The sequence below is a fragment of the Trichosurus vulpecula genome, chromosome 7, assembly GCF_011100635.1.
Source record: "Trichosurus vulpecula isolate mTriVul1 chromosome 7, mTriVul1.pri, whole genome shotgun sequence".
NCBI lineage: Eukaryota > Metazoa > Chordata > Mammalia > Diprotodontia > Phalangeridae > Trichosurus > Trichosurus vulpecula.
This window is the reverse complement of record NC_050579.1, coordinates 55,075,628-55,363,985: the sequence shown is the minus strand read 5'-3', so window position 1 is coordinate 55,363,985 and position 288,358 is coordinate 55,075,628. Positions and strand designations below refer to the sequence as shown.

General features: G+C 38.2%; 1 protein-coding gene and 1 pseudogene across 2 annotated transcripts; one reads left to right on the top strand and one right to left on the bottom strand.

Moving 5' to 3' along the window:
* The first annotated feature begins 4,991 nt into the window (after nucleotides 1-4,991).
* Nucleotides 4,992-13,398, top strand: LOC118857525 (annotated as a pseudogene).
* A 35,407-nt stretch (nucleotides 13,399-48,805) lies between these two features.
* On the bottom strand, nucleotides 48,806-227,198 carry TRIM33 (tripartite motif containing 33). 2 transcript variants are annotated; one of them, XM_036766207.1, is made up of 20 exons: nucleotides 226,634-227,198; nucleotides 142,813-142,931; nucleotides 119,086-119,230; nucleotides 118,572-118,704; nucleotides 90,487-90,603; nucleotides 87,769-87,883; nucleotides 84,312-84,458; nucleotides 84,009-84,126; nucleotides 81,849-82,123; nucleotides 77,480-77,644; nucleotides 76,660-76,860; nucleotides 70,239-70,371; nucleotides 65,658-65,721; nucleotides 64,460-64,619; nucleotides 60,243-60,589; nucleotides 56,287-56,410; nucleotides 55,023-55,097; nucleotides 53,156-53,308; nucleotides 51,516-51,566; nucleotides 48,806-51,436 (listed from the first exon to the last, which is right to left on the bottom strand). In XM_036766207.1, exons 1-20 carry the CDS (start codon nucleotides 227,196-227,198, stop codon nucleotides 51,224-51,226), a joined length of 3,420 nt encoding a protein of 1,139 aa, XP_036622102.1. In that variant the 3' UTR covers nucleotides 48,806-51,223. The 2 variants fall into 2 exon arrangements, with proteins under 2 accessions (XP_036622102.1, XP_036622103.1); XM_036766208.1 differs by lacking the exon at nucleotides 51,516-51,566.
* Nucleotides 227,199-288,358: the final 61,160 nt, after the last annotated feature.

Genomic DNA, 288,358 nt, shown 5'->3' with positions numbered 1-288,358 from the left:
CAAACCAACAACTGCTGAATGTCTTTCATTTCTTTCTCTCCCAATTTTTCATTTATATGTCCTTCTATCCAGTCACACTAGATCAGGCCCTCGTCTATCTCTCATTTGGATGGTTGCAATAATCTTTCAGTTAGGCCCCACGTGACTCAAGTCTTGCCCCACCTTAGTCCATGCTCTTTACTATTGCCAAAGTGATTTTCCTAAAGCATAGGTCCAACCATATCATGCCCTTATTTAATAAACTCATATGTCTTCCTGTTACCTCTAGGAAAGAAAAGAAAGAGAGAAAGAAAGAAAGAGAGAGAGAGAGAGAGAGAGAGAGAGAGAGAGAGAGAGAGAGAGAGAGAGAAAGAAAGAAAGAAAGAAAGAAAGAGGTAGCGAGAGGAAGGAAGGAAAGAAGGAAGGAAGGAAAGAAGGAAGGAAGGAAAGAAGGAAGGAAGGAAGGAAGGAAGGAAGGAAGGAAGGAAGGAAGGAAGGCAGGCTCCTCTGGCATTTAAAGCTCTTCATAACCTGACCCCTTCCTATCTTTGCAATTTTTTAACACCTCATTCTCCTCTACAACTCTAGGGTCTGGCCATATTGGTCTACTTGCTATTCCTCACACACAACATTCCACTTCCTAGCCCAATGCCTTTCACAGAGGCCCAGAATGCTCTCCCTTCCAAATTCCATCTCTTAGATTCTCTGGCTTTCTTTAAGACTTGGCTGCAGCACAGATTTTTCCCAAGGTGCCTTTCCTGGTCCCCACAGCTGCTACCATTAAGGAACTAGTTCTCAAAATGTGGTCTGGGGATCTCTAGAGATCTTTAAGACCCTTCTGTGGGGATCCACACATTCAAAACTATTCTCATAATAATATTGACATTTTAATTTCTAACATAGTAAATATAGATATAATTTACATAATGGGGGAGGGGAGTCATCAATAATTTTTGAGAGGGTAAGGGGATCCTGAGACCAACAAATTTGAGAACTAGTGCTCTAAGGCTATCTTCCACCTACTTTCTATTTATCCTCTATGTACTAATTTTTATATGTTTTCTCCCCCATTAGAAAGTAAGGTTCCTTGAGGGAAGGAACTATTTTGTAAGGACAGTGCCTGGAAAATATATAGTTAGTGCTTAATAAATGTTGATTGAATAATGGTAGCTTCCTTACTGGTCTTTTCTCCCCTTCAATGAATCCTTCATGCCATTAGATTAATTTTCCTTAAACATAAATCTGATTAAGATCATAAAATCATAGAACCAGAGCTATCATCCCTCAACTCAAGCCTCTTCAATCGATGTCTCTGCTAAGATTACTTTGAAGGAACCTTGTTATATTGTTCAACCTCCACAATTTGCAGATGAGGAAACTGAAGCCCACAGAGTGGAACTGACTAATTGATGGCCACATTCCTAGTAAGTAGCAGACACAGGGAGAGAATCCAGGTCTCTTGATTCAGTACTCTTCCTGTTATATCAGGTTTTTCTTGTATGCTGTTGCTTCATTGGTTCCTGTAGATAAAACTACTGGGGTCTGGGAGATATTGTTTGCCTCCAATGAAACAGAACTAGACACACAGGAATAATGCCGTTTTCACTCCTAGACAGAGCCACTTTCCCAGCTCCAGGATGAAGTCTCTGCAAATTGTGTCACCACCTCTCAGCATGCACCAGAGGGAGCTAGTGTCTACCATAAGACCGCTGGATCCTTCCATGAGCTGCTATTTCAATGTGGGTTGAGTTGGCAACTTTCCCATCACCTCCTACTCTGGCCCTGAGTTATTTGTCTCAATAAAGATTTAGTGTGAGTTGTAACCCACTGATTTATTTTTTATTTTTTTGGACTGAAAACAATCTACACATCTCCTGTTCCTGTATATTTTGGGTTTCTACATAGTAGGCAGCAGTATATCCCAGGCTACCACATATACCCAAGGGGAACTCAAAAAAGACCTCCAAAAAAATTCTCAGCTACAATTTAGAGATTTTATAGATGAGAAAACAGATTGAGAGGTCCCAGGTCACAGAGATAGTAAGTGACAGAGCTAGAATTTGAAGCCAGCTGCTTCATTTGAAGCCAGGTCCTTTGATTTCCCATTGAATCGCATTTCTTTCTTTGGAGAGGCAGTGTGTTACAATGGAAAGAACACTCACTGAGTAGGATACCTGGGTCCTGCATCTCATCTGTCTGACCCTGGCCAAGTTGTTTAATGGTCTGGGCCCTGCTTCCTTACTTACACAGGATATCCCCAAAATCTTAGTGTGGTTATAAGCTATTCCAGCTTATTTGTTTATATATAAACATATATGTTCTATATTTGAAATATATGCATATGTTCAAATATTTATATATTTAAATCCATATTAATTTAAGCCTATAGATACAAATATATTTATTTGTATATTTGTGTTTACGTGCATTTAAATACACCTATATTTATAAATATACTTATTTATGTATTTAAATGTATATTCACATACATGTTTACATATTTAAATATCCTCATTTTCAAATATATTTAAATCTATATCATAGTTTTATATTTATCATCTATTAGTATATTTGTATATTTAAACTTTTACATGCATTTCAATATGTTCATATATTTAAATGTATTTGTGTTTATAAATATTTATATTTAAATACATTTGTAAACTTATTTGTATATTTTAAATTTATTTATATATTTAAATATATGCTTACATATTTCAAATATCTTTATAGATTCTAAATATGCTTATTTATATATTTAAATATATTTGTTTATATAAATAGCTGGGTGTCATGGTAGATAGAGCACAGGGCCTGGAGTCAGACAATTTATCTTCTTGAGTTCAAATCTGTCCTCAGACCTACTAGCTGTGTGACCCATGTCAAGTTACTTAACCTTGTTTGCCTCAGTTTCCTCATCTGTAAAATGAACTGAAAAAAGGAAATGGCAAATCACTCCAGCATGTCTGCCAAGAAAACCCCAAATGGGGTAACAGTCAGACATGACAGAAACAACTGAACAAGAATAATAAACAATTGTAGCTTGAAACTGCTCTTAGACTTTAGCAACACTGTATATAAGGTCTAACAGCTTAGATACCTGGAGGGTGATAATAAATATTGACTGACTGACCTGCTGCTACTGCTTCCCTTGGGGTTCTTGAGGTAAATATGGGGTTTGGGGAATCACTCATAAGCTTCCATCCAGCATGTTCCTCTAAATATCAATATCAATTAGATTTTATGAAGGGACATTTACTGAGAAGGTAAGCAAGCATGAAACTATCATAACATGCCCTTGAACCTGGAATCTACTCTCCCCTCTACACACCCACTCATCTCCCCAAATAAAATAAACCTAAAATGGTTGGTACAAAACATTTCACTCATCCCCCAATCTGGGCATGGGGTACTTCCTGGCCTTTGAAGAACTTTTCCTGCTTCTCAGCTTCCCCTCAAATTCACTTATGGGTATGGCGCAGCTAACAAACCAGTGGCTCCTTGTTTCCAGGATCCTGTGGGGTCAATTCCCTGCTGGTCTGGGCCAAACAGGTTGTTGCTCAGGACTGGCTCCTGACCACTCTCGACTGCTGCTTCTCTTCGAACTCCAGTTGCTAAGGGAATCTTTGCTGGTCCTTCCACCCTCCTGAAGCCCACAGTCATAACCTAGTCCTCTTCTCTGTCTCTGATATTCATTCCCTTAAAATCATTTAAGGAACACAAAAAGACAAAAAATGGGAGTGATAATATTTGTGCTTCCTAGCTCACAGGGTGGTTGGGAGAGAATCACAAAGCCTTATGTAAATGTGAGCTACTACTGCCCAGCTGCCCTTTAAGGGGCTCTACTCAATGCTATCCTAGGCTCTGGATTACTTTCCCATCTGGTTCTCAGTTGTTAGCTAATTCCAGATAAGGTCATAAGATTACAAGCATTTAGAACTAGATGGGACCTTTTGAGATTATCCAGTCCAATTCCCTCATTTTACAGATGAAAAAAAATGGAGGCCCAAAATTAAGTGACTTCCCAAGGCCACACAGCATCCTTAGCTCATGACCAATGCCTTCTATTAGACCATATCAGAGACTCAAGAACTCCAAAATGATCCTGAAAGCAGAGCTCACCAATGCCTCCAGCCATTGACTACCAACAAGATGTGACAAAGCAGGGTCTACCCTCTAGCTAAGAGCAATCCCCCAAACAAAGATGTAGGGGTCAACAGCCCTGGATTTGGAGTGAGAGAATCAAGGTTCCAATATTAGCCCCATAGCTGCTTAGAAATATGACATAGGACAAAGTTCTTCTCACCTCTAGGCTTCATCTTCCTTATATATTAAAGAAAGAGGTTACATTAGATGATCTCAAGGGTGCTAAATTCTAGGATTTACGACCCTGTAAGATTGTTCTAGCCCCATTTTCCTGTCCCATTACTGCATGTTTTCAGGTTAATTTCCCACTGACATCACTCATGGGTAGGACCTAGGTCAGAGGCCTAATTTGGAAACTTCCAAGCTGCAGTACTAGGGACAATTCCCTTGGCCTATCTACATCTCATTTTCCTCATCTGTAAAACAAGGAAAATAGGGATGCAGCCAAGATGGTTCTGTAAAAGGAAGGAACTATTGGAGCTCTTTCACAAATTCTGTGAGATAAGTCTAAAAAAGTGAATCTGAGCAGATTTGAGAGAATTAGGAGCCACTAGTAGACTGAGAGGGGTAGGAGTGCCAAGCACACAGAATTTCACCAGATCATACCAGCTGGGAACAGCAGAGGAACTGCCAGTCTGGGAGAGCTCTGGGTGAGCGAAATGGGAACAAGAGCAGGCCCAGGGCAGAAGTACCAGCTACGGCAGCAATCGAGCCCCAAACCTCTCAACCCAGGACTGGAGTCTGTTGGAACTACTGGAGACACCAGCTCGGAGCCTGCGGCTGCAGGAGCAGCTACCCCAGAGGCTTCCAGCCCACACACAGTCTAAAGGTTTGAAACTCAACTTCTTGAGCTTCTAGGAGCCATAATGGCCAGGTAAATCAGCTCTTACTCCCTCCCTCACCCAGATAATACTACCTCCAGAGAAACAGAGGAACCAGAAGTGGGGCTTCAGTAGCCATATAGCGAGAGAAGTTGGGAAGAAGACCCTTCTTGTGGTGGCTGAAGGAGACTAGTGCAGGAAGAGAGGTGTCCCAGAAGGCTTCACCTCAGCAGAACAACGAGAGTAACTGAGCCCAAGGGGGGTGGAGCTAACAAACGTCAACACCAGGACCCTAGACATGCCTTTGCACAGCCAGAGGAAGTGGCAGACACCAGCACAGAAAACAGCTGAGACCACCCATGCTGTAGAGCAGTCCTGGGGAAGAGGAGACTCCCAGCAGCCAGACCACCCCTCCCCCACACCTCACAAAACCAGAGGCCATAGCACACAAAGCCAGTGAGCAGGACCATATATCCCAACACAAGACACTTGGGATAGAGCCACCTGACCCACAGAAGCAGAGGTCCACTTTAGAAGCCTGGAGGAAAAAGAAAACACCATGAAAAAGCACGCTAAAAAGCCAAAAGACCATTGAATCATATTATGGAGACAGGGAAGATCAAAATGCCAATTCAGAAGAGGACAGCATAGACACTATACCCACATCTGAAACCTCAAAAGGGAAAGTGAACTGATCTCCAGACCAAAAGGCATTCCTGGAAGAACTCAAGGAGGGTTTTAAAAACCAAATGAGAGCGGTAGAAGAAAAAATGGAAAAGATGGAAAAAAATTCACTGATGAAAACAAATCTTTAAAAAGTAAAATCAGTGAAATGGTTAAGGAGAATCAGAATATAAATGGAGAAAATGTCCCATTGAAAAGTAAAATCAACCAATTGAAAAAGGAGATAGAGGAGCTAAAGGAAAAAAACAATACATTAAAAATTAGAATTGAGCAAGTAGAAGCTAATGACTATGAGACATCAAGTCAAACAAAATCTAAAGAATGAAAAAATAGAAGAAAACATGAAATATCTGATTGGAAAAACAACTGACCTGGAAAACAGATCCAGGAGAGACAATCTAAGAATTATTGGTCTACCTGAAAATCATGATGAAAAAAAGAGCCTGGACAATATCTTCCAAGAAATCCTTAAAGAAAATTGCTCTAAAGTCTTAGAACCGGAGGGTAAAATCATCATCGAGAGAATCCACTGGTCACCCCTTGAAAGAGATCCCAAATTGAAAACTCCAAGAAATATTATAGCCAAATTCCAGAATTACCAGGTCAAGGACAAATACTGCAAGCAGCTAGAAAGAAATAATTCAAATATCACAGAACTACAGTCAGGACCATGCAGGATCTTTCAGCTTCTATACTAAATGACAGGAGAAATTGGAATATGATATTCCAAAAGGCAAAGGAGCTTGGACTACAACCAAGGATCAAATACCCAGCAAAATTGAGCATAATTTTCCAGGCAAGGAGATGGACATTCAATGAAATAAAGGAATTCCCAACCTTCCTGATGAAAAGGCCAGAACTCAATGGAAAATTTGATCTTCAAATACAAAACTCAAGAGAGACATAAAAAGGTAAATGGAGGGCAGGGGACTTTTGTTAACTGATAAGGCAAATTATTTACATCCTTATGTAGGATTATATTGTTTTATATATATGTCAGTCTTGAGAATAGTACAGTTATTGTGACAATTGAAGGGGATATACATAGACTGTGGGTGTCAGCATAAAATAACTGATATAATGATAAAAATATAATTAAGAGATATAAAGGGATGGTTCTGGGAGAAAAGGTAAGGAGGTAATAGAAAATGAAGATGGCACGCATGAAGAGGCACAAAAACATATTATAGTAGAGGGAAAGAAGAGAGGGAGAAGAGCAGTATTTGAGCTCTACTCTCATGGGATTTAGTTCAAAAAGGGAATAACATACTCTGATAAGTATAGAAGTCAAACTTGTCCTACAGGCAGTAGGAGGGGAAAGCGGAAAGGGGAAAGAAAAGGGAGGGGTTGGTCAGAAGGCAGGGAAGATGTAACAAGGGGAAAAAGATAAGATAAGGGAGGGGAATCAAGAGGGAGGGTAAACTGAGGAAGGCGGTGGTCGAAAGCAAAACATCGTTGAGGAGTGGAAGGGAGAAGGGAGAAATGAAACCATAAATGGTGGAAAAAGAATGGAGAAAAAGGCACAGATAGTAATCATAACTGTGAATGTGAATAGGATGAACTCTCCCATAAAATGGAAGTGGATAGAAGAATGGATTAAAAACCATAGTCTTACAATATCTTGTTTACAAGAAACACATTTGAAATGGGGATACAGGGCAAAGGTAAAAGGCTGGAGTAGAATATATTGTGCCTTAGCTAAAGTAAAAAAAAAGCAGGGGTAGCAATCCTAATCTCAGACAAAGCAAAAGCAAAGATAGATATAATTAAAAGAGATAAGGAAGGACACTATATTCTGCTAAAAGGCACCATAAACATTGAGGCAATATCATTATATAACATATATGCACCAAGTAGTACAGCATGCAAATTCTTAGAGGAGAAGTTAAGGAAGTTACAGGAAGAAACAGACAGCAAAACTGTAATAGTGGGGGACCTCATCCCCCTCTCTGAACTTGATAAATCTAACCTCAAAATAAACAAGAAAGAAGTTTAGGAGGTGAATAGAATTTTACAAAAGGCAGATATGATAGACCTATGGAGAAAACTGAATGGGGATAGAAAGGAATATACTTTTTTCTCAGCAGTACATGGCACGTACTCAAAAATTGACCATGTACTAGGGCATAAAACCTCACAATCCAGTGCAGAAAGACAGAAGTAGTCAAAGCATCCTTTTCAGATAATAATGCAATAAAAATTATTCATAATAAAGAACCACGGAAAAATAAACTAAAAATTAATTGGAAACTAAATAATCTAATTCTAAAGAATTATTGTCCTGAATAATCTAATTCTAAAGTGGGCCAAGGAACAAATCATAGAAACAATTAATAACTTCTTTCAAGACAATGACAATAATTAGACAACATACCAAAACTTATGCGATGCATCAAAAGCAGTTCTTAGGGGAAATTTTATATCTCTAAATGCTTACATGAATAAAATAGAGGAAAAGGAGATCAATAAATTGGGCATACAACTGAAAAAGCTAGAAAAAGAACAAATTGAAAAACCCCAATTAAATACCAAATTAGAAATACTGAAAATCAAAGAAGAGATTTATAAAACTGAAATCAAGAAACCTATTAAATTAATAAATAAAACTAAGAGCTGGTTTTGTGAAAAAAAAAACAATAAAATTGATAAACCTTTGGTCAATTTGATTAAAAAAAAAGAATGAAGAAAACCAAATTACTGTATCAAAAATGAAAAGGGTGAATTCACCTCCAACGAAGAGGAAATTAAAACAATAATTAGGAATTATTTTGCCCAATTGTATACCCACAAATTTGAAAACTTTAGGGAAATGGATTAATATTTACAAAAATATAAATTGCCTAGGTTAACAGAAGAGGAAATAAAATACCTAAATAACCCCATCTCAGAAAAATAAATTGAGCAAGCCATCAATGAATTCCCTAGGAAAAAATCTCCAGGGCCAAATGGTTTTACATGTGAATTCTATCAAACATTTAAAGAATAATTAATTCCTATACTTTACAGACTATTTGGGAAAATAGGTGAAGAAGGAGTCCTACCAAATTCTTTTTATGACATAAATATGGTACTAATACCCAAACCAGGAAGAGTCAAAACAGAGAAAGAAAATTATAGACCAATTTCCCTAATGAATTTTGATGCAAAAATTTTAAATAAAATATTAGCAGAAAGATTGCAGCAACTTATCACGAGAATAATACACTACAACCAGGTAGGATTTATTCCAGGAATGCAAGGCTGGTTCAATATTAGGAAAACTATCAGCGTAATTGATCATATCAACAGCAAAACTAGCAGAAACCATACGATCATCTCAATAGATGCAGAAAAAGCCTTCGACGAAATACAATACCCATTCCTATTAAAAACACTAGAAAGCATAGGAATAAATGGAGCCTTCCTTAAAATTATAAATAGCATCTACCTAAAACCATCAACAAGCATTATTTGTAATGGGGGATAAACTAGATGCATTCCCAATAAGATCAGGGGTGAAGCAAGGATGTCCATTATCACCCATATTATTCAATTTGGTACTAGAAATGTTAGCTGTAGCAATAAGAGAAGAAAAAAATTGAAGGAATTAGAATAAGCAAAGAAACTAAATTATCACTTTTTGCAGACAATATAATGATTTACTTAGAGAATCAAGTAAAAAACTACTTGAAAAAATAAAAAACTTTAGCAAAGTTACTGGATATAAAATAAACCCACATAAATCCTTAGCATTCCTATGCATTACTAACAAAGCCCAACAGCAAGAGATAGAAAGAGAAATTCCATTCAAAGTTACTGTAGACACTAAAATGTTTGGGAGTCTACCTGCCAAGACAAACCCAGGGCCTATATGAACATAATTATGAAACACTTTTCATACAAATAAAGTCAGGTCTAAATAAATGGAAAAACATCAGTTCCTTGTGGTTAGGCCGAGCTAATATAATAAAAACAACAATTTCACCTAAATTAATTTACTTATTCAGTGCCATACCAATCGAAGTACCAAAAAATTATTTTACAGAGCTGGATAAAATAATAACAAAATTCATCTGGAAGAACAAGAGGTCCAGAATATCTAGGGAATTAATGAAAAGAAATGCTAAGGAAGGTAGCCTAGCCATACCAGATATTAAACTATACCAGAAAGCAGCAGTCATCAAAACTACTTGGTACTGGCTAAGAAACAGAGTGGTGGATCAGTGGAATAGGTTAGATACACAAGATACAGTAGTCAACGACTATAGCAATCTACTCTTTGATAAACCCAAAAAAATCTAGCTTCTGGGCTAAGAATTCACTATTTCACTAAAACTGCTGGGAAAATTAGAAAATGGTAGGGCAGAAACTGAGCAGATCAATATCTTACACCGTATACCAAAATAAAGTCAAAATGGGATCATGATTTAGGAATGAAGACTGATACTATAAGCAATTTGAGAGAGCAAGGAATAGTTTACCTATCAGATTTATGGGAAAGGAAAGAATTCATGACACAGCAAGAGATAGAGAGCATTACAAAATGCAAAATGGATAATTTTCATTATGTTAAATTGAAAAGTTTTTGTATAAAAAAGCCAATGCAACAAAGATTAGGAGGGAAGCAGAAAATTGGGAGAAAATCTTTGCAACTAGTGTCTCTGATAAAGGCCTCATCTCTAAAATATACAGGGAACTGAGCCAAATTTATAGGAATACAAGTCATTCCCCAATTGAGAAATGGTCAGAGGATACGAATAGGCCATTTTCAGAGAAAGAAATTGAAGATATCTACAGGCATATGAAAAAATGCTCTAAATCACTACTTATTAGAGAAATGCAAATCAAAACAACTCTTAGGTACCACATTTCTCCTGTGAGATTGGCTAACATGACAAAACAGGAAAATGATAAATGCTGGAGAGGTTGCAGAAAAATTGGAACACTGTTAAATTGATGGTGGAGTTGTGAACTAATCCAGCCATTTTGGAGAGCAATTTGGAACTATGCCCAAAGGGTTATAAAAATGTGCATACCTTTTGACCCAGCAATACCACTTCTAGGGCTGTATCCCAAAGAGATTACAAAAGTGGGAAAGGCACCCATATATACAAAAATATTTATAGCAGCTCTTTTTGTGGTAGCAAAGAATTGGAAATCAAAGGGATGCCCATCAATTGGGGAATGGCTGAACAAGTTGTAGTATATGAATGTAATGGAATGCTACTGTGCTATAAGAGATGGGGAAGATAGAGACTTCATAATAACCTGGAAAAACCTACATGATATAACACTGACTGAGCGGAGCAGAACCAGAAGAACATTGTACACAACCCCAGATATATTGATTCTGTAATGACTAACCTCAATAGACTTGGCTGTTCTCAGCAATACAAGGTTCAAAGACAACCCCAAATGACTCATGAGAGAGCTATGTACAGCCAGGGAAGGAACTATGGAGTCTGAATGCAGACTGAGGCAAACTATTTGCTCCTTTTTTTCTTTTTTTTCTCTCTCTCTCTCTTTTTTTTTTTTGGTGGGGAGGGGTTGTTTCTTCTTTCCCATGATTCATTCCATTGGTCATAATTCTTCTTTACAACTTGACTATTGTGTAAATAAGTTTAATGTGAAGTTATATGTAGAAGATATATCAGATTCCATGCCATCTGGGGGAGGAGAAGGGAGGGGGCAAGAAAGTCTGGAACTCAAAATCATGTAGAACTGAGTATTGTAAACTAAAAATAAAAATCTTAATTAAAAAAAGAATTCGGCTATACATTGTTAGGCATTCTTCATATGTTTGCTTTGCTAAACTGCTTCTTTATGTTACAAGGGAGTATTTTGTTGGAGGGGGTAGAATTTGGGGAGGTGGCAGTTATATAAAAAGATGTGAAAACATCAATAAAACATTTTAAAAAGCAAAAAAAATAAGGAAAATAAAAATAGGCAGCCACTTCTGGAGCAGGCAAGATGGTGGTGCTGGAATAGCTGTTCATGAGCCTGTACTCAGTACCTTGGTTGTCTCCATGAGTGGCCTGTCCCTGCAGCACAGTAACCTGAGTAATTTAGACCAAGGACAGGTAGAGATCTTGATCTCATCAATAGACTCTCCAAGTCCTCCCCTCTTCCTAAGTTTCCTATTACTATTGACACCAACAGAACTCCCAGCCACCCAGGCTCCACAATCTGTCATCTCCTCCCTCTCTCTTTCATCTCTCGTATCCAATCTATTGTCAAGACTTGTTGATTTTACCTTCCAAATATCTCCAGGATACACTCCCTTCTCTCCTCTGCCATAGCCACTGCTCTGGTGTAGGCCATCATTACTTCACACCTGAGCTATTGCTAGAGCCTTCAGGTTGGTCTCTCTGCCTTAAGTTTCTCCCCACCCTGGGTCGTCCTGCCCTCAGCTGTCCAAATGATCATCCTAAAGTCTAGGTCTGGCCACATCACCTCCACCCCCCATTCAATACACTCCAGCGGTTCCCTATCATCTCCAGAATAAAACATAAAATCCTCTGACATTCAAAACTCTCCATAACCTGGCCACCACTTACCTTTCCAGTCTTCCTACACCATACTCCCTGACATGGACTCTTCAGTCCTGAGACACTGGCCTCCTGGCTGTTCCTCACACAAGATGCTGCATCTCCCAACTTTGGGCACTTTTGCTGTCTGTCCCCCATGCCTGAAATTCTCTCCCTCCTCCCCAACTCCTGGTCTCCCTGGCTTCCTTCAAGTTTCCTCCATTAGACTGGGAATTCCTATAGATCAGGGACTGTTTTTTACCTTTCTTTGTATCCCCAATGCTTAGCTCAATGCCTGCCTTACATAGTAGGTATTTAATAAATGCTGGTTAACTAATTGAATGACATTCCTCAGTGCCATTATAATGATAAAGAACTTCAGATTTACTTCTATAGAACAACATGTAGGTAACATCTTTATGGGCAGTAAATGACCCATGGTGTCCTCTTCTTTCTGCCTGAGTATCTGCATGGAACTGCCCTACCTAATACTCCACATTGTGAGTTCCCAATAATCTAGAAACCCTTCTCCTCCCCATCTCATTCTATCCCATCCCATCCCCCTAGACACAAGTATATCACATACTTCAATGACAAGACAATTAAGATCTGGACCGAGATTCTCTTTAATCATTGTTCTGATGAGTGCCAGTCATTTGCACCTATCTATACTAACTCCTCCCTCATGTAAAACTTTCCAGAGCTGAACTTTGGGAGGGTGGGCATCGATGTTACTGTGATGTCAGTACAAAGTGGAAAATGATCCTCTCACCCCTCACCAGACAGCTTCCCATCTGGATCCTGTTCCAGAATGGTAAAGAAGTGACTGTGGTGAGCTCACTAGGACCCTGGTGGCCCCTAACCCCTAGCCTTATCCCCCAGCTAAGGACATGGCCAGCTCCCACTGGCCCACCAGGTGAAGGCCAAGCAGTGGCCAGACCTGGAAGAGATTCACTGGGACCTGAAGCCCAACAGCATCACTCCCCGCCCCAGCCCGACGCTGAGCCCAACCCTAACCTGCCCAGAGGCAGCCACCACTGCTGCCTGGCCTGCACAAAATACTTCATTGATGCTGCCAGCCTGAAGCATCATTTGAAATACAAAGATCTCCAAAAAAGGCTGAAGCAGCTGACAGTAGAACCCTACAGACAGGAAGAAACAGAGTGGGCAGCAGGCATGGGCTCTTATGTGCCCCCCAAATGGTTGGCAATGCCCACAGAGATTTATCCCCCGAGATATCTGATATGGAGGTGGCCAACTGATGCTTCCCAAGGCAGAAGAAACCACTGTTGGATAGCCATGCTAGGCTTGGCTGGCTGAGCCAACACTAGGAGCGGAATCTTCTTACTTTTCCCCAATAAAGGAGCTGAGCTGCTTTTAAAAAAAAAGGCCATGGTAACCCCAGATTGACAAGAAAAATGGGAGAGGAGAAAGGGAGAGAATAAGGATTTATATAGTGCCTCCTGTGTGCCAGGTGCTGTGCTAAATGCTTTACAAATATCTCATTTGAAAGGGCAGGCTATCTCTTGGACACAGTTTGAGGGGAATGTTATCCTTGAGTTCAGGATGAATGAATTGTAAATGTTCCCAAAAAGCGGACCAAGGCCAGAGATGAGATCTCTGAGGAGGAGACTGAGCTTCCAGGCCCTTTCACATAGCTGATGAAGAAAGCAAGAAGGATAAATGGGAGCCCTGACCTATCAGTCAGTCAACAAACACTTCTTAGTTATTTACTATGTGCCAAGCACTGTAATAAGCACGCAAAGTAGGGTGATTCAAAGAAGATACAAAGAAAGGCAAAAAACCAGGTTCCTACCTGCAGGGAGCTCATTACTGTGTAAGAGACAAGTCAATTAGCATTCCTTCTTGTTTAGCATTTTGTTTTTATTTTTCCCCCGTTAGTATCTTTTAAGCACTTTCCATGTTCCAGACACTGTGTCACTGGGGAGCCAAAAAAGGCAAAAATACTACCCCTGCTCTCAAGGGACTTACACTTTAATGGGGAGACAATACACAAATAATTATCTATGTAAAAAATATCTACATGATGCAAGTGAAGATAATTTTAAAGGGAAAGCACCAGAAAGGGGGAAGTCCAAAAATCAGAGGTCTCAATTCCTCCAGCTTCTTGGGGTCACACTCTTTCTATGACTGAAGGGAAGGGAATTCTCATTCACATCGTCACTACAACATGCCAGATGTGGTGTTGAGTGAGCTACAAATATTATCTCCACTGATAGCCACAATAACCCTGGGAGGTAAGTGTTTTTATTATCCCCCTTCCACAGACAAAAGTTGAGTGGCTTGCCCAGGGTCACACAGCTAGTAAGTTTCTAAGGCTACATTTGAAATCAGGTCTTCCCGACTCCAGATCCAAGTCTCTACCTATTGTGGTACCTGGAGGCTCTTAGAAAGTTGCTGCCTTTTGGGATTTCGTTGTTTTCCCCTTTTGGCATAGGGCTAGAATGGAACCTAAGTTAACAGTTAGGAGAGAGATTAATGAAGGTATGCAAAGATATTCTTCACAGCTAAACATCTCTCCCCAAACTTTTGACAGGAGGGAAATAAATTCCTTATCTTAGTCAGAGGAAGTGTTCAGAATGCAATTTTTTTTTACACTGATCTTGGGCTAGGGAGAACGCAGAACTGGCTAATTCTGGAGTCACACTGTTTACCATCCTATGGCCATCCAATGGGCAGATATGTAGCCCCTTAGACCCAAACAAGTTTTAGGTCAGAGGAGACAAAGGAAACCAGATGCTTCAGTGTCCTTCTTAAAATGTGGCACCCAGAATTGAACACAATACTCTGGATGTGGTCTGATCAAAGTACAAGTATACCATTTTTGAGGTGCCAGTTGAGAGAGCTGGTTCAGATGTGAAAGAATTCACTTAACCCTTCTCTTTTAGTCAATGGCAGCTTTTTATTTTACGTGAAAAAGCATCACAGGCCTCCTTAGCAAGAAAGCTAAATGAGACCCCGATTTTTGGTAGAGTTATGCTTATATAGAGATGTTCAGGATGATGATGTAATTTTTAGGGTTCCTTATGGAGATTCAGGGACAGGATAAGTACGAACAAGGTGAGGAAGGTGGTTGATTGCAAGATAAGGAAAAATTGTCATGACATAGGATGAGGAAGATGAATAACAGGATAGGGAACACAGGATAAGAGGGACAAAAGCAATTCTTTTGGTATACATTGTATGGTATTTCAAGATAAGGGGGAAAGAGCATTAAGACACCCTCAAGTTACAGGATAGGCTACAGAATGAGCCTCAAACCCCCTCAGGGGGCCTGGGAAAGTAACCCTTATTATTAACTCTTAGGGTACCATTTATATCCACATCACCATCACTTCCCCAGTACTAGACATAACCTGGTTAACAGCATCATCTATGACTTCATCCAAGTCACTGATAAAACTGCTAAATAGCATAACCCCAGGCATAGACTCCTTGGGATGATTCACTAGAGACTTCCTTCCAAACAGACATGGAACCATTTTTGACTGCTCTTTGGGTCAGCCATTCAACTTGCTACTGAATTCATTTAACTCTACTACTGTCTAGCCCCAATCCTACCTACAAAAAGAACATAACAGACTTTGTCAATTGCTTTGCTAAAACCTAGGTCAATTATGCCATAGCGCATTTCTGATCTATCAGTCTAATAAACTTGGCAAAAAAAAAAGTAAATGAAGTTAGACTGGCGTGGCCCATTCTCAGTGAAAGCATCCTGGCTTTTTGTGATCACTAGTTCCTTTTCTAAATGTTCATTAACCATCTTTTAATATTAGGTTTTAGAATTTTGTCAAGAACCAAACTCAAGGTCGCTGATCCTTTGTAGACTCCAGTTTTTCTTCCCGTTTCCTGAAAATCAGGTCAACATTTGCCCTCCTCCAATCCTGCAATACCTTTTCCGCCCTCCATGATCTTTTACATATCATTTTCAGTAGCTTGGCAATTATATTCACCAGTTGTTTTTTTTTTTTTCCAGTACCCGAGGATAGAGCTCATCTGGACCAAGTGAACTCATCAAAGCCTGAAACCTGCCCTCTCATCATCTTCTTACTTGAGTATCGACTCCCTAGGAAACGTTTTTGTTTTGTCCTTTCCAGTTCAAAGCTCATTCTCCTTGCCAAAGAATCATAGGATCTTAAGTTGTTTATTACAGGTTACTTAGCACTGCTCTTAGTACTCTGCCCTATTTTTTATTTGGCCTCCTTGGCTGAGTCCTCTTGCAGTATATCTTGGTGCCAAAATCTAAGTTCTGTTCCCTAGAAGATCAAGGAAAAGGACCAGCTACCCTTATGTACCTTGGGGCCACAGAAAAATTGGAGGACTGAGCCTAGAAAAATGGATGGCTCCCCCCAGACAAGTACATAGCTCTGTTTATTCTGAGTCATAGAAAGAACCCTGGCCTGCCTGTGCAAAGGACTTGGGCTTTAGTGGACAGATTTTTAAACTTGGAATCAGGAAGACTTGTGTTCAAAATCCTGCTTCTGAGATTTACTGGCTTTGTGACCATGGGCAAGCCATTTAACCTTTCTGAGACTCATTTATTCATCTGTGAAATGAAAATATTAATACCTGTAATACCTGTCTCATGAGGCCGATTGGGGCTCAAATGAGATGATGAAAATAAAGTGTTTCACAGACTTTAAAGTGCTATATAATTGCCAATTGTGATCATGATCGTAATACATAAAGGGAGATTAATTTTTTTGATGACCAAATATATCAAAACAAAGGGGAGCAGAGTTTTGGTGCTGAAAGATGTGTTTAACAAAGGCAAAAACAGGGTATAAGGAATGGAGGATAATAAACTTGCCTCCGCTTTGCTTTTCTTCTGGCTCAAATTAATTTGCATGCCAAGACATGTAGGATCTTGGGGATTTCTAACTCTAAGTCAGATAAATGTTTGCTATAGGAGACTGTGATTTAGTCACGGACAACTAGGAGTTAAAAGAAAAAGGTATAACTTTAGTTATGAGTTCACAATGTTTGAATTTTTTTTGTCATGCCTTTATGTGTGTTAGCTCATGTTAGCTTAAAATCCCCATGGATTTTAAGAGCTATCAGATTACCTTTATCAGAGAGAGGCTTTCTATTCACTAGGCTCTAGTCTTAGCAGAGAGGAAATAACATAGTCAGTAGGGGGGTCCCAAAAAGCTAATGCTTAACCTTTGGAGTTGTCAGAGCCCACCTCTCCTCTCCTGGGAAAGAGGTAAGTACTATAGTTGAAGCTGAGTATGTGGCAGCAATAAGAGATAAAGACAGGGAGTAGCAGAAATACCATACAGTACTCAGCTGGAAGCAGCAGGAAAGAGACAACAAGCAACAAGTAGCAGTGACATGATGTGATGTGTCCAGGCCCAACAGGCAACAACACCCAGCCATGAGCTGGCTCAAAAAGAGCAATGCAATGATATCACCAAAAGACATCAGTGGCTAAGCAGGGTTAGAGGCCAGTGTTGTCCCTTCCTGAGTGTTCCCTGGCCCCATGAATTCTCTATGTGTGACCTTCTTTGTGTCCACTCTTCCACTGGTGATGTAGGCATTTGAAGGAATATGTGTTCCAGGTTTATGATGACAATGTTCTCTTGCTACTTTTCTTACTAGGCTGTAATTAAGTGTTTTTGCTTTGAACCAGTTATGTCTTCTTGCTGACTAGTAAAAGTAAATTCATCTGTGGGGACTTATGAACTACTTACTATCTCGAGTGATATCAGACCCACAGGGTATTTTGAACCTAAGGTAGCTGTTCCTAGAGGATCCACATGTGAAGGTACCTACCACACAGTGCTATAATTAGGTCTGTTACCCTGGACTAATTTAACCTCTTAGTGTCCCATCTATATAAATGCTGTTAATTCCTGCCTCACCCATTCATTTCACAGGGTTTTTATGAGAATAAAGAGAAATGTCATATGTGGAAGCTCTTTGAGATTTTAAAGTATCATGTAAGTTCAAGAACTTATCATATTGATAATTATTAGCTACACAACCCCAAGTTTAGGATGAGAGAGCCTGTGGCAATGTATTATAGTAAAATAGGATTAGCCTTGGAGTCCAAAGACATGAGTTTGAAACCCAGCTGGCTCTTCATTTACTGGATGTGTATGTAATTTTGGGTAAACCCCTTAGCCTCTCAGACTGTTTCATTGTCTTTAAAATGAGGCTAATAGAACTTGTAATAATACTTACCTCATAGAGTTCTTATGAGGAACTTGCCTTGTAAAGGTCTACATATATTTAAAGCATTGTTAATAACATTATGTATACAGTTCCCAGTCAACTGTTACCTCATATGTAGGAAGAACCTATACTAAGCTCCAGAGGAAGGAGAAATCTTCCAGTGAGGTATAGCTCAAAAGGACAATTGGACATGCACAAGGCTCCAAGTACACTTTCTTGGTGCAACACATATTTCAGAACTGAATCTTAGGGTTCACATGGATTGGATTCAATCCTGAGGGCTTCTCAATAATCATATTCTTTGATTTGTGTCTCTCAAGCCACCCCTAAGGCAACACTCTAATATAGTAAGTGGCAGAAGTGGCATCATCCTGAATTGGTAAAGGGAGTTTCTATATTTGTAGCTCCCTATGCCAATGAAATCAAAGGTCCAATTCACCCAAAATGGTCTAAAAGGAAAGACCATTGTGCCTCAACTAGAGACACCCAAGAAGTGAGACATAGGGCCAATAAGGTAGGAGTCATGGTTGTGGTTGTCCTTCGTTCTCAAAGAGGACCATGACAGCAGGGAAATGATGACATGATTTGCAGTTGACTTTGATTTGAGTGAGGGGGCGTTATGCAAGGTCACCAACCTCATTTCTCCTCCAGAACTACCTGGGTCCAGTGGCCTGATATTCACCAGGACTGGAGACGGCCCAGGATGCATTGGGAGACCCTGGCCCTTTTAGGCTAAGGCCTTTTCATGTACTCACTTAGAGTGAGGTAAGCCCATTCAGCGAATAGGACTCTTTAAGAAGTGAGAAAAAAAGAAAAAAAAATCAAACCCAACCTGTGAGTAGGCCAAGCTGCCTGAAATGGGATCCAGCTAGTTGGATAACTCAGCTCATCTTCTCCCTCTCCTTCTCCCTCTCCTTCTCTTCCTCCTCTCCAAAGGAAGGTAAATTTTGATGGCCAGAAGCTGCCCACTTAACTTGGGGTTTACTGGCTAGATTTCTTTCTTTCTTTCTCTTTCCTTCCTTTCCTCCCTTTCCTTCCTTCCCTCTTTCTTTTTTTCTTCCTTCCTTCCTTCTTTTCTTTTTTCTTTCTTTCTTAATACCTTAAACCCAGTTCACTCTGAAGCTCATAGATTGGACCACAATAGGTCTCTGCCCAAGCTCCACTTAATGGCTGTATTTTGGACCCTCCTGGCTTAGAATGAATGTCAGTGGTAACTGTTTCTCTTTGGAACAGCAACCCTGAAGGTCTTCCCCTCCCAGCTTGAATCTTGGGGAAGCCCAATCAACACACTGAGGAGACAAAGACTAATCCTTCCAAAGTGGGACTGGGAAGAGACAAAGAAAGGGACATAGCCAAGGATGTCACCAGGGAAGCTCAGAGGCAATTGTCTTCAGGTGAAGGTAAGAAGAAGGAGTTAGGAGTGTCATGTCCAATCAGCTTGGTTGTCATGCCTGATGTTCAGAAAATTCCTCCTCAAGGGGATTTCATTGGTTCCCCAGGGAGCTGCCTATCAGGAAGGAAACTTGAACTTTTCAGTCTGGAATGTTCCAAGCATAAAAGTTTCCAGATATAGACACTTCTGGTAAGCCTTCTGTTCAGAGCAGAAGGAAAGGGATAACAGATAGGAGAAAGAAATATGCCTAGGGAAGAGCTGCTTACTTGGACAGAAGAAAATTAAGCCTCAAAACCCAGAGGTTTTTTTCCTAGACTACAACAGAGGAATTTCTTCTAGCTGGGGGAGTTAGAGAAGGCTTCTTGAAAGAAGTGATACCTGAGCTAGTTCATGAAGAATGGGAAGAAATGAGGCAGGAAGACATTCTAAGCATAGGGGAAAATATGAGCAAAGACAAGGGATACTGAGATTAGTTCTGGGAATGGTAAGTAGTCCAGTTTGGTTAGGGCAGAGAGTTCCTGGAAGGGCTTTCTGAGAGCTGAGGCTAAAAAGGTAGGCGGTCTGAAGAGAACATTCCTTTGCTCCCTAGTGGAGAGGTTTCAAACCAATTCATATTTGGCATCATTCCTTCCTTGTGGTTTTTCTCATTGAGTTCTATTTCTATCCATTGAGCAAGACACACAGTTTTCCAAAGGCCAAGAAGAACATTTGGTACCCAACCCAGAAGCAGAAACTCCCCCAGAGGGTAGTCACACATTTGCCTGGTGGTAGGAGGGGTGACCTAAACTCTTTTTGTAATAAGAATAACTCACAGTTCTTTAGCACCTTAAGGTTTGCAAGACACATGCCTATGAGCTGCACAGTACAAGTGTTGTTACCCCATTTTAGAGATGGAAAATGTCAGGTTCTGAGAGATCACGTAATTTGCCAATCATCACAATAGCTAGTAAGTGTCTAAGGCAGGTTTTGATCCCTGGTCCCCTAATTTCAAGTCCAGATCTCTATCTACTACACTCTACACTCTCCCAGAAGGGATGGAGCAGGATCATGTTTGTATTCTAACTCAGAAGTTATCTATAAACCAGCTTCCTCACTCTGTAGATAAGGAAACCTAGATCCAGAGATTTTAAATGATTGCCCAAGGTCACATAAGCAGTATAAGCATCAGAATTTAAGCCCAGAATTTCGGGCTCCAGAAAATTCCGCCTATCCGGTGAGTGACCAGGCATCCTACAGATTAGCACAGGCTACTTGGAGAAAGCCTTTTCTCATCCTATTAACCCACTTTTTAGGCTTGGGGTCTTCTTGTCAGAAATTTCATTAGCATCAGTTTGTGAGAGGGTGTCTAGTATAGGAGTTTACATGGACAAAATCACCTCTAAGAATCAGTATATGATGGAAAGAGAATTGACCAGGGAAGGAGAGACCAGGACTTTGGAAGAAAATTGTGTTTATTTTGAGAGACAGACAGATCTGGGGCTTAAGCGATGCGGAGTGGAAGATCAGGTGGGAAAACAAAACAAAACAATAGAAGGCTGTAATTGAGAGAAAGAGAAAGAAAGAATCCATTGAGCAGCACAATGCTAGAGGTGGTAAGAGAGGTAAAAATCCAGTGTGACCCATTCATTTTATAAGTGAGGGTCAGAAATACAAGGGGATAAAGATAAGACAGAAGAGTCCCAGTCTGCCATTCACTGGCTGGGTGACATTGGCATCCCTGGCATCATAAGATCCTCTCCTAGGATCAGGATCATCAGGAAAAGACCTTAGAGGTCAGTAAGCTCAACCCTTTTATTTCTACAGATAAGGAAACCGAGACCCAGAAAGATTTAAGTGATTTGCCAAATGTCAAACAAGTGTCTGATGCAACTTTTTCATAATGACTAGAATGGATGGCCAAGGGCCCTTCCCACTCTAACATACTTCATGTCTATAATTTCCATGCTTCTGACAAACAGCCCTTTTAAAGAAAAACTATAAAGTTACCAAGGATGGAAACGATCTGTCACTGAGAAGTATGCAAGGTCTCTATGGAAATTCGAGACATTGTGACTATTATACTTGTCAGAAAGATGCAATGAGCAACATTTTAGAGAAGCCACTTGATTTTAAACTCTTTAAACACACCCACCTGCACCAAGAATTATGCAAATAGCATTTGCTTTTGGAGTATGGGCTGGTTTTATTTTTTTAATTGTGTGAGTGTTCTTAGAGCATCAGTAGAGCCCTGGATTTTCCTTTTGATGAAAAGGTTGCACAATAGATTATCTGATTATTACTAAGAAGACATTTGTTGGGCTCTTTTTATTTCCACAGTTCTGGAAAGAGGATCTCACAATAGCTTTAATGGGATGTTTGAGATAAAATCATCTGACTACCTCCTCATTTTTCAGGTGAGGAAACTGAGGCTCAGAGAGGAGTAGTAACTAGCCAAAGGTCACACAGGTAGTAAAGGGGCAGGAGTATGATTGGAAACCAAAGCCTCTAATTCCAAAACCCAGGGACCTTTCTATTGTGCCACAGTTATATGATAAAATGTACAAATGGGGTCTTGAGAATTTTAATCTTTAAGGCTGGGCAACAAGTTATCAGAGGGGGATTTCTTAAATCTAATAATGTGGATTGCAAATCCCTGGAAGAAGGTAGAGAGGGAAGAGGGATAGAGTCTCTGGGTTGATGTTGGGAGAGCAGATATGGAGATCTACAGGGTTTTTTTTAAAAATAGTCTAAAGAAAGAAAATTGTGCTTGTTTTGAGATATAGATACAGAAGTTAGCTGCGTCTAAGTGGAAGAGCTAGAGAAAAAGATCGATAGAATGTTGTAACTAAGAAGAAGAGTGAGAGAATCTACAGACCCACACAATGTTTGAGGTGGAAGGGGCCTTGGAAGCCACCCAATCTGAACTCATTTCACAGATGAGGATGCTGACACCCCAAGATAGTGATGAAAAAAGGCAGGAAGAGTGGAGCTGGGGATAAAGGAGAAGCAATACATACTATTAGGGGAAAGACTCCTCATTCAATAAAAACTGCTGGGAAACTATCTTACTCTATATGTCACAATAAGTGCCACACAATTATTTGGGTTTTTTTGGGGGGGGCAGGGCAATTGGAGTTAAGTGACTTGCCCAAGGTCACCCAGCTAGTACACGTGTCAAGTGTCAGAGGCTGGATTTGAACTCAGGTTCTCCTGACTCCAGGGCCAGTGCTCTACTCACTGCGCCACCTAGCTGCCCCAGGTGCCATACAATTAACAAAAAAAAAGAGGAGAATTGATGGAAATTCTTTATAAAGCTGTGACTATGTGAGGGAACTCTTAATTAGAATAATATTATCATATATATATATGTATAGTGTTTAAGCTTTGAAAAGTACTTTTTAACTAAATGAAAGATAAAGGTGAGCATAAAAGATAAAATAGACTATTTTGATTATATAAAATTCAAAAGATTTAGCATGAACAAAATAGCCTAGAATTTATTAAAGGTTGTTAATCAGAAAAAGTCCTTGCAGCAAGTATTTCTCATGTGATATTCAAAATACATGGAACAGATACTAATATATAAGAATAACAATAATAATTCTCTGATAAGTAAGTGGTCAAAGGAAATGATGAGGCAGTTTTCAAAAAAGGAAATACAAATTGTCAATAATCATATGAAAGAATGTTCCAAATCATTACTATAATAGAAAAAAATAAATGGAAACAATCCTGAAATTTCATCTCATACCAAGCAGACTGGGAAAAATGAAAAGAGATGACAATGGTAAATGTTGACCGGCTGCGTTGGTAAACAAAATTGGCTCTTAGCACTCAGTTCAACCAAGTGCCCTTGAAGAGTTTGGCCTTTGTTTCCTTGATTAGATTGGGAGTCCTTGGTGACCCCCTTGCCACAGGGGAGGGCCTAGTTTACACATGAGTTTGAGTGACATGTTTGGGACATCAGAGGCTTTTAGACCACGTGGGTTTAAGTCACCTCTTTGTGATGATTTTAGGCCATGTCGGTGAGTCCCATGTGTGACTTACCCTTGACCCTGAAAAAGATATAAAACCGGGGGTTGGCTTTCGTTTTTTCGGAGCTCTTACCCACAGCCATGGTGGCGCGAGTGACTCTGAGCCAGCCCTTGTTATGAGCTCCTAGGCTGAACCTAGATGTTGGTAACTATGAATTGTATTTGGCCTGTCTGTCGATGTTTGTAATTTGTTTGTATTTGCTCCAAAGTTCAGGGTGATGGCTTTTTCCCCCGAACTAAGTGAGTGGTATTTGTATGCTGAATTAAAGTAAGCTTGTTAACCCCTTAACGTTGCTTTCCTTACTAAAACAGATCAAAAGAACCTGGGCTTTTGCAGCATGCTGGTAGCATGCTTGTTATTGGATTTGTGTTGGTCTTTCACCCCCACAACAGCTGCTAGCTGGAGTGTTGAAACATTGGCTTACAGGAAGACAGAAACACTAATACAAGTGGCACTGTGAATTAGTCCATCTGTTCAGGAAAATAATTGTTTTATGTTATACTAGCAGTGCCTTGTCATGGTAGAAGGGCCTGTTACCTCAATGAAACTATGAGCTATGTTGTACAGGGTTACCCAAGGCAGATAGATCATAGTGGAGAATTCTGACAAAAGGTGATCCACTAGACAAAGAAATGGCAAAGTACTCCACTATCTTTGCCAAGAAAACCTCACAGACAGTTAAAATGATAAAAGATGTAACATTGGAAGACAAGCTCCTCAAGTTGGAAGGTGTCCAACATGTTACTGGAAAAGAAGGGAAGACAACTACAAATAACTCCAGAAAGAATGAAGCAACTGGGCCAAAGCTGAAAGGAAGCTCAGCTGTGGATGTGTCTAGTGATGAAAGGAAAGTCTGATGTTGTAAAGATCAGTATTGCATAGGAACCTGGAATGTAAGATCTATGAACCAAGGTAAGCTAGATGTGGTCAAAAAGGAGATGGAAAGGGTAAATATTGACATCCTGGATGTCAGTGAGCTTAAATGGACACAGGATGGGTGAATTTAATTCAGGTGATCACTATATATGCTGCTGTAGGCAAGAATACCTTAGAAGAAATGGAATAGCCCTCATTGTCAATAAAAGGGTGAGAAAAGCAGTACTGGGGGGGTATAATCTCAAAAATGACAGAATATTGTCCAAATCCAAGGCGAATTGTTCAACATCACAGTTATACAAGTCTGTGCTCCAACCATTGATGCCAAAGAGGTCAAAGTTGCTCACTTCTATGGAGACCTACAACATTTTCTAGAAATAACACCTAAAAATATGTCACAGTCATCACAGGGGATTGCAATGCTAAAGTAAGAAATCAGAAGATAATTGGAATAACAGGCCAGTTTGGCCTTGGAGTACAAAATGAAGCAGGACAGAGACTAATAGAGTTTTGTCAAGATAACTCACTGGTCATAGCAAACACTCTTTTTCAACAACCCAAAAAGCAACTCTACACATGGACATCACCAGATGGTCAATACAGAAATCAGATTGATTGTATCCTTTGCAACAAAAGATGGAGAAGCTCTATACAGTCAGTTAAAACAAGAGTTGGAGCTCACTGTGGTTCAGATCATAAGCTTCTTATTGTAAAATTTGAATTAAATTGAAGAAAGTAGGGAAAAACTATCAGACCATGTAGGCTAAAGAACATCCCTTATGACTACGAAGTGGAGGGGATGAATAGATTTAAGGGATTATTTCTAGCAAGATAGAGTGCCCAAAGAACAAGGCTCAGAGGTTTGCAATATTGTACAGGAGGCAGCAACAAAAAACATTTCAAAGAAAAAGAAGAGCAAGAAAGCAAAATGGCTTTCTGATGAGACTTTACAAATAGCTGAGGAAAGAAGGAAAGGGAAAGGGAAAGGAGAAAGGGAAAGTTATACCCAACTGAATGCAGAATTCCAGAGAATACAAGGAGAGATAAGAAAGTTTTCTTAAATGAACAATGCAAAGAAATAGGAGAAAACAATAGAATGGGAAAGACAAGAGATAAATTCAAGAAAAATAGATATGTAAAGAGAACATTTCATTCAAAGACGAGCAAGATAAAAGACAAAAATAGTAGGAACTTAACAGAAGTAGAAGTGATTAAGAAGAAGTGGCAAGAATACACAGAGGAATTATACAAGAAAGATCTTAACATCACTGATAACTATCATGATGTGATTACTGACCTAGAGCCATATATCCTGGAGAATGAAATCAAGTGGACCTTTAGAAGCATCGCTAACAATAAAGCTAGTGGAGATTACAGAATTCCAGCTGAACTATTTAAAATCCTAAAAGATGTTGCTGTTAAAGTACTGCCCTCAATATACCAACACATTTGGAAAACTCAACAGTGGCCACTGGATTGGAAAAGGTCAGTTTATGTCCCGTTCCTAAAGAAGGGCAATGCTGATGAATGTTCAAATTATTGAACAACAGCACTCATTTCACATACCAACAAGGTTATGCTTAAGATTCTGCAAGCTAGGTTTTAGCAATATGTGAATCAAGAATGACCAGAAATGCAGGATGATTTTCAAAGAGACAAGTGAACTAGCGACCAAATTGTCAACATTCACTGGATTACAGAGAAAGCAAAGGAGTTCCAAAAAACATCTACTTCTGCTTCATTGACTACACTAAAGTCTTTGTGTGGATTACAACAAAATGTGGCAAGTCTTCCAGGACATGAGAACTAGTTCATTGGACTTGTCTCCTGAAGAAGTTATATGTGGGTCAAGAAGCAACAATTAGAATTGAACATGGAACAACTTTTTGGCTTAAGATTGGGAAAGGAGTATGACAAAGCTATAGATTGTCACCTTGCTTATTTAACTTATATGAAGAGTACATCATGTGAAGTGCCAGGCTGGATAAATCAAAAGGTAGAATTAAGGTTCCCAGGAGAAGTATCAACAGTTTCAGATATGTAGACAATACCACTCTGATGGCAGAAGTGAAGAAGAATTAAGCCTCTTGATGGGGGTGAAAGAGGAGAGTATAAAAGCTGGCTTGAAGTTAGCATTAAGAAAACCCTAAGATCAGGACAACTGGTCTCATTACTTCCTGGCAAATAGAGGGAGAAGAAACGGAAGCAGCATCAGATTTTATACATTCTTGGGCTCAAATATCACTGAAGACAGCAACTGCAGCCATAAAATTAAAAGATGCTTGCTCCTTGGAAGAAAAACTATAGCAAATCTGGACAACACACTAAAAAGCACAGACATTTCCTTGCTGACAAAGGTCCATATAGGCAAAGTTGTGGTTTTCGGTAGTCATGTACGACTATGAGAGTTGGACTATAAGGAAAGCTGAGGGCTGCAGGAACGACACTTTTGAATTGTGGTGCTGGAAACTTTTGAGAGTTCCTTGGACAGCAAGGAGATCAAATCAGTCAATGCTTAAAGAAATTAATTCAGACTATTCATTGGAATGACAAACACTGAGGGTGAAGCTTAAATACTTTGGCCACATAATGAGAAGGCAGGCTTCATTGGAAAAAATCCCAATGTCGGGAAAGATTGAAGGCAAAAGGAGAAGAGGATAGTAGAGGATGGGATGGATAGATAACGTCAGGGAAGTAAGGAACATAAGCTTGGACAGACTTTGGGAGATAGTGGTGTTATGCCGAAAAAAGCAAGAGAGACCCAGATATAAATTTTGATGTGGATTTATTCAAGTGCCCGATTGTTTGGAGTAAGGAGAATAGCCCCGAGCAGGGGTAGGGTCAAGGTATTTAAAGGGAAAAACCACAAACTGCCATGGTCAGATCTTGCAAAAGCAGGAACTTACAGAAGCAAAGAAAAGCAATTGGTTAATACCTAGCTTTAGAGCCTTACAAGGGAAGTGGTTGGGTGGCAACTTCTGGAACAGGGAAGGTGACTGGGCCCTGGGCAATTTCCCAAAATTATGCCTTGTGTGGTTACTTTTACCACGGGCGGGGTTCCCTGGTGGGACTTTATTTCCGTGGAGATGGGAGCATAAACTGTGGGGCAAGCTGGGGCAAGATTATCTCCGTGGAGATGGGAGCACAAACTGTGGGGCAAGCTGGGGCAAGATGGAGAGTAAACCGGGGGACAGGGCACAACAGTGGAAGATGGAGAGCCTGGTGTGCTACGGTACATGGGGTCAGGAAGACTGAACAACAACAGAAAGTTATTAAACTGTGCAGCATAACATCTGCCATTTGATCTAGATAGACCATTACCAGGCATAGACCCCAAGGAAGTCAAAGACAGAAGTACAAAACATTTAGAGCCATACTTTCGTGATAGAAAAGAATAAGAAACAAAGTAGATGTCTATTAAAAGGGAATGGCTTAAGAAATTGTGGCATATGAATGTAATCACAAATATGAAGAATTTAGGGAAACATGGAAGAATTTGTATGAACTGACGCAAGACAAAGTGAGCAGAGTCAAGAGAACAATCTATAAAATTTCCACAATAATGCAAAAGAAGGAAACATTGAAAGATATCAGAATGGGAAACAAGTTGTGGTACATGAATATAATGACATATTACTGGTCTGTAAGAAACAGTAAACATCAACACATAGCAGCATGGCAAGACTTACCCTAACTGGTGCAAAGTAAGAAAAGAAATAGGTAAGTGATAAATGTGATGATTTCAACAATATAAACAGAAAGAACAACAACCCTCCTTATAAGTCTACCCCCAAGTCAGTCACTTCAGGCCTCTGGAACTCAGAGAGAATGGGCCTGGTTAGAGACCATAGGGACCTATGGGACGTGAATGGTTGATTGATTGTTTATTTGTTTGGTTCGTTGGTTGTTGTCCTTCTTGCCTGAAGAAGACCAAAATCACTATGTTAGAGTCAAGTTCCAGTGTGTCTAACTGTGGCTGATCAGACCAATACGAGCTCAGAAGGCGCTTTCACAGGTAGGGCACAAATAATCCATGTGAACATTTCAGGTGCATTCTCTAAATTTGTGCATCTCATATTTCTTTTGAGCTATGGTAATTCCACTTTGCTGATAGAACACAGAGCCTTCTTTGATGTGGGCACACCATGCTGGTCAGTCCTTTGCCAGCATGTCCCACATCATGCAATCAAATCCAAAGTTCTTCAGAGGGACTTTGAGAGTGTCCTTGTATCACTTCTTCTGACCACCATGTGAGTGCTTACCTTGTGTGAGTTCTCTGTAAAATAGTCTTTTAGGCAAACATACATTTGTCATTGGAACAATATGGCTAGCCCATCAGAGCTGCACTCTCTGCAGTAGACTTTGAAGGCTTGGCAATTCAATTAGAAAGAGGATCTTAGTGTCTGGTGCCTTATCTTTCCAGGCGATCTTCAGAATCTTCCTAAGACAATTCAAATGGAAGCCATTCAGTTTCCTGGCATGGCGCTGGTATGTTGTCTAGGTTTTACAGGCAACAGTGAGGTCAGCACGAGGGCTCTATAGACCTTCAGTTTGCTAAGTAGCTTAATACCTCTTTTCTCCCACTTTCCTTCAGAGCCTCCCAAACACTAAGCTGGTTCCGGCGATGCGTGCATCAATCTCATTATCAACATGTACCTTCTTGAAAAGTTTGGAAGATGGCTGAATTAATGGGCTCTCTCCTGGAAGTATCAGATCCCATTCTGTATGTAAAGCAGGCTTTCACAGCCAGGGGTGGATCAGATCTATTGGCCCTTAGTTTAAGGATAATTCATGTCCATGTTAGATCACCTGCCATACTCACTAAACGTGTTCCACAAAAGACAGGAAGGTGTAGAACATGAGTAGAATAGTCTTGCAAGGGGTATAGAGTAGCATAGTTGAGGGTCAAGAGGCTGGGAGAAACCCCCACATGGATGATATCCCCAAAGGTTAAAACATGCAATTTATAGAGTCCTAATTTCTGGCTCCCTATTCATGGCCTGGCAATAGACTGGTTCATACGCATTGGCACGCATTGCCATCCTTTGTTGTTATCTAAATTGTTATTGACAATAATCCTAGGACAGTGGCCCCAAGCTCAGTATGGCAAATCTAGCCATAAGATAGAAAAGTGTTTGGGGGACTAAAGAGTAGAAAGAAGGTGAACTTGTAATAAAGTATGAATTGACCCAGCTAATAATGTTCTGAGTCTTGGGTTGTTCTGTACCATACGGGAGAAAGGTAAGAAGAATAGTCTTTCCCAACAGATAGATTGGCAAAGAAGAGACTGCTAATCTAGAGACCACAGGAACAAAGAACATTGACCTCTGAAAGAGGAAATGGGTCCAGAAAGAGCTACCCAAGTGCTGAGTCAGCAATAAGAAGAACTTGGTAATAAATGATAGCTATAACAGCTATATAGTATTTTAAGGTTTGCAAAGAACTTTACATGTATTATCTTGTTTGGTTCTCACAACAACCTTATGATGTATGTGCTATTATCATCTCCATTTTAAAGGTGAATAAACTGAGGCCCAGAGAGGTTAGTGACTTGCCCAGGATCATTTGGCTAATTAAGTGTCTGAGGCAGGATTCCAGCTCAGATGTTTCTAACTCCAAGTCCAATGCTATCCACTGGGCTACCTAGCCGCCTCAAGACAGGTAGTGATACATAGACATACTCAAGCCATCATCCTGGGAACAGAGTCTGATCTTGAATTGGGCTTGCACAGAGAGAGCCATGCAAATTCTGATAATAAATCACTAAAGTCAGACCTTTAGGATAATGGTTATGAGTGACACTCGGGGAGGGAGGAGGGAGGAGCAATGCTTAAAAGCTTGGGAAGATCAGGGAAGGGGAAAAATTTAAAACAAATGCAAGGAATTGCCCCTTTTTTATGTGGACATTTTGGTTACCAAAAGGGGTAGAAAAAGAGAATTTTGTGTGGAATATAAATAAAATAATCTTGGGAAGAAATAGCCTATTAAATAAAAATGTTTGAGGAGGTCCTAATAGGACCTAACAGAAAGCTGCCCCTCAGATAAACGTAAAGAAAAGATCTGTTTCAAAGCAGAGTACCGACTGCGGCAGGGTGGCTTCAAGATATTGTTATCTATCATCTCCTTTGCATATGATTGTTTTGATAGGAGAAACTAACAGAACTACATGGGGACTCTGGGGGAAGTGCACATTGTTTTGTATTATTTTGTATTATGTTATGGTATAACACACACACATAATATGTGTGTGTTTACATGTTAGAGTAGAGGTTCCCAAACTTATTTGGCCTACCACCGGCTTTTCAAAAAAAAAATTACTCAGCAACCCCTGGAAATCTACTTTCTTTAACCCTTTAATGGTTTTTTTTAAAATTGTATCATTTAAAAAAATAACATTTTTAAATGATACATCTTAAATTTAATAATTTATTATAAATCTGTGGTTTTTTTCCTGTATTGAAATTTTGATGATGCAATATTAAATTATGTAACCATATAGTAGCATATTGTAAAGAAGTCACTACAGGCACATATTCCTGCCAATGCATGCTGGACTTCCCAACAATGCACCAACACGCCTGCCTGCCAAGAGTTGCTTGTTAAGACCTGTCTGTGGACTTGATCATTGATGGGTTACAACTTGCATTTCGTGGGTTTTTTTGGAAAAATAATGTAATCACTGTGACTTCAATTCTGTTACACAACAGATGAAACACGTATGAATGTTTTTTTAAAGTGTTCTTCTCTTCTTTCCTTATACTTCCACTGCCCTCTTATTTTTATTCGATGCACCCTCCAATTGTACTCAAGGCTACTACTGCCCCCCCCATCATCCCATCACCCCCAGAGGGCAGTATCACCCACTTTGGAAATCTCTGTTAGAGCTTTGGGTTTTTCAACCTGAGTTAAAGATGGGTCACTACTCATGAATGAATGAAGCATACCAGTGAGGTCTAAGGAGCTATGGTGTTGAGTAGTAGAAGTGTATCCCCTCCATACAAGGGTTATCTCTAGGACTCTGAAAGAGGGTAAAAGCAATGTGGTCATTGCCACGGCTGCCCACCCCTCCTCCCTACACACACACACACACACACACACACACACACACACACACACAGAGTGGAAATTCCCCAGACTTACCTATCAGTATCAGTGCATGTTGGGGGTGATGAGTAAGTTAGCCCAGAGTGAGAGAGAAGAAAGGTTCAGGTAACAGGTTGCATGCAACACTCATGGGCTACATTGTTAGTATGAGTTTGTTACATGAGGTACTATGTTCAGACTACACATATATGAAGAATTTACAGTCTGGGGAGAATAGGTCTCAGGCTCTCCTGAGCCGCAATCATGTGTTGGAAATGTATTCATACTTAATAAAATTCCCAGATAAAATTCTGGGTGAAAAGTTTTTTTGGAATTGTGTTCTTAAAGTTCCTGAGTTTGTCTTGGCAGGTCAACTCCCAAGTATGTTATATCGTCTACAGTTATTGTAAATGGAATTTCTCTTTCTAGCTCTTGTTGCTAGACCCTGTTGGTAATACATAGAAATGCTGATGATTTCTGAGTTTATTTTATATCCTGCAACTTTGTTGAAGGTGTTAATTTTTTCAAGTTTAACATCAAGTTTAACATCACATCATCTGCAAAGACCAATGCTTTTGTTTCTGCACTGCCTATTCTAATTCCTTTCATTTCTGTTTCTCCTCTTATTGCTATAGCCAGCATTTCTCATACAATATTGAATAATAGTGGTGATAATGGGCATTCTTGTTTTACCCCGATCTTATTGGGAAGCCTTCTAGCCCAGACAGAATTCTGGAGCCTCTACGTTACTTTGTTACACTGGAGGCTACATTGAGGAGAAAGGAGTCATAGGACTAACATCAGTCTTTGAATTCATAATAGAGGAGAAGACAGGCAGGCACAGGATTCAGAGGAAGGATAAATAGGTATTCGGGGGCTAAAATTCTACAGGAGGTCAAACTAAGTGTGATGGAAAGTTCAAGAATAAATTTTTGCAGACACAGAGGAATACTTCTGAGAAGGAAAAGAGTTTCCTAAAGAGATCTGTGTAGCTATACAAGGAGCTCATTAACCAGCTTAGATTTTCAAACAGTGTATTTCTACATCTTTTGATGGATTCCCTCCCCTAGACCATCATTTTAGGAAGGCCTCTAGCCATATTTCACTCCACTCATGCCTGGATGCTCTCTCTCAACCCTCCTCCTTCTCTTAGCAGGTCACATTGCCCTCTTAACGAACCCTTCTCCCTGCTCCCTTCTGCCCTATCCAACTCCCCTACACATGCTATTTCCCTCTTTTAGAATGTAATCTTCTTGAAGGCAAGGACTGTCTTATTTGCTTGTATTTGTATCGCCAGTGTTTAGCAGTCTCTCTCTCTCTCTCTCTCTCTCTCTCTCTCTCTCTCTCTCTCTCTCTCTCTTTCTCTCGCTCTCTCAACCCCCATTCCTCCCTTTCCTCTCCATCTCTCTGCTCTGTCTCTCTCCCTGTCTCTCTCTCTCTCTGTTTCTCACCTTCTCTTCCTCCTTTCCTCCCTTTCTCTTCTCTCTCCCTCCCTCTCTCTTTCTCCACTCTCTTCTTCTCTCTCCCTTTCTTGCTCTCTGTCTCTTTCCCTCTCTCTGTCTGTGTCTCTCTGTCTCTCTCTCTGTCTCACCTGTCTCTCTCTTTCTCTTTGTCTCTCTCCTCCCTCTTTCTTCTCTTCCTCTCTCTCTCTGTCTCTCTTTTCTCCCTCTCTCTTCTCTTCCTCCCTCCCTCTGTCTCTTTCTCTCTCTGTCTGTTTCTGTCTCTCTCCCCCTTGTCTCTGTCTCTCTCCTCTCTCTCCCTCTCCCTTCCTTTCTCTCTCTCCCTCTCCCTCTGCCTGTCTGTCTCTCTCCTCTCTCTCTGTCTCTCTTTCTCTCTGTCTCTCTCTCTCCCAACCCTCCCCCACCCCACACCTCTTGGTCCCAGATACTAATTCACTTATTCAGATTCTGTGTGTTGAGTCCCTCATCCTGATCAGCCCTTCCTAAGTGCCACCCAAACTTCCCATACTCTCATCCCTAGTTTTTTCCCCTTTCTTATAGTGAACTGATAGGACAGAGGCAGAATCCCGGCTCTGCTGCTACTGCATGTATGACCTTAGGCAAATAATTTTCTCTGCTTTGACCTCAGTTGCTTTAACTATAAAATTAGGGGGTTGGACTAGACTGGGATCTGCTTGTCATGGAGCTCTTCTGGTAGTCTAGTGAAGCCTATGAATCCCTTCTCAGAAAAACCTTTTTAAATTAACAAAACAAGATTTTATATATATATATATATATATACACACACGCACACACACACACATATAAAATACATATACACATATACATTATATATACACACATTATATGTATATACACATATATTATATATATGTGTGTTTTATATATATATATACATATATATATATATAACATATATATATATATTTACAAAGGAAAGCTATTACATTGAAGTAGTTACCAATTTTTTTTTCTTAAAAACAAGTTCACAGACCCCAGGTCCTTTTCTCCTCAAAATTCTATCGTCCTACCATGCTTCTTTCTCTCCTTTGTTCTACCCACATGGCCTGGTTGTGGGAAATGGCAGGGGCCAGAGAGCCAACATGGCTATCTGAAAGCTTGTTAAATGTATTGTTCTTGTTGTTTTAAGCCAGGAGTGTAGTAACAACACCAGGCATTGAAATCCACTCCTCAACACCCCTTGGGTTGTGTTATTCATTGGTGTTCAGATTAGACGGGCAAGTACCTCCAGATAACATCCTCTGAGGCCCAAACTCCTGCAACTCACCCCGACTATAGCCCTCTGACCTACATTACAGAGAGCGAAAAGTGAAGTGTCCATAACAAAACAAACCATGGGTGGAGGATAAAATGTGCGGTGGAAAAACCCTGATCTGTATATCAAAAAAAATCGTGGGTCTTAATCTTGGCTTTGTCACTTTAATTTGAAATCTACGTACATACCTAACCTCTCTCCTACTCTCCAGTTCCATTTTATCAACTGCCTTCTGGACAATTCCTGAGACTGTGTCCTTGTAGTTATCTCAAATTCAAAATGCACCCTCTCTCCAAACCCACCCTCCCATAAATTTCCCCATTTCTGTTGAGAGTACCTCAAAACACTGTAATATAAATATTTTGAGAGTCCTAGTCATGCAGGTCTGAAACCTTAGAGACATCCTTGACTTTTCTCTCCCTCGATCCTCACATTTAATTAGTGTCTACTGCTTATCAATTCTACCTCTACAATATTTCCCACATCAGTCCACTTCTCTCGAACTTCTCATCTTCCACCTTGGTTTATGCTCTTATCATCTCTCTCCCAGACTATTGCAACAGCCTCCTAATTGGTCTCTTGGATTCCAATCTAAGCCTTCTTTCCCATACTCCACATAGCTGCCAAATCAATATTCCTGAGATCTAATCCTGTCACTTCCTGACTTAAAAAAAATCTTCAGTAGCTCCCTGTTGCATTTAAGATGAAATGCAAAATCCTCAGCCTGGTATTTAATGCTTTATACAATCTGGTACCTTTGCAGACTTACTCTCTATTACTCCCCTTCTTTAATTTTCATTCTGGTTTAGCTAGATTCCTAGTTGGTCCCGATGCATCAAATTGCATCTTCCAACTCTACACACTTGTATAAATCACTTCCCCCATGCCTCACAGAATTTTTGGCTTTCTTTAAAGCATAGCTCAGCTCCCACCTTCTATATGAGGTCTGTCCTGATCCCCTGGTAACGATCATTCTCTAACTCTCAAAATCACTTTCTGTATGACATTATATTTGCTTATTTCTGCAAATGTTACATTGCTCCAGTGGAATGTAAGCTTCTTGAGGGAACAATTATTTTTACTTTTGTCTTTGTATTCTTAGTGCCCAGCACAGTCTTTTGTATGCAGTAGATGATTAATAAATCTTGGTTGAAATGAATTGAAAATAGGGAAAACAACATTTCCACCAATAATAATAATAGCTAGGATTTATATAGTGCTTTTAAGGTTTGCCAAGCAGTTTACATATTGTCTCATTCAATCCTCACATCAACCCTGTGAGGTAGGCAATATTATTTATTCACATTTTACAAATGAGGAAACTGAGGCTGACCACTAGGCCCAAAGTCAGTTAGACTTGAATTCAAATCTAGCTTTAAATACTTATTTGCTGTGTGACCATGGGTAAGTCACTTAAACACTGTCTGCCTCAGTTTTCTCAACTATAAGACCTATCTCCCAGGGTTTTCATGAGGATCAGATGAGATAAAATCTATAAAGCACCTAGTATGGTGTGTGGGTATAAGCATTTAACCAATGTTTGTTCCTTTTCTCCTTCCCTTAAGTGACTTGCCTTGGGTCACAAAGCTAATAAACATCTGAGGCAAGATATGAACTGGGATTTTCCTGACTCGACATCCAGCACTCCATTTAGCTGGACACTTAATAGCAATGTGACCTTAGACATAATATAATCTCTCTGATCTTCAGCTTTCTCATCTGTAAAATGGAGATATTAGTCCAAATAGATTCCATACTTTTCCCTGAAATTAGGCTCCAAGACAACCATATGGCCTATAATTTTAATGTGCCATATTCTCCATGTATACCTATGCATTTTTCTCTTTATAATGAGGTCTCAATTTAAGGATTGGTCTATATTTGATAATACTTGTCCTACCCACATCATAGCTATGGATCAAATGAGATAATCCTCTTATGGTATATGGGTTTCCTAAACTTTAAACCTGTAATCCTCTATGAATACAGCTAAGTATTCTTGGTGGTGTAGCTGGGACTATATTCTTCAGGCCCCACCCGATTAATAGCATTGAGACAGTTTGCTTCCCTTCTTTAGCCTTAAGGCTAAACCTCCACTCTCTATCCTTCCCCCATCCCTACTTCATTGTCCCCAAAGGTCTAAGTAGAATTCAGGAGCCTCTGGGTCCCTCCTCCCCTGAGAGACCTACAGACAATAGAGAACTCCCTTCTGTAATAGGACGATACCATGGAAGCTTTTCCCAGCTTCAGCTTAACAGATGTCTGTTGTCCTTGTCTCTATCTGGCTTAAATACTTTCAGCTCTTATGGAGAAAGGGCCAGCTATCCAACTGCCATACACAGAAAGGGCAAACTTACATAGCTAAAGTATCAGGCCACACTTAGGGAGAGACACAGGAGGCAGCATGTGCCAGGTAAGTCAAACCACCATCACCAACTGGACCATCCTCTCCTCTTAGACCCTAATGGGGACAGCCCAGGACCTTGAACCCAAAAGCCATGGGAATAGTGTCATTAAATAATGACATTAAATAGGTGGCTTTATCCTCGGCTTTGCTGTTGCTCCCTATTGACTGTAGGACCTTTCAATCTGACTTGCAGCTGAAACCTTCTATGTGTGTGGTCTCTTCAATAGATTGGGAGCTCCCTGAGAGCAGGGGCTGTCTTGCTCTTCTTTTTGTATCCTCAGTGCTTTAGCGCAGATCTCTGTATATAGTAAGCACTTGGTGAATGCTTCATTCATTCATTCATAGGGAGTGGCAACAGCATGAGGGGGCTGAAGCTAATCTGCCCCCCTGGACCAGGTGAGTTGCTGTCTTCCTCCAGAAAGATGGATTCTTGGCTATGGTTGTCCCATCCATCTGCTCAGCTAGCTACTCTAGCCAGACTGGACAGGACAGTTTCCATCACACAAAGGAGCTGATAGGAACACTTTGTCCAGGGCATTCCCTCCGTTCTCTTGCCTGTCCCCTTCAACCTCACCTCCATTCCCAAATGCATGCTTGTATTAACAGAGCTGCATGCTCATATGTTAATCTACACCTTAGACAGGCCCTCTGAGGCCATTTGCTACAAGAATCTACCTCAACAATACACCTGAAAATTGGTCACTCAGCTTTTCCTGAAGACCTTCAGGGAGGAGATATTCATCCCCTCCCAAGGCCACCTATTTCACTTTGGGATAGCTCGAATTGTTAGGAAGTTTTTCATTTATTAAACTTTGATGTGTTGCTCTGCAGCTTGACCCATTAATCCTAGCTGCATTCTGTGGGGCCAAGAAAAAAAATGTAATGCCTCAAATATATAAAGTTGGCTGTCATATTCATCCCATGCAGTAGCTAGGTGGTGCAGTAGATAGAGTGCCCGCCCTAGAGTTAGGAGAACCTGAGTTCAAATCCAGCCTCAGACCCTTACTAGTTATGTGACCCTGCGCAAGTCACTTCACCAGGTTTGCCTCAGTTTCCTCATCTGTAAAATGAGCTGGTGAAGGAAATGGAAGTATCTTTGCCAAGAAACCCCCAAATGGGGTCATGGAGAGTCAGACACAAATGAAACAACTCAACAACACACGTTCTGGTGCCTTCCCATCTCATTTTACATAGCATGATCTTGAGTTTCTTATCCATCCCGGTAACCCTTCTCTGCATGTTCCCCAGCTCATCAATGTCCTTCCTAAAATTTGCTATTCAGAACAACATTCCAGATGTAAGCTGGTGAGAGCAGGGTACAGTACAGAGCACCTACTGCTTCACCACCCACCCCTCCCACTCCCACTTTTCCTGATGAACTGCTGGTCCATCTTTCCAATACTAATGCTTTACTAATACGACAGGAGGATGGAGAACGGCAAGTGCTTCTGAAGAACTAAACATAGGAGTCATCCAAATGGCAAGGGAGAGGCACATGGAGGGTGGGAGTAGGCTAAAACATGTAGCCAACGAGGAAATCTGAAGACTGGTATGGAAGGACTCTATCAGAGAACTGCATGATAGGAAGGGAGGATGGGGTGAGAAGGCAGATGGACAAGTACTCTCAGGTTGTCAGGAGAAAATAAGGAAGGTGGACCCTCCCTGAGATGAATTTTTGGGAGGATATGGATGAGAGTTGCTCAGGGTAGGCAATCATGGATGAATTGTAGTTTGAACTGTGGGAGAGAACTCGCAAACCAACGAGATCATTTTTTGGAGCAAATTTCTCCTTCTCAGCAACATTCCACCTTTTCAAGCATTTTTGGATCCTGATTCTGTCAACCAACATGCGATAGAACTAGTATGAGATCATAGGATCTAGAAGGGACCTCAGAAGACATCAGAGATTCAATCCTTTCATTTTACAGATGAGGAAACTCAGCCCCAGAGGTTAAGTGACTTAATCAAGGAAGTGTCTTTGGAATGATTTGAGCCTCTGACTTCAGAATCAGTGCTCTCTCCCCTATGCAATGGTGTGTGTTCCTTTATGTCACTTGCAAATGTGAAAAGCATGTAACTTATGTAGTTATTGATAGAAGATTGAGAGATGTGAGCTACACCAGGCAGTACAATTAGATGGATTTATTGCTGATTGAACATCCAGATCAGAAACATAATTGATGATTCAATGTCAACTTGGGAGGAGGACTCCTGTGGTATGTAGTTGGGATTTCTGTGTGGTCTCATGCTGTTTAACATATTTATCAATATTAATGCTTTAGCTACATGCCCCTTTGCATGCTTATCAAATTTGCAGATGGAGCACATAACCAGAAGAGAGGAGCAAATAGTTTTCACTGAGCAACTAGAGAGCTCTCAGCACTGTTCAACTTGCCTGCAGAGGAATTTCTTTTCTAAGGAAAAAAAGTGATTTAAATGTCCATGTCTTTTGATCCAGAGCTCTCACTGCCAGGCATAAAACCCAAGAAGATCAAAGACAGACAGGTCCTATACACACCAAAATATTTATAGATGGAGAAGCAAAGAACTGGAAACAAGGTAGATGCCTATTGACCATGGAATGACTAAACAAATTGGGGTACTGTATTCCATAGGAAATAATATATGTGAGGAATATAAAGAAATAAGGGAAGGCACATAAACGAATACAAAATAAAAAATAAGCATAACCGGGAAGACAACAGACATAATCACAAGATGTGCAAGTAAAGAAAAAAAGCAGAATAATAAAATTGAATGCTGTGAAATTATAAGGGCCAAGTTTGGCTTTGAAGAAATATGAGAATGTGTCTCCATTCCTTATTTGAATAAGGGGAACCACGAGTGGGAAACACTGAATATAATATAGGAACTGGTTGATGTGTTTAGTTTTGCTGAATTAAGGCAGGGAAGGATTACCTCTTTCCTCTTTTTTTTTTTTTTTTTTTTTTTGGTGACACGTAGCCCTTTCCTTTGGCAAAGCCAACAGACCCCTTCTTAGAATGTATCATTTCCTACATTTATAATTGAAGGAAATACTAAATTTCAGTTAGAAGTTAATAAAAATAAAGGTATAATTTTCTTCTCCCAATCAAATCGGTGAACTGCCTGCATTCTATGCATTTCACTTGTATACTTCTTTTCTAAGGGATGGATCTCCAAGAGGGGAGAGGGAGACATAGGGGAAAATGTAGATGATGTAGAAACAAAAGACACCGCTAAATCTTTTAAAAGTTTTTTCAGGATTAAAGCTGTAAGTATACATATATGATGATGTGCGTGAAATTTTGTCTTTGTATAGCACTAATATTCATTAGTGCTACTTTGGTGTGAGGTGTATTGCCTCTTCCTTTGTCAATAAAATGAAAAGTATAAGATAATTTATCAGCCTGGTGTGTGTGTGTGTGTGTGTGTGTGTGTGCATGCAAGTGTTTGTTGAGGGAGGTGGAAAGCAAAATTTCACCATAATATAACTTTGAAAGAATTATATTGCTTCCTGTACATTTATAGATCAGGATAAAATCATTGACATGAAGAATTTTTCTCCATATGAGGAACCAATGGAAGTCTAAATAATGCTTTTTAATCTTTTTATATGTATTTGCATTTATGGTTTGAGTAATTTCAATTATTTCCCAGGTTCTATTTAATCTGATTTACTACAAATTATGAGATAACAGCAAGAAGAAATTCATGTTCTATAAAAAGCCAGACCTGACCAAGGTCAGTCTGGTAACTCAGGTTCAAGATGAGAACTATGCCCTTTTTCCTTGTCTGTAAAATAGGAGGGTTGGACTTGATGACCAGTTATGGTCCCTCTGAATCTACATCTATAATCCTATGATTTAACCATAGCAGGGGAAGAATATTCAAAGCTGGGAAAGTCCATTCAACAAGAATTCAGCTAGCTTTCCTGGAGTTGGCCAAGCTGGTTTGCTGGCCAGGAGAAGCCTGACTAGACTACCTCTAGTACTTAAGATGCCAGAAAATCACTTCAACAGCTTAGACCTCTAGTACTCTGAGCCAATTCAATCTCCAGGTTGGTTTTCAAAGAAAAATTAGCTTAATTTGTGTGGAGTAGAGCCCTAGGATAGATATTACTCCTACCATAGCTCCTTACAAAAGTGAAATTTTATTTCAATGTATTGAAAGAATGTAAAGGGGAGGGAGTGGTGGGATGGGTGTGTGGGTGGAATACGTTCACCCTTGAAGGAGGAAAAGAACAGTCAATAAAATAGTAAAAAGTACCCAATGGGATTAATAACCTTAGTCTCGTAAATTTGTAGGACCGTTGATCTTCAGTGATGAGTCCTGATTGGCTCCACCTTTGGAAAGGAAAGTGATCTTACCAGACTCTAAATCAGAGGCTCATGATGCAGACAAAGTGAAACCAATGCCGATCTATAATCTCTTGCTCTTTCTGACTTTCACAAGTGACTATTACATGATCATTTGCATGAGCATGAATGAAAAGTCCTTGGGAAATTTCATGATACGAGGAAGGCAAGTATAACAAGTTCTGTTTGTCCCTCCTACACAAAACAAACAAAAGGCTTGGAACAAACACTTCGCGCCGCATTTGGTGTTAGGAAGAACTCATTTCATATCCTGCTCTGGACACTAGCTGTGACCAAAGTCAAAGTCACTCAACTTTTCTCAGCCTCACCTGCAAACTGGGGATAACACAAGTACCCAACTCATAGGGTTGTTTCGAGGCTCAGACGAGATAATGTGCAAAGTACTTTGCATTCCTTGAAGTGCGACATGCTATTATTGTTAATAGTTTTGCTGATCTGTCTTCCCTCTTTTCTTTTTCATTCTATTACAAGGGATGGCTTACTGGGTGGGGGACATGAGAGAAGGTTACCTTTGGAGATGACAGTGACATAAAAAACCAAAAAATACCAACAAAAATATTTAAATATATTCAATGAGTTTCTTCTGACAATCCTACTCAACATTAATTTCATCTTAGCCCAAGTGGCCTGAACATCCTCTTCCTGATTCATGGCTCCAGTGATTCTGGCAATGGGACAATTCAGAAGTCTCCAATATGGGGTGGCTGAGCCGGTCTTTCCATCTGCGGGATGGGCACATCATCCCAGTAGTCAGGAAATGCAATGTGTGATCCCTCCCTTACCCTGAGTAGTTGAAATGAATTAGAATTGGGAGCTACATGTGGTCATAAGAATTATTCTATCTCTTTACCCCTAAAGCCCCTTCTAGTTTCTAAGACCAAGTATTGGACAATGGTGCAACAGATCCGGTAAAGGAGATAATGGACTGAATTGCAGGCAAGTGGGTCTGGAGGACTCCTGTGAAAGGGATTGGGCCACGATGGATAGGAGGTAATTAATAGGAGGTGAGAGTGAAGTCCTGGGCCCCAGTTTCTGGTGGGTGAAGGGGAGCAGAGGGCAAGGATCAGGCTGGGTAGGAAAGTGGGTGGGAAACCATGAAAGGACTTCAGTAGAAGGAAGGCTGAAGTGAGACGTGACAGACCAATATAGATGAAAGCAACAGCACTAAGATGGAACACAAGGACCAGGGTTTAGAAAATCAGCTCAGCATTTGAAGCAGTGAGGCCATGCAATATGGTTAATCAGGAAGGCCAAGGAATGAAGTAACTTTGGTTCTGAGAACCCCAGTGGGCCTGAGGAACACAACCTCCTTCTCTTTCCTTACACATCGGCATGTTTCTAGGAGTTTCAGATAAAGTGGGAGTCAGATAAAGTGGACCACATCTACCTAGAATGATCTGAGATCAAAGTCTGGAAAGAGCACTGAATTTAGAGCCAGAACTAGCAAGTCCTGGTTCTTTAATAGCTAGGTGACCTCAGGGCCTGTTTCCTCAACCATAAAATTCACTGAAGTAGATAGTCTTTCCTAATTCTAATAGTCTATGAGGCCCTAAGTGGAAGTATTGCCACGCAGCATCCAATTTAAATTCCAAGAGGCTGGGACTGTGTTAATAAATGCTCATTTCTGGAAACATGGAAGACTACAGTGCAGGGTCAAAATTGTGATAGACTTGAAGATGGGAAACCTAGCTAGGTTCTAATCAAGGTATTTGGCCTCTCTAAAGCTGCTTCCTCATCTATAAAAGAGGTGGAGGAAATCTCAGGGACCCCCATCTAATCCAACCTCCTCCTTTTACAGGTAAGTTAATGTTGTCACTTTGCCAAGAGAAGTGAGTGAATCCAGATCTTCTAGCTACAGAGGCAATGAGTGTTCTTTATGCTGTACCAGATTTCCTCCTTACCAGACTGCTGTGAGATGATTTATTTGTGAAGTGTCATGCATACTGTTCCATGGATAATCTACATAGTTTATCCACTGGTACATGTGTATATCCTGCACAGAAACTCTAAGTGGACGAGACGAGCTCCAAACTATATATAAGGGAGAAGGGTCCTTTGATTCCCAAATTCTTCCCTGAAACGAAGGCTCACCTTTAAACACGAGCATTCTACTGGTCAACCAACACCCGGAAGGCAAAGAGGAGGCTGTTGGTGGGTGTGGGTAAACACCTGTTACAAACAAGGAATTACAAAGGTGAATCAGAATAAAGCGTATCATCAAAGAGACTTGAGTCAAAAAAGAGGGGTTTAATCCTATGGCAACTCCTCTTGGTGTCGAAATTACAGGAGAATATAGATATGAGTGGGCACGAAGTCATCAGCAGGTTGGGATCAGTATCCTTGGTACCCATGCCCATAAAATCAGTATTGAGTATTTGTGTACCCTAAAGTGCCATATAGATGGTGACTGTAATTATTGAGGTTACTGGAGCAGGGAATTCTTTTTCTCAGAGCCCAGATTTTTTGGTGCTCTCTTTAAATTAGGCCTTCCACGGACAGTCTGATCCAAGTCTAAGGTTCCATAATAGAAACTAGGATATTGATTTGGGGGAGGGGAGAAGGGTGCAGTGTTTTCTTCTGATACACAGGTTTAATTGGAACCAGTCAATAAGTACATAAATAATGCAACATATACAATTTCAAAATTAGCATCAAAATTCCTTCAAGTAGACATGACTTAAAATAAGCACATGCTGACAGTAATAATCCAAGAATATTTTTAGAGATTTGGAATTACTTTAGAGTTTACTAGAGTTTGAAGACATTTTCAAAGAGTGATTGCTTTTTTAAAGGTAAAAAGAAAAATGACTTGATAGGTCACGGAATTTTAAATCCAAAAAATATTCCAACGATCTGAAATCTCAGGCTTCAGACATACTTTTTATCTATCTACCTATGCAGTGGTTTCACTTGCCAAGTAAGGGCTCATCTTGGGCATTACTTCTCACTAATAGAATAAATCCCATTTTAAATTTTGTTGCCAGAAGGTATTTCAGCCAATCTCATAAAGCAGATTTATTCTTAGGAAACCTAATCTCTTTCACTTTCCATATTTTCCCTCTTTAGCCTCATACCAGATAATAAAAATTGCTTCCTAAGTCCACCTAAATCTGCTTTTCCATCTCTAATTACAAAGTTGGTGATCTCTTTTCCCTCACCACTACCCTTCCCCATTTTTTACCTAATATGATTTCACTGGTACGTGAAGATCCAGTGCAAACCTTCCGCTGTCACTGCAGATTGGCACCGCCTCCGCAGTTTATAGTCTCAGAGTTACCTGGGGGCCCTAGGAAGTTGAATAAATTGCCTAGGGTTACATGGATAGAAGGTGCTAAAGATGAAATTTGAACTCTGGTCTTCCTAACCCAGCAGAATTAGTTCTTTATCCACTCTGCCATGCTGCCTCTTTCCTAATAGGGCACTTTATTATCTAGCACCTTGTACTGCAGTTATTTGCAGACCTCATTCTCTACTGAATGATAGCCTTCTTGAAAACAAGGATTCTATCTTGCAAATATCTGTATTTCTTCCCCACAGAATGGTACCTTTTGAACAAAGTAGACACTCAAATGTTGAATTGTAAAGGAGTACCCTTCTCCTTCATGGTTCCCTATGAACAGATGCTAGTGGGTTAAAAGAGTAGCAAGGCCGCCACATCCTTTCAATTTAGAAACAGTGTCATTTCTAGAACAAATTGGGGAGAGTAAATAGGTAACTTGGACCATCCACTCAAGTTACCATTTTTAACAGTGGGAAAATTAAATTCCTTGCTATGGCTAAAACACAAAAGCTCTTGGTTTAAATTCAAATCAGCTTGGGGTTTGAATCTCAGCTCTATCAATTTATTTTGTGGGAACTTGAGAAGTTCACTTTACCTTCTCTGGGCCTAAATTTCCTCATGTGTAAAAATAAGTGTTTAGGGCTAATGACTCTGAAAAGCATCTTCCAGTTCTAAATCCTACAAGCATACCTGCAACTCTCTACTCAGAATATAACAGGAATTTCTTATAATATTTGGGCTAGTTCAAAATTGAATTCATTTCCAGGGTTTCATTTTGGGATAACATGAAATTTGCATATATTAAAGAAATCTGGTATATTGAGAAATTTATAAATCATGGCTCTGAGAATGTTCTTATGCATATAATGGGGTAATAAGAATTGCACTATTTACTCACAGGGCTGTTGTGAGGATCAAAAATAGATCAAAGGAGATAAAAGCACTATATAGCATAAGCTATCATTAATCAGGTTTACTGATTGTATTTCTTCCACATAAGAGAGGAATAATTGGGAGCTTTTCTATAACAATAAAGTTAGTATCATGAACTACTTGAAAACATGATACAGCTGTGGACTGCTGGCAAAACACAGCAGATGCACAAGAAAAACAGACCCACCTCCCAAGCAGTTTTAAGGAATGGGGTGGCCTTTGGGACAAAGGCTCTGAACCAAGCAGGAATTGAAGAAGCTGTTGGAAACTAAAGCTTATCTAAACAGTTGTCACAAAAGACAGTCGCAATTATGGCCATATGTGGGTATAGCCAAAAGGAACAAACACCATCAGCAACATCTCTGAAAATGAAACATGGTGATACATGGATAGTGGAATAAATGGGAAAAAAAGGAACTTGTGTCAAAATGAATTTTTGTATTCTTTCCTCAAAATCCATCACATGGCCATTTGTCCTTGAAAACTGCTATAATTTAAAATAGGTACTTATATTGCTACTCCAAGGACCAGGGAATTAATATAGGACAGGCCCATCCTCTTACAAAGTTAAAGGATTTAAGAGAGCTGGTGCATCCTCCTGACTGCCACTTTGAGAAGTCAACTAAACTCTTTTCTGCTTATCCTAAAAAGGGGAGCATTATCTCTTCTTTCTCACAGGGTTCACATTTAGATATATTATTAATTAATTTTAAAGTCCTATTTGGATTCCAGGTATTATTACCCCTGGAGTTAAACTGTTTGTTAAATTCAAACACATGAAATCTCAGAATTCAAATAATCACGATGGAAGCTCAGGAAAGAAAGCATCATATATCTAATTCATAGAGGATTAAAAAAAGAAAAAGGAACTCAATTTGAAAACTTTTTCATTTTTCTAATTTAATAGAAATAACCAAAACAAAGTGGTTCTTAAACAATGCTTTTAACTGATCTAATACAACTTCTACAACACATTCCAGAGCATTTTAAACAAGAAATATTTACAAGCTGCTAATGTATTAAATAACCATGAAAAGAAAAAACTTGCCTTTATTACACACCAGCAAAAAACACAGGAACGGAACAATTAGGAACTGTAACCTCATTAAAAAATTAAATATGATTATTTAGAGAATACAATACCACAGAAACAGTACTTTTTTTTGAAGAATCATATTGAAGGATGAGTCAAGTTAACTATGTGCAAAAAAAAAGTACCAGTAAATACTGGGAGCAAAAACCATCATTAAGAATGCTGTGAATTTAACCCTTTCATGTGTAGTTATTTCATCTACCTAAAAAAAAAAATCAACAGGCTTTCAGTTGCACAAATCTTTTTATAGGCTTATATACATGTTTCATTGTGTTTTCAACATAGTAAATGCCTACATTTTTCAGACCAGTAGCAGACATGCATTTCTTTTTATGTTTGAAATTTAGGTCACACTCAAAAGGGAATGCCGCAATGGCACTTACAAAATGCTTTTCGTGCCTCGCCGTGTAGAAATTCAGCTAATTCAAAAGAACAGTCTTCAATTGTAAAGATTGCTCACTAGAAAAAGGGTAAACCTTATTTTGTGAACATTTTGTAGTTCAACAGTTACGTTAAAGATATCCAAATTAACTGTACTTTTGGAAAACTATTGATTCTCAGATACAATAAAAAGCATTATTATAAAGGAACAAGTCGGCAACCACAAGGAACTAAGGTGGAAGAATTTCTGTACATGCATTTTTAAGAGAGTAAAAGAAACTGCCATATCCAAGTGTATATGTGAAGTCTGAAATATGTCTATGTAAACTGTGGCATATAAATTTATTTCTTAAAAAAAGTACCTCCATTATTTACTCAAACACCTACTTTTAAAAAAATATGTAACTTTCCCCAATTTTTAAAATAAAATGCCACAATATATTGTCAGTAACTCCTGCACATTTATATTTTTATTTTTTAAAAGCTAGTCTTGGCGATATGCATACAAACTCTCCTATAAAATCACTGTCCAAAGGAAGGATTTATATCATGCTATTAGGCAACAGACTTAAAGCAGTTTTATTGCTTTTCAAGGAAGAGACAATTGGGAGGGAAATAAATGGAGGAGTCTGTGTCCAGAATGTTGTTATAATGTACTGCAATTTGGAAACATTGCTGCTGTTACCTAACTTCAGTAGATTAGTTAATAAAGAATGTTCCATGACAACCCCAGATGCAGATTTTCTAATTATAAGGGGATAAAAATTTTACAAAATACTTCATTGATCCAATGTTAATGATGTTGACAGTAAGTGGTGCTGAACGCCAGCTTTGACAAGAAATAAGCTATCTACACTTAGAGAGCATGTCTGCTTGTTAAAAGTGTGTATGGGATCGGGGATAAAAAAAATGAGGAAACAGGGGGCCAGGGAGAAAAGGGAATGAGGCAGGTGGTCATGCACCCCTTTTTTGGATAGGAATACAGCCTTCATAGTATGCGGTAGGCCACAGTCCCAGGGCACAGTCAGGAGACCTGAATCTATTTAGCTGGTTAACACTAATCACTAGTAACTACAAGGCAGGATACCTGCTGAGGTAATTGATCAGTCCACAATTAGCACACTATACACTTTTCACATCTGTTTCAGAACAAATTGCCTTTACTTCTTTGGATTAACTTAAAAAAAAAATCTTAGGGCCAGTTACAACCAAAAGCAAGATGTGATTTTGTTTTAAAAAGTATTCCCTTAAGCAAGTATTAGAATTAGATGCCTTACATTATTTGGCTATCCAGACATTTCACATCATAAAGCAGAACACCCATAGAAACCATCTCAAAATTAGACCCTTCACACTCTGTGATGATAACTTGAAGGTTTATTCCCAGCGCGGCATGTTTTAAAGACTAAAAGCTCAGAAACTCCCTCCGCATGTGTTCACTATGTAAAGTCATCCCTTCATAGCCATGAATACACTGGGCTAGGTGCTGTGAACTACAAACATTAAGCCAACACAGATTAGTGAAAGGGTTTTTTTGGTTTTGTTTTGGGAGGGGTCTGGGGTAGGCAGCGTGGGAAAGAACCTAAGCATTGTACAAATGAGACTGGCTCAGGAATTGCTACTACAAAGAAATATGCCAACATGAAAATACTGAAACTCTTGAGAAAGACAAAGACATCAGGCTTCCAAAATAAACCAAAATAACCCCCAACACCCGTGATTGTTATTCTATGTTGAAAGTTGGTCTTCAGTCGCAACTTAATAGGAAAACATGCAACATTTCTGGCTACCAAGAGAATTTATACTAAGAATGGTACTGCCACAGTATAGCATGGATACTCAAATGAAGTAACCTTCTTATCAGAGCTTATATTCTGGATAGTATGTAAGGAAAAAATTCAACTAAGTCCAAAGTGAATACTTTCGACCTGTTTATTTGCACAACAGTGAATGGCTACTGGAGAAGCAATATGATTTTCTGCACATCATATTCCAAATGATTTGAAGAATTTCTGACATGGTCTTTAAGAAACAAACTTGCCTTATTTCTATCCCCCCTCCCCAAGGATACAAATACTGGAAAACAAACAGAAAATAAATGGGTAATTCCTTCTTTTCTAAAATGACAGATTGTGCCGATGAAACAATAATGAAGAATTAGGAAAGGGAAAGCAAAGGCACAGCCCACATCAGGACTCAAAGCACCCCTGCCCTTTTGACCCAAAAGGCCTTCCAACAAGTGTGTTCTTCCACTCATTCCAAAGTGATAAAGAAGGGAGGAGGTGGAAGGGAAAGCAGGAATGGAGGACTCAGAGAAAAGTTCTTTCAAGTAAAAAAGGTAGCTACTCTTAGAGGAAAGCTATTCTCTGCAAACTCGAGTGAAATTCTAAACTATTTTAATGCCTCTTTTGTAATTCAATTTACAGGAAGGTCTGGAATTTAGGATCATACAGGGAGGTGAATCGAACTAGCATTTATGGACTCCACTCTGTTTTCTTTAATATTTTAGAAAGGCCTCAAGGTTATTTGTTTTTCTTCCCTTGGTAAATAAAAGAAACAACCCAAAGGAATTTTGTATAAGCATTTCTTTAGAGTGTTTTTGTTGGTTCAAAATGAGCTAAAAATAGTTATTTCTACAGTACAGTTAAGCCAAATAATTTCATTTCATGAATGGCCTATACTGTATGAACTACTCATGCTGAATGTTTATTTAAAAAAAAAAAAGGCAAAAGGTTTGCCACAAATCTGCTGTGTCTGAGAAAATATCTAATAGCACATTCTTTGATTTTGGCCACCGTATTACGGTCTAATTTGTCCAAACAAAAGTAGGACTTTAAAATGTTCTTCCTAACAAAAGAGAAGCCTGTACAAGGGCTAAATTACACATGTCTTGGATCTAAGCATTACTAATGGAGAGAGGAAAAATGAACCATTCCAGAGTAAAGTTGATTTATCTGCCTGGTAATGCTGTGATGAGGGCAGCAGAGGTGGGTACACTCCAAGGACCATTCAAGTGGGCACTGGCTGGTTTTCAGGCTCTGACTCCTCACCCTCTTCAAGGCCTTTAAGTCCCCAGTCCATGCAAATGTCCCACTTGGTGGACGGATGAGTAATCTAACCCCACCGGGTTTGTTATAATCTTTTAAACATTTCATTCACAAGCTGTTTCTGAAGAAAGCTTTGAGAAGTCTGTTCTCTATTAAAATAAGATAGAACCTCAAAATATGAATGTGATGTTAGAAATAGACAGCATATATTACAAATCCATTCTTGATAGGAACATTAGTAAGAATACACATTAGCTTAAAAAACAGGCTCAGCAAATGTTGCCGATCTGCCAGAAGTTTCAGTTCACTATTTACAAATAAGACAAAGTGAAATACAGGAAATTTTACACATTTGGTAGTTGACAGATTATTGTTTGCCAATAGTGGTCTATCAGAAAACTGATATGAAGGAAGACTGGATGACTGCCAGTAGTTACCTTCTCAGACTCAAATTTAAATGCACATGAGACTAAATTAATTTTGGAACGAACATTCTGCCTGTTTCATGGGGGCAACAATACAATCAAATGAGTTAACCTGGGAAGTGCAATTGTGTGGGAGTGTGTTTCTGGATAGGACTCTATTATAAATATACATAATCCACTACTGAAGAACTGCCATCTTTCTTTTTAGGCTCAGCCCACTGACCCCAGTCCTACTACTAATTCAGTATAGCCTGGGAAGGCTGACCAACAAATGAATGAAGGTTCAATTTCCTGCATCTAGCTATGAGAATCAGGTTAGTTTTCTGAACTAACACAGAAAGTTAGGCCCAAAAACATTCAAATGAGGAAAAACTAACTGATTGAAAGTCATGATTCAATGTTGAGTCCACATTAGAGGAAAATTTGAGCAATGCTACTTTCACTTTAACTAGACAAGAACCCAGTATTGGAAATAGTTTGATTTAGCAACTGTGCTGGTCCAGTCCTAAGAGAAAAATTATCAAGCAACATGACTCAAATTATTTACCTGTACAGCCAGTATCCTACACCAATCTAAACCACACATGATCACCAATATTCGCCCATCTCTAAGTGTGAGAACATGGAGACCCGTCCTCTTCAGGAAGAACAGGGAACTTCAAATCAATTGTTTTTCTTTTATGTCTGCAATAAAGCTGTCCCCTCTTTTTGACAAGAATGTGTTATCCGTCCAAACATTTTTCAATCTAATACTGTCTAAAAGCAAGCTACCAGCTTCTTCAAGGAGGTGGCCACCGTAGGCGGGATGTTCCAGCAACACTTAAATAAGTTTTTACAATGTTATTTAGGTCCATGGTGTCATTCTACTTTATATGTACGGGTCTCTCATCCGATTTTAGGCGTTTTCGGCGTGGCTGGATAAAATCTTCATCAGAGTCCTCAGTTATCTCACCATCATCCTCTTCTTGCTCAAATTCTGGCAAAGGCGGGAAGGTCCTGTCTGAGTAGATCTCTGTGAGTTTATCTTCAAAGTACAAAGCAACTGATTTCCCTGCCTGTGCTACTTCTGAATCAGCCTGCAAACAAAAGATAGGTACATTTACCTATTGGTAATGCACGTCCCTTCACCAAGCGTGCGTGGTCTGAAAAGCTTACCTTCAAATTAATCTCTTGTGTTTCTGCATAAACTTGAACAACTTTCATCATCTAAAAAGGATACCAGAGTCAAAAAAAGGGAAATTATAATCCTTTCTAAAGTTATGAGACTGCATAGGGTTGGTGACTAAAGTCAACCATAAAGGGAGAACAGATTGCTGTGACTGATTAATCACTTTAAAAAATTCAACAGAACGTACTTTCTTTATAAGGTTCTGTTTCTAAATCCACAGCAAAACCTTATTAATTTAAACCCCACTAATTCAGAATTTATAATATTTAGGGCAGGGGCTGAGCAAGAAGTACCTGTGCACTAGCTAGGAAAAAAGGGACCAAAAAGCAAAGGATTTAACTAAAGTTATAGGAAAAATGGTTAACTTGCCTAAGAAACTTTTTTAAAAAATCACTTTAGCAATATTCATTTGTATATAGAACATGCTAATCGGGGACTATTTTATTTACTAAGTAAGTATAGCAGGACCTCTTTGGCATCATTTTGTCAGCCATTAGTCCATGTTACTAGGCATACTGGAAGTAAAAGAACTTCACTCTTAAAAAAACTTTAAATCATACTTTTTACTAGTTCTATTCCAAATGAGTGAGATTTTACTGCAACTATCTTAGTACTGTCCTTCGCCTTGATCCCAGTCACACTATCACATAAACAAAAAAGAACACAGAAACTTTCTGTAATCTATTTTTATGAAAGAGTTCTCACATTTCCTCATTTTTGTTTGAGGCAGTAGTACTAGTAGGGGTGGTGGGTAAATAAAAATCCACAGGCAGGAGTACATATTTTCATGGCTATTAAATGAGACTCATATGGAATCAGAGAACCCAGAACCAGCATTGATAGAAGTAGTCCTGAAATCTGAGGACAAGAATACTTCCAAAGTAGAGCCTCTCTCTCCATCTGTTACTACCTCCCCACCCCAACTCCCCCACCCTACCCCCATCCTGATAAAGCCTTTTTTGAAGAGAACAGGAATCTTGATTTCGTCCCACAGCCAACACAAAACTAGTTTCTGTGACAGAGGTCTCTAACCTATTTTTTCTCCAGGACTAGAAAGATAACCTTTGTTCTTTCATAAAAGGTCTAATAAAGTAAGCTCTCAGCAGAGCTGCAACGCTGGCCCGGAAAATTCAGTATCAATGTTCTACTCTTAGTCTACAGCCAGGGAAGGCAAGGTATTGAACATCAAGGGTACACTTACTGCTCTCTGTGAGCAAGTCCAAAAATGACTAAAACCTAATTGCATATGCATAGATAATTTCAGCTATATCAGGGATTTTTCTGAATTTATACTTAAAGTAGGCTACTTCTAAGGCTTACTTTCTCAATGTCTTCCATGGATTTGAAAAAATCTCATCAGAATTTCAGAATATACTGACTACCTTTGGACTCTGGTAACAACAACAACAACAAAAAAGAACCTTTAATCTTTAACTAATGAGGAAATCTTTTTCTTTTGTCAGGCCTAACATTGCCTCCCCTAAGGAAGATGAACTTTCTCATTTAGAAACACCCGCTTATTAGTTCTAATGAGGTAGATTTTAAAACTTCAAAAATTGATTGTTTTTCTGAGTTTGAAAGAACTTTTTGAAAAACCTAAGGCTCTACATTTTGGAAGCTAACATACTTCATTAAACCTTTCACAGTTCTTGAAGATCAATCGGACGTCTGCCACAAAGTCATCTGGGATTTGGTAGTGTTGGGAATGTTTCTTTTGAAGCTTCTTTTTCACTGTGGACAAATCCATTGGTTTCTTTATAATTTTATAGTAGTTTGGTATCTAAAAAAGAAGAAGAGAGAGATAGAATTAAGATAATTCCCTAGTTATATTATGCTATTCAAAGATTGAAAAGATGTGCTATTCAGTTAGGAAATTTATGGATTTGTTTAGAAATATTTCAGTCATGAAGACAAATGGCTAATGAGTTTGTAGAACAAATAAATGTTTTAAAACTCTTCCACTTTAATCCAGTCAATAAAGACATTTTCTTAATGAGTATATGGCAAATCCCTGACAGAATGGGCTCTTTGTGGTTTAAGAGTCACTAAACATCTAGGTATTATATACTTGATGTCAATATATGTAAACAGCAGGCAATCTGCTGATCAAGGACCACAAATGGCTCATGAAAGCAACAGATAAAGCCTGAGCAAATGGGAAGGAAGAGACTGTCATTACAAATCATACAGACAGCAACATGGTCATATGAAGGTGCTCCAACCAGCAAAAGGGGAAACCATTTTCATAGAAATAACAAAGAAATCTGTATTTGCTAAACTTGTTAATTTGCTATGGTTCTCTGTCAATAATACTTATAACTTCTGGTCTCTACCTTTAGTCAAATTTGCTACTCTAGCCTTTAATAATTTAACAGAGATAAACTGTTTAACCAGAACAGTCATCAAAAAAGAAACAAAAGCACTATCTTCTTCTACAGCATCCATACACTGCACAGGAGCACTTTCATATCATCTGGAAGCCATGGGAATATTACTGTTTACAAGGAACAAAAACTCCACTGTGTGACTTCTCCTAGGCTTAATTATTATGATTTTACTTTTTCCCCCCTCTCATGTTAAATTTTTAAGAAAAACTGTAGCATCACACAATTGTGGAATAACCAACACAAAACGTGTAGCCAATATAGAATTTTATAATTTGAAAAGACCTTAGAGGTATTTCAATCTGAATTTTACAGATAAGGAAATTGAACTGTAACGTAATTGACCTGTCCAGTATCCCACTGTTAGTTGTGGATTGGAACTTTGGTCACCCAAATCCTATTTCTTTTTGCTATTCTATAATTCCACACATTAATTGATGGGTAATGGATTTTTTAAAAATGCAAGAGCCCAGAGCAATATAACCCTAGTTGTACTACAGTGAACACCCTTGTTCTCAATCTAATAATAGGATTACAAAACATTTTTATCTCACAAGAAAAAAATCTTTAAAAAAACAAAAGTGAACCTTCAAAATCTCCCATAGTTATTTTTTTCATGATCAACGTCCTCATTATGGTATTTCTGGGAGCAATCCAAACAATCAGCAGGGTAGTGCTGGTAATTCAATTTTATTTTTATTAGAATTCTTACATGCCTATAGCCTAGTTTCTTTTTGAGTTCAACATCTGGAAAAAGAATGTGAGAGCTGAAATGGAGCTCACAGGATCACTAATCTAACCCTCTTTATTTCTGCTGAGGCACAGAAAAGCTATGTTTTGCTGTTAAAGGCAAAGCTACGGCCAGGACCCAGGTTACATGACCTTCACTCCAGCGATCTTCCCCATGAACCAGTCTTCCTAGAATTTTCGTAACTTCTAGATCTTGAATTCAATAAATAATTATTATACGAATGGAAGTCTGAATACCACACATGAAGTTTTAGTAACTGAATTTCATCGTCATTCTACAAAAATTCTAAACTCTAAATAAAGTCTTTGTCCTTCTGAGGACAGCTCAAAGTGGAGCATTAAAGATTAAAGACGACTCACCGAGACAGGGACTGGTTCCTGGAATTCAATGCTCAGTTCATGGCAATAGAGGTAAAGCAGCAGACGTTCACATTTCTGGCTCCCCACGGAAAAGGTAGAAAGAAAACTTGTGAATTCTCTTCTTCCGCTAATAAGATATTCTTTAGAATTTGAACAATCTTAATCCGTTATTTATAAAATGCTTTTTAAGAACAGTGTGCACATTCAAGGAAACCTGCCTTACTTCCCATCAGCATCGGTCTAAGGATCTAAATGATAGTCTTTAGTCTCCAGGTCATCTGACACGAACCGAGAACCTAGACTGGGATGGATTTAAGAGATCCTTTAGCTCGACCCCATCATTTTATTCATGAGGAAACCATGAAGCGATCTGTCTAAACTCATACACAGGTACCAAGAAGAGCTTAAATTTGAACCCATGTTCTCTGACTCCGAATCCAGCATTCTTTATGCCAAACCACAATGTCTTCTTCGAAAGATAGCTCTGATAGAAAATAAAAGGCTATGAAATGAAACTAACTCTCTTAAAGCCAGTTGCTAAAATTATATGCCTATGGCATCTCAAGCCATATTTCTAAGTCATCTTTTGGTTTAACTAATAAACAAATGGAAGGGAGTCAAGAACAATCTACTAATCGCTTGATAACGGACTTTGCAGAACACCTGATTTTGGGTAGGAGGAAGCGACCGATTCTTTACCTTCTATGATACGCTACAGCAAATACTAGCACCTATTAGCAGAAGGCGGCATACCCCGTGACCAAAAATCATCAATTTGGGATAAAAAAATTTACAATGAACTATCTATACACAGATTACTGAGATATTATAATAGTCATACTGTCACATGAGAATTAATATAAAAATCTTGCATATGGATTTTTGCTGGCTCGAGGGGCTTCAGAAACCTTCTTCTTAGTTCCCAGCTACAAGGTAAATTCTTTGGGAATTATCCCCATAATCTACTACTTAAGATCACTAATGTCCTCAAATTAGATCTACTTTACTATGGCTAAGTAATCAAATATTTCTTCAAAAAGTAGGTTATCATAAACTAAATATTATCTCCTATCTTCAGGTAATAGCTACTTACTAGAAACACTGACACAAGAGATCTACGTAAATTAAACCATTCTAATCAACACCTCTAGTTTCCAAATTCAAGACTAGCCTTTGGTGAAAATTGCGTGAGCTGAATGTTTATTACAAAGAAGTGCCAAGCAGGCAAATCTTACCAAAGGCATAATGACAAACAACCACTTACCCTTTGGTCCATGGGGCTCAAGCCCTGTGCAGTTTTTCCCTTCTTGCTGTGTTGCAAATTGTCACAATCATATTCAACTTCAGGTTTCCCAAGATCTCTGCAAAATGTGCAAATCCAGTCTCCACTACAGAGGGAGAGACATAATCAGTCCAAGTTCTCAAGATGACTTTATTAGCTCTTTTTCCATAGGTTTATGTGAATGTGCCTCAGTAAAATAGACACAAGTGGGAGTAATTAACAAAAGAATCAGGGGCTTTTCAAAATGGTTCGATGCAAATTCCTTTAAATAGGGTGCTCCTGACTAATGTGGAAATATGTTTAACACGACTGTACATGTATAACCTCTATCAGACTGCATGTAGTCTTGGAGGGAGGAAAATGAGGAACTCAAAATTTTACAAAAGCAAATTTCAAAACTATCTTTACATGTAATTGGAAAGAAACAAAATACTATTAAGGAAAAAAAAATAGAAGGTTCCCCTTATATATGAAAACAGAATTCAACTTACAGAATTCTTAATTCAAATATATTTTCAGGAGTGCATAGTGACATAAAGTGAAGTACACCTGTCTGTTAACTGGACGAGTAACGCCATATTTTGCTTTATCACAACAATTTGTTCTTGTCAGGATTGATTTTATATTCAACTTGAAGGTCTGAGAAGACAGAAGTTGATTCTAATGAGTCATCTCTGAAGAAAGTTTGCCTCAGCATCAATGCCTACTAGAGTGGGATGATACTGCTAACATATACGAACCTATTTAGGGGGTAGCTGCAGAATTTTACCTAATGCTACCTCTGCCTCTAGTGACAAAATCCTAGAATTCTAGCATTCTGGGGTATTTTTAGGACATAAAAGAACAGGGAATGATCCTTGTAATTGAAACCAAAGAACTAAAGTTTGGCTCTTATAAAAAGGAAGGAAAGAGAGAATCTATAAAATGTAGGTGAAAGCACTTAAACAGTTTTGGCATGGTTCAACCATATAAAGCAGAGGTTCCCTAACCCCCTGGGGTTACGTTAGAGGTTAACACTTGGAGAATGAGACATGTACACAAATAACATAATAAAATAAAGGAATGGGAGAAGTACATAGGAATGACTACATTCCTATGACATGAGAGATTTAGGGATGAAGGTATCACTTTTGACAGGAGAATAGAAATTAGGTTCACAGTAGAGGTGTTAACCTGAGGCCTTGAATAAAAAAGAAAGATTTCAAAAGGTGCAGCCGAGAAGGAAGAACCTATTCTAGGCATGAAAGACAGCCACAAATGGCAAAGAAAGGCAGAGTGTTTGGTGCATGGTGAGTAGTAAAGTTCGGACAAAAAATTTAAGGTTAAAATTGAATAGTGGTGGAAGGCCTTGAATGCAAAGCTAAGGAATGTGTTTTATTCAGTAAGGAACTGGAAGACATTGAAAGATTGTAAACAAGGGCATGGCATTATTAGATTCGTACACTGAGACACTGAGAATAATGTCGCAATGCTCTGGATTTGAGGAAGGGATACTAGTAAGGAGGTCTCAGCACACTCCGGAGATCATGGAAACCTGAGCCAGGATCACTGCTCTAAAGCTGCTTAGAGGTCATTTCGTCCAACCTGCTCAATTTACAGATGAGGAAACTGAAGGTGAAATGACTCAGCAAAGGTACTAAGTATCAGAGAGGGAGATCTGAACCCAGGTTCTGATTCCAGTACTATCTCTACCGTATTAGCAGAAGTAGAGAAGAAGGGAACAGATATGAGGAACAGTACACGGGTAGACCCGATGGGATTTCAAAAGTGATTAGATGGGGAAGGAATGAGGGGAAAAGAAAAATAATTAACTCTCCAAGGATTCAAATCTAAGTGATTAAAAAAGGTTTTCTGCAGGACAAGAAAAAAATTCTACATTGCTCATACCCTCCCCACCCTCTGTGATGTTTCATCATGAATCTTCTGGAATTGTGGTCAGTCATTTTGTTGATCAGAGTTCTTAAGTCCTTCAAAATTATTTGACTTTACAAAACCACTGTCTTTGTATACACTGTTCTTCTGAATCTCTACTTGGATCTGCATCAGTTCAGCCACATCTTCCCAGATGTTTCTGACATTGCCCTGTTAAACATTTCTTACAGCACTATCTCATTCACACACCACAATCTCAGAACAATAAAACGGTTTAGGTTGTGTTCTAAAGCACTGTGAGGGAGAAGAGGATCAGAGATGGAAGTATTGTACTGACTACAGAAAGCAGAATTATTCCACCTGCTTCTGCTTGTTTTGTTTTTTTTTATCAATAATGAAAACAACGTGGTGCAGTGGCAAGAGTGCTGGTTCTATAGTCAGAGGATCTGGGTTCAAATCCCTACTCTTGATGCATACTACCCATGTTATAATATGTGAGCACCTTAACCTTCCTAGGGCTAGATTTTCCTCATCTGAAAAATAAACGGTTTCAACTGGATGGCCTCTGAGTTCCTTTTAATTGTGGTGCTGTGATCCACTGACCTCTGAAACGGAAAAGAAAATAAATAGCAAATATGGAAATGATAGTTCGGAAAAGCGAGGTAATAAATAGTAAGCGATCTGAGATACCCTCGAAGAATTCAAGGCACCTGAGCTACAAGACCTATAGCACTGAGTGCCGAAATCACTGTCAATGACATCTTTGGGAGGATGGAGAAGAGGTTCCAAAAGATATAATATAGGGAATTACAACTGTTGCCTCGATTTACCCAAAAAAAAAAAAAAGGGGGGGGGGGTGGGGGGTGGGGGGAAGAAAATGGAATTTGTAAAACTACTCTAAGGCCAGTGACCTTAATTTGGACTCCTGGAAAAATTCTAGACTATTTTAGTCAGTCAGTATGAAGTATACTAATGACCCTCGGACAGAGGAAGGAAATAGATGAGGAATTTGGTTCACAAACTTTGCACAGACATATGATGTATTAATGATGGGGGGAGGGGTTTCAATCAGTCATTCAGTCAGTCAACAAGCCTTTATCAAACATCTACTACGTGTCAGGCACTAAGGTAAGCACTGAAGATAAAAAAGCCCAAAATTGTCCCTGCTCTCCAGGAGCTCATAGGCTAACAAGTATGTACAAACAAGCTACAGACAGGGCGCACTGGAGATCACCTCCAGGGGGAAGCCTTCCTGCCAGGTGAGCCTCTAGCTGGGACCTGAAGGAAGCCAAGAGGCAGAGCTGAGGAGGATCCCCACATGAAGCAGGAGTCCCTTTCTACAATAACCCCAAGTGGTCCAAAATATAGGTTTGAAGAAGTCCATCAACAAAGAACTCGCTACCTTCCAAAGCAATCCATTTCAAAATTATACAGCCCAAATCTGTATTCCTACAGCTTTATTTATTTATTGGTTCTAGGCATGCCCTGGAGAATATAAATTTAATTCTTCTTTTATCAGATAACTTTAAATATCTGAAGTCAATGATCACCACAAGCCTACAAATCATTTCTCCTCCAGGCTAAACATTTTTAGCTCCTTTCATCAATCCTCATACTAAATATTATGTAGCAAATCCCCCTACCCCATCCTGCCCCATCTCCACCAAAAGAAGTTACTTTTTTTTCCTCCCCCTAGTACATGCAAAAATACACATGAATACAAAATTAAATGGTGATGTTTTATTTAAAATAAACTTAACCTTAAGGAAGAAAAGCATGAGTACCAGAAGGGTCAAAATACTCACTATATAAGAGATCAGAAAATGTTGTATTCCTGTCCTAATAACTTATAATGCTGGCACCTGGTATGATTCAGCTTTTCTATATCAAAAAAGGAGAAGTCATTTAAAAGCTGTCATGGTTGACATGGCAGGTCTCTTGGAAGAAATAAGGGGGCTCTAGCTTCATACAGAAACAAAAGTGTGGGGACCAGATTCCTCAAAATGAGAGCTATATTAAAATTCCTAAGAACTAATTTCAAAAACAATAAATTTGTCTTCTTATACCTTGGAAAGCTGAGAAGTGTTGGAACGTGACAGGTGAGGTGAAAGACCTTTGGACACTTTTCACAGCATAAAAGATCCCCTCCATTTTGGCACACAGCACACCAATCTTCATTTGGGTCATCCTCTTTATTGTTGCCTTCTCCAGTCCTTGCTGAACGGTGCATTAGGTTTCGCATTGGAGATTTTCCATTGACAAGACTGCTAAGCCCAGGCTGTTTACAGCTTTCACCGATATCCATAGGTTCTGTTTTGACATGATTTTCCAAGCTTCCTAATGCGTCCAGCTCACTCTCCAGATGCAAGTTGGTTGAGAGGGGTGGTGTCAAGCTGCTCTCAGGACTGCTTAACTAAAATAAAACAACAGCATCAGAACCATCTTGTTTTTCTTATAGGGAAAAAACTCACACTGTGTTATGAAAATTAAGCCCAGAGTTTAAGGGAAAGCTATATATCATCTATCCTCAAGTCATTTAGACACTCTGGGATATGAAATCCCGGGAGTAGTATTTACCCCAGTTATGATTTTCTATAAGCATATTAATTGGATAACAAAGGAAAATTATTCTTAAAACTTATAGGTGACTAGGGGTCATGATTTTCTACTTGCTGACATGTATTTAGGAAATCTCCTGAAAAAAAGCCCTGGCCATATTGTAGCTTTCTGAAGTGGTGGACAGTTTATGAAAAGTCTAGTTTGTTCATAAACTATTCTAGAAATCATCAATCTTCTGTAGTATCACTCTAAGGCAGATATATGAAAGTAAGATTTATTACAATATCAGAGAATGTGCTACATGTTAACAATATGTTCTATACTTGCACTGAACTTAATTAATAAAAATCCCTTTTGCCTGCCAGAAAAAAATAAAAAAAAAACACCCTACATCCAGTAAGACCTTTATCCTAGATTAGAACATTCTACCACTCAAATGCAGAGAGACTTATGGCAATTGCAATCATTTGTGAATAATGCCTGAATTTAAAAGGTGATACAACTCCCAAGCAAAATCTACATTCATAAAATCTATAGAACCAAACTGAGAGTCAATTGTGAACTTATGACTAAGCTACCCTTTTATACACCAACTGGAAAGGAAGTCATAGAATTTGGCAACCAGGACTCAGGAAAGAATGAAGAATAAACTGAGTATGACAAAAGGAGTTTGGAGCCTTCTTTACCTAATAGTGAAGATTTTTTTTTTTTTGGTAAAAAAACAAAAACAGAAATCAAGTAACAGTTATTCCAATGACATTACTATCCTGTGCCCCTTTCATAATTCACATTTTCCCAGTCATTAGGATAGAAAAATGGGTGCAGAACAATAAACTAGGATCCTCCTTGGCGGGAGCCTTTGAGGTAATGACATTAACATGGACTTCAACTCATATAAATATAGAACCTGGTAGCTGTAAAGCAAAAGATACTGACACCTGAATCACCTTTCCATTCCCACTCTATGAGTTCCAGACTATAAAACTATTTTCAAAGAAAACCTGAGAGATATTCAATCTCTCCTTATCCACTGGCTCCTTCCCTGCTACCTACATACAAAACCATCCATGTCTCCCCTATCCTCAAAAAACCTTCACTTGATCCACCCATCCCTGCTAGCTGCTGTCCTATTTCTTTCATCACTTCCTCCTTTAAGTAACAAATCAGTGCCTCCCTCTTCTTCTCATAGACTTCTAAACCCTATGATTCAACTGAAACTGCTCATTCCAAACTTAGTAATCATCAATTTCCAAATCACCCAAGACCACACAGTCCTTTCTGAACCCAGATCCTTCTTGATGTCTCTGGATTATCAACCACCCTTTGGATACTCTCTCCTCTATAGCTTTTCCTGACACTTGTCTCCTAGTTGTCTTCCTGTTCCTTTTCAGTCTCCTCTGCTGGATCTTCATCTAAGCCTCTAACTGTGGATGGTCCCCAACACTCTGTCCTGCAGCTTCTTCCCTCTATATATTATTTCACTTGGTGAATCTCATCAGCTCTCATGGATTTCAATGATCATCTCTATGCAGATCATTTTCAGATCTAACTAGCCCTAACCACTCTCCTGACCTCCAGTCTTGCATCTCCAACTGGATATCCTGAGACATCTTAAACTCAACAAGTCCAAAAGTGAACTCCTCTTTCCTCACAAACTTTCCCCTCTTCCAAACTTTCCTATTATTGTCATAGGTACCACCATCTGTCTTGTCACTAGACCCACAACTTTGTTTTCTTCCTCAAATTCTCACCAGCAGTCATCCCACATAGGCGATCTGTTGCCAAGTCCCGTCAATTCTTTTTTTAAAAAAATTTATTTTAGTTTTCAACATTCGTTTTTATAAGATTCTGACTTCTAAATATTGCTCCCCCCGCCCAAGATGGCAAGCAATCTGATATAGGTTATACACGTACAATCATGATAGACATATTTTCACATTAGTCATGTTGTGAAAGAATCAGAACAAAAGGGAAAAACCATCCCTAAGGAAGAAAAAAAGAGAGAGAAAAAATAGTGTGCTTCGATCCGCATTCAGACTCCATAATTCTTTCTCTGGATGTGGATTTTCCATCATGATTCTTGTCTTAGATCTTTGTATTGTTGTGACAAGCTAAGTCTATCAAAGTTAGTCATCGCACAATGCTGCTGTTACTGTATACAATGTTCTCCTGGTTCTGCTCCCTTCACTCAGCATCAGTTCACGGAAGTCTTTCCAGGTTTTTCTGAAATCTGCCTGCTCATTATTTCTTATAGTACAATAGTATTCCGTTACATTCATATACCACAACTTTTTCGGCCATTCCCAATTGATAGGCATTGCTTCAATTTCCAATTCTTTGCCACAACATAAAAAGCTGCTATAAATATTTTTGCACATGTGGGTCCTTTTCCCATTCTTATGATCTCTTTGGGATGCAGACCTCGTAGTGGTATTGCTGGGGCAGAGGGTATGCAGTTTTATGGCCCTTTGGGCATAGCTCCAAATTGCTCTCCAGAATGGTTGGATCAGTTCCCAACTCCACCAACAATGTATTAGTGTCCCAATTTTCCCACATCTTCTCCAACATTTATCATTTTCCTGTTTTGTCACATTAGCCAATCTGAGAGGTGTGAGGTGGTACCTAAGAGTTGTTTTGATTTGCATTTCTCTAATCAATAGTGATTTACAGCATTTTTTCATATGGCTATAGATAGTTTTAATTTCTTCCTCTGAAAACTGCCTGTTCATATCCTTTGGCCATTTATTAATTGGGGAATAAAGTGTATTCTTATAAATTTGATTCAGTTCGCTATATATTTTAGAAATGAGGCCTTTATCAGAGACACTGGCTGTAAAAATTGTTTCCCACCTTTCTGCTAACCTTCTAATCTTGGGCGCACTGGCTTTGTTTATGCAAAACCTTTCTAATTTAATGTAATCATTCAGAATGTTCTCTATTTCTCATTTGGTCATAAATTCTTCCATCCTCCATAGATCTGCAAGTCCTGTCGATTCTACCTTCATAACATGTACATCCCTCTCTCTAGAACTCACACAGCCACCATAATACCTGGACTACTGAAAGGAGCCTTCTGATTGGATTCCCTAACTCAAGTCTCTTCCTACTCTAGCCCATCTTCCTCTCAAATGTCCAAGTGATCTTCCCAGAGTGCATGAGACCATGTCACCCCAACTTCCCCATCTGATCAACTCCAGTGGCTCCTTATTATTTCTAGGTCAAATATAAAATCCGCTGTTTGGCTTTAAAGGTCCTTCACAACCTGCCTTCTTCCTACTCTTCTAACATTTTATTCTCCTCCATGCACCCCACAATACAGCAACAATGACCTTCTTTTCACTGGCTAGCTATCCTTCTTGCCTGGAATGCTCTCTTCCTTTGCCTCTACGTTCTGGTCTCCCAGGGCTCCTTCAAGAATCAACTTAAATCTCACCTTCTGTAAGAGCCTTTCATGAATATCCCATCTCTTCCCACTCTAATACTTTCCTTCTGAATCTACCTTCTACTTACAGTGCCTACATAGCAAGTCCTTAATAAATGACTGCTGACTGACAAGCTGAAAGAGTAATCTGACTTGCTCCAGGCATGAAAATCCAAGAATAAATGATTCCTACAATCAAAAACACACTCAACCAAATGGATCAAAAAGACAGAGGAAAGACCAGGGACAGACAAACTTGTGACCTCCCAACGTTCTCCACTTGGGATTCCAGAGAAGCCTTACCATGCATGCACTCCTCCTGCCATCCTCGGTTTTCTCTTGTTTCACAGTTCCTGAGTAGCTGCATATTTCTTCTTCAGTCCCTGGCTCTTGCTTGACCTTTACTTGGTCAGATTTGAAGCTAAGACTTGCTTTCTCTGTAGCTCTGCCTGATGACCCACAGCTGAAAATCATGCACATGTGAAAATATAACATGTAAAAACAATTGCTAAACTATGAGTAGCAAACAACTGGGTGAAGAAACAAGTTATTAACACTGGAGAAGATAAATGCACCTCACAATGAATGAAATCTAGTTTCTTTGCTCCATTTCCATTAAAAATAAGACACTGCTGCAGTTTAGATTCAAAAAAAAATTTGTGCTTTCCAAGCTTTAAAAAATAAATCTCAAACTTCCAGAGGATACTAGGACTATACGATTTTAAAATACTAAGACAGTTATGTACAAAAGTACTTAGCCTTGAAAATTGTCATTTTCCCAGGCAGCTAGTTTAGAATATTGATAATTTCATTTCTGAGAGAAAGATGGGGCAACACTGGTATTGCTAACAAGCAGGCTCCATTTATTTCAATCAAGGATGAAAACTGGCCTGGTACCTCCTAATCAATGAAGCAGAGATAAGCTCTATCCAGCTTCTAAACAAAAAGCAATGAGTTTTTGCATGCAACTAGAAAATAAGATACAGGCAATGGGGCATAGAAATCTATCCTGCCCTACAAGAAAGTAAGGGAAAAGGGGATGGGGGTGACAGAAGGGAGGGCTGAGGGGGGAATGGGGCAATCAGAATATATTCTATCTTGGAGTGGGGGGGGGGAGGGTAGAAATGGGGAGAAAATTTGTAATTCAAACTCTTGTGGAAATCAATGCTGAAAACTAAAAATATTTAAAAAATAAATAATAATTTAAAAAACAAAAAAGCAATGGCCAATAAAACCTGGAGGTGTGACTTTAAACAACATTAGGAATAAACATTTTTTCTATCTACAATCTTCTCCAGTACCCATAATAACACCAATCATTTCTTTGACACACAATATAAAGAAAAAAAACCACTCAAACAGACCTTTTCTTCAGTATGATACAAAGTATGATTAATGATCTTTACTAAATCAGGTACTTTCAATTAGAACTAATGCATCACCACAGTTACCATCCAAACCTCTCCTATCCCAGATACTTCCAAGTGGTGGTAACACTTACCTGCCTCGACTGCCTGTGCTGGAGGTACTTGGTGGCCTCACAGGTGTGTGAGAATTGGATAAGCCTAAAAAACACCAGGGCAAAAGTATGTCAAAAGCAAATACAAAGACATTTATAAATGAAAGTACTCAAGCTATATTTATTAAATTAACCCAAATCAATAATTTTAGAAAGTGAGCCCTAATCTTCAGGTCACCTAAAGCAGTGCTTCTTAAACTGTGTGTAGAGACCCAAAAATCTGACAAGAGTAAAAGGTTTCTGAACATGCAACAATCAAAAATTAATTAAAAATCAAACTCGTAATGAATCCAATGTGATTCTAGCAGCACTTGCTGTGCTGCATTGCCCAACTTCACCACAGCCTGGGTTCTGAACATGAAGCAGGGGCACTTTGTACTACGAATGCCCTCAGGTCATGCAAATTGAAAAGGGGTCCTGGGAGGAGAAAGTTTAAGAAGCCCAGACATAGAGTAGTCCACTTATAAACTGTTCATCTGGATGCCTAGGAAATAGTCTTTGAAGCTTAATAATATGATTGTAGAAAGTATGTACTCCTCTATCACTGACTCCGGAGCCACAATTCTAATACATGCATTCTCAGTCGTAAATACTAATTGGCACGGATCTTAAGAACTCACAGAATACAAGACTTGGAAGGTCATCTAGTCCAGCTCACACTTGGTATCCCTCTATAACATCTTCAATAAGTGTGCTTAAAAACTTTCTTGTAAGGGAAGAACCACAGGCAGCTTAGTCTATTTTTGGACAACTCTTAACTGTTCAGAAGCTTTCTTCTGATGACAAACCTAATTCACTCTTTGCAACTTCCATATATTGCTCACAGAGAGCACTCTGGCCAGGCACAACAGGTCTAATCCCTGCTTCACCTGAAGACAGCTATCATGTTCCCCACTAAATCTTTCCCTTGTCTGGTAAAATGTTCCCCAGTTCCTTTCTAAGATTCTCTCCTATGACATGTTCCCTAGTTCTCTCACATCTTAGTTGTTCTACAGCCTAAAATGAGGTGCTCAGAATAGTCCAGAACAGCCCAAACATGGCTTGAGCAGGAGTGCAGAAGCTTCATTTCCTCAAACATCATGCCTCTCTTTCTGCAGACAAAAAATGAACGAACTTTTGGTGCTGCCGTGCCACACTTATTTCAACAAAGTACTTATAAACCTATGTGTAAGGCATCACACTAGAAAGACACCCTCCGCCCAAAAGCCCCAGACCTCAAAGAGTTTACATTCTGGAGAGATGGGGGGAGTACAACACGTTAACACTAAACAGTCAAAAATAAAGTTATTTTAGGAGGAAGAAAGCAGTAATAACTATCAGAGAGGATACATTCTAGGCATGGGGGTTAGAAAGCCATAAAATATTGACTTTAGGGAACAGTAAGCTGGTTTGGCTGCAATACAGTGTGCACAAAGAAGAGAATTATGAAATAAGTACAAAAAGACAAAATGGAGCCAAGCCGTGAAGGACTTTTAATACCAAACTGAAGAATTTGTACTTTAGCCTAGAAACAAAGGGGAGCCTCATAATGAGCATCTAAGCCTCCAGCTATTTTTCACAAAACCCGTTTATGTATATTTTCCCTATTCTGTACTGGAGAAGCTGATTTTTTTAAGCCTCTGTTTAGGAATTTACATTTATTCAAATTAAAATTAATCTTATTTTATTAGACTTTTTATTTTAAAATGCCTGCCCAGAGAAAGGTGATCAGGGTAATGAACTTGGGATATCCTAACTTGAGGTGACAAAATCATTGTTTTTGAAAGGATGTGATGTAGAAGAAGGACCAAACTTATTTTGCTTGGTCCCTGAGGCTAAAACTAGGAGAAATCAGTAGGAGTTACAAAGAGACAGATTTTGGCTCAACACTAGGGAGGAAAATCCCAACAATTAGAAGTCTCCAAAAGTAAAATGGATTGCTTCTGGAGGTAATGGTCCCCCCCTCCCCCCACTCATAGGCCTCAAAGCAAGGACTAAATGCTTCTTGGGCACACAACACAGACATTCTTATTTGGTAAGAGGTTGGACCAGATGATCAATGAGATTCTGTGACCATTGTGGATCCTAACATTGTTAGCCATCTCTCATAATTTCATGTCACCTGCCATTTACTTTCCATGATTTCATCTGAGTCACTGATAAAAATGCTTAAAAGGACAGGGCCAATGACATACTCCAGGACACTCCTCTAGAAGACATTTCTCCAACTCAATGATCACTGGGGGTGAGGATCATTTTAACAGTTTCAAAGCCAACAAACTCTATACTACTGTCTAACTCCACATCTCTAAAATTTGTCTACAAGAATGGCAAGAGAGACTTTGTCAAATGCCTTGGTGAAATCTAAGTATAGTTTGTTTTAGCATCCTGGTTGCCCTCGTCTGGACACCTGCCAGGTTATCAATGTCCTCCTTAAACTGCAGTGCCCAGCACTGAACACCGTCCTCTCAAGGGCTGAATACAGTGAGTCTATCACATCCCTATTCTTGGTAACTCGGGACCTCTTAACGAAGCCCAAGATCTCATTAGCTTTTTTTGCAGCTGTATCATACTGCTTACTCACACTGAGTTTGCAATCCACTAAGACCCCCAGATCTTTTCAGAACAACTGCTGGTTATCCATTTCCTTCTCCCATCTTATGCGCAGATTATTTGGAGGGAGAGGGGAACAAACCCAAGACTTTACATTTATTCCTACTAAAATTCATCTTGTTTGAGACAACTGTATACCTTTTGAGATTCTTTTGGAGCCCCAACCTGCCATTCACTGGATTTTAGCCTTGTTTCACCTGCAAATTTGATGAGCATGTCAGCCATGCCTTTATCCAAGTCACAGGCAAAAATGTTAAACAGGTGGGGCCAAGCGGATCCCTGAGGTGCTCCACCAGAGACCTCCTACCACGCTGACATGGAATAATTCCCATCTGACCTGTTCTGAATCGATCTGACTGTACTATCTAATCTGTATCTCTCCATCTTCTCCATAAAAATGTAGTTGTTCTTCAGTTGTGTCCGACTCTCTGTGACCCCATTTGGGGTGTTCTTGGCAAAGATACTAGAGCAATTTAACATTTTGTTCTCCAGCTCATTTTACAGATAAGGAATCTGAGGCAAACAGCATTAAGTGACTTGCCAGGGTCAAACAGCTAGTAAGTATCTGAGGTAGGAAGATAAGTCTTCCTGATTCCAGATCTGGCACTCTCTCTACTGTGCCACCTAACTGCCCCTCTCCACAAGAACAGCTTGCTAAAATAGAGTAAAACTATATTCACAGCATTCCCCTCATTTACTAGACTTCCTTCTAATGAAACCATCCTGGTTCAATGTAATCATCCCTTTCCTTTCCAGATATTAGATTCCAGATTTCCAGATATCCTCATTAAAGACCCGTTTAGAATTTTCCCAGAAACCGAGGTCAAGCTCACTGGCCTATATAGGGTGCAGACTTATCCCTATCATCCACCTTCTGAAAATCAGGATATTTGCCCTGACATCCTCTTATGCCTTTCATGCTTTCCATGGTCTTTCAAATAGCACTGAGAATGGGTCTGTAATCACCTTGGGCAGTACTTGCAGGACCTGAGGATGGTTCATTTGGGCAGCTAGGGGCTCTCTTTCTATCTCCTTATTGATCCCAGCTATCAACTCCCTGCTGGTCAATTTTATTCTTAGCCATTTCGGTCATCACTCTCCTTTGCAGAAAAAAACAGAAACAAAACAATTGAACAATTCTGCCTTCTGTTTTGGTTATGTTCCTACCCACCCCAAAGGTCTTATCCTTTTTAAATCCTCCTTATTCTCAATATACTTTTTAAATGCCCTTGATAACTGCTGTCCATTTCCCTCATCAGTCTCAGCTCACTTGGAGCTGAAGCATTTCTGACACCACTTATATAGGACTGTGTCACATTCTTAAATCAATTTTCTGTCACCTGGCCTTGCTTCCATCTTCTGCCCATTTTCTCTTTAAGCCAAACTGTATAATAATAGCAACCTGCACTAAATGTCAAAGAAGCTGTTGTCGAATATAGTACAAAGTCAAGTTTTATGACCCCAAGTGAAGCATCTAATATTGTGTCACTAGATAAAACATTCAGATACAAGCTTCAGCAAAAAGAAAGTCTTTTCTAAAAACGTCGACTTTTAAAATAAATTTAATTTCCTAATTTTTTTTTCTTCCTTTTAACTACTATTTATTTAAGCACTTTTCCAGAAATGATATAAAACCGCCTTGAAGAAAATTTGTTTTCTCATTTCCTCTCTATGTTATCAAAACAGAAGTCAAATACAAACTTTTAACTGCAACTGAAGACAATGAGGCCCAGAGAAAATAATGGTATTTCTTAAATTCTGAACATCAACCAGTACAATCCTTAGTATAAAAAAGTGTTAATACTGTTACCAAATGTGTGAAAAGTGTTATCACTAGAACAAAAAAAAAGGAAGGAAAGAAGAAAGGAAGGGAGGGAAAAGTAGGGACACAAAAATAATGTATAATATTCTAAGATATGTGCTTATTTCAAGATCAAAGTTAAATATTACAGCAACTCCTGTTCACTTTACCTGATGATCCTGGTGAGAGGGCAGAGGGTCCTGGAGAGGGATTCATGGTACTTGTAGGCTGAGGGGGTAAGTGACTGCCTGAGATATATCTACTTAGGAGATTATCTAAACTACTTGAACCAGCATCTTCCAACTAAAGAGAAAAAAAGGACAAAATTTTATCTAGGTAGAGAAGAAATTCCTAAATTCAACAGTTTATAATTAGAAACATTTTACTCTACAAACAAACTGAAGGACAAGCAAGATGACAGAAATTAGACCTAACTTAAAAAGTCATACGTTCATCACTTTTTCTCCCATTTTGTGAATTTTTCTACCATTAATATGCATGTATAAAATGCTGAAATGAGTAAAATTTTAAAAATTAATCATAACAAAAATCACTCCACGTTTCAGTCAATGGTCAGAGAAACAGATGTTCTTATGCCAAAGGGAGGTTAAGGGACTACTTTTGTGCCCCAAACATCATTAGGCATTGCTCCTGATGAAGTGATGCTATATATACTCAAGTTACATGTTGCTGCCTCTGTCCACTTCCTCAATTGTCTGTGACTCACCAGAATTAGTCTCAGAGTCATGGGCTGGACCTGGGTCTAGGTCCCCTAACCTCCCAGGTTAACTTAACTTCCCAGGGAAGGCATTGATCTGCATCCCCAAAGACAGTTCCTCACCTGGAGTTCCCTACAAAGATGACATCATAAGTCCACAAGAAAAATAAAATACCATTTGAAAGCCCCAATGTGACTAACACCTTATTTTCATTAGTGAGGCAATGTGAAAACAAGTTTAAAAAGACACTCTCCATTATTCACTTAACAGCCACAACTAAAACTAAATATATTAAATTCTTCCAAGACAAAAGGTAACATTAAAACACACTCCATTTAGCTTACTCCATGACTTTTTTATTTACCCCATTAGTTTTTCCAAGTGAATATATCACCATTTAAGAGCAGACTTTACCATGTTTAAAAACTGCAGGATAATGATTTTTTTTTGTCTAATTAATTGCACCCTCATTTTAAAATCATTGTTTCTCCTGCTCTCAAGCTAACTCACTCCTTCTTAGGCCTGAAATGGCTTCCTTATTTCCATTTGCTATATTCCCTTCTGCAGACTTTGGGAAAACCAGGTACATTAATGTGCTGTTGGTGGAGCTGGGAACTAGTCTGGCCATTCTGGGGAACAATTTGGAATCATGTCTCAAAAATATTCAACTGTGCACGCCCTTTTGATCCATAGATTCTGTTACATGGTCTATTCTCCAAAGATATTTGTAAAAAGAATAAAAGGACCCATATATACAAAAATATTCATAGCAGTTCTTTTTGGGGTGGCAAAAAGCTGAAAACCAAGGAAGAGACTATTAACTGAAGAATGGCTGAACAAGTTATGGTATGAGTGTTATGCAATACTCTTGTGCTATAACAAATGAAGAAGGGGATGGTCTCAGAGAAAACTGGGAAGACTTGTAGGAACTGATGCAAAGTGAATGAGCAGAAGAATAATTTATACAGTAACAACAATATTGTAAAGACAACAACTTTCAAAGACTTAGGTACTCTAATCAATAAAATGACCAACTATAATTCCAGAGGACTCATGATGAAACATGCTACCCACCTCTAGTTAGAGAGGTGATGGACTCAAGAGTGCAGACTGAGGCTTAGGTTTTATTTAGTTTTTGATATGGCCAATGCGGGAATTTGTTTTGCTTGGCTATACATGTTTGTAACAGGTTTTGTTTTTCTTGCCTTCTCAATGGGGATTGGGGAAAAGAGGGACGTGAGAGGGAGAGAATTTGCACCTGAAAATAAAATAAAATTCAATTGCAAAATGAAAAAAAAGTTAGGGACACATGCATGTCCCAAACCATTTTAGCTCCTCATAGTAACTTATGATTCAACTAAGTTATTTTTAGAAGGCTACTTACATTTTAATAACTCTAATTCACTGCAGGAATGATATGGAGCCAACCTGATCATTCCTGCCTTTTGTCTTTAATTCCACAGTCTCTTTATCTCCACTCTCTCTCTCCCATATGGGAGAATGGTTCAAAAATGAAACAGGTTATTTAAAAAAAAATCATAAAAAGGAAAAGTAGGAATCTATCTGAGCAAAAAAAAAAATCATAACTGGGCCATATGTAACAGGAAAAACAAACTGGAATATATATCTAACAATTGGGGTGTGGCTTCATAAATTATGGCCTATTAATGTAATGGAACAAAATGGCAACAAAAATGATGAATATGAAATTTACAAGGAAATATAGGAAGACCTATGTAAGGAGATGCAGAGTGAAAGTAAAACTCTAATAGTGTATACAATGTCAATGACTACTTAAAAAGTAAAGAAGGGAGAAAGGACAGAAAATGGGGCTAAAGGTGTTCCAGGCAGGGGAGGGGCGGAGGTGACTAAGAACAAAAGCATTTTTTGCTTGTTAATTTTTTTTGGGGGGGGGGGGGGGTTCTATCTTATAAAAGGCTAATTGGTTAAGTTTGTTTCTTATTAAACATTTAATAACAAATAAAAATGGCCAAAAAAAAATTCCTTTCGGCTGTAATAATCCAGAGTAAAAATCTTTCAAAACATTTTCTCTAATTAGACAAAGGAGTCTTGGACCTATTTTCTCTGTTCCGTGTATTTCAGTATATATTTTCTTAGTTTGGGAGAAACTGTATATCTCTATGGGGACAGGGAACTTACTTAGAACATACAGTCTTCCTTCCAGCACCAAGAGGCCAAAATGGCTGGGCTATGGCTCACAGAAATAGCATGGTGTGAGAGAGAACTTGAACTACATCTTCTTGACTCCAAGGTAGACCTTCATTCACTAAGTACCTCTTCCATTTATGCATTTTTCATTTAGGATTTGTGATATCATCAGTGTAGTGAATACTGAGAGTTTTTAAGTATTAAGGTGTCATATCCAAGAATTTATAAAGACTCTTCAGTCTATTTAGACATAGCGCTAAGTTCCATGTCTTTTCTATTTGAGGAACTCGACTATTTGAAATGATGAAGGGGAAACAATAATAAACATGGGTGGGTAATCCAAAAGTTATATTTGGCTTTGGAATAAAATTATGACTTTTACTTTATGGTCTATCAATTGTTTTATTTAAGTTACTATGAAAAATCACCCTTAATCCTGGAACATGAACAGAGAGGATTATGTGGAAGGTATCTGAAAGTATACTAAGTGATGGGCAAGTTGCCCTGGGATTAAAATTCAATGCAAACAACAATTAAAGCAGATAATTCACAAATACTTTATTTTTCTGTATGGCTTTTTTCCCCACTCAGTAATCCCAGACATACATACACTAAGCTGTTAAAAAATAGTTCAAATTGTTGAAGTGATTTCATCAACAACCAAGTCATGTGTTTTATATAATATAAATAAACTTCAGCTGGGATTATTGGTGCTGTTATAAACTCCCTATCTTATTCCCCATAATTGCTCCAACTTTTTTATTCTTTCCGTTTACATACCAAGGTCACAACACAAAATCCCTCAGTTCTCCTCAATCAGAAGAAAGATGTCTCTTCCTTCCTGACATTAACCCCATTCCATGCCCCTAGGTCCTCTTAGCTCCTGCTTCTTCTAGGACTAGCACTGTCAATCCCTCACTGGTCTCTAGAAGTACTCTGGTTTTCTCAAGTTTAAAAAAGTTTCACCAGCACTTCTCCGGGCTTCCTTTCAGGAGTGGGGGGACTATGGGTCTGGAAATCTTTTCTGATATGCTGGAAAGTTTTACTAAACTATTTTTCCCCCTCTTTTTATATTTAGCTATTAAGGAAGGGAGAAAGAGAATACATTTGGAAAATGAAGGCGACAGTGATAAAAATTTACTTAAAAAAAAAAAAAGCCTTACCAAATTAGGCCCTGCTATCCCATTCTGCCATAGCCCCACATTGTTCTTCCATTTGACTACTAATATATTTTTTAAAATGGTGGTCTACATTTGTTGCCTCAATTTTCTCAATACCTACTCTTTGGCTTTCTCCCCTCAACTACTGACACTGTGCCATCAAAAGTCACCAAACACATAATCAACAAATCCAATGTTTTTTTTTTCCTCCTTGAGGCCTCAGCAGTTTTTGAGTGATCATTCCCCTCTAACCCTTTTTTTTTCTTGTCTTGATTGGAGGGGCTCTGGATCTACCCATTTCTTTTTCCATCCATTTTAACTGCCTTTTCTTTGTTTCTTTGATGGCTTAGCATCCTTTACTTGATACTTTAATGTAGCTGTGCCCCAAGAGGCTTCTCCTCTTTTTCTATACTACTTCTGGCAATCTCATTTACTCCCAAGGCCCCAATTACTAACTTTACAAAGAGCTTTACCTTTAGTGCTGATATCTGTTCATGAACTACAGACCTATATCGTTCTGCCTCTCAGGCCATCTCCGCCTAAAACTCAACACATATGGAACCAAGCCATCATCTTTCCTCCTAAACCTGGTTGCTGCTATTGATTTCAGTTTATTTATACTATCTCCCATATTCATGACTCTGTTCCTATCTTATGTCTGAGGCATAACTGGGAGAAAAAACTTGACCTGGATGTCAGAAGAGGCCTGAGTTTGAAAAATAACTTTAAACATTTACCTGTTACAAGAAGACCTTGAGCACATAAGTAACTCAAGTTCTCTGAGCCTCACTTTCCCCGGTTTTTCTATCTGTGGTTGGGGATAATTCTGCCTTAATGTGTATCGTCCAGGATTCTTATGGGGATTAAATAAGACGCTGTATGTAAAGCACTTGGCAGATCTTAGAGGGCTACAAAAATGTCAACTATTATTATTATAATCATTATCATTATTGTTGTTGCTATCACTGCCTCTTTTCCTACCACACACATTCAATCATTAACTAAGTTCTGTTAATTCTATCTCATAAGCTTTTACCTGGCTGTTTCCAATTTGGGCCAATTTTCTGTCTTTTAAAGCTTCGTGGTGCCCCACCACCACCGCTCCCATCCTGCTGCTTTTAGCACAGTGCCTGGTATGTAGTAGGTGCTTATGAATTTATTGAAATGGAATTTAATTGGGCTAAACAGTGTGGACACACAGTCTGCTTTAGCCCTACTATGATTCAGAACTCCCAAAGTCAAAAAACCCATCAGCCTTAGCCTCCTCAACAGCAGGAAGTAGAGGGGTGTGTCACCAAGCCAAGAGGCTGCCATGGTCCCTACTCTCTGCGCTTTCCAGTAATGCTTTACACTAGTGCCAGAATAACCACATTTATAAAAAAATAGAAGCAAGTCTACAGACTGCTTTACACAATTCTCTCACATAAATATCACAACAACTCTACTGCAGGTAGTCATTCTCAGGCATTGATGTGGTTAAAACCATCAACAACTCTGTGCTGGCCAAATGAAAGCTCAAAGCACTTTACTGAGGGTTCAAGGTCCTCAGAGACCACCTCACCTTTCTAGTCTGCCTCATGTTACTTCTCTCCACTTCGGTCACACTAGACTATTTTCTGTCCTTTAAACGTACCATTTGCTCTTCAGTTTTCATGTCTTTGCTCATTCAGCTGCCTATGAAAGCAAAGTTTTCTTTTGTACCCTTTTTGACTACAGAATTCCTACCCATCCTTACAAGTCCACAAAGGATCTTTCTCTATGAAGCCTTTACTAATCTCCCTAACAAAGTTGGTATACAGTCCTTCTGCTCTCTTCAAGAGGCTATGCACAGCTTTTAAAACTCTTTAGTGCAAACTACAGTCATCTGTACACAGGTTTTGTATCCTTACAAGATTAACTAATTCCATGTGGGTAGAATGTCTTCTTACCTGAATCTTTTCAGTTCCTCCAGTATAAGTATAGTGCCTTGCACTCAGATGGCAATTAATATATACTTACTGAACTGAATCCATATAATAAATATTTGAGCAATTTCCCACCCTACTTACTCTCCTCCCTCCGTGGGCCTTAGTTTTAGGGCCCCCTCTTATTTCCAGTCCAGGACTAGCCCTTGTCTCATTTCTTTTTTCTTGTGGAAAGTAGGCTGTGCTTTGAACAAAATAGGTATTTAATAAATTTTTGTAGTTAAAGATAACAACTTTGGCTCTACTCTGGGTGTGTTGTGCTGCTCTTCCACTAAGGTGGGTCTCATGGGGCCTGGGTTAAGACTGGAAAAGCTAGACTGTCTTTATAGTTTACCCTTCTCTTAAGCTATGAATTAATTTCTGCAAAAGTATAATTTGTACCAGGGGCATCTGCTTGTGAGTTTAAAATAATGATCTGAGAGAACAATGAGGTGACATTGGTAATATTTCTGATTCATATACTCACACACAGACACAGGTATGTCATTTGACTGGAATAAGGGAAACCTAAAGACTTCAATTCTATAGATGATAAATGATTCGATCACCTACTGAAGCTTCATTAATTTTAGTACAAACCTGTATCGGTGGGATGTCTGGAAGGGATGGTAAATTCTCTGGATTGGTTACAGAGGGAATGAGCTCTATTGCTGTAACAGAAGGGCTGGTAGGACCACGATTAGCATTTGCCATGGTGGCTGTAGTGGGACTGGTTGGGTTGATCGTGGTATTATGTACAGATACAACAGGAAAAGGCCCGGCATGTCCTGGGTTAGAATGCTGTTAGGAAGAAAGACATTACCGTTACTACTAAACTGAACATTTAACAAGTCAGTTCAATTCAAGTCACGAACACAAAAATTCCAACACATAGCAGTGAATGTTGGGGCAATCAGACTTCTTTTCTTTTTCTCTTTTTTAGGGGGATGGCGGTCTGGACTTGGGATTTTATCAGTTTAGGAAATTCTCGAGTGGGAAACTTTCCTCCACTGTCGAGGATCAGTGACTCATGTGCAACTTAAAGTTTTACAAGGTGGCCCCTAGATGGAAGTTCTAAAATCTGGGTGTGGCTTTCCTGAGAAGGCAGCTCAGAGAAAGAAGTGTAAGGTGACAGACAAAAGAGAGATTAATTCTATATGCCATGTAAGTTAATCTCATTGCTATAGAATTAAACCTAACGCATATAGTGCCTATATGAGAAACAAGTTCTTTTCATTTTGAAATAAAAACATTTACTTGAAGAATTAGGTTCTTATTACATCCCTAAAGAAAACAAGAAAAGTTATTTAAAATACAGATCAATTGCAAAGTTAGTTTACTGGTTTAAAAATAGATTGTTCTATAAAAATAAAAGCTTTTAGCACTAAGGCCCAAGTTTTCACTATAATACTAGACATACTTGTCTTTGGAGGTGAGGCTGCATCATGGAATACTGAGGTCCACTATGCCGGGGTATCCCTGGTATTCGAGCAGCATTCTGAGCCATCCTCATCTGGTGGGCTTGGAAAGCCCCACAGTTCATGTTTCCTCTCTGCATTGTCTGCACACTGATTAATCGTGGCGGCTGTCAGAAAAGGAAAGTGTCTATAAGTCTCTGTATATTAACGTATGCTTCTGATTTGGGAGAGAAAAATGGGTTTTTAACAGAATCAGGAAGAATATCCTGGCACAGACTGAGGATAGAAATCACACCCTAGTTCTGTAGTCCTTAAAACACTGGAATAATTCATTTTGTAATAAGTGGATCTGTTTTATCAACCATCCAATAAACAAACATTTATTAATGTCTAATATGTTCTCAGGTACTGGAAATACATATACAAAGTGAAAGTCTTTGCCCTCAAGTAGCTTAAATTCTAGTGAGGTACACACATGAATATATACAAATGAGATGCAATGTAATAGGGTGCGGGGGAGGGGTGGTTGAACTGAAAGCGAGCAATGTTTCATGCAGAGCAGGCCTGCACAACTTGCAGCGGCCAAAGGATTTCCTCTACAAAAGATGTTTTCCTGTATATTTTTCACAGACTACCTGAAATCTTTTCACAGGCAGCAAGTGGTCCCGGGGCCACAAGTTGTACAGGCTTGATGTAGAGCATACCAAAGTGGGCAATACTGCAAGGGGAATGTAGTAGCCTCAGGTACAATTGGTGGGTATTGAATAAAAATAAGGGTTAGCCTAACCTGACCCCAGGGGGGTGCGGAGTAATTTTTTTTTAAAGGAGGACGGTTAAGTCAAATAATTTTGGGAACCTCTGAGTAGAATGTGGTATACGTGAGCTGAATCTTGAGGGGCTTCTGAACTTTTAGGCAGTGAGGGTTTTAGTGAATTAATTTAGTTTCTCAAGCACACTGTACTTTATTGTACTTTAAAAAGCCAATATCTCAAAGGCAGCAGATTAACAGGAAGGATTATAGCCAACCCAGCCCCTATGCCCTCCACCCACGAAGAAACAGAGACAGAGAGAGATGTCTATGAACACTAGGTCTAGGGCTGGGCTGTAGCTCTTGCACTGAGCAATGTAGCTATGTGGAGCCTGAAGAGGGACTAAAGCTGTGCACCTGAGCAAGCATAGGTCTCTGACCTATTTCTGGGCACCTCAATTTCATGCAGGATGCTGAAAGATGCCAATTGCGAGCTTTGTAACTTACTGCCCAGCTCCTGCTCACAACCATGGTAGACTGACCTGCACCTAAAAGTACTATTCTAGGGTAAAAAGCCATCAAAGGCCCAAGGCTGTTTATAGAGCAAGAAACAAGTTACAAACAAACAAACAAAAAATCCCAGGAGTTGTGTGTCTTTGACTCTAGGAGCAGAGCAGGATCTCAGTTCCACCTTCGAGCCCTAACTGAAGCTTTGCAGAAGATTAACCAGAACAGAAATCCCAGACTAAAAGGAAGCCTATAATTCTGTCACTCTGAACCAACAAATCTTTACCAAATGGTTGATAATGAAACTCTAACAACAGCAGGCCCACAGGTATGTATATTGATTAGCCCTAAATCCAAGTCAGGAACTTACAGAGCTTAGACTAGGAGAGCAGTGTGATCAGATTTTGCCCTGGAGCAGACAACTTTGGGAGCAATGAAAGGTTGCAGGTCCCCTGACTGAGAAATCTAGAGATCTTGGAATAATACAACACTCAAAATCCCTAGGAAAGAAGGAGAAGGAATCTACAAAAGATCAGCCCAAATATTTCCCCCAGAAGTGTGCAAAGCCTGGCCCTGAAGTCCAAAGTTAGGAAGTAGGTAGGAAGAATAAGCAAATAAATAAATAAATAAGTGACTGACTGACTGAATAAATAAATAAATAAATAGACGAATCTCACTGAAAACGTGAAAGAGATGCTCAAGAAACAAACCCAGAAGAAAATGGTTCCAAAGCATCTAAAAGCAAAGCATCCAAAGCATCCAAAGCAAAGCCAGGAAAAAAAAAAAACATAGCTTGGGCACAGGTATTTGAATAGAATTCCTTGAAGAGATGAAGCAAAAGTTAAAAAAAAAAAAGCTTACAATTGATTTTATAAATAAAAGAGTGCCACAAGAAAAAAATTAGAAAACAAATGAGAAATGTAGGAGAAATAGTTAGAAGAATTAATAGCTTGGTACAAGTGGTACAAAATCTTCCTCAAGCAACAAACTCTCTGAAAATTAGGGTGGATAATGACTCCACTGGACAACATGAAAGATTAAAACAAAGTCAAAAGACTGAAAAAATAGAAGAAAATATAAGATATTTCATAGTGGAAAAAAAGTGATCTGAAAAAATGATCTGGAGAGATACCTAAAGGATGTATCTATACGAAAGTCATAAACAAAAAAGAAAAGGCCTAGACATACTTCAAGAAATTGTAAGAGAAAACTACCCAGAACTCTTAAAACCTCAGTAGAACGAAAGAATCATTCAGTTACGTCCTGTAAAAAATCCCAAAATGAAAATACTCAGGAACATGATAGCTAAAATCCATAGTCAGGGAAAAAATATATTAAAAGCAACTAGAAAGGACTCAAGTATCAAGGAACCACAGTCAGAATCACATAGGATTTAGAAGCCACCAATCAAAAGAAGCAGAAAGCTTAGAATACAATAACCCAAAAGGCAAAGAATAGCTTTTAACCAAGAATAGCTTAATCCTAGGGAAGGAAAAAAAAATGATCTTTAATGAAACAAAGAACTTTCAAACATTCCTGATTTAAAAAAAAAAAAAAACACCCCAATACTGGAGCTGTTTAGACATTTGAAGTACGAAGACAAGAGTCAAGGGAAACAAAAAAATATAAAACAACTGTAAAGGACTAAAAAAGGATAAACTATTTAAATTCTAATATTGGGATACATGTTCATAACGAACCCTGTTATTTTTAGAGGTCTTCAGAGAAGTGTAATTAGACAGAAGGCCTGGGGGTGGTACAGTTATGTCAATGCTCTTAAAGGAAGAACAGAAAATTATCTAATATAATTGGAGAGTAAGAGTGGAAGTCTATACAAACAAGGGGGAAAGGGAGCAGGTAACATTTGAATCTCATTCATCTGAACTGGTCAAAGGAGGAAAGAATACACACATAAACACAGATGGGTAGAGAAATACACTTCACTCAACAGAGAAATAAGAGGGCAAGGGAAGAAGGAAGAAGGGGTAGTTAGAGGGTAAATTAGGGGAGGAATTATCCCTAAGCAAAACTCTAAAGATATATAAAATATTTATACCAGCACATTCTGCAGTGGCAAAGAACTGGAAACTGAGGGAGTTCCCACCACCTGGGGAATGGCTGAACAAGTTTATAATTGTGACGGAATACTATTATGCTGTAAGAGATGTTGAAAGGGATGGTTTCAAAGAAACCTAGAAAGATCTGAATGAACTGATGCAAAATGAAGTAAGCAGAACTAGGATAACAATTTATACAATTTACAACAATTTTACATAGTAAAATCAAACAACTCTAAAAGACTTAGGAATGCTGATCAGCATAATGACCACCCATGATTCCAGAGGACTAATGATGAAACATGATACTCACCTCCTGATGGAAAATTAAAAGACTAATAATACAAAACAAGAAAAATAATTTTTTACGATGACCAATCTAGATTTGTGTGTGTGTACACTTTGTCATATAACCTATTACACTGAGAGAGAATTTTTAATTGATAGAAAGATCTTCCTTTCATTCTTTCCTTCTCAACAGGAGGAAGGAGGCCCAGAGAAAAAAGGCAAATTTATGTTTTTCAGAAAATTTTTTTCAAAATTCTCTCTCTCTTTCCCTCCCTCCCTCTAGAAAGAGAAACAAACTTTCTTCTTTGACGCAAGACTTAGCCTAATATTCTCTACGTGACAAATTCTTCCAACTTAAACATACTATGAGATGGGCTCCTGGGCACACATTTATAATCTCTCTTCCTGAGGAGGCTGAAGATGGGAGATTACTTGAGCTTGGGAGTTTTGAGCTGAAATTGTCTAAAACCATTAAGGGACACCACTAAGCCTAACACCAACAAGATAGAGAGGAGGTGCAAGAGGAAGGACAGGTATCATAATGTTTGAAAAGTAGTAAAGTGGTCCAGGTCACTGAAGCAGAGATTCTGTGCTAAGCAACCAGTAGGGATTAGGCTCATGAGTAGCCAGTACACTTCTAGCCTGGGAGAAATAAGGAGAGATTCAGTCTCAAAAAGTAAACACATACACTCACTCACACTCTTTCAGATCTAAAGAGTTTGTAATCTACTTTATCACTTTCACAGAGGGAAAAATATTTCCAATGCTTGCCTGCTGCTGCAACATTTGAGGAGCTGCTTGTCTAGGATGCTGCTGTGGTGGTGTTGTTGTAGTTGCTGCTCCTGCTGGTGGTTGCTGCATCCTCATCTGTTGTAACTGCTGGTGTTTCTGGGCATACACCTGCTGCTGCATGTGCTGGAGGCGGAGTTGAGCCAGGTTAATCTGTCCAGGTGTTTTACTTATGTGGTTTGTGCCTGGAGGAACTTGTCCAACTACAACGTTAGGTGTATAACCAGGAGTTGGTTTGCTTTCAATAACCAGATTACCTGTGGAATTAAAAAAAAACTGTTTACATATAGTCAAATTATCTCCAATCCCTTCTTTTCCATTACCCACCCCAGTCCTGAGCTATTAACAGAGAGGGGATAGATGGGGAGAGTAAAACCAACAAGGGAAATCGTGGCTAGCTCTAAGAGGTTGCAAATGAAGAAATGTATCCTATGAGTTCAAAGGAACTTTTCTCTGAGGATAGAGATGTTATAGCAAAGTGCCAAAGATGGTTCTTGTTTCTTTCATTTTAATTTTTATTCAGTGGTTTTTGTTTCTTTCATTTTAATTTTTACTTTACTTGATGGTTGTTTTATTCAGTTACTTAGAATCTCAGAACTGGAAAGAATCACAGGGGTTAACTTGTCTAATCTTCCAAACAATTCAGGAATCTTCTTTACAACCTTAACAGAAAGTCATCCAACTTCTGCCTAAAGAGTCTAAGTAACAAGGAGTCTTCTACTTTGTCATTTAACCCATTCCATTGTCAGAGAATTCTTAATTGATATAAAGATCCTCCTTACATGAGATCAAACAAAATCTGTTTCTTTTCTCAACTTACTCTAGATCTAGAGAGTAGGGACTGTTTTTTGCCTTTCTTTGTATCCTTAGCCCTGAGCACAATGCCTGGTACATATTAGGTACTTAATAAATGACTGTGGACTTAGGTTTACAAATAGTACTACTGCTCCCACTACTACTGCTGCTGCTACCACCACTACTACAACAGTATCAAGGTTTATACCTTGCATTCAATACCGCATTTGATCCCAGGTACTAATATTTTGATGTTATAGATGAGGAGAGAGATTAGAGTGTTTTAGTGAAGTGTTCACTGCACACAGATAGATGGAATTACAGCAGCATTTAAACCCAGGTCCTTCCTCTGAGGCAACTAGATAGCACAATGGACAGAACACCGGACCTGGAGCTAGAAAGAACTAAGTTGAAATAAAGCCTCAGACAACAGCTGTGTAAACCTGGGCGAATCACTCTGTCTGCCTCATTTACCTCAATTATAAAATGGGGGTGATAATAGTAGCACTTATATCCCAGGGATGCTGTGTTGATCAAGTGAGATAATATTTGGAAAGCACTTAATACTGTGCTTGGAACACAATAAGTATTTAATAAATGCTTATTTATTATCCTGGGTAAAAGTCCACTAAGTAATTTTACTTCTAAGGAAAAGGCCACTCCTCACATACCTATACAACTTGACCACTTTCCTCTGGAAATAAGTTTGGCATACATCTACCTAAACATTTGAAGGTTCTAACAGATTGAGCATTAAAAGATATTTGTAAAATTGTCTAAAAGGCTCCTATATAGAACAGCTAACATCAATCTACAAATAGCTATAATGGGGGTGGGGGGGCAGGTGGGAGAATTAAACTCATAGGCATGAAAATAGCATACATGAACTAATTTTCATGAAAAATAAGGTAATGGTAAAATGAGGATCAGTACTGTAATTAAAATGAAGGAAAAGCATGTTACATGTTTACTATGTACCAAGCACCAGACTAAACATGTTGGAGATACAAATATAAAAGTGAGACAGAAATTTTAAAAAGAGAACTCTTTTAAAGTATTTTATGTGTTCAAAGATGCCTTTGGAATTATGCTTTTATAACTTTCACAAAAGCTTTCTCTATAGGTAAGAGGATGCTGAGGAGATCCCAGTTCTAGACTGACACACACACTCTCTCTCTCTCTCTCTCTGGTGTGGCCTTGGCCAAATTATAATCTTTGCATTTCTATCCTTTCACCTGCAAAATGAGAAGGATGGACTAAGTGGCTTCCAAGGTTGCTTTGAACTCTAAAACTATGAATTCAGTGTTCACAATAACAGCAGACACCCCAAACTGACAAAATCCTCACCCAAATTGACCACATTCTTTGCCCAGAAGGTAGGATCACAATGGAAACGTATGGCTCCATTAGCAGCTGGAACAGGATCACAGCGGGCTTTCAAAATATGGCGTAACTGAAAAGTAATCTTGGAGGAGAGAGGGCAGGGTCATTAGTCTGGACCCTGAGACACAACACAAACACAACACAGACACAGACATGACCAGATACAACCCAGACACAGGACGCCCACCGCTCACGGCCAGTACACAGGCTGCAATGCCAGGGCCTACAGAGTCTGGCAGGGAAGCACCCACGGCGCCAGAGCCTCACCAGTCGCTTGCTGTAGAGCAATGCTGTGCTGCTGCCGCTTGCAATTGCCCAGTTGGTGAAGTTCATGACATGCTTCACTTGCCGTGAAAGTCCTGTGATGTCATTCTGCTGCTGTATCAATTTCATTTGCCTTTCCTTGGTAACATTCTGCAACAGAATAGAACTCACCTAAAGAATTTTCTCTTAAAAATCAGCCCTGTCCCAGAAGCCATTTATACATACTTCACTGGCATATGTATGAGTTAAAAACATCACCCAAGATTAAGTAGCCTGCCAATAACCAGCAAAATCTATTGCTGAAATTGAAAAAAGAACCTGAGGTGGTAATCTAGAGTATTTCATGTACAGTAAATTCAAATCATGATATAGTCTATAATTAAGATAAAGTTTGTTTTTGGTTTTTTCTCATATTCTACCTGCCTTCCTTGTAGATAGAGCGCTGGACTCAAAATCCAGGAGGACTCAGGTTCCAATTCAACCTTAGACTTTTACTAGCTATGTGGCTCTGGAGAAGTCACAACTGCTCTGAGTCTCAGTCTCTACAAATGAAAAATAGGTATAATAATAGCTGAGGCCCTTAGTTCACTGGGTTCTTGTGAGGAATGAATAAGAATATGCATAAAGTACTTTGAAAATCATGAGGCATAATGTTTTATGTTTTAACATTATTATCATTATTAAATTTTGAACATAAAGAAATGATTAAGGAGGGTAGATTCCTATTGAGACTGGAAGATCAGGGTAATGTTCCAGATATAATACATTTAAGATTCCAAAAAATTATAGGACAAAAATCTGTGATGCTACATCAGTGGAAAAGCATATAAGATGGAGGAATATGCATTAAGTACTCATACATTTAGGTAGCTAGAACTAGCTACTCAAAGTGGGACTCAAGATTCATCATGGATGCGTCAGTGACAACTTAGAGCAAGAAGATGCATCCTAGCAGAGAGCTTCCAGGGATGTGTCCTTTCAACAATTACTTTAATGAAAGCATAGATGACATGTTATGTAACTGGCTAATGACAAGATGTTTGAGGGGAAAGGTTAATATGACAGACAACAGATTTCATATCCAAAAGGATCTTAATAAGCTAAAACAGCCTTACATTCAAAAAGCCAACTTTACAAGTACAAGATGATGGCTCTGTAGCTTTAAAAAAACTTTGGAGGCTTTAGAGAACTATAAGCTCAACAGGCCAATAGTGGGTAACATTGCAGGAAAAAAAGTCTATTCTATTGTAGGCTATTTTGACCGCCATGGGGTCCACAATCAGGAGCATAAAGAGGTCCACTATACTATTTCCTGGCCTGTCCACAGCTGGAGCACAGTGTTCAGCTCTGGGAGTCATCACAGCACAGTGAAAAAAGCACTGCATCTGGGCTCACAGCACAGCTCCCCTGGCACCACACACTAGCCTGTGTGACTGTGAGCAAGTCTAACTGCTCTGGACCTCAGTTTTCTTATGTGTTACCTGAGCAGCAGGTTACATAATCTCAGTTCTTTCCAATCCTAAACATATGATCCTTCGAATCTCAAAAGAATTTTCAAGCTGAAAAACAATGTATTATAGTAGTTTCAACTAGTGAATTTGGATGATTATTTCACTACATTACGTTTCACAAACAGCTAGGAAAAAGGCAAGTTTCAAGAGTTAAAAGTATAGAGTTGGAAAATTTCCAGGTTAGGTAGATAGTCCCAAAGAGTAGAAAAAATAATGCAAAGGAAAAGTGAATTGTGGTTGGAGAACAATGCCTTCAGCTAGTAGGACTAGAGCTGGGAAGGTCCCAAGATCACCTACTGAACTCTAACCTTTCATTAACATGGAAACTGAGGCCTAGTGTGCTTAAATGATTTACCTAAGGTGACACAGGGTAATAAGTAACAGAGCTAGGATTACTGTTGGGGGAAGAACCAGTGGTCTTTCCACTGTATCTAGCCCATGTTTATGGATTAATTATTATTTATGAAGCATTAAATACACTCTTGCTCTATGTATTCACCTCCCCAAAGAGGGAAAAAAAATCATCTAGCGGTTTGTTACAATTTAATCTTAACAAATTCTCATCAAAATGGCCTACTAGAGAAATTTTCCCTGGGGTAATAAAGGTCTAGTTTATTGGTGGATATTAAAAAGAAAAACAGAAGTACACTTTATACCCAGATTTGTTGGAATACATATATATAAAACACACATAACTTATAACAGCCACAAGAGAAAGCTATGTGGTAGATTTATTACCTATTATAAATAATAAAGAAGAGATAAATAAAAAGAACAATGGAATAGGACTCAAGGTATGTAGGGCTCTAGTCTTGGTCTTGCCATTGACTAGTTAAGTGATGAGAAGTTAGTCAAGTCACTTAAAGTCATTAAGCTTATAGTTTCTTATCAGGGAAAATGAGGAAAATGAGGTTTCTTCCAAAACTTAGGCCATGATTACTTTTTGACCCTGAAATCCATTACAGAAATCAACTGACCATTACATATACACAGCATGGGGTGCAGAGGGGTAGGGTATCAGAATATAGAGGCTGGCCTTAAATTTGTGTTTCAAAGAAAAATTCATAAGACCTACAGAAACTAAAAACACTAACATCATGGTAGTCCATTATGCTAAATACGGGATTTCAGCAATAACTATTTCCCCCATTCTTTCAAATTTATGACACTGTGTTAAATAGTTCCACTCTGTCCTAAAGAGACAAGGATGAGGGAAATCCTGTCATAGAGGACTATGGGGCAAGTATTAATGGAATTTGAATCTAAGTATTTGAATCTAAGTACTGGCAATTTAAGTAAAATATGCCATCTATTACCTGTGCATTTAGAGCACAGGTACATAATCTGTACATAAGTTACATTTGAAATATGCAGAATATTAATCTGCTCTTGAGATAATAGTAACAAACGATTATGCATGGGCAATCAGAAAAACATTTGAGAGGTAGGATATTACTATTTGGAAGTGCATACTTAAAGACACCAATGGCACAAACGTAACGATAAACTTATAGATTAATTTGGAAAATTACATTTTATATTGAACTATTGAGAATTTAAAAGATGTCAAAAGAAATACCACAAATGACTCAGGCAAAATTATGAAACCCATGTACTTCCATATGAAAAAGAATCCGTTGAAGCCCCTTATTGGTACAGAAGCAAGGAATATTAAAGACTTGCCTTTTTTTTTTCAGAAGAGTAATTTGTCTAACATTTTACCTATCTCTATTCAAATAAGCACTTTTTTTTAGTCCCAGAGCATGTCTGCCTCTCTATACTTTATGCTTTAAAGTCAATAAATTTAAAGTACTAGGAATTTATTTTCTACATATTACAATTACATTCTTTATCCTCACACTCCCAATACATTTAATGAGAACTTTTAATGAACATCTGAAACAGCTGAAGAATGAGCAAGAGAAACTTTTTTTAGCTTTAAACCATACCTCTAGCTGTTGTAAGAGAGACTTGCCCTTCTTATTTATTTCATTGATGAGAGTGAAAATGGCCACTTTAATTTCCTGTTCTACTCGTTTGTTAGTTTCATTTACTTCTTTTATCCTGAATAAGAGAAATACATCATTAGGTTATAAATTTCTCCTATATCCCTGAATCAATCAATGATCCAGAAATTTACTCAATCAGGTGCTTAATTAGGTCCTGTGTTATGTGGAACTAGCTTAAATGTTTTAGCACAATTGACCAGTCAATTCAGTCTAAATGGTTTTTACCAACTGTGTGTACAGACAAGCAGATGAATTGACTATGTACTCCTCTGAATCAACTTCATGAATTTACATATCAAAAGCACAGCTAACAGTGAAACTTCTTAAAAACACTTGTGTAAATGGCCACTTTTCCCTAGTCAGCAATCAGCTCAGGTCATTATGATTCACACTAATATCTACAGTTTCATAGTAGAGAGACTTGGACTTGAAGTCAGGAAGATGGGTTTTAAATCCCTCTTCAAAGACTATTTTTCATTTAACTTCTCTGACTAAGTTTCCTCATCTGTAAAGTGGGGGGGAGAGGGGGGAAGGGCAGGGGCACACCTAATATCAGGGCATACATCACAGAATTGCTGTATCAAATGAGATAACACATATAAAGAGTTCTGCAAAACTAAAAGCTATGAATACTAACACAAACAATAACCTGGTATTAGATTTTAAAATTAAACCTCCCAAATATAGGACATGATTGACCTAGCTAGAAAACAAGTAGATGACCTGACAAAAAGACTTTGGGATTTTAGTAAATCAAGTTCAGTGATACAACAGCATACTGTGGAGGAAAAAAAAGAATTAAGAAGAACTTAGTGGCACATTAAAGGAGTAGTACTCAGTGTGAGGGAGCTGTATTCCATTCTAGGTAACATATTTGAAGATTATTTATGTTCAGGCAAGTAAAGTAAGCAGTATTAAATGGCTCAAAACCATGCTATCAGAAGTTTAATTAAACAATTTTGGAATGTTTAGCTTAAAAGAAAAAACTTAAGGGGAGACATGATAGTCTTCAAATCCTTCAAATATCCATGAAGGATTATCATATGGAAGAGGGTTTAAACTTGTTCTGCTTGGCCCGGTATGCAGAACTAGACCAATGAGAGAAAATTACAAGGAGGCATTATTTACCTTAATTATCAAGAAGAACTTCCTAACAACTAAAAGCTATCCAAAAATGGAATGGCCTGCCTAAGGAATTTGTGGGTTTCCTAAGTAAAGGTTAGATGACTATTATTAGTCATAACGTCTGTTTAATTTTCAATTTAAGAACAAGACAGAGGTAAGGAACAATATGGATGGAATTTGCGAAGGCCTATATTGTTTCAACCTGTATCATCACTTATAGGCAACCAGTTCCATTCATTTACTAAATATTGCAAAAAAGTATTAGTTCCTTTCATTCCTCTTAAATTTACAAATATTAAATTTCAAGGGTTAGTCCTTTTCCTACAGTTTCAAGATGTGATGAAAAAAGCCACTGAAAAATTCAAATTCTGCTTTTTAACTGATTCTATATTGCATTGACTTCACATTGTAATTGATTCTATATCTGCTTAAGACCCCTTTCTATGTCCTTGAGTTGAGCTCAAGAATTCAGGTTCCCCTTTGAGTTAACATTATAATTAATGGTAAAAACTGTTATCTAAAATACCTTCAGCTCCTGGGAAAATTCCAAGACATTGGTTTGTTATCTTTAAAGGCCTGATGTGGTACATTTTCACAAGGTATATTGTCTATCCTTGCCTGTCCTTGTACAATTAGGGTCTTATATCCCTAACAAACCTGCCTAGGAGTCAGAAAGTCTGCTATCCCTGCTCCACTAACAATATAATCAGGTTGCAGATGGGTCCCATAAATAATCAAACATTCCTTAATGACAGAGATGAGTGGTTTCTGGCCTGGATGCTAGCTTGCTTTCCTTGATGTAATCAATCATGCTGCTCCCATCCCCATGATGTTGTCTACTCTAACCAATAGTACTCTCTTCCCTACTTACCCAACTGTGTTCTTTGTTTATTTGTATTTCCCAAAACCATATGAAAACTAGTAAGCCCCACCTTGTGGTTTTTAGTTAGAGAGGCCACTGATCCAATTTATTGGTTACTGCTAGCCTAATAAATTGATCGCGCTTGAAACTTAACACCATATTCACCTTATTCATACTCCATAATTTATAGGTTTTGATCCAATTCACTTTGGGCTTCCATTGTCTCAAATCGATGAGTCCTAATCCTTTTAACATAAATGTTAACCCTTGCCCATGGTACTTAATGTTTTAGGAGAATAACAAGAGGAAGTGACTTTTCAAATGGTATTAAATGTGGACTGATTAGACTATATCAACACTTTTCTTCTCAAGTAGGAGGCTTACAACAATAGTGCCTTTTAAGAAGTTCTTACATGGATTTCAGACTCAGGCTTTTCTTTTTAATTTTCTAATATAAAACTCTCTAAAACAGTACAAAGATTTTTTTATATTATTAAATGTTTTACTTAGAATCATTATCTCCTAAAACTCTGATGACAGCTCTCACCTCAGAATACAATGCAAGATTCAAACATATGCTTATTCATAAACATGCTAAAAGACAATAAAGCCAGAGATTGAATTTTATGATCTGATTAGGAGTAAAATGTGACCCTATGTGATAAACTTACCTATTCTGCACTTGAGTTGCAGCAAAATGAACATAATTTTTCTTTTCGAGAAGTTTTGCTAATAAATTCTCAATTGCACCCTTCTGGTTTTGAAATGCTTCTTCCAAAAACTGGTACCTTTAAAATTGAGACAAAAGCGTTTAGGAAGTGAATTTCATAATACATTAAAATGACAATTAAATCCAAAATTATACAAACTGTAACACCCCAAAAAAAAAAAAGGGCAAAGAACAGATTCTACCAAATTTATTTTATAATACAAGTATGATCTGAATACCTAAACTAGAGAGTCAAAACAGAGGGGAAAAAAAAACTACAGACTAGCATTCCTAATGAATGTTAATGTACAAAATAAAATATCATCAGCCAAAAAGCTACAGCAATATAGTATTAAGATTTTACATTATGATAAGGCTGGAATTATAAGAGGAGTTCAGGGTCGATTTAATATTAGGCAACCTATAAACATAATTGAACACAATAATAAAAACAACAAAAATATTAAGATTATATCAACAGAAGCAGAAAAGGATTTTTGACAAAATAAAACACCTATTTCTGTTAAAACAAACCAACCAAACAAAAAATACCCAGACTTCCAGAGGTGGAGCCAAGTTGGTAGATTAGAAAGTGTTTAGCTGAGCTCTCCCAGTATTATCCTCTAAACAACTTTAAAATAACACCTCAAATGGAATTCCAGAGTAGCAGAACCAACAAACAGAGACATTCTTCCAGCTCAAGACATTACAGTAGGTTGGAAAGAAAGATCTGTGACACAGGGGACAAGGCTGGGCCACAGCCCATGTGAACAAAACATCCATGGTGGGTGTAAGTGTGGGCAACAGAAGCAGCAGTAGCTTTGGGAGCTCTCAAGTCAGAGCTGGTAAGGGTGACCTGGCAACTGGAAAGAGATTTCAGGATACCCCTATGCTAGCACTGGACATGGGACCAGATACTGTTTGGCAACCCCATTACTTATACCCACTTCTGAGTTATAGTTTCGAAGTCAGAGAGTAACATTTTTGGTCACAGGAAGTAGAAACCCTGAGGGGCAGGGATCAGAGGCTCTTCCTAGAGAAGGACCAGAGTGCAGACCAGGAGAGCAATCACCACACCAACTTGGAAGCAACAAAACCTTCCAAACCCCCTGAACTAGCTCTGAAAACAGCAGTGAGGAAAAAGCCTAAAGCTTGACTAGGCTGACAGTGAAGATACAGACATAAACTCGGAAGACAATAAAGTCAAAACAGTCATAAATAAAGCCTCAAAGAAAAAAATGTGCATTGGACATAAGCCTAGCAAGAATTCCTGGGGGAGCTAAAAAATTATTTTAAAAATCAAATAAGGATGGCAGAGAAGAAATTAGGTTAAAAAAAAGGGAGAAAGTTGTGAAAACAACATCAACAGCTTGTCAAAAGAGGCATAAAATATACTGAAGAAAATAATACCTTAAAAAATAGAGAATTGGTCTAATAGAAAAAGATATCCAAAAGCTCACTGAAGAAAATACTTCCTTAACAATTAGGATTGGGCAAGTGGAAGATAATGACTTCATTTGATATTAATAAAAAAAAAATCAAAAGAATGAAAAAAAATAGAAGAAAAAGAGAAATATCTCATTAGAAAAACAAACTGACCCAAAAAATAGATGAAGGACAGATAATTTAAGATTATTGTATTACCTGAAAGCTATGTTCAAAGAGACTAGACATCATATTCAAGAAATTATCAAGGAAAACTGCCCTAACTTAGATACAGAGGGTAAGACAGAAACTGAAAGAATCCACTGGTCACCTGAAAGAAATCCCAAAACAAAAACTCCCAGGAATATTACAGCCAAATTCAAGAGTTCCTAGGTCAAACAAAAAAAACTCCAAGCAGCCAGAAATATTGTGGTGCCACAGTAAAGATTACACAAGATTTAGCAGCTACCATATTAAAGGAGTACAGGACAATATGATATTCTGGGGTGCAAAAGAGCAGGGATTACAACCAAGGATAACCTATCAACAAAATGGAGTATAATCTTTTAGGGAGGAAAATGGACATTTAATGAAATAGAGGACTTTTAAGCATTCCTGCTGAAAAGACTAGAGCTGTATAAAAAATCTGATGGAGTCAACAATGCTTGAACCTCACTCACTTCTAAATTGGTTTAAAGAGGAAAAAAACCATATACATACGCAACTGGTAATACAAATCTATTTTACACAATAGGGAAGTAGGAAGGCAAGGGGATAAGAAAAAGGAGGAGTGACAAAAGGAAGAACAGATAAAAGAAGGCAGTGCTCAGAAGCAAAACAGACTTCAGAGGAGGGACAGGATAAAGAGAGAGAGAGAGAGAGAGAGAGAGAGAGAGAGAGAGAGAGAGAGAGAAGGACAAACAGAAGAAAACAGGAAATGTATAGTTAGTAATTATAACTGTGAATATAAATGGAATGAACACCTATATAATGGAAGCAGATAGAAGAGTGGATTAGAAACCAGAATCTAAAAACATGGTGTCTACAAGAAACACACTTGAAGCAAAGAGACACACACAGCGTTAAAATAAGATTCTGGAGCAGAATCTATTATGCATCAGGTGAAGTATAAATAAAGGCAGGAGTAACAATCATGACCTCAGAAAAACCAAAAGCAAAAATAGACCTAATTAATTAAAGAGGTAAGCAGGAAAACTACATCTTGCTAAAAGGAACCAGAGACAATGACGTAAATACTAAACATATATGCACCAAATGGCATAGCATCCAACTTCTTAAAGGAAGAGTTAAATGAATTACAAGACAGCAAAACTATACTAGTGAAGTACCTCAACCTTCCTCTATCACAGATAGATAAATCTAAGCATAAAATAAATAGGAAAAAAAAAGTCAAGGAGAGAATCTTTAAAAAATCAGAAATGATAGACCCCTGGAAAAAAATGAATAAAATTGAAAAGAATATACCTTTTTTCTCAACTATTCATGGCACTTTCACAAAAACTGACCATGAATTAAGAGTATAACAAGATCGTAACAAACGCAGAAAAGCAGAAATATTTAATGCACTTTTTCCACACTAGTTTTTCTAGTGTTCTAGCACAGGAATAAACAAAGCCTTTCTTACAATGATAGGTATTACCTAACTAACATCAAGAGTAAGCACTATCTGTAATGGAGATAAATTTAAAACCTTCCCAATAAGATGAGGGGGTGAAGCAAGGCTTCCCATTATCACTACTATTATTCAGTATTGTAGTAGAAAGGTTACCTATAGCAATAAGACAAGAAAAAGAACTTACAGGAATAAAAATAGGCAGTGAGGAAACAAAACTATCACTCTTTGCAGGTGATATGATGGTATATTTAGAGAACCCTAGAGAATCAACTAAAAAACTAGTTGAAATAATTAGCAACTTCTGCAAAGTTGGAGAACATAAAATAAATCCATATAAATCATTAGCATTTCTATATACTACCAACAAAGCCCAGGAGGAAGAAATAGAAAGAGAAATTCCGTTAAAAATAACAGTGGATAATATAAAATACTTGCAAGCCTACCTACCAAGACAAAATATACAAACACAATTACAAAACATTTTTCACAGAAATAAAGACATATAAACAATAAAAGAAATATTAATTGCTCATGGGTAGGCCAAGCCAATATAATCAAAATGACATTTCTACCTAAGTTAATTTATTTATTCAGTGCCATGTCAATCCATCTACCAAAGAATTATTTTATAGAGCTAGAAAAAATAAGAACATTCATGTGGAAGAACAAAAGGTCAAGAATATCAAGGGAAGCAATGAATTAAACACTCCTGAAAGCCAATAATTGGAGAAGGGCAGAGAGATCAGATATGCCACGTCAAACAACAGGAGGGGGAACAGGAGGGGAGTACTAGGTCATACTTGTGGCTGTCATGGAGAAAAGCCCCACAACTGTATACCATGGGAAAGGTGAGATGCAGTCTATCTTCCTGTCCTTCAGCTGCATGATCATATGCCACTTGAAATCACATCACAGTCCTCACTTTGAAGACCAGTGGTCTGGCAGTATCTGGCTTCTAATAGATGCTTACTCAATTGATATTGAATTAACATAGACAGCTAGGTGGCAAGAAGGATTAGAGGTGGATAGAGCACTGGACCTGGAGTCAGAAAGAACTGAGTTCGAATACAGCCTCACACACTTACTAGCCATATGACCTTGGACAAGTCAGTTAACTTTTTTGCTTCAGTTTCTTCAACTGCAAAATGAGGATCATAATAGCACTAAAATGAGGTGATATTTGAAAAGCACTTTGAAAACCCTAATAATGCACTCTATAAATGCTAGCCATTATTATTAATTTAACTGATTGCTTTTTATAATGGCTTCAGGGAAGAAAATATCAAATGGAGTTAGTAACATAGTTAGACTATACAAACAAAGCTTCTAATCATGCATTTGTAAACTCCTCCTTAGAGCCAGCAATCACTATCATAAATTATATTTGAATAAATAACAAGGACTATAATGGGTATAATTAAATTCAACAGCTAAAAAAAAGATTTCTCTGAATCACCAAGTATACAAGGATGACAAGCCTTGGAAATGACAGACTATTCTGAACAACAATCACCAAGAACAGTATTATCGTTACTTTGCAGATAACATGCTTAGGTTGATTAACACACAGAGAGAAACAGCTTTTACACGAAAGATAGAAGCTTTAGAAGTCACTTAGACTGTTAAATCTAAAGTGATAAAAGGATAGAAAACATGTATCTCCAAAGCAAAAAAGAATGGCATCACATTACTTGTCAATGATGGTCAACCAACTGGGCTATGCAAACAAAAAGAGAAGTGGATGGGGCTTCACTTAGTCTGGTGACTATTAAGTACCTACTGTTTCTAAGTTGCTGAGAATATAAAGATTGCTCCCTTACCTATCATACCTCCCTCCCCAACTCTAACAATCCTTACTCTAGGAATTTACATTCTATGTAGGGGATGGATAAGAGATAAAGCATTCAAACAGAAAAGTAAAGAAAGGTAAATTAAGAGAAGAGAGGCAAGGGCACACAGGGTGTGTGTGTGTGTGGGGGGTGGTGGTGGTGGTGGTATCCCCAAGAGATGTCAATCAGGGAAGGCTTCATAGGGGATACCTGAAAATAAGCCTTGACAATAAGAATTCTGGGAGACAGAATTGAAGAGGGAGTGCATTACTGGCATGAGGGAAAGCTGGTGCCAACATATGGTGAGCGGAAATGTAGAAATGATTTGGGGCAACAGCTCACATGTCATCTGTTTACTTGGAATGTAGAGTGGAATGCAGAGGTGGACTGATATGAAATAAAAGATGGAAAAATAAGTTTGAACCAAATTATTAAGGAAAGTTTGTTTTTTGTCCTAGAGGAAATAGGGAGTCACTCTAAGTTGCTTTGAAGGGTAAATGACATGTTCAAAGTCATTTGTGTCCTAGAAATATTTTGGCTTCCATTTGCTCAATTCCACTTTTAAAGGAATTATTTTCTTCAGTGGGCTTTTGTACCTCCTTTTCCATTTGGCCAATTCTACTTTTTAAGGAGTTTTTTTCTTCAATGAATTTTTGTATCTCTTTTTCCATTTGGTCAGTAATGCTTTTTAAGGCATTCTTCTCCTCATTGGCTTTTTGGACCTAGTTTATCATTTGGCCTACTCTGTTTTTTAAGGTGTTATTTTCTTCAGATTTTTTTGTGTCTCCTTTACCAGGCTGCTGACTCACTTTTCATGATTTTCTTGCATCAATCTCAATTTTCTTCCCAATTTTTCTGCTACCTCTCTTACTTGATTTTCAAAATCCTTTTAGAGCTCTTCCATGGCTTATTTTTCTTGGAGGATTTGGATGTAGGAGATTTGACTGTTATCTTCTTTTGAGGGTGTGTTTTGATCTTCCTTGTCACCATAGTAATCTTCTCTAGTCAGAGGTGGATTTTTTTGCCTGTTGTTTGTTCACTCTTTGTTAAAGTAGGCCTCTGCTTCCAGGATGGAGGTTTTGTGCTGCTGTTTTCAGAGATACTTCTAGGGACCTGTAAATTTTCAGTTCTTCCAAGGTGGTATGATCTAAGGAGAGGTGTTTGCTCCTCTCCTGGCCTTTGTTCTGGTCTATGAGTGATCACAAGCACTCTTTTCTGTCCTAGAACTGTGAGGAGGGTCCCCACTCCACTGTGGCCACAAGCTCTGGATTGCTAGTGCTCCTCCTTGCCCTGAGCCTGCCACCGAGGACTGAGACTTGGATCCAAGTATGGGCAAAGCTACAGAGTCCTGCCTCAGTACTAGCCAAGAGAGTGCTGTAATCTCCTTCTGACCAGTTAGTTGTTCAACCCCCTTACTATCTGTGGGCTGAGAGCTCTGGAAGCAACAGCTGCTGCTGCTGGTTCAGTGGCTTCCAAAGCCTGCTCCTGGTTTGTTGGGGCCCAATGGACTATGCTCCACTCTCACTCAGATGTGACAGATCTTTCCTACTGACCTTCTAAGCTGTCTTTGGCATCTGTTGGCTGAGAGATCTGCATACCACCACTGCTGCCACTGATTCGGTCACCCCAAGGCCTGCTTCTGGTTTGCTGGGGCCAGTCTTGTGTTGCCTGTGCTGGATTGCACTCCTCTCTCACCCTGGTGCAACAGACCTTTCCTGCTGACCTTCCAAGTTGTCTTGGGCTAGAAAATTGTTTCACTCTGTCTTTTTATGGATTCCGCCACTCTAGAATTTGTTTAGAGTCACCTAGGAATATTTTGGAAGCCCTATGGGAGCTGGACTAGAAAGGGAGGAAAACGGAATCAGGGAGACCAAATTAGGAGAATGTTATAATAGTCAAAGTAAGAGATGATGAGGACTTGAAATAAAGTAATAACTGGTTGGTAGAGAGAGAAATTGCTTCTTAGCAACTACGTGGTGCAGTGCATAGAGCACTGAGCCTGGAGTCAAGAAAATCTGAGTTCAAATGCAGCCTCACACACTTACTAGCTGTATGACCCACTTAATCTCTGTACACCTTAATTTCTGCAACTATAAAATGGGTATAATACTATTATCTACTTCCAGGGCTGTTACAAAGATGAAATGAGAAAATATATGTAAAATACTTAGCACAGGCACTTAATAAATGCTTGTTTCCTCCCCTCTTCATAGATTCTTTTGGCAGTATCATTTGGATAAACATGAATCACCAAAATTGGGAAGTATTTATCTATTATGAAAAGCCATGAAAATTCTCTGTCTCTTCTTGGATGCATATCCAAGTATGACAGCAGACCTCTATCTTCTTATTAGACTGGCATATCTGAATGCATAGAATTTTTTTGGGGGGGAGGGGGGCAGGGCAATTGGGGTTAAGTGACTTGCCCAAGGTCACACAGCTAGTACATGTGGCAAGTGTCTGAGGCCGGGTTTGAACTCAAGTCCTCCTGACTCCAGGGCTAGTGCTCTACTCACTGCGCCATCATGCACAGAATTTTTTAAATGGAAAAAGTAATTCATTTTATCTTACCTATAATCTTAAATACATGAAACCAAAGCAAGAGTAGAAAATTGAAAAGAGAATCTGAGAGAATTCAAGGCATGAAAATAGAGGTTTCTGAAAACCTCTATTTTGGGGTAAAGAAGCAAACAGTGGAACAGACACACATGATACGAGAAAAAACAGTAGTATTATACTGGTGGCTGAGGGGAGTTAGGAGAACGCTACAAAGAAAATCGACCACCACTGAGCACTATAATGCCAAGGAAGTACGATCTGTGTTATAATTCAATGTTAGGTATGTTATGGGTTAGCAAACATATGAGTTAACTGTCCATGCAACAAATTTTCAAATCAATCTATTGGCATTTTTCTCCCAACAGAAAAGCACCTCAGAATTTGCATAATGGTTAAACAGGATGAATGTGTATGAAAAGCAGCCAATTTCGTTGAACATACACATTGAAAAGATAGATGCCTGTTCTCATAAGAATATCAAACTTCAAGGAATGGGGTAATCTTACTCTTGTAAATAAACCCCTTCTCTCCCAGTACAGATCATCACAGCTCATCCTATATGTTACTCTGCTCTGTGTCTATAAATACAAACACTGTGATCCTTAGCATATTCCACACACATATATATATGCACACACCACCATATATTTCCATCACCCTACAGTCATTACAGCGGCAGCAGAAGGGTCAAAGAGGAAGACAGACAATAACTATTTTTAGTTATTTAATTGGTTACTTTGGCCAAAGAAATTCTAAACCTATGTACTAATTTTCCTTGATGATCCTCTCTGCACTCAGCTAGGCTGGCTGGTACTCTCACAGTACTGGGTCTATACCCACAGACCTTGACAAGACCTGACAGTTTACTCTTTAGAGGACTGAAGACAATCAACTACACAAAAACAACAAACCATATCCACTAACCTATCTCCATTTCAAATAAATGAAATAAGAATGTACCTACTCTCTATTTGATGATTAAAAAAAAATGCTGGGAAAACTGAAGTCTGGCAGAAATTACACTCAACATTTTATACCATGGTCCACAATATTTTATAAATGGATACATGACCTTAATAGTAAAGATCACACTATAAAAAAATTAGGTAATAGATCATATACCTCTCATAGCAATGGCTAAGAGATGTATTTTAACTAAGAAGAGATAGAAGCAATTACAAAAGATAAAATAGATAACTCTTGATTACCTGAAAGTGAAAAAGCTTCTGCACAAACAATATTAATGCATCTACGATGAGAAAGGAAATGGTCAAATGGGGGGGGGGAACCTTTGTATCAAATGTCTCTGATAAAAACTTTGGTATCCAAATTTATACTTTATCTCTCTCTCTATACATGCATACATGTATATGTATGTATGATATTAATAGCCATTCCCCCAACAGATAACTGGTCAAAGGATACGAACAAACAGTTCTCAAAAGAACTGCAAAGTATTTACGACCCATATTAAAAAATTCTCCAAATCACTAATAAGAGAAATGCAAGTCAAAACAACCCTAAGGTTTCACCTCACACCCCACAAACTAGCAAAAGACCCCAAAACAGCAACCATCAATGTCGGAGAGGTTGTGAGAAGATAGGCAGACTAATACACTGCTTGGTAGAGCCATAAAGTGGTACAACCACTTCAAAAAACAATTTGTAATTATGTAAATAAAGTGACTAAAATTTCCGCACCCTTTGAACCAGAGACTTCATTGCTGGGCTTGTACCACAAGAAGGACACCAGTGAAAAAAAAAAGTCCATATACTCCAAAATATTTATAGCAGCATTTTTTTGTGATGGCTAAGAACTAGAATCAAAATAGATGCCCACCATTTAGGGAACAGCTAAACAAGCTGTGGTAGGTGAATGTAATAGAATACTAATGATGAATGTAATGAATACAGAGAAGTATAGAACGATCTATATGAACTGATGCACAGTGAAGTAGGTAGAGCAAAAAAAAATACAGTTATCCCTTTCACATCATGACTTTCCCCATCATGATTTCAACATATTGTGGATCAGCATAAAAAATTAAATGAGAATGGGGGAAGGGGAGAGTTTTGCAAAAGACACATGAAGGCCAGCAGATGACACAGAAAAAGTTTAGAAATACAGAAGTGCATAACATATGTGTATAGTGTAGTAAAATAGCAACATATCTTTTAATACCATAATAATTCAGACTTCTTCTCTTACATGAAAGAACACCAAAAAATTTTATGCAGATTTTCCAGATCGCTCAGGGTGAGGGTACCACACCCCTAATCCTAGCAATGTGGAAGGAATAACTGTACACAGTAATTACAGCAATGTAAATGGCCAGAAAGACCACCAAAAAAATTCAAAGTAAATAAAACAAATTATAAACATCAAATGGGGCTTGAATGAAGAGATATGAAAAGACACCACCAACCTAACCTTTTGTAGATAAAACAGTCTCCAGGTGTTACACATTACTCATGTTTTCAATCTATCAATCAATTATGCTTACTTTTTTTCTCCTCTCTTAAAAAAATACTATTTGTTATATGGAATGGCTCCCAGGGAGGGGGAAGAACACATGGGATACTACTGAAGTAAGAAACAAAATCAATAAAAATGCAAAAATAAAAAAATGTTTTAAAAAGTATTTATTAAGTGCTTCTCTGTGCCAGCACTGTGCTAAGTGGATTAAGATAAAAAGCAAAAACAGTCCCTGACCTCAAGGAACATATATTCTAATGGGGAAGAGAACATGAACATAGCTAATGATAGCTAAATAGGTTACATCTTAAATATTATTACAAGTGTGTATGCCTAGTTTGGGCCAGTTATCTCAACAGGCAGGCACAGTGTGAAAGATAAACGTGTGCTTGCTGCTATTGTCATATTCCTTCTTCCCACTACTAGCAAGGACTCCTGGAGAGCAAGGACAGTTTCTGCCTTTCTTTTTAATTCTCAGAACTTAGCACAGTGACTGGCATATAGTAAGTGCTTAATAAATGCCTGTTAACTGTTGACTATTACTATTTCCTCTACCTTGAAAACTGGTATAGGGTAAGTCCCAATTCTCCCATGTTTCATATTCTTTAAGACAGAACACATGCCAGCTCCTCCTCTGAAATGACACTGCAATACGCTACCTCTCCATATACCCAACACACCAGAAGGAATAGTACAACAGAAATCTGAGGGACAAAGGTTAAGGTTTCCAAGTAAGTCAATTTATTAGCAAGGCTAGCAATTGCTAATAAATGGGTCCAAGACCTCCTCAGTAGGTACAGGGACACCATTTGGAAGTTCACACGCATTATTATAGCCATAAAAGAGGAACAAAAGTTATAAAATCTGAAGTTAACGCGGGCATTATTGATTTCTATTGGCTTTGGTCAAAAATAGGGAACTGATACTCAGAAATTAAGGAACTGATCTGTTTATACAATCTTAAGCAATAAGCTTCTGAGAGAAACAGGGAACTCTAAATGGGGAACTACATCTCATTTCCCATAATTGTCTCAGCATAATATTTCCCAGAATTGTCTCAGCAAAGCATTTCCCCATAATTGAACATAATCATTTGATACACAGCAAAGCAAGGCTTAGCTCACAAAATGGAGGATTATCACAATATAAAGGGACTGAAATTTTAGCATGCTACTTTCTAAAGCTTGATTACATCTATACCAGAACAAGTTAAATATATAGCTAAAATGGGCTTGATCCTCATATGGACCTTCATACATGTGACATTTGATTCAAAATAAGGAAAACTTTTTCACTGAAATATTACAATCAGAGGCAGAATAAATGTGTCACAAGGAAGACTGATTGATAAAATGTAATTAAAGTCACTGCAAACCTATCACTACTGAAAAATAAACTCACAGGATATATTCCATGTTCTACAGTTAACTTAGCCAGAGTCATACCAAGAAATTCTGACCTTTGGTGTAATCAAGAACCTTGGGGAAGAGACCTGAAGGCCAATGCTGAGCAGGCTGCTATAGCAGCAGCCATCTTCCTCAATCCCAGGATACAATGAGAATATTGTAGAGAGCTGAGTAGGGCTGGCAAAAAAAAAAATACATCCATCTAAATTTTAGCACGCTGGAAAAAGTCCTGGTCTCTTCTACCTAGATGCATGTCAGAAGAATCTTTGAATAGAATACAAAAAAGTTACTTATGTAGAAAATCAAGAAGAATACTAATCTTTTTACGAATAACCCCAGGCCTTCCTTCTCATATTCTTTTTATGACTGACTAATCAAAAGAACTATCAAATATATTCATAAAACCAGAATGTAAAATAGGACTAAAAGTGATCACCAGAGAGCCTACTCTATTAACATTCTCCTCAAAACTCAATATAGTAAATACCACAAAAAAAAGATTAACAAAAAAATGCATATCAAAACAACACTAAAAAGAATGAGAAAACAAAACTAACATGGCTGAAGTCTACATCAAATATCTGTAATAAAGATCAGATATAAAAGATATAGAAGGAAGTAAAAGACCAAGAAGGATTCTTCAATGTATCAAAGGTTATGAGCAAATAGTTTTAAAAAAAAAAACAAAAAAAAAACTGCCAACTATTAAGAACTATATGACAGATTGGTCCAAATCAGTTATAAGCTAAATTAAAATTGAGATTCCCTTTACACGCAGCAAATTCACAAAGATGGGAATAATCAATGTAGATTGGCTATGGAAATAGTACATTAATACACGGCTGGATTGATCTAACCATTCCATGGAATGCAATTTGGAGTTATGGAAGAGGGGAGGGGAGGGCAAGGAGGGAAGGGCAGGGGAGGGGAGGAGAGGGATGTTCGTATACTCAATGACCCAGAGATCCCACTACTAGGTATATACCCTTAAGCAGGTCAAAGATAGAAAGGCTGGAATGGATAGCTAAACAGACAGACAGACAGACACACACACATAAACAGTATCTCAACAGTCTTAAGTGTAGTTTTAATATATACATACATGTGTGCACATGTGTGTCACACACCTATACAAAGAAAAAGAAATGGTTAAACTGTAGTATATGAATGTAAAAGAATGCTGCTACTCTGTATGAATATATGAACAATTCACTTAGACTTACAAACATAGATTTTTGAGCCGAGAGGAGCCTTAGGAACATCTAGTCCAACAACCAGATTTTATAAGGGAGGAAAGTGACGTACACTGAAGTTACTGACTTGAACAAGGTTATGGAGAAAATAAGTAATAGAATTTTACACTAACTCATACTGAGTATGCAATATTTATAGTTCTGCCATAGTCAGTGACTCTTATTTATGTTCCAAGTGTTTGCTGGTTTCTCTCCTAGAAAAGAAGTAAAGGACTCTGATAAATAACACTTTGTACTACAAACAAAAAAGTAATACAAAAAAGAAAATGGAAGCAAGGCTTTAGTGAGGGGGAAAGGATCTGAACAGGGTGAAAGAAAATTTTAATCTTTTCAAAAAGGTTGGTAAGTGGATAAATCTCACTCAGACAAGAAAAGGAAACGTAACTATACCCATTGGATCTAAAAACTACATTTGACTCTCAGTTTTATAGTCTTGTTTTTTTTTCAGTTTATCTCTTTCTCTTCTAATTTTCCCTTTTCTGTGGTTTTCTAATACTTAATTGTATAATAAATTCATTTTTTCTATTTTGTTAATGTGTTTCCAGAGATATTTTTCCTGAGGACTACTTAAGCCATACCCCCAAAACTATATACATAGGTATGTAGCCTATGATATGTTCTTTGACCTACTCATTCAAGATATCATAATTAAGACTCTATTCAGGTCTGTGTATTTTCCTTGTATTATCTATACTGTTTTTATGGCATCGTGGATAGGCTGAAAGGATAGGCTTAACATTTCTGTTTCCTTGCATTTATTTACAATTTCTCCTACTATGTCTTACTAGCACATGACCAGTTTCTGTAAAGGTGTCTTATGATGCTGCTAAATATGTATTCTTTAATGTTCCCATTAAGAAGCTGTGAGTTTTAAAACTAAATTCTGCAAGAGTTTGTTCAGTTCTAGATTTTACCTTTTATTTATCATTTGATTAGATATGCCCAGGACTAAGAGAGGAATATAAAGTATGTTATTATTTGGGCAGAGACAGGACTTGTAATTTTACTAATACAGGGAACTCCCCTAGATGAGAAAACTCTCTTGCCAATGGAGATGGGCACTGACTCTTCAGCTTGTAGTCACAGGGAGCAATCTAAGGCACTGAAAGGTTCAGTGACTTGTTCAGGGTCGCCATATCAGTATGTGTCACAGGCAGGCCTCGAACTTAGGTTTTGTTCTATGCACTATACACTACTCTGCCTCTTATATTATTGTTAAAACCTGTACCTTTCTGTAATTCATTTAATTTCCTTTATCAATGTAAATGCTATTCCATTTGGCACATATATTAACTAGTGAAACTGTTTCACTGCTAATGGTTATTTTACACATATTATCGATTCCTTTTTAACACTAGTGCTAATATGATTTTAGTTTCTGTTCAAATTGCATATTAAGAAAAAAATGAATCCATAATGAAAAATCTCCCTAAAGAAGTTAAAGAGGGATGAACAGATTTGGAACACAAAAATACTGAAGTGGAAGAAAATCTGGCAAAAGAGAAGCAAAAGACAACATTTAAAGAATGTGTGAATTCTATTCAAGCCAAGGCAATTAATCTTTAAGGCAGAATGCTCAGAGATAATCTTAAAGATCACAGGTCCTCCAAAAGAACCTCAATTCAGGAAATCATATAAAAAAAAATGCTCAGAACTTTTGAATCCCAAAAACAAATCCAGCAAAGAATCCAAAAAAATCCTGGCCTTTTAACTTCAAGACATATAAACAACAGATTCTGCAAGTAGCCAAGACACAGGCCTTCAAATATAAAGGACAAGAAATTCAAATAACAAAATATTATTTCATAGCTGCAAAAAATTACATAAAGAAATAGTAGTGTATTCCAAAAAGCAGAGTAATTCAAGCTGAAATCTAAAATGACATTCTGCAAACCTGAGTCTAATTACTAATAAAGAAAGAACATTCAACAATAAATATTTGTAGCATTCTTGCAAAAACAAAAAACACTAGACACAAGTAGAATATTTGAGTTGGAAAATACTTCCAAAATACCAGGAACACCAGAAAGTCACGTACGATTTAGACCACAGGAATACTTAGACAAACTGATAGAGAGTGAAATGAGCAAGATCAGGATAACAATTTACAAGGTGACTATATCAGAAACATGAAAGAAAACAACTTTAAAAAACCACAGAACTCTGATCAAAGAAGCAGTAATAGTGACTTTAAAAGACTGATGATGAAAACATTGCTCTTATCTCTTGAAATGAGAGGTAAGAGACTTGAGATGCAGAATGAGAAGCAGTCTCACACATGATGAATGTGTTGCTTTATTTTTGCTGGACTATATATTTGTTACAAGGGAGGGCTTCTGTTTGGAGATAGGGAGATAGAGGTGGTAAGTTTGGGGGTAATAAGTAGATGTGATAAAAACAGTTTATTAATAAAATTTGTTTTCGAAATGCCAAGATTCACAGGAGTGGGGAACACTGGCCTTGAGGCCACGTGTGGTCCTCTAGGGCCTCAAGTGTGGTCCTTTGAATCCAAACTTCACAGAACAAATCCTTTTTATTAAGTTTAACCATGATTCATATCTAGGTAGGAACTTCATAAAATCATATAATATTAGATTTGGAAGATCTCTTAGAGATCATTTCGTCCAATTCTATGTTACAGAAAAGGGGAAAAAAGGCTAGCGAAAATAAATGATTCACAAATCAGCCCAGTGGCAGAGCTGGAACTAGAAACCATATCTCCTGAATTCTAAATTAAGTGCTGATTCTACTACACCCTGACTTTTATCATTTATAAATCACTGGTAGTGGTCCTTGTGGTCTGGGACAGAAGCTCTAGCAACATCTAGCTGGGGATGGGAAAAGAATCAAGCACAAGACCTTTGGGTTGAGAACTTTCATAAGGGCAAAGGGGGATGAGGTAAGGAAAAGGAAAGTGACTGGATTCCAAGAAATGGCTGTAGAGAAGTGAAATAAAAGAATGATATGCATTTCCCCTTCTTCATCTCTGTCTTGAAACAGGGCCTCCTGCCAACAGTAACACCTGAGAATACTCCCCTTCCCTTTTAGCACTCTTAATAACTGACCCACTTTCTTTTCTCCTGTTTATCACCTGTTGCTTCTGCGCAGGGTCTCTTACTCACAGCCATCAAATAGGTTGTCTCTGAAGCACAAGGGATGATGATGGTGATGATAATAAGGATAATTCACATTATATTTTATGGTATCTATATTATAAGTAACAAATGCAGATTTACCTATACTCTAGACATGACAACTTCCTAAGAGTTATCTCCTTGATAACTCAAAATAAATAGTGCTAAGTTCTTAATTTTTTATAGGTTTCGGGTCCAAGAGTATTATTTTGGATTAGAAGGGAAGCTTACAGGTTATAACAACTCACATTAACATACTGTTTTAATGTTTACAAAGCATATTTCTTATAGTAATCACACGAGGTAGGTAGTATAAGAATTATTCTGATTTTATAGCTTAAGAAACAGAAGTTTGAAAATTGAATGGCTTGCCCAAAGTAATATATTTTGTAAAGTCTGAAATCAGTTATATAAATTGCCAGTCGTTATTTACAAAGCTCATAAGGGTGGGAACCAAGATATAGTCCAGCATACACGAATACCTTCTATAAAAGACCTATCATCTCCCCTGAAAAGACCATGTATCAGGTATTTGTCAGTTTCAGGTGTGACATATTAAGAGGGGTCAATGACAAAAATGTTGGACAATGTTCAGAAGGATGATTTAGATGGTAAAAAAAAATAATTATTTTGATATACTTGATTTGCAATCCTTATGTCATTTTATGCACTATAAACAATATTCTGAGAAAGGGCTCAATGGCTTCACCAAACTGCCAAAATTATCCATGATATAAAAACCCACTGTCCAGATATGAGTATTTTACATTTCTGGGATTGGGTGGGATATTTACAAATATGTTCAGTTAGACAGTTTATTAATTGCTTTTTCTTGTGAGGGCTGTACAGTATCAAAGGTATCTCTTAATAGAGTATTTCCCTGGAAATACTAATATAAGTGGCTACAAATTACAGGTAAACCTCATTTTATGTATTAGTTATGTCCCTGAAAAATTTTAAATCAAATATTACTTTAAATATAGACTTGACAGTAGATTAAGATTGAGGAGACCTGCATAAATTAAATGAGTAGGATTGATGGGGGGAGTGGCACAGGGGTAGAACTATGTGTGTGATGCAATCACATGGCATGCATATTTAATGGCTGTAGTCACCTTTGTGATCCTGTTCATTTCACTGTATCAGTTAAACTCTTAATTATTTGTATCACAATATTTTATTCATTACTATAATTTATTCAGTTATTTATCAGTTGTTGTATGTGATCTCTCCATTTTATTCAAAGAAATAAAGCAAATATAAGTATTTTTGTAGAACTGGATCCTTTTCTTATTTTTAAGATGCAGCCCTTGCAATGGGATTGTTGGGTAAATAAGTTAATATCAGATTCTCCCTATTTATTGCCAGACTTAATGCAAAATATATGTGCTATTTAGCATTATGCTAAAAAATGCATGGATCAAGAAAATCTGAATTAAAATCCTGTCTCAGAAACTTATTAGTTGTGTGACATTAAGCAAGTTACTTCACCCATTTCCCGCAGTTTCTCAATCTATAAGGGCCATAATAATAATAGCACCCACCTGCCAGGGTTGTTGAGAAGACCACATAATGGCAGGGTGTTTAACACAGTGATTGGCTCATGCAGAGAGTGAACAGTGCAATACTGAGACTTTATAAGAATTCAATTGGACAAAATATTTCTTTGGTAATGCTTCTCTAAATTGGCATTAATTCCATTCAGATTTTGGGAAGCTAAGAGACAGAGTGGATAGAGCACTGGGCCTGGAGTCAGACATATTCCTGAGTTCAAATCTGACCTCAGACACTTTGTAGCTGTGTGAACCTGGGCAAGTCACTTAACCCAGTTTGCCTTGGTTTCCTCATCTGTAAAGTGAGCTGGAGAAGGAAAAGGCAAACCTCCCCAGCATCTTTGCCAAGAAAACCCTAAATGAGGTCATGGAGAGTTGGGCACATCTGAAAAGACTGAACAACAACCATTCAGATTTAAAACTCATAAAAGGAAAACTTGTGTCTTACTATTTATAACCACCCTGTGAGGTAAATTAATAATTTACTGTTGAAAGAGTAAAAAAGTCCTCTTTAAGGTATCCTTAATGTGTGAGTGTCTTCTTGGACAAATATGACCTGATCAGCCCTGGTGACCACATTTTGTAAAATTCTCAAGTTTGAGGGACCTCTCCCAGGCACAGTGGGGAAATCTGCAGGTTTGCTAACAGTAAACAGAAAGAGTTTCATCTAGAATTATTTGGCTATAACTTATAAAATTATAAAACTGTACCTGTTAACAGCTAGTGTGTAGTGGAGTTACACCTTTGAACCAACTTAGTAACAATAGAAATTAATATCCAGCAAATCTCCTGGTGGTTTTTAAGCCAATTATTCACTGTATATTTGAAATTCTAGAATGAAACTGTTAGCGAAACATAAGGGAAATATTAACAACCTAAAACCTAGGCTGTGATTAGTGAAATTCTGCTGTTGGAAGCAAAATGTCATGTTCTAATACATTGTTCTAAGTTTTGATTTCTGGACTGTCATGAAGTCAATAGTACATCATTTAAGGGGAATGCCATGTGCTTCCCCAAGAGTCTGAAAACTGCTACAGATGGATGCCTGTGCCAAAGAAAAGTTGATGGGATGATCTTGGCTTAGGCAAAGGTTTAAAGCCTCTTCACTCAGTTTCCCCATTGTGCTAGTTCCTTTTTTTCTGAACAGGAAATTTCCCCACCACGTTAACAATAAGCCTGGCTTCTGACACCCTATGAATGATGTGGAACTTTATTACATCTGGCTTATAATCATGACTCTTGCCTGGAATCAAACAGAGCTACCTTGTGGCTTATGTCAGGTCAGTCTGTGCCCTTGAAAGGACAATCTTGGTATCATTATAATCATGTCCCTCTCCTTTCTTTCCCTTTATAGCAAATTTCTGTAAAGAGGGCAGGTGAACAGTAAAAAAATGAATTTACAGTAGACTCAATATCCTAAGCAACTGAGTGCCCAGCTTTGACATCCTCTTGCTATCAGTTATATTCTATCAGGATGATACAGGAATACTATCCTCAAAAGGGGAGAATTAGATAAGAACATAAAGGTTTTTTAAAAAATTAAACAGAACACTCAATTGAGAGAACAGTATCAGACTATTGTCTCTAAGAATTACGCTTCCAAATGTTTCTAATAGGATACACAGGTCTTGAGTTTGTTTTAGTAACAAGTCCCCAAAACTGGGTTAAGGATTGCACGGATAAAACTGCATTAATAATTACAATGTTCTTCTCATACCTCTGCTACTAACAAAATTAGAACCATAAGGTCTGACTTGATTTTCAACAGATAAACTAGCTACTGGAAAACAAATTTTAGAATATAGTACTAAATCGTATTGAGTATTATATTGGCAGATTTAAGCAAAATAACCTAAAAATCTTTACAAGTGACTTGATATTGAGAGAACCAGATCTTCTAGGAGGAACCCCTTCAGTGCTGCCCTGGAATTTCTGGAATGCCCAAAAAAGATATTTCTAGGGACCAGATGACTGCATGAGACAACTGGGACCTAAGATGAAATGTGACCTTTAGATGAACACTGAGAGTAGATTTCCAAGTTGCAGGGAAAATTGACATTATTTCATAGTGGTCATTATCGTACTGTTTTGGTTTCGGGAATGATGTTTGTGTTTACTGGGTTTTCCTGGTGAACACTGTACTAGAAAAAAATCCGGGAACAAAAGCCCTATGGTGGTCCACATCTATATATTGAGATCACTGCCTCAGAGCAGGCAGTTAGAAATCCCTTCCTCGAGAATGAGAAGTTGGCCCAGGCCACCAAGTGAGTCCATCACCTCCCTTCAAATTGAGATAGATACTTTAGCTCAAAGAGTCATACAAAACCGTATTATCTACCTTCTTACAGCTCCACAAGGAGGGGCCTGTGCTACAATCCTATTATTCCTATATTAATTGATCAGGTGAGACTGCAACAGTCTCTATAAAATCCAATACGTTGTGGCAGAAACCCAACTGTCTAAAGAAGATGTTTGTCATTGATTTCAAAGAGGACCATCATGAAGTGAAGTCTTAACTCACACAAGAATTGGATTTAAGTGAGGCGGAGTTACACAACCTCATCAGCCTTACTTTCTCTTCCAGAATCAACCCAATACAAAGGCAAGACAAAAGTCAGGATGACTGGTGATGCCTGGGATAAAGTGGCATTTTTGATGTCTGACCAGATTCTAAGCACTTCACAACGCCTACTTTAGCCAACTTCATGGCCATTGGAACAAACTGATTTCATCTGCCCCTTTCCAGAGGAAGCCTTCACATGCTTGCGGTAGACATCCCCTTAACTCATGAACAGGTTTGAGGCCTGTCAGTTACATTCAACTTAGTTTAGCCTGTCTACCAGAAAGGTTTTACGGGATTGTGGCTGTTGTGCATGCTACAGCTTCTTGGAGCCACAGGTGAGCTAGGTGCAGGTAGACACCAAAGGTGGATAAGCAGCCCTGAAAAGGGCTCAGCAAACCCTCCCACCAGAGCTGCTTGTCCTCCCTGAATAAAAGGATAATAAAGATACCTCATGTTTAAGACCCCTCTTCTGGTTTTCTTGGTTACCCTCCTGGAGGGAGTGTATTGACTACTATATTCAAATAGCCTCATTATCCTTCACCTCATAACTTTCTTTTGGCTTTGTGTTAGATACTGAATTATTTGCTGTACTAAAACCTTTCAAAAACTGATTCCTAATAATCTAATGATAGTTCAAAATATCAAGACCACAATGAGCCTTACATATTTGGGATCAGATAAGTCATTCATGGAGAACAAAAGCCCCAAAGATTGAAGGGATGAATTGAAGTAATCAAACTAACTCTTCTGTTTGGTTCTCTCCATTTTGTAATTTTCCTCCACTCTGTGAATTAGGCCTTGCTTTGCTGTAAATCACATCATTTGAGGGTGCTGAAATAACAATATAATTCTAGGAACTGGAGCAGTGGGTATCAAGCACAAAATATTCTGTACATTTTATATGGTTTTTCTCTTTTTTTTGGACTTCATATCATTTTTATTTAATATTTCCGTTTTCAACACTAATTTCTACAACATTTTGAGTTACAAATTTTCTCCCCATTTCTACCCTCCCCCCATTCCAAGATGGCATATATTCTGATTGCCTCATTCCCTACTCAGCCCTCGCTTCCGTCACCCCACTCCCCCCCATCCCCTTTCTCCTTACTTTCTTGTAGAGCAGGACAGGTTTCTATGCCCATTCCCTATATATCTTGAATCCCAGATGCATGCAAAAACAACTTTCTTTTTTTGAGCACCTGCTTTTAAAAATTTGAGTTCCAAATTCTCTCCCCTCTTCCCCTCCCACCCATCCTCCCTAGGAAGGCAAGCAATTCAACAAAGGTCACACATGGACACTTCCACAATGCTCATGTTGTGAAAGATTAACTATGTTTTGCTCCTTCCTAACCTATCCCCCTTTATTGAATTTTCTCCCTTGACCCTGTCCCTTTCCAAAAGTGTTTGCTTTTGATTACCTCCTCCCCCTATCTGCCCTCCCTACTGTCAACCCCCCTTTTTTATCCCCTTCCTCTTACTTTCCTGTGGGGTAAAATACCCAATTGAGTATGTATGTTATTATCTTCTCAAGTCAAATCTGATGAGAGCAAGATTCACTCATTCCCCCTCACCTGTCCCCTTCTCCCTTCCAACAGAACTGCTTTTTCTTGGCACTTTTATGTGAAACAACTGACCCCATTCTATCTCTCCGTCTCTCAATATATTACTCTCTCATCCCTTAATTTGATTTTATTTTTTATATCATCCCTTCTTATTCAACTCATCCTGTGTCCTCTGTCTCTACATATGTATATTACCTTCAACTACACTAATATTGAGAAAGGTCTCATGAATTACACACATCATCTTTCCATGTAGGAATGTAAACAAAACAGTTCAACTTCTGTAAGTCCCTTATGAATTCTCTTTCTTGTTTACCTTTTCATGCTTCTCTTGATTCTTGTATTTGAAAGTCAAATTTTCTATTCAGCCCTGGTCTTTTCACCGAGAAAGCTTGAAAGTCCTCTATTTTATTATAAGCTCATATTTTGCCTTGGAGCCTGATACTCATAGCTATGTAGGTTATTCTTGGTTTTAATCCTAGCTCCTTTGATTTCAGGAATATCATATTCCAAGTCCTTTAATCCCTTAATGTAGAAGCTGCTAGATCTTGTATTATTCTGATTGTGTTTCAACAATACTCAGATTGTTTCTTTCTGCTTGCTTGCAATATTTTCTCCTTGACCTGGAAACTCTGGAATTTAGCAACAATATTCCTAGCAGTTTTCTCTTTGGGATCATTTTCAAGAGGCGATGGGTAGATTCTTTCAATTTCTATTTTACCCTCTGGCTCTACAATCTCAGGGCAGATTTCCTTGATAATTTCTTGAAAGATGATGTCTAAGCTCTTTTTTGATCATGTCTTTCAGGTAGTCCAGTAATTATCTCTCCTGGATCTATTTTCCAGGCTAGTGGTTTTTCCAGTGAGATATTTCACATTGCCTTCCATTTTTTCATTTCTTTGGTTCTGTTTTATAATATCTTGATTTCTCATGAAGTCACTAGCTTCCACTTACTCTAATTTTTAAGGTGGTATTTTCTTCAGTGGTCTTCTGGACCACCCTTTTCATTTGGCTAATTCTGCCTTTCAAGGCATTCTTCTCCTCATTGGCTTTTTCGAGCTATTCTTTAAAGTGTTATCTTCTTCGGTATTTTTTTGGGTCTCCTTTAGCAAGTCATTGCCTTGTTTTCCATGGTTTTCTTGCATCACTCTCATTTCTCTTCCCAATTTTTCCTCTACTTCTCCAACTTGCTTTTCCAAATCCTTTTTGAGCTCTTCCATGGCCTGAGACCAGTTCCTGTTTTTCTTGGAGGCTTCTGATGTAGGCTCTTTGACCTTGTTGACTTCTTCTGGCTGTATGTTTTGGTCTTCTTCGTCACCAAAGAAAGATTCCAAAGTCTGAGTCTGAATCTGAGTCCGTTTTAGCTGCCCGGCCATGTTCCCAGCCAACTACTTGACCCTTGAGTTTTTCGTCAGGGTATGACTGCTTGTAGAGTAGAGAGTACTTTGTTCCAAGCTTGAGGGGTTGTGCTGTTGTTTTCAGAGCTATTTCTATACAGCCAGCTCTGCCACAACAGCGCTCTTCCTCCCCCAAGAACCGCCAACCTGGACTAGACTCAGATCTTAAGCAGGCTCTGCACTCCTGCTCTGATCTGCCACTTAATTTCTCCCACCAGGTGGGCCTGGGGCTGGAAGCAACTGCAGCTGTAGTTCTGTAGCTGCACCTCCCCCCTGCTCCTGGAGTGGTGACTGAATGGCAAACTCCTTCACTCTGTCCTCCACAGTTTTTCCCACTAACCTTCTCCGTTGTCTTTGGTGTTTGTGGGTTGAGAAGTCTGGTAACTGCCACAGCTCAGTGATTCAGGGCGCTAGGGCCTGTTCCGCCCAGCTCCTGGTCTGGTTGGTCCGGGCGTGACTCACGCTGGGCTCTGCTGTGCTCTATTCCCAGGTCCATGAGATAGACTTTACCCAGCAACCATTCAGGTTGTCCTGGGCTGGAGCCCTGCTTCCCTCTGATATTTTGTGGGTTCTGCAGTTCCAGAATTTGTTCAGAGCCATTTTTTACAGGTTTTTTGGAGGGACATGGCGGGGGTGGGGGAAGCTCACACAAGTCTCTGCTTTCCAGCCACCATCTAGAAAAAATTTTCAATACAAGGACACCATAGAGCAGATGAATGATGGTCCCTAAGAAAGAAAAGTCACATTTCCTGTAGGTAGTCAGTGATGCTGATATGTAGCTCTGGAAGGTCCACAGGCTAATTTTTGTTTTTGTCAGTCAATAAACATTTATTAATCACCTTCTTTGTGCCCCACACAGCACTAAGCACTAAGGATACCAAAAGTAACGAAGGACAATTTCTGCCCCCAAGGAACTCACAAGCTAGTATCTTTATGCCCTTAAGGAGCTAGAGAGGAGGTATGGCAATTGAAATTGTTGAAAAATTTCAGAATTGAGGCAATTAAATCCAAGAATATGAATGTTGTTGTGTTAGCAAGGCAGCAGATGCATAAAAAATTGGATATAAGGCCCCTCAGCAAGCAGAAGGACACCTTTTAGCATTTAACAAAATTTTTTATGGTTAATAATAAGGAACCATTGAATTTACACAAACTTGAGTAACACGGTAGTTCTTTCTGACTGGTCAGATTTTTAGAAATCTTGGGGTTATTTCAAGAATATCCTAGTACATTCTGTGGTTATTACAAAAACATATAAGGGCAGAGCCAAGATGGCAGCTGGAAAGCTGGGACTTGCTTAAGCTCTCCCCCAATTTCCTCCAAACACCTGTAAAAAATGCCTCTAAACAAATTCTAGAGCAGCAGAACCCATGAACTAGCAGAGGGAAACAGGTCTCCAGCCCAGGAGAGCCTGGATGGTCACTGGGAAAGGTCCATTACACGTGCTGGGAATGGAATGCAGACCAGGTTGGGCTGTGCCAGGAGAGACCAGACCTAGAGTGAGCTGGCCAGGGAAAGGACTTAGGGCTATGAATCATTGAGCTGTGTCAGGTACCGGACTTCTCAATCCACAAACACCAAAGAGCAGTTTGTTGGGAAACTGCGGGATCAACTTCAGAGCGTCCAGCCACTAGCCCTGGTGGTAGCTGAGGTGGTACAGTGGTGGTGGTGGCAACAGCAGGAAGCTCCTGAGGCGGCTTCCCAAGTCCCTGGCTCACAAGGTGGGAAAAATCTAGCAGCAGATCAGAGTGGGAATGCAAGGAGCTCCGTGTGGGCACAAAGCCAGTTTCTCTTGCTGTGCCTTGCTTGGATCTGGATTGCAATCCTGGCTGGCAGTTCGTGGGGGAGGAGGAGCCTGCAGTGACAGTGGAGTAGAAGTAGCTCTGAAAACAGCAGGGCTTGGACCCTAAAGCTTGGGACAAAGTACCCTCTACAAGCAGTCATACCCAGAAAAAAAGCTCAAGGGTCAAGTAGTTGGCTGGGAACATGAGCAGGCAGCGAAAATTAACTCAGACTCAAACTCAGACCCAAACTCAAACTCTAGATTCCTTTTTTGGTGACAAAGAAGACCAAAACATACAGCCAGAAGAAGTCAACAAAGTCAAGGAGCCTACATCAAAAGCCTCCAAGAAAAATACGAACTAGGTTAAGGCCATGGAAGAGCTCAAAAAGGATTTGGAAAAGCAAATAAAAGAAGTAGAGGAAAAAATGAGAAGAGAAATGAGAGTGGTGCAAGAAAACAATGAAAAACAAGGCAATGCCTTGCTTAAAGAGACCCCCCCCCCTAAAAAAAACAAAGAAAATAACACCTTAAAGAATAGACTAGCCCAAATGTCAAAAGAGCTCCAAAAAGTCAATGAGGAGAAGAATGCCTTGAAAGGCAGAATTAGCCAAATGGAAAGGGAGGTCCAAAATACCACTGAAGAAAATACCATCTTAAAAATTAGATTAGAGCAACTGGAAGCTAGTCACTTTATGAGAAACCAAGATATTATAAAACAGAACCAAAGGAATGAAAAAATGGAAAACAATGTGAAATATCTCATTGGAAAAACCACTGACCTGGAGAATAGATCCAGGAGAGAGAATTTAAAAATTATTGGACTACCTGAAAGTATTAGGGTAGCTGAAGGGAACATACATATACGTATGTGTGTGTATGTATGTATATTTTATATAAATATGTACATATATAAATAGATAGAGGGCACAGGGTGAGTTCAATATGAAGGTATGATATCCACAAAAATCAAATTAAGGGATGAGAGAGGAATATATTGAGAGAGGGAGAAAGGGAGAGATGGAATGGGGTAAATTATCTTGCATACAAGTGGCAAGAAAAAGTGGTTCTGTAGGAAGGGAAGAGGGGGCAGGTGAGGGGGAATGAGCAAATCTTGCTCTCATTGGATTTGACCTGAGGAGTGAATACCATACACATTCAATTGGGTATCTTACCCCACAGGAAAGAAGGAGGAAGAAGATAAAAAAGGGGTGATGATAGAAGGGAGGGCAGATGGGGGGAGGAGGTAATCAAAAACAAACACTTTTGAAAAGGGACAGGGTCAAGGGAGAAAATTCAATAAAGGGGGATAGGTTAGGAAGGAGCAAAACATAGTTAATCTTTCACAACATGCGCACTGTGGAAGGGTTTTACATAATGATACACATGTGGCCTATGTTGAATTGCTTGCCTTCTTTGGGAGGGTGGGTGGGGAGGGAAGAGGGGAGAGAATTTGGAACTCAAAGTTCTAAAAACAGATGTTCAAAAACAACAACAACAAAAAAAAGTTTTTGCATGCAACTAGGAAATAAGATACACAGGCAATGGGGCATAGAAATTTATCTTGCCCTACAAGAGAAGAAGGTAAAGGGGGATGGGAGGGCTGACTGGGGAATGGGGCAACCAGAATATAAGCCATCTGGGAGTTGGGGGAGGGTAGAAATGGGGAAAAATTTTGTAATTCAAACTTCTGTGAAAATCAATGCTGAAAACTAAATATATTAAATAAATTAAAAAAAAAAAGATCTATGGTTAAGGAAAGAGTTCATGACCAAAGAAGGTATAAAGAATATAACAAAAAGATAAAATGAACAATCTGATTACATACATAATTTAAGTTTTTATACAAATAGAATCAAAGCAACTAAAATTAGAAGTAAAAAATAACTAGGGAAAAAAATTTTTGCACAAAGTTCTTCTTTAAGTGTCTTATTTACAACTTAATCCAACTTCATAAAGAGTAAGAGACATTCCCCAACTAATAAAAGATCAAAGGATATGTACAAGCAGTTCTCAAAGGCAGTAATCCAAGCTATTTATAGCCTTGTCAAAAGAATGCTCAAAATCATTAAAAATTAGAGAAATGCAAATTAAAACATCTCTGAGGTTCTTATACCATTGGGATGGACAAAAATGAAAAATAACAAATGCTGGGGAGGATGGGGAAAAATGCACATTGGTGGAGTAATATATTGGTCCAACCATTGTAGAAAGCAATTTGGAATTATGAATACCCTTTGACATAGCAATTCAAATACTAGATTCTGTGAGCAATTCCAACACATGGCATAGAATAAATTGCAACCCCACACCCCCCCCCAAAGAGGAAAAAGGCCCATAATTACAAAAAGATATTTATAGCAGTTCTTTTTGTGGGGGCAAAAAACTGGAAACTAAGGGGGTGACCATCAACTGGGAAATGGCTAAACAAATCATTGTATATAAATGTTTTAAGAAATGGTGAAAGGGGTATTTCAGAGAAACCTGAGAAGACATATGTGAACAGATGCAGAGTCAATTAAACAAAACCAGGAGAACAATTTATACGGCAACACTGTAAAAACAAGCAACTCTGGACCATTTAAGAACTATGAACACTCAAATTCCAGAGGAACCATGATGAAGCATGCTATCCAAATCCGGACAGAGATATGATAAACTCAGGGAGCAGGCAGGCATTTTTTTTGGATGTAGTCAAAAAAGGAATTTGTTTTACTTTATCATTCATAGTTGTTATAAGGGTTTTGCTTCTCCCCCCATCTCCCTCAAAGAAGGGAGGGAGAAGGGAAAGAAGAGTTTTGTTACTAGAAAAACATCTTTAATTTAAAATTTTTTTTGAAGAGCAGGGCTAAGAGTCTAGGTGGATGCATCAAGCTATATTCAACCCAAGTTATGCGTTTCTCTTCAGGCACTTCTGTGAGGGATTTCTTTTGTTTTACTCATGCCAACACAACAGAGAAAGGTAGGAATGTCTTCTGTGTTCTCACTCCAAAGATCACTGGAGCTGTAGTGATAACAATGCTATCTTATTACAGCCCCCAATTTTTCAGTGCTAAGGCTGTTTTAAGGCCAGGGAAAGTAAGTGCCACCAGAGGTAAAAGTGACTACTAAGCACAATGCCTTATTCTATTTAGAAAGCTATATACAACTCACAAAGGATGTAGGGACAACTAACCAGAGCTGGAAAAATTTCAGGTTATTATTTGACCTTGCCTGTACTCAAACTTCCTGGTTGTCAGATTCAGGTTGTAAATGAACTTCTTTATGACTGTTCAAAAATCACTCATCTTATCCACTGCTTAAAAAAAGAAAAGAATTGTTGACTAACAACTTATTCTCACATATTAAGTATACTACTGAACTTCAGATAATTTCTGTATTTTAGAGTAAATGGAGGTTTAAAGTGCTGGGTCCCTCAAAATTTTCTTCACCTAAGCAAGTAAAACATAAGGTAAAGCATTTCAACACAGGTACCTATGTTCCTTGTGCTCCAATAGTTGGCAGTCTCTACATGTCAGTCTATCACACGTTTCACAGAAAAGTTTCAATTGTTCTTGTTTGTGGACAGGACAGAAAACAGGGCGCTGACCAGATGCTCCAACAGCCTCTGTAGCAAAATAAGCCATTTTCACAGTGTAAGATGAAATCTGAGACAGTATTTAAAAGGCTTTCTGATTATCCATAATATGTTGCTTTTCACAGCTCATCAGGCAAGGTCAATTTAAGAGGCTAATAATTATATTACTTACTCATTAAGTCCTTATTTGTCTTAAAATTAACCCCTCAAACTGACATTAAGGTGAATTTAAAATGTGGTGATTTGTTTACCCAGAACACCAAAAAAGTAGTTATGGAACTTACCTGTTCTCAAATCATACCTGCTACAGTTGAGTGGTCCCTTATGGCTCAATTTATTGTTCAAAAGACAACATACATAAGTAGTGAAGGCGAGAAAAGGCAACAATGGATATCAGAGCTCCTATATTACCTGAAACATCTTCCTTCTTCCTAATTAGATGATCCTTAGTGAATTTTACTCGTTGATGTGCTTCTATACAAGTCTTGCAAAGCCACTCCCCACATTCTACGCAAAATCCAACTGCACTAGCATTATCTTCACAGCTTGTGCACACCTAAAAGAACAAATAAGATCTAATATTAATTTACTTTGATGCAAATTATAAAGATCAGGAAAACAAAAAGAAATATTTTAATTCATTCACTTTTAAAAAATGTTTCATCCATGATCTTTTCCTCTTTATATTATGACAATTTCACAATGACATCCCTTCCATCCCCAAACAACTCTGCTTCTTAGGAATTATAATCAAACCGAACAACACATTGTTCATGTCTTTAAAAATTTAAGCCTGTTCCCCTCTATACTCTACCAGATGTGACCTCTGACAAAAGGGCAGTTGAAATGTTTCGCTCTTTGACACAATGACTTGAAATCGTATTTGATAAAAAAAATTGATCAAAAGGATTTCTTATCAAGTGCCTATGGTATGGGCGTGGAACACTGAGAATACCAAGACAAAGGAGGCAGTCCCAACTTTCAAATTCTGAAATTTCAATGCTGACTTTCTTTAATACTAGTGCTTTGTATGAAATGTTCTCCAAGTTCTGCTTCCTTACTACTGAATTAGTTTATACAAGGAGTCAAAATTTTTCTGAATCCTTCCAATGTGCTATCCTTTATGGTACAGTATTTCATTTTACTCATGCCATAACTAGATTGATTATTCCTCAACTGAACACTTTCTCTTTCTCAGGCCCATCTAGGTCGTGAAAGGGGTTCCCAAACAATTACTGTTTTACAATAAACTTCTCCCTACAGGTCAGGTAGTTTTTCACTTAAGTACTTAGAAATAGTGTTGCTGTAAGTTACACGACCATTATCATAGATGTTATTGTGTCCATTTATAGATGAAGAAATGGAGTTTCAGAAATACAGGAAGACAAGCTATGGTCACACAGTGATTTAATTTTTGAGTAAAGACTGAAACCTAATGCTAATGCCCTGGTGCCCATGTATAATTAGTATTGATTTTGTGTTGACAGTTGTGGTGCCTTTAAGCCTAAAATAGTTTTTCAGACTAGTTCTTTTAAACCATAAAAATAAGCAAGGAGTCAGACTGAGACAAGATGGCAGAGGAGAGGCAGTTACCCACCTGAACTCCCCCAACATTTCCCTGAAACAACTTTAAAATAACAGCTCAAATAGAATTTGAGAGTGGCAGCCAACAAAAAGAGATATTTTTCTAGCTTAAGACAACTTAGAAGGTCAGCAGGAGAGCTTTGACACCAGGGTAGACAGCAAGGCAACTCACATCATATGTGCCACAGGACTGCTTAGCAGCAAGCTTAGGAGGCAACTCTAACAGTGCATTACCTGCAGTTTCAGGAGCTCTCAACCCAGAGACCATAATAGAATTAGACAAGTGGTTAGAAAGATTACAGGGGACCCTTCTAGTGGCACTGACTGGCAACTTTATTGGCAATACCTAATTCTGGGTCACAATTCCAGGGCAGAAAGAAGCACTGGGTGTTTGGCACAAGGGAGTAAAAGCCCTAGTTGCAGTTCCAAAGTAAAGAAGAGCTATGACCAGGGGACCTGGTCACAGTTCCAGGGCCAAGAAGTGTACTATTAGTAGTGGCTGCAGAGGATCAGGGGCCCTTCCTTGGTAAAGACAAGAATACAGAACAGGGGAGCAGTGACCACATCTCTCCCCAGATAAAAGCACCAAAAACTTGAAGACCCCATAAACTAGCTTTGAAAACAGCAGCACAAAAAAGTCTGAAGCCTGAGACACTGTCTCCCTACCCTCAAGTGAGCAAAGCCCAACATTAATATAAAGTTCAAAGTTAAAATATAGGCTGAAAAAAATGGGCAAACAACAATGAAAAATATCTAACCAGGAAAAGCTACTACAAAGGCAGGGAAGACCAAGACAGAAGCTCAGAAGACTACATCAATAGGAAAACAACACAAAGCCTCAAAGAAAAATGCTAATTGGACCGAAGCCCAACAAAAATTCCTGGAAGAATTAAAGAGTAAGAATGGTAGAGGAAAAACTGGGTAAAGAGGCATAAAAAGATAATGAAGAAAACAACATCTTAAAAAACACAACTGGCCTAATGGAAAAGGGCACAAAAGCTCACTGAAAAAAATAAATCCTTAAAAATTAGAACTGGGTAACTAAAAAATAATGACTGTATAAACAAAGTCAAAAGAATGAAAAAAAATAGAAGAAATTGTGAAATATTTCATCAGAAAAACAACTGACCTAGAAAATAGATCAAGGAGGGGTAATTTAAGAATTACTGGACTACCTGAAAGCCATGATCAAATAAAGAGCCTACATATTATATTTCAAGAAGCTATCAAGGAAAAATGTCCTGATATAGATCTAGAAGGTAAAAAAAAGGAAAGAAAGAATCCATTGATCATCACCTGAAAGTGATCCCAAAATGAAAACTCCCAGAAATATTACAACCAACTAACAAGCTCCGGGATCAAGGGAAAATACTCCAAGAAGCCAAAAAAGAAACAATTCAAATACTGTGGAGCCACAGTGAGGATCACACAAGATTTAATGACTTCCACATTAAAGGAGTAGAGCGCTTGGAATATATTCTGAAAGGCAAAGGACCTAGGTTTACAACCAAGAATCGCTTACCCAGCAAAACTGAGTATGATCCTTCAGGGGGGAAAATTGACATTTGATGAAATATAGGACTTTCAAGGATTCCTGATGAAAAAACCAGAGCACAAGAGAATATGTGATGTTCAAACACAAGGCTTAAAAGAAGCATAAAAAGGTAAACATGAAAGAGAAATCATAAGAGACTCAATAAATTTAAACTATTTATATTCCTTTACGGGAAGATAATAGATATGTAATTCTTACGAACTTTATCATTTTAGGGCAGTTAGAAGCAGTCTACGTAGAAAGAGGGAAAAGGTATGATTTGATTCTGTTGATTATGTTGTGATGATCTCCAAAAATAACACGAAGGAGTGAGAAAGAGGAACGCACTGGAAGAAGGAAGAAGCGAGAGGCAGAATGGGGGAAATTATCTCACACAAAAGAGGCACGCAAGCAAGAGCTTTTATAGTGGAGGAACTGATTTAACGAGGAAGAGTATGTGCGCAGACCTATACATATACACATACACACAGTTTTATTTAGAAAGCTAACTTCCCAATAGAGAAATAGAAGGGGAACTAGCTAAGGGAAAGAAGGAAAGAATGCTAAAAGGGAGGACAGTGGTTAGAAGCAAAGTAGACTTTTGAGGAGAGACAGGATAAAGAGAGAGAAAAGAAACAGAAGAAAATGCACAGTAATCATTACTATGCGAGTGAATGGGATGAGCTTACCCATAAGATGGAAGCAGACAGCAGAACGGATTAGAAACCAGACTCCAACAGTATGTCATTTACAAGAGACACAACACACTTGAAACAGAAGGACATACACAGAGTTAAAATTTAGGGCTGGAGTAGAATTCTAATATGCTTCAGCTGAACTAAAAAAAGAAAGGCAGGGGAAGCAATCATGATTTCAGACAAAGCAAAAGCTAAAATAAATCTAATTAAAAGGGATAATGAGGAAACTACATTTTGACAAAAAAAAGACCAAAGACAAAGAATATCTTTAAAAAATCACTGCAAGTTTCTCATTTCTCAAATATAGACTGAAATAGCACTTAGTCAAATTTGTGAAAATAAGACTCTTTCTCCAATTGATAAATGGTCAAAGGATCTAAATAGGCAGTTTTCAGAAGAAGAAACAATGGCTATCTAACAGTCTTATGAAAAGATGCTCTGAATCAATATTGATTACAGAAAGGCAAATTAAAACAATTCTGAGGTACCTAACAGATATGACAAATGCAAGAGTAGATGAGGGAAAAACAGGAACATTAACGAGTTGTTGATAGAGTAGTGAACTGGTCCAACCATTCTGAAGAACAATTTGGAACTGTGGCCAAATGGCTATAAAACTACATACTCTTTGAGCCAGCAATACCACTATTAGGTCAGTATCCCAAAGACATCAAAGAAAACAGAAAAGGACCTATATATACAAAACTATTTATGGCAGCTGTTTTTGTGGTAGCAAAGAACTGGAAATTAAGGAAATGCTCATCAGCTGGGAAATGGATGAGTGAGCTGTGGCAAATGATTGTGATGAGAGTACTACTGTGTTATAAGAAAGAGGGGGGAGAAGGGGGAGGGTTGGCTTGTTTCAGAAAAACATGGCAAGACCTATATATGAACTGGCACAACATTTTGTGAAAAGTACCAGGAGATCATTGTACAATAGTAATACTGTCATGATGATCAACTGTGAAAGACTTGACTACTCTAATCAATACAATGATCCAAGATAATTCCAAAAGACTCACAAAGAAAAATTGCTTTTCACCTCCAGAGAGAGAACTGATGAACACTGAGTGCAAATTGAGGTATAAATATCTTACTTTATTTTCCTTGCTTTTGGAAAAAAAATTTTGTTAATATGGAAATATTTTGAATGATTTTATATGTATAGCTGATATATTACTTGCCTTCTCAGTGGGTGGAAAAGGGGGGAGGGAGGGAAAGAATTTGGAACACAAAATTTAAAAAATGAATGCTTAAAAAATAATAATTTTGAAGTTATTTTTGTAAAGCATAAACTATGACAAGAAAAAAACCTAGGCTACATAAAATGACAAAGTTAAAATACAAGTGAAAGAAGCATGAGAGAAAACATGTACATATATGTATATATACAAAAATATGAACAAAATTAATATGTTGATGTTACATGTCAAACTGCATAATAATATATATCATCAGTAGCAATCAGACATAATAAATCCTATAAATTACAGGCATAAAAAAAAAATGCCCGAGGCAAAATAAAAACAGAAAGAATCCAACCAGTCTCCTCCTTGAAAGAAGACTCAAAATGCAAAGTCCCAGAGCATCATAGCCTAAATCTATATCTTCCAGGTCAATGATAAAAAAAATACAGTGGTCAGAAAGAAAGAATTCAAGTACCAATGAGCCACAGTCAAGATCACATTAATTCAGCAGACACCACTATAAAGGAGCAGAGAACTTAGAATGTGATATTCCAGAAGGCATAAGACATGGGTTTATATCCAAAAATAAACTGCCCAGAAAAAATGTTACAGGGGGGGAAAATGTGCCTTTAGTGAGATAGAGGACTTCTGTTATGGCAATTAGGATGAGACTTTTTACTGTTTTCTCTTTTGGAATGCTGAGGTAATCAAGTACCTTTGATGAGTTTTGCTTTTCAAATGTAATGGCAAGCAAAGTGGACTTTTGGCTGTCTTTTTTGGAGTGCTTCTCAGCACTGAGGAATCTTTGATTGAATTGGGAGTCTGATGACCAGCTTATGTCAAGGGAAGACCTAGTTCACATAGGTTTGAGTCCTATGGTTGTAACACCCATTGACCCTGAAGAAGTGCATATAAACTGAGGTGAGCGTTTTGCCTTTGGAGGCACACTCATTGAAGGAAACCTCCCCCCACCCGCTTTGAAAAACCCAGATGTTGGTGCTTCTCTGGTAACTATGTATTGAGATGTTAGACAGTGTCTGCTGGTTTCTGTTATTTGCTCTGCTTATTAAATTTCTGCTCATAATTTCTGTTTGTATTCTCTCTGAAGTTTAGGGTGCTGGCTTTTCCTCCTGAACTAAGTGAGTGGTATATGTATGTTTAATTAAAGTAAGATTGTTAACTCCTTAAAGTTGCTTTCCTTCGAAAAGCAGATCAAAGGACCTGTGCTAGCAACCCTTCTGTGTTTTGGTCTTGTGTTGGTCTTTCACCCCCACAACACAACTGTTGTTACAACTTCCAAGCATTCTGACGAAAATACTGAGAGCTAGTGGAGAAACTGTGAAGTTCAAACACAAGAGTGAAGAGAAACATAAAAAGGTAAATATAAATGAATAATGTAAAGGACAAAGCAAGGATAAACTTTACATTTAAATATGAGGAGATGATACACGTATCCCCTGAGCCTTCATATTATCAGGTCAAAGAGGGAATCTAATTAGACAAAGTCTGGGATTCAACTATGTCCTAATGATCTTAAGAGAAGAATAAAAAGAAAGGGGAAGAATACACTAGGGGTAGAAGGGAAAGGAAGGTTAGAGAAAATTATCTATATAGCTAGGGTGTACAAGTAGGCTTCTATACAACCAAGGAAGAGGGTGTGGGGGAACAGTTGACACTTTATCTGAACTAAAGGAAGGAAGAACTTGTATGTAAATGTGCCTGCTCACATGTGTGCATGCATGCACATACATACATACATATATACATACACATGCACACACCTGGAAATCAAAAGAATAAGTCCTAAGTAAAGGAAACTAAGAATGTTCAAAAATGTTTACAGTAGTTCTGTTTGTGGTGGCAAAGAATTAGGAACTGAGGTAGTGCACATCAATTGGGGAATGGCTGATACATAAATGTAACAGAATATTATAGTGTTATAAGAAATGATAGAATGTGGTGAAAAATCTGGTTAGATAGTGAAGGGAACAGAACCAAAGGAACAATTTATACATTGAGAGTAATATGGTAAAAGCAAACTTTTATCAGAAAAACGACCAAACACAATTTCAGAGACTAATGATGAAACATGCTACTCATCTCCTGATATAGAAATAAAGCACTCATACTACCAAAGAGAGAACTTGGATATGGACAATGTGGAAATTTATTTTGATTGACTATATACATTTGTAATGGGGTTTGTTTACTGTAGTTCTCAAGTTGGGGGTGTGGAGGAAAAGGCAGATTTGTTTTTACTGATTGCATATGCACATACACATATAGATATATAATTTGAAAAAAAAATTAACATAAAGAACTTTATAACTTACATCATTCAGTCAGGCTCTCTTGGGTACTTCCCCTATGCCTAAGAGAATTTATGCTTGGTCAGCTCTCCAGTACGGACCCAATGAAGCTGCTCTGTCAGAACACCCTCCACCCAAGCACACCCACTACAAGTATCAGATACGGACCTTGCCTTTCCATATAAAGGAAGGAGGAAAATAGATGAAGTCATCTAGCTGAAAACAAGTGGCTGCATGAGGCCAAAGGGAAAAGTGATTGAAAAATCAGCTGGGATGTGTCCCAAACTTGGAAATTTCTCAGGGCAGGATCACAGTTAACTCATCGAAGGAAGAGCTAGGGAAGCTCTGCCTCAGGAGGTCTGCACCAATGGTTAAGAGGAAGGGGCACAAGCAGTGAATGATAGGGAATGCCATAGGGGGTGAGGGGGAAGAGGCGTATATACCAATGACATCAAAAGAGAAAAAAGTTTACTACACAGATAAGCCAAAGAGGACTTTAAAAAGAAAATAAGCAAAACTGCAAAGAGAAATCAAAATTTGGCAAATACTATAAAGAAAAAGAACCAATAAATAATATGTGATCAAAAACAAAATCCTATGAATCTCCAGAGAGAATGGAACAAGAAAGGCTAAAAATAGAAATAAAATTCACAAGATATTTGGAATAAATTTAGGTTGAAAATTAAGAACTCTAAAGAAGAAAGTCAAAGGCATGATGCAGAATCGAAAACCACCAGACTAAAACACATGGAATCTCTGATGGAGAATCTCTCTAAATATCAACAGATATGGAAGACAAAAACAGTAAAATGGAGAAAACTTTTCAGGAGAAAAAGAGGCAAAAATGTAAAAGAAACACATAAATAGGCAGTCAATAAATATTTAAGGGCCTATTTTGTACCAGGCACTGTGCTAAGCACTACGGATAAAAAGAAAGGCAAAAACAGTCCCTGTTCTCAAGGAGCTCACACTCTAATGTGAGAGACAATATGTTAAACGACTATTTGCAAAGAAGGCGGATGCAGGATAAATCACAAATATCTACAGAGGGAAAGCACTAGAATTAAGGGAGATCAGGAAAGCCTTCTTGTAGAAGATGGGGTGTTTTTTTTTTTTGGCTAAAACCTTAAGGAAACCAGGAAGCAGACATAAGGAGAGAGAACATTCAATGCACAGATGATAAGCCCATGAAAACGCAGTTAGGAGATAAGAGTATACCTTGTTTAAGGAACAACAAGGAGACCAGTGTCAGAAAATTATGTTCCAGGGATATGAAGTGCAAGAAGACTAGAAAGGGGCTAGGGGGAGGGAGGAACAACCCCAGTTTATGAAGGGGCTTGAAATGCCAAACAGAGGATTTTATACTTAATCCTAGAAATCATAGGCAGCCCTTGAAGTTTATTGAGTAGAGGGACGATATGGTCAGACCTACGCTTTAGGAAGATTCTGTTAGCTGAATAGATGATGGACTGGAATGGGGGACAGACTTGAATCAGGGAGATCAACCAGACAGTTATGGAAATAATCAAGGAATGAGGAGATAAGCACCTGCACAACTCAAGAGGATAAAGAGGGACAGTTTTTTTTAATAATAAAATGAATTCGTATCAACATTAAAACTATATGTATATCTTAAGCTTTAGATGTTCATGTGAAAGGTTGAGTAATCTACCTCCTCTTCCATATATACTTCAGCAAAATCTAAAAAGGGTACCAAAATCTAGTCTCAGACACTTGACATACTTGCTAGCTGTGTGACCTTGGGCAAGTCATTTAACCCCAATTGCCCTCCCTTCCCCCCTCCAAAAAAATAAAATTAAAAAGGTACCAGAATATGTGAGATAGTGAGCAGAGTCTCCTCAAGGGTTAATAGCTATTTGAACAGTTTTAGCAGTTAGATTAGGAGACCAGCACTAAGGTGGGGGGTATGGAAACACTGCTACATAACCTCCAGGCATGCGTGACCAGTTTTGACCACAGATTTCCTGTCTTTTACAAAGACCTTTGTCCTTGAAGGAATTTGCACAAATAGCTGTAAAAAGTTCTTTCTGACCCTTTATCACTAAGCAGAAAACATGGATGTGGCAGATAAGGATTGTCTGCCTCCTTGTTTCTAGGCAAAGTTTATACGCGTTTAGATTGTGCACCCTAAATCTCAGCCAATGTGAGGAAGGGAGAGAAGTGGGGAGGGAGCTTGCGTTAGGACCATCATCAGTACAGGCTTTTTCCTTTGCAAATGCCCTCCAACCTCTACTGCTTGGGTGATGCCCTTTCTCATGAGGAAGAATGTTAAACACCTTTTCTGATTTCTGGCTCGGACTCCAGACTCTTCATTGTGCTATGGCATACACAGAACGATCAAGAAATAGAGACAATGATAAGCTCTTTCAACCAGCCTAGGACTTCACAAAAAAGCCAAAAGTTGGAAGAAACATGCCATCAAGGTAAACCTGAACTAGGTAAACAGAACTAAAGCCAACAGCTGCACTTTGACCAGTGATGCCAATATCCCAAATAAACACTGTAAGACCACAGAGCCCAGACTGGGGATTTATTAGAGGGTCTAAAAAACAGCAGCGCTCTAACCAGAGTTGCACCAAGAAGTCAGAAAACTTTCAGCACCTGGACCACCAGATAGACCAGAGGAGTGGGAGGATATCCAGCAAACTATAGCATCCTGACCAAGAATGTACCAACACGGCTAGAAGGTAGCAGGCGTTGGACCAGGGACACTGAAACCTGCTAGAATTCCCAGTATAAATACAACTGGCAAGGTAGAAGGCAGTAACAAGAGGTGGGAAAATCAGCAACAGGATCAAACAGGGCTTGATGGCCCCAGGCAAGAATATAAAGAAGGCAGAGCATGGGGATAGAAATATAAACAGATGATACAAAACAAAATTTTAAAAAATATGATTCAAGAGACACCCAAGAAATAAACACAAAAGAGATTAGCTCTACAACAGTATAAATAAAGTCTCAGGGGAGAAAAAAAAAAGGATAGATGATGAAGACTCCAGGAGAGGCAGGAAGAAATAAAACAGGATAAAAAAACAAAATTATAGGTGAAATAAAAGCCTCTAAAGAATGAGAAGGAAAAAAATAGATTTAAAAAGAAGCTTATAAATTTCATGTAGTAAACTCCCTAAAAATTAGAATAGAGCAAATAAAATCCAATGATTTTATAAGACAAGAAATATTAAAACAACCCCCCCCAAAAAATCAAGGAAAATATAAGGCACTGATTATCAGTTAACTAACCTGGAAAAAAGTCAAGAAGAAAGACTTTAAGACTCAATAAGCTCCATATGAAAACCATGACCAAAAAAACCAAATGTGAATGATGTATTTTAAGAAATCATAAATGCAAACTTTCCAGATCTTGCAGCCAACAGGGGAACAAGGACCCTCCTAACTGTTCCTGGGATGAAAAGTGCTTATGGTTGCTCATAAACCAGTACACAGTACAGGAAAGCAGTAAACACACTTCTCCCTAGATCATACCAACTTGGGAGAGCCCAAAACTTACAGGTGCTCAGAATTACCTCTGAAAACAGCTGCACAAAAAAACCTGAAGCTTGAGACAATGCCCCCTCCACTTGGGAAGCAGAGCCCCCCTTCAGCATAAAATTAAAAGTCAAGAAATGGGCTGGAAAAAAATTCTGATCAAAGAAAGTTACTGTGATGACATGGAAGATCAAAATACACAGAAAAAGATAACAAAGTCAAAGGTCCAACATCCAAAGACTCCAAGAAAAATATGAATTGGTCTCAGGTCGTGGAAGAGTTCAAAAAAAGATTTTGAAAATTAAGTGAGAAGAAAAATTGGAAAGAAAAATGTGACACAAAAAAATCATGGATACAAGAGTCAACAGCTAGATAAAGATGGCAAAAAAAAAATAATCTAGAAAATAACAACTTAAAAAAACAACAGGTCAAATGGTAAAAGAGGCACAAAAATGCAATGAGAAGAATGCTTTGAAAAGCAGAATTGTCCAAAAGGAAAAGATATAAAAATTCACTGAAGAGAACTCCTTAAAAAGTAGAACTGGCCAAATGGAAAGAGATATAAAAGCTCAATGAAGAAAATAATTCCTTAAAAGTTAAAACTGGGCAAATGGAAGCTAATGACTTTATAAGTAATCAAAAAACAATCAAACAAAATCAAAAGAATGAAAAAATGGAAGAAAACATGAACTATTTCACTGGAAAAACAACTGACCTGGAAAAAGAAAAGGAGAGATAAGTTAAGAATCATGGAATTACCTGAAAGCCATGATCAAGAAAACAGTCTAGATATCATATTTTAAGGAAGTATCTAGGAGATGGAGCCAAGATGGCAGAGTAAAGAAAGAGACTCCCTTGAGCTCTCCTCCAAATACCTGTAAAAATGACTCTAAACAAATTCTAGAGCAGCAAAACCCACAAACTGTCAGAGTGAAACAAATTTCCAGCCCAAGACAACCTGGAAGGTCTACAGGAAAGGTCTGTTGCGCCTGGCTGGGAAAGGAATGCAGTCCAGGGCAAACCACTCCAGCACAGACAAGGCCCCAGAGAAACCAGAGCAGGCCTCAGGGGACTGAAGTGCAGGTAGGTGTGGCAGTTTCCAGACTTCTCAACCCACAAACACCAAAGACAACTTAAAAAGGCAGGAAGAAAGGTCTGTGGGATTTTGGTGAGAGACAGCTGCAGTCTAGCCCCCCAGTACAGCCTTGGGGCAGGTGGCAGCGGATCCTTCCAGAGCTCTCAGACCACAGACAATAAGGGGATCAAACAGAAATTACAGTGGTCTCTGCTGGCATTAGGGCAGGACCCTATTGCTTTGCCCATACTTGGAATTGGGTTGCAGTCCTGGGGCAAGGAAGAGCACTGGCAGAGCAGAGTTTGTGGCAGCAGCAGAGAGGGAACCCTCCTCACAGTTTCAGGACAAAAAACAGTACTTGTGGTCACTCATTGACCAGAGCACAGGCCAGGAGAGGAGTAAACACCCCTCCTTAGATCATACCACCTTGGAAGAACTGAAAACTTCCTGGTCCTTAGAAGTATCTCTGAAAACAGCTGCACAAAACCCCTTGCAGCTTGGGACAGTATGCCCTCCACACTGGAAGCAGAGCCCTACTTTAACAAAGAGTTAAATAAATGGCTCGGAAAATGAACAAACATCAAGGGGGGAAAATCATACTATAAAAACTTACTTTGGTAACAAGGAAGATCAAAATGCACTCAGAAGATGGAATTGGCTTAAGGAGGGATTTACATACACACACTCAATTGGGTATGGAAATCCCTCTTACCCTACAGGAAAGTAGGGGGAAAGAGGATATGAAGGGGTGTGGAGAGGTGATAGAAAGGTAATCAGAAGCAAACACTTTTGAGGAGGGACAGGGTATAAGGAGAGAACAGAATAAATGGGAGGCTGGATAGGATGAAGGGAAATAGTCTTTTACAACATGAGTGATTATAGAAGTGTTTTGCATGACGTATAACCTATATCAAATTGCTTGCCTTCTCAATGAAGGAGGGTGAGGAGGGAGAGAATTTAGAACTCAAAGTTTTAAAAACGAATGTTAAAAATTGTTTTTACATGCAACTGAGAAATAAGATACACAAGCAATGGGGAATAGAAATTGACCTTATCCTACATGAAAATGGAAGGGGATGGGGGAGGAGGATAGAAAGGAGGGCAGATACGGCGTAAGGGGTAATCAGAATGCATATAGTCTTGGGGTGGGGAGAGATGGGGAGAAAATTTGGAACTCAAAATCTTGTGGAAGTGAATGTTAAAAACTAAAAGTAAATAAGAAAATTAAAGAAAAAAAGTTTTTAAAAGAAGAAAAAAGAAATTATCAAGGAAAACTGCCCTAATGTTAGAACCAGAGGGTAAAATAGAAATTGAAAGAATCCACCAATCACCTCCTGAAAAAGATCCCAAAATGAAAAATCCCAGAAATATTATAGCCAAATTCTAGACCTTCCAGATCAAGGATAAAATACTGTAAGCAGCCAAAAAGATACAATTCAAATACCATGGGGCCACAGTCAGAATAACACAAGTGGGCTTGGAATATGATAGTCTGAAGGGCCAAAGATCTAGGATTACAATCAAGAAGGACCTATCCAGCAAAACTGAGTACAACAGTCCTTCAGGGGGGAAAAAGGACATTCAATAAAACAGAAGATTTTCAAACATTCCTTATAAAAAGGCCAGAGCTGAATAGAAAATCTGACTTTCAAAATCAAGATGCAAAAGAAGCACAGAAAGGTAAAGAACTCATAAGGGATTTGATAAGGTTTAACTGTTTATATTTCTACATAGGAAAATTGTATTAATAACTCCTAAAAACTTTCTCATTATTAGGGCAGTTAGGAGTATACATAGACAGAAAACAGAGGTGTGTGTTGAATGCAATGGTATGATTACCTAAAAAAATAAAATCAAGGGATAAGAAAGAATAGTGCACTGGGAGAAGGGAAAAGAGGGCTAGAATGTGATAATTTATATGACATGAAGAAGGCCTGAAAGAGATTTTATACAGTGGACAAAAAGTAAGGGAAAATGATACACTGTTACACCATTGGTGGGATTGTGAAGTAGTCAAAATATTTTGGAAAGCAATTTGGAAAAGTGATACAGAAAAGTCCTGCATACCCTTTGATTCAGTAATACCTCCACTAGACTTACTTATCCACATGATATAGATATAGAGATACATATATAGATACAGATGTGTACGTGTACGTGTACACACACACACACACACACACACACACACACACACACACGACTCTTGTATTTTAAAATGTATTAAAAGTACCATTTTTATTATAGCAAAGAAATGGAAAAAGAACAGGTACCCATCAGTTGAGGAATGCCTCAACCAAATAACACTAAAGATAGAAAAAAAGATCAAATTACAACCAATCTTTTATGTGAGTTCTCTTTGTAGTAAACAAAATACCAAAAAAAAAAAAAAGGTAAAGGCCCATCAACTGGGGAAGGGCTCAACAAATTGCGGTACATGAATATAATGAAATAATACCATGCTGGTGTATTGCAAACTGATGCAAAGTGAAGAATAAAAAGGAGAACAATATATATGCAATGATTACAATAATGTAAATGGAAAAAAACCAAAAAATAAAATCAAAGCTGAATGATATAATATTATAACGATCAAGCTTGGCCCTAAAGGAAAGATATAAAAAAGTCACTCCTCTGCTTCTTTGTCAACGCGGAAGGAATTTGAGTGTGGATAGAACACTGCATGTAATGCCAGACTGTTTCAATGCACTGATTAGTTGTGCAAAGTTATAGTTTTTCCTCTTTTATTCTTTATTATTATAAAAGACAACTCTCTGGGAAGATGTGGGGATAAGGATGCATTGAGAAATGCAAGTGACAAAGCAAAATGTAATAAAAATTACTTTACAAGAAAAAGAAATTATCAGTAACTTTGAGCAGGGCAGCTCCAAATAAATAACAAATTTGGAAGCCAGATGTCAAGGGGTTAAGAAGTAAGAGGAGTGAAAGTGGACGCAATGGATGTAGATAGCTGTTGACTAAAAAAAAAGGAGATATAAGATAATAACTTTCCAAGGTGGAAGGGTCAAGCATGCCTATGTTAAGGATGAGGGAGATGTGGTTGCAAGCAGAAGGCAATGAGTCAGAAGAAAAAGAGAGATTAAATATTATAGAGATATTACGAGTATAGGGGCAATCCTTCAGAGAAGTCATTGGGATCAATACAAGTAGATCACTTGGCTAAAGTTAGAAGAGGATATAAAAGGACGTTAAGAACTCCACTCACTTTCAAGATCTTCACAATCTACTTTTGAAAGATTATTTTTGAAATGCTGAATAGGGGAAAAAATATACCTAAAGGTGAATGGATTTTCTCAGTGTAGTACGACGTGAGGTCTCCTTACCAGGGAGGAGAGAAGAGCGCAAAGATCATTGTTAGATTGTCAGCACTTCATTGACACTGAGATCTTTCAAGTTGCTAACACGTTCACTGTCTATATTTCATCTGTCTCCTAACTTTCAAATATTTGACTCCACTCTGATTTTTTCAACAAGAATGCTTGCAAGTCATTGTTTGTACTAAAGCTCCCTTTCCTTTTCTCTATAAGTTCAGGGTCAACTTTGTAGAATAAGGGTTTTTTCCTCCCTTTAGGATGTATTTCTTCAGCGTTTTGACATTTCATTTTCTAAGCTTTACTTTGTCTTCACTTATGGGCAGCATTGTCTAACTGATCTCTTGATCTCTTTCATTATGGCCCCTTTCTTAGACCCATGAGCTCTTAAATCTGGCTATCTCAGATATTTTAAATTTGGGGTTTCCTTCAGTCAGTGACATATATCTGACTCTGCTATCTGGTTTTAGTATTTCAAGGTCATTTTAAAAAATTTCTTCTACTACAATATCTAGGCTTTTTTTTATTTTATCATGGTTTCCAGTGAGCCCGTGAACCTTAAATTCTCTCTTCTTGATTTGCTTTCAGGCTGGCTGTTTTTTGATAGTATGATTGTTTATATGATCTTCTAATTTTAACTGTTTTTTTAACCTAATTTTTATGTTGTTTCATTGATGAATATGGAGTTCTATATGTTCCATTTTATTTTTTAAACTGTTCACTTTTTGAGTACAGTGTTCTGAATACTATTTTAAGCTATTTAACTTACAAATATTTTCTCAAAAGTTTTAATTCAATTACACTGGTTTACTTTCTGCTCAAACTGTTCTTTCATTACTTCTATCTATTCCTGGAATCAATGTCGCTGTTCCATTCTTTATTCTAAGTTTCTTTTTTAAAAATTAAATATTTTTTTCCAATTACATGTGAAAACAATTTTTAACGTTTTTTTTAAGTTCTGACTTCCAAATTCTCTCCCTTCATCCCTTCTCCCCTCATTGAGAAGGCAAGTAATTTGATATAGGTTATACATGTACAGTCATGAAAAACACATTTCGATATTGGTCATATTGTGAAAGAAAAGACCAAACAAAACCAAGAAAAATTAAGAAAGTAAAAAAAGTATGCTTCAATTTGCATTCAGATTCCATCAGTTCTTTCTCTGGAGATGTATAGCATTTTTCATCATAAGTACTTCAGAACTGTCTTGGATCATTATATGGCTAGCTAAATCATTCATAGTTAATCATCATACAATACTGCTGCTACTGTATACAATGTTCTCCTGGTTCTGCTCACTTTATCAGTATATGTAAGTCTTTTAGGATTTTTCTGAAATAATCTTGCTTATCATTTGTTATAGCACAAAAGTATTCTATCACAAGCATACATCACAACTTGTATAGCCATTCTCTAATTCAGGCCTGTACAACACACGGCCCTTAGGCCACGTGCTGCTTGCCAGAAGATTTCAGGCGGCCCTCGAAAAATGTAAAGGATGCAAAGATGTAACAAGTGCTTTGTTTGTGCCCGACTTAACCCTCCTTCCACTAGTCACTACTGTGCCTATCATGTAACCTGGCAGGTGGGGTGCCACTGCGTACTCTCTGCTATCTGTCATGTGACCCCCAGCAACCAACCATCATTAGTGTGTCTCTAGTCTGAGAGCAGCAATTTCATGATGAATAAAAATCTCAAGCAATAAGTATAATTAGTTGATATTAATTAAAATTTCCCATTTTTAAAAATATGGTTTATCTGCAAAGCAGTTTAATCATTAATTATACCTTTACTTGGAAAGCAAGCTGCTAAAAACCTATCTGTGGCCTGAAGAAGTTTAGCCTATTTTAATTTTGGCCCCTACCTGCTGCCAAGTTGTGTAGGTCTGATCTAATTGATGGTATCTCCTCAATCTCCAATTCTTTGCCACCACAGAAAGAGGCACTATAACTATTTTTGTACATATACGTCCTTTTCCTTTCTTTTTTAAAAAATCCCTTTGGGATACAGACGTAGTGGTGGTATTGCTGAGATAAAGGGTATGCATAGTTTTATAGCTCTTTGGGCATAGTTTCAAATTGCTCTCCAGAATGTTTAGATCAGTTCACAACTCCACCAACTAGTACATCAGTGTCTCAATTTTTCCAGATCTCTAGCATGTCATTTTTCTTTTCTGTTGTTAGCCAATCTGACAGGTGTAAGGTGGTACTTCAAAGTTGTTTTAATTTTCATTTCTCTAATCAACAGTGATTCAGAGTATTTTTTCATATGACTACAGACAGCTCTTTGACTTCTTTTTAAAATTGCCTGTTCATATCCTTTAACCATTCTTCAGCTGGGGAATAACTTGCATTCTTATAAATTTGACTCAAATATCTATGTATTTGAGAACTATCTGAGAAGCCTGCTATACAAAAAATTTTTCCCCACCTTTCTGCTTTCCTGCACTGGTTTTGTCTGTGCAAAACCTTTTTAATTCCATGCAATCAAAATTGTCAATTTTACATGCCAAATGATCTCTCTTATTATTCATAAATTCTTCCTTAATCCATAGATCTGACAGGCAAACTATCCCATGCCCCCTAATTCGCTTATGGTATCACCCTTTATGTCTAAACTGTGTGCTCACTGGGTACTTATCTTGGTATGCAGTATGAAATATTTGTCTATATCTAGTTTCTGCCAAACTGCTTTCCAGCTTTCCCAGAAATTTTTGTCAAACAGTGAGTTCTTCCTTGCAAAAGCTTGGATCTTTTGAGTTTACAAAACACGAGATTACTATGGTCATTTACTAGTGCGAATTGTGTACCTAATTTATTCCACCAATCACCACTCTATTTCTTAACCAGCAGTAGACTGTTTTGATGATTACCACTTTGTAATAGAATTTGAGATATGGTACGGCTAAGGCCACCTTCCTTCACAATTTTTTTCATTGATTCCCATGATATTCTTGACCTTCTGTTCTTCCAGACGAATTTTATTATTTTTTCTAGCTCTATAGTATATTTTCTTGATAGTTTAATTGCATGGCACTGAATATTAGGTAGAATTGTCACTTTTGTCATACTGGCTCTATGATCAATTAATATTTTTCCAATTGTTTAGATCTGACTTCACGTGAAAAGTCTTTTGTAACTGTATTCATATAGTTCCTGGGTTTGTCTTGGCAGACAGACTTCCAAGTGTTTTATATTGTGTACAGTTATTTTAAATGGAACTTCTCTACTATCTCTTCCTGCTAGACTTTGTTGGTAATATATAAAAATGCCAATGAGTTATATGAGTTCATTTTATGTCCTACAATTTTGTTAACGTTGTTATTTCAACTAGTCTTTTAATTGATTCTCAAGGAATCTCCAAGTATACCATAGTATCGTCTGCAAAAAATAAGTTTTGTTTCTGCACCACCTTTTCTAATTCCTTCCATTTCTTTTTCTTCTCTTATTGCTATAGTGAGCATTCCTGATATAACACTGAATAACAGTGGTGATAATGAGCATCCTTGCTTCACCCCTGATCTTTACTCAAAGTTTGTGGCTTATCCCCATTACAGATAATGTTTGCTGATAGTAAAACCATCATTGGTAGTTAGATACTATTTATCATCTTAAGGAAAGCTCCATTTATTCCTATGCTTTACAGTGTTTTTAATAGGAATGAATGTTGTATTTTGTTAAAAAGCTTTTTCTTCATCTATTGAGATAATCTTATGATTTCTGTTGGTTTTGTTATTGATATGGTCAATTACACTGACAGTTTTCCTAATATTGAACCAGCCTTGTATTCCTTAGTCTAAATCCCAACTTGTGCATGATCTTTGTGATATATTGCTGTATTCTCCTTGCTAATGTTTTATTTAAAATTTTTGCCATCAATATTCATTAGGGAAATTGTTCTATAGGTTTTCTTTCTCTGTTTTTGCTCTTCCTGGTTCAAGTATCAGCATCACATTTGTGTCATATAAAAAATTTCCGGTAGGACTTTTTCTTTGCTTATTTTTCCAAATAGTTTATATAGTATTGGAATTAACTGTTCTTTAAATGTACTGCAGAATCCAATTGTGAATCCATCTGGGACTTTTTCTTATGGAGCTCAATGATGGCCTGTTCAATTTCTTTTTCTAATATAGGGTTATTTAATTATTCTATTTCCTCTGCAAATTAACCAATGGTTCATCTATTTTATTGGTTTGTTCATAAAACCAGATCCTAGTTTTATTTATTAGTTCAATGGTTTTCTTATTTTCAATTTTACTAATCTCTCCTTTGATTTTCAGGATTTCCATTTTTTTGTTTAATTGGACATTTTTAATTTGTTCTTACTAGTTATTTTTAGTTGCATGCCCAATGCATTAATCTGTTCTTTCTCTATTTTACCGATGAAAGCACTGAGAGATATAATTTTTCCCCTAAGTACTGCTTTGGTTGCATCCCATTATTCTAAGTTTCTATACTCCTAGCTATTGTAGAATTTAATCTTGGGGATCTCTCAATCCATAGTATTTCCTTACAGTATTAGGAATTTTCTTCTCTTCACTCACTTCTATATGGGATAGTTGATAAAAGCAGCCCTCCTTGCAGTTTCTAACTTTTTTAGCTGTATAACTGCTGAAGTTAGAGTCATCCTGGTCTGTAGGACCAGAGAAGCTAGAAGTAAGCCCACGAGTTATCCACTGGAATTCTATACCAGATATAGGTTATATTCACTCCCATACTCCTGGATGGGGCAGCCACGCCCAGGCTCTGTCTCTTGTCCCACTTCCTTCAGTCCCACACTAGAAATGAAATATGGCCCCTACAAAAACACAATCCCAAAATAAGGGATATGGGAATACGGGAATTTCAATCCTCTAGTACTCATCATGTTAAGAAACACTCAAGCAAATCAGATCAATGGAATTTTAGTCATAAGGTGATTCATCTATGGTTATGTGCATATAACCCTAAAGCTAGTAATCTCCAAGTTCATTAAAAAGAGATGGAGCAAGATTACAAATATTTATTCATCTGAATAATAATAAAATTGTTAAATAAAGCAAAAAACAATGAATGAATGAATGAATGAATGGATAAATAAGTAAATATGGCCCCTACAACCCACCAATATTTGTGGGTGAGCCAGAGAGAAGCTCTTTCCTTGTCATATTTCTAAAGAGACGGGAGATTCTGGGGATTAAGGTTTCCTAAATGGTGACCTTAAGAAAAAGATCCTGCTCTCTTCAACATGCTCCAGCACACAGTTGGGGGCTAGGGATTGGTGTGGGGAGGTGGAAAGAGGGGCAGCTTAAAGGGAATCTCTTTTAATTGATTTAGATCAAGGGTGTCCAACCTTAGGTTATCTTAGGGCCGCATTAAAATAAAATAATTTTGAGGGCTGCACCCAGAATAAAAAATACAGTACACTAATAGAAAGTGGTGGAACGTGTATCATCAATATGACAGGCAAAGGTGCAAAGCACAATAGCAAACACAAAACAACAAAGCGCAAACACAACAGTATAAAGGTAAGTGCATACTGCACATAAAGGTAAGTGCGTACTGCATCAAACAGACACAACGCATCCCAGAGATCGACTGAAAATTCCGTGTGATATGTTTCATCCATAATACTGCTTAAAAACACTAAAGAAAATTAATGTCAACGAGATTATTTATTAGTGATTGTGTTGGTAAGCAAAATGGGATCTTAGCACTTAGTTGGCCTTTGTTTCCTTTGAGTAATTCAGTGTATTTCATAGAGCCTTACTAGGTGCTAAGCCCCAGGCCCAAACCCCTACTAGGTGTAAAACCTATGTGGGTGTGGATTGGTAACTAAGGTGGGGCTCAAGGTGGGGCTAACTCAGGGGAGGACCTAGTTTTACACAAGACTTTGAGTGACAGGTTTGGGACATCAGAGGCTCTTAGACCGCGTGGATTTAAGTCACCTCTTTGTGACGATTTTAGGTCACGTGGGTGAGTCACATGTGTAACTCACCCCTGACACTGAAAAAGATATAAAACCAGGGGTTGGATTTCTATTCTTTGGAGCTTTTACCCAAAGCAGTGGTGGTATGAATGACTCTGGGTCAGCCCTCGTTATGAGCTCCCGCGCTGAATCTAGATGTTGGTAACTGTGAATCTGTATTTGGTCTGTCTGTCGATGTTTGTAATTTGTTTAGGGCTCTAACTCGTGGCGGTGCTGAGGCGGAGACTCTGGGCAGTTGTAGCTAGGAGCCCTCCAGTTTGTAACCTGGATGCTGAGACTTTGTTAAACTCTGGTAACTATGTATTGGGATTTGAATCAGACAAGGTCTGTCTGTTGATGTTTGTAATTTGTTTGTATTTTATTCTGAAGTTCAGGGTGCTGGATTTTTCCCCTGAACTAAGTGAATGATATTTGTATGCTGAATTAAAGTAAGCTTGTCAACCCCTTTAACCTTGCTTTCCTTACTAAAGCAGATCAAAAGAACCTGTGCTTTTGCAGTGTGTCGGCAGCTTTCTGGGTGCTGGTTGTGGGTAGATCTTACACGTCCACAGAAGCTGCTAGCCAGATTGTTGAAACAGTGATGGAATTAAAAAATCTAATACACATTCCATGCAAATTATTATTTTATGTTTTTGCTTGTGAAAATTAAAACCCACAGGCGGGCCACATAAAATCACACTGCAGGGTACATGCAGCCTACAGGCTGTATTTTGGTCAGCCATGATTTAGATCCTTGGATTTTAGCATGTACCTTTGTCATATATTGAGATTTCCTCCCTGGTATAATTGGCAAAGAAATTTGAGCTAATTATGTGCTCCATCTTTTTAACCAAATTTTATCTTTTTTCCAATTAGCACTGATTTACTTTCTCTCCTTCAAATCTTCAAACCCCTTCTGGGGAAAAGAAAAAAGTAAAACAAGACCCTTGTAACAAATATGCATAGTTAAGTAACACAAATTCTCACATTTGATAAGACCAAAAACTAATCTCATTCTGCATATTTATTATATCACCTCTGTCAGGAACTGGGCAGCAGCTTTTTCATCATTATTCCTCTGAAATCACTGTTCATCAATGCACTGATCAAAGTTGTTCCTTTTAACAGTGTTATTATTATAATATAAAATATAAATATTGTTATAACATAAAACTCTTTTGAGTATGTCTATGAATGTTGAATGTGACTTTTCTTACAGCTTTAATTCTAAGACACTATATGTCTCATTGAGTGAGATGGTTGAGTGGAATGGCTGAAAGTCTCTCACTTAAGGAAAAGGATACTTAATATTTTAGCCTCCATAAAGCCTGAGCTATATCATAAAGTTCAAAGTTAACCCCACTTCTCCCCACTTAAACTTGCACATATACCATATATACCCACATCCTGCATCATGTCTATAACTGCTATCTTTTAGTTTGGGGTTAAGGTGTTAGATTAAGAATCTTTCCTTGTTTCAAAAATGGGAAGGTCAATTATCCCCACCAGGGGGGACAGAGGTCCAGACTTTGGGGTTTTTCTTAGAATTGTTTTGTAAGGGGGCTTTAGGGGCATTTCTTAGCATTGTTTTGTAAGGGGGTTTTAGGGGCATTTCTTAAGGGGATCTTAGGGGATCTTAGAATTATCTTCAAGGGGTATATAAACTTCCTGTCTGCTCTCTATAACTGGCCTCCCTACCCCATTCCGCCCAGGAGTAGGCGATGCCCAGATGCCAGTTCTTGCGCCGAGACTTGAAAATAAAGCCTCTGTCTTTACCTTGAGAGACCTTTGATTGTTATTTCATTTTGGGGGAACTATTGTCCCACACATAGTGAAGCCCTCTCATGGAATCTGGATCTCAGCCCTTCTGTGAGTTGAGGGGACAGCATGGCTCAGGGCTTCTGACTGACAGCTAGGCCTAAGTCTTGGGGGAGTTACTAAGGAATCACCTGACCTATAGGAATCCAGAACTGAGAGAATCCGGACCCACTTTCTCCCCACTACCAGCTCAGCACGAACCTCGCCAAATAAGGATAATTCTTAAGAATTGTCATTGGCTCAATTAGCGCTTCCTTGTTCCTTGTACCTGGGTTAGAGTTCTTACGAGAATTGTGAGCCGGGACTCCACCAATGAGAGAAAGGCCAGTGCTGATGTGGGGGGGTTGTTTACCTTAGGGTATAAAGCTCAAGTTCTGCCCTCTGGACCCCGCCTCTCTCTACCAATTTTCCTATCTGTTTGGAGACCTCCCCCTTTCCCCCGCTGGATCGTAATAAAATTACTTTCTATTTGAGTAGCCTCTGAGTTTAATTTAATTTGGGGTGTTTAGTTTTTGTCCCACACACTCATGAAATTAGCCACATATGATACAAATACAGTCAATCTTTACCTTTTGGTTGACAGATGATCATTTCTCTCTTTTATTGATAACCAATTACTGAATAAAGACCAAGGTTTTTTCTCTTTTCTACTCCCTCATCCATAAATATACCAGTATGGGAAATCTTTCTCAAAGACAGTAAAAGAAATTCTAAGTTTAGGCTAATGAATGGATTCCTGCTCATTGTATTTACTCAGATAGGTCTCAGAAAATGTGGATTCTCTCTCCTATCAGAGAGGTGATAATGGAAATTGCTAAGTCTCTTTGAACAAGACTTAGGTGATCCAAAACATATCTCAAGACCCTCATAGCTCAGCTCCTCATTGCAATATTCATTCTCTCAATAACTGTTAACCAATCAGAGTTGATTGCCATCCTCACGAACACCCACTCTTCCAAGGTCAAATAAACTTTGAGCCCACCACTACGAAGGGTCTTTGGCACTCAAAAGTACCACTGACCTTTTTTTAATTAACAAACATGCTAACCTTCTTATCAAATGATTAAATACACAGAAATTATGTCTTGAATTTTTTAAATATCACAATTAAAATATGAGGGAGAAAGGAAATAAAGCAATTAACCTACCTGTTCAGATTTTTCATCAGAACTGCTAGGTGCCTCAGATGTATCTTTCACAAAGTAATTATCAACAAGATCTATCTGTCTGCATTCCTGGCGGCATATTGGGCATCGTATTACTCCAACTGCAAAAGATAATGAAAAGATTACATTAAATATGCTTTAATAGGAACATATTTCACTATAATCATGTAGGTAGCTGCTTATTATGTTAACGGAAACTCAAAGTAATTCCAACATAAATATTCCTATATCTAAAGAGTTAAAGAGACAAGACATTACTGAAACAGAGTGGCTGATTATATTAGAATTTGTCTCATGGTGGAAATTACAGAAAGCTCAATATGAAGAACCAAGATGAAAGTTCTTTCCCAAAAATGAACTAAAAATACTTAAGTGATTAGGAAAACTATTACTATCTTTGCTCTTGTTCTGCCACTCTAAGGAACTATTATTAGAAGTTGATAAGGGGATTACATTCTGGGAAGATGGAGGACTAGCTAGGGAATTTCCAGTCTCTCCATATTTCTTCCACAAAAAGACAGAAAAACGCCACAAAATGAACACAAAGCAGCAAAATTAAAGGAGTAAAGCAGCTGTCCTCCTAAGACCAACTTGAGAGGACACCAGGAAAGACTCTAGGGGCTGAGGTTTGGTATAAGTGAAGTATAAACACCTCCAGGGTGACCCCACTGAATCAAAAAAGAGCAGGCCCTGGGAACAGCTCCTTGGGAAGCAGACTAGGACTCAAGAAATTTCAATTTAACTTTTACCTCACTCACAGCAACAAGAAGTTTCACCTCACAAACTTTCATCTACTGTTCGGTAGGGGAAGACTGAAGGACCCCTAAATCCTCCACCCCTCCACCTCCAGTTTCTGGCAACCAAACCTAGCAGTGCTGACCACACTTGATGCGAGGCTGCTGTGGGCAAGGAGGAGCGAGCTCACACCCAGTGAGTGTGGTACTACAAGGAGCAAGAACTTCAGGACAGCATGACTGGGGGCCCCAACTGTCTCTTGTGGGGAGGAGAGGAACGCCTGAGCTTGGGGCACTCCGGATGGAATTCGGAAAATAACAGTAAGAAGGACATGAGAGGGGGCGGAGCCAAGATGGCAGCTGGAAAGCAGGGACTTGCATGAGCTCCCTGCCAGGTCCCTCCAAAAACCTGTAAAAAATGGCTCTGAACAAATTCTAGAACTGCAGAACCCACAAAATAGCAGAGGGAAGCAGGGATCCAGCCCAGGACACCCTGAATGGTCACTGGATGAGGTCTATCATGCACCAAGCGGAGAGGAGCGGAGCCCAGCGCAGGCGGCTTCAGGACCAACCAGACCAGGAGCCGGGCAGAACAAGCCCTAGGACCCTGAACCAGTGAGCTGCGGCAGTTACCAGACTTCTCAACCCTCAAACACCAAAGACAACAGAGAAGGTGAGTGGGAAAAGCTGCGGGGGACAGAGTTTGTGGTTTGGCCACTGCCCCAGGGACAGCAGGGGAGGTGCAGCTACAGAACTACAGCTGCAGTTACTTTCAGCCCCAGGCCCACCTGGTGGGAGAAATTAAGTGGCAGATCAGAGCAGGAGTGAAGAGCCTGCTGAAGATTTGCATCAGGTCCCAGTTGGTGGTTCTTGAGGAAGGAGGAGTGCTGTGGTGGCAGAGCTGGCTTAACTCTGAAATTAACAGCAAATCCCCTCAAGCTTGGAACAAAGTACTCTTTACTCTACAAGCAGTCATACCCTGCTGAAAAACTCAAGAGTCAAGTAAGTTGGCTGGGAACATGGCCAGGCAGCAAAAACGCACTCAGATTCAGTCTCAGACTTTGGAATCTTTCTTTGGTGACAAAGACCACCAAAACATACAGCAAGAAGTCAACAAAGTCAAAGGGCCTACATCAAAAGCCCCCAAGAAAAACATGCACTGGGCTCAGGCCATGGAAGAGCTCAAAAAGGATTTGGAAAAGCAAGTTAGAGAAGTAGAGGAAAAATTGGGAAGAGAAATGAGAGTGATGCAAGAAAAATATGAAAAACAAGGCAATGACTTGCTAAAAGAGACCCAAAACAATACTGAAGAAAATAACACCTTAAAGAATAGCTCAACAAAGACAATGAGGAGAAGAATGCCTTGAAAGGCAGAATTAGACAAATGGAAAAGGAGGTCCAAAAGACCACTGAAGAAAATACCACCTTAAAAATTAGACTGGAGCAAGTGGAAGCTAGTGACTTTATGAGAAATCAAGATATTATAAAACAGAACCAAAGGAGTGAAAAAGTGGAAGACAATGTGAAATATCTCACTGGAAAAACCACGGACCTGGAAAATAGATCCAGGAGAGATAATTTAAAAATTATTGGACTACCTGAAAGCCATGATCAAAAAAAGAGCCTAGATATCATCTTTCCAGAAATTATCAAGGAGAACTGCCCTGATACTCTAGAGCCAGAGGGTAACACAGAAATTGAAAGAATCCACAGATCACCTCCTCAAAAAGATCCCAAAAAGAAAACTCCTAGGAATATTGTGGCCAAATTCCAGAACTCCCAGGTCAAGGAGAAAATACTGCAAGCAGCCAGAAAGAAACAATTTCAGTATTGTGTTAAAACAATCAGGATAACACAGGATCTGGCAGCTTCCATATTGAGGGACTGAAGGGCTTGGAATATGATATTCCAGAGGTCAATGGAGCTAGGATTAATACCAAGAATCACCTACCTAGCAAAACTGAGTATCATGCCCCAAGGCAAAATATAGACTTTCAACAAAATAGAGGACTTTCAAGCTTTCTCAGTGAAAAGACCAGAGCTGAACAGAAAATTTGACTTTCAAACACAAGAATCAAGAGAAGCATGAAAAGGTAAACAAGAAAGAGAAATCATAAGGGACTTACTAAAGTTGAACTGCTTTGTTTACATTCCTATATGGAAAGATGATGCGTATGATTCATGAGACCTCAGTATCATCGTAGCTGAAAGGAATATGCATATATGTACATACATATGTGTATGTATATATGTACACATATGTATGTGTCAATGTATGTATATATGTAGGTGTGTATATATGTGTGTATGTGTGTATATATATATGTATATACACATACACACAGAGGGCACAGGGTGAGTTGAATATGAAGGGAAGATATCTAAAAAAATAAAATCAAATTAAGGGATAAGGGGTAAGAGAGGAATATATTGAGAGAGGGAGAAAGGGAGAGATAGAATGGGGTAAATTATCTCGCATAAAAGTGGCAAGAAAAATCGGTTCTGTAGGAAGGGAAGAGGGGGCAGGTGAGGGGGAATGAGTAAATCTTGCTCTTATCAGATCTGACCTGAGGAGGGAATACCATACACACTCAATTGGGTATCTTACCCCACAGGAAAGAAGGAAGAAGAAGATAAAAAAGGGGGGACGATAAAAGGGAGGGCAGATGGGGAAGGAGGTAATCAAAAACAAGTACTTTTGAAAAGAGACAGGGTCAAGGGAGAAAACTGAATAAAGGGGGATAGGTTAGGAAGAAGCAAAACATAGTTAATCTTTCACAACATGAATATTGTGGAAGGGATTTACATAATGATACGCATGTGGCCTATGTTGAATTGCTTGCCTTCTTTGGGAGGGTTTACGGGGAGGGAAGAGGGGAGAGAATTTGGAACTCAAAAGTTTTAAAAACAGACGTTCAAAAACAAAAAAAAAAAGTTTTTGCATGAGATACACAGGCAATGGGGCACAGAAATTTATCTTGCCCTACAAGAGAAGAAGGGAAAGGGGGATGGGAGGGGAGTGGGGTGACAGAAGGGAGGGCTGACTGGGGAACAGGGCAACCAGAATGTATGCCATCTTGGAGTGGGTGGGAGGGTAGAAACAGGGAGAAAATTTGTAATTCAAACTCTTGTGAAAATCAATGCTGAAAACTAAATATATTAAATAAATTAAATTAAAAAACAAACAAACAAAAAAAAGGACATGAGACCTGAGGCAACATTACCCACAACTCAGCATTAATACATGATTATAATATTAAACTTTTAAAAATAAAACAAAATAAAAATAAAAGTGAGAAAGCAACGGAAGAAGGAAAAGAACTTGACCACAGATAGCTAATATGGTGCAAAAGAAGATCTGGGTTCATGTTCAGAGGAAGACAGTGAGGTTAAAAAAAAAAAAGCCAATCCTACACCCAAGAGTAATATCAAATGGTCAGAAGGCCAAAAAAGAGTTCGTGAAAAAACTTAAAAGGAATTAAAAAATCAAACAAGAGAGACTGAAGAAAATCTAGAAAAAAAAATAAAAGTAATCCAAGAAAATTATGAAAAGAAAGTTAAACCAATTGGAAAAGGAAGTCCAAAATCTTAAAGACGAAAATAACTCCTTGAAAACTAGAATTGGGGAAGAATTGAATGATGTCCTAAGATACCAGGAGATAATAAAACTAGAAAAAATAGAAGAAAACACCTCATCAGAAAAACAACTAGAGAACAGATCATAGGAAAGACAATATAAGAACTGTTGGATTACCTGAAAGTTATGCTCAAAAAAAGAATCTGGATATAACAGTACAAGAAATCATTAAGGAAAATTGTCCTGACGTTCTAGAACAAGAGGGTAAAGTGGAAAAAGATAAAAATCTATTGTTCGCCACCTGAAAGAAATCCAGGAAAACTTACAAGAATATCATAGCCAAGTTCCAAAACTCCCAGGTAAAGAGAAAATATTACAAGCAACAAGAATAAAACAACTGAATACTGGAGAAATATAGTCGGGACTTTACAAGACCTAGCAGCTTCTACACCAAAAGACTGTGGAATATTATATTTTAAAGAGCAAAAGAGCTGAGGTTTTAACCAAGAATAATTTACCCATCAAACACTTAGTATTATTTTGAAAAGGAAGGAAGGAAGGAAGGAAAGAAGAAAGGAAAAGGAAAGAAAAAAAGAAGCAAAGAAAAAAAAGAGGACATCTGATGAACTGAAAAGACTTTTAAGCATTTTTGACAAAAAGACCAGAACTCAACGAAAAATTCGATATAAAAGATCCAGAATATAAGGAAAACACTGAAGACAATTATAAGGGACTCATTAAGGTCAAACTGTTTAATTATTATATATGAAAATGTCATCAATATTCTTAAAACTGTCATCATTACGAAGGAAGTTTGAAAGAAAGGTTGGGACTGAATTGTGTATGATGGGATGAGTGGAAAAAGTGCTACAGAGGAAGCAGTTTGGGGTAGAAGGCTGATAATGTTGAAACTTCACTCTCATCTACATTGAAGAGGAAACAATATGTACATCTGAAGGGTTATAGAAGTCTGGAGAGGTGAAAGAACTGGGGGACAGGGCAGGAGGGGGGACTTTTAGAGGGGTGGGTAGAATAAAGGAGGGTAAACGGAGATAAGGTAACAGGGATTGGATAAAAAGAGTAGCTGAGAAGAACAATAGTGAATAAAAGTAAGATGGAGGGAAATTCACAAATAGTAAGTAATTGTAACTTTGAATGGGATAAACTCCATCATAAAACAGAAATGGATAGCAGAATGGATTTAAAAAAATCAAAATCCAACAATATGTTACTTACAAGAAATACATTCAAGAATAAGAGATACACATGGAGTTAAAATGAAGGGTTGGAGTAGAATTTATTAGACTTCAGCTGATAAAAAAAGGCAGGGGTAGCAATTTTGATCTTGGGATAGAGTTAAGCTAAAATAAGACTTAATCAAAAAAGAAATAAACAGGGTAACTACACTTTGATAAAAGGTACCACAGACAATGAAGCAGTATCAATATTCAACCTATATGCACCAAATACTATAGCATCTAAATTTTTAAAAAGTAAAAAGTTATTGAGTTGCCCATACCCTTAGATCCAAGCAATACCACTACTAGGGAAAAGAACCTATATCTACATGTTCTAAAATACTTATGGCAGCTCTCTTTCGGTAGCAAAGAAGTGGGAATTGCAGGGATGCCCATCAATTGAAGAATGGCTGAACAAGTTGTGGTATATGATTCTGATGGAATACTACTATGCTATAAGCAATGATGAGTTCAATGATTTTAGAAAAATATGGATAATCTGCCCAAAATAATGAAGAGTAAAATGAGCAGAACCAAGAGAACTTTGTATACAGTAACGATATTGTTTTAAGAACAACTCAGCAAATAGGTTTTGACTATTGCAAATACTAAAATTAACTACAAAAGACATATAAAGTGCTATCTGCTTCCAGACAAAGAAATGATAAAGTATACAAAGAATTTTACATATATGTATACACACACACACACACACACACATACATACACATCTATCACCACTTGTGTTCTCCATGAAGTTACACTAGAAAACTAGAAATTGCATATGGCAAGGCAACAAGGCCAGGAAAACTGAGGGAGTGATGGCAACGGCTGCAGTACTTTTGATTCAGCAGCTGGTCAGCACATCAGTTAAAACAGGAAGCTACCAGAAGGTTTTTCATTCACAAGTATTCCCTTTTGCCCTTAGCACTGAGTTAGGCTTTGAAAGATTATTTGTGGACAACCTAAAAGTAGCAGTTATAGAATACCCAGAAACTTGGAACCACGGCCCTTACAAAAATAAATATACCAAATTAATTTAAAATACTATTTGATCACATCTCACTACTTTTATGTTTTAGTCTAATTCATTCTGAATTATTAATGTTATGTCCATTTTTCCAAAGACATATTACCTGGCTTAAATTTAGTTCCATTTTTACATGGCAAACATAACATTAGATTTCATTAGAGTAAGAGTACACTTAAGTGTTCTAAATCCTTTAAGAAATTTGATTTCAAGATTTTTTCACTACCTTCAAACATTAAAATGAAATGCTTTTATTTTCCTCTGACACTGTTAACCAATCTGGTACAGGCCCTCACCATCTCACAAATGTAGTATGGAATGCTCTTTTTTTTAATCTGTCTCCTGATTTCTCTGGGTTGCTTCAAGTTCTAGCTAAAATCTCACCTTCTACAAGAAGCTTAGCACAGTGCCTGGCACATAGTAGGTGCTTAATATATGCTTAATAGTGCCTTCCCTAAGGGACAATCTGTATTTTATCCAGTATATTTATCTTATCTACAAGCAGTTGGTATCAATTCTTCCTATTAACTGCCTTTCTCTGTCTTCAAATAATGCAATTTCAAGAATGAAGGCATGAGTTGGGGGGGGGGGGGGGGGTGTTTAAGCAACCAAGGGATGAGTGAGATTTTTTAAGAGCAAAAAAATTTAGGTTAACATCAAACACAAGATGAAACATATGGGCTGATTGTTAATTTATTTAAAATACAAACTAATTTAGTAGTAAGTGTCCTTTTACTCATTAAATATCAAAACTTTCCATTTCTAGTTTTTTAGGCTATTTCTCACTATTTTTTTCCTCTTCCCTAAAATATGATTAGAAAAATGAATATTAAAACAGTTTTGAGATTCTACCTCGTACTCATTAGATTGTCAAAGTTAACAAAAAAGGAAAATAACAAATGCTAGAACGGCTGTGGGAAACAGGTACATTAGTGCACTGTTGGTGGAATTGTGAACTGGTCTACCCAATCTGGAAAGTAACACCTAAAAGGCTATTAAACTATGTAACTTTTGTTTGACCTAGCAACAGGTCAAATAGATCCGTAATCCAAAGAGAACAAAGAAAGAAGAAAATAATCCACATGCAAAAAAAGAATATTTATAGCAGCTCTTTTTATGGTAGCAAAGAATTGGAAACTGGGGGAGGAGGGGACATCAATGGGCAGAATGGGTAAACAAATATATGACTGTGATGGAAAACTTTTGTGCTATAAGAAATAATGAAAGGGACTGTTTCAGAGAAACCTGGGAAGACTTGTGTGAACTAAAACAGACTGAAATAAGCAGATCTAGAATAACAATTTATAATACCATAATGACAATCAACTTTGAAAGCTGCAGGAACTCTGATGAACACAATGACCCAATGATAATTCCAGAAGACTCGTGGAAAAAAAAGGCTACCTACCTCTCCCTGATAAAGAGGTGATGAACTGAGAGTGCAGAATGAGACTTTCTTTTTTTAAGATGGCCAACTTGAGAATTTGTTTTGCTTGCTTTCTCAAATGGGAATGGGGAGAGGGGCATGGGGGAAAGAAGACAGATCTTCATTTGAAAAACAAATTAAAAAAGAATTCACTACCTAGCTGGACTTGGTGGCACATGCCTATAATCTCCTCTAATGTGGACCCTGAGGCTGGTAAATTGCTTGAGTTCTGAGCTTCAGTGGGCTAAAGTCAATGGTGTATCTGCCTTAAATCTAGTACCAACATTTTGAGTGGGAGGGGAGAAAGAAGGGAACCAGGCTACACCTAAGGAGGACTGAATTAACCAGCCTCAATCAGAAATGGATCGTGTTAAAGCTTCTGTGCTGATCTTCAGTGAGACTGAGCTCATAGATGAATGTCCACTGCACTTCCAGTCTGGATGAAAAAGGGAGATCCAATGCTTTGGATCAAATTTCTACTGGAAGAAGATCCCAAAGAGGTCAAAGATAAACAGAAAGGTGCTATACACATTGAAATATCTATAGAACTTCTAGTTGTAGTAGCAAAGAATTAGAAACAAAGTAGATACTCATCAAATGAATGGCTAAATAATTTATGATACATAAATGAAATGGAATTGTGCTATAAGAAAAAAATCAGTAATAAGAATATAGAGTGTCATAAGACATAGGAAATGATGGAAGATAATAATTGAAGAATCACGAAGACAATATATACGACTACGATAATACAAACTGAAAGAAAAACAACAAACAATATATACGACTACGATAATACAAACTGAAAGAAAAACATCAAAACAAAGCTAATACTGTAAAGTTATCATGAACACATTTGATCCAAAGAAGAGATATAAGGTATCTCTCCCAGTTTCTCTGCATAGATGGGGGATTGTAGGCATGGAAAATAGCATGTCAGACTTTCAATGTTGGTTAATTTTGCTGAAATTCTTTTTCTTATTTTCTTTCTTATAAGGGATGGTTTTCTATTAATTGGAGGTCGGAATATACTAGGGAAGTAATAAAGAAAATTAATTAAAAAACTCAAAAAAAGACAGTATCAATAACTCTGAAGACAGGAACTCCATGCGAATGATGTCAGAAGTTAGAACTCAAAGGGCTAAGAAGCAACAGGAGAGGAAGTGGAGACAGTAAGTTTAGGTGGGTTGTTTTTCTACTTTTCTGTAAAGGGGAGATAGGTTATCATAGAGAAGATGAAAGAAACACATAAGAATGTTGAACTGTATGCAGCAAAAATGAGGCAGTAGATAGTAAGACGCTGAAAAGGAAAGAAAAGGAGGGATGGTCATGGGGGCTGTCTGCTGGAGTAGACCAGCTGGGGTTCAGATCAGAGATACAAGTAGAAAAGCCTTGATGAGAAAAGGCACCTTCAACAGAGAATGGAGTATGATGCTGTGCTACAAAATCCTCCTTAGAGTATTCACAGGAGATGGGAAAGAGTCCCATAGGATAAGAAAATGAAATTGGGTAAGGAATACCTCCCCGTCCCCACCCACCCCGCAGTGATATTTCAGATCCACAGATCACAGTTAATGCAAAAATCTTCCTTACCAAGACCCAAAGAATGAGCTAAATTAGTTGTAACTAAATTTCCTCAAAACAAAATTTCATTTATATAAGACCAGGTATAAAACCTGTGTCCTTGGATACAAAAATGTAGCTGTAATCTCATTCTTCCAATTATGCTTATTACAACCCATGAGTAAGACTTGCCCATCCTGTAAGACTTTTGCACGTGTACTTCCATCAGTTTACCAATGGGGTTCGTTTAGCTCTCACTTTCTTCTGATACCACAAAAGCATGAGTACAGCACTCTTTGATTAATGTTTACCAGGGGTTACATGATAACTGTTTGCCCATGTGAACACCTCTGCAAGCACCATGCAACTCTCCACTGCTCTGCATGTAATATTCATTTTTAGTTTCTCAGACACTGTTTTATTCCACACCTTGGGACCAATTACCTAGAAGGATGCACATCTACTCTTCATGACACAAAACACTGGCAAGATGATTCCTAGTAGAGACAGAGACTCCATATCCACAGGTAATTTTAATTTTTAAAAACCATGAAGAATACATTAGGTATGTGTGGGATACAAGATTGTTTGTGAAAGCTTCCCATGAATAAATCAAGCAAGGTAATACTCAGATAGTACAAATTTAGTTAGGATGTAGACCTCATTAGGCCTAAATTTCGTTTTCCTGTAAATCATATGATTTCAGGGAAATCAGGTGGTCTCCCCCTCTCCCCTTCCCCTAGACTACTCGCATGCCGTCATCTTAATGTTGAAATTTCCCTATAAGGTAATTCTGTAGTTTCTCCGCTAGTACTGGATAAACTTATTCTGGGATAGATTGTGAGGCCACCTGTCCCAGAAAATAGGGACAGGGGTCCAGCCTCTAGGGGTGGAATTTCTTAGAATTGTTTGTACAAGGTTATATATCCCCTTGCTTGCCCTTCTCCCCCTTGCCTCTCTGCACTACCATCCCACCCTGGTAGTGGGAGATGCCCAATTCTCGCGAGACTTGATCAAATAAAGCTTCTGTTTTGTTTCTACCTTGAGAAAACCGAGACACCTCTGTTTTTGTTTATTTTGAGCCTGTGGTTTGTCCCACACAGGTATGTGCAAAGTGCTATGTGAGGTCCAATTCTGGGAAAAGGTAGTACTGACTTGCAGAGACATGGTAGGGTGGAGGAATTAAGGCGAAGGTTTCATAAAGTGGATAGCATTTGAATTAGGCTTTTTAAGGAACATAAGAATTCAACCAGTAGAAAGCAGGCGGAAGGACTAGCATAGGAAATCAAAACATATATTCAAAAGGGGAAAAAATAGTTCATTTTGGCTTCTTGGAAACCAATAGGCAAAAAGATCTCGAAGCAAGGACTGATTAATATTTAAATACTTCAAAAAAGTCAAAGATGATGAAGTTATTCATGAACTCAGTGGTAATTTTCAATCAAGTGATATGGTCAAAAGACAGGTTATGAGGCGATGAGAAATGAGTTGGTGGTATGAAAAGAATAAGCACTGAAGATTTTTTTCCTAAAAGTTTACAGTGAAAATGGAAAAAAGTAACAGAAGTTACACTAAGAAGTTAAGAAAATCAATGAAGTTTTTTGTTTGTTTTAGCATGGTAGAGGCCTTAACAAACATATGCAGGCCATACCTGATCTCAAATGGTATTATAAAGCAGTAATCATCAAAACAACTGGTTACTGGATAAGAAATAGAGTGGGGAATCGGTGAAACAAATTAGCTACACTACACATAGTAGTAAATGACCACAGTAATTTACTATCTAATAAACCCAAAGATCCAAGCTTTTGGGACAAGAACTGACTATTTGATAAAATTGCTGGGAATTCTGGAAAACATGGCAGAAACTGGGTATAGACCAACATCTCATACCATATACCAATCTAAGGTCAAAATGGGTACATGATTTAGACATGAAGGATGATACCATACATAAATGAGGGGGGCATGGAATAGTTTCCCTCTCAAATCTAGGAAAAAGAGAATGACCAAACAAGAGATACAGTATTACGAAATGTAAGTGGATAATTTTGATTATATTAAATTTTGCAAAAACAAAACCAATGCAATCAAAATTAACAGGAAAGCAGAAAGCTGGAGGGAAATTTTACAGCAAATTTCTCACATTAAGGCTTGATTTTTCAAATACATAAAGAACTGCAGCAATTCAAGATCATCATGATCACGTGCACAACCATTCTGATGACTATACAGCAATTACAGCAACTACTTCTTACTAAGCACGAAACGTTTTTATAGTTTTACAACCTGTCATCAATACGTTTCTAAAATGCCACAGAAACATTCACTCAAAAACCAATTCCCAATAGATGGTCAGGTACATGAGCATATTCTCTGTACAATGCACTGCAATAACTCCCTGGTTCCTAGTTCTTGTTTCCTTGTAATCAACTATGTAATCACATGGCCAAGATGTTACCAACATCAACAAGCAGCAGCAGTTTATTGGGGCTTTTTGAAAACCATGATTGCTGGGCATGCACGATACAAGCCATTTTGAAAACATAGGCCACTACAATCTTGTATAAAATAAGTTTTTCTCATTAGTTTAAGGCTTTTTTATGATTTAAAATCATTCTTAACTGGAAGATTTACAAATGAATTGGTTGTCAACAAAGGTCAGTCATTCAATAGAGTTTTTGTGGGAATTGTAGACAGTAGGAAATGAGAAGACAGTCACACCAGGAGAGTCTTTCCTTAGGAAGGTCAGATTATATATGAACACTGGTAAAAAATGAATATATGCAATTTAACATTAACCACATTAATCATTTAATACTATGCATGTCATTAATGAGTAGGAAAGCGATAATTTACATTACAATCTTTTTCAAATGGTTAGGTAGCTAAAAATAAAAAATGAATTTACATCTTTAATCAGGAGAGCTTGTAAAATTCTCATACCATTTTCTACCACATATTTGTATGAGCCAGCATTTTCACTTTATCTTGTTTTTAATCAAAATAAAGAAATAAACTCAATGTAGTACTATATTTAAGACTGTTTATTTAGTGTTAATCCAAATATTGAAAATCACTGTCCAACATTTAAAGTAAGCTTATATGTGATTACTGTATTATGTTAAACATCTTCTAGTTATAACTTGTTTTAGACAGCCAGTCTTATCAATAAAAATTTATTAAGTGTCAACCATGTAAGTGATAGTGACACAAAGAAAGGCCAAAAGAGAAAAAGGGGGAGCAAGGAAGAGATAGAGGAAGACGGAGAAGGAAAGAGAGGGAAAGAGACTGATTTTTGCCTTCAAGGAGCTCACAGTCTTATGGAGGAGGCCAGCTTGCAAATGACTATTCAGAAACAAGCTGTATACAGGAGAAACTGGAAATTGTCAAGAGGGACTACATAAAATTAAAGGGGATCAAGAAAAGTTTCATATAGAAGGTGGGATTTTTAGCTGGGACTTGAGAAGACAAGGAATCCAGCAGAAAGAGCTGAGGATGAAGAATATCCCAGGCATGAAGGACAGCCTAGAGTTAGGAGATGGTGTCTTATTAGAAGAACAGCAAGTCCAATATCATTATCACAAGGTTGGGGAAGGAGGTGGATGTAATGTGTAAGAAGACTAGAAAAATGGGGGGAAATGAGACCAGTTATGAAGTGCTTTGGATGGCAAACAAAGAATTTATATTTGATTCTGTGTGTGATAGGGAGCCACTGGTATTTATTAACTAGGGAGGTGACAGAACGGTGCTTTAGGAGGATCACTTAATGTTATTTATATCCAACAAAAATTTGTAAAATAAAGAAAATGTCTTGCAGATAATTAAGTACACATATGAAGTCTTCCTCATTCTTCTAGAATGTCTCATATATTTACTGTAAGCACTTAATGAATAAATCTAAAAGAATATCATGAGTAGTACATTAAATCAACTTGAGGGTTCAAAATGATGTTAAAAGGGGTTTGCTGAATAAAAAATATTTAGAGCCACCTGAGTAGATGAAGCCTAAAGTTGGTTCCAGCTCTAATATAATACTATGAGATCCTATAGAACGAATTTACTTATGTAATCAGTTAAAATTACTTCTATTTCAAAACTTCAAGGCCTGGATTTGGTAGGTGTGGGCACTGATTCTATTGTCATAGGTGAAAGGACTTCTACAATTTAGCAAGTGGTCTTTCAGAGTTGTTGCATGTGGAAAAAACATAAAGCTTATATTTTTAGTCCTGATAGAATTTCAGAAAACTCAAAAGGCAGTAGAAATACATATAATGAGTATAAGCATAATGTCAAAAATGGTGAAATGCAAGGAACTGCTTAAGATATCATTGGAATGATTGGAAAAGAAGGCAGCTAAGTCAAAAAGAATGAAATCAGTAGCTTGCTAGACCATTTACCACCTTTGTCCTAAGAAAATAAATGGCCTCTAGAACATCGAGTATATCCTTCAATGGTCCATTTCAAAAAAAAAAAACAGAGATAAAAATCACACAGGAGAAGATATTGCTAAGTTGTGGTCTGTGCTACTCACACACAAATGAGATCTCAATGCTAAGTCATAGTGAAAACTGAGAAAATAAAACTGATTCAGTTCTGTAATTGATTTCATTCTGTATCACTACCAACATTGTGCGTAACTACCTAAGTGTCTCTGAGTTAAGTTTGGAAGTTCAGCTTTCCTGTAAGTTAAAATTTAGTTTCCTGAAATAAAATTGAGAAGTTCAGTTTTCCTGCTAATCACTGTTCTATTCTTGTGTCAAGGAAATCTATTATCCTTGAAGGATGCAGGTGGATGCCAGAGAGTCTAGTCTGTTATCTGTGCAACACTGGATGTTATTCAAGAAACTATGGTCTGTTATCTCTGTTACACTCACTAGCCATGTCGCTTTCCATAGCAACAAGATAGAAGAAAGGTTGCTGCTATCCCTTCACTCCAAATTTCCAACCAATTGCATTGTCCCCAATATCTATGATGTTTCTGACTTTGTAAGCAATTGCATTATTTTCCTCCTCCATAATGCTGCCCTCTAGCTTTTGAACACTCTTCCTTTTGTTCATAAAAATGAACTGTCAGTCCTCATTTAAGGTCTTAGCTAGGTGAGGAGAATGAGATCCTAATTACTGGCAAATCTGTGCTTTGCTAATAAATTGATCATGCTCAGAGCTCTGTGCCTCTGTTTACTTTTATTTCAATCATAATGAATTTCATATCCAGATAAATGTTATTAATAAATTTATATTAAATTTGAGGCCATTTTTGACAATTATCAATTGAGATAAAACATGAAAAGTACTTTGTCAACAGTAAAGCATTATATAAATGAGTCATGATCAAGTGTTTTATAAATGAAAATAAGAGAAAAAATATTGGATAGTATAGTTTACTTAACAACAGGTTTCATTTTTCCTTGCATTTACCCAAGCTGGCATTTTGGGAGAATTAGGGCAGTTCATAATCATTTGTTTAAAAAAGAATCCAAGTTTTTTGTTTATAAATCCTCTATATTTTGTTAGTAAGTTTTTAGTAACTTTGCCAAAACAAAACAACTTTTTGAAATTTTCTAATATTACATATTGAGCATCAGGATCACTAGAACTAAAACCAAAAGAGAGGTAGCTAGTCATAATGGTAATTTTTTATTACTTATAATTTGGAGTTCACTTTGGGTTCCCAACTGTTACAATTTGGTATTGGGATAGATAATTGATGATTGTTTCATTCTTGGAATCATGGTTATTATTAAAATTTTCTTTTTCTTGTTTCTTTAAAGTTTCTAATCTTACTAAAAAATAACCAAAAGAAGTTTTATAATGTATGTAAAATATATATATATACACACATTACATAATAGATATCTATTACTTTATATACACTGCTCAAACAGATAGTTGGTTATTCAAGTAACTGAGTCATATTATTGGACACAGTGCTTAATTTTACCAATAAGAAATCAATCGATCAGCTGATTGACAGTCAATTTTAATGTTTTTTTTTCAACTTCACATCTGACTAGCACATACATCATATGTGATTCTAGCACATCAAAAGAAAGTAAAAAGCATAGAAACATAAATGAGATTGGCTAGACTACAAATCAATATATCACAAATATGGCACAAAACCACGGTATTATGATAGGGAAATTCAATATCCAGAGTAGATTATAAATTCATGACAAAAAGTTATAGGAAACAAGGGGAACAGCTATTTTCAACCTGATTCAAAGAAGGATAAGTTGCTAAAATAGAAAATAAATTAAAATTAGGAGCCTGACATGAACTCTGGATTTTTTTTTTGAAAGCATTGAGAAAGGTTGGGATGCACTCAAGAAAGAAGTTCTTACAATGAAGAGGAAAGGGGGCACTGTATAAAGACATGAATGTGGAACCCAAGGGGGAAAAGTCTCAAATTTTAAAAAGAAATGTACAGGAAATGTTAGCAAAGACAAATAACTAAGAATGAATAATATTTAATAATAGAATGGTATTATAAAAAGTGTGAGGAACACTAAATTTCAAAATGATAAGGCAGGTCAGAAATGCTGAGGACAACAAAAAAAGAGTGTTTTTCTTTTTTTTAAAGTCATAATGGAGGAAAAGAGAGAAAATGAAAGGATAAGATGATAATGCACTATGGTGAAAAGGCTGAAATAACAATTCTGCTTGTTTTCTCTTCTACCTTCAAAAAATCCAACGCTAACATATGAAACTGGTATGATAGTAATTATGGATCCTTAACAAGAAAACAGGTAAAACACCAGCTGTAATAAGTTCTACTAGGACAGAAGGGCTTTGGATATAGTGCTAGCAAAAACAATTAAAGAAAATTAAAAGCAAAAAAAAAATCTAACTTGTTTGCAGAGGCTCAAGTAGCTAAATAGGGAAAAGTTCATCACCAGTAGGTTGGTCTTCTGGGGATGTATCTTCACACACATGCAAATATTAAACAACATATGAGGCACAATGGCAGAAAAGAGAACAAAAGCTGTTAAGAATCATTTCGCTACAAAATCATTTATCAATTTCGCTGTTGGTACTGAAGTGAAAAATCACTCTACAGTGACCAATGTATGGGGTACAAGACCCTTACCAATATACTATAAAAATTCATAAAATAAAGAGGCATCCCCAGGAGGAACAGAAAGCATTTTTATTCAATTCTCACAAGAAAAGGGTGTCACTTCCACTAGGACAAACTAGTGGAAGGAGGCGGATCACAAAGGTAAATCACCAACATATATCCTATGGCAAAAGAACTCCCGCCCACCACTACCTCTCCTCTCCACTGGCTGGGAGGCAGGCTTACAAAACTAGACAAAGAACCAGGAGATCAGGCACATCCAATTGCAACTAGCTGCTGATGTGGCAGTAATATGGCTAAGGTAAAGGAGGAAGGAGGAATGAAGAAAGAGGGAGGAAGCTTACTGGAGCAGGGAAGGAACAACACAGCATGCGGTCCTTTTTGTCCTAATTTGGTAACAACTCTGCTAGCAGGGAGAGAGAAAGAAAGGCACTTATTGCCCCAAGCCCCAAATTCCCGAGAGTTAGGTAATCATACTCCTACAAGGTTAAATCCCAAGTCTATTCCATCCTCGCAATGCCCCTGCTTATTCCAGAAATAAAAAAAAAAGTAACTCTTGTATTTTCTCTCTCTGTGAAGTCTTCACAAGAATCATCTCCCACTCACCAATGAGTCTACATCCTACCAGAGGAACTAAGTCATATGAAACTTGACATTATCTCTAAAAACGAAACCCCAGAAGCCTTCACACTACTCAACATCATGATTCTGGACTTTATAGGTAAAAATAATATTAAACATAACAAAGACAGGAAAAGCAATTGGATTGGGCCAAATGAATGCTGAGGAAATTCATGCTGCGGACAACACAACAGTGGGAACAATAAAGAATGAATTCACAAAGTAATGGAAAGAGAGAAGATACCAAAAGCAGGGAGAAAAATCTTGAATTTTATGGAAACTTTAAAATGGGCAATAGCAAATATCAACTATCAATCTATACTGCCACCAGGTGTAAGAAGCGGCTGGTGGCACAGTGCTCAGCCTGGTGTCAGGAAGATATGAGTTCACATCTGACCTCAGACAATTATCCACATGACTTTGGGTAAGTCACTTAACCTGTTTACCTCCATTTCCTCAACTACAACACAAGGAAAATAGTAATACCTAGCTTGCAGGGTTATGGTGAGGATCAAATGAAATAATATTTGTATAAGTGCTTAGCACAGTGTCTGGAGCATAGCAGGTGCTATATAAAAGTTCTATTTCACAACATACCACACAACTAGAAAGATACAGAGAACACAAGATCTGATGACATTTACTGTTTGATTATTTTTTTAAAGGATTTAATTAGGTAGAACAAAAATCGACTATAAAGGTTTTCGACAGGCATGTATCACAATTATTCAAGATCCCATGAAAAATTTAACAGCTACAACTCTGTTCAAAGCCCTGGGATCATTAATATCGGAAAAACCCATAAAACATCACGATTTATGCTCAGGAAAGGAGGAAATTCAGCAAGGAAGTTCAAGTTGATGGATTGAGGGATTCCTTGGAGAGGATAAGGTACTCCAGAAATTCATGTTTGCAAAATCCTGGTTGCATCAAGGCCTGACACACTCCAAAGCTTGCTGGTACACATCCACAGCCACATAAACAAATCTGGCCTTGCCATACATACAAGAAAAACCAAGTAAATGAAAAATCTGAACTGTCTAGATTTTGATATACAGCTATATGATAATGAGCTTGTCCAATAGTATGTAATGGAGATACATGATAATCACTGTGTGTTGTGCTAGCTGTTAAAAATTATTTTCCTTAAGTATTCTCAGGAAAAAGAGTCCAAGCTATCTTAGCATATCTGTTATATTACGAACTGCCTTGTTAGAAAAACAACCAGAATAGTACTAGAAGATGTTAGAGTAGTTTCAAACACCAGGATGCCAATTACCTAAGACTATCAATGAGAATAGAATCAATGTAATACCGAGAATCAGGAAAATGGGATTCTATTCCAGTCTTCGTGACTAGGTAGTTACGTGTCTTTGGGAAAATACCAACTATTCCAAGCTTTAGTTTCCCCATAACCATTTCTTAGTAGAAATCAAACCTAGTACACTTTGTGATAAAACCCAGATTTTACTCGATCTGATTGTATGAGATACAGTAAATAATTAAAACAAGTTTAATTTTTACAGGGATATAGATTATTAGGTATGAGATATTTCTCCTACATTATAAAGGTGGTAGCATTTGTCCCTAACATTCCTTCATGATACATGCAGTTCCTCTTTGAAGAAAAAAGCAGCGAAAGCTAGCATATGCAAAATAAAACAGAAATAGTAGAAAAAAGAAAGAATGCAAAAGTGGGGAAAAATACTATATCCATACCTGGGAGTCACAAGTACTACCATAAATGAAGAGAAAAGATTGCTCTGTCTGCTTTCGCACAAATTCTTTTAAGCTAAAATGCTTTGGCATGAAACACAATAAAATCGCAACATCTTAAAAGTACAGATATGTGGTTTTAAAATCCAAGAGTAAAGAAACTGAGACTATAGTTTATAAAGCTATAAAGAAGTATACAAAAAAAAATATGCAAAACCCATTACCATTTCTATGAAATAAAACTTTCAGGGGAGTTAACAAAAAGGGAAATCATACTCAAAGTGACTGCCAAAAAACCCCCCAAAATATCTGGGAGACATAAATCAAATTTCAAAACACTTTAGAAATAATGAGTTAAATAACACAAAGATGATCATTTCTCATGGGTGGGCTGTACCAATATAATAAAAATGAAAATACTACCTATATTTAAAGACAGTGTGCCAGCACATCCAATGATTACAACAATGTACATGGAAAGAAAAAAAATCAAAATTAAATGCTTTGAAATTATGACCAAACCTACACCTAAATATGAGGTATGAGAAGACATTCTCTTCTGCTTCTTTGCAGAAGTGGGGCCTATGGACTTACAACACCGCATATATCAGGGTTTTTTTCATTTTTGTTTTTTGGATATGTTGGTTAGTTTACTGAATTATTTTTCTTTCCATATATTCATTCTTTGTTTTAAGGCATGGCTCAAAAAAAATGCAGGTGATATTTTTAAAAAATTTTTTTAATTTTTCAAAAGCCAATCACTAAAAGATTGCTTTTTATATCATTAATAAGAGAACTAAATGGTAGAGAAAAGCCAGCAACTGGCCCAAGCTCTCCCCAGTTTCTCTTGGAAAAAAACATTAAATCAAGTCTCAGAATGGATTCTGCAGCAACAGAACCCACAGAGTGAAATAATTTTCCAGCTTAAGATAACTCAGCAGGACTTCAGGAAAGTTCTGTTTCACTTGGGCAAAAGGGGAGCATACAATCCAGTGCAGATGGTGTCCAGGCAAGTCAGCAAGAGGCTCTTAGTCAAAGCACAGATCAGCAACTGCGGCCCCTCAATCTGGGATCAGCAGGCTAGTGGCAAGGTCGGCCAAATGTGAGGTCTCTAGCCCCATTAAAGAAGACAAATTGTGAGCCCTGAAACCTTGGCACAACAGGCATGACTAGGTCAGAGCACCCCAGGGCAGTGGGAAAGCCCGAAGCACCTGAAGGCCCAGTGTGGAAAGACAGTGACCCCAGGCTCCTAGCCCCCAGCATAAGAAGCTTGAGACAGTGCCCCCTGTGGCCATGAGGAGAGCTCAACTTTAAAAGTCACAAAATTGGCTGAAAAGTAAGAAACAGAAAAGAGCCTTGAAAGCTACTACGATGACAGAGAAGATTGAGAAAATCTTCTCACAAACATCAGAGGACAACAATGTCATGATGCCTACATGTTAAGACTAAAAGGGAAAGTGAACCAATCTCAAGTCCAAAAGTCCTCTTGGAAGAGCTCAAAAAAGATTTTAAGAATCAAGTACGAGAGGAAGAAGAAAAACTGGGAAAAGAAATGAGTTAGGCAGAAGAATTATGAAAAAAGGCAACAACTAGGAAAAGGAAACACAAAAATTGACTAAAGAAAACCCCTTATAAAGCAGAACTGGCCAAATGGGGGAAAAAATCTACTGAAGAAAACAACTCCTTTAAAAGTAGAATTGGCCAAATGGAAAAAGGTACAAAGGCTAAGTGAAGTATAAAAGCTAAGTGAAGAAAATAATTCCTTAAAAATTAGAATTGGCCATGTGGAATGACTCTATGAGACATCAAGAATCAAAGACAAAGTAAAAGCAAAAACAGACCTAATCAATGGAGATAAGAAAGGAAACTACATCTTACTAAAAGGTGCCATAGACAACGAAGCAATATCAATACTAAACATATGCACCAAACTCTAAAAGAAGTTGTTAAGTAAATTACAGGAAGAAGTAGAGAGCAAAACTACTAGTGGGGGAACTCAACTTCCCCCTCTTAGAACTAGATAAATTTAGCCACAAAATAACTAAGAAAGAAGTTAGAGAGGTGAATACAATTTTAGTAAAGTTCAATATGATAGACATTGGGAGAAAAATTGAATGGGGATATAAAGGAATATACCCTTTTCTCAGCAGCACATGACCCACACAAAAACTACTACGCCATTAAAAACCTCACAATAAAATGCAAAAAAGGCAGAAATATTAAATGCATCCTGTTCAGATCATGATGCAATAAAAATTACATGTAATAAAATTGCAAGTAAGAAAACTACTGAACTAATAAATAAAACAGCTGGTTTTATGAAAAAAAGCAGTAAAAGACAAACCTTTGATTATATTTGATTTTTAAAAAAGAAAATCAAGTTAACAGTATCAAAAACAAAAAGAGTGAATTCACCACCAATGAAGAGGAAATTAAAGCAATAATTATGAGCTAGTTTGCCCACCTGTATGCCAATAAATTTGACAATCTAAGAGAAATGGATGAATATTTACAAAAATATAAATTGCCCAGATTAACAAAAGAGGAAATAAAATATTTAAATAATTACATTTTAGAAAAAGAAATTGAACAAGCCATCAATGAACTCCCCAAGAAAAAATCTCCAGGACCTGATGAATATACAAAAGTGAATTCTACCAAACATTTAAAGAACAATTAATTCCAATACTATATAAACAATTTGGAAAAATAGGCAAAGGAGTCCTTCGAAATTCCTTCTATGACACAAATTTAGTGCTAATACTTAATCCAGGAAGAGCCAAAAGAGATAAAGAATATTGTAGACCAATTTCTCTAATGAATATTGATGCAAAAATTTTAGATAAGGGATTAACGGGGGCAGAGCCAAGATGGCAGCTGGAAAGCAAGGACTAGCATGAGCTCCCTGCTGAGTGCCCCCCAAAACCTATAAAAAATGGCTCTGAACCAATTCTAGAACTGCAGAACCCACAAAACAGCAGAGGGAAGCAGGGCTCCAGCCCAGAACAGCCTGGATGGTCCCTGGGTGAGGTCTATCCCACACGGAGCTGGGAGCAGAGCAGAGCCCAGCATGAGGGGCTTGGACCAACCAGACCAGGAGCCCGGTGGAGCGGGCCCTAGCGCCCTGAATCAGTGAGCTGTGGCAGTTACCAGACTTCTCAACCCACAAACACCAAAGACAACAGAGAAGGTTAGTGGGAAAAGTTGCGGAGTGGAAGGAGTTTGAGGTTCGACCACCGCCCCCAGGGCAGTGGAGGTGGGGCAGCTACAGCTGTTGTTGCTTCCGGCCCCAGGCCCATCTGGTAGGAGGAATTAAGTGGTGGATCACAGCAGGAGTGCACAGCCTGCTGACGGGTTGGGGGCTCTTGGGGAAGGAGGAGTGCTGGTGTGACAGAGCTGGCGCATCCCTCCCAAACGTGGATCATAGAACTCTTTAGTCTACAAGCAGTCATACCTCGCTGAAAAGCACAAGAGTCAAGTTAGTTGGTTGGGAATATGGCCAGGCAGAGAAAACACACCCAAATTCAGTCTCAAGACTTTGGATTCTTTCTTTGGTGACAAAGAAGACCAAAACATACAGCCTAAAGAAGTCAACAAAGTGCAAGAGCCTACATCAAAAGCCTCCAAGAAAAACTTGAACTGGTCCCAGGCCATGGAAGAGCTCAAAAAGGATTTGGAAAAGCAAGTTAGAGAAGTAGAGGAAAAATTGGGAAGACAAATGAGAAGGATGCAAGAAAACCATGAAAAACAAGTCAATGACTTGCTAAAGGGGAACACAAAAAATACTGAAGAAAAAGAATAGACTGGCCCAAATGGCAAAAGAGCTCCAAAAAGCCAATGAGGAGAAGAATGCCTTGAAAGGCAGAATTACCCAAATGGAAAAGGAGGTCCAAAAGACCACTGAAGAAAATACCACCTTAAAAATTAGACTGGAGCAAATGGAAGCTAGTGACTTTATGAGAAATCAAGATATTATAAAACAGAACCAAAGGAATGAAAAAAATGGAGGACAATGTGAAATATCTCATTGGAAAAACCACTGACCTGGAAAATAGATCCAGGAAAGAGAATTTAAAAATTACTGGACTACCTGAAAGCCATGATCAAAAAAAGAGCCTAGATATCATCTTTCAAGAAATTATCAAGGAGAACTGCCCTGATATTCTAGAGCCACAGGGCAAAATAGAAATTGAAAGAATCCACAGATCACCTCCTCAAATAGATCCCAAAAAGAAATCTCCTAGGAATGTTGTTGCCAAATTCCAAAGCTCCCAGATCAAGGAGAAAATACTGCAAGCAGCCAGAAAGAAACAATTTGAGTATTGTGGAAACACAATCAGAATAACCCAAGATCTGGCAGCTTCTACATTAAGAGATCAAAGGGCTTGGAATACGATATTCCGGAGGTCAATGGAGCTAGGATTGAAACCTAGAATCACCTACCCAGCAAAACTGAGTATCATGCTCCAAGGCAAAATATGGACTTTCAATAAAATAGAGGACTTTCAAGCTTTCTCAGTGAAAAGACCAGAGCTGAATAGAAAATTTGACTTTCAAACACAAGAATCAAGAGAAGCATGAAAAGGTAAACAAGAAAGAGAAATCATAAGGGACTTACTAAAGTTGAACTGTTTTGTTTACATTCCTACATAGAAACATGACGTGTATGATTCACGAGACCTCAATATCATAGTAGCTGAAAGGAATATGTATATATATATATATATATATATATATGTTTATGTATATGTATATGTGAATGTGCATGTATATATATGTATGTGTATGTGTGTGTGTGTGTGTGTATATATATATATAGAGAGAGAGAGAGGGGGGGGGGGGGAGAGAGAGAGAGAGGGAGGGAGGGAGGGAGGGAGGGAGGACACAGGGTGAGTCGAAGATGAAAGAAGATACCTAAAAGAAATAAAATAAAATTAAGGGATGAGAGAGGACTATATTGAGAGAGGGAGATAGGGAGAGATAGAATGGGGTGCATTATCTTGCATAAAGGTGGCAAGAGGAAGCAGTTCTGTGGGAGGAGGGGAGAGGGCAGGTGAGAGGGGAATAAGTGAATCTTGCTCTCATCAAATCTGGCCTGAGGAGGGAATACCATACATACTCAATTGGGTATCTTACCCCACAGGAAAGAAGAGGGAAGAAGATAAAAAAAGGGGGGGATGATGGAGAGGAGGGCAGATGGGGTGGAGGTAATCAAAAACAAACACTTTCAAAAGGGGACAGGGTCAAAGGAGACAATTCAATAAAGGGGCATGGGTTGGGAAGGAGCAAAATATAGTTAGTCTCTCACAACTTGAGTATTGTGGAAGGGTTATACATAATGATACACATGTGGCCTATGTTGAATTGCCTGACTTCTTAGGGAGGGTGGGTGGGAAGGGAAGAGGGGAGACAATTAAAAACAGATGTTCAAAAACAAAAAAAAAAAAGTTTTTGCATACAACTAGAAAATAAGATACACAGGCAATGGGGCATAGAAATTTATCTTGCCCTACAAGAAAGGAAGGGAAAAGGGGATGGGAGGGGAGTGGGGTGACAGAAGGGAGGGCTGAATGGGGAACAGGGCAACCAGAATATACATCATCTTGGAGTGGGGGGAAGGGTAGAAATGGGGAGAAAATTTGTAATTCAAACTCTTGTGAAAATCAATGCTGAGAACTAAATGTTAAATAAATAAATTTTTAAAAAAATAAAAAATAAAAAAAAATAAATTTTAGATAAAATGTTAGCAAAGAGATCATAGCAATTTAACATCAGAATAATATCCTATGACCGACCCAGTGGGATTTATACCAGGAATGTATGGCTGGTACATTATTAAGAAAACTATTAGCATAATTTACCATTATCAATAAAAAACTAACATGTCAACAGAGGCATAAAAAAGCTTTTGACAAGACACAACATCCATTCCTATTAAAAACACTAGAGAGAACAGGAATAAACACAGTTTTCCTTAAAATGATAGGAGTATCTATCTAAAACAAGCAGCGAGCATTGTATGTAATGAAGATAAACCAGAAGCATTCCCAGTAAGATCAAAGGTGAAACAAAGATTCCCAATATCACCACTATTATTCAATATTGTACGAGAAATGTTATCTATAGCAATAACAGAAGGCAAAAGAATTAAAGGAATTAGAACAGGCACTAAGGAAACAAAACTATTACTCTGCAGAATCAACTAAAAAACTACTTGGAACAATTAACAACTTTAGCAAAGTCGCAAGATATAAAATAAGCCCACATAATCATCAACATTTCTATATATTACAAACAAAATCCAGCAGCAAGAGACAGAGAAATTCCATTTTAAATGTAGACAGTATAAAATATTTGGGAGTCTACCTACCCAGATAAACCCAAGAACTATATGAACACAACTACGAAACACTTTTCACACGATAAAAGACAGATCTAAACAATTGGAAAAATATCAGATGGTCATGGGCAGGCTGAGCTAATATAATAAAAATGACCATTCCAACTAATTTAACTTACTTATTCACTGCCATACCAAACAAACTACCAAAAAATTATTTTATAGAGCTAGAAAAAATAACAAAATTCATCTGGAATAACAAAATATCAAGAATATAAAGGGAATTAATGAAAAAAAATAGCAAAGGAAGGTGGCCTAGTTGTACCAGATCTCAAGCTGTATTACAAAGTAGTAATCACCAAAACAACCTGGCACTGGCTAAGACATAAAAAGTGGTGGATCAGTGGAATAGATTAGGTATATAATACACAGTTGTAAAAGACTATAGTAATCTAGTGTTTTACAAACACAAAGACTACAGCTTCTGGGATAAGAACTCACTGTTTGACAAAAAATTGCTGGGAAAACAGTATGGCAGAAACTAGGCATACACCAACATATTATACGCTATACCAAGATAAGGTCAAAATGGGTACATAATTTAGACGTAAAGGATGATAGAATAAGCAAATTAGGAAAGCAAGGAATAGTTTACGTGTCAGATCTATGGAGGAAGGAAGACTTTATGAACAAACAACAAAAGAACATTATGAAATGCAAAATGGGTAATTTTGATTATATTAAATTAAAAAAGTTTTGTAGAAACAAAACCAGTCTCACCAAGATTAGAGGAAAGCGGAAGCTGGGAAACAACTTTTACAATTAGTGTTTCTCATAAAGTCCTCATTTCTAAAATATATTGAGAACTGAAGCAAACTTCTAAGTACACAAGTCATCCCCCAATTGATAAATGGTGTAAGAATATGAACAGGCAGTTTTCAGATAAAGAAATTAAAGCTATCTATAGTCATATGAAAAAATTCTCCATCCCAAATTGATAAAAATGGTCAAAGGATATGAACAGGGAGTTTTCAGAAGAAAAAATTAAAGATATCTAATAGGCATACGAAAAAATGCTGTAAATCACTATTGATTAGAGAAATGCAAATCAAAACAACTCTGAGGTACCACATGTCTCCTGTCAGATTAACTAACATGACAAAACAGGAAAACTATAAATGTGGAGAAGATGTGGGAAAATTGGAACACTATTGCATTGTTGGTGGAGTTGTGAACTGATTCAACCATTGTGGAGAGCAATTTGGAACTATGCCCAAAGGGCTACAAAAATATGCATACCCTTTGACCCAGTAATACCACTTCTAGGGCTGTATCCCAAAGAGATCATACAAGTAGGAAAAGGACCCAAATGTACAAAAATATTTGTTCTTTTTATTGTGGCAAAGAATTGGAAATCAAGGGGATGCCCATCAATTGAGGAATGGCTAAACAAGTTGTGCGACATGAATGTAATGGAATACTATTGTGTTATAAGAAATGAGGAGCATAATAAGCTGGAAAGACTTACATGATCTGATGCTGAGTGAGGAGAGCAGAACCAAGAGAACATTACATACGATTACAGACAGACAGTATCTGTGATGACTGACTTTGATAGACTTGGCTCTTCTCAGCAATGCAAGATTCTAAGACAGCTCCACATCAGAGAAAGAATTACGGAATCTTAATGCAGATTGAAGCAAACTATTTGCTCTCTTTTTTTTTTGGTTTTGTTTCTTCTTTCTCATGTTCATTCTATTGGTTATAATTCTTCTTTACAATTTGACTATTGCAAAAATCAGTTTAATATGAAAGTATATGTAGAACCTATATCAGATTGCATGGCATCTTGGGGGGGAGAGAGCAGGTGAGGGAGGGAGAGAAAATTTGGAACTCAAGAACTTGTGGAATGAAGTATTGTAAACTAAAAATAAATTTAAAAAAATTTTTTAAATGTTCCAAATCATTATTGATTTGAGAAATGCAAATTAAAACTCAGTACCCCAAATCTATCAGATTGGCTAATTTGACAGAAAAGGAAAATGATAAATGTTGGAGAAGATGTGGGGAAAATGAAACACTAATATGCATTGTTGGTGGAGTTGATCTAACCACTGGATTGAAACTATTTGAAACTATGCCCAAAGGGCAAGCAAACTGTGCATACCCTTTGATCCAGCAATATCATTACTAGGTCTATATCCCAAAGAGATCATAAAAAAGGGAAAAGAACCTACATGTACAAAAATACTTATATCAGCTCTTCTTGTGGTGGCAAAGAACTGGACATTGAGGGGATATCTATCAATTGGAAATGGCTGAACAAGTTGTGGTATACGAATGTGATGGAATACTATTGTTCTTTACGAAATGATAAGCAAGCCGATTTCAAAAAACCTAGAAAAACTGATATGCCACTAGTGCTGAGTGATGTGAGCAGAGCCACAACACTGTACACAGCTATAGCAACACTGTGTGATGATCAATTATGATAAACTTAGCTCTTCTCGGGAATACAATAATCTAAGACAATTCCAAAAGACTCATAATGGGAAATGCCATGCATACCCAGAGAAAGGAGTATGGAGTCTGAATGCAGATCAAAGCATATTGTTTTCACTTTTGTTTTTTGTTTTCTCTTTCTCATGGTTTTTCCCTTTTGTTGTGATTCTTCTTTTGCAACATGACTAGTGTGGAAATATGTTTAACCTGACTATATATACATAACCTATATCAGATTCCTTGCTGTCTTTGGGGAGGAGGAAGGGAAGACAGGGAGGGAGAAAAATTTGGAACTCTAAATCTTACAAAAATGAATGTTGAAAACTATCTTTACATGTAATTGGAAAAAATAAATATTAAGAAAAAATAATAAGAGAACTACAAATCAAAACAATACAGATGTTTCACCTCACACCCAGAAAACCGGAAAAGATGACAAAAGACAGGAATATTCAGAGGAGCTGTGGAAAGAAAGGAATGCCAATACATTCTTGACAGAGCTATGAATTGTCCAACCACTCTAGGAAAATAATTTGGAATTTTTCCAAAGAAAAATACTCTTAGTAAGCAAAAAACAACTTTAAAAATGTATTTTACAATAAAAGGTTTGTTTTTTATCATATAATGTTGCTTATATAAAAGCTAATAATTACTAAAAATTTGCTACATATATGGTTAAAAAAAATGGTTCATGAATCATATGCAAAGCAGCATTAGATAGTGCTGGTTACAGTACTGTAACCACAAAACTGTACCAACTACAAAATGATTACAGTTAAAGATAACATAATTAAGAAATTAAAATATTACTATTTAGTACCACAAGTAAATAAAAATTGACAAATGTAGTTAAAGATGCTAATTGAATTACACATGTAAAACATGTTGTTGAAATTGGTGATCTGAAAAGTTAAGTGATGGCAATTTGAACTCTACACTGACGAAGCTCAAGAGTTGTTATAAAATGTGGGTCTACAAGCACTAGTAAAAACTATGGGCTCTTGTGCAAAGACAATCATTTGTTTTGAGATAAATGAATGTAAGGTACATACTTTTAAAAATATTGTTCCATGAATCATTAACTTTATTAAAAAACAGTCCACTAAAAGTGAGGCTCTGAAAAATTTCATGATGCTATAAGGACAGATAAATGAGCATATCTTTCTTAGTGTGAAACGTATTGGCTTTTTTGTGTATGAACAAAAAGAAATTGTCATTTTGAGTAATGACAATAAAGATGAAATAAAATAATTTTCTAACAAAACTTTCTTTCTAAAACTTCTTTGTGTGATTGATGTTTATTGAAAAACTACATATTGTAGATAAATCAGTGAAAGGGCCTCAAACTCATACTGAATCAGAATGATCATTTCATAAATTGCTGTATTTACAAAATAGTAAACTCTATAGACAATAAAGGTTGAGGCATTTTCCAATGTTAGAAAAAATCACTCTGCAAATGAAACAGAAGAACCATTTTGTTAATCATTCTGTTGGTCTACAGAAGCAATTCTTATTGTAAAGACCTTTCACTGATTTATCTAGAAAAACTTAGTTTTTCAATAAACATCAACCACACAAACAAGTTTTAGGAGCAAATTTTTGTTAAAAAAACAAACAAACATTATTTTATTTCATCTATGTAAACTTGGATCTAATGTAACTGCTTTTACAATAGTGTTCTTCATCTCATATCCATGTCCTCTAAACGAGGAAGTTCTTAAAATCTAAGGGTCTAAGGAAAGATTTCAGGAGGTCCATGGGCTTGAATGGGGGAAAAAATCCTTTATTTTCACTAACCTCTAACTCGATTCCCTGTCATTAGAGTACCCTGATTTTGTGCCGTATTTGTGTTGTTTCTCAAGCTCATCTAATTCATGGCCTTATCCAGATGAAATGTAGTCTAGCCTTACAACAATCTCACTTAAATTTCCATATGTTATTTTCACCCACATGCTTTTCAATAGGTTTTTCCTTTGAAAGTGCTAAAATCACAGAAAGTATACGTGTTAATAATGTGTGGGAAAAAATAACTGAAAATTGATTAGTATCAATCACCTAGCCAAATACTGGATTTTTTATGGGTCTAAAAGTAGTCAATGACTATGTCCAATAATAAGACACACTACTGAATGAACAAGAAAAGGAATCATGACCTAAAGGATAGGAAAGATGGCAGAAGATAAACTGAAAAGGTACCTTTTTCAAAAATACAGTTATACATTTTTCTTTTTCAAAAATCTGCTACCCTTTTCTCTGACGATAAATAATATGCTACCTAGTTGATACTTAAAAAAATAAACATAATCTTTTCCTTCAAGGTAAAGGTTGTATTTTAATGAATAAGAAAGTACTTTTCAAAAGAAATCTGTGCCATAAAGGCAGTATTCTGAACATAGGTGAAATGTTTTCACTATAATGTAATTATCTTGCCCAAAATTATGGGTAATATGTATAAAATCTCTTATGTCAATACTTTAAATCTGGAAAGAGAATTTTCTAACCAGTTTAAAAATCTTTCAAATGAAAAATTTTAGTAGGTTTTGAATCCCTTTACTAAAAAAGTGAAAATGCAACAGCTTCTGATTAGTTTACAACAAATGACATTAGGGATGACGGAAATTTGCTAGTTAAATTTCAAGAACTGTTTTCATAACTAGTGAACAGGATTAAAAAATTACTACCAGGATTTAATAAGCACAGCCAACAAAGCTTTTTTCCCATATGCATCCATGTTATCTGCGATATATAATTTTTGGCTATGTCATCCATTAAATGACATATCAAAATAAACTGAACATAGAATCAGGCCTCCAAATTTATGGATCAAAAAGTGCTAAGCCAAGATTTTTAAAAATAATGAAGCATATTTCTTTCAAGCTGTTCCCAAACAAAAAATCTCATCTTTTTCACACCAATGTTCTTTCAGTGATGCTATATGGCTGAAAATCATACAAAACACAATATCTAAAGAATCAAAATGCCAGTTACCTCCAAAAGGTAATGGAGAAATATATGGTAGATTTTTTTTACCTATTACTATTAATGACTTGATGCTGCAACAGTAGCATAAAAAATACCCACGAAACGTACAATCAGAAAAAGAGGTAGACTCTTCATCTAGTGAAAACCAGAAATAACGGACAAACATAGGTGACCACAGAAGCTTAAAATATCTAAAATAAAGCTTCTTGAATATTAGACAGATGTCATATGGAGGATTTAGGGGAGGACACAAATAAAAAGGATGAAAAACTGTGAATGGTCTCTATACTATCTAAAGGGAAGACCTGGGGGGCAGAGCCAAGAGGGCAGCAGGAAGGCAGAGACTTGGTTAAGCTTCCCCCCAAATCCCTCCAAACACCTGTAGAAAATGGCTCTGAACTCTAGAGCTGCGGAACCCACGAAACTGCAGAGAGAAACAGATCTCCAGCCCAGAAGAACTTGGATAGTCGCCAGGAAGAGTTTATCACACGGTGCTAAGAGCAGGGGGCAGCCCAGCCTGAGCCCCTCGGGGACAGACCAGACCCAGAGTCAGTCAGCCTGAAGAGGCCTTGGGGCCATGAAGCAGTGAGCTGTGGCAGGTACCAGACTTCTCAACCCATAAACCCCAAAGAGCAGGTTAGGGGGAAACTGCAGGATCCAGTTCAGAGCAGTCAGGCTACCAGCTCTGAAGGTGGCAGAGGTGGTGCAGTGTTAGCAGTGGCAGCAGCAGGAAGCTCCTGAGGCTACCTCCAGAGCGCCAACATCAGCGGCTTCCCAAATCCCTGTCTCACATGGTGGGAGCAATCTAGCAGCAGATCAGAGCGGGAATGCAAGGCGCGCTTTATGGGCACAAAGGCAGATTTCTCTTGCTGTGCCCTGCCTGGATGTGAAATGCAATCCTGGTTGAAGGTTCTTGGGAGAGGAGAAGCGCTGCTGTGACAGAGCCTGGGGTGACAATGGAGTAGAAGTAGCTCTGAAAACAGCAGTGCTTGGACCCTAAAGCTTGGGACAAAGTACTCTCTACACTACAAGCAGTCATATCCTGACAAAAAGCTCAAGGGTCTAGTAGTTGGCTGGGGAACATGAACAGGCAGTAAAAATTAACTCAGACTCAAACTCAAACTCTAGATTCCTTTTTTGGTGACAAAGAAGATCAAAACATACAGTCAGAAGAAGTCAACAAAGTCAAAGAGCCTACATCAAAAGCCTCCAAGAAAGATATGAATTGGGCTCAGGCCACGGAAGAGCTCCAAAAGCATTTGGAAAAGCAAGTAAGAGAAGTAGAGGAAAAATTGGGAAGACAAATGAGAAGGATGCAAGAAAACCATGAAAAACAAGTCAATGACTTGCTAAAGGAGACCACAAAAAATACTGAAGAAAACAACACCTTAAAGAATAGACTAGCCCAAATGGCAAAAGAGCTCCAAAAAGCCAATGAGGAGAAGAATGCCTTAAAAGGCAGAATCAGCCAAATGGAAAAGGAGGTCCAAAAGACCACTGAAGAAAATACCACCTTAAAAATTAGATTGGAGCAAATAGAAGCTAGTGACTTTATGAGAAACCAAGATATTATAAAACAGAAGCAAAGGAATGAAAAAATGGAGGACAATGTGAAATATCTCATTGGAAAAACCACTGACCTGGAAAATAGATCCAGGAGAGATAATTTAAAAATTACTGGACTACCTGAAAGCCATGATCAAAAAAAGAGCCTAGATATCATCTTTCAAGAAATTATCAAGGAGAACTGCCCTGATATTCTAGAACCAGAGGGTAAAATAGAAATTGAAAGAATCCACCAATCGCCTCTTGAAAAAGATCCTGAAGAGAAAACTCCTAGGAATACAGTCACCGAATTCCAGAGTTTCCAGGTCAAGGAAAAAAATGCTGCAAGCAACCAGAAAGAAACAATTTGAATATTGTGGAAACACAATCAGAATAACACAAGATCTAGCAGCTTCTACATTAAGGGATCAAAGGGCTTGGAATATGATATTCTGGAGATGAAAGGAATTAGGATTAAAACCAAGAATCACCTACCCAGCTAAACTGAGTACCATGCTCCAAGGCAAAATATGGCTTTCAATAAAATAGAAGCCTTTCAAGCTTTCTCAATGAAAAGACCAGAGCTGAATAGAAAATCTGACTTTCAAATACAAGAATCAAGAGAAGCATGAAAAGGAAAACAAGAAAGAGAATTCATAAGGGACTTACTAAAGTTTAACTGTTATGCTGACATTCCTACATGGAAAGATGATGTCTGTAATTCAGGAGACCTTTCTCAGTATTAGGGGAGTTGAAGGGAATATAAACCTCTGAGGGCACAAGATGAATTGAATATGAAGGCAAGACATCTTAAAAAATAAATTTAAGGGGTGAGAGAAGAATATATTGAGAGAGGGAGAAAGGGAGAGATAGAATGGAGTAAATTATCTCACATAAAAGTGGCAAGAAAAAGGCGCTCTGTTGGAAGGGAAGAGGGGGCAGGTGATGGGGAATGAGTGAATCTTATTCTCATCTGATTCAACTTGAGGAGGGAATAACATACACACTCAATTGGGTAACTTACACCACAGGAAAGGAAGGGGATAAAAAAAGGGGGAGGGGATGATAAAAGGAAGGGCAGATAAGGGGAGGACGTAATCAAAAGCAAACACATTTGAAAAAGGACAGGTTCAAGGGAGAAAACTGAATAAACGGGGCCAAGATAGGATGGAAGGAAATATAGTTAGCCTTTCACAACATGAGCATCGTTGAAGTGTTATGCATAATGACACACATGTGGCCTATGCTGAATGCTGAAGGCTGAATGCCTTCCGAGGGAGGGTAGGTGGGAAGGGAAGAGGGGAGAGAATTTGAACTCAAAGTTTTAAGCAGATGCTTAAAAAAATTTTAAAAAAATTTTTTACACGCAGCTGGGAAACAAGATATATAGGGAATGGGGCATAGAAATCTATCCTGCCCTACAAGAAAGGGGAAAGGGGATGAGAAGGAATGGGGTGAAAGAGGGGAGGGCTGACTGGAGAATGAGGCAATCAGAATATGTACCATCTTGGAATGGGGGGAGCGTAGAAATGGGGAGAAAATTTGTAACGCGAAATCTTGTGGAAATCAATGTTGAAAACTACAACATTAAATATAATACATATAGACAAAAAAAAGGAAAAGCAGAAAGCGGGGAAACAGTTTTTACAAGTGTCTATGATAAAGGCCTCATTTCTCAAATATATAGAGAACTGAGTCAAATGTATACAAATACAAGTCATTCCCCAATTGTCAAAGGGTCAAAATGATATGAACATGCAGTTTTCAGACGAAAAAAGAAAAGCTATCCAGTCATATAAAAAATGCTCTAAATCACTATCAATTGGAGAAATGCAAATTAAACCAACTCCAAGGTTCCACCTAACAGCTATCAGACGGGCCAATATGACAGAAAAGGAAAATGATAAATGTTGGAGGGGACATGGGAAAGTTGGGACTTTTAATGGTGGAGTTGTGAACTGATCCAACCATTCTGGAGAACAGTTTGGAACTGTGTCCAAAGGCCTATAAAACTGGGCATACACTTCGGTCCAGCAATACCACTTCTAGGTCTTTATCCCAAAAAGATTTTTTTAAAAAGGGGGGAGGTAGGACCTATTTGTACAAAAATATTTATATTTGCCACCTCTTTTGTGGTGGCAAAGAATTGGAAATCGAGGGGATGCCCATTAATTGGGGAGTGAGCAAGTTGTGGTATATGATTGTAATGGAATACTATTCTGCTATAATGGTGAGGAGGCTGATTTCAGAAAAACCTAGGAAGACTCATATGAACTTGACTGACTTACATGAACATGAATGACTTAGCTCTTCTCAGCAAAACAGTGAATTGAGATAATTCCAAAAGACTCTTGATGAAAAATTCTGTCCATCTCCACAGGAAGAACTGCTGGAATCTGAATGCCGACTGAAGCATACTATTTTCACTGTGTGTGAATGTTTTTTCTTTTTTGGTCTGTGTCTTCTTTCACAACATGACTAATATGGAAATATTTTCTGCATGATTGCACATGTATAACCTATGTTAAATTGCTAACCATCTCAGGGAGGGGGTAAGGATAAGGGAGGGAGAGAATCTGAAATTCAAATTTTAAAAAGACAAATGTCAAAAATTATCTTTACATGTAAAAAAAAATAAAGAGAAGAGCTGCATTGATGAGATCATGGATCCATCCAAGTACTGTAACATAACAGATGTTTATAAATGACAATATGGTGTTATTCCATTCTACCTACAAATACATGCCGCCATACATACCAATACCAAATTTATACAAAGTTGTTTTGCAGCATGATATAGTGGAAAGGCCACTTGGAACTTGGAATCAAAGAACCTGAGTTCAAATATTTGCTCTCTCACTTTCTTTCATTACTTTGGGAAAGTTTCATTTTTGTAAAATGAAGGAGTTGGACTAGATGATCATTAAAGCTACTTCCCAGCTTGAAAGATTTTATGATCCACAACTTTTGTAAATCCAGGGTCATCTCTATGCCTGGATGAAGCACTGCAGTAGGATTTTGTGAAATACCTAATAGGTAACTCAACAAATACCAGTAGAAAGAAAGAAAAAGCTGGAAAAGTAATATTACAGAATAACAGATCTAGATTGCTCCTTATCATTGTGTTTTAATTTGAGAGAAAATTCTAAGTCTTCACTCTGTAGTGAACAAGTTTAATTTTTAACTTTATTCTTGTTTTTTTTAAACTGTTATTATCAAAGTAAATTCAGTTAAAAAAATTCAAAAGAATAAAACTGTAACAATAAATCTAAAAACTGTTACAATAAAACTATTACAACAATAGTTCTTATTTGCTACTAGCTCAATGACTATAGACTACAATGCAACATTGTATTCAATATAATAAATGGAAATCCTACCAACTTTCTAAAATGACAACATTCTAAGCCATTTAAAGTATTGCTTTCTCTTGCTTTTTCTTTTTACCAAAACAAAACACAGTATACGAAAACTCTTTCTAGCCCAGGAGTCTTAACCTTTTTGTTTTTGTTGGAGTCATAGCCTCTTCGGGCAGTCTAGTGAAGCCTAAGCACCCCACTTCTCAGAATAATATTTTTTAAACATATAAATTAAAACACACAGGATTACAAAAAAATCAATTATGCTGAAATTCACTTATCAAAATTGTTTTTAAAGTTAATGATCCCCAGGCTAGGAACCCCAGTTCCAACCCTCATTGATAGTGTACTTCTTAACATTGTGTCTTCCATAGTACCTAACACAGTGGGTACCTCAACAAACATTTTTTTAATTACTTTTCTAATCACTAAGGACACTATGATATAATGAGAAAGACACTGGTTCTGGTTCTGGTTCCAATTTAAGGAGTCATAATCTCTCTGGATCCTAGGAGATTTATAAGATGAAGGAAGACTGTGAAATTAAATGATTCTGTAATTTCTCTTAACTTTTACAAAAGATCATGTGTTTTACTAAATGTTTCTTTCTGAGTTTCAACTCATTTTTCTCAACTACATTATGAGATTGCTATTTTGTGATTTTCCAACAGTACCTACCTAACATGTTTTAGGAATGACATTGATAAAGTGGCAATAATCTAGAGGAAGATGAAAACAACAATGAGAGGCCTCAAAATTCTATCACCTGGGGCAGAGCCAAGACAGAGGAGAAAAAGCAGGGACTCCCCCAAGCTCTCCCCAAAACTCCTTCGAATATCTTTAGATAATTCCCTAAAACAAATTCTGGAGTGGCAGAACACACAAAAGGATGGGGTGAAATCAGAAGGTCGGCATGAAGGGTCTGTCACACTGGGGGGGAGAGTGGAGCACAGTCCAGTACAGACCAGGTCCCAGAAAACCAGCAGCAGTCCTCAGGAGTGACTGAATCAGCAGGAGCAGCAGCTGCTTCCAGAGCTCTCAGCCCATGTAGCTCTCGGGTGATAAGGGGGTAAAACAATTGGTCAGAAGGAGATTACAGGGTTCTCTTGCTGGTACTGGGGGCAGGACCAATGCTTTGTTCATACTCAGATCTGAGTCACAGTCCTGACTCTCAGTTCCAGGATGAGGAGGAGCACTAGCACAACAGAGCTTTGCAGCCAAAGTGGAGCAAGGACCCTCCTAACAGTTTCAGGGTAGAAAAGAGTGCTTGTGGTCATTTGCAGACAGACCAGAGCACAGTCCAGGAGAGTAGTAAATGCACCTCTTCTCAGATCATACCACCTTGGAAAAATTGAAAATTGACAGGTCCCTAGAAGTATCTCTGAAAACAGCTGCCCAAAACCCCTGAAAGATTGGGACTGTACATCCTCCACCCTGGAAGCAGAGCCCCATTTTGGCAAAAAGAAGCCAAAAAATGAGCAAACCACCAAAAAAAATTATGTCTATAAAAAGTTACTATGGTGACAAGGAAGACTAAAACACACTCAGAACACGATAACAAAGTCAAAACTCCTATATTCAAAGGCTCAAAGAAAAATATGAATTGCTCTCAGGCCATGGAAGAGCTCAAAAAGGATTTTGAAAATCAAATAAGAGAGGCAGAGGAAAAATTGGTCAGAGAAATAAGATATAAGTAAATCATGAAAAAAGAGTCAACTTGGTAAAGGAGACAATAAAATACTGAAGAAAATACACCTTAAAAAACAGACTAGGCCAAATGATAAGAGATACAAAAATCCAATAAGGAGAAGAATGCCTTGAAAAGCAGAACTGCTCAAATGGAAAGAGACATAAAAATTCACTGAAGGAAAAAAACTCCTTAAAAAACAGAATTGGCCAAATGGAAAAGGAAGTACAAAAGCTCAATGAAAAAAATAATTCTTTAAAAATTAGAATTGAGCAAGTAGAAACTAATGACTATGAGAATCAAGCACCAAAAGAATGAAAAAACAGAAGACAACGTGAAATATCTCACTGGAAAAATAAACAGGAGAGATAATTTAAAAATCACTTGACTACCTAAAAATCATGATGAAAGAAAGAGCCTAGAGATCATCTTTCAAGAAATTATCAAGGAAAAGTGCCCTGATTTCTGGAACCAGAGGGTAAAATAAAAATTGAAAGAATCCACCAATCACCTCCTTGAAAGATATCCCAAAATGAAAACTCCCAAGAATATCATATTCAAATTCCAGAGTTTCCAGATTAAAGAGAAAATATTGCAAGCAACCAGAAAGAAACAATTCAAGTATTGTGGAGCCACAATCAGGATAACACAAGATTTAGCAGCTTCTACCTTAAAGGAGTGGAGGGCTTGAAATATGATCTTTCAGAGGGCAAAGAGGCTAGGATTACAACCAACAATCACCTACCCAGCAAAACTAAGTATGATCGTTCAGGGGGAAGAATGAATATTCAATGAAATAGAAGGCTTTCAAGCATTCCTGATAAAAAAGGCCAGAAGTGAATAAAAATTTTGACTTTCAAATACAAGACTTAAGAGAAGCATCAAAAGGTAAACAGGAAGAGAAATCATAACATTAAACTCTTTACATTCCTACATGGGAAGATGATACTTGTGACTCATAAGAACTCTCCCATTCGTAGGGCAGGTAGAAGGACTGTGTGAGTGTGTGTGTGTGTGTATACATACACACACATACACACACATATATATGTATATGTGTGTATATATATATACATATATGTATGTGTATATTACATGTGTATATATATAGTATGTATATATATATGTGTGTAGAGAGAGAGAAGCATACACAGGTGTGAGTTATGTGAAGGGATGATATCTAAAAAAAATAAGGGATGAGAAAAAGGAATGCACTGAGAGACAGGAAGAGGTAGAATGGAATCAATTATCTCACATAAAAGAGGCAAGACAAAGCATTTATATAGTAGAGAAGAAGATGGGGGAGATGGCAGGCAATGTTTGAACCTTAATTCCACTGGCTTAAAGAGGGAATAATATACACACTCAACTGGGCATAGAAATTTATCTTACCCTAAGGGAAAGCAGGAGGGGAAGGGATTGGGGAGGGAGGGGGAACTGGCTAATAAAAGGAAAGAAAGGTTGGAGGAGGTAGAAGTCAGAAGCAAAACACTTGAGGAGGGACAAGATAAAAGGAGAAAACAGAATAAACAGGGGAAATAGGATGGAGTTAGCAATCATAACTGTGAAAAAATTTTTGAACCACGTTTCTCTGATAAAGGCCTTATCTCTCAAATGTATAAATGAGTTTGTGAGAAACGTGGTTTTGGGGATCACTGGACTTCCTAGGCAGGGCCAAAGTCCTGAGGAAGAACCCTGTGATAATCCCTAAGGAAGGCTGTGCAGACCACAGGATTCCCAGGGGAAAGCCGAGTGGTAGCCCCCGCCCTTAATCTGTGGGGATCACAGGGCTCCTGGGGTCAGACCCTAAGGGGGACCCAAGTGATGGCCCCTTAGAATGGCGGTAAGATCACAAGGCTCCCGAGACATGACCGGAAGACCCAAGTGATGTCCCCTTAAGAAGGCTGTGCAGACCACTGGGTTCCCCAAGGGAATCTGGAGTGGTAGCCCTCTTAACACCACAGTGGGGATCACAGGACACCCCAAGGCAAGATCTGGAAGTAAGCCCGAGATGAGCTTCCGCTACTCATTGCTTCCCTTCACTTGACCTTAGGAAGATCCATGTGATTTGCCCATTCTCACCCAAGAACTCAGGACCAGAGTGGGCAGAGGAAGGCATTTTATTACGCTCCTCGAGAGAGCAGGTGTAGTGCTCACTGGAACACTCACTCACTGATACAGCTGCAGGAACAGGGGTAACTATTCCCTCCACTTCTGCTAGAATTATGGTTAGTTTACAATCTTTATTTTTGACATGGTTTTCCTAGGTTATACAGTTTATATAGGTAGGATAATAAGGATATAGAAGCAAAAGTGAAGCTAATTAGATTTTCCTTGTCTTAGTTTAGGATTAAACTACATTCTTTTACTTCCCCTACTTTCCCTCTTTAACATATGCAAATTATGCACATCAGTAGGCCTGGATTCTTGACCAAGACCAGACCCTGGATAAGCTTGAACTGGCTCAAGCTGTTTGGCCTCTCCACTTCCCCTCACTGCCTTCTTAAAAAGCATATGCATGCATACAAGCCTCTGACCTCTCACCTGACCGACCCTGAGGCCTGGTTTCTGCTAAAGCTGGGGTGGGGGGGAAGTACAACTTTAGTTCTGTGGAAACAAAACTCCTCCTCCCTTTTCTTACAAGTTAAATTTAAAAAAATAAGCCATTCCCCAAATGATAAATGATCAAAAAACAGAAAGTCAGTTTTCAGATGAAGTAATCAGAGCTATCTATAGCCATATGAAAAAATGCTGTATATTGATTGGAGAAATGCACATTAAAACAATTCTGAATTACTAAGTCACACCTATTAGATTGGCTAATAGGACAAAAATGGGAAATCACAAATGTTGGAAAGGATGTGGGAAAATTGAGACACTAATACACTGCTGGAAGTCAAAGTTTTAAAAACAGATGTTCAAAAACAAAAAAAAAGTTTTTGCATGCAACTAGAAAATAAGATACACAGGCAATGGGGCGTAGAACTTGCCCTACAAGAAAGGTAGGGAAAAGGGGATGGGAGGGAAGTGGGGTAACAGAAGGGAGGGCTGACTGGGGAACAGGGCAACCAGAATATACGCCATCTTGGAGCGGGGGGGAGGGTAGAAATAAAAATTTGTAATTCAAACTCGTGAAAATCAATGCTGAAAACTAAATTTAAAAAAAATTTAAAAAAAATTTTAAAAAATAAAATGTCTTCATTGCAATGATCAGTAATCAAAAGATATGAAAAAGTAATTCCCAAAGAAATATTTTAAGGTAGCAACAACCACTAATGAGAAATATCAAAACAGTAAATTCGCAAAAATGTCCAAAAACAGGAACAAAATTGGAAAATTGTGAAAAGGTAAGCACAAAAATTCACACTAAAGTAATCTGCAATTATGTATTATGTAATTACGTTAAAGGAGTTACCAACATGTCTACAACCCTTGGACCCACTGCTAGTGATACACCCTAAGAAAGACACAGAAAGGCCCAATACACACTGAAATATTTATAGAAAGACTTTCTGTAGTATCAAAGAACTAGAAATAAAATTAGATGGCAATAAACTGTGTTTGGGTAAAACAGACTTTGGGTTTAATAATTTAATAGAATATTACTGTACTGTAAGAAATGAAAATGAAGAACATAGGGAAGCAAAGAACATCTTATATGAACCAATGCAGTTAAGTATGCTAAACCAAGAAAACAATGTACACAACTACTACAACATAAACTGAAAGAATACAAATTGAAACTTTTTCTTGGTGGTAAATGGCACCTACACAAAAATTAACCATGTACTAGAACATAAAAACCTCACAATGCAATGCAAAATGCAGAAATATTAAATGCATCCTTTTCAGATCATGATTATATTGTAATGAAAGGCCATGGAAAGATAGAATAAAAATCAATTGAAAACTAAACAACCTAATTCTAAAGAATCACAGAAACAATCATTAACTTCATTCAAAAGAATGACAGTAATGAGACAACATAACAAAACTTATGGGATGCAGCAGAAGCAGTTCTTTCTTAGGGGAAGTTTTATATCTCTAAATGCTTACATGAATAAAACAGTGAAAGAGGAGATCAATGAATTGGGCATGCCACTAAAAAAGCTAGAAAAAAAAAAAACAAATAAAAAATCCCCAATTAAATATCAAACAAGAAATACTGAAAACCAGAGGAGAGATTAATAAAATTGAAATCAGGAAAACTATTGAACTAATAAATCAAACTAAGGGCTGGTTTTCTGGGAAAAAAAAAACAATAAAATCGATAAACCTTCAGTTAATTTGATTTTAAAAAGTATCAAAATGAAGAGTGAATTCACCAATGAAGAGGAAATTAAAATATTAATTAGGAACTATTTTGCCCAACTATATGCCTATAAATTTGACAATCTTGGTAAAATGGATGAACATTTACAAAAATATAAATTGACCCGATTAACAGAATAGGAAGTGAAATACTTAAATAACCCCATTGCAGAAAAAGAAATCAAACAAGCCATTGATGAACTCCCTAGGAATAAATCTCCAGGGCCAGATGGATTTATAAGCGAATTCTATCACACACTTAAAGAACAATTATTCTAATACCATATAGACTATTTGGGAAAATAGGTGAGTCTTACAAATTCTTTTTATGATACAAATACGGTACTTATGAAAAAGTCAAAACAAAGAAAGAAAATTATAGACCAATTTCCTAATGAATATAAATGCAAAAATTTTGAATATTAGCACAAAGATTACAGCAACTTATCATGAGAATAATAGACTGTAACAAGGTAGGATTTATTCCAGGAATGCAACTCAGTTCAATATTAGGAAAATTATCTGCATAATTGATCATATCAACAAGAAAACTAACAGAAACCATATGATTATCTCAATAGATACAAGGCTGTCCATTATCACACCACTGTTATTCAACATGATCCCAGAAATCTTAGCTTTAGCAATAAGAGAAGAAAAAGAAATTGAAGAAATCAGAATAGGCAAAGAAGAAACAAAGCTATCACTCTTTGCAGATGGTATGATGAAATACTTTGAGAATCCTAGAGAATCGAGTAAAAACCTACTTGAAATAATAAATTAAAAAAGTTGCAAGATATAAAATAAACCCCCATAAATCCTCGGCATTTCTATATATTACTAACAAAGCCCAATAGCAAAAGATAGACAGAGAAACTCCATTTAAAATTACTATAGAAATTATAAACTGTCTATATACTGTACACATATATAAACAAACCCAGTGACCATATGAACACACTTATAAAACACTTTTCACACAAATAAAGTCAGATCTAAATAAGTGGAAACACATCAGTTGCTCATGGGTAGGCCAAGCTAATATGATAAAAATGACAATTTTACCTATATTAATTTACTTATTCAGTGCTATACCAATCAAACTACCAAAAAGATTATTTTACAGCGCTACAAAAAATTACAAAATTCACCTGGAAGAACAAAAGGTCCAGAATATCAAGTAGATGAATGAAAAGAAATGCTAGGGAAGGCGGCCTTCCCATACCAGATCTTAAATTGTATTATAAAGCAGTGTGTGGGATGAAAGACCCTCACCAATTAAATTTATAATAAGGAGCCATCTCAGGGTGGAAACAGAAATAAATTTTATTCAATTCTCGAGAATTGGGCATCCCCTGCTAGAACGAATCCAGCAAGGGAGGCACTTTACAAGGTGCTACACACCCATAATTATACCTAACAGAAGAGAATTCCCTCCCACCTGTGACCCTTCTCACCATTGGCTGGGAGGTGGGCTTACAATCTGAGCACGAAAGCTAGACAAAGAAAGGGAAATTGAGGCACAGAAACTCCAATTCCCATTCCCTTAGTTAATGATTACAACTGAGGTGATATCTATGAATCTAATGAAGGAGAACGGGAAAAGGGGAGGGAGAGACCCTCTCCATTCTTTACAGTAGAGAAAAACAGGACATTCTGACACTGTTCTTACTAAGCAAATCTTTAAACCAGAACCAGAAGAACAAAAAGTTTCAGGGTAAACCTTCCCAGAGTCTGAGCCATCAGACTCTCATGGCCTCAGAATTTTTCCACTTCCCTATTTCTTGATTTTTAAACATTTCTTAGTATAGATATAGATATATATATATTTATAAATATCTTCCCTGTGAAGTCTTCACATTTTATTTACCTCACACAGCAGCAATCATGAAAACTACCCGGTACTGGCTAAGAAATAGAATGGTGGATCAGTGGAATAGATTAGGTACACAAGACAAAGTAGTCAGTGACTATAGTAATCTACTGTTTGATAAACCCAATGACTCCAGCTTCTGAGCTAAGAACTCAAGATTTGACAAAAACAACTGGGAAAACTGGAAATTAGCATGGCAGAAACTGGATGTAGGTCAACAACTGTATACCAAAATAAAGTCAAAATTGGTACACAATTTAGACATAACGGCTGATTCTATAAGCAAACTGGGAGAGCAAGGAATAGTTTACCTGCCAGATTTATGGAGAACAGAAGAAGTTATGACCAAACAACAGAGAACATTATGAAATGCAAAATGGATAGTTTTGATTACATTATATTGAAAAGTTTTTGTACAAAGTGATTGCAACGAAAATTAGGTGGGAAGCAGAAAACTGGGAAAGAATCTTTACAACCAGTGTCTCCGACAAGGCCTCATTTCTAAAATACATAGAGAACAGAGTCGAATTTATAAGACTATAAGCCATTCCCCAATCAATACGTGGTGAAAGGATATGAACAGGCAGTTTTCAGAGGAAGAAATTAAAGATATCTATAGTCATAGAGTGGGATGAGTGAAGACCTCTCATAAAAACAAAGACAAATTAAATAAGTGAGATAGTAAAAACCTCTTATGAAATCTAAATATCAGTTTTTCTGTAAGACAGGCTAGCAACCATGGGAAGACAAATTAGTGACCGTGATATCCCCTGGAAATGAGAGTAGGGCACAGGATGCTCACATCTGCATAATTACCTAAGGGTGAGGGGCCCCAGAAAGAAAGGATAAAAACCAGAACATCAGGTGTGAACTTTGTTAAACTTGGTCGGATGGGCCCACTAGGAATGCTGGAGACATCGGCAGCACTGCCACAGATGCGAGAGGCTTCCCTTGCAGAATAGTAGGAAGACAGTTTGTCACAAATGTGAGAATTATTGGGAGATGAGGTGACAAACCAACTGGTTTCCACTTGTCAAGTCAATCAAACTCTTTGATTCTTTGTCATTGTCATTTGGGTAGATTTATTGTATCCAGATTGTACTCTCAAGGTTTGGGATTCTGAGCCTGGAGGAAGAGGGTTGGGAGGGGAATCTCGGTTAGGCCCCATAAAAACCTGCACTTTCTGTATTTGGAGAGCTCTAGCACTGAGAGAACTTGAAAGACCTTTCAGTGTGAGTGGCCCTTTCTACTTTCTACCTAAGAGAAGCCTCTGATTTCATTCATCAACTGTCCCACGCAATATGAAAATATGCTCTAAATCACTACTGATTAGGGAAATGCAAATTTCTTTCAGGTACCACATCAGACCTGTCAGACTGACTAACATGGCAAAACAGGAAAACTATAAATGCTAGAGAAGATGTGGGAAAATTGGAACGCTAATGCATTGTTGGTGGAGTTGTGAACTGATACAGCCATTTTGGAGGGCAATTTGGGACTACGCCCAAAGGGCTTTAAACCAGCAATACCACTTCTGGGGCTGTATCCCAAAAAGATCATACAAATGGAAAAAGGACCCAAATGTACAAAAATATTTATAGCTGCTCTTTTTGTGGTGGCCAAGAATTGCAAATTGGGGGGATGTTCATCAATTGGGGAATGGCTGAACAAGGCATGGTATATGAATGTAATGGAATACTATTGTGCTATAAGAAATGATGAGCTGGCAAACTTCAGAGAAACCTAGAAAGACTTATGTGAACTGATGCAGAGTGACGGGAGCAGAAACAGAACATTGTACACAGTTGCAGCCACATTGAGTGATGACTAACTTAAACAGACTTGGCTCTTCTTAGCAATGCAAGGTTCTACAACTCCAAGGAGCTCATGATGGAAAGTGCTATCCATAGCCAGAGTCTGATGGCAGATCAAAGCATACTATTTGCTCCCTCTCTTTTTTGTTTTGTTTCTTCTTTCTCATGGTTCATTCCATTGGTTATAATTCTTCTTTACAACATGACTAATGTGAAAATATGTTTAATATGAATGTATATATTAAGCCTATATTAGATTGTACACCGTCTGGGAGGAGGGGAAGAACGGGGAGAAAATTCAAAACTCAAAAGCTTGTGGAACTAAATGTTGTAAACTAAAAATAAATAAATGAATACAGGCGGATATGTTAAATTATTATTTCATTAAAACAAATTCTTTTAAAAACTAATATTGATAATGCTATTTTGTTGGGATTTTGTTTTTAATTTAATAGTTAAATTTAAAATAGAATTTTATTATTTAAAAAATTAAGAGAAAAGAATCTGGTATTGACTAATCATGGACTTAAGTAATCAACTGTTCCATGTGCCTCTTTTCATCAACCAAAGAGGAATGTTTTAACAACAACAAATGTAAACAGGAAATGTAATTTTCTTCTCACCTGAAAAATAGATTTTTTTAAAAATCCAAAGATAACAGGGACCCTCACCCCTTTTACAAAATTCTACTCTCTTTTCATCTGGCTTGCCAGTCAGGTGAAAAACTTACCCTTAGACCTCTACAGAGAGGAAACAACAAATTCTGAGAGTTGAAATAATCATCATTTTAAAGAACCATACTGGTTCATGTCACTTTGAAGACCTATTTAAGATTTTATAGTTCAACTAATTCATTGTTGGTGGAGTTGTGCCATTCTGGAGATCAATTTGGAACTATGCCCAAAGGGTTATAAAAATGTGCATACCCTTTGACCCAGCAATACCATTTCTAGGGCTGTATCCCAAAGAGATCATAAAAATGGGAAAAGGACCCACATGTACAAAAATATTTATGGCTGCTCTTTTTGTGGTGGCAAAGAATTAGAAATCAAGGGGATGCCCATCAATTGGGGAAAGACTGAACAAGTTGTGGTATGTGAATGTAATGGAATACTATTGTGCTACAAAAAACGATGAGCAGGTGGACTTCAGAAAAACTAGAAAGACTTATATGAACTGATGCTGAGTGAAGTAAGCAGAACCAGAAGAACATTGTACACAGTAATAGCCATAGTGTGCAATGACTGACTTTGATAGACTTAGCCCTTCTCAGCAATGCAAGGACCTAATACAATTCCAAAGGACTCATGATGGAAAATGCTATCCACATCCAAAGAAAGAACTATGGTGCCTGAATGCAGAGTGAAGCAGACCATTTTCTTTGTTTTATTTTTTTTCTTTCTCATGGTTCCTCCCATGGTTCCTCTAATTCTTCTATACAACATGACTAATGTGAAAATATGTTTAATAGGGGTGTGGGTGTGTGTGTGTGTGTGTGTGTGTGTGTGTGTGGAGCCCATATCGGGTTGCATGCCATCTTGGGGAGGTAGGAGAGAAGGAAGGGGGAGAAAATTTAAAACTTAAGGAAGTGAATGTTGAAAACTAAAAATAAATAAATAAACTTTAAAAAAAAAAAAAACAGATTTTACAGTTTGAATTTTGGTCACCTAGGACCACACCTCCCATTTAAAATGTTATTCCTATAGAGTATTAATCATTTATTAAGTACCTACTTCTTATGGCAAGATTAAAGTCAAACAAAACAGTCCCCTAGAAATGAGTAACTTCAAAGAGAGTTATTATGCCTATTAAAGTTTATAAATAAACTCTAAAATCTAAATGATGAGTGAGGGGTGCACTTTTCCTCCTAATTTATATTCCAGACATCAGCAACATTTACTAAGCATAGTACTAGACCACAGGGAATATAAAGAAAAAACAAAATGGTCTGTGACTTAAAGAGCATTACAGAAGAGTCCCAGAACTTTTAGCACTGTTTAAGCTTTAAGAGCTACAACTTATTTACACCTATGAGCCCACACGTACATGAGCTGATGAGGAACTAGCAGGTGGAATTGGGAAATCAGGAAAGGCTTCAAGTTGGAGGTGTCTCTTCAGCTGAACTCTAAAGGAAGCTAAGGAATAGGAAGGCTCAAAAGAGGAGCAAGAATAATACAGGAATGGGAATAGCATGCCATAGTACAGAGAAGGGAAAAAGACTGCCTTGTGTGAAGTTCAGTTGATATGGACCTTTTCGAAGGCACAAAAGGGGGTATAACGTGTAACAAGCCTGGAAAGATAAACTGAAACTAGGTTGTAGATTACTTAAAAGCCACAGTAAGTAGTATTTTATAGAACGAGACAAAATAACAACAAAATTCTCCTGATGGGATACGGGGTCAAAAATCTTAAGAGAAATAATGACAAGTGGAAAGAAAGAGGGCCTAGCAATCACAGAGCTCAAACTATACTACAAAGCAATAATTATCCAAATAATTTGAAACTGGCTAAAAAATAGCAAAATAAATCAACAGAACAGACTGGGTACTTGAGATCCAGAAACAAGAAAACAAAGCAGCTTTGTGTTCAAAAAAATCCCAGGAGATAAACTACTGAGGGAGTTAAAGACTCACTCACCATCAACAAAACTGCTAGGAAAATTGGAAAGCAACTTGGGAGAAATTAGGCTTAACCAACTTCTCACACCTTATATCATATTAAGTTCCAAACAGATAAACAAACTAGATATAAAAGGTCCTATCATAAACACTGAGAAGCAGATAACCTTTGACAACTGTGTAAAGGCGTAAACAAGCATTCCTGACCAAGAAGGGATTTGATTTCAGCAGAAAAAAAATGAACACCTTTAAATTGCATAAAACTGAAAAGCTTTTGCACAACAAGGTCAACAAGGGCAAAATTAGGAGACACAGTTAATTACGAAAAAAATGTTGGCAGGAAATTTCACTGATAAATCAATTATATATATATTATATATATAATATATATATATAGAGAGAGAGAGAGACAGACAGATATCTTGATACAAGAATTTATATTGATACAAGCATATAAAAGCAAGTTATTCTTTAATGAGTAAATGGTTAAAGGAAATGAACAAGTAATTCTCAAATGAAAGGCAAACTTAATTATAATGTTAAAAATGCTTCAAATTTCCAACAGCAAGAGAAATGCAATTAAAACAACTGAGGTTCTACCTCACACTCCTAATTTTGAGATAAATAACTACAAGACATGGTTTGTAACGTCCAAAAGCAGTTAGGGACATCAGACTCACACTCAGGAGATACTAGGTACGGATGTACAGGATGGGAAATCATTTATGGGGAGATATGTATAATTTAACCCATGAGAGCTAATGAGGTCAGTGAAAGAGTATAGAGAAGAACTGATCAACGAAGTATACTCATGGTCAGGGGGCAGGGCAAAGACTGGTCCAGCAAAGGAGACTAGGAGCAGTCACAAAGGTAGGAGAACAAAGGGAGAGAAGTGTGACAAAAACTTAGACTACTCAGAAGACAGTGGTCAACAGTGTCAAATGTTACAGCAGAAAGGTCAAGAAAAAGCCATCAGCTTTGAAGATTAAGAGATCACTGGTCATTTTAGTCAATTTTCTTACCTAACGCCAGTGTTTTTCAGAATGGTTGGATCCATTCACAGCTCCACTAATAAGGCCTTAAATGTGTTTATCTTTCCACAACACTTCTAACTTTGATTTTTCCCATCTTGTGCCAGCTTTGCCAATTTGCTAAGTATGAGGGGAAACCTCAGAACTGTTTTGCTTTTTACTTCCCTGATCAGTGATTTGAAACATTCATGTAGTTAGTAGTTGGCTGTTCTTTTGAGAAATTTGTTCATATTGAGTGGGAGATAACTCATGTGAAGACTTCACAGAGAGAGAAAACAGAAATTATTTCCTTCTTTCATTCTTTAAGTAAGTGGAGTTGGAGGGGGGGATTAAAATGGACTGGGATTTAACCTTGCAGGGAGTGGATTACCTAACTCTTAGGAATTCAGGGCTTGGGGCAGTAAGTGCCCTCCTTTTTTCTCCCTTAGTACTAGCACAAAGTTTTTACCAAATAAGGATATAATGGACTACATAGGGTTGTTTGTTTCCTGCTCCAGGAAGACTCCCCCTCCCCTGCCTCATTACTCCTCTTTATGTTAGGCCATATTACTGCCACCTCAGCAGCTAGTTGCTAAATAAGGAGATATGTTTTGGATTGGCTGTGCTTGATTTCCTGGTTCTTTCTCTAGCTTTTCCCACCTAGATTGTAAGCCCACCTCCCAGCCAATGGAAAGGAGGGATAGTGGTGGGCAGGAATCTTTTCCTTAGGATATAAATTGGTGGCCTGCCTTTTGTAATTCCCTTCCTGCTGCTAGTCCATCCTAGTGGAGGTGATGCCCCTTTCTCTTGAGAATTGAATAAATGCTTTCTGTTCTTACCTCCAGATGCCTCTTTGCTTTATAGATTTCATATTGGTAAGGGTCTTCTACCCCACACAATTATTCTTTGACTACTTCTCTATTCGGGAATGGCTTTTGACTTTAATATGTTAACTGTCTACATATCTTAGGTATAATATCATCATCAGAAAAATATGATACAAAGATCCACCCCCCCCAAGGCAATCTCTTCCCTTCTTATCCTAGTTGCTTTAATTTTGTTCCTGCAAAAGGTTTTCAAATTCATTTAATTTTATTTTTTATCTTTTGTAAATCACTTTCATTTCCCACCTAAGCTGTATTTCTTTGGTCTTCTGCATCATGGCCCCAGGAATCCTCTCATCCTGGAAAATACCTCAGTCTTGGTACTCGCATCTGTGTGGGACAAACCACAGGCTCAAAATAAAAAAACAGAGGTGTCTCGGTTTTTCAAAGGTAGAAACAAAACAGAAGCTTTATTTGATCAAGTCTCGCGAGAACTGGGCATCTCCCACTACCAGGGCGGAGATGGTAGTGCAGAGAGGCAAGGGGGAGAAGGCAAGCAAGGGGATATATAACCTTGTACAAACAATTCTAAGAAATTCCACCCCTAGAGGCTGGACCCCTGTCCCTATTTGCTGGGACAGGTGACCTCATAATCTAACCCAGAATAAGTTTACCCAATACTAGCATAGAAACTACAGAATTACCTTATAGAGAAATTTCAATGTTAAGATGACGGCATGGGAGTAGGCTAGGGAAGGGGGAGAGGGGGAGACCACCTGACTTCCCTGAAATCATATGATTTACAGGAAAACGAAACTTAGGCCTAGTGAGGTCTACATCCTAACTAAATTTGTACTATTTAAGTATTACCTTGCCTGATTTATTCATGGGAAGCTTTCACAATCTTGTATCCCACACACATCTCACCTACCCTTTGCCCTTGGGACCTCTTCTGGCTGCAAGATGTAGCATAGAGCTACTCCCAAAGCTTCCACTCAAGAAGGATTTCCAGGCCAACCATCTCTTCATTTCACACCCAGCTGCACCCCTTAAAATTTCATCACACCTCTGAATGACACCTCCTCCCCCAATATTAATCCCTTCAGTTTCCTTTTCTCTATCATATATATATATACACACACACAAACGTATGTATGTACGTATGTATATGTATTTTTGTCTTCACTCATTAGATGGAAAGCTCCTAGTGGGCAGAGATTATCTTTTCTACATTTGTATCTCCAGCACTTAGCACAGTGCCTGGTACACAAAAGGCACTTAATTTAATTAATAGGGGAGGGGGGAGAGACTGCCTCTACAAGGAGGCCATTGAGGAAGAGGTAGGAGAGAGTGAAATTTAGCACAGAAAGTCTGCAAATATACTAAATGAAGTGACAGGATTAATAACTACAATGGTTTTCCCCTTGCATGCAAGTTAGTTTAATTTTTTCCCTAAAGAAATAAGTGCTTCTTGACTGACCAAAAAAAAAAACTCTTCACCCTATGGTGGCGGGGAGGATTTAAAATAGTTTAGTGGCCACAAAAGGGCCCAAGTGAAATCCTTGCACTAGCTACGTCAGCTAAGTGCTGTATCCTTGTTAATTAAACTTTCTATGCCAGGGCTAAGTAAATTCTTTGGCTCATCTTGAATTGTATGATCCCTAGATAGCTCAGGACTCATTATCCCTTCTTTGCCAACCCTCCTCACTCTTCCAAATTTCCCTGTTAATAGTATATATTATTCCCTAATACAAGGATAGCATCATGCTCCCCAGTCACCTGGGCTTGCAAATTTGGTCCATGCTCACTCACCACACACATCCAATCTGTTGTCAAACCTTGTTATTTCAACCTTCACAACATCTCTTGCATATGGTCTCTTCTCGCCCCCAACACAGACAGCATCTCTGTGCAGGCCCCCATCACCCCTTGCCTGGACTATCACACTAGTTTTCTAATGGATCTCCATGCTTCCACTGTCTCCTCACTCCAATCTATTCTCAACTTCAAAAGTGATTTTCTTAAAAGGCAGGGTTGCCCATGTCACCTGACTCCATCCCCAACTCAGTAAAAATTCTAATCAGGATCAAAAACTGAATCCTTGGTTGGGAATTTAAAGCCCTTCACAACCTGTTCCCTCCCTACTTCCTTCAGCAGCCTCTACACTGGGCCACTTACTGTTCCTCACACATCATTCACACTCATATTCATTTCCATACCTTCCCTGTGAGATTGCCTGAAGACTAGGTGAATGCACAACATAGCATTTTCTGTAATACTGAAAAGGCGGCCAATGTGGGCAAGTTAAATCAACAAAGGTTTATGTCTTAAGTGCCTTCTATGTGTCAGGCACTATACTAAGCACTGGGGATACAAAAAAAGGCAAAAAACAGTCTCTGCTTTCAAGGAGCTCACAGACTAATGGGTGAAATAGTATGCAAACAACTATGTACAAACAAGATAAATAACAGAGAAACTGGAGAAAATCAACAAAAGGAAGGCACTAGCATTAAGAAGAGTCAAGAAGGTGGAGTTTTTGCTGGGTCTTGAATGAAGCCAGGGAAAAGAAAATAAAGATAAAGGGGGACAAAATTCCAACCATGAGAGACAGCCAGTGAAAATGCCTAGAGTCAGGAAACTGAGTGTCTTGTGCAAGAAACAGCAAAAAGGCCAATGTCCCTAGATCAGAGTCCATGGAGGGGAGTAGAGTCTGAGGAACAGTAACACATGGCACATGAATGTAATGGAATATCATCCACTATGCTCTAAGAAATAACGAGTATGATGAATATAGAGAAACACAGGAAAAATATGAAATGATGCATAGTGAAGCAGAGCCATGTAAAATAGATAATGATTATGACAATACAAATGCTAAGAATAACAATAAAAAACAACAATAATAAAAACTGAATCCTGAAAAACTGCAAGCTTGGGTCCTCAAAAAGGTTATTTCAAGGCACCTCTGCCTGCTTCTTTGTAGTAGTAGTAGACTATGAACGTGGAATATTGTATGTCATTGGACAGTTTTCAGTGCTGGTTAGTTTTCCCCTTTTTTAAATTTCTTGTTAAGAAATTGCTCTCTCTGAGAGAGATAAGCAGAGTGACATACTGGGAAATGTAGGTAATGTAAAAACAAACAAAAAAAATCAATAAAATTGGGGAGGGGCCATTTAAAAGAGATCATTGATAACTTTAAAAAGAACAGTTTCAGTTGAATGATGAGGTCAGAAGCCAGATTAGATTGCAGAAGTGAGTAGGAGGGAAAAAAGCAGAAGCAACAAAAGCACAAAGCTTTTTCGGCTTTGACTGCAAAAGAAAATATAGGACAACCACCTCAGAGGCTAGTAAGACCAAGTAAAGCTGTACTAAGTATGAGAGAGAGAGAAGATTTTTTTGAAGGTAGCTAGGAAGAACTGCAAATTGGAAGTGATTTAAGATTAGAGAGAAGGATGACTAAGTGTAAAGGAAATCTTCTGGAAGAGATGAGGAAATGGAATTAAAGCTACATATACACACATACTATATATGTGTCAATATAGCATTGGTCTTAGTGTAAGTTGGCTTTAAAGTTTACAAAACTTTACATATTAATTCATTTAAGTGACAAAAAATGTTAAGTGATTTGTCCAAGGTCAGATTGTGAGTAAGGGATCACTTGAATTCAGGTCTGATTCTGTCTAGTGTTCTTTAAACTATACCACTCTGTCCTCATAAAGTCTTCCCAACTTCCCCCCCTTCCGTAATAAGAAATGTCCTGCGCAGAGCAAGATCACAATACAAGTTAATAAACCATTAAAGAATCAATAAGTAAGGGGCAGCTAGGTGGCACAGTGAGTGGAGCACCAGCCCTGGAGTCAGGAGAACCTGAGTTCAAATCCAATCTCACACACATGACACATTTACTAGCTGTGTGACCTTGGGCAAGTCACTTAACCCCAATTGCCCTGCCTTTCCCCCTCCGAAAAAAAAAAAGAATAAGTAAAAATAAAGACACACCTAAGGGCTAACAGTTCATGAGTTATAGCTCCAAACTAAACCAGGTCAATCCTTGATTCACAAGATCTCTTATTTTGCAATAAAGAAAACCTCCATGAGCATCTGAATTATGTTCCTAGTTATAGAATTGTATGAGTGTGTACCCTTCTCGTGCATATGAATATATCTATCAGTGTATTAGGTTTGGCAATAAAGCAACGAAATTGATTTTTTGAACTCACGTGCCGGAATTTCTAGGTCCAAGTAAGTGTTGTTCTTCAAAGCAGGCACCTTGGTAATCAATAACATTTAGTACAATAACACTGCCATCACCCAAAACATTTTAGAATTCCTGTTTTGGAACAACTTACATTTTTGAATAGTGCTTTCTAGTTTGCGAAGCAGCTGAAAATGCTCACTTAGTCCTCCCAACATTATGCTAGGTGGGAAACAGGGCCACTAAAACTATATTTAGGTGTATTTTACAAATGAAGAAGTCTTCAAATTCCTTCTTATGATGTACTTCATCAACTTTAAAATGCAATAGAAAGATTAAACTTTATTACTGTGAATTAATGCAATGCTGCTTCAGGTACAACACATTCTTTACGAAATGTTTAAATTATACCACCTATTTCAAGCATGTTACTCAAGAACCATAAGTAACATGCTTGAATCAAATATCAAAATTAGTGGGATCAGCATTAATACAGCTTTTAGATTTATAGTCATAAAATATATAAGACCTCATAGTCCCTGCAGAAATTTTATACAAGAGATTAATAACATTAGCTGTTCCTAAAAGCAATAATGCCAATAAAACTAATCTTATACATCAAAGAGAGTATTTCTTCGTGAGTTTAAGTCCCAATTACTCTAAACAAACCAACAAAAAATTCCCACTTGAGCTACCATCTGGCCCCGAGGCTTTAGTCACAGGACCATTACATAGGCTTATGGGCAAGGATATCACGAAGCCCACAAAAATCCTCCCATGGGATCTTCTTCCTACCAATCACACTTCAAACATCTGGTTCCAACAGGGGTAAAAGCTGCCACCACCTAGCCTATGCTAGCCTATACCCAACATTAATTTTTTCAACTACATTTCCTTTTCACTCTAGAAAAGTTGGGCTCTACTCTCCTATAAAGAAAACTAACTATAGGCAAATTAAAATGTTAAGTTTAAATTTTTTATTACCATAATATTCTTATTTATAAAAGTTTTTTGTGATGTAGTAAGAACAGCTAAAAGAACTTAATTAAACTTTTAAAACAAGAAATACAGTTCACACCATTGTGCTATATTTGAAAACTGCTTATTTTTAGCCTAAAGTTATAAACTTACAACAAACAGGTTCAATTACTTGCATTCTAAGGAAATTCCAGAAACAAAGCTAATCCAAAATGACAAATAATCAGAAGGTCTCTTTACACTGAACATGAGATTAATATTTATACATATATAACAGATGACAGAGACAATGAAATATAAATAAGCCCAGGGGAAGATCTTCCACATATTGAGTAGACCCAACGTGAAAGCCCTGTGGAATAGGGATAGAAATTTTTCAGGATAAGAAGGGTTGACGGTACTGATGGCCAAAAGGGGAGGGAATACACACTGGATTATTAATCTAATAAAGAATTGAAGTATATTTTAATCTAAGTGTTTTTGTTTGAGATTTGTTTGAGATTTGTTTGAGATTGAGAACATTTGAGATTAAATAATGAAATCAAACAAAGTAATGTATTAAAAAACTTTGTAAACTATCAAATGCCAACCTACATCCAAAGCCTTCCACAACCTAATTAATTTTACTTTACTGTTCTAACTTTATCTCACCCTACAAGCCCCTTCCACATTTGTTCCAGTCAAACTGGATTATTCACCATCCCTCACTCCCCTAATTCTATATCTTGGCTTATAGCTTTCTGAACTCTCCTATTAAATTCAATCTATTCTTCAAAACTCAGTGCAAAATCACTTCCTTAATTATTCTTAATAGCTCAGAATAGAAACCATCTTTGCCTCCTCAGACCTCATACAACACTCTAACTTTTGTGTATCTATTTTGCATTATTAATTATGAAAGTTTATGCACTGTTTATGAAAGTTTGTGTATGTTATTATGTAAAGTTCATGAGGTTAGAAAAAGGTTTTATTAATCTTTCTGTCATCTATAATGCCTAGTACAGCGCTCCATACATGGCCAACAATAAATATTTGCTGGACTGAATTATGTATTATTCTGATGTGCTGTACAGGCTGTACAAACTTTTAAATTGTTTGAGAGCTAGAAAGTTGAATAGATTTTGAAACCGCTAATCTAGAAATTGCTTTCTTTAAAAAGTCCCGAATGTCAACATTTTTGTCATTTTTGTTCATGCTCCTCTCATGAAGATGGAACGAAGCATATGTAGCTGCATGACCTCTTGCACCGTAACAAGATCACAGTTCTACAAAATTAATGAATGGAAAGTTCAAGCAGCCTCTTCCCAAGTAGTCTTCTTGCACTCCGAAAATGAACTTCACTATTGCCAACAGTGGCTTCTGATTTGTCAATATTCAGGCCGGTAAATATTTATGAAATACCTACTACGCACTAGGCACCACAATTACACAAAAACAAAAATGAAAACCAATACAACCCTACCTAGAAGGTTTACCTTTAGAAGAATACAACATGTAAACAAGTAAAAATACAAAATTTAAGATAGAAAGCACTAAGATGGGGATGAGGAAAGAAAGACCTTTCAGTACTATTCAAAAAATTAACTATAATTTCTAACCCAAAGGACCAGACTCAATTACAATTTATAGCTATTCTACTTTCATTTGCACTCACTTCACTTTCGTTGGAGTTAAAGGAATATCTCTGACCACTTCTGGGATTTGGTGGAATTAGGGGGTTTTAATGAGAGCTCCAAAATTCTACAAAGACTTCATCGCTGAAATCTGATCAAAAGGTTGACATAAGACCAGGCCACAATGCTCAGCAAACATTCTTTAATGTTCTACTTTGAATAACATCCTAGATGTAAACAATAACTCCGTACAATCTGAAAGATACCAAAAATTAAAGTTGCGAACAACACTGTTGTCTACAGGCTGAATTCAAAATAGCAAAAAGGCAAAATATGATGCTAAACTTCATCAATTCCAAACCATTCAATTATATGTCCATGAATGTGTGTGGGACACAAGATTGTGAAAGCTTCTCTATGAATAAATCAGACAAGGTAATACTCAAATAGTACAAATTTAGTTAGGATGTAGACCTCACTAGGCCTAAGTTTCGTTTTCCTGTAAATCATATGATTTTGGGGAAATCAGGTGGTCTCCCCCTCTCCCCCTCCCCTAGCCTACTCACAAACTGTAGTTTCTGTGCTAGTATTGGGTAAACGTATTCTGGGACCACCTGTCCCAGCAAATAGGGACAGGGGTCCAGCCTCTGGGGGTGGGATTTCTTAGAATTGTTTGTACAAGATTATATATCCCCTTGCCTGCCTTTTCCCCCTTGCCTCTCTTCACTACCATCTCCGCCCTGGTAGTGGGAGATGCCCAATTTTTGCGAGACTTGATCAAATAAAGCTTCTGTTTTGTTTCTACCTTGAGAAAACCGAGACACCTCAGTTTTTTTATTTGAGCCGGTGGTCTGCTGTACCACACAGTTTGGGGGCTCATTCGGGATTCCCCTCGATGGGGGGGGGGGGGTTCTCCTCACCAGGGAGGAGGATCCAGCACGCAACACAAAGATTTATTGGGGGTTCCTGGTCCTGGTGTGGGGCTCCTCCCCGTTGGGGGAAAATCCCAAAGAGAGGGACTCAGAGGAACAGAAGCTGTGCTAGGCTCCGACATTCCAAAGTAAGGGGAAAGAGAAAAAGTCCAGCCGGCCAGTGTGGTGTGTGTTGAAGTCATAAACAAGTATGCGTGCTCTCCGGAGGTAAGCACTCGGAGGTCTGGGGGTTATCTGTTGAGTCTGAGACTCCGGGAGTTCAGTGATGGCTCTCAACCAAATTAGGGTGAGATACAACCCTAAGGTTAAGGACGCTCTCGAGATCGCTTCACGGGGGACTTCGGGGGAGCGGGCAACCCTCCCTGGGGGAGGTGGGTGACCCTCCCTGTTCAGTTCGGCTAAGTTCTTCTGAACTTGGAAGGTGCGGTGACAGCCCTCGTAAATTATGGGAAAAAAAAATCTGAGTCTGTGCAGTCGGAGCACAAGCGTGAGGTACTTGTAGATAGTCCTTTAGGCAATCAATTGCAAAATTGGAATAAACAACAAAAGTATAAAAGGAACAGGCAATTAAAACCCATTGCTTTGGAGCAAAATAGAAAGGAAAATGGCCATAGACAAGAGCTCTTAAAATATTTGACCTAGGTGGGTGGAATGGATTTTTCCTGGTGTTTTGAGGAAAGCTCTCCCAGGGAAAGCGAAAAAGCTTTTGGATTTCTGTATCTTTGTGTCTGTGTCTGTCTGTATCTGTGCTTCTGTGTGTGTGTAATGTGACACCCTGTAATGTCCACTATCTGGTTTTCTCTCCCTCCCTGACTCCAGTCTCTTCAGAGGAGTGGGAGGGCGGGGGAGAGAGAAACAGAGAGAAGAATGTTTTCTTGTTTAAGTTATGTGATGGAAAAGGCAAGGTAAAGAGGAGTGTCAGGTCAGAATTAGAAAGAAATAAGGTATGTGCAGTTTTACAGGGGCTTTCATCAAAGTCCACCAGAAAGGAAAGGCAAGAAAGTTTAACCATGTAGGGAAGAGACATGTGAAGGAAGTTTAAGAAAGGCATAATCTATTTGCACAGTGTGAATAGAAGTTTTGAGAGCACAAGGTGGAAACTTTTGGGAAGTTGTTAAAAAAAAAAAAAAAGATATATATATGCTCTTTCTGTCTCCCTCCATCCCAGATCTGGCCAATTTGGAATGTGGAGAGATAAGAAAGAAAGCGGGAACTTTTCCCTTAAATTTAAGTGAAATGTGTTACTTCTAATTTGGTGCTCGGAATTGACTATGCTATTTGGTACTAAGGCAAATTCAGAAAATGCATAGATATGAAAAAGAGACACTTCGAGCTCCCTAGTATGAGGAGAAAAGGAAAATCTAGAATGTGTGCTACAATGCATTGTAATTATGGTTTCCCAATTTTCAGAATTAAGAACTTTAAGTAATGATCCTACAAATAGAATTGGAAAATATTTAATAATATAAAGGTATTAAATAAATCTATATAGTAAGTACTTTTTTTTACATACAACTACAGAGATCCTTATGTGCAATTTAGTGACCCTTGTTCCTATTTGAATTTGAGAGAAGAAAAATAAAGTGGCTTAAAGCTTCCAAAATAGAGAAATATGACCAGAGAATGAGAACCATCCGAACATATTTTACCCAAAAGACTGTTGCTTATTACATTCCTAAGAAACAAAAATACTTCCTAGAACAGGAATTAGCTCAATAGATATAGATATTTCTAACTTGCTGTGATTTTCCTAAGTTTGTTACTTGAAGAGTTTAAAAAGTGATTTGACTGCGGATATACAATAGAGAGTTGGCTCCTTTTCAAAAATAATTACCCCACTGACAACAGCCCTGGACCCCTGGGCACCCTGAAGCCCACACTTCTAGGTAATTGCTCCCACACCACTGGAACCTGGAATTTTGCTCCTAGTCTTCCAAACCCAACAACCCCTATTACAAAGTAAAGATCTCTCAGGGACCCTCCTAAATGACTCCTTAGACCTTTAATTCAGGTGCTGGACTCTGCAGCTTCCCAGCACCTTCCCCCCCCCCCCCCCCCCCCCCCCCCCTTCAATTGCGTAAAACTGGTTAAGTTACTTTCTCAGCCTTAATTGCCGTTTAGACAACCAGGTATTTTCTACTTTACCTGTAGTTAATGGAAGGTCACAGCTAAAACAATTCAGCCAGCACTTACTTGTAAGATTGTTAACTAGCTTATTTGGGATTACTGTTTTAATGTTAAAAACCAAGAAAGTTCTGAAGAGATAAAGAAATTACGTCCATCCACCTTTCGAGCTAGATTTGTGGGTGGGTTTTATTAAATCTTATATGGATACTGATTAAAGATATTGATTATTGTGAGTTATCATTATTGCTGTTCAATTAACTATCAACCCCCTCCGCCTGGAAGGGAAACTGACTATACCTTGTTAACAATGATTCAAATTTCTTAGGCTTCCTTTTTACCTGGGGCAAAAGAAGTAGTTAGAATACTGGCCCAGGACATTTTAAACTGATCTAATTATAATAGATGATGGCAAACTATTTGTAATGTGAATGGAACTTAGAAATGCATATTTCAATAATTTTCTAGAAAAAGTGCATATTGTTATTTGGCATTGAGAGATTTATTAACTATATAGCCCCAAGAAAATTCTATTTACTGTAGTTCACTGTTCAATAAGGGGATGGTGGTGGAATCCATTCCCAGGGATATTACAAAGATCGCATGATTGTAAAGGTGCTTGGCATAGAATAAATGCTATTTGAATGCACTCTGTTTTAAGTTAAAAATAATTGCTTCATATTTATTAACCTTATGTGGATTTTCTTCAATGTGAAGTTTTGGTGATGAGATGAATGATTCTCTGTGTCAGGCAGTTTGGGGCCATATCTGACTGAGGTAAAGCCACCAAAATGGAAATTAATTGGTTTTGGTTTTCAAGTTTTAATAGATGATAATTGTTTATGATATTGTTATATGTCTAAAATTTTTATTATTCCATAACTTGGTAAGCAGCTGTATCATCTGTATTGTTAGAGAAGCAATTTCTTTTACAATCTAAATGTTATTAGGTTAAGAATTGTAATTTAAGAAATCTTAAATTACCAAATTTTGCCTTTAATTGTTTTGCTATCATTTGGGAAATTTGTGAGATCATTAATTAAGCTGTTGATGTTATTGCTTAGAGATAGTATTTACCAGAGTATGTTTAGTTTTGATTTTTTCTCAATTATGTGGAAAAGGTTTGGTGATCAAAATTTGGGAATTGTTTAGCACTTAGGAATTAATAATAATATCAGGATAAATTATGAGCTGTTTCTAAGAAGGAGAGATTTTTTTTATGAAAAAAGTTTTGTAAAATCCTTTGTATGATTTTTAGAAAGTCTCGACCTTGAATAAGTGTGCTCAGAGAAACAGCAAAAGATAGCAAACAGACCCAAGGTTTTTCTATTTAACCCCTTCTTGGGGTCCATGTTACTTCTTATTTTGTAAAACTGCCAAGGCACCTGGAAAACTATCTGCATGGGCAAGGTCATCAGCCCCAGACAAAGAACTTCTTTGAGTTATGTAGGTCCTAAACACTGAACTTAGCTTGCTGAGAAATTAAAAGTTTATGTACAATAGATAGAAAGGATTCTAATATTTGGCTTTTACAACAGGACAAGTTTAAAGTAGAGAACGAGAATGTTTAATTAAATCCCTTATGTACGTGAGTCCTGGTAAATCTGTACTGCTTATCGCAGCTCCGTATCTGACTCTAAGCTGTGATTGCTGGGACTTGCTGTTTAAGGTTAAAAGGCACTTGGGACTATAACTACTTTTGTTTTGAGTTTGAATCTGGGTATAGTTGTCTACATTACATCAGTATCTGAGAGAAATGCCACAAGCTACTCAGAAGGAATGTGATCCATACTGTTAACAGTGGAGATCTGCATTTGGGACAAAAGCCGAGGGGACAATCTTAGCCTCAGTCTAGGATGGGATCCTCCTGGCCTCAGTTTCCCCCTGTGTTCCTTTGGAAAGGAAGTTTCCCACCTATTTCAGAGTGTAGCAATGCGGTGGCAGAGACACTACATAACTGAGGAATCAAGACTATATCTGGATTATAAACAGAGCCAAGGATGTTTTATCCTCTCATATTTGGCATATCACGTGTCCCTGCCTTTTTTCCTTCTATAGCAATTTTCTGTGATCAGAGCAAGTAGTCAGTAAAAGATATAAGCTCTTTTTGTGTTATCTTACTGGGCAATCTAATATTATTTTATCTAGAACTAGGGCAGGTACAGAAATTTAAACAAACTGCTTAAGGCTCACTTTAAGATGTTCCCTTTGTCTAAAAGGAATCTAAGAGCAGTAGTATTTTCCTACGATCACTCTCTTACTGCTATCAATGTGAGATTCCATTACAACACCTTTTTGACTAAGAAACTTTGTAATATTTAGGAATTCTGCTATAACTTTGTTTGTTATGATGCTCTGGAATTAGTGTTACGGACTTTTGCACCAACTTAGTAAAGCTTTATGAAGAAGAGTAGAAATGAATACGAGTCACTTAGAACTCACTTTGTCAATGTTCCCTAAGCAATGTGAGAATGTTATTTTGTTATTTGATTAATATCATGCATGCTTAAAATTTTGGGGAAATTAATGATGAGTCATGTAAAGTATGGGAATTTGGGTTCTGATGTGAATTTCTTCAACATGGCAATTGGCCAAGGTTTCAATTTTGAACTTGTAAAGACGATCAGGGTATCATTATTAGAAATGGTAACTTGACAAGGGGGTGGCATTGGGAGTCCTTGCCCAAATAAGAGGGGGGCAGAGAAAGCCAGTAGCCTTCCTCTCGAAGATTTTGGATCCCATTGTGCAGGGGTGGCCCACCTGTATTCAATCTGTTGCAGCCACTGCCATGCTGGTGGAAGAGAATAGGAAGCTCACGTTCGGGGGAAGCCTCATTGCGAGTATCCCACATCAGGTCCGAACCATCCTTAACCAGCGGGCGGGGAGATGGCTTACTGATTCTGGAATTCTAAAATATGGAGCTATATTTCTTGAAAAAGATGACTTGATCTTATCCCAGGACAATAATATAAACCCAGCTTCCTTCCTATCCTCAAAAGGTACAGATACTGATACTTTAGAGCACTATTGTATTGACTTAATTAATCTCCAAACCAAAGTCAGGGAAGATTTACAGGAATCCCCAATTCCAAGGGGAAGGAACTGGTTTATAGATGGGTCCTCCAGGATAGTGGAGGGAAAAAGAACAAATGGATATGCCATAGTGGATGGTGATAGTTCCTCCCTGGTTGAGAGCGGTAGATTGCCAAATTCATAGTCAGCCCAAACCTGTGAACTATATGCATCGAACCGAGCCCTAAAGTTATTAGAGGGAAGAGATGGAAATATCTATACTGATTCTAAATATGCTTGGGGTGTGGTTCATGTCTTTGGGAAAATATGGGAGGAAAGGGGGATGATAAATAGTAGAGGAAAAGACCTAGCCCACGTTGCCTTCGTCTCTCAGGTATTAGAAAACTTATTATTACCAGGAAATATATCAATAATCCATGTGAATTGTCATCAATCTGGGCAGTCCTTCGAGGTTAGGGGTAACCACCTTGCAGATGAGGAAGCACAGAAAATAGGAGCTATAGTATCTGAACTACCCAACCATTTGCTGGTACTAATTCCCTCTTTTCCTCCGAGTCTTCCTTCCCCAACCTTTACTACAGAAGAACAGAAGAAGGTGTCATCTTTAGGGGCTGAGGGGCGGGAAGGCCGATGGTATCTCCGAGATGGAAGAGAGGTACTGACCAAATCAGGTATGAGGCAGGTCCTCCAACATTTACACCAGGGCAGTCACTGGGATGTCCAGAACCTGTGCGATGCTGTTCTCACACGGTATATGTCAACCGACCTTTACACCCTAGCAAGACAATTGGTACAGGGCTGCCTTGTTTGTCGCAGGACAAACAGGACTGCTTTGCGCCGAACCCCGATCGGTGGAAGGCCACCAGGTCTTCGGCCGTTTCAAAGCATACAGGTGGACTTTACTGAGCTGCCCCCCATAGGCCGTCTCAAATACCTGCTGGTCGTAGTGGACCATCTGACATCTTGGGTGGAGGCTTTTCCCTTGCCCCGGGCTACTGCCCCTATGGTATGTAAGGTTTTGTTGGAACGAATAATCCCAAGGTATGGGATGGTGGAACGAATTGACTCGGACCAGGGGACTCATTTTACGGGTAAGATCCTGCAGCTCCTTATGCAAGCCTTGGATATTACATGGGAGTTTCACACTCCTTGGCATCCTCCCTCGTCAGGCAAGGTAGAAAGGATGAATCGGGAGACCAAGAGACAGCTTATGAAGTTGATGTTAGCAACGCAGTTACCTTGGACTAAGTGTCTCCCCCTGGCCCTTCTCAGAATACTAAAGTACTAAACCTCGAGGGGACGTGGGGTTGTCTCCTTATGAACTCCTATTTGGTCACCCTTATCTAGGAAGAGGAGAAACTTGGGATCCTATATATGAACAGAAAGATAGGTTTTTAAGGGAATACGTATCAGCCTTGGCAAAACACCTCCGTATTTTACAGACTAAGGGGTTGATCGCTCAGACCCCACCTTTAGGCTTTCCGGTGCATAAGTACCAACCAGGAGACTGGATCCTGATCCGGACGTGGAAGGAGGAAAAGCTTGTCCCGACCCGGGAGGGGCCTTTCCAAGTCCTGTTGACATCAGACACCGCGGTGCGGACCACAGAGTGAGGCTGGACCCATCACTCCCGAGTGAAGACATCTACTAAGCCGCCAGGCGAATGGACTGTTGAACCCTCGTCCCAGGGGGACCCATTAAAAATACATCTGAGGCATAAGCCTCCCATCGGCTGGATGCATGAACCCTGAACGCCTACTTGATCCATAAGGTTGCTAATAGCTATAAGTGCAGCTGCGCTCCTTCCAATTTGCCTCCCGTGTATGCTGCAATTGATTACCAGAATGAAAAAAGGACTCTATCAAAGATGATTAAGTTAGAAGGTACAGCCAATGGATCTATCAGACTGATGATCCTTAAGGGGGGGGAATGGGAACCAGTTGAGCAGGAGGACCGACTAGATCCTGAAGAGAAAACCAACGAGTTAGATCGTGCAGTTGAAGCAGTGTGTAAGAATTGGCGTGGGAAGCTTTCAACTATGGAATAAGAGGGGGGCTTTGTGTGGGATACAAGATTGTGAAAGCTTCCCTATGAATAAATCAGACAAGATAATACTCAAATAGTACAAATTTAGTTAGGATGTAGACCTCACTAGGCCTAAGTTTCGTTTTCCTGCAAATCATATGATTTCGGGGAAATCAGGTGGTCTCCCCCTCTTCCCCTCCCCCAGCCTACTCACAAACCATCATCTTAACATTAAAATTTCCCTATAAGGTAATTCTGTAGTTTCTGTGCTAGTATTGGGTAAACGTATTCTGGGTTAGATTGTGAGGCCACCTGTCCCAGCAAATAGGGCAGGGGTCCAGCCTCTGGGGGTGGGATTTCTTAGAACTGTTTGTACAAGAATTGTTTGTATATATCCCCTTGCCTGCCTTCTCCCCCTTGCCTCTTTTCACTACCATCTCCGCCCTGGTAGTGGGAGATGCCCAATTCTCGTGAGACTTGATCAAATAAAGCTTCTGTTTTGTTTCTACCTTGAGAAAACTGAGACACCTCTGTTTTTTTATTTGAGCCGGTGGTCTGTTGTCCCACACAAATCGATAAGTTACTTAATCTCTATGGGTTTTGGTTTATCTGTAAAATGGGAATGATAATACCTGTATTTCCTACTTTAGAAGCTTATTTCAACGATCTAATGAAATAATGTATGTAAAAGACCTTGGTAATATCTAAAAAGTGATATGTAAATATCAAATATTATTTCCACTTAACAATGTGGCCTCTCACAATCAACCAGCCAAAACTGTACTTAGTTCAGTCAACCCATTTGGTCATAAAAATACTTAACCTTTTCATGCTTGAACCACAAATCATGAGTTTCAAAAATTTTCATGAAGAATATGACGGAGTTCTGTTAAGAACTACAGACCATGAACTTGTTATTAAATATGTGATCACAGTATTTGAATATCAATTTCCTTTGTAAATACCTACATATTTTGCGTATTTAAAAACATTATTCTGAGAAGGGTTCCATAGGCTTCAACAGACTAAAAGGAATTCATGACACAAAAAAGGTTAGGTACACATGAATTCTAGATAATTTAATTGACTTGGCTATTTTATTCCTCCACAGCTTAAGATATCAAAAAAAAAATGTGTGAACACTTTCAAAAGTTGCTCATTCTCTATCTCATTGCAAAATACCTGGGAGGTAAATAAATCCATCCAACTGCCCTATCCTTGCTTTTGTCATGTCCATTTTCTTTTTTTAAGGTTACTGCATCTTTGCTTTTCATTAGAGATAAAAAGTAAAGAGTCCATATCTGAAATAACTTGTATAAAACACTCTGCTACATTATACTGCTGATATATACAATATCGTTCAAGCTACAGTATTTGATGATAAAGTGACTCATTTTATAGAAATGTCCCCCAAGGACTAGTACTACGTATGTGATACAGGTGGCTATTTTCTCTGCCTCAATCTTCAGTACATACTTGTGTATGAGTAGACACAAGATGAGTAGGACAAGCCAATAACAAAAATGACAATTCTATCTAATTTGCTTATTCAGTACCGTACCAAAATACCAAAGTGAGAAAAAATAATAACAAAATTCATCTGGAAGATCAAGAATATCAAGGGAATCAATGAAAAATAAATGTGAAGGAAGGTAGCCTAGCAGTACCAGATCTCAAACTGTATTCCAAAGTAGTAATCATCCAATCAACCTGGCACTGGCTAAAAAATAAAAGTGGTGGATCAGCAGAATAGACTAGGTATACAATACACAGTAGTAAATGACCATGGTAATCTAATACTTTATAAATGCAAAGATCTAACCTTTGGGGATAAATCTACTAACTGGAAAAAATTGCTGATAAAAGTGGAGAGCAGTTTGACAGAAACTAGGCATAGGCAGGTATCTCACAACATATACCAAGGTGACTTGGACACAGAGTAGTATCATAAATAAATTAGAGAAGCAAGGAAAACTTCACCTGTCAGATCTATGGATAAGAGAAGAATTTATGACCAAACAAGAGACAGAGAGCATTACAGAATATAAAATGGATAATTTTGATTACATTAAATTTGCAAGTTCTTCCACAAACAAAACCAATGCAGCCAAGATTAGAAGGAAAGCAGGAAATTGGGGGAAATTTTTTTACAGCAACTTTGTCTAATAAAGGCCTCATTTCTCAAATATTTAGTCAAATTTATAAACTAAGGGCCATTCCCCAATTGATAAATGGTCAAAGGATATGAACAGGCAGTTTCCAGAAGAAATCAAAGCTATCTATAGTCACATGAAAAAAACAGTCATTATTTATTAAAGAAATGCTACTTAAAACAACTCTGATGTACCACCTCACACCTATCAGATTGGTTAATATGACAAAACCAAACTAAAATGATAAATGCTGGAGGGTTATGTGGAAAAATAGAGACACTAATGCACTGTTGGTAGAGTTGAGAACTGATCTAACCATACTGGAGAGTAACTTGGAACTAGGCCCAAAGAACTATAAAACTGTGTATATCCCCTTTGACGTGGCAATACCATTGTTAGGTCTCTATCCCAAAGAAATCAAAGACAACTACAAAGAACCTATATGTACACAAATATTTATAGTTCTTTTTGTGGTAGCAAAGAATTGGAAACTGAGGGGGATGCCCATCAATTGGGAAATAGCTGAACAAGTTTGTGGTATATGTTTGAGATGTAACATAATTGTACTATAAGAAATGACAAGAACCATGGTTTCAGAAAATTCTAGGAAGACTTATACAAACTGACATTGGATGACTTATACGAACTGACACTAAGTGAGGTAAGTTGAACCAGAAGAACAGTGTACATAGTAATAGCAACATTGTACAATGATTCACTGTGAAAAATTTAGCTACTCTGATCAATATAATGATCCAAGAGAACTCTTAAGGGCTTATGATGAAAAATGCTATCCACCTCCAGAGAAAGAATTGATGAGTCTGAATGCAGACTTAAGCACATTTCATTTACTTTGTTTTTCTTGTCTTTTTTTTTGTAACATGGATAATATGGAAAAGCTTTGCATGATTTCATATGTATAATTGATATCACATTTCTTGCCTTCTCAATGAGTGGGGGAGAGGTAAGAGCGAGGGAGAGAATTCAGAAATCAATTTTTTAAAAGATGAATGTCAAAATAAATAATAAATTTCAAGGTAAAAAAATGGACAGCCTGAAGAAATGCCTTCAATGAGGAAAATGATGGGAATGGAGAAAACTACTTATTGTCTATAGCACCTTAAAGTATGCATTTTACATATTATTTCACATGAGCCAGACAACAACCCCGGTAAGTAGGTACAACAGGCATTATTATGCCTTTTTTACAAATGGGGAAACTAAGGTTCAGAGAAAGATGAAGTTACTCACTCATGGTTATATAGCTAGTAAGGAGTGGAAGCAGGATATATACGCAGGTTATTCCTGACTCCAAATCTAGCTTTCTTTCCATTATACCAGGAGGTTCTCAAGGGTCACAATATTAATACATAGGGGTAATTCACAGAAAAATAATTCAATACTGAGGAGTGGTGAAAAAGGTGGAGGATAGCCAATTAAGCCAATAACCTGATTGCTAAGCTTAATTTTTTTTATTAGAAGAAAATCACCCATCTTATAGGTGATAACCAACTGAATAAATATCCAGATACACACATTTATACACACAAGAGCCTAGAACTAGGAGTACTATGCTGATCAAGTTAGCTATTTTGCTAACATATAGCAGAGATGACCCCTAGAGCTTTACAAGTTTTCAAGTCACCTCCATCATCAAGTTTCTGCTATTTCTAAATTTCATGCCTAATATTTGACATTTTCCTGTCTCGTCTGTTTTCCTTCTTCCCTGCCTAGCTTGTCTGTTGTTTTTTTTTCCCCCTCATCTCCTAGGTCTCTTTGCATTTGCACAGAAATACAAGCCCTTTATAGAGGTCACCAGGCAACTGAGTCTTTTCTTCATCAAAACAGCAAATCAACAAATCACACAGATTAGGTGTATCTTTTGGTATTCTCTGCAATGTTCATTATTTTTAAAAGAATTACTTAAGTTTTATTAATGTCTTTTGGTTTTACATCAGTCGTTTCCAGATTTATCTCACACCTATAATCTCAATAAAACTTCCTTTATAACAGCGAACAAAAAAATTTAAATATAAAACAAAACTAACTGACAGAGACAGAGTATGGTGCAGTGGACAGGGTACTGGATTTGGAGTCAAAAGGACTGGGTATAAGTCAAGGCTCTGCAATTTTTCTGTGAGACCTCAGGTCACACTGGAACTCAGTTTTCCACATCTAAAAAAATGAAGCTATTAAGGAGGGAATAACATACACGCATAACTGGGTATGTGTAACAACAATGTTGCTAGCAGCTGCTGTGGAGGTGAAAAAACAACAAGACCAACAACAAGAGCAGACAGAAGGGCTTCTAGCACAGGTTCTTTGATCTGCTTTTCTAAGAAAGGCAACGTTAAGGGGTTTACAATCTCACTTGAATAAAACATACATATATCATTCACTTAGTTCAGGGGGAAAAATCAGCACCCTGAACTTCAGAGCAAATACAAACAGAGAAAATATAAACAGATCAACAGACAGGCTTTTGTCTGATCAAGAGATCACATACATTTACCAGAGAGAGAAGCACCAACATCTGGCCTTTCAAAGGGGGGGCGGGGTCTTCAACGGCTACCCAGAGTCTCATCATCAACACTGTTCCAATGAGTGTACCTCCAAAAGCAAAACACTAACCTCAGAGCTCATATGCCCTACTCAGGGCCCTGAAGGCTCACCCCTACTTAGCAAAATGGGTGTGGGAAAGATCTTTAATCACTAGCACCACATCATATACATTGTTTCCAATCAATGACTCATGATTCAAACAAAGGCAAGACTCAAAGGTACCTGACTGCCTCAGCGCTGGGAAGCACTCCAAAACAAAAGACAACAAATGGTCCCACTTTACCTGCCCAATTCAAACAAGGCAAGACTCATTAATGGTACCTGATTTCCTTAGCATTCCAAAAGAGAAAACAATAAAAAAAAAAAAAAGGTCTCACCCTTCTTACCATTACAGTATAGAAATCTATCTTACCCTACAGGAAAATAGTGGGGAAGGGGATAGAAGGGAGGGCAGACTGGAGGAGGGGGTAATCAGAAGCAAACCCTTTTGAGGAAGGACAGGTGAAAGGAGAGAGAGAATAGAATAAACGGGGCTAGGGGAACAGGATGCAGGGAAATACAGTTAGAAATAGTAACTGTGAAAGAAAAATTTTGAAACAAGTTTCTCTGATAAAGGCCTCATTTCTCTAACATATAGAGAACTGTGTCAAATTTATAAAAATAAGAGCCATCTCCCAACTGATAAATGACCAAAAGATATAATCAGTTTTCAGATAAAGTAATTAAAGCTATCTATAGCCATATGAAAAAATATTCTATCTCACAGCTGACTGGAGAAATGCAAGTTAAAACAATTCTGAAGTACTACCTCATACCTATTAGATTAGACAACAGGACAGAAAAGGTAAATGACAAATGTTGAAGGGGATGTGGGAAAAATGAGACATTAATGTACTGTTGTCGGAGTTGTGAATTGAATAAACCATTCTATGGAGCAATTTGGAACTATGCCCAAAGGGCAATAAACCCATGTACACCCTTTGACATAGCAATACCACTGCTAGGTCTTACATCCCAAAAGAGATAAAATAAACAAAAAGGAAAAGGACCTATATGTACAAAAATCTCTTTTTGTGTGTGTGTGTGTGTGTGTGTGTGTGTGTGTGTTTATTTTCTTTTGGGACTACAAATATTTTGTCTATTTTTAATTTTTCATCCCTGCCTTTTACTGTTTTGTGGTTGTTTTTGAGAGGGCCTCTTAATAACTGATAAAAATTCCTTGGTAATTGAATTAGTGATTGAGTTGATAAAAAAGCTTCCTTTCACACCTACCCCCCACCCCACCCCATTTTACAGTTGAGGAAACAAGAGGCAGATAGAGGTTAATTGACTTGCCTAGGGTCACACATCTTAAGTGTTTGAGGTCAAATTTGAATTCTGGTCTTTCTGACTCCAGACCCACTGTACCACCTGTTGTTATTCAGTTGTTTTAGTCATGTCTACTCTTCATGGCCACAGATGGAGTTTTCTCAGCAAAGATATATCCCAGCTCTTTTCTGGGGATAAAGAATTAGAAATTAAGGGGATACCCATCAACTGGGAAATGACTGAATAAGTTGTGGTACGTCGTTATGATGGAATGCTATTGTACTATAAGAAGTGATGAGCAGGATGCTCTTAGAAAAGCTAGACTTACATGGGTTGATGAAAAGTGGAATGTAACGGGTACAAAGTAACAGCAATATTGTAAGATGATCAGATACAAATGACTTAGCTATCAGCAATACAACGATCCATGACAATTCTGAAGGCTTAGGATGAAAAATGCTATCCATCCCCAGAGAAAGAACTGATGGTGTCTGAATATAGATTGAAGCAACTTTTGGGTTTTCTACTTTATTTTTCTTGAAGTATTTTTGTCTATCTTTCCTCTGACAACATGACTATTATGGATATGTTTTACAAGACTACACATATATAACCTGTATGGAATTGCTTCCCTTCTCAATAAGGGTGGGTGGGGAGGGAGGAGAGAATTGGGAACTCAAAGTTTTAAAAACATGTTAAAAAATTGTTTTTACATGTAACTGGGCAAAAGCTTAAATACTAAACACCAAAAAAAAATGAAGCTATTAGACTCAAAGGTGACTTCCAGCAGTAAATGCTATGATTGTGACATAACAAATAGCAACTACTCCTGGTAATATAGACAATATTTTGTACCAAGTCTCACACTGCTCCAAGGAGTGGAGGAAGGTACTTTTCTTCATCTCTTCTCTGTGGCTATAATTGTCATTATCACACAAACTGTGCTTATTTTCATAGATACCTAAAAGTTATTTTATCCCTGCTAAAGAGATTTCCTACAGTCTGAATAAAGTCTGATTTAATGCCTGTGAAGCTTTCATTATAGTATTGAGGCAAGGGGGAGGTGTGAAATGAAACTTCTTTATCAAGTCAATCACTAATTCTCTCAATTACCAAGGAATTTTTATCAATTATTAAGAAGCCCTCTCAAAAATAACCACAAAACACCAAAAGGCAGGAATGATAAAATAAAAAGTAAACAAAATACTTGTAGTCCCAAAGGAAAACCTCCATTCTGATATTTATTTAATAACCTAACATAAAGGAATGGTGTTTAGCATTAAGCCTGGTTTAGTAATAAACACTGTAAGGTGCAAATGTCTATATTCCCGTGCCAACACAAATACTGAAAAAAACACAAAATATTAAAAATCAAACCTAAAAAATAGCAATGGTGAATATAAGTGGATTTTCTCTGAAAAGAAAAAAGGTAAGGAACTTTCAAAACTCCAACCATGTTGTCTACAGGAAATACACATAATGTAGAACAAGAGAATTCCAATTAAAATTGGTCTTTCCAATTGAAAGACCTAAGATTTACCATACTACAGCTAGATCAAGAAAAACTAGAATTTCACTGATAAATAGCAAAGCTAAATTTACACTGGTAATCATCAAGAGATAAACAAAGATATATGTACCAAAATATTTATAGTAGCACTTCTGGAGTAGCAAAGAAGTAGAATCAAAATATATGCTAACTGCCAGGAGAATGGCTATACGACTATACTGGAATATTATAAACTGATGCAAATTTTGACTATTAAAATGTGATAGGCTTTAGGATATCATTTGCAAAAGCCAATCTATTTTTCTCAAACTTTCATCAAGGTTGTATATGTAGATTTTATAAAGATGTAGAAGTTGGTAGCTAGGTGGCGCAGCAGAAAGAGTGTGAGATCTGGAGTAAAGAAGAATTGAATTCAAACTCCACCTCAGACACTTATTAGCTATGTCACTCTGGGCAAGTCACTTAACCCTGTTTGCCTTAGTTTCCTCATCAGTAAAACGAGCTGGAGAAGGAAATGGCAAACCACTCCAGTGTCTTTGCTGAGAAAACTACAACTGTGGCCATGAAGAGCAGGACATGACTAAAATAACTGAGCACCGGGCCTGGAGTCAGAAAGACCGGAATTAAAACTTGATCTCATACACTTAAGCTGTGTGGCCCTGGGCAAGTCACTTAACCTCTATCTGCCTCTGTTTCCTTAACTGTAAAACAGGAATAATGATAGCAGTTATCTCCCAGGGTTGTTTTAAGGATCAAGTGATATAAGTAAAGTGCACAAAGTGCCTAACTATAAAGTATGCACTATATAAATGCTAGCTATTATTATAGTAATAAACAAAAATATAATTTGAGAAAGTGACCATCTATCATTGAGCTGAGCCAACATGACAATATTACAAAACCAATTAAATTCCTGAGAAGGTAGAATTGGACAAAAAGCTTCACATACCAGCCTTGTCCTCCACCCTGCTTCTCCTCATCTGAACTAGAACCCTCCACACTCCATCTCCAGAATCCATGGTCCCATTTACAGAAATTCTCTACTCATTTCTGGGACTGCCACACTGCAATTACCTAGCCCACTACATCTAAATATGCCAGTTCCGGACTACCAGTCAGCCTCCAAGTCATCTTAAACTTCCTGTCACTGCCCAGGTATCTATAATTCCATTGTACCTCCTGCTCTGTAATCAAATCAGTAACCCCATTGCTTCTAGCAAGGCCTTATCATTTGACTCCCCTAAGAGATCAAGAATCCCCATCCCCACCCCCAGTGATTCCACAGACCAAAATACAATCACCACCACTCCCTTTTGTCTGTTGGCTCACCTTATTAACACAGGGCTTCATTATGCCAACTGAATGTCTTATTTCCTGTATTTCTATTTCCAATGCTTAACACAGTAGCTGGCATAAAGTAAGCATAGTAAGCATTAAACACCTTTTCATTCATGTAATCATTCAAAATACATAATATAAATATCAATTAAAAACAAAAAATCTAAACTATTTAAACAAATTCTGTGAAATAATGAAAAAAGTGGGAATTAATTATAGCATTTACAGGTCTCAAACTAAGTCATAAATTAATAACCATCACAACTTTTGCAATGTTCTTGAAAAAGAGAACTGAACAAATTAATTATATTCAATAGAAATATAAAGAGAATTTTCAAACACATGTGGAACAATCACAAAATCATATTCTTTTACACAAAATCATCTAGTAAATTTTGAAAGGCAAAAATTTTACACTTTTACAAGCCATAAAGCAATAAAGCTAGAAACAAACCTATCACAAAAGAAATCCTTAAATAAAATATTACAAAAATAATTTAAAAGATAGTAATTAAAAAACTATCAAAATCTAAGGGATGTACTCAGCAACAAATTTATAACATCTAATCAACAAAAGAAAAACTAAAATAATTAATTGTGCACTTCAAGAAAATAACAAAACACCAAAGTGACAGTCAAAGGACATCAGGGTAGACGTCAATACGATGGAAAATAAGAACTGAAATGATAAGGAAAAAAGCTTTTTAAAAAAAAGTAATAAAACTAATACCAAACATAACAAATTTAATCAAAACAAGGTGACAGCTCAAAAATGGCACTGAAATTTTAATGACCCTACATATCTCCATTGAATTAGTGATATTAAAAGGCATAATCAGAAAGATCTATGACAAAAAAAGGGAGATGGACCAATTACATATCAGGAGTGAAAGATGTTATTCTCTATACAAAATGATAACATGTAAATGGAAAGAAAAACAATCAAAAATGAATGCTATGAAATTAGACAAATGGGGACCTACAGGTGTGAAACACTGCAAAAGAGACTTTTTCCAACATATTTATTAGTTTTACTGAATCTTTTCCTCATTTTATTTTTCATTATAATGGATAATAAAGAATATCTGGAGAGGATGGGAAAGGGACACAATGGAAAATGTAGTTTATATAAAAAGATAATAAAAATTCAATTTAAAACAAGTAACAGATAACCAACGAACTGCCACGCATGCACCAATGGTACTCAATATTCAATGTCAAGAGATTTAGAAGGTATACAGTATGAAAATGGAATGATTAATGACTTTACTAACCACCTTGATTTACTTGAGCTCCCTTACTATCCAAAGGAGGCTGGACTGAACTGGGAGTCAGAATCAGACAATCAGGAGGCAGACTGGGCATCCCTTGAGCTTGATATACCAGAGATCCTTTGCAATTCTCTTTGAGTAAACCCACAATCCTCCTGCTGTGTCAGCAATCAAAAGACCAGGATTAAACTTGCACAGACATCCGGAGTCAGGAACACTACCTTGCTTATTGGTAACTGTAATCTTGGCTGACAAAAGGACAGACATCCGGAGTCAGGGGCACTTCCTTGCTTATTGGAAACTGTACTCTTGGCTAACAAAAGGACAGACATCCTGAGTCGGGGCACTTTCTTGCTTTATAAAAAAAAGCAAATTTACTTCCAATTGCAGCTCCTATAACCACAGTGTGGCTTGTCGCTGCTGTGGCTGTGTAAGACCAATAATACCAGCACGCAGGAAGATTGCCAGCACAGGTTCTCTGATCTGCTTTTCTAAGGAAAGCAACTTTAAGGGGTTAGCAATCTCACTTTAATCAAACATACATATATCATTCACTTAGTTCAGGGGGAAAAGCCAGCACCCTGAACTTCAGGGCAAATATAAACAGAAATTACAAACACAGATAATATAAACAGAGCAAATAATACAATTCAACAGACAGGCTTTGTCTAGTCAAGACATCACATACACAGTTACCAAAAAGAGAAGCACCAACACCTGGGTTTCTTCAAAGCCAGGGGGCTCCAGCAGCTACCCAGAGTCTCCACACCAACACTATTCCAGTGAGCGAGAGCCCCAAACAAAATGCTAACCTCTGAGTTTATATACCCTTCTTAGGGCCCAAAGGCTTCACACCTAACCAGCAAAAGGCTGTGGACCTGGGGCTTCACACCTAGTTAGCAAAAGGGTGTGGGCTTGAGGCTTAGCACCTAGCAAGACTTAATCAAAGGCACTTGATTACTTTACTTTAGCATTCTAAAAGAGAAAACAGTTAAAAAAGTCCCACCTTAATTAACAATACACCTTCACATGCATGCATACAATTTAATTTAGTTTGAGGCTCTCTTCTCTCCCTTTCCCCTTCACCACTGTTAACACCTCTCCCTCCTCCCCTGTCATGTGAAAAACCACATTAAAGTTTGATGGGATTCAAGTCTTTTATGTTGGAAGCATCAACATAGAGGAGATGAGGGCTCTATTGTATTTTATTTAAGGGGAGGTTTACTATTTGTATTTGTTGAGATGTTTAAGTTTACAAAAAAAATTCATTTTTAAAAGGCTGATCCTAAAAGTATAAAAGCTTCTGTACACAAATATTTAAGAAACCACAGCAAGATAAAGGGAACCCATTAAAAGTGAAAAAAACTGTAAACAGAACACAAACATGGAAAAGTAGCCTTTATATAGCTGAAGAGGATACTAACACATGAGTCATTCTCACTTAGCCCCTCTCTTTCAAGCTTGGGGATCCGTTAACCTGATTGATGGTTCTCCCAGAACCTTATTTCAAGAAAGGGCTCATCATAATTTCACCTCGTTTCCCATACTCTTCCCTTCCTGTCCACCCCACTTCCAGTTCTGTGACCATGATCAAATCAATTCTGCCATGGTACCTGAAATCTACTCTCCTGTCCTCAACCATTGTTGTTGAGTTGTATCCAATTCTTCCTAACCTCATAGACCAATTCTCCATGGGGTTTTCTTAGCAAATTTACTAGAGTGGTTTGCCATTTCCTTTTCTAGTTTTATGCTACTGTTGTTTGTCCTTCATTCTGGAAGAAGACCACGACATCAGGGAGGTGATGATGTAACTTGCAAGTGAACTGGATTTAAGCGGGGCAGTGCTATGCAAAGTCACCAGCCTTACTCTCTCCTCCTGAGCCATCTGAGTTCAGTAACAACATATAGATGAGGAGGACTGGAGATGGCTGGAGATGCAGTGGGAGACCTTGGCTTTTTTAGTCCAAGGTCTTTCCCAGGTCTCAGTTTGTCTGAGGCAACACCCTGTTTTAGGCTGGGATTCAGTAACTGGTCCAGAATCACACAGCTAGTAAGTATCTGAGATCCAATGTGAATTCGGGTCTTTCTGATCAAACTTGGAAATAACCACTATTTTGTCAGATTCAAAACCCTTGGCACCATCCCAGTTTTCCATCTCATGTCACTCACTAAGTTGCACAAAGTTTCTCTCTGCCTCCCAGCACCAGTATTGGAGGCATCACATCTAAAGATTAAACTATGTCTTTGACAATTAAGTATATATCATACACCGCATGGATTTTCTTCCAAATCAGATTAGGGACAAAAGTGAGGTCTGTATCTGTACTAACACATTATGTCAAAACTGAATTATCTTCTTCAAAAAACCCAGCTCTCCTACTAACTCTCCTGTCAGCGCACATAATCATTCTCCTAGTCATACAGAGAATTCAAAAATCTGATCATGTGACTTGTCCTGCTTTGTTCCTCATATTCAGTCTGTTTTCCAGACATTGCCAATATGTTCATGTTTTGCTTGGCTGTACTTATTTGAGAGAGGGGTTTTCATTGTAGTGGGTTTTGAGAGGGGGAAGCTAATGATAAATGATGCCCCCCAAAAGTAAAAGGATCAATAAATCATCTTTTATGCAAAGAACAGAAGCAAGTTGAGAGGGAAACACAGAGAAGTTGGATAGCTTCAATACTATTGCACTGAATTTGTCATATGTACATGTTTGTGTACATATAAACATATTTTAAAACAAACTGTATGAAATAAATTCAGTTTCATAAATGGTCTTTTCACTTTCCTCATTGAAGGTGAAAATATTCAGGTATGTTGATGTTTGTCAAGATTATAATAAAAAATTAAAATCCCAGAGGAAAAAGGGAGAGAATTCTGGCAATTGAGAGCTCAATGGTAACTTCGGAAAGAACAGCTTCAGTTGAATGATGAGGTTGGAAACCAGACTGCAAGGGTTTAAAATTGAATGAGAAGCCAGAGTGGAGGCACCTACCTAACAGATGGCCTTTTCAAGGAGTTTAGCCAAGAAAAGTAAGGAGACATATAGGACAATAGAACAAGAATGACTGGATCAAATGAAGACTTTTAAGGATGAGTGAGACATGTCTGTAGGCAGAAAGGAAGGAACCAATAGATAAGGGAATACTGAACATTAGCGAAAGTGGGCATGCTAGTAGTGGAGATTTGCTGGAAAGGATAGGAATTGATGGGATCCAGGGTACATGAAGAAGTTTTTGTCTGTAGGAGGGTTTGTATTGGCAAGAATAAGGGCTATGCCTTCAAGTTAAGGTAGAAGAGATAAGAGGAGAAAACTGTGAGTTTTAGAGAAATGGAGAAGAGGAATGTAAATGGCTTCAATTTTTTCAATAAAGTATGAAGATAGATCCTTCGCTGAATGGGCTGGAAGAAGGATACATGGAAGGACTGACGCAGAGAGGACCAGTTGAGATGATGTTATGTAAAGTAAGTCCAATCAGTATGGTTTCATAAGATTTTCTTCAACTCCATTCAGTAGTACACAAAGGATGTGGATGGTGGTAGTCATATGAGTGTGGAGAGTGGGGAGATATATGTTTTAACAACTTCAGATAGACATTCTGCTCTCCCTCCTTCACTCTAATACATGTTTTAACAACTTCAGATAGACATTCTGCTCTCCCTCCTTCACTCTACTGACTATTACACTTCACTAAAGTTCATTAGTCAGGAATCTCCTCTTTAAATAGTTCAAAGAGCAAACATTACATAGGTGGACATGGAAAAAGACATTCAGGATTCTAATAGCCATTCAGAGATTGTTTATTCCCGATAAATGTGTTTTCTCCTATTTCAGAAATATGGCCAGAAAGCTTGAAGCCAACAACCATGGGCAATTCTGTCTACTACTTCAGTAACTAAAGGGGCTTTTCTATTTCTACTTGAAATAGTTTTGAATGTGCCTTGAGTACCTCTTCCAGTGCTTCCCCTTCCCACAAAACCCTCTAAAAAAATTTACCAGGACATTAACGAAATTAGGGAGAAAGGGAAAAGAAAAGGGAAACTGTATTTTGAAAATTTTAAAAACCTAAGTCACTTGAGGAGCTCAAGAAGACAACAGTTTGCCCAGTCCCTAGCATATAGTTTGTGCTTTAAAATAGATGCCTGTTAATTTACTGAAAAATGCTGATCATTTAATGTTCACATTGTGAAGTAGGTACTACAGATATTATCCCCATTTTACAGAGAAAATCGAGGTTCACAGAGGTTAAGTGACTGGACCATGGATATATGTGATGCCAGAGCAAAGATTTAAACCAGAGGTTCCCAAACTTCTTGGTCCTACCTCTCCCTTTCCAATAAAAAAAAAAATTACTCAGTGCCCCCATGGAAATCTACTTTCTTAAGCCCTTTAAAATTTGCATCACTTCAAACATATGTAAATTTTTAAAAACATGATAGATCCTAAATTTAATAATTTATTGTAAATTTGTGCTTTCCTGCATTGAAATTTTGATGACACAATATTGCATAATGTAACCATATAGTATCATATTGGAAACAAGTTATTACACAAGCATATTCCTGTCCATGCATGCTGGACTTCCCAACAATGCACAACAGGCTCTCCTGCCAACACTTGCTTGTTAAGACCTGTCAGTGGACTTGACCACTGATGGGTTATAACTTGCATTTTGTGCATTTATTTGGAAAACAATGTTATCATTATGACTTTAACTCTGTTACACACCAGATGAAACATGTACAAATGGTTTTTCAAAATCTTCCTATCTTCTCTTCTTTCCTTATGCTTTCACTGACCCCTTATTTTTATTCAATGCCCCACCCCCATTGCACCCAAAGCAACTACCAGCCCCCTGGATTATTCCAGCAACCCACAAGGGGTGATATTGCCCACTTTGAGAACCTCTGAAACCTTGGCCATCCTAATTCCAAGTCCAATGATATCCACTATGACACATTGCTCCTTGAAAGTCACACAACCTCTTGCCAAGCTCCAAACTAACTTTGAGCAAAATATAAAAGACCTTGGAGACACTGGGGAATGAACATGAAGCTATAAGACACTGTATGTATAAGGGCAACAGAAGGAGAATGTCTGCTTGAAGTTGTTTAAACATAAATTCTTCCAATTTCCACACTTGGTTTTAACCTCAAGGTCAATATATAAAATGGATAGTCCAATTACAACTTATGACAAGTTCTATCTTATGTATCAATTGTTTGTTAGTATGCATATAGATCTGGAAAAAGTGCTTAAAAAACCCAGTGTGTTCCCCTAACCAAGATTCTATTCCTTCCAAAACCTATTACTCCCTCTTGGATTCCCTATTTCTATGAACGGCACCATCACTAACCAGATCTCTGGATTCTCCAGACTCAAAACCTCTAGAAACACCCTTGACTCCTCTTTTTCTCTTCCATATAAAAGGGACTTGATTTGGAATGAGGAAAATTGGGTTAGACTTTGTCACTAACCTTCTGTATTCCCTGAGCTGCCAGATCCTCATCTATAATGTGCTGAGAGTTCTTTTTTGTCAAAACTGTGATTTCAATGGTGCAAAGAAGTCTCTCCACAGAAAACTATCTGCAACTTACAGTCTCTAAGAGAATTACCCACAGCAGTGATTTACTTGCCCAGGGTCACAGATATCACGTATCTGAGGTGGGACGTGACTCTATCACACCACTTTTGATCTCTAAAATTAGGAAACAAACTGTTTACTCTCTAAGATCCCTCTCAAACAGTCAAATGCACTGAATGCTACACCTCCCAAATCACGCCCATAAATTGTTACTTTCATTCTTGATCTCAGTGATCACAGAATCTCCCCCATTTTTTAATAACATGTCCAGATTAATCTTCCCATTGCATGGCTCTGACCATGTAATTAAACTGCTCAAAAACTTCCAATGGTTCCCCAAAAGAAGGTCAAATTCCTTTGTTGGGTAGCCAAGGCCCTCCACAATCTGACTCTTAATCCCTGGTTTCCAACATTAGCTCACTCAACTTCTCTCCAATGTTCCCACTGAGTTCAACTCCATCCTTTCTTCCAGTATGTTATATTTTCTAACTTTTGCCTTTGTTCATTCTGTTCCCTACAGTTGGAATGCCCTTCTTTCCAGTCCTACCTATTAAACCTCCACCTTAACCTTCAAGCACTAACTCAAATGTCACCTCCATGGCCATCCTCTCATCTCTCCCAGACACCTGAAGGGATTTTCCTTAGCTCTGAACTCTCTTAGCACTTTGTTAGTAACCTCTTTATGAACTCATCACTCCATTCTATTTGAAAGTATTATATAAAACTGAGCGCTCCCTCCTATTGTAAAGATATACAGATATAGGTTTGCCTGTGTGTAAATATCTCTATGTATATCTGTCTGTATACACATACATACACAACCACACAACCACACACACACACACACACACACACACACACACACACACACACACACACGAAAGGCTTCTTGAACCAGAATCCAATCTCCATCGCTAGCATAGTTTTTCACAAAGTAGAGACACAATACATGTTTGCTGAATGAACAAAAGAACAGATCAATAACAGATACATTTTCAATTGTATTCCGGTTCATCCATGCTCTCTTACTCAAAACTCTTTGTGACCAAAGCATGCTCAAAAAGGCTGACCTAAAGTAAGGGGAATAGACTGTAGTCCTGAAAGAGAAGTTAAATGTTCTACCAGGATACTGAACCTCAGACCCTGACCTTATTTTCAACATGGTGCCCTTAATGGAAATAAGCTAACCAGTCAAATATACCTTTTTTCTTTTTCACAAGGCAATGAATCATGAGATTTTTCAAAATTCCAATCTTCAGCTGAAAGTGTATGTGCTTTAAATATATATATATATATATATACATGTATATATATATATGTATATATATATAGAAATTTTACGGTTTGTGCTTCAATTGGCTTTTAAAAAATGTATAGGCACATATATGGAACAGAGAAGCATACAAGTACAAATTCACTTCCATAAAAACACTGTATTCCTGTTACTACTGAGGTCTGACAATTCAATTCAATAAACATTTATCAAATGTCTGCTGGAAGATGCAAAGTTTATAAGCTCTTCATGGCATTTACAATCTACAAATATATGACATATACACAGATAACTGTAATGCAAAAACAAAAAAAAAAAACTCCTTCCAAAAACACAAGTACTGTAGAGATATGCAAAACCAAATTCTAAGAGATTGTGTCATAGTAGATAGAGCAGACGTGGACTTGGTAAAACCTGGGTTCAAAATCCCACCCCCGACTCACACTAATTAGGTGGCCAGACAAGTCACTTAACCCCTCTGAGGCATTCTTTGATCATCTGTAAATACGGATAATAGCACCTACCTTAAAAGGATGTTATGAGCATCAAATGAGATAAAAATAAAGAAATATGTAAACGTCAACTAGTATTATTATTATTAAGGGAAATATTACCTTGGGTCTTCCAAATACTCTGACACTAGGGAGTTGAGATGTTCTCTACGGAATAGCAAAACAAGAAAGTTAATTGTAATTTGCCTGGAGAGTAAATCAGGTATTGGCCTCGAAAGAGAGGGCAACAGGACAAAAGTGTACATGCATTAAAGTTTTTACTTTGTGACATTCAGATTCTGTCCCTTTGCTTATTTATTCAAACACTGTAAAATTATAATGTGCAAAGTGTGTACAGATTGTGAAAAAAAATTTAAGCTTAAAATATAACACGAAAGAAAACCTGAACATTAACTATAAGACATAAAATATGAATCAACTATTCTTAAAAATAGGGGTTCTGAAGCGAGGCCAATTACATAATTAAAGTAAGAGAGATTGTTTTTGACAAGTCTGTGCTATTTCTCCTATTTTGCGACCCAAATACAGAAAAATGAACGTTACAGGATTCCTCTTCTGCCAAAAAAGTTTCTAAGAGTCAGTTTCCTCATTCTTGGTACTCCAATACCATATGTCAAACAACCAAATCTTGTATGATTTTCAAAATCTCCCGAGAACTTTTTAAACATCACAAACCATGAACTCTCTCCTCCCCAACAATCAGGCTATATACATACACACAGACTTGTGTCCACCCCTCCATAACCTTCCAGTTCAGCGTTTTCTCTAACACCTAAAAGGTTCCTTTCTTCTATGTTTTATAACCAACCTTCTTGGAGCACGTGTCACATTTACTCCTCTAAACCTAGACCCTACTCCACTCCAATTTCTCTTACTGCTTTGCCCCAATATTTTCAGGGACCACTTTTCCTCTTACTGTTCAAGTCCAGTCTTCCCAAACACCCTTCACAGAGCAAATCCTCTATTTCTTCCAAATACCATTCAGCTCTGGCCTCCTCTCCTAAGGACCTCTCGTCGCAACGGAATCCTGTCCCCAAACCTCCATCTCTCCCCATAAAACACTCTAGGTCTTCGGGTCCCCTCCCCGCCAGCCCTCTCCAAGGCCCTCCTCCCTTAGACCCCGCCCCATCCTCTTCGCAGGGCCCTCCTCCTCCATAGTTCCCCCCCAAAGCTTCTTAAGGCCCTCTTTTCCTTCCACCCATCACTCGGCTCTTGCCCCCCCACCAACAACTCAACCCCTCTCCCCCCTCCACAAACCACACACGCGCGCGCGCGCACACACACACACACACACACACACATACACACCACAACACACCCCTCCTCCGACAGGGACGAAAAAAACCACCTCTCGCGGCCTCCTCCCGCCTCCAAAAGGAGACAATTTCTCGGAGGCTCGCTCCCCCCGCGCCCCCCAAGCGGCACCCTGCAGGCCCGGGTCCCTCCCCGCCTCCCGCGGCCCTCCGGGTGGAAGCGAGCCGGGGGCCCGGCTCCTGGCCGCGGGGGCCGCAGGCCTTGGCGCCCGCCGCTCACCTTGCTGGATGTCGCCGTTGCTGCCGCCCGGGATGGGCACGCTGAGCTGGCGCTCGGGCTCGGGCAGGCAGCGGAGGCAAAAGGAGTGCAGACAGGGCAGCAGCTTGGGCTCCGCCTCACGGCGGCTCTGCAGGCTCTGCTGACACACCGCGCAGGTGTCCAGCAGCGAGGCCGGGGGCCCGGGAGGCGGCCCCGCCGGCGCAGGGGTCGGAGCCGCCAGGGCTGCCGGAGTCGCCGGGGCCGGGGCCGCAATCGCCGCTCCCGGACCCGCGGGACCCGCCGAGGCCGCGGCGGCGGCGGAGGCCGCAGGGGCTGAGCCCGAGGAGGCCGCGGCCACCCCCCCGTCCTCGGGCCCGGCAGCCGCGCCGCCCTCCGGCCCGGCCCTGCCGCCCTCCTCCTCCTCCTCCTCTTCCACTAGCACCGCGGCGAGAGGCGGCTCCGCCTCCAGCCCCGCGGGTCCCGCAGCCCCGGGCCCGGCCGCCGCCGCCGCCGCTGCACTGCCGCTGACCCCGCCGCCGCCACTCTCGGCCTCGCCGCCGCCGCCGCCGCCTTTGTTTTCCGCCATGTTTTCCTCTTTGAACCCGCCGGACCGCCCCGCGCCGCCAGCCGCCCGCGCCGCCGCCACCCCCAGCCCCAGCCGCAGCAGCAACGAGAACGGCCGGCGAGAACGAGCAAGAGCGAGGGCGCGCGCGCACGGCGGCCCTTCCCCTCGCTCCCTCGTCGAGCGCGGAGGGGAGGGAGCGCGCACGCACCACGCACACACGTCTTTCCTTCCGAAGGAGGCTCGGCCCTGAGAGCACGTAGCGCGGGCACAGACGAGGCTCCTCTCGGCCGGGAAGCGACCGCGGTGCGCCTGCGCGGTAGCCTTCGCTCGTGGGCCGAATTCGACTCCGAGGTAGGATTCACTCTAGACGGCGGAGGGCTCCGTCGTTTAGGCGAGAGCCTAGGGCGTGGGTGAGGCGGGAGCTGCAGGTGGGGGCTCTGGGAAGAGAGGAGCGGGATGCTGGCGAGCTTGGAGGAGGGGCGGTGGCCTGGGCAGGCGGGGCTCCGGGTGAAAATCCCCAGGGATCCGGGTGCGTTGAGATGGACAGTTACTGGTGGTCGTCCTTTGTTGTCTCCTCCCCGAGATGGGAGTCCGGGGCGGGGCCTCGCTCCCAGGGCGCCCGGAGGCCGCGGGCCTCTGCAGCCGCTGGGGCGAAGACTCTCCGCATGTCCCAGCCCTACCGGGATCCGGCCTCACCGAGGCTGAGCAGAAATCTGCCCTTCGCCTCTAATAAGACCGGATTGAGGTCCTTTTCCCTCCCCCAGGGATTGTAAACTCCTTTACCTGCCTCTAGTGCCCAGCATCCCTGTTAAAACGCTGCAGCGCGCAGTTCTTTATTCTAGTTTTCTTTACATATTAATATGTTCGTGTTTGTACTTAAGTTCATAATAAAAGAGAAAAAATATGTTTACCTTTTAAAAGGGCATAGGAAAGTGCACTGGTTATGGAGTGAGCAGACCTGGGTTCAAGTTCTACCCAGACGGTAGTTGTACACCTTTGGTCAAGTCTCTGGGCATTAGTTTCTTCATCTATAAAAGGAGGGGGTGGACCTGGATGGCCTCTAAAGTCCTACCAGCTCTAAATGTAACCTGAGACTGCAATTAACCTTATTACGTAAATAGGCTTTTAGTAAATGAGTCTAGGAAAAAGTGGTTCAAACTAAAGAAAGTACAATGGACGTTCCTGAGCAAAAGAAAATTAGTTGGTTTGTCCCATTTTATGACATCTTGTATCCTTACCAGTGGCAACCTACGACCTAAAAGTTAGGGTATCCAATTTATCCTGTGTATATTATTTTCCCTGGTCTGTGAGCTCCTTGAAAGTAGGTATCTACTTTTGCCTTTCTTTGCACTCCCAGTTCCTGGCACATGGTAGGAGCTTAATAAATATTTATTGACTAACTAGAAAGTAAGTCCAGAAAGGTAGATTACATCCAGATCATAGACATTAGGGCAAGAGGGGTTGTTAAAGGTCTTCTAGTCCAGATTCATTTTATAGATGCAACTAAAACCAGGAAAGGAGGAAGGGCTTGCTCCAGGGCAAACCACTAAGAAAATGCAAGTATTAAATGAATGAGTGAATGAAAGAAATTCTCATTCCCATTCTCTTGACCCCATTTTCTTTCCTGACTCTACACAGCCCTTCACCGGGGGAACCTGCTTACCTCAAAGCCACATGTGGCCATCTAGGTCCTCAAGTGCAGCCTTTTGACTGAGTCCAAGTTTTACAGAAAAAATTCTTTATTAAGGGGATTTGTTCTGTGCAGTTTGGATTCTGTCAAAGGCTGAACTTGAGGACTTGGAGGGACACGTGGTTCCCCACACCTGCTCTAGTCAGTGGGAAGCTTTTCAAAGCTTTTAAACATGAGTTACATGAAAAAGCTGTGTTTTACGGAAAACAGACTGGTAGCAATGTATAAGATGACTTGGAATGAATAGAAAATGTAGGCGGGGATCAGTGGTGGATAAACCAAGTGAGAGCTATATAGGTTTGTGATTAGCGACTTCATATATCCAGACTGACAAGGGTATCTCTTTCTCTGCCAAAAAAACATGAGGATCTTAAAAGTCTTGATACATTTCTCAGCTAATTTCATCTCTAAGAAGATAGAAAAAAAGTAATGGAAAAAATGCTCTTCTGTTCCTGATTCTAGCCAGTAAGAACTTCAGTCTGGTCATTGAAGAGGACATGACAAGTACCTTAGGAAGAAGTGACCCTGCTATATTAGAGCTCATGATAAATTAGAAAGGAAAAATAAGGCATAATCTGACATATATCCTAAACTTTAGGAGAATATATTTCCAAAAGATCAGGAAAAAAAAGAAAGGATACTTTGGCCTGAGACCAAGATGGAAGGCTATCAAGAAATTCTAACTACAAACACCACTAATCCTGATGAGCAAGAAAATGGAATTATGCCTAAAAAGACCACAGTTACTCTACAAGTAGCTAACCAACAATATCAAGCATATATAAAATGACACTAAAGCCGTAGTAGGCAAATGTGGATCAGCATAGAAGAGTGGCAAGGTTTCTGTAGCTGTACATCAGTCTTACAAAGAACAAATACCAAGGCAACAAAAAAGGTTTGTTTTTAACAACATTGTGGACTAGAGGAAGAGTAAGGATGGAATAAAACCACTGCTTAGGAGGAATTTTTTAAAAGACAGCAAAAACTGCGTGGTTCTTTTGTACTCTTGTGTTTTCTTTACCAAGGAGAATGGACAAGGATGGATGGGGAAAAGGCTAAGAAGAATGTGAAAGGAAAAGCAGTGAAGCACTAATTGTAGATGGCCTTCTCAAGAAGTATACCCACAAAAGGGAAGAGAGATATCAGATGATAGCTAGTGGGAATAGAAAGATGAAATGAGAATAGGGGAGACATGGGCAAGAGTATACAGCTTACAGATTATACAGAGACTGACCCAGGGCTTTGTGGTGTTAATGTGATTAAAGATCTTCCTCTGCCCATTAATCCCATTAACAGGTCTCAGGTGGAGCTAGTTAAGGGAAGTTTGATTAGGAGAGGTGTGATTGTAGGAAGGCCCACACCCTTTTTACTAATTAAATCACTAGGGTTGTGAAGCCCTCAAGCTTTAAAAAGTGTGTGTGTGTATACACATACACATATACATATGTGTACATATCTACATATGTATGTACATATGTGTGTATGCATATACACGCATATACGTAACCATTAAGCTCTCTCTCAGAACTTCGGGAGAAGAGGACACAGGCAAACAGAAAGCTAGGATTTGTGAGTGAGTGTTTACGGGAAGTCCCCAGCAGAGAGGAAGTGTTATGGATGGCTTGGCTCCCTATTGTGATACTGCATTTTAAGTTCCTTGCTGTTAGGATAAAATGAGCTTACTGGTTTGGGGATATAATTGCTGCTATGTTGAATTGGAGTTATGGTTTTGGGATTTGATCCTCTGGTGTCTGAAGAAACGTTACTTCTTCTGCCTTCTATATGGAGAGCCTGTTATATTCTGTGATACAGAACTATACAGGCATATTCATGGTCACCAGCTATATTTTGACCCTTGCCTTACTGATACAGCCTTACTTACCTGGCAAGTGCTGTTTTACAGTGTTACCAGATGTGTTACTGGCTTATCAAATCAAGAAAGATGACAACTGCAGTTTGGGTGGGCTTGAGGTAATAGAAGTACTCCATCCAAGTGGAAGTCTTCATTACTGGCTCTTGACTATACCTGGAACATAGGAGAGAAGGCTAATTGAGAAATAGAAATTTAGAGGTCATCTATGTACAGATAATTGTCAAAGCTCAGGGAATGAATGAAACCACCAAGAGTGGTAAGAAACAGAAGAAGATTTAGAACGTAGTCTTGCAGATCAACTATATTTAGGTGGCTGAAGAAAGTAGAGCAAACAAAAGAGGCAGACAAGGAACACTCACAGATAAATGGAATCTCACAGAATTCAAGATACCGGAAGTGAAATAAGCAGTCATCTGATGCAGTTGAACCACCTGAGAAGAATCGCATCTGTAACAGTCCTGACAAGTGATCATCCAGCCTCTGCTTTTAAAAACTCCCAAGACAGTCTACCATCTCTCCTAACTGGCCATTCCATGTTCAGACTGCTCTTATTGTTAGAACGTTTTTCCTGACATCAAGCCTAAATCTGCTTCTTTATCACTACTAACCATTGTTCCTCATTCTGTCCTTTGGGAGCCAAAGAAAATTTGTCTTATCTCTCTTCCTTGTGACCATTCTTCATATACTTGAAAACAGCCAACATTTCTCCCTTGAATCTTCTTCAAGCTTGACATTCCCATTCCCATTCCCAAACTTCAACTAATCATCATGTGGCATAGGCTCATAGGACTTTTATCATCCTAGTTGCCTTTCTCTGAATACTCTCCAGCTTATTAATGCATTAAACCATGTAGCCCAGAACTTAACTTAGTTCTTCAGATGAAGTATGAGCAGGGCAGAATACAGTAGGAATAGCATCCACCTCCTTATTTCTGGAAACTATCTATCTCTTCATGCAGCCCAAAATTGGATTAGGTTTTTTTGGCTGTCACTTCACATTGTGACTGATTCAGCTGACAGTCCACTGAAACCCCCTGAATTCTTGAAAACAACATGTCTAACCATGCTTCCCCCATGTTACACTCAGGAAGCTGGGTTTTTTTGAGCCCAAGTATAAGATTTTACAGTTCTCCCTATTCAGTTTCATCTTTTTAGATTCAGCTCAAAGCTCTAATCCAACAGACCTCAAAGTGTGGACTAGGGACCCCTGAGAGTCTGAGGAATCAAACCTTTTCATGATTTTCAACATTAGGATGTTTTAATTTCTAATATGGTAAATATTGGTAGATATAACCTATATAAATAAAAGGTCTTTGGGGGCCTCAACAATTTTTAAGAGCATAAAAGATTCTGAGACCAAAAAGTTTGAGAATGGCTACTCTAATTGGTCTGGTTCTCTTTGGATTCTTACTGTATCATCCAGTGTGCTGTCACTCCCAGCTCTGTGTCATCCACACATTTAATGAACATGCCATGAAGGCCTTTATCCAAGTCACTGATAAAAATGTGAGCAGTACAAGGCTAATCACAAAGTCACAGATACATTCTACTGGGGACATCCTACCAAGGTGCCATTGACCATTAATGACTACTTTTTGAGTGTGGCAATCCATTGGATACTGAATTCATCTCATTGTGTTGTCACCTAGTTAACCTCTCTCCATCTTTTCCACAAGAATAGTATGAGATACTTTTCCAAAAATTTTACCAAAATTTTGGCAAACTATATCTGTATCATCACTGATTAACCAATTTAGTAATCCTACCAAAGCAGGAAACAAGATTATTCTGGCATGAATTGTCCAATGAATCCCTCCTTTCTGTAATCACTGCTTTCTTTTCTATATGTTCAACCATCTCTTCAATGAGCTATTCTAGAATTCTCAACTTTTGGGTCACCCAGGCTCACTGGCCTATAATTCGCAAACTCCGTTATTTCCTTTTTTTTTGCTTTTGAAAACCAGAAAAACATTTGCCCTTCTTTAATCTCTGGTTCACCTACAATTTTCCATGATCTTTCAGATATTACCCACAGTGGCTTAGCAGTCACATCTGTCATTTCCTACAGTACTCAAGGATATAATTTAACTGGGCCAAGTGACTTGATTTCTACAAGGGAAATTAGGTGCTCTTTTACATTGTCCTTATCTTGTAAACTATTTTGTTCTCATTTCTAATACAAAGGTAATAGCCTTGGCAGAAAAGATAAGTTAGATTTGACTTGAGCAACTATGCCTTCCATAAGTCAACTTATCCAAATCAAGCAATGTCCCTGTACCGTCCTTGATCCTCCTCTTTCTACCAAAACAGCCAATTAAAAATTCCTGTTTGTTGTTCCTTGACAGACTCAATACATTTCAAGCTTTAGCATTCCAGACACCATTTCGTAAGACCATGATGCTGTATTTTTTAAATTCTTACCATTAACCTGTCCTTCCATCTTCTGTATGTATTTTTTGAAAATTTGATTTGGTTGATGAGTTCCTTGTGTATCCACACATCTCATTAGATAACTCCCATTTTTTCCTCTTCAAAATTATTTCTCTATGTCTTTAGAATTTATTTTAGGGGAACAAATTGTTTTATTTTTGACAGTTTTCTATCCCTCCTGCTGAATTCCTCTCAAAAATTTTCGTTTATAGGATCCTACCTGTCCTTCCTCTGAACCCATCAAAATCCACTTTTCATTTTGGTTGGTGCAAAGTGAGTCACACAAGGATGAACAGGCATAGTTAGATTACAGTCTGCTTTTCAGCTCTTACTACCTTATCATTTCTCCTAAAACCATCTCTCTTCCAAACTTCCTTTTCCAGCCTCAGTGCATTCTAACCAAGGTTTCAGTCACCAACCTTCCAGCCACCCAATATTGCAATGTTTGTGTCACCCTTTTCAATTCCTTACTTTCATTCAACAAAACATTTGCTCATTTTGTCATTTCTAGCCCTACAATGTATCTCACATCTATCTCCTCTTCATTTCCACAACTACCACCATCCCCCTAGTTAAGGTCTTCATCCTTCTTTACTTGACTATTGCAATGGCTTCCCAATTGATCCTTCTATATCAGATCTCTTCCGTTACAATCCATCCTCCACACGCTTGCCAAAGATTTTCCTAAAGCTTCGTTCTCATGATATTATAACCCTCCGATCCCCACCCCAACTCAGTAAAGCCTAGTGCCTCCCTGTTAACTCTAGATTCAAATATAATCTTCTCTGGCATTTAAAACCTGTCACAATGTGGCCTCAATCCAGCTTTCCAGGATTATGTGTTACTCTCTTCCTGTATTCTACAGTCCAGTTGTAGGAGCCTTCTTGCAGTTCTTTAGACTCTTAAAAAAAAATCCAAGTATGAATAGGTTGTACTGTTAATAAATTTAAAATATTTTTAAATATTGTTTTAAGACAATGTACTCTTCTTTCCCTAACTGCTTATACTGTTCACTGATAAGAACTCTAAGCTCTACCCAAAAGGCATTGTTCACTGTGTCTCATTTATGTCCTTCATTTTGCCACTTCCATACATTTTTATTCCATTTCTTATACCTGAAATATAACTCCCCCCCATCTTCAGCTGTTAAAATTCTACCTATTCTTCAAACTGACTCAGATACCAACTTTTTAACGAAGATTTCCCTGATCCCCTCCAGTCAGTGATGGTATTTCCATCCTTGGACTTTGAATATGATACTTTTCATGTATTTATACACTAATTTGTATGCTATTTCTTCATGTATCATAACCCACCCTCATCCCCCCCCTACTAAATTGTTAACTCCAGGAGCTTTACTTATGCCCTTGATCCCATTGCTTTCTGTCTCCTCCTGGACACCGATACATTGATCATTCCTTTTCTGGTTTATCTTCAGTCTTTTCCTGTCTGCTGACTTTTTTCCTGCTGCCTAGAAATATGGTCAGATCTCTTCAGTGGAGTACTGGTAAATGTTTAACTGACTCTCTCAGAGGACATACTTTTAATCTGCATTATAAACATTTTCTCCATCTCTTTAAGTCTAGACACGCAACAAAAACGTAAATCAAACCCAGATTTATAGCATTTGCATACACACACTGAAAACTGAACAATCAACTCTAGGTTCAAGACTGGTTCCAGCAAACCCGAGTCTAGCTCATCTTCAGAAAACTTCACCCTGACATCTTCTTAGTTGTATCTTTTCTACGACCCCCATTTTGAGGAAGGGCCCAGACCAGCTACCTTAATTCTTTCTACCATGCTTTAGCAGCCTTCTTCATTTCCCCCTCCCTTCTCCCATTCTTGAGTTCTTTTTCCATTTTTGAAGAAGAGCCCAGACCAACTGTCCTTCTCTTTCCAGGCCTAGCTACCATGTCCTTTGCAGCACTTGCTCTCTCTCTCTTTCCCTCCCTCCCTTCCTCCCTTCCCCCCTTCCCTCTTTTTCCCTCCCTCTCTCCCTCCTTTCCTCCCTCCTTCCCCCTCTCCCTTCCTTTCCATTTTCAAATCACTTTTATGTGACGTCCTTCTCCATTAGAATATACACTTCCTGAGGGCAGAGACTGTCTTTTTTTCCTTGTATTAGTATTCCCAGTGCTTATGATTAACATACAGTAAGTGCTTAATAAATGCTTGTTGCCTTGACTTGTTGACTTTTCCCATTCCTAGAAATAATTGTCTACCATCACAGCTAATAAATCCCTCTCAATTTGGCTCTTTTCCCCACCATTCTACTGAAATTGCTGGTTCAGACATTACCAAAAATTTCTTAACTGCACGTTTACTCAGATTTGTTTTCTATCTTTCGTCTTAAAATTTCTACAACTCTTTTTGACCACTCCTTCTGAATAATCCTTCTTCCCTGGCTTCTGTGACACTATCCTGTCCCGTTTCTCTTCCATCTTACCTCTTCTCACTTCTTTGTTGGATCAACATCAATCTCCCCTCACTCTTTATGGCTAATGTCCTGCCCCTCAACTGTACCTCCATCCTGAGCCCTCTCATCTCTCTACACACTCCACTGATGACCTCATAAACTCAAGAATCAAAATATCTCTTTGTCGATATATATCCATCCCTAGTATCTCCTGAATTCACATCCATCCTCAACTGCCTATTAGACATCTTCTGGACATCTGATTAACACAGCATACCCAGAGTATCATGTATCATCTTCCTCTTTATACTGCCCCTTCTCCCAAGCTGCTGACTTTGGATCCTTGATTATTTCATGTAGTCTTTTTATTAGTCAATTGACTAATCATGTTAATTTTGTTTCTACAACATTTCTCAGACATGTCTTCTCTATGCATATATGACCACTATGCAAGTTTAGGCCCTTCTTTCTCCAAAACATTTTCCACACAGCTGCTAAAATAATCTTAAGGCACAGTTCTGAACAAGACACACCGCTACTCAAAAACCTCCAGTGGCTTTCTCTTGTTTAGGATAAAATACAAATTCATGTGACTCCTTCTTAAGGAAGAACAGCTATGTAGTAAGAGGACCTGGGTTCAAATCCTCTTTCTGGTGCTTCCTACCTCCATGACTTGGTCAAGTCACTTATCTTGCTTGGACCTCAGGTTCCTTATCTCTAAAATGAAAGATCCCTCTGAAATAAGTCTCTAGATCTAGATCTCCTATCTATCCAGCCTTATCTTCTGCTGCTCTACTTCACTTGTTCAACATTGTAGCCAAACTGGACTATTAACCATTCCCTCAAACTTAACATTCCTTCTTCCACCTCTGTGTGGCCACCACCCATGTCTACAAAGCTTTCCTCATCTCTGCTTCTCGGCCGGAGCAGTTCAGGTGCTACCCAAAGGCTTCCCTGTTCCATTCCCTCCCTCCTCTCATCCCTTCTTACCCCCTCAACGCTCACATTCTTTGAAGCCCCTTTCAATTCATATGTGGTTATTCTCTCAATTCTGTTTTCATTTATAGCAAGGATACTAAGATATGATTTGTTTCTTTAGTAGTATATCAACTTATTGGATACTGTAAAAGAATATCATAATTTACAGTATCACCAAATAAGTTAATATTTCTAGGTGATCTGAAAACTGGTTCTTAGCACCCTCTGCTTCTTCTTGAATCACCCTGCCACCCTTATTTCCAAAGCAGAAGGATGCTGCCTGGACTGAAGGCCATCTTGCTTGTTATTTAGTAGCCAAAGAATTTAACACTGAACAGCCAGCCTGCTAGTGATGTCTTTCTTTCCTCAGCTAGCCAAGTCCTTGCAAAGGAGGAGGTCTCTTGCTAAGAATAAACTCAAAGCCTTTCCATCATGGTAGGGAATTATCTATCTTGTGCCCTGATGGCATACCCTTCACCAATCCAGGGTCCCTTCCCCACCACCATGATGAGGTATCAGTAATGCAGGGCACTGTAACCCAAAAGCAATTGTTTCAGTGGAGCAAATGCTAAGTCTACTCTATTTCAATTGAATTATTCTGTTAACTAGCTATACATTCTGGAGGAATATTCATAAGCAGTGAAAGATCTATTTTACATCTGTTGTTTTTGTATTGTAAAATGCTCCAAGACTTTAAGAATCTCAGGTTACATTTGTTCATAGAATTCCAGCACAAGCAGCTATCATTTACTAATTTGAATAGTTTGGGGTTTTTTTGGATTTGGCAGGGCAATTGGGGTTAAGTGACTTGCCCAAGGTCACACAGCTAGTATATGTGGCAAGTGTCTGAGGCTGGATTTGAACTCAGGTCCTCCTGACTCCAAGGCTGGTGCCCTACTTACTGCACCACCTATCTGCCCCTAATCTGAATAGTTTGAAATATGTTTCCAGATATTATGATATATCACAATAACTCAAGGAGGAAAAAAATGGGAAAAACAAAGCAAATATGAACATTTTTGTTAATATTATCCTTTAAAAGTAGGGAAAAAGCTATTCTGGATTTGTTTGTAAGGTTCATTTTATACACTGATATCAAAACTAATTCAAACATCCAAATTAATTGTATTTTTTTAAAAACTTACACTTGTACTTGTGATAAACATTCAAGCAGGTTTTGAAGTCGCATGCTAGGGATTATAATCTGGAGGAACAACATTCTCTACTTTCCCTGCAAACCCTCCCCCAGACTCTGATATAACATGATTTTTGATGAATGGACTTGAGTCCCAGTGATAGATGCTTTGAATAGGGACTGACAGTAGGTAGTGATGAACCCAGTGCTTCCTCTGCTCATTGCCTTTTGAAGGAACCCTACTGAGAAGTGTGGTTTTTTCAGAGATCCAACAGGATTCAGTGGTAATGTCCTTCAGTTCTTCCCTACCCACTATTTCTGTCTCAGCCTCCAAATAGGAGAGGGTTTCTCCTAGCTTATTCTTTAAGCCTGTCTATAACTTCTGACTTAATTGATGCTTTTGAACATGTTTTCCATTAACACATCCATAAGTCATAAATGTTTATACTGAGTGTCCGTATAGCTGTTGGATGATAGTAAAGGAGAATGAAGCCAGTAACTAACTTTGATACACAGAATTTTAAAATGTCAGTAGGACTACACTCTGTCCTAATCATCAGAACTTAATGTCAGATTCGAGAGCATCAGAATTATATAAGTGAAGAAGATATTGTGTCAATATTTTTATTAGTAACCAGTATTTTTAAGCTCCTAAAATTGTTGGCAAGAGAGAGACCCTGTAAACTAAACCATTTTGTCTTAGGCTAGAAGGTCAGCTTTTTGTTATCTCTAGGCCAGGGCCGGTGCTTTGAATTTATGATCCTCAGGTAAATGTTGAGCCTTTGATCAAAGAGGAAGAGGAGGAGGGGTCGAGAGAAAGAGGGCAGTGACCCAAGGGGAACTGAGGCCCTTGAAAGCTAAGTGGTTTGCTTGAGGTTATACAGACTGTAAGTGGCCAAGTCGATTTGAACCCTGGTCCTCTTGACTCCAAATCCAATAGGTTTCCTCCCCTCCATCTTTTATTGTACCATGATACCTCCCCTCTCTTAACTTCATACAATATAAGCTACTTTCATCTCCACCACCTAGCCTAGTTCCTGGTACTTTGTAAGAAAGTGAATGCTTGTTGATTGAGAACGTCTGTGAAAAATGGAAAGCACAAACATGAAAAAATGAAGGGAAAAAAGCATTTATTAAGCATTTACCATGTACCAATAACTCTTCAAAGTGCTGGGAATACAAATACAAAATTAGTGCCTTCAAGTAATTTACATTCTAATAGGAGGAGACCACAGACATAGGAGAGTGATGACCAGGGTAGGGTATCCTGATTTAGAATGTTATGAGGATAATGAGTAGAGTTATAAAAACTAAAAGCGGTCAGTGACCAAAGCAAGCCTCAGTCAGGACAACGGAGCCCAGTCACTGGTGTTTAAAGGATTACTTCCTCTGTGGCATAGTTCTGGTCTGTGCAGCAAGGTGGATGGCAGAAAGGTAGAGTGAAGTGAAAGTTGCCCCGAGCCAGGCCTAGATGTAATGGGGCTACTGAAAACCACCAGTTAGGACATCAGAGCCCCAGTACAGGGGTGTGTAGTGATAAAAGGATTAAGGCCATGTCATTTGCTTTTAATTTTAGTTTGATATAATTATTATTTTCCTGTCCATTTATTGTGAATTCTTTCCCTTACTTTTTTGTTTTGTTGATTTAGACTTTTAGAAAAAAGTTATCTAATGGTTTGTCCATTCTCTAGCTCATTTCAAAACAATCTATTTGTTCGTTTAGTTGTTCGTTTGTTTTCAGTTCTTTTATCTCACTTTTAATTTTTAAAATGTTTTTGTGTGTGGTTTTTGTTTTTCTTGTTTCTTTTAATTGTATATTCAGTTTTCTCTCTGTCTCTTAGAAATATATATGTTTATAGATGCCATTTGGTTGTTATGTAGTTAAAATGGATATTGTTTCATTGCACAGAGTACCTTTAATCATAATGCTTATCTCTCTTAATGGTATTCAGCTACTGCCTTACCTGTAATCCTGATTGCAGTTACGCTTTTTTTTCCTAATTCAGTGAGTAAACTGTTTTCTAGATCTTTTCTTTAAATTTGTATAAATTCTTATGTTTAATTACTTTTTCTTCATGAAATCAACCAGTGAATTATCATTCTTAATTTTCATTTTCTGCCCATTTATACTCTGTTATTTTACTCATTTCCTTTTTTCCAGCACAGCATACCATTTTGCTCTTTCTGTTTTTAAGAGCTGTCTTACTGATAAGAACTAACATTCAGGATCTTTTGCTCCTGCCCATGACAAACACAATAAAGTGTATCTTACTTTGCAAGAATCCTACTTTTACCGATAAAATCTTTTTCAAAAAAAATTTTTTTTTATTTACCCTACTGAGAATAAAAGCTTAGTTTTTAAATGATCATCTTTCTACTATACCATCTCCCACTTCTTTGTTTCATTAACCTTTATTTGTTGCACCTGATTTTATATTTTATTTCTCCCATCATTCTAAAGTTCTCCAATTTAGCTGCTTCTGTCTGTTCACTTTTCATGAGATTCTTCCTTCAAATTCTTAGCCTTGGTTTCTTCAAGGATTTTCAAGGTTTATCCTAGGTTTGACTTTTAAAAGTACAGTGGATTCATCACATCTATACTGAATATTAATATTGAATTATCTTCCTTCTTTACTTGATTTCAGTAATATATTGCCTTATTTTATGTTTCAGCTACTTGGTCAGTTTTTAAGATGCTGCTCCATTCTGTATTTATTGAGAAACAAATATTCTCTTCTTATTGAGGAACTATACCTTTCCTCATAATAAATGATGCTCTCTTTAGTGAGATTGGTAATTTTGGGTACAGGCAGATTTTATTTTATTTTCTCCATGTAAACCACCAGTAATAACAACCACCTCTCCTCAGACTGATAGAGACAGGACAGGAACCAAAGTCCAAGAGCCCAAGGAACTTCCATTCCCCTTCCTTTCCCCATTGCTCCTACTGCAACCCATATCCCGTAGCCACTGTCAAATGCAGAAAAGGGGCCCTCCCTCCTAGGCTCCACCAATACCAACTGCAGCCCAGCTACAGTAGGTAGGCAGGTAAGCACAGGAGCAATATCAGCAAGAACAATATTTCCAGAACGGCCAGCCCTACCAGTCTGGCCATTGCAGTTTTGTCCAGGGGAGCAGCGCTGGTAAAGGTTTAGCCTCCTGTCAACTACCTCTGCAAGTGCTGCCACGCACCACCAGCATCACCAGGTTTGGGACCAGATTGTAAAGGACTTTAAAAGCTGGACAGAAGAATTTCTGTGTGGTCCTAAAAGCAATAGGGAATCTATGAAATTTCAGTAAGGGGGTGACATGATCAGAGCTATGCTTCAGGAAAATGACTCTGGCAGTTGTGTAGAGGATGGATGGTGGAGGAGAGGCATGTGCAGGGAGCTAGATTAGGGAGCTTTGGCAGTATTCTATACGGCCCTGAACCATGTAAATAGAAGGAAAGGGACAAAGGAGAAAGCTGTAGTGAGAGTAGCATCAAGGACACTGGCAAAAGCATGGATGTGTGGAATGGGGGAGAATAAGAAGTCAAGGATGAAGTTGAAGTTATGAATCTGAGTGACGACTAGTCAAGTCCATTTATTAAGTGCCTCCTCTGTGTCTACTACTGCTGAGCACTGGGAACACAAAGCAAGTTTAAAAAAAAAACCAGTCTGTTAGTGGTACCTTTGACAGAAAGAGGGAAGTTTGGAAAAGTAATGAGGTGGGGGGGTGGGGCAAAGATAATTGAGATTAGTTTTGGACTTGTTACATTTGAAACATCTACTGAGACACCTAGTGTGAAATGTCTGATGGCCAAGTTGGGGCTGCTCTACTTGGAGCTTCTGAGAGTGAGAAGGGCTCACTATAACATTCTGTGTACCGTGTACTATAGCATGGGAGTCCTTCGAATAGAGATGATAATTAAACTCGTGATCACTGATGTGGTTACCAAGTGAGAAAAGAAAAGGGCTCTGGCCAGGGCTTTAGGATACACCAGTGGTTAGGAGTCATGATAGGGATTGAGAAGGAGCAGTTGCAGAGGCCAGATAACCACAAGAGAACAATCATGAAAGCCCAGAAAGGAGAGTATCTAGTAGTAAAGGAGGAGTCACCACTACCAAATGCATCAGAGAAGTCAGGGATGAAGACTGAGAAAAGACCATTAAGCTTTGGCAACAAAAGAGATAATTGAACTGGAAGGAGCAGTCTTAGGTGGTGATGAAGTACATGGCAGGCAGGGGGGCACAGTCTGCAGAATCAGATAGGAGACTGGTGAACGACTGGGATGTAATGAATGGAAAGAGAAACCTGGGGATCTCTGAGCTGGTGACTGCAGCTAAGGCTGTGTGTGTGTGTGTGTGTGTGTGTATGAGGATTTTCACTGTAGGTGTAAGAAATTCCCACTTCAGCTATAAGAAATGGAGGAGGGTTCTCCAGTCTTCCCTAGCAGCAGGGAAATCTCACTGATTTTCCACAAAATGTAGATGTAGTTAAATCATCGATTAATCCATTATAGATCATTGCTAATCACCACAACTCAGACAGCTGATTAAGGTATACTGAGCTTGCTGATGAATTTATGACTACTTTTAGGATATTACTAGGTGGTTTTTTTTAATTTTTTCTTTTTGCTTCTAAACATCGATAAATACCAACAAACATGAGTATTTCCATATACAGAGAACAGGAAAGGAGTGCACATGAAATGGTGATATCCATTATGTATGGCTTGCTTCCAAGAAAAAGCTGTATTGCTTGTCTCCCTCTGAACTTTTTTCTGTTCTCTTCAATGCTTTTCTTTCATTTCTACTTTCCTTGGGGGGGGGGGCGTTGAGGTGAATTACTATCAGTTCACAAATATTAAGCATCTATTATGTCCTAAGCAACAGAGATAAAAATACAAACAATCCCTTCTCCCCAGGCACTTAGGTTCTAATGAGAGAGACAATAAATGTATGTATATATAAATAGACAGTATCAATATATGTTGAGCAAATAAAAATAAGGCAGTCTGGGAGAGAGGACACCAGTTGGGGGGGGGGCATGGTTAGGACAGGGCCCATGTAGCCTCTGCTCATCTACCTTGAAGCTGGTGACATTCCCTGGAAAATTACTTTGTATCTTTTGTATCTCTTTTGCAAATCTCTGTTATCCTAGTCATGGATCCACATCCTTTTGCAGTGTACCATTCAAAGCTTAAGGGTTAGGTATGCAACTTATTTCATAAAAACATTCAGTAATTCCTAGATAAAAGCAGAGGAAAAAAAGAGATAAAATTTACATTTAAGCAAGTTCTCTGGGGTCTCAGGAGCTCCATACCAAGTCCTACAGTTGTCTTTATGTATTCTTTTCCCTATAGGCCCACATCCAGGTCCCAGGTCAATACACCTAGGGAAAGAATTAACTCAAACTTTCCCAATTCTGCTTCACAACTTCTTGGCTGACAACAGTGATGATTGGTGGTATGGGCATTAATTCCAACCCTCCCAATCCTACCGGTTATCCGCTCTGCAACACCTATATTTACACATTGATAAATACCAACAATTCAGGCTCCTAAGGACAGGAACTGTTTTTTTGCCTTTGTATGACCAATACCTAGCATGAAGCCTGGCACATAGAAGGGACTAATTAATTGACTGATTGATTACAGAAGCCGAAGGAGTGAGAACAAAACTGCTGGATCAGCATTCTGGGAGAGAAAAGGAGGCTTCCTGAACAACTCTTGAGTTCCTTGTCCCAGCCTCCTAGAGTGAAGAAGGGGAGCCCCTGAACAGCCAGAGTTCTGGGACAAAGAAGTCACAGTTAAAGCCATTATGTAAAGGAGCAAATTCTACCCTGTCTTCCACTATGAACTACATGTAGCGGACACATAGCAAGTGTACTCTACAACAGGGGTTCTCAGTACCAAGAGCAGTCTGGTGAAGTCTATCTACCCTTTCTCAGAATGTTTTTAAATGCATAAAATAAAATATATGGGATTACAGAACAAAACCAATTCTGTTGAAGTGGTTATTAAAATATCTTTTTAAAAAAAACATTCACAGATCTCTGGTTAAAAATATTTTACTTATAATAAACAAGAAAAAAGAAGAAAAAAACAGGTCAGCAAAGCCAAGCACCACATCAACCAAGTCAATGAAGGATGCATCCTCACACTACTGGCCCTGAGGCTAAGCATTAGAGTTACCTAGCATTCTCCTTCAATTGTTGTTGTTTTCCATTACATTCTTTTTAGTCATTGTGTATATTGTTTTCCAATCTGTGCTTCCTTTGCATCAGTTAATAACATTCCACTGCAATAATATTCCATTACATTCTTGTACTACAAATTCTTTAGACATTCCCCAGTTAATGAACATCTACTTTGTTTCCATTTTTTTACTATTACAAAAATGCTTATGTAAACTTTCGGGTATATTTATATATTTTTATCTCTTGATGCTTGGTAGTTTGAATACAACTTTAACAGATATAATCAAGGAAATTCTGGTTTCTCTTGAACTAGCTATATTATGCTAAATTTTAGACTAGTCATTGTTCTGCATTAGGTGAATTTCAGGTGGGCAACATTGTTGGATGTTTTGCGGTTTTTTTTTTTTAAATCCTTTTCCTTGTTTTTCTTTACATAGAGGAATTCAATTAATTTAATTTGACATTGCTATTTTTAGGTTCAATATTATACTTTTGGTTTTTTTTTCTCTACTTGTGTTGACGAAAGAGAATACGAAGTCTCACATTTTGCTTTTATTACCAAGCCGTGTTTATTACTAAACACCATTCTTGTATTCCTTGGGGGGGGGACACAAGCCAAAAATGGTTTGTAGGAAACCACCTAACATTGAATCTGATTTGTATAAATCCAGATCTGGGTTCTGTCTGAGTGAAGGATGGAAAAATAAGGAACAAAATCAAAAGCACAGAATCTAAAAAGAACTTGTAAGCCCAGCTGGCTTCAAGAAAACCTAATGTTCCAAATCCATAGTGAAAGCAATTAAAAGTCAAGAGATATTTGAAAATTGAAAACCTCCAATAACCCTTTCATTTATTCTTTGGTTTATTGTATCAAAAACACTAAGATATAGATAGATAGATAGATATGAATGGCTCTCATATACGTACAGTTTTTAGTAAGTAGGGTTAATGAATCAGTGCTTTGTTGAACAGTAGTGGGTGATCAGCTGCTGCACTCGTCCCTGAAATGAAATACAGTAAAATATTAATTCATCAGAAGACACAGGAAACAGGCATTCTTGTTCAGATTTTTTTTTAATTGAAAACTTTTTATACCAGTCCTTGCTCAAAATCCATTACATATGACCACATATTTCTCTTGGTAAATAAAAATACAAAGAGAACATAATTTTATCCTTGGTGATTCAAAATTAGTACTTGAGAATCATTGTAATAAAAACCTCTTATCGGGGGCAGTGGCGCAGTGAGTAGAGCACCGGCCCTGGAGTCAGGAGGACCTGAGTTCAAATCTGGCCTCAGACACTTGACACTTGTACTAGCTGTGTGACCTTGGGCAAGTCACTTAACCCCAATTGCCCTGCCAAAAAGCAAATAAATAAATAAATAGATAGATAGGTGGATGAATGGGTAAATAAATAAATAAATGAATAAAGGAAAAAAAGAAAAAATCTCTTATCGGCACGATAATGAATTCAGTTTGGGGCATGTTGAGTTTAAGATGTCTTCTAGACATCCAGTTAAAGATATCTGCAAGGCAATAAGAAAGGTAGAAGGAGACCCAGTTGTAATAACAATTTGGCTAGCAGCTATTGTGGGGGTGAAAGACAAACACAAGACCAGCAACAAGAGCTGCTAGCAGAGGTTCTTTTGATCTGCTTTACTAGGGAAAGTAACTTTAAGTGGTTAATATCACTTTAATCAGATATACATATATAAACTCAGTTCGGGAGGAAAAGCCAACAACCTAAACTTCAGAGAAAATACAAACAAATTACAAACATACATTATAAACAGATGTTTCCACAATCCGGCCAGCAGCTTCTGTGGAGGTATAAGATCCACCCACAGCCAGCAACCAGAAAGCTGCGAACAGCACAGGTTTTTTTGATCTGCTTAACTAAGGAAAGCAAAGTGAAGGGGTTTGACAAGCTTACTTTAATTCAGCACACAAATATCATTCACTTAGTTCAGGGGGAAAAGCCAGCACCCTGAACTTCAGAGCAAATTACAAACAAAGTACAAACATCAACAGACAGACCCAATACAGATTCATAGTTACCAATATCTAGGTTCAGCCCGGGAGCTCAGAACAAGGGCTGGCCCAGAGTCACTCGTGCCACCACTGCTGCAGGAATGAGCTCCAAAGAACAGACAGCCAACCCCTGGTTTTTATATCTTTTTCAGTGTCAGGGGTGAGTCACACATGCGATTCACCCATGTGACCTAGAATCGTCATAAAGAGGTGACTTAAACCTACATGGTCTAAGAGCCTCTGCTGTCCCAGACATGTAAACTAGGCCCTCCCTGGAGTTAGCCCCACCTTGGGCCCCACCTTAGTTGCCAATCCACACCCACTAAGGTTTTACACCTAATAGGGGTTTGGGCCTGTGTCTTAGCACCTAGTAAGGATTACTCAAAAAAAAAAAACAGTCCATTTTGCTTACCAACACACTCCACCCCTTGTTATAGGAATAATTTAATCAGCCATGTATCCTAGAACATACATTGACCCATTATACCTTGTGATCCAATTACGCAGGAAGCTAAAACATATCATTTGCAATAAAGCAAAACATATCATTCAGTGACATTCCCAAATATTGGTTTGCAATTCAAATGTGACCCATCCCTAGGTCCCAGCAAGATAATCTCTTCAATCAATCATTCCCAAAATATTTGTTAACAATTCAAATGTCCGCCCCTAGGTCAAAGCTCATACAAAGTGTCCAAATAAAGTACTTCTTCAGCAGCACACTGCCATCACAGGCTTCTTCCCGGTACCCTGAGGCACAAGCATGCTTTCGTTAGTAAAGTCCTAAAGCAAACAAACAAAACAAATAGAGTTCTCTTGGGGATGTCTCCTCCCCAAACTGCCATTGCAGGCTTCCACGCGGCACCCAAAGTCCCAATTTCAAAGAAAGAGTCCAAAAAAAGTTCTTTTAGGGTCTGTTCTCCCCATTATGTTCCAGTCCCTGGTTCCAGGTCCTGAGGGGCGACTAGATGATAAAAGCCAATGGGGTGGGGTCCCTGGGGGGTCCAAGGCACTTCCCTCACCCTTACAAAAACAAATCCATGTCTCCCTCCTGGATCCCAAGCAGCCCAAGCTGAAGGGACCAAGAAGGCAGACTCAGTGCCTTGCTGCAAAGTTTCCATCTTGCCCCAGGGCTGAATTCCAAGCCCCCGGGCTCCTGGTTGTCTAGTTCTGGGTGGCCCCTCCTGGCTTCTGCCAGAATCTGAATTGCAATGTAGGTGATTCTCCACCTTTTTGCTCACCTCAAAGTTCTCTGCTCTGGCTAGGGAAGGCAGGGAAAAAGCACACTCAGCATCTTGCTGCAAAGTTTCCATCTTGCCCCAGGGCTGAATTCCAAGCTTCTGGGTTCCAACTCCAGCTGGCCTCACCTGGCTTCTTCTAGAATGTAAGCGATTCTCCACCATTTCAATCCTCTCACCGAAGTCAGTTCCAAGGCAGCTCAGTGCTTTCAGTTTTCCAAAGTTCCCATGCAAGCAGTCTTCTGGATCAATATTTCGGCAGCCGCTGTTTGCTTCTTCTTTCTCCTCACCAGCCCCTCCTGCCAAATCTGTAAAAAGGGTATTCTCCAAGTCTCCAAGGCCATTCTCCACTCCTGTTTCAAAACTCCATATACAATATAGTCTCAAGACATTGACCCTTTCAGCACAGTCCTCCAGGGCCAGGCTTATCAGCTTAAGCCCTGGGAAGAAGGGATTTTCTCCTGCTCTGGGACCCTGGGAAACCACACCCAGCACTTTTCTCCATCAGGACTTTGTTTTTCCTGAGGCTGCACAGAACCATAGCCACCCCAAATACAAAGAGCAGTCCAAAAACAGGCAAACATTCAACCAACCAAGCACCCCAAAACGCATGCTTTCCTATTAAAGGCAGATCCTGCCAACTATGCCATTTGTTTCCACAATCCGGCTAGCAGCTTCTGTGGCCAACAGCACAGGTTTTTTTGATCTGCTTAACTAAGGAGAGCAAAGTGAAGGGGTTTGACAAGCTTACTTTAATTCAGCACACAAATATCATTCACTTAGTCCAGGGGGAAAAGCCAGCACCCTGAACTTCAGAGCAAATTACAAACAAAGTACAAACATCAACAGACAGACCCAATACAGATTCATAGTTACCAATATCTAGGTTCAGCCCGGGAGCTCAGAACAAGGGCTGGCCCAGAGTCACTCGTGCCACCACTGCTGCAGGAATGAGCTCCAAAGAACAGACAGCCAACCCCTGGTTTTTATATCTTTTTCAGTGTCAGGGGTGAGTCACACATGCAACTCACCCATGTGACCTAGAATCGTCACAAAGAGGTGACTTAAATCCACGTGGACTAAGAGCCTCTGCTGTCCCAGACATGTAAACTAGGCCCTCCCTGGAGTTAGCCCCACCTTGGGCCCCACCTTAGTTGCCAATCCACACCCACTAAGGTTTTACACCTAATAGGGGTTTGGGCCTGTGTCTTAGCACCCAGTAAGGATTACTCAAAGAAAACAAAGGCCATTTTGCTTACCAACACAACAGACCACATACAAACCAACATCTGGGTTAACAAAGCCGGGGTGGGGGGCAGTTACAATGGCTTGCCCAGAGTCACATGCCACTCTTCCAGTGAGCAAGAGCCCCAAAAAGTCAAATGCCATCCTTGGAGCTTATATCAAGGCCCTGGGGCACTTGATTACCTCAGTGCCAAGAAGCACTCAAACAAAGAGGAGTGAAAAATCCCATTTAGGGTGTGGGAAAATTAATCCCTAGTACCACCATATACAAGTCAATGACTCCTGATTATCTTAGTGCTGAGAAACATTCCAAGACAAGATCCCACTTTATCTGCCCCATTCAAACAAAGCCCAGGACCATTAAAGGCACTTAAGAGAAGAACAGCAAAAAGCCCTACGTTAATTACTGCTACACAGGTTGAGAAGGGTTTTTTAAAAGCCAAACAAAGGACCTTAAATTTGATCATCCAGGAAATTGGGAGCTTTGGAGTGTATTGAGTAGAGAAAGGTGATGTGATCAGACCAATACTTTAGGGAAATCACTGGCTATTGTATAGAGAAGGTAGATTGCAGAAGGGCAGGCAAATTTAAGGAGGAGGAGCCAGTCAGGTTATTACACTCATCTGGGTGATGAGGATAAGCACATGAATTAAGGTGGTGGCTATGTGAGTAGAGAGGAGACTCTACTGACACAGTGTCACATGACCAGCCCATCTTCTCTTCCAGTCATATTATTCCTTGATGACATCTTTTTCTCCTATTCTTTGAAGCTCTTCATTGGATCCATGGGCCACACTACTAGGAAAAATGACAATATCACCTAAATTGATTTATTGCTATACCAATCAAACCACCAAAGAATTACTTTATAAAACTAGACAAAATAATAAAACCCATGTGGTGGAGGCAGAGAAGGAGTCAAGAATCTCAAGGAAAGGTGAAGTAAGGTGAGCAATTTTCCTGAGCTCTCCCAGTATTTCCCACTAAACAACTTTTAAAAGTGTATCAAATCAAATTCTAAGGGCATAACTAGCAAAAAGTCAAAGTGAGTCATTTTTCCTGCCCAGGACAACATAGGATACAGAAGAGGTTTGAGGACACTAGAGTTGGGGCTGGCTGGGAGCATGGAGTAGCAGAAGCAATACTAGCTGTGGGCCTTGGAGGCAGCATTGGTGGCAGCAGTTGTACCAGGAGCACTCAGTACCCAGAGATGTAAAGGGTATTGAACACTTGGTCAGAAAGAAAGGGGATCCCTGTGCTAGCACTAGGTACAGGACCAGGCTCCATTTGGCAACTCTGTTGCCTGAAGAGCAGTTGTGACCACAAGGGAGCAGAAGCCTTGCTTAGGTAAGAACTAGAGCACAGGCCAGGAGTGTACTGGCTATACCTCTACTTGAATCATACTACCTTGAAAGCAATGAAAACTTACAGGACCCCCCAGATCTAACTATAAAAACAGCAAGACATAAAAGCCTAAAGCTTAAGACAGTCAGCCCTTTCTCCACCAAAGGTAAGTAGAGCCCAACTCTAATATAAAGTCCAAAGTCAAGAAAAAGGCTGGAAAAAAATGAGCAAAAAACCCCAACCAAACTTGGCCATAAAAGATAAAAAATCAGTAGAAAATAATGACTTGTAAATACTACCAGGTATCATTTTACATAAGTGGACCAGTCCACAGACTTCTACATAAAGCAATTTTTACATAATGCGAATTTGCCTGCAGATGTGAGGAAGGGAAGAAAGAAGGCAGGAAGGGGGCAGTGTGCCTGTGGAAGAAGTGGGACAGCACACAGTTCAAGGACGTGGGGGTGGGAAGCAGAAAAGAGAGAGCAGAAGGAATAACACAGGGGCCAGGGAAAGAAACATGGTACCCAAACATGGATGGACTGATAGATGTGAAGCTGAACACATGGGTGGGATGGTGGAGCAGGGGAAAGGCCTCCTCTCAGCACCAGAGGTCTTAAGCCAAGACCCTAAAGAGAAGCTAAAGGAAGAAAACAATACGTTAAAAGTTAGAATTGAGCAAGTAGAAACTAATGACTATGAGACATCAAGAGTCAATCAAACAAAATCTAAAGAATGGAAAAATAGAAGAAAACATGAAATATCTGATTGGAAAAACAACTGACCTGGAAAATAGATCCAGGAGAGACAATCTAAGAATTATTGGTCTACCTGAAAGTCATGATGAAAAAAAGAGCCCGGACAGTATCTTCCAAGATATCCTTAAAGAAAATTGCACCAAAGTCTTAGAACCAAAGGGTAAAATCATCATCGAGAGAATCCACTGATCACCCGGTGAACGAGATCCCAAATTGAAAACTCCAAGAAGTATTATAGCCAAATTCCAGAATTACCAGGTCAAGCAGAAAATACTACAAGCAGCTAAAAATAAACAATTCAGATATCACGGAACTACAGGCAGGATCATGAAGGATCTTTCAGCTTCTCCATTAAATGAGAATTGGGGAAATTGGAATATGATATTCCAAAAGGCAAAGGAGCTTGGACTACAACCAAGGATCAACTACCCAGCAAAATTGAGCATAATTTTCCAGGCAAAGAGATGGACATTCAATGAAATAAGGGAATTCCAGACCTTCCTGATGAACAGGCCAGAGCTCAATGGAAAATTTGATCTTCAAATACAAAACTCAAGAAAGACATGAAAAGGTAAAAGGGGGGACTCCTAGTTAATCAATAAGGCTAATTAGTTACATCCTTATATAGGATTATTTTGTTTTATATATGTTTCATATATATATATATATATATATATATATATATATATATATATATATCTTGAGGGGAGTATAGTTATGACAATTGAAAGGTATAGTCATAGACTGTGGGCGTCAGAATAAAATAACTGATGTAATGACAAAAATATAATTAAGAGATATAAAGGGATAGTTCTAGGAGAAGCGGTAAGGAGGTATTGGAAAAGGGTAAATTATATCACATGAAGAGGCACAAAAACATTATAGTAGAGGGAAAGAAGGGAGGGAGAAGAGCAGTATTTGAGCTTTACTCTCATCAGATTTGGTTCAAGAAGGAAATAACATACCCTGATACATATAGAAATTAAACTTTCCTACAGGCATTAGGAGGGGAAAGGGGAAAGAAAAGGGAGGGAGGTGGTCAGAAGAGAGGGAAGAAGTAGCAAGAGGAAAAAGGTAAGATAAGAGAGGGGAACAAGAGGGAGGGTAAACTGAGGAAGGTGGTGGTCAAAAGCAAAACTGTTGAGTGGAAGGGGAAAGGGAGAAATAAAAGCATAAACGGGGAAATAGGATGGAGAAAAAGACACAGTAAATGTAACTGTGAATGTAAATTAAAACAATAATTAGGAATTATTTTGCCCAATTGTATGCCCATAAATTTGACAACCTTAGGGATATCAATGAATATTTACAAAAATATAAATTGCCCAGGTTAACAGAAAAGGAAGTAAAATACCTAAATAACCACATCTTAGAAAAAAAATTAAGCAAGCCATCAATGAACTGCCTAGGAAAAAATCTCCAGGGCCAGATAGTTTTACATGTGAATTCTATCAAACATTTAAAGAACAATTATTTCCTATGCTTTATAGACTATTTGCGAAAATAGGTGAAGGAGTCCTACGAAATTCTCTTTATGTCACAAATATGGTATTAATACCCAAACCAGGAAGAGTCAAAACAGAGAAAGAAAATTATACACCAATTTCCCTAATGAATATTGATGCAAAAATTTTAAATAAAATCTTTAAAGATTGCAAAAAGATTGCAGCAACTTATCGTGAGAGTACTACACTATGACCAGGTAGGATTTATTCCAGGAATGCAAGGCTGGTTCAATATTACGAAAACTATCAGCGTAATTGATCATATCAATAACAAAACTAGCAGAAACCATATAATCATCTCAATAAATGCAGAAAAAGCCTTTGATAAAATACAACACCCATTCCTATTAAAAACACTAGAAAGCACAGGAATAAATGGAGCCTTCCTTAAAATTATAAATAGCATCTACCTAAAACCATCAACAAGCATTATTTGTAATGAGGATGAGCTAGAACCATTCCCAATAAGATCAGGAGTGAAACAAGGATGTCCATTATCACCCTCATTATTCAGTTTGTACTAGAAATGTTAGTTGTAGCAATAAGAGAAGAAAAAGAAATTGAAGGAATTAGAATAGGCAAAGAAGAAACTAAATTATCACTTTTTACAGATGATATGATGATTTACTTAGAGAATCAAGTAAAAAACTACTTGAAAAAATAAAAAACTTTAGCAAAGTTACTGGATATAAAATAAACCCACATAAATCCTCGGCATTTCTATACATTACTAACAAAGCCCAACAGCAAGAGATAGAAAGAGAAATTCCATTTAAAGTTACCATAGATACTATAAAATATTTGGGAGTCTACCTGCCAAGACAAACCCAGGGCCTATATGAACATAATTATGAAACACTTTTCACACAAATAAAGTCAGGTCTAAATAAATGGAAAAACATCAGTTCCTTGTGGTTAGGCCGAGCTAATATAATAAAAACGACAATTTCACCTAAATTAATTTACTTATTCAGTGCCGTACCAATCGAAGTATCAAAAAATTATTTTACAGAGCTGGATAAAATAATAACAAAATTCATCTGGTAGAACAAGAGGTCCAGAATATCTAGGGAATTAATGAAAAGAAATGCTAAGGGAGGTGGCCTAGCCATACCAGATATTAAACTATACTACAAAGCAGCAGTCATCAAAAGTACTTGATACTGGCTAAGAAACAGAGTGGTGGATCAGTGGAATAGGTTAGGTACACAAGATGCAGTAGTCAATGACTATAGCAATCTACTCTGATAAACCCAAAGAATCCAGCTTCTGGGCTAAGAATTCACTATTTCACAAAAACTGCTGGGAAAATTGGAAAATGGTAGGGCAGAAATTGGGCATAGACCAATATCTTACACTGCATACCAAAATAAAGTCAAAATGGGTTCATGATTTAAGAAGAAAGACTGATAGTATAAGCAATTTGGGAGAGCAAGGAATGGTTTACCTATCAGATTTATGGGAAAGGAAAGAATTTATGACCCAACAAGAGAGAGAGAACACTACAAAATGCAAAATGGATAATTTTCATTATGTTAAATTGAAATGTTTTTGTATAAAAAAAGCCAATGCAACGATGATTAGGAGGGAAGCAGAAAACTGGGAGAAAATCTTTACAACTAGTATCTCTGATAAAGGCCTCATCTCTAAAATATACAGGGAACTGACCCAAATTTATAGGACTACAAGTCATTCCCCAATTGAGAAATGGTCAAAGGATATGAACAGGCAGTTTTCAGAGGAAGAAATTAAAGATATCTATAGGCATATGAAAAAAATGCTCTAAATCACTACTGATTAGAGAAATGCAAATCAAAACAACTCTTAGGTACCACATCTCTGCTGTGAGATTGGCTAAAAGGACAAAACAGGAAAATGATAAATGCTGGAGAGGATGTGGGAAAATTGGAATACTGTTACATTGCTGGTGGAGTTGTGAACTGATCCAGCCATTCTGGAGAGCAATTTGGAACTATGCCCAAAGGGCTATAAAAATTTTCATACCCTTTGACCCATTCCTAGGGTCATATCCCAAAGAGATCACACAAGTGGGAAAGGAACCTGTGTGTACAAAAAAATTTATAGCAGCTCTTTTTGTGGTGGCAAAGAATTGGAAATCAAGGGGATGCCCATCAATTGGGGAATGTCTGAACAAGTTGTGGTGTATGAAGGTAATGGAATACTATTGTGCTAAAAGAAATGGAGAAGATACGGACTTCTTAATTGTAAGGGGTTGGTGCCGACCCCATGGCTGTTGGGACCACTAGCACTGGGCCTGTTTCCTGGGTAAACCAGACAGGCTTAGTAGGAGTGGAACAACATGGCGCCCGGAGGTAGGGCCTCCGCCCTTGGGAAGCCCCTATAGTCTTCCTACACATGCTGGCAGAGCCTGTCCATGAGGGAGACACAAGCTTGGAAGGAGAGACCCAGTTGGCCATTACCTAATGCTTCTGAACCATTACCTAATGCAATGCCTTGTTACTTTACTGGGACATCTTTGATACTTTATGGGGACATCCTGCTTCATGTCCCACATAGCCCATGTAGCTCTGATACGGAGGTGCTGACTGTCTTGCAACATTCCTGATTATTCCCATGCCCATGCAGATACCCAAACTGAAACATTTCTGTTCTTTCCTATGCTGTCATCCTCATAACCATTGGCCCCCTGCTTATGATCACATGTTGCAAACCCTATAAGAAGGGATGATTTCCCCCAATAAGTCGGAGTTGCTTCCACCTTGATTCCCGCCTCATTCATTGCGTACCGAGACAGGTCCTTGCCAGTCAAGGACCCCCAGAGGAGACTGTAACACTTAATAACCTAGAAAAACCTATATGATATAATGCTGAGTGAGCAGACCAGAACTAGGAGAACATTATACACAACCACAGATATATTGATTCTGTGGACTGACTTTGATAGACTTGGCTCTTCTCAGCAATACAAGGTTCAAAGACAACTCCAAAGGACTCATGATGGAGAGAGCTATGTACAGCCAGAGAAGGAACTATGGAGTCTGAACGCAGATTGAGGCAAACTATTTGTTCTCCTCTTTTTTTTCTTTTGTTTTTTTTCTCTTTTGTTTTGTTTTTCAGGGGTTTTTTTTGGTTTTGTTTTTTCTTTCTCATGATTCATTCCATTGGTCATAATTCTTCTTTACAACTTGACTATTGTGTAAATAAATTTAATGCAAAGTTATATGTAGAAGATATGTCAGATTCCATGCCATCTGGGAGAAGAGGGGGAGGAAGAAAATCTGGAACTCAAAATCATGCAGAACTGAGTGTTGTAAACTAAAAATAAAAAATCTTAATTTAATTAAAAAAAGATTTGATATTTAAATTATGTAGGGAATTAACATAAATATACAAGAAGAGTTTTTTCCCCAAGAGATAGTCAAAGCATTTGAACAAATCATTTTCAAAAGAAGAAATGCAAGCTATCAACAAATATGGAAAAATGCTCCAAATCACTAATAATAGGGAGGAAGCAAATTAAAACAACCTTGAAGTTCCAGCTTTGTACCCATCAGCTTGGTACCAATTCCTATAACGCAAAAAGTTAAGACTTTTTGTCTTGGTACAGACAAGAGAAGAAAATGGCTACTGATGGAGGGGTTGTATGAAGTCAAGTGCACTAATGCATTGTTAATGGAGCCGTGAATTGATCCAACCATTTATGGAAAGCAATTTGAAACAATAAAAGTCACTAACCTACATTCGTTTTGATCTACAGCAATACCAGTATATAGCCTATACTTCAGAGGTCAAAGACAAAGTGAGAGGACCCATTTCTTTTTCTATCTATATACACAGAGAGAGTGAAAAGAATGTGTGTATGTGTGTGTGTAAACATTTAAATATGTATATATATACATATATATATAATATTCATAGCAAAGAACTAGAAACAAAGATGACCCATCATTTAGAAAAATGGCTGAACTAGTTATGATATATGACTATATTGGAGTTTAATGAAAGGTATGGGTTAAGAGAAACATGGAAGATTTGCATGAACGGATGTAAAGTGAGCAGAACCAGGAGTACAAACAACGTTGTGAAGAAAAAAAAAGACTTAAAAATTTTATTCAATGTAATTACCATTATTTCAAAGAACCAGTGATGAAGCATACTACCCACCTCCTGAAACAGAGGAGGTGGATTCATTTTTAGACCTGGCCAATGTGGAAATTTGTTTTACTCCACTATGCTTATTTGTTATAAGAATTTTGCTTTGTTTTTCCCCCAGTAGGGTTCGGAAAGGAAAAAGGCTTAGGGAATGACTAGCTAAGAAGAAAGAGAGAGTCATTGAACTTAGTGGGGTGGGGGAGGCAGTTGGGGTTAAGTGACTGGCCCAGGGTCACGCAGCTATTAAGTGGCTGAGGCTAGATTTGAACTCAGGTCCTCCTGAAACCAGGGCCAGTATTCTAGCCACTGCACCACTTAGCTGCCACCCATTGAATTTTTTTTTAATGCACAGAAGAAAAAAAGAAAATCAGGAAGAATCATGAACAAATATAACTGAATATTACATGTTGAATTTATTAAATATTTCAAAAGAACAAATTATGTAAAGAAGTTTCATTCACATGCTTTTTTTCTATCTATTATATATATGGAGAGGCTTATTTTATGTGGTGTTAAGTTCAAAGATTTAAAAATGAAGTTCTTTAAAAAAGAATGAGACATACATTTTTATTCATGGCCAAAGTATGGATTTGTTTTACCCAACTATACTTCTGTATTATAAGGGAGGGCTTCTAGGTGGTGGGGAAACAGGGAGTAGAAAAAGCTAGAGAAAATTCAGTAGAAAGATGCAAAAAGGGCAGCTAGGTGGCACAGTGGATAGAACACTGGAACTGGAGTCAGGAAGACCTGAGTTCAAATCCAGCCTCAGACACTTACAACTGTGTGACCCTGGGCAAATCACTTAACCCTATTTGCCTCAGTTTCTTCATCTGTAAAAATGAGCTGGAGAAGGAAATGTCAAACCACTCCAGTATCTTTGTCAAGCAAGCACCAAATGGGGCCATGGAAAGTCAGACCCAAGTGAACAACAACAATGAAGTGAGGCAAAAAAAAAAAAAAAGAAAGAAAAGAGCATCAATGAAAAAAAAAGTTGAAAGTACTTACAAGTTCAGAAGAGGACACAAGCAGTACAACTTTGTTACTATTGTGTCAAATTTAATATTCATTTTTAAAAGTTTACACAGTTTCATATACAATCCTCTTTTTATCCAAAAAAAATTGTTAACTACTAACAATATTATGAAAGAATTCACCAAATCACTAATAATAAGAGAAATGCAAATCAAAGCATCCCCGAACTTTAATCTCTTCCCCATCAAATTGACAAAGATGACAAAAGAAAGCAAGAGTCAATTTTGGAGGAGATACAGAAAGATAGGCATATTAATGTATTATTGAGGGAGATATGGTACAACAATTCTAAAAAGCAATTTAGAATTAGGCAATAAAATGATTAAAATGTCTGTGCCATTTAACTCAAATTCCATGGCTATGCATATACCCCAAGGAGGTCCATGACAGGAAGAAAGGCTCCATCTGCACCAGAATCTTTACAGCACCTCATTTGTTGTAGCAAAGAAACAAAGTAGATGTTCACTGTTTGGGGAATAGCTAAACAAATTGTGATAACATTGAAAATAACGGTAGGAAACTATAGAAATGGGAATGCTATAGAAAACAATGAGCGTAATGAGTATGGAAAAAGATGGAAAGATTTGTATAAACTGATACAAAGTGTAAATAAGCAGAGCCAGAAAAACTATATAAAATGACTAAAAAATACAAAACAATTGAAACAGTGTTCCTAAATAATAAAAAACAAATTCTATCCCAAGGAAGAGAGATATGAGAAGGTATTTGCAAAAGATGAGTAACTATAGGTGTGGAATATTGCATATAATGTCAAATGTTTTCAATACAGTCATCATGTTTTTTCTTCCTCTTTTAAAAAATTCTTTGTTACAATGCTGGAGAGGATGTGGGAAAAATTGGAACATTGCTACATTGCTGGTGGAGTTGTGAGCTGATCCAACCATTTTGGAGAGCAGTTTGGAACTATGCCCAAAGGGCTGTAGATATGTTCATACCCTTTGACCCAGCAATACCACTTCTAGGGTTGTATCCCAAAGAAATCACACAAGCGGGAAAAGGACCCATATGTACAAGGATATTTATAGCAGCTCTTTTTGTGATAGCCAAGAAATGGAAATCAAAGGGGATGCCCATCAATTGGGGAATGGCTGAACAAGCTGTGGTATATGAAAGTAATGGAATACTATTGTGCCATAAGAAATGGGGATGATACGGACTTCGTAACAATCTGGAAAAACCTACATGATATAATGCTGAGTGAGCGGAGCAGAGCCAGGAGAACATTGTACACAACTACAGATATATGGATTCTGTGAGGACCAACCCTGACATACTTCGCTCTTCTCAGCAACGTAAGGTGCAAGGACAACTCCAGGAGAATGCTATCTTCATCCAGAGAAAGAACTGTGAAGTTTGAATGCAGATTGAGGCACACTTCATGCTCGCCTTTTTTCTTCTCTTTTGTTTTTGTTTTTGGGTTTTTTTGGTTTTTTTTTGGTTCTGTCTCTTCTTTCTCATGATTCACCCCATTGGTCTTAATTCTTTTCCACAACTTGACTAGTGTATAAATTAATTCAATGCGAAGTTATACATGGTAGTTATATGAGATTCCATGCCGTCTTGGAGAGGGAGGGGGGAGGGAGGGGAGAAAATTTGGATCTCAAAATTATGTAGAACCATGTGTTGTAAACTAAAAATAAAAAAAAATTAATAAAAAAATTCTTTGTTACAAGAAGCAAGTGGCTCTCTGGGAGGGGGAAGGAGAAGGGAAGGGATATAGCAGAAAATTGAAGCAATATAAAAACAAAATATCACATAAAATCTCTTCAAAATCCTCATTTTCTATTCTTATGAAATATTTGTTATGTGTTATGTTCATAATAATAAATAAAATGAAAATAGATGATATGTTGTAGTATTAATGTGATTGAAGATCTTCCCCACCCATTCAATAGGCCTCAGGTGGGCCTAGGTGGGCAAGCTTGATTATATTTTTGTTTTTAAATAGGCCTATAGCCCCTACTTACTAGGTGCTAAGCTGATGTGGGCATGATGCCCTCAGGACTCTAAGGGGAGTTGCTAAGACCAGAGCCAATGGTATGTTCACTGAGTTCCAGTCAATTGTGAATTCAGCCAATCAGAGACCTGAATTCTAGCCAATCAGATGCTAGACTGTATAGTAAGAGGAGCAGAATTGAAGTGGAGCAGAACTGAGAGCTGCAGAACTGAGAGGAAGACATTGAGGCAGCAAACATCAAAAGGGCTCTGAAGAGCAGACATTGAGAGAACCAACATCAGAAGAGCTACAGAAGAGAGTGCTGAGCAGAGAGTTAGGATTCATGAGTGATTGTTTACAGGAAGGCCCTAGCAAGGGGGAAGGTTACAGGATGACTTGGTTCCTTGCTATAATACTGTATTATAATTTCCTTGTTACTACATTGAGGTGGACTTACTGGTTTTGGAATACGACTGGGGTAATTGGTTCTTGGATTTGATCCTCTGGAGTCTAAATAAATGTTATACTTCCTCTGCCTTCTACATAGAGAGTCTTTCATACTTTGTGATTCTGAGCCATTCAGGCATGTTTATGGACATCCTCGAGGTCATGAATCTTGCCTTACTGATATATATATATGTATTACATAATGAATAATATATGATAAAAAATAAAAATAAATAATAAATTTTTGAGTGGGATCAAGGAAAGTGAATGTAAGGACTTATGCTTATAGAACTTTTAAATGAATTTGACTATGAAATGGACAAAAAGATGTAGAATGATGACTTGAGGGTATAATAAGGTCAAATGAAGGGTTTTTTAAGGTTCAGAATATATCAACAACATGATATGGCTACTAGAAATGCTAATAGGATGCACACTACATGAATAGAAGCATTGTGAGGGAACTCTGAGCCACACTATTATGTCAAGATATGCAAAGTGCTTTTTAAGAAAGAAATCCCTGTTATATATTTTATTGAAGTTCCTGTTGTTCTTGAGAGCAAACTTCAAAATCTGAAATAGTTTTGGAAAGAAATTTATTGGGTCAATTGGTAGAGATATAAAACCAAAAAAGGAAGTGTGACTTCCTCTCCTCTAATGTCCAGAACGTTTACATTACATAGGATAGAGACAAGGGTCCCCCACATGAACCCCCCATACTTAGTTAAGCAATTTTGTCGAGAGGGCAGCTTGAAATCAAGGTAGACTGAGATGATACGCATAAATGTAAACATTCAATAAAATTTGGCTGAAGCCAAAACAAAAGAGAACCTAAACTCAAGCCTGACCCAAAACAAGACCTGGCTGTGGAGACCCAAAACAAGAAGGTTCTGAGTGGATTCAGGACATGGAGGGAATTTAAAATTCCTTGTAGTTATGTCTGGCATTCCTGGAGAGTTACTGGGGTCAGGATGACATTCTGGATTCAAACAATCTCCAGTTAGATTTAAACAGTATAATAATTTTTCCAAACAATATAGTAAAGCATTTTCCATATTCCCATAAACCAAGACCCTTCAGTTAATTACATTTTCTTATAGTAACACCTGTTAATGCAACTGGTGGTTATTAGTCAAATGAAAGGCATCATATACCATAATTTGCAATGACCACTGGATTACTGGTTCCCCAGTTAGAGAATTTCTTCTTGACTCAGCGCATCATTGTACAAATAAGCTATCTGGCTTAAACTCAGACTTTGCTGCTGCTCAGCAATTCTTTTATTAATCTCTGGATAATTGATGAGCAAACCATGCAAAATGACTATTCAGACATTCCTTTAAGAATTCCAGCCCATTCTTTTACCACTCACCACATGACCTCAACTTTTTAACTGTCCTTTAGATAATGCTTTATCGTTCAAAAAACACTTTCCTGAGATTGAGTATGTAAGGTAATGCAAGTATCCCCATCTTTTTTCAAAGGAGGAAACTGAGGCTGAACAATTAAGTGACCCAGGGTCACAAAAAATAAGTGACAAAACTGAGACTTAGATCTAGGCCTTCAGATTACAGATCAGTTATACTTCCTGCTACATCACAACTACTTAATAAATTCAATTCAATTTAACAAACATTTATTAAATACCTATTGTAAGGTTTAACCCAAATGATGACCTCTCACATATCCTCATTTCCACCTTAGCATATCAGTGTCTTTGTACCCATCCTATACTTCATCTTCAATACCCTGATCTTCTCAATCAACAAGCATTTATCAAGGCCCTACTATGTTCCAGGAAATTTACCAGGTACTGGGAATACAAAGACAAATTAAAGTCTTGCCCTGGAGGAGTTTATGCTCTAATTCAGGAGAGAGTTATATGTAAAATGTGTCTGAAATAGATAAAAGGTAACTTTGGGAGAGGAAGACCCTAGAATTGGAGGGCTCAGTGAAGGTCCCATGCAGAAGGTGGACCTTGAACTGGAACATGAAGAAAACCAGGGATTTCCCTCCAGGCTGTTTCTTACTTTCTGTACTTCAGCACTATGCCTCAGCTGCCATACTTCCCTCAGTAGAGAGGGTCTTTTCATCTTGGAACATCCATCTTCCCCTGGGAAATCTCTCCACCATGCCCCCCACCTTCTTCCCCTGCTGAATTCATCCCAGTGTCTCCATTTGGGGGAGGGGTCCACACTAACCTGCTTCTGACTTTCTGAACTTCATCACCATATCCCTACACTGTCACCTTCCCCACCTCCCACTCCTTTTCAGCTCTCTTTTCTGTTTTGTCTTCCCCCATTAGAATGTAAGTTCCCTGATTATAGATTATCCCTTTTTTCCTTATATTTGTATCCCCAGCACTTAGTGCCTGGCACTGAGTTAATAACTTAATAAATGTTTGCGGCTTGCCTGCCAGTCATGGATCCCAAAAGGCAGAAGAAAGAAGACAGAGCATTCTAGGCACAGAGAAGAGCCAAGTAGAGAGGCAGGGAGATGATAGATGGAGTGTTGTGTGTGAGAAACATCTGGGAGACCAGGATGACCAGGTTGTAGAGTTCAGGAGGGGAAGAAGTGCACAGGAATCAAGAAACTCAGAGGCCCTAGAACCCTATTCTGGGCATAGGGCTGGTAAAGGAATGGCACTAGACACTGATTCAAACAGTCAATCAAAAAGAATTTACTAGGAGTTTAGGATCTCCTGGCATCACGCTAAAAGCTGAAGAAGATAAAAAGACAAAAGAGAAAACAATACTTTCCCTCAAGTAGTTTACATTCTGCTAAGGGGGACAGAACAAGAATTTATGAAAGCATTTATAAAAAACCAAAGTGGTTACAAGGTAACTTTAAAGGGGCAAGCTGGGGTCTCCTACCAAAAGTGGCACTTGAACTGAGTCTTGGAATAAACCAGGGATGCTTAGAGGCAGAGGTGAGGAGGAGAGTACAGCCAATGCAAAGGAATTGAGTTGGCAGATAAAGTTTGCCGGAGAGTTGTGTTGAGAAGCAGCAAGTTGGTCAGTATTGCTGGGTTGTAGAGTGAGCAGAGGAGAAAGTAATGTGTAGAAAACTAGAATGATAGAAAGGAGTTAGAGTGTATGATTATACTAAGAATATGCTGGACCGACAGTAAATATTTATCAAGTGCCTACCACATGACAGGCACTGGGTTAAGTGCTGGGTTATAAAGAATGGCAAAATACAGTCTTTTCCCTCAAGGAGCTAAAAAGGTAATTGACTCTGTTTGGGATTGCTGGAAACCCCGAATTGTCGGGGCATAGGGCATCATCATCTGGAATGAATTCACACACTCAAACCTTCTTCTAGTCAAATGACAAGGTTTATTGTAATGCCAATAGAAGTGGGCAGGGCTTCTAGTGAACCTGCAACTTAATGAGGGTGAGATTGATGCTTATATACAAAAACGACAGTGCAGAGTTCCAATCTCAAAGGAAGACATGATGCCTCTTCACCTTTTATGGGTTCCATCTCTTACTGCCTCCACTAAGATGTGGCTTCCACCTTTGTAATCTTTAGCACCCTTATTGTCTCCTGAACGACAGACTCCTTAACTTCTGACTTCAAACACAAACCAACTAAAAAAACTGCTCTTGCTACTGTCAAATTTCTCAGCCATTTTTTTTGCTACTAAACTCTAAGTGGTACAGTAGATAGAGTTGGACTTGGAGTCAGAAAAAAAATAGGTTCAAATCCCTCCTCAGACACAGTCATGGTGTGAATATGGGTAAATCATTTAACCTCTTTCAGCCTCAGTTTCCTCTTCTGCAAAATAGAGATAATAACAACACCTACCTCACAAGGCTGTTGTGAGGATCAAATGAGATGACAGTGCTCCAGGTAACTCTATTTCAGGTGCTGAAAAGGTACCCCTTTGCATTGCTAGGAGGAGTTTCCTCATGACAGAGTTCCCTATCCCAATGAAATCATAGGACTGATCCTTATATTTTATCCTGTAGTATTGTGTGTGTCTCTCCCTTGACTAGATTGTAAATTCCATGAGGATGGATTCATAGCCCAGAACAGTAGTTGAACAAATGAATAATTGATGAAAGAGAATCATCAGAGAGGACAGAAAAACTTGATGGAAGACGGCCTAAAGATGATTCTTGAAGGTTGGGTGACATTTGAATAGGAGGTATCAGTGTAGTATCATGATGGTATGGGAGGAAGAATCTAGGCATAAGCCAAAATGTGTGGCATGGCTTGAGTTCAGTGATAAGACTTGCCTAAATGGAATAGGAGAGTCAGCTTATCGTGAGAGGAGCATTGGATTTTGAGTCAGTAGATCTGGTTTTTAATCATCACTTTAGCAGTTACTCACTGTACAGCCAGGGGGAAGTTATTTATCCACTGAACTTTAGTTATTGTATCTGTAAAATGGGAATAATAATTCTACTACCTACCTCACATGTTAGTAAGAAAGTACTAAATGTCAATTATTGTTATCTGTACCTGTGGTAAGCCGTAGTAGAGAAAAAAAGCTAGATTGGTCAGAAGGAACTAGCTTATAGAGAATGTTGAAAGCCAGATAAATATAGCATAGTATAGTGGAAAAGACATTATTACTACGAGTTTAAAGGCCTAAGTTGCATTCACTGTTCTTTCACTAACTGGGAGTGTGACCTTGGGCAAGCCAAGTAACAGTGTACACTTATATAGACCTTTAAGGTTTATAAGCACTTTACCTCTGATCCTATTTCCTCACCTGCAGGATGAAGTAATTAGACCAGATGATCTCCAAGGTGCTTTCCAGCCCCCAAATCCTGTGATTCCATGAATTTCAAATTGCTCAGTTTTCCCCAATTCTAAACACTAGATATCTGTTTATGACACTTTCCCCAACCTTTCAGCAGCCTTGTGAGGTAGGTATTGCAAGTGTTATTATCTCCATCTTATAAAGAAATAAACTGAGTCTTGGAGAGGTTAAGTGATTTGCCCGTGTTTACATAGCTAGTAAGTACAAGAGCTGGCATTGAAAACCAGATCTCCCAATTCCAAATGCACTGGTATTTCTACTATACTACCTGCCTTCCAAAATTTTTCTTGGCCTACGTTATGCTTTTCTGTCCTGACATTTCCTTACCATCAATCCATGCCTTAATCTCTTACAAATGATTGTTTAACTTTCCTCATCCAATCTGGTTTCCCTACCCACTGCTTTACTGAACCAAGCATCACAGAGGTCACCAATACCTTCCTAATTGCTAAATCCAGTGGCCTCTTCACAATTCTTATCTCCTTGACATTTTGCAGCATTTGACTCTATTGACACAGTTACCATATGATGTAATCTTAGATTGCCAAAGCCCTACTTTCTTGACTTCTGAGATACTTCTGTTTCCTAGTTCTATTTCCAACTTCCAAATATAACCTTACTCCCATCTAAACTGCATGGGACAAATGCAGCTCCATGCTGAATTCTGCCTGTAGGATGGGTTCCAGATCGGTGGAGAAAATGCTGATGCAAACCTGAATGACTGTGAGGGACAGAGCTGACACAAGAATGTTGAAGAGACATTTTGTATTGCTGCTTTAAGAGAGGACATTCTACTCTCTTGGATTCAACTCAGGACAAGTTGAGAGAGAGAGGAATAGACAGACAGACAGATTTTGGAAGGCAGGTAGGAAGGAGCCAGCCCTTTAACATTTTCTTGATTTACAGTTTGCCTCCCTAGAGACTTCAGGGAATTTCCCTTCAAATGAGATCAGGACCTTTCTCTTTGTTGACTCAGATCTCATCTTGCTCCCATCTAAAGAGATATTCACTCGTGTATTTTCTGGCATCAACTCAAGTCAACCAGCATTTATTAAGCACCAGTCAATAATTATGTGCCAGTCAATAAATATTTATTAAATGCCTCCTATATGCTAGGCTATATGCTAAATGCTAGGAATGCAAATAGAAACAAGTAAAAACAGTCTCTGCCTTAGGAGCTTAGATTCTAATGGGCAAAGATAAAATATCAAAGGAAGCTGAAAAAATGTGTGGATGGAGGAGGGGCAGGAATAAAGATACTCAGCATGGGGCATAGTATGTTCTAATAAGAAGAACTTCTCTGATTTCCTTTTGCTCTCTGCTTGAATAAAAACTCACTATGCTACTTACTATGATTTTATTTTATTTTTTGGTATAACTAGCAGTTGGTGGGAAGTTGGTGGGAAGGAGTCAAAGCTATGGTTACAAGATTGGGTACCTTCCTCTGTAAGGTATAGTGATCAGTGAAGTTAGCTGCTTTTGAACTTAAAAATCAGGCCCCTAGACTAGCAATATTTTGGAGGGCAGAGAGCTGTATTTCTAGTCCAGTACCCCTCTCAGAGGACTGGCCAGGCTTACCTCACTTCCCCTTAAAGCAGGAATTACAGTCTCCCGTGAGGAGATGTGTGCAAGATTCCGGAGATATCCTTCCATGCTTCCTTTCAAGCTACTGGTCTATGCATTTAAGTATCTTAGTGGATATACACATCATACATGAGCAGCACACACCTTATACAAAGGAGAAGACTACATGGGAGAATATTCAAGGGAAGGGTCTGAGCTTGAGAAGGAAAAGAGATTTTCCAGATGATTTGGAATATTTTGGAATTGTGAATGTAGTGGGGGTTTGGGGAGGTAATCAGGTCACCCCTGATCAATTTACTTGTCCTAAATCTGCTTGATATAATCATAGAAAGTAAGGAGTTGGTAACAGAGACAAGATACCAATGTCTTAAATGAAGTACAAATAATGTTAGCTCCTTGAGGTCAAGGATGGTGTTGGGTTGTTTTTTTTTCTGTGTGTGTGTGTGTGTGTGTGTGTGTGTGTGTGTGTGTGTGTGTATTCCCTGGGCTTATAACAAGGCCTGGCACCCAGCACACACTTAATAACTGATTGTTTACTAACTGACTGCTACATGAAGAACACCAGAGACTTAGTTTGGAAGGGAAGAATTTGAGAGAATATGAGGGCAAATTAAAGGAGAAGAGCTTGAACTTTAAAGGGGAGAAAAGGACTAAATGTGGAAGAAGAAAAAGAATCAAGCTAAAGGAAGAGAAGGATTCAAGGAAGAATACAAAAATGTGAAGAAAATAACTTGGGGGAAGGGGATACATAAGGAAGAACAGATGGAGGTGAAGAAGAAAGAGAGGTAGAAGCTTATGGGAAAAGATGAGTTGGGAGAGAAGTGGGTAGTTGGTAAAACAAGCTATAAGGTTATTGAGAGCAGGGAAAGGGGTCAGTTTTGTCTGTCAGGATGGCTTAGATGCTACAGAAGCTGACAAATTGTTGACAATGCTAAAAAGACAAGAGCAGCAGTTCTGGAGTCGAACATCATCCACAGATGGTACAAGGATTGAGGGCTCATTTCTAAAAGTATGGAGAAGGGAGACAATTTTGTAGTGACCTGCTTGCAGTTCTCTGTTTGCCAAGTGACTATTTTATGGTGTGTATCAAAAGTTGCTCTACTTCTTAGGAGAAAAAGTAAAAAGCATTTGAAGAACACTTCTCCCCAGGTTATCAGGGACAATGAAATGTGCTCCCCCTCCACCCCCCAAAAATGAAGAAGGGTTTCAGTATGAAAGCTAAAAAGAAAAAAAATTATCTGAAGAGATAAAGGAGAATTCTGACCTGTGACAGGCTGTTGGAGGAGAAAAGAATGCCATACAGAAGAGAAAGGGAAGAACACCAACCAAATGCTTAGAGCTAAGAAAAAAGAGACTTTCCCCAGAGTAAAGAGCCATATATTTCTAAGGAGAAAGCAGTTGCTTGTCCTCTAAAGATCCTAGGATCAAGATTTAGATCTGGAAGGGACCTTAGAGGTAATCTAGTCCAATGAGATAATATAAGTATTATCAGGTGAGAGATCATGCAGTAGGGGTTCAGAGGAAAAAGAGAAAAGCAGTGGTGACTCCCTGTTGAGGGTAACTGAGGCAGCTACTTGTTGATCTGATAATAACAATTAGGGAAGTATGCTATAACCCTGGGCACATATCCAATATGAGACAGAGAATCTACCAAGATTTGTCAAGATGGATAACTGCTACCCACTTATGGTGATCCACACGGGCAACAGGGATACTGCCAGAAGGAACACAGGATACATTGCCAAATTATAGAAACTAAAGACCTTAAGGGTACAGGTGGCACTTTCATCACTGTTTTTCATCAAAGGAAAGGGATCCATAAGAGAAATATAGATTTGGGAAGTGAAAAGCTGATTAAGAAGATGGAACGTAGGATTGGGGTTTACATTTTGGAACCAAGGATATAGTCCGGATATAGAAATGACAGGCTCCTGGCCACGGATGGAATGTTCCTATCAAAGGCTGACAAGAATTTATTTGCCCAGAGTCTTACAAATTGAAAAAAGATTTAAGCAGAAACATAAGGAGCAGGGAGAATGTCCACCAAGTGGTGTATGTCCACCAAGATAGGTTCTGTAGAGAGAAACTACAATTAGGAAAAAGAATAGCAATGGATGCATGACATCCAGAAGTCCACAAGAGACAAAATCCAAGAAAAGAACTGGAAAGCCAAACTCCATTAACTGAGATGTCTACACAAATGCACAAAATATGACTAACCAGCAAAATTAACTAGATCCCATAAGCAAGGGAACGAATTTGACCTCATAGATATCATCAGGACTTGGTAGAACAAGTCTCATGACTGGAATGTGGCTCTGGGAGAATATAGCATATTAAAAAGAAACAAGGTAAGTAAAAAAAAAACCAAGGGCAGAGTAGTATTGCATATATTTTAAGATATGAGAAAATCCAGGAACCAGAAGGCAGAAGCATGGTGAGGATCAACGGAAGCAGCAAGAGAAATGATGTTGTTATCAGAGGATATAACAGGATACTTGAACAAAAACAAAAACAAAAACCTACACAGATAGGAAGTTCAGGAAATAGGTCTCAAAGGCTGGAACAGATGCATGTTAAGAGTAGTGGAGATTTTAATTCTCTAAACATGATAGAGTGCTTTCTCTACCAGAAGCAGAGTGGCTAATAATTGACTTAATGATAATTTAGTCCTTCAAAGAATGGAAAAATTAGCAGGAAGAAATCCTATTCTGGATCTGATTTTTACCAACTGGAAAGGAAGAGCTGCTTGGTTGGAAATGATAGGAACCTTAGAGTTACTGATAGACAAAGATAGGAAAGCCCAGAATTCATTTGACATGCACCCTAGTTTTTGGAGGACAGATTTCAAAAGGTTCAGAAGGATAGATAGGATCCCATGGATTTAAGTTGTTTTTTTTTAAATTTTTTAATTTATTTTTTATTTTTGGTTTACAACACTCAGTTCCACAAGTTTTTGAGTTCCAAATTTTCTCCCCTTGCTCTCCTCCCTCCTCCCCCATGGATTTAAATTGTTCATGGGAAGTTAGCTCAGGAAACATGAGAAATTCTCAGGACTGAATTTTGAAGGCTGAGGGTAGTACTACACAACTGGATCACTGCTGCTGAGGAGACTGAGACTGATCTCTTCAGGTTGGGGAGTTCTGAGATGCAGTAGGGCTAAAGCAGATCGGAAATCCACACTAAGTCTGGCATCAAGATGTTTTTGTTTGTCCTTTATTCTTAAAGAGGACCATGACATCAGGGAGGTGATGCCATAACATGCAAATGAATCGGATTGAAGCGAGGGAGGGCTGGGCACCAATATAGTGAGCCCCTGGGAACAGACGACCACCTGACTGTAAACTGGCCCACGCAGGTTGGAAAAATTTAATAGATTAAAGCTTCCATGCTGATCAGTATTGGGATCAGTCTCATGAGTGCCCACAACACTTCCTGTCTGAGTGAGATAGGGAGACCCAATCTCAAAAAAAAAAGGGGGGGGAGGAAAAAAAAAGAATAGATTTCTGGATGCAAAAGGAAACAGTTCTAACAAGGAAGAAAATGGAGAGTTGTCCAAAAAATATTAGTGCAGATGTACTTGGAATTAATCAATCAACTTAGATTTTTAAAAGACACATAAGATGTCCTATAGACATCTTAAAATCAACATGCCCAAAACTGAACTCATATCTTTCCCCCCAAAACCTTCCTCTTTCCCAAACTTCCCCCTTACTCTTGAGGATACCATCATTCTCTGATTCACCCATGCTCTCATCCTGGGTATCTTCTTCAACCACATCCAATCTGTTGCCAAGTTCTATCAATTTTACCTTCGTAGCATCTTTCCCATATGCCCCCTTCTCTCCTAAAACACTGCCATTGCCCTAGTGCCAGCCCTCATCATCTCATGCCTAGATTATTGTTACATCCTCTTGGTTGCCCTCCTTATCTCACATCTCTCCCCATGCCAGTCCATCCTCCACTCAGCTGTCAAAGTGATCTTCCTAAAGTACAGATCTGTCCATATCATTCACCTACTTAATAGGGGCTTCCTATAACCCCCAGAATCAAATATAAAATCCTTTGTTTAGCAGAGTCCTTTACAATCTGCCCCTCCCCCTAACTCCCTTTCCAGCCTTCCTAAGCTTTATCACTTCCCCACACATATATATTCTGTGATCCAGTGATACCGGCTTCCTTATTGTTCTTTGAATAAAACACACCATCCTCCCAGCTCTAGGCATTTTGGTTGCCTTGCTCTCCATGCCTGGAATGTTCTTCTTCCTTCTCCCTACTTCCTGGCTTCTTTCAAGTCCCAGATAAAATCCAACCTTCTACAGAAAGCATTTCCTGATTCTGCTTAATTCTAGTACCTTACCTCTGTTGACTCTTTCCAATTTTTCCTATATGTAGCTTATTTGTATATAATTGTTTACACATTGCTCCCCCCTGTGACTGTGAGCTCCTTGAATAAATTCTGCCTTTTATCTTTTCTTGTATGCCCAGCATTTTTAGCATGGTGCCTGACACATAGTAGGTGCTTATTAAATGTTTACTGACTATGTACAGCATTGTAGACCATCTTTATTAAATGCTATCATCAGTTTAGTTCATCTCCTAGTGACCAACTTGTTGGCAATGAGCCTCTACATTTAAATATCTCCTTCACTGACTGTTGTAGAAACAATATCTATTCAATTCAGAATAGGCTAGTTTTCCTTAAATAGTAATGAAACAATCCTTCAGACTTAATAGATATAGAGAAGTAAGATTAAAACTATTGACATAGCATCCTGGTCACCAGACCTGTCCATAAGGAGTCCTGATGGCCCTCAGGCTTGACACATGCTTCTGACCAGGCATGCCACCATGGTAAATGGGAAGGCTGGGAAACTGTGCCCAAGTGAATCAGTTTTGTATACTTGCTAGAAATAACCTTTCCATGCTATCACTAAGTAAACTTCCTTTTCTAACTGTTAATGGGCTTTTTGGAGCCAGTAGTCTAATGGAACTGGAATAGTTTAAATCAGTCCTTACATTCCCACAACAATAGTTGGGGATATTGTAAAGAAAAAATTCTCTGGAGCAGACCTGGGGCAGTAAACTCTGTCCAAAGTAGATAGATTTGGGACTCATTTGTGAACCTTCTGGCAGAATATGCAAAGACAGATCTAGGACTCTGTAGGAGAGTGCTCGAGACCCCAGGGAACTTCCTCGAAGACCATTTTTTCTATGGCAGCTAGGTGGCTCAGGGGATGGAGAACCAGGCCTGGAGTCAGGAAGACCATTCAATTCTGGCTTCGGACACTTACTAGCCATGTGACTCTGGACAAGTCACTTAACCCTGTTTGCCTCAGCTTCCTCCTCTATAAAATGAGCTAGAGAAGGAAATGGCAAACCACTCTAGTATCTGTGCCAAGAAAACCCCAAATGAAGTCACAAAGAGTTGGACAGGACTGAAACAACTGAAGAACAACAACATGGATTGCTGGTGTGGGCAACTTATTTAGCAAGTACTTTCTTAGTTCAGGTTCAATATTCAGATGTAAGGAGGCACTGAAAAGTCATGGAACAGTTAGCCAGAGTTTACTTTGCTCCAAAACAGAAAGGATATACAAGGATATGATGGAACTTAGCTTCTCTGAGTATTCCTCACCTCACCTCCAAATGGAAACATTTATGATCTATCAGGGCAGGATATATGATGAAGGACATAGTGACTTATGTGGTCTTAGAAACAGAAATACACCAGTTTGGAGGGGCCCCAAATGTATATTAGATGAGACTTTTTTATGCCTTTAGGTGACCAGGAAGCTATCTCAAGGAAATATGGGCCACATAAAGTCCCAGGACCACTTTGTCTCCTTTTAAGGAAAACTAATCCTCAAGAGGGAAGGAAGGAGGTCTGGGTCTAATCTATCTTGCGGCAAAACATTGATAGACATTAGTTCTATCATAGCTACTTTTGTCTTTTTATAGACTGCTTTTATCAACTTATAGAATGCTTTTACTCCAGGACTGTGGAATGTTTTTTATTAAAGAAATTGCCAGTTTTTAAGTGGTCCATTGCATGGAACTACAACCAGGACAGTGGTCTATGAATGTTTCATTACATTTCTTTTTTTTCCCCCTCAATTTATTATTTATTTATTTTTAACATTCTTTTCTTTTTGAATTTTGAGCTCCAAATTCTCTCCCTTCCTCTCACCTTCTTCCCACTCACTGAGAAGGCAAGCAATATATCAGGTATACATGTGAAATCATGCCAAACGTATTTCCATATTGGCCATATTTTTGAAAAGCAAGAAAAATGAAGACTGAAAAAATGATACTTCAATTTGCACTCAGAGTTCATCAGTTCTCTGTCTGGAGGTAGATAGCACTTTTAACTCATGAGTCCTTTGGAATTGTCTTAGATCGTTGTTTTGATCAGAGCAGCAAGTCTGTCAGAGTTGAGCAGCATAACGACATTGCTGTTACTGGTCACAATGATCTCCCAGGTCTTCTCACTTCACTCTGCATCAGTTCACATAGGTCTTGCCATGTTTTTCTGAAACCATCCCCCTGTCATTTCTCATAACACAATAACAAAATCTGTGAATAAGAGAAACTGAAGCAAAAAGTTCCAAGCATGATCAGTTTATTAGCAATGGCTAGCAGTTTGCCAATAAAGTGGTACAAGACCACTTCAGTTGGTACAAGGACCCTGAACTGAGTTTACAGAGCATTCATAAGAATAAATGAGGAGCATTGATCCCAATTTGAGGAACATGATGCTGTTTCTCATTGGAGTTTACACTTTCTGATTGGTTGGGGCATTTGGGGACTTTCCATTGTTGTCATAGAAAGGTATCCGGTGTCAAGAACAGGAATTTCCACAGGAATGGGGAATTTTGACAGGTGGGTAACACTCAGGGCATGGAGGTTCTCCAACCCTAGGTGATTTATAATCACTACGACCTATAAGCTACAGCTTTGCTTTTAGTAGAAATGAGGGATTGAGCTTGTCAGAGGTTTTTAATAGAAATGGGTAACTCAACTGTGCAAAAAAAAAAAAAAATGAGAACGCTACCTGACCAATAGGTTGGTTGGAGCCAACCCCCTGTCAGCCTGCACAGAGTCTCTTTTGTTGTTGTTTTCAATAATTTATTTAATAATTTATTTTTTTCCCCAATTACACATAAAAACAATTTTTAACATTCATTTTTAAAATCTTGTGTTCTAAATTCTCTTTCTCCTCCCCTTCTCTTCCCCCACACCATCAAGAAGGCAAGCAATTTGATGTGGGTTATATATGTGCAGTCTTGCAAATCCTATTTCCATGTTAGTTATGTGAAAGAAAACACAGACAAAAAAAAAACAAGAAAAACATAGAAAATTTTTAAAAAGCTATGATCTATGTAACCTATATCAGATTGTTTGCCATCTTGGGGAGGGGAGGAAAGGAGAAAAATTTGGAATTTGAAATCTTATAAAAAAAGAATGTTGTAGGGACAGCTAGGTGGTGCAGTGAGTAGAACACCAGCCCTGGAGTCAGGAGAACCTGAGTTCAAATCCGGCCTCAGACACTTGACACACTCACTAGCTGTGTGACCTTGGGCAAGTTGCTTAATTGCCCTGCCTTCCCCCCTCGAAAGAAAAATGAATGTTGAAAACTTTATATGTATTTGAAAAAATAAAATACTATTTACATTTTAAAAGAAAATGAAAAGGGCAGCTAGGTGGTACAGTGAGTAGAGCATTGGCCCTGGAGTCAGGAGGACCTGAGTTCAAATATGGCCTCAGACATGTACTAGCTGTGTGACCTTGGGCCCTGCCCCGCTTCCCCCCCAAAAAAAAAGAAAAGGAAAGAAAAAATAAAAATCACATTACAAGGAAAGTCATTCATCTTGTCTCCTTTAGCATTTTATTAATCACATCCAATGACATCTAAAACCCAATATAAAGTTATCCAGTATGGATTAATTAAATTAAAGAAGTAATAATAGTTCATTTGTGTAGTGTTTACAAAACTCTAGGGTTTTTTCCCTCCTAGATCACTTTAAAGAATTTCAGAGACATATTTTAGGTAGTACTTTAGAATATTTAGTTTTTGTTTCTCAGTTATTACTTGAACCACTTGCTAACTTATATTATAGGGCCATTAGAAATTGTACGACTGAAGTCTTTCCCTTTAGGAGGCTATTTTAGAGGAAAATATAACCCATTGATTATTAGTAGTTTTTAAACAATCTTGCTATCTTTTAGCAGTCTAATTCATGAGATATAAAACTTATTTTAGACAAATGACATCAATTTAGTTGATTTCAAAGTAATCATTCACTGTTTTAGACTTTCACAACATCAGTTCTTCTACATGGTTGACAAGATAGTATAACTTTACCTATCTAAGCACAGTTATAAAATTTAGACTATAACTCTGGTTGGAAGGGTCCTCAAACATCTTATTAAATCATAAGAATTGTGCATTTTAAGGCAAAAGGCACTTCATTATTACAGTTTTCAAAGATTATTATCACATACATTTTAATAATTTAATAGGAAGATGGCCTCGCTAATGGTATTTTACAATAATTTAGAAAATTTTCACATAACAGTATGTAAGTAAAAGCATATTCTCCTAATGAAAAGAGAATTTACATTTCTAATCACAGCTGATATTTTCCCAAATTCTACAATACAAGAAAAAACTAGAAGCCTAGAGAATATATATTTTTTAAAAATCTTAGTGCCAAACTTCTCAAGTCCTCCTCAAGTCAAATTTCTTCTATGTGGTTGGATAAAAACTTAACTTATCCTTTTGAGAAAATAATTTGTATTATTACCTTTAATATGTTATTTAATCCAAAACCTAATAACAATAGTCAGCATTAGTGCTCATTATGCCAAGCAATTTAGAATCATTTTAGTCCTTCTACAACCCTGGGAGGTAGGTGCTATTATTTATTATCCCCTTTATGTATAAAGAAGACTGATTAAACTCTGACATATCACAATTATAATGTGGTTTTAGAACAAAATTTTCACAAGATCAAATCAAGATTTATAATCTTTAATGATACTATTTATATATTAAATCTCAATTTTTCTAAGAATCCACTGTTTTCAGCAAATATGCTTTATTTTTTCAAAATTCACTGATTTAAATATATATTCCAAAATTTCTTAACCACACAGATTGAAAAATGATGTTAAGACTATGATTGCTGAGATGCAATGAATAGGAAAAATCACATTGGTTCTAATTTAAGAAATTAAATGTAAATTAAACAACAGTGCTTTTGACTGGCATCTATTAGCATACTTATACAAATTCTGTTATATCAATTTTAGTATCTGTTTGATAGTAAAGTGGATTATTTTCCCTCAAAATACTGGTACTCGTTTTATAAATTTGTACTTTGAAAATGTAAGATTACACTTCTAAGTGTCAACTGTCCTCTAACCTGTGGATGGCTGGAGCTGAACAGAGCAGGCTAGAGACAGAAGAGTCAGGAATCAAACAGAAGTTCAATTTCAAAGTGAGGAAAAAGGCTTACAAGCAAGGAGGCAGATTAGACACATGTGCCAGGGCCCCACCTCTAGTAGGGAGACCTGCTTTAGTGTGGGCAGATCTCAATACACATACCTACAGCTCTGCAGTGAGCTATATCCCTGACAGTGAGGGGTAACGGCAAAAATGGGACAAGTTTGATTCATAGCAGGGCTTCATGTCCCAAACTCGGGTACTCATCTGAGCTTGTCCAGAGAATACCTGGTGCTGGCCAACTCAGTACAATAATTATGTGATTTTGCTATGGCTGAGATCATCCAGAGGGTGAACGCAAAGGATTGTTATTGTGCCAAGCTCAGGGCACAGCTTGCTTGCTGGGCCTTAGCTCTGGAAAACAGGGTGTCTCCCAATATCTTGACATTTCCCTGCTTTGGCCAAAGGGAGTGATCTGAAAGAACCCCTCCCCTTCTGGCCAATAAAGGAAAGGCAGGCATAAGCCAAGATGCCACAAGAGGCCAGTTGGTCCAGGATGAGATAGGTCCCCAGATGAAGGGACTTATCAGGGAAGTCTGCCCCAGGCAAAACTCACAGTAGGGCAAAGAGAGTAATAGGTCTTGTCTAGCCATTATTTGCTTGCAAGAAGCAAAGTCGGGGGAGGAAGGCTAATAATGTAGAAGGAAAAAATGCCAATATACACTTGAATCAAGGCCTTGGTGGTCAGGCACGTAACAAAAGGTAAGAGGAAAAAATACTAAGATAGTATACTCAGTCTTTGTCTGGATTCTTGGGACAACTGTCTCATCTGGAAGTTGGCTGCTTCTGGGTGTGTACTAGCCGAACATCGAGGTCCCCAGAGGGTTCTACCATCCGCTCAGGAGCAGGAGCTTTTTTCAGGTGATCCAGGAATACACACCCACAAGTTTGACAGCTGTGGGAAGTGTCAGAAGGACCTGGTAGGGGCCCTTAGAAGATATATAGGTTGACAATTGTAAGAAAACTCCTTGTGTCGATCCTTGGATCTGACTTTCTGGTCAGTATAACACAGGTTCTTGGTTAAGGATCTCTAAACAGCACATAGAGATGGCCTAGTTTCCCAGCCATGCAGGGCTAGGTTCAAACAATACAATGACGTTTTCTCACAATTTCCATAATTGCACAGTTACTTTAAGTACCCATCCAACTGCTTAAAGGGCTCACAATGGACTAGTCTTGAGAAGGGAGATTTATATGTCACCAAGGTAACCAAGAAAACCTAAACATAAACCGTGCAAAGCAATACAATAATTATCACCAATGTTAACTAACATCAAGTCTCCTTGTGTTCTAGGAACCCATTCTCAATATCCATTTGATCAGCACATTTCAAGTCCCATATATCTCATGTAGTTCTCTGGTCCCTTTATATCTTTTCTTGGACAACAGGCTTTAATTTCAGGACAGCTCTAAAGGGGGCTCTGCTTCTCTGGTTCCAAATCTAGAGGTTCCTAGATAATTCTAACTTAGTATAACTTAGTAAATTAGGTTTTCTAATCTTGAAACTTCAGAGAATTTTAGTTTATGTACCAATTGCTGTTTTTATCCATCCCTAAATCCTGTTCCTGATATAAGAATCTTTTAAAAATTCATGAGGGTCCAACTGTAAAATGAACTCTGCTGCCTTTTGAAATTATCAGATACTTTAAAAATGGGAAAATAATTTCACTTTCTTCACCATTATTGATACAATGTGTAAAATCCTTAATCCAATTTTGAGAACTTATTACTAAAACATACCCAAAGCCTGCATTTCCACGATAGATAAATTTGGAAGCCAATCATATAATCCTGTTGCTTTCTCAAAATTTACTATTCCATTTATTTAGAACACTTTTACATTACATCTTTGTCTTATTACTTTGTCTAATCATTTTCCCGTTAGGAGGATATCATCCCTATATTATAATTTGACCGCAAATACAGGTTAAAATTGTAAGGTGTTCAAACTTGCATCCTATTATAATAAGGTAGAGATGTTCCAGTATTAATAGATTTTGTATTATTCTTTAAAAACTTCTTGATTATGGAAACTTGCTACAAAAGGTAAAAGATGGACATAGTTATAACAGTGTCATGTATCATAACAGGAGGAAAAACTCCCTTAGCTCTATTTGATTCCAGGCATGAGCCATATCTGACAGCTAATCGTGTAGTAACAGGGTGTTAAAAGCAAGTCTCAGGATTAACCAGATGGGGAAATTTCCTTTTCAGAAAGGAAATAGCACAATGGGGAAATAGGCTCAAGAGGATCCTACCTTAGGCCATGCCAACGTTGTCCCCAAAACTTTTCTCAGGCACAGAATCCATCTTTGGTAATTCCCAGACTGTAGCACATGTCATTTTCTACTACTGGCTTCATGACAATTCAGACAACTATCCCTGTAATCTAAGTTCAAACAATGGTAAATTACAGTCCCAGGAATTTTTACCTTAAATGGCAAAATGTCACTAACCACAACTTAGGGCTTGAATATCTTTCCTGATGTTTCCCTAACAGTTAACATTTCATTTATCTTTTTCTTATAAATTAAAACTACCCATATCCTGGGGCTTCAGACATAACAGCAATTACCTGATAGTTAACTTGTCATTAATATGTTGAAGCTACATCTTTAAGCCACCATAAAACTTTCGTAATAGCCAAGAATTTCAAATTAAAATTTGCTATTATATATGATTATTATCTGTTTTGTAACAAAACATACCTTTTTAAATACCTAACAGTTTTCAAATGCTTATTTTTAAAGTCACATCCTTTTAAAAGCCCGATTCATGTATAACAGCATCTAGATTAAAAAGTTTTATTTAACAGCATTTCTGTTACAAGGGTCTCTCAAATTTCACAACGTAATACAATAATAACACAAATAACATCATGTATTTGAAACGTGAAACAAAACTTCAGGTGACATCAATTGCATTTCCAAGTTATTCCATATAAAATCATTAATCTTATTACCTTTGACATTTTAAACCCATTTTTAAAGTTATCTGGTATGGAAGTTACATTCAATTAAAGAAATAATGTTAATATAACGCTTAGGGTATGCCAGTCAATATGTTAAGCACTTTACAATCATGTCACTTAGATCTCACAACAGCCCTGGGAGGTAGGCACCATTATTATTTTTCTCTTTGCAGATCAGGAAACTGAGGCAGAGATAAGATAACTTGCCTAAAATGACACAGCTAATACATTTCCGCAACTAGACCATAATTCAAGTTTCCCTACATTTTTCCAGCATTTTTTTCAACACCTTTATTTGGGAACCTGATCTGAGATGTCAAGGAAGGGTTAACAAGAAGTGGCTATAAGGTGCAAACCTTTTACCTATTTTTTTTCTTTCTTCACTTTGGGATTGCTACCAAACTACTAGCTGCCTTTTCATTGCCCTACAACAATGAAGTTATCATTCCTCAAGGGAAAATGCCATCTACTTTTAACTTTTATAAAATTTAATCCTTACTTTTCCTTAAAATAAATTCTACAGAGTGGTGCCTCAAAACTTACTAAGATATTTCAGAAAGGAGTGAGTCCCTGGAATTACCCAAAATCCCAGCAATTCTCCCCTGCAATTTTAAAATGATTAATCTGCAAACTCCTGAATGATTGCTCTCCAAACCTCCAGGGTTTGCTAAGATGTTTTTAGCAGTTCTACAAACTTTGATTATCTGACCTTTTTTTCTTATTACCTAAAGTGAGAGTTAGTCTTGCTTACTGGGACAATTGCTTCAAGTATGAAAGTTCATTAATCTTCCCCAGTGTTCTAAACTCTTTGGCTACAGCTCTTTGAAATTTTTCTGGCTGGCTGCACTTTAAAATCTTTCAAGGTAACAGAATCTGACTGACAACACAAACACAACACAGACATTTTACAAAGACACAAACACAGATAAAATGACAAGACAGATACAGACACAAAAAGTTTTAACAAAGCACGCAGTTACAGAGGTGTGCAGTTTAAGAAACACTCCAGAAGCACACAGATACAATTTTACAGAGGCAGTTTAAGAAAGGATATCCTTACCAGAGTGATCCAAGACAAACCAGGTCACTGGATGGGCCCTGGAGTTTTCCTCACAAAGAATGGTTAGCATCCATCATATTGGCTAACACGGCAAAACAGGAAAATGATAAATGTTGGAAAACATGTGGGAAAACTGGAATACTAATGCATTGTTGGTGGAGTTGTGAATTAATCCAACCATTCTAGAGAGCATTTGGAACTATGCCCAAAGGGCTATAAAAATGCACATACCCTTGGTCCAGTAATACCACTTCTAGGGCTGTATCCCAAAGAGATCATAAAAATGGGAAAAGGACCCACATGTACAAAAAATATTTATAGCAGCTCTTTTTGTGGTGGCCAAGAATTGGAAATTGAGGAGGTGTCCAACAGTTGGGGAATGGCTCAACAAGTTATGGCATATGAATGTAATGGAATACTATTTTTCCATATGAAATGAAAATCAGGCAGATTTCAGAAAAAGCTGGAAAGACTTACATGAATTGATGCTGAGTGAGGAGAGCAGAACTAGGAGAACATTGTACACAGCAACAGCAACACTGTGCAATGACTAACTTTGATAGACTTAGCCCTTCTCAGCAATACAAGGATCTAAGACAACTCCAAAAGACTCATAATGGAAAATGCTATCCACATCCGGAAAAAGAACTATGGAGTTTGAATGCAGATCGATAGAAGGATACTATTTGCTCTCTCTCTCTCTTTCTTTCTTTCTTTCTTTTTTTTTTTTTTGGTTTCTTCTTTCTCATGGTTCCTCCCATTGGTTCTAATTCTTCTTTACAACATGACTAATGTGAAAATATGCTTAATATGAATGTACATATCAGATTGCATGCCATCTTGGGGGGGGGCTGGTGAGGAAGGGGGAGAAAATTTAGAACTCAAAATCTTATGGAAGTGAATGTTGAAAACTAAAAATAATTTTTAAAAAATGGTAAGCTCAACCAAGGTGAGAGCTTGGCCATTGGAGCAGGAAAGAGGGCAGAGGATTCACCAAACCAGGAGTATCAGACTCTGAAGAAATAAATCTCTGGTGGTGCCGAGTCTGTTCCCACTGGTACGAGAGTCCAATGGCCCAGTTCCATGTCCAATCCACTTCTGAAACAAATTAATGTCAACCGGACCAAACCAACCTCTATCCTGTAGATGGCCAAAGCTGAACAGAGCAGGCTAGAGACAGGAGAGTAAGGAATCAAACAGAAGTTTAATTTCAAAGGGAGGAAAATGGTTTGAAAGCAAGGAGGCAGATTAGACAAATGTACCCAGGCTCTACCCCTAGTGGGGAGACCCATTTTAGTGTAGGCAGATCTCTGTATCCCTGACAATGAGGGGTAACAGCAACAGTGGTACAAGTTTGATTGACAACAGGACTTCATAACTGGAACTTGGGTACTTGTCTGAGCTCAGAGAACACCTGGTGCTGGTTGAAGCAATATAGTAAGTATGTGATTTTGCCAGAGGGTGAGGGCAAAGGATTGTTGTTATACCAAGCTCAGGGCACAGCTGGCTTGCTGGGCCTTGGCTCTAGAAAACAGGGTGTCTCCTAATATCTTGACACAAGTCATAAAAATTTGTTTTAAATTGTAAGCTTCCTGATTTTATTCTACAAAATGTTTATTTCTTTTAGTACCTAAGACAATGAGGCAAGGAACATCCGGAAATAATTTCTAAATTAATTTTTTTTGTTCTCTCAATTAAGTGTGTGCTCATCTGATATGGAGGATACTCATATTACAGAATATAAAATTAAAAGGACTATATGGCTCATGAATATTAGTATAAAATACAGAAGTTTCGAGAGAACAAAAAAATTAATTTTGAAATTATTTCTGGATGTTGTCGTTTAATTCTATTCTCAATAATTTTTACCCTAAATTATTATGACTTTACTTCTATTGAAATACAATTTTTAATTAATTTCACTTTCACTGATTTCACCACAAGTTTACAATGTTTCTAATTTACCTAAACAATTAATTTAAAATGCAAGGGCATCATTAAATTTCACTTACTTTTCAGTTATTTCTTCATTTTAAAACAAGCTTTCTTATTGCCATGGTCATACTGCAAAATGTGAGAATTTAGTTCTAGTTTACTTTTTTCTAATCAGTAAAATCATCTTCCCTTTTCTACACTAAAATAAACTGATTGTTCTCTGAGGAAAGAATGACAAGAACAAATTTTACAGAATCAGTCAAACCACAATTTGAAGATTGATAGTAGAGGAAACAACCTTTGGTCTCTGACTAGTTTATAATGTCACTTACTTTCCTGCAGTTGGGAACAAAGATTTCTTATCTGTGTTTCTTGTCTGTCCCCCACCCCCACCCCAACTTATCTAGGGTCGAAAAAAGAGAGAAACTTTTTTTTAAAGGCTTTTTAAAGTTCTGCAGTACGTGTTTACTCTCTATACTCTTTTTCCTTTGGTTTATCAGACTGAGGGAAGAAGTTGGTTTAATTATCAAGACAGAAATACAGATAAAAAGATACATCGATGTACTTGCTGACCAGGTTTTTCTTCTCTCTAATCAGTTTAATCAAAAAGTTAGCATGATTTTTTAAAGAGGAATCTTAATGTCTTGGTGGTGATCGAAAAATCCCTTCTTTGGGCCAGATTAGGGATCCATATGAAATTTCATGTGATTTGTCAGGTGAACTTTTTGATCCTAATACCAGTTTTCAAAATCCCCTCCTAAACACCTAGTAGCAAAGTCTTCCTCCCTAACTCTCACTAAAGATGTGGAAACTAAGTCCCTGCTAGTTGGGGAAATCACTAGCACTTCACCCCTCTAGACTCTGCTAATTGCTACAGCAGTAAGAAAAAAAAATAATCTTTAGAGCTCTTTTACCTGAAGAAGTACCGCTTTCAAGGATTCTCAATCAAAATAGTTAAAGAGAGAAAAAGAATTCCCCAGTCAAGATAGACAAAGGGAAGGTCCTCTTGGTTTCCTCAGTCAAACTAGATAAAGGGAGAAAAAGAATTCCTCAAATCAGATAAAGGGATCAAAGAGTTCCCTAATCAAGACAGATGAAGAGGTTTCCCCAAGTTTTCCTAGTCAAACTAGATAAAAGAACATTTCTAAGGGTTATCTGGGAATGGAGAAAATTTGGATCTGACTCGAGGGGGATCCAACCTCGAGAGGTGGTCCGTCAGAGAGAAACTGGTGAAATCTGAAACTGGTGAAACTGGTGAAATCTGAAACTGGTGAAAAATCTTCCTAGTGATTTTCCTGGAAATCAGAGTTCCATACTCAAGCCCCTCCTGGGGTACCAACTGTTGCAAATGGAATTTGTGAATAAGGGAAACTGAGGCAAAAGCTCCAAGCATGATCAGTTTATTAGCAATGGCTAGCAATTTGCCAATAAAATGAGTCCAAGACCTCTTCAGTTGGTACAAGGATCCTAAACTAAAGAGCATTCTTATATGCATAAATGAGGAACAGTAAATGAGGAACAATGATCTCAAATTGAAGAACATGATGTTGTTTTTCATGAGAGTTTACACTTTCTAATTGGCTGGGGTATTTTGGGACTTTCCGTTGTTGTCATAGAAGGCTGTCCTGTGTCAAGAACAAGAAACTTCCACAAGAATGGGGAACTTTGATGGGTGGGCAACACTCAGGGCATGGAGGTTTTCCAACCCTGGTGACCTGTAGTCACCAGGACCTATAAGCTACATCTTTGCTTTTAGTAGAAATGAAGAACTAAGCTTATCAGAGGCTTTTAATAGAAATGGAGAACTCAGCCCATCAGTTGAGTGCCATAGGAAGTCATCTGTGAAAAAAAAATAGGAAAGCTAGCTGACAGACAGGCTGGCTGGAGCCAGTGCCCTGCCAGTCTACACAGAATCTTATACACCCTTCTTACTCTATTATGATTTACAAGAACTCAACAATATGTGTAATTAAAGAATGTGATTAAACATAAATGATTGATCAATAATTGATTAATATTTCACCCTCCATCACAATCATATACCACAACTTGTTCAGCCATTCCCAATTAATGAGTATCCCCTTGATTTCTAAGTCTTTGCCACCACAAAAAACACTGCTATAAATATTTTTGTATAGATCCTTTTCCTTTCCCTTTGACCTCTTTGGGAGACAGACCTTAATCTATTTTGGTTTTCTAATGGTATATTTCACATTTTCTTCTATTTTTTCATTCTTTTCACTTTTTTTATTGTTTCTTAATGTTTTATGGAGTCATTACATCTGCCCAATTCTAATTTTTAAGGAATTATTTTCTTCAGTGAGCTTTTGTACCTCTTTTTCCATTTGGCCAGTTCTGCTTTTTAAGGAGTTCTTTTGTTTAGTGAATTTTTGAGTGTCTTTTATCATTAAACCAATTCAGTTTTTTAAAGTGTTATTTTCTTTGGCATTTTTTGTGCGTCTTTTACGAAGCTGTTAATTCTCTTTTTATAATTTTGTTGCATTACTCTAATTTCTTTTCCCAATTGTTTCTCTACCACTCTTATCTCTTTCTTTAACTCTTTTAGGAATTCTTTTTCAGCTAGGGTCATTAGCATTTTTCTTTCAGGCTTTGTAGCTGTTTTCACATTGTTGTCTTCTTCTGAGTTTATGTTTTGTTTTTCCTGCTGCTACAGTAGTTTTTATGGTCATTGTTGTTGTTGTTGTTGTTTGCTCATTATTCTAATCTATTTCTTGACTTTGAACTTTGTGTTAAGATTGAGCTCTGCTCCTGGGCTGGGAGTGGGGGCAGGAGGTAGGGGAGGTAGGGAGGCACTATCCCAAGCTTCAGGCTTTTTTGTGTTGCTGTTTTAAGAGCTAGTTCTGGACGTTTGCAAGTTTGGGGTGTTTCCAAGGTGGTATGATCCTGGGAGAGGTATAGTTGCTACTCTCCTGTCTATACTCTGGTCTTTACCCAAGAAGGGCTCCTAGTCCTCTGCAACCACAAGCACTAGTACTCCTCTTTGCCTTGAAACTGAAATCAGGGCTCCTGCTCCTTTGTGACTGACCACTAGCACTCCTCTCCACCCTGGAACTATGACCCAAAATTGCATATGGGGAACAGAGTTGCCACTCAGCACTAGTTGTACCCAGTGCTAGCAAAGGGTCCCATGCAATCTCTTTCTGACCAATCATCTGACCACCTTACCATCTCTGGGATGAGAGCTCCCAAACCTGCTGCTGCTGCAACCACTGTTGGTGCCCTGACATGTGCTCCTGACAGGCCTCTACCCTGGTGTCAAAGATGTCTCCTGCTGATCTCCTAAGTTTTCTTAGGCCAGAAAAAGATTTCACCATGGTCTTTTTCTGGCTCTCTTGCTTTAAAATTTTATTTGAGGTGTTATTTTGAAGTTATTTGTAGAAGAATTTTGAGAGTTCAGCTGAGTTGCTGCCACTAATCCTCTGTCTTGACTCTGTCATTACATTTCTTTTTTTTCTTATCAATATTTTTCCCCCTAATTACATGTTAAAACAATTTTAACATTTTTTAAAGTTTTGAGTTCCAAATTCTATCCCTCCCTTACTTCCCCTCTCTTCTTCCCCCTCCCTGAGGCAGTAAGCAATCTGATATAAGTTATACATATATAGTCATGTAAAACATTTCCATATTAGTCATTTCTCTCTCATTACATTTTGATCCCAAATCTGAACCACTGGACTGGCTTGAGTCAAACCTGGACTAGAACATTAGGCATTAGTTGGCAGGACTAGATTAGAATAACTTGTGGTTGAAGTGGGGAAAGAACAATATACATTCAGTGACTCGAGAAAGATGTGAATGAACTCTGGGGCTTTAAAAATTATAATCTGAAGATGCTAAATTTTGTAAACTGTCATTGTTAAATTTATATAACTTTGCATTTGGAGGTGATCTTCAGGACCACCAACTGTGGTAGGCAGATTGTTAATTCTGAGATTATCAGAAACTATGCTGAATGAACTTTTTAATATGGTAATTGGGAGACCATTGAGAATTGTTCCACACGGCCTTATCTGAGACCCTTTGGTTCAGGGCACTAGGCAAAGCACTTGGAAGAGCAGTGCTTGAGTCTCTCCAGGGTCTTAGAGACCTTTCCAGAACTAGGGATATGGACAAATGTACCAAATGCATCCTAGTAAATTTGCTAAAGACAAGGGATACTGTGCCAATTTAAAAGGAGAAAGTTTTTGTTCTTGTTGCCAAACTGTGAACTTTAACTCTCTTTCTCTCTAGGACTTACAGTGAGGGATGGAGGAAGGGCTCCACCTTAGGCCGTGGGTGCCCTCCCCTAACCTGGCAGAAATGGTGCAAACATGGCAGTAAGAGCACATGGAGCAGCCTAGATGATCCTGATACTGGACCACCTGCCACCTCTTCTGCTTTGTATGTCTCTTTCCCTGAGCACAAGTGAGCAACCAACAATCCTGAGGCGGGACATTCCTAGGCTTGGCAGCAGTCTTATAAGTTCCAGAAGTCAAGAGCTCCTGGGTCCCTTAGAGTTGACTGGCAGTAGGAGAAGACGCCTATATCAGAGAGGATAAGCACTCATAGAAGTAGGAGCCTACATTTTGGCCTGGCTGGACAGAACTCTTTGGAAATAAAGAGAGAAAAAGATAGATAGAGTGAGTATTTATTAAGTGTATATTATTAAGAGCCAGGCATTGTACTGAGTACTAGGGATACAAATCTAAGCCAACAAGACAATCCTTGACCTCAAGGAGCTTACGTTCCAATGGGGAGAGACAATACATAAAGGGGAGATGAGAAGGGAGAAAAAGGAATTGGCATGGTGTAAAGATGACCAGGAAGAGGCTTAGAGGCCTGGTTCCAGAAAAAGTAAGGCAAAAGTTTGCCTATCAAAGCCAGATATCTCAGGGGGCTAAGTCCAGCTTCTGGTAGGAGTGGGTGGGAGGAGGGAGGGCTAAAGATGGGATGATGGCTAGAGTTGGAATGCACAAGGAGACAAAAATTTTTTGGACATGGCCAATGTGGAAATTTGTTTTGATTGACTATACTTTACCCCAGATTGAGAACAGAAGAAAAACAAAACCCACTAAAATATATGTAGTCAATCAAAACCAATTTCCACATTGGCCATGTCCAAAAAAAATATTATCTTCTTCTACATTCTGAGTCCTTTATCTGCTGGTGAGTAGTATGTTTCATCATTAGTCCTCCTAGAATCATGGTTGGTCATCATGCTGATAGAGTACCTACTTCTCTCAATCATCATTGCATAAATGGTTCTCCTGATTCTGCTCACTTTACTCTGTATCAGTTCTTATCAGTCTTTCCAGGTTTCCCTGAAATTCTTAAACCATTACATATAGCACAATAATATTCCATCACATTTATATACCATAACTTGTTCAGCTGTTCCCCCGTTTATGGCAATTCTCTCAGATTCCCATTCTTTGCCACCTCAAAAAGTTATAACTATTTTTGTACTTCTTTAGAGTTTGTTTTGCTTAGGATTAATCCCTCCCTTAAGGTACCTTCTCTTTAATGCCTCTCCCACCTTCTCCCCTTTCCCTCATATTTCTCTATTAAGAAATGTATTTCTGTACCCAACTGCGTGTGTATTCTTCCTTCTTTTGACCAGTTGAGATGAGATCGAGGTTCAAATGTCAGCCAATTCTTCCCTCAGCTTCCCTCCTTATTTGTACAGATATCTCCTTGCACGCCCTCATCATATGAAATTATTTTCCCTAACCTTCCTTTCCTTCCCCCCACCCTCTACCCCTTGCCCCAGTATATTCCTTTTCCCCTCTCTTTCCATTCTTCTCTTAAGATCATTCAGATGTAACAGGACCACTCCCAGGCTTTGTGTAATAAGAATCTCTCTATGACTTCTGATGATGACAGGGTTCAGAGGAGACACATGTATCATCTCTATATTTAAATATAAATTATTTGTCCTTGTTTAGTCCCTTATTGTTGTTCATTTATGCTTACCTTTTTATGTTTTTCTTCACTCCTGTGTTAGAACTTCAAAGTTTCTCTGCAGCTCTGGTCTTTTCATCAGGAATGCTTACAAGTCCTCTATTTCAGTAAAAGCCCATTTTCCTTCCTAAAACATTATAATAAAATTTTCTGGCCAAATTATTCCTGACTGTAAGTTTATATTCTTTGCCTTCTGGAATGTTATATTCCAAGTTCTCTGCTCCTTTATAGTGGTGGGTCATGTGACCCTGACTGTGTTTTTGCAGCATTTCAATTCTTTCTTTCTGTCTGTTTGCAGTATTTTTTCTTTGACCTGACAATTCTGGATTTTGGCTATGATGTTCCCGGGAGTTTTCGTTTTGGAGTTTCTTTCAGGAGGTGACCAGTGGATTTTTTTCTTTTTCCATTTTGCCTTCTGATTCTAAGACACCTGGACAGTTTTTTTTTTAAAGATTTCTTGAAATAAGAGGTCTAGACTCTCTTTTCTTTTTCTCCTTTCTTTTCTTTTCTTTTTTTTTTTTTTTTTTTTGGTCATGGTATTCAGATAGTCCAGTGATCCTTAATTTTTTTCTCTTCAGTTTGTTATCCAGCTCTATTGTTTTTGCTATGAGATACTTTATATTTTCTTTTACATTTTCAGTCTTCTGATATAACTTTAATATTTCTTGATTTTTTTATGGGATCATTGGCTTCTATTTGGTCCATTCTACTTTTCAGGGAGTTTATTGCTTGGGCAAGATTTTGAATCTCTTATGGCAAGCTATTAATTCTCTTCTCATTCTTTCTTTCATAGCTTTCATTTCCCTTTCAGTTTTTTCCTCAAGCACTCATTTTACTTATCAAAAAAATTAAACTCTTTTAAACTCTTGCTACATTTCTTTTAGGAATTGTAATTGAATTTTTGTACAAGTTGTATTTTTTTCTTATGCTTTGGTTGTAGATGTTTTGGAATCATTCTCTTCATGTGGATTTGAGACTTGAGTTTCTCTGC

Excerpts from the sequence above, each read along its gene's own strand:
- TRIM33 (XM_036766207.1), bottom strand. The coding sequence starts at position 227,198 with ATGGCGGAAAACAAAGGCGGCGGCGGCGGCGGCGAGGCCGAGAGTGGC. Across the intron at positions 84,459-87,768 it reads CTCTCTTACAACAGCTAGAG|AATGTTACCAAGGAAAGGCA; the intron begins GTATGGTTTAAA and ends ATTCTGTTGCAG. Across the intron at positions 70,372-76,659 it reads CAGACATCCCACCGATACAG|TTGGAAGATGCTGGTTCAAG; the intron begins GTTTGTACTAAA and ends TTTTCTCTTTAG.